Here is a 288358-nt window from a genome sequence, read left to right as displayed (position 1 = left end):
CACATAGGGCACTGCAACTAAATACGAATAGCCTTATTTAATTGGTCCACCATTGTGGGTGGTGCAATAATATTTGTCTCCTTCTATATGTTTTAAAGCTCCCATTTTCTTTCTTGCGCACTTGCTCTTATTGCATCTACAATCACACACAGAGGGTATAAAGGGTTTGCAGGTTGAGAAAAACAAAAAGGAAGTTGAAGTTAAGCAGGAGAGAATAAGAGAGCGGGTGAAAAGGGTGGCAGCTGAGGCTGATCTTCTGTTTAACATACAGTGAAACCTCAAGTTTTCCCACATTTCCCACATTTTTTTTGTGGTTCCACCAATATATAATGCATAATATATTTCCCTGGTTTTACATTTTCTTTTACACCATATCTTTCTGGTATCCTGAAAAACATAAAATAGTGGTTGTGTATGAGCCATTATTGCTGGTGTTTCTTGAAAACTGGTGGTCTGTTCTAATGTTTGATAAAAAAAATCAGTAATGTTTGGTAAAAATCAGTACAAATCAGTAACTCCAGTATCCAGTTTCCATGTATCTTCATAAAAGGGATACTAATGCATCTTGTCAGGTGAGATGCACTTGGCATTCGCAGCTAGGTCCTATGAACATGAACTCCTATGTGCTGAAAGGCTTATATTCATTCCGTGTGCATCACTAACTTACCAAAATAATGCTTTTTCTTATACAGGTGTGGGACCTGTTATCCAGAATGCTTGGGACTGGGTTTTTCTGGATAAGGGGTATTTTCATAACTTGAATCTTCATACTTTAGGTCTACTAAAAAAATCATGTTAACATGAAATAAACCCAATAGGTTTGTTTTTGCCAGCAATATAGATTAATTAATCATAGTTGGGATCAAGTACATAGTTCTGTTTTATTACATTATTATTTGAATTATTTGCATAAAGTGGAGTCTTTGGGAGGTGGCCTTCCTGTAATTCAGAGCTTTCTGGATAACAGGTTTTCGTATAAGGATCTCATACCTGTATTCCCCTCTTTTGTAGATCCATTACTTTTGAAGGAGGAGGCCTGCCTCATCATGTATCTTTCTACATAAAGAATTACAGAGATTTAAATACACAAAATGAAATCTGTTATTCTCAGCCTTGTGTTATTTCCTATTACATTCTTTACATAGCTAAGGATATCACATGTGCCTCGATTTGTAAATAAAATTGGTCTGGACCTTGAAAGTGAGACAGCAGGAACTGTAGTCAAAATTGTGGATATGAAATATTTTCATTGAACATTTCTTTGCAATAACATTTGTGTTGCAAAATGATTTAACCGTGAATGACCAGTCTCATGTCAGAATCTAGAGTCTAGAATCTAGAGGAGAAGTAACTTGATTTTTTAAGCCCCCCCCATCTCATATAATGTGAGTTTCAGCATTGCAGATTTATTGAACACGGTTTCGATACATAAAAAGCTGTTGGGGAGAATTCACAAAAATGGAGATGAAATAAAAGTGGAGATAGATTTGTTAGTTTTTTTCTTTTAAACAGACAGTTTTCACATTGTGTCTTTCATACAACATTTTAAACAACATTTTTGTTCTGAATGTGCCTTTAGTTCAGCTGTACCTGTGCCTTGAAGTAATGATTTTGCCTTTAGCTCCTCCTCCTAACCCTATCAGTCTGCTGTTAGGTGATCACATATCACCTGCCCCCAACCACATCAGTTCCACTTGCCCCAACTGCAGCCTGCAGCATATCCAGAATTGCAGAGCCACACCACCATCTTTAGCAATGTAAACTCCATTCCCATGATGGATCTCAACTAGGTACATGCACAGCAGCCCAAGAACAGTTTTTCTTCTGATGTGCATGTCTTGTTGTTGATCACCAAGATGGATGTTGCACAGCTAAAAGTGGAGTTAAGTTGAGAAGCTCTGTAGTTCTGGACATGTGAAGCCACAGATAAGGTGGGGGCGAGTCAGTGACAAAATTGTAAAAAAATAAATAACATCCAACAGTTAAAGTGATATTGAACATGTTTATAAATCAGATAGATAACAATTTATTGAATTTCAGGCAATGTCATTCAGTGGCTACTAAAACAAATAAATTGCTGTCTTGCATTAAAAAGGGCATTGACTCAAGGGATGAGAACATAATTTTGCCCCTTTATAGGTCCCTGGTAAGGCCTCATCTTGAATATGGAGTGCAGTTTTGGGCTCCAGTTCTTAAGAAGGATATTAATGAGCTGGAGAGAGTGCAGAGACGTGCAACTAAACTGGTAAAGGGGATGAAAAAATGTTGTTTTCTCTAGAAAAAGGGCTCTTGCGAGGGGACATGATTACTCTGTACAAGTACATTAGAGGGGATTATAGAGATATAGGGTTTTTCTCCCATAAAAATGATTACCGCACCAGAGGCTACCCCTTTAGATTACAGGAACAGCGTAAGTGGTTTTCACAGTGAGGACAGTGAAGTTGGGGAATGCCCTTCCTAGTAATGTTGTCATGGAAGATTCTGTTAATGCCTTTAAGAGGGGCCTGGATGAGTTCTTGAACAAGCAGAATATCCAAGGCTATTGTGATACTAATATCTACAGTTAGTATTGATGTTAGTATATATAGTTTATGTATGTGAGTGTATAGATAGGTCAGTATGGGTCTATGCATGTATGCTGGGGTTCACTTGGAGGGGTTGAACTTGATGCACTTTGGTATTTTTTTCAAACCAACTTAACTATATAACTATGTAGATAGGAATGTGTCAGTATAACTATGTAAAATTGTGGTACTTGCACTCTGACATGGCTAAGATGGCATGGTGTGTGGAATCAGTATAAAACATAGTTTATGGTGAACATTTAATATTAAATAAATGTATGGCTGAATGAATCAATAAATCAATGAAATGACCAATGCGTAATGGCACATATTATAAATGCGAAGAAAAGGTGAGTAAATAAAAATGTAATGCAATGTAAAAAATGCTGGAATGTTGTTAAAGGAAAGCTTCAGTTACTGGGGGTGACAAATGTTAGTTTCCTAACTCAAACTGGGATTCCGATTCTCTCATCATCTTTACTTTTTTCCCCAAGTGGGCTTTTGTGGGCCCATGGGCCATTAATACATCCCTGGGTGAGATTACACATGCTATAAATTTCATTTATCACAACAAGATAGACAGTTAATTAAGTCCCACAAGAATCTCTGAGAAAAAGCAGAATGGGCCAAGTGCCTGGGGCACTCCTGGTAGAATAAACAAAGTGTATTTCATAATACTTGTCCAATACTGTACAAATATTGTGTTTCCTGTAATTGTCACAGTACTTTCTAGAGATACAGTAATTAAAATTTGCATTTACAAACAATGAATTGTTTTAGTACATGAACCCTTTGGCAGATCTATTGTCAAACCGTTTAACTTCAACTGGAGGAATAGGCAATACCTTTCAAGAGCCACAGTACTTCCAATTAGTCTGAAGAATTGTACTGGCGATAAATGCCTATGCTAGATTCAATATATGTTATATATCTTTACACTAAATAATTAGTTTAATGAACAAATATAAAATAATGTCACCTTTTTAAAAATATGCTTATATTTAATACTGGTTTGCTGTGTAAGACTTGCACTGAACACAAAAGTGGTTCCCATAGTGTTCAGGCAGGGGGTAGAACTTGGAAGGACAGGGCAATAATTTTTTTTACTCTTGAAAAGCTATGGGAGTGTTGTGCAGGATGACAGAGGGAGTTATCCTGGAGATAGTTGGAAAAAGGTACATGGCATGCTTATAATGATCCACTGTCAAAGCAAACAAACAAGAGAAGCCTGCCATGTTCAATGTAGCGCTTGGCCCTCCTCAGAACTGAGGATAAGCATACAAAAAGCATTTGTTCCTTTCTCTCCAGAGACAGTGCATATTGTGATGTCATGTATGGGAGTCATAGTGTAACAATACCTGGTGGTCTAGTGGGGCGACGGGGACGCCCGCCGCCTCCTCCGGTGCGGGGGCGCCCGCCGATGCCTTCTAGGCGCGCGCGCGCGCCTCGCTCTGCTGTTTATGCGCATGCGCGCTCCTGATGCGCGCGCATGCGCACTGGCGTCCGTCGCCGGCGCGTGCATGACGTCATTTCGGCGCCAAAATTCAAATATTTAAGCGCTCACTGAATGGAAACTATTGCCCAACGTAGGTTTACCTCTGGTTACTTCCTGGGTGCGATTATCCTGCTGTTCTGCTGTGTTGTTGACCTTGCCTGTTCCTGACCTCTCTTGCCTGCTGCCTGTATTGACCTTTTGCCTGTTTTTGACCCTCCTTGTCTGCTGCCTGAACCGACCTCTGCCTGTCTGACTATTCTCTTGGATTCTGATTTTGTACTGCGCTGCTTGATCGTTGCTTCCCCTGACCACTCTGAAGTGTTCCCCATCTACCTGTCATACGATTGGTTCCCGTGCTTGCTCAGAACTCTCTCCTTGGGTCTCTCACAATAAGACCTGGTGGCATCCGAGTAGCGAAGGGCTCCTCCCGACGTGAAAGGCGGCGGTTATAGGCAGAAGCGTGAGCCGAGACCGGACCCTTGGAGCCTGTTCTGAGTTTTGGGATACTGACCGTGACATTACGTTGGGCCCTTAATGACATGGATGCTGAAGGAGCTGCTGCGTCACCTCCCTCCGCTGAGGCTATCCGGGCGAATCTCCTCCAGCGTCTAGGGGAACAAGAAGCCCAGCAAGATCAGATCATCCAATGGCTCCAGAGACTATCGGTAAGATTGGATGCGCTCCAACAGCCTGCCGCTCCTACTCCTGTTGCTCCTCCAGGAGGCAGTCACACTGCTCCGGGAATGTATGTAGTGGAACCTAAGGTTCCGTTCCCTGAAAAGTTTTCGGGAGAACGCAGTAAATTTTTTGCTTTTCAGGAAGCTTGTAAGTTGTATTTTAGTTTCCTCCCTCGTTCTTTTCCTACTGAGGACCTAAAGGTTAATTTTGTTATGACCCTTCTTCTAGGGGATCCTCAGTTGTGGGCATTTTCTTTTCTTCCCTCTGACCCAGCCCGCTCATCCCTTGATTCCTTTTTTAGGGCTATGGCAATAATCTATGATGACCCTGATCGTTCTGCCTCTGCTGACTCTGCGATTCGTAACCTCAGACAGGGTAAACGACGGGTCGAGGATTATTGTACCGAATTCCGCCGTTGGGCGGTAGAAACAGGGTGGAATGATACTGCCCTACGAAGTCAGTTTAGAGTCGGGCTATCTGACGCTGTAAAAGACAGCCTGGTCAATTTTCCCACATCTCCCTCACTTGACTCCCTGATGCACCTAGCCATACAGATTGATAGGAGGCACAGAGAGAGACGCCAGGAGAGACTTCCTGCAGCGGCCCCACAAACCTTTTCTCCTGAGTATGTATTCAAACCCGAGCAGACTTCCGCTAGGGCCTCAGAGGAACCCATGCAGTTGGGTTCTACCCGCTTATCTGCTGAGGAAAAGGGTCGTAGACGGGCTAATGGCTTGTGTTTGTACTGTGGGGAAAGAGGTCATTTTCGTAGCACTTGTCCCAAAAGGCCGGAAAACGACAGAGCCTAAGCAGATCTGGGGAGTTCTGCTTAGGTAATGTTATTCCTACTCCCCAACAAAGTTCTTCTAAAGTTATGATTCCGGTCCTTTTGGGGTGGGATACGAACACTTTGGAGAGTTTGGCTTTCATTGATTCTGGGGCGGAAGGAAACTTCTTAGATGTTAACTTTGCCCATAAGCATGCTATACCCACACTTCCTCTAGTCCCTTGTGTCAAGTTAATCGCTATAGATGGTACTTCCCTAGGTCGCGGGGTTATTTCTTTAAAGTCTGTAAGTTGCACCCTGTCTATATGTTCTCTCCATGTGGAACACATTTCTTTTTTTATCATTGATTGCCCGCATACTCCGGTGATCTTAGGTCTCCCTTGGCTGCGAAAGCACAGTCCCCAAATTGATTGGGTAAATAACAGGATACTTCACTGGGGAACTGACTGTCAGAGCTTATGCAAGAAACCTGTCCAAGTTGTGGCCGCCACCTCTTTACAGGGACTACCATCTCCTTATTCCCCGTTTGCAGACGTCTTTTCTAAAAAGGCAGCTGAAGCACTTCCCCCACACAGACCTTACGACTGTGCCATAGAGTTAATCCCCGGTTCTTCTCCTCCTAGAGGTAGGACTTATCCCTTATCTCTCCCAGAGACCCAGGCTATGGAAGAATATATTAAGGAAAATCTGGAGAGAGGTTTTATTAGGCCTTCTACCTCTCCAGCGGGAGCTGGTTTCTTCTTTGTAGAGAAGAAAGATGGGGGTCTCCGGCCGTGTATTGACTACAGGGGTTTAAACAAAATCACGGTCAAAAACCGTTATCCCCTTCCCCTGATCTCCGAGCTCTTTGATAGAGTTAAGGGAGCTACTATTTTCTCCAAGCTAGACCTAAGGGGCGCGTATAATTTAATACGAATCCGGGAAGGGGATGAGTGGAAAACAGCCTTTAATACCCGCGATGGGCATTATGAGTATCTAGTGATGCCCTTCGGGCTATGTAATGCTCCTGCTGTTTTCCAAGAGTTGGTAAATGATATATTTCGTGATCTTTTAGGTCGCTCTGTAGTAGTTTACCTTGACGATATTTTGATTTATTCTAATAGTCTGTCTGATCACCGTGTTCATGTTCAGGAGGTCTTACTTAGATTAAGGCAAAATCATTTGTATGCTAAACTGGAGAAGTGCATCTCTGAAGTCTCCTCGGTTCACTTCCTTGGGTTTATTATTTCCCATAAGGGTCTAGAAATGGACCCGGCCAAGGTTCAGGCTATACTAAAGTGGGTACAACCCTTGTCTCTGCGGGCCATACAAAGGTTTTTGGGTTTCGCCAATTATTACAGACAATTTATTAATGGCTATTCTACGTTAGTGGCTCCAATTACTGCTCTTACTAAAAAGGGAGTTGACCCAAGTATTTGGTCAGTAGAGGCTCTTACTGCCTTCAAAAAGCTAAAAGAAGCTTTTATTTCTGCCTCTGTACTCTTGCACCCTGATTCGGCTCTCCCTTTTCTAGTGGAAGTAGATGCTTCTGAGGTTGGGGCTGGGGCGATCCTGTCCCAATGTCACCCTGTAACCAATAAGGTTCACCCATGTGGTTTCTTTTCCAAAAAATTTTCTTCCACCGAGATGAATTATGATATTGGTAACAGGGAATTACTGGCCATAAAACTAGCATTCACAGAGTGGAGACACCTTTTGGAAGGAGCAAAACATGTAGTTACAGTAATCACAGACCACAAGAACCTCTTATATATTGAATCCGCTAAGCGGTTAAATCCTAGACAAGCTAGGTGGGCATTATTCTTTTCTCGTTTTAATTTTATTATAACCTATAGACCTGGCGAAAAGAATGTTAAAGCTGATGCCTTGTCTAGAAGTTTTGATTCCAATCCACAGGAGAAGTGTCAACCTGATTCTATTGTTCCTAAAGAGTTAATTGTAGCAGCCCTAAGTCCAAATTTACTGTCTTCCTTGTCTAAGGTCCAGGACAACTCTCCTCCCAACCTACCCCTGGGGAAGTTGTTTGTTCCAGAAAACCTCCGTGAGGCGGTTTTTTTAGAAGCCCACGATTCTAAGTTGGCTGGGCATCCTGGGCGCTATAAAACTTGTTCTCTTTTGTCCCGCACCCTTTGGTGGCCAACTTTAAGAAAAGATGTTAATAATTATGTTGACACCTGTCCAATTTGTCAACGCTCTAAACCCTCCAGGTCTTTGCCCCAGGGTCTGCTACAATCTCTGCCAATTCCCGAAAGGCCGTGGACTCACATTTCCATGGACTTCATTGTAGACTTGCCTTCCAAGGGGAATTCTGTCATATGGGTGGTTGTGGACCGCTTTAGTAAAATGTCTCATTTTATTCCCCTCCCCGCCCTCCCATCTGCAAAATCTCTTGCAGAACGTTTTCTGACTGATATTTTTAGGCTCCATGGTGCCCCTCAGAACATTGTCTCTGATAGAGGAGTTCAATTTGTTTCAAAATTTTGGCGGGCCTTCTGTTCTCTGATGGGTACAGATTTGTCCTTCTCTTCTGCTTATCATCCACAGACCAATGGACAGACGGAAAGGACAAATCAGTCTCTGGAGCAGTACCTCAGGTGTTATATCTCCAGTAACCAATCTCTTTGGGCTGAGTTTCTTCCTTGGGCGGAGTTCGCATTCAATAATTCTACTCACTCATCCACTGGAGAGTCTCCATTTTTCGTGGTCTTTGGGTATCATCCCAGAGTGTTCTCTTTCTCAACCACATCTTCTGATGTGCCTGCGGTGGATTCCTTGGTCAATCAGTTCTCCAGCATTTGGCAAAGAGTCCAAGAGTCATTATCCACCGCAGTAGCCATTCAAAAGAGAGCCTTCGATAAACATCATAAAGCATCGCCAGAATATCAGGTTGGTGATAAAGTTTGGCTTTCTTCCAGAAATGTCCCTCTGAAGGTTTCTTCTTCTAAATTCGCACCCAAATATATTGGTCCCTTTTCTGTGTCTGGAGTTATTAACCCCAATACGGTCCGATTAGAGCTCCCTCCTGAACTCAAAATTTCTAATTCCTTCCATGTCTCTTTATTAAAACCTGCTAGAGTGGTTCGGCAGAGGTCTCCTCCTCCTCCCGTTTCTGTTGAGGGACAGGCTGAGTATGCGATACAAAGGTTAGTGGACTCCCGCCTCTCTAGGGGTAGGCTACAATACCTGGTACATTGGAAAGGTTATGGCCCCGAAGAGAGGTCATGGGTTCCAGCCTCTGATGTTCGGGCAGATCGTCTTGTTCGACAATTCCACGTCAGATTCCCTGATAAGCCTAGGGGTCCGGTGGCCCCCTCTGGAGGGGGGGGTAATGTAACAATACCTGGTGGTCTAGTGGGGCGACGGGGACGCCCGCCGCCTCCTCCGGTGCGGGGGCGCCCGCCGATGCCTTCTAGGCGCGCGCGCGCGCCTCGCTCTGCTGTTTATGCGCATGCGCGCTCCTGATGCGCGCGCATGCGCACTGGCGTCCGTCGCCGGCGCGCGCATGACGTCATTTCGGCGCCAAAATTCAAATATTTAAGCGCTCACTGAATGGAAACTATTGCCCAACGTAGGTTTACCTCTGGTTACTTCCTGGGTGCGATTATCCTGCTGTTCTGCTGTGTTCTTGACCTTGCCTGTTCCTGACCTCTCTTGCCTGCTGCCTGTATTGACCTTTTGCCTGTTTTTGACCCTCCTTGTCTGCTGCCTGAACCGACCTCTGCCTGTCTGACTATTCTCTTGGATTCTGATTTTGTACTGCGCTGCTTGATCGTTGCTGACTCCGGCTTCCCCTGACCACTCTGAAGTGTTCCCCATCTACCTGTCATACGATTGGTTCCCGTGCTTGCTCAGAACTCTCTCCTTGGGTCTCTCACAATAAGACCTGGCGGCATCCGAGTAGCGAAGGGCTCCTCCCGACGTGAAAGGCGGCGGTTATAGGCAGAAGCGTGAGCCGAGACCGGACCCTTGGAGCCTGTTCTGAGTTTTGGGATACTGACCGTGACACATAGTTACCCATTGTGCCATTAACCTGAAAGGTGCTAAATGTGAAAATAAAATGTTAAAATGTATGGAATATTGTTTTTCATATTTATTTTGTGATAACAATTAAGTGATGAAAGAGGTGAAGAAAGAGGGTATATAGCATACTAAGCTATAAAAAAAGTACAAGTATGGAAATCCATTATGCAGAAAGCTCCAAATTATGGAAAGTCAATCTCCTAAAGAGCCAATTTTAAGCAATTAATTTCCTTTAAATACCTTGTACTTGATTCCAACTAAGTTGCATGGACCCATATTTGTGACAAAGCAACGCTATTGGGTTTATTTAATGTCTAAATTATTTTTTAGTATATTTACGATGTGCTGGTCCAACTTATGAAAAGACCCCTTTTCTGGAAACCCACAGGTCCCAAGGATTCTGAAATGTATTCTGTTTAAATGTATTCATTTAAAGCAGTGGTCCCCAATCCAGTGGCTTGTAAGCAACATGTTGCTCACTAATCCTTTGGATGTTGCTCCCAGTGGCCTCAAAGCAGGTGCTTATTTTTGAATTTCTGGCTTAGAAGCAAGTTTTGGTTGCATAAAGACCATGTGTATTGCCAAACAGAGCCTCCACACAGGGGCTACAAATAACCAATCACAGTCCTTATTTGGTACTCCCAGGTACATTTTTCATTCTTGTGCTGCACTACAACTATTTTTTTGTTTGATTGTGGCTGAGAAAAAAAGGCTGGGGACCCCTGATTTGACGAATATGGCTGATCTATGCTTGCAACTGGGAGATCATGTTTTGATACAGTACCTTCCAAAAGTGACAACGAGAAAATGTAAAACTAGCTCTAAACCATGGTATCTGAGTAGGTCAAGGAAAGCCTTTGATAAGCTTTAATCATCTCTCAGTTTTAATACTGAGTTGCAGAGACAGCAGGTGATTGCTTGGGAAGAGCTATGAAAATGAAAATTACTTTTATGGAACTGAGGAGCACTTCACCTGTTTCTAGTCTGTCTCAATTAGCCATGGATGGATGCCGGGCATTTCCACAGACACTGAAATGAACCATCTGCTGTGATAAAATTTTAGATTGAAAATATTTGTAGAAAAGTAAGACATAAAAATGGGAATCCATCCAGCGACTGATAATTAGCAGTTATTCCAAAGGGACACTCATCAGTTCATGACGGCAGTTTTATCACGGAAGATTCTAATTAGAAGAAGAATATCTGAATTGCAAACTTTTTTCTGCTCTCAGTTGGAGCCGTTTCAGCTGCAATATAAATAAAAGTGGAAATTAAACACATAAAGTCTGAATACAGTTATAGCTGTATGTTTAGACACTACTTAAGGCAACTCAATATATTGTTTTTAGAATCCTATTTACCTTTTCAGCAGACTCTTAAATGGAGTGTTTTAATTGCTGTATGGCTATATTTCAAAATACTTTTATAAGTCTTGTGTATATTATACTTCCTTGTTTCCACCATGCTTAATGCATTTTTAACAGTGTGATGGTTTAAATAATAAATATCCCTGTGTAATCCATGTCTACCTCAAAGACGTATGCCATGTGTTATGTTTTGACTGGTTCTGTAGCAATCAATATTCCCCCCCCCCACCTGTGAGACACAATGGATTGTCTACTTAAAGGGGTCATCTCTAAATTAACTTTTAGTATGTTTTATGGAGTGCTAATCTGAGACAATTTGCAGTTGCTCTTCATTTTTTATTATTTGTGGTTTTTGAATTATTTTGCTTTTTGTTTAGAAGCTCTTCAGTTTGGAATGTTAGCAGATGGTCCACATTACCCTAGTAATCAGGCAGTGGTTTGAATGAGAAATTGGAAAATGAGTAGGAGGGTGTCTGAATTGAGTTTTATTCATAAATAATAATAAGTAACTATTACAATAAAATTGAAGCCTCGCAGAGCAAGAGTCTTTGGCTTCTGGGGATCGGGCACCATTGAAGGCACCTAAGCAAAATCCACATTTAGGGCTGAACTGCCAGATGGAGGTAGAATTCTTATTGTTTCTACCTCCATATCTGATGGACTCAGCCCTGAATGTCAGGGGGGGAAAAGAACAATCTTTAGATAATAAAGATCGTTAAAAGATCATAATTGCTACGTGTCTGGCCACCTTAACGGACATTCCTCACATAACTCTGGTCCTGCAAATGGTAATTGCTGAGAAATGCAAACTGGACTTCAATGGGCAATGCTCATTATTCCTAAATCTAAATCTTCAATATTCATACAGTAGCTAGACTACAATTCAACAGAAGTTAAATTTTTTAGTATCCAATTTCCAGTATCCAGTCTCATTTACCCAAAAAACTGCTGCCAAGCAACACTAAACATAACTACAGTTTATGGAATTTGACTTCATATGAATATAAAAATGATCTGCAGGAAAAGTCAGACTGACACACAAGAAAATCTAGCTTTTATGTCTATTATATGATTGTCTTGAAAGAGCAGCACATTAAATAAGAACTTTCACTAACCCAAATTAACTTTGCATCGCCTGCATCAATACAATATATACATTGAATTTGTGGCCAACTATGTCCAGTGCCCATGATTTTTTATGGGACATCAGTTAACATTTGTTCATTTACCTTTTAAAATGTTTTAGCTGTATTAATTGGGAATGTACCAAATTTTGGTTGAAGATTTGGCTCACTTTTTATCTTGAGATCTTAGTTTGGACAAATCCTTGGTCAGGAGAAGGGTGACATTTTTCTTTTAAGATCCTACTAACAGAAGGCTTCCCACTGGAGAACTTTTACTTCTATGCATATAAATATATAGTAGTTGGTCTTCCTATTGGTGAGCCTAAACTTGGGGTTCTATTTATAATTGTTTGAGCCTTTGGGCTTGAGTGATCATAAAAGAAACCCCACATGTAACTAATCTCTATAACATTCATTATTTTTCCCAAACAGGTTTTTCTCTCCGTTTGCATCAATTCTTTGGGCATAAGTCTCCTAAAGTTATTGACACAAACGCTGTAGGATCAGGACGAGGGTGGCAATTGCTCTAGGGTTTCACATGATCAATAAGTCCAGCTGTGCAACATTCATCAGAAATGAATAGGCAACCATGTGGCAGTGCAGGAGCATGTTTGGACACAAGTACCTTAATGATTTGCTCCAATAGGCTCTTTCATTTTCGTCCTTTTGAGATGTCCCCTAATAATCTGCATTATAATCGTGAATAAAACTTAATTACAATAGTTGTGAGATTCTTGATTCTATGAATGGATTTGCTTTAGAGAAAAGAGTCAATAAACAAGGTAGTGGGTAATTCATGCACTCAATTCAATCAGCATGAATGTGAATTTAGGGTATATTCATTCTATCTCTACTCCATCCTTCATAACAGTCACCAGCTGATTTGTGCATCATCTCCTGGCCACCTCCTGCACAGCGAACATTGGCGGTCTGGGAGTTTGACGTCCATTTGATTTGACAATATGTGAGAATATTTTTTTTTCTCTAAAAGAGACTTCTTCTTAATGCCGCTTTAAAATATAATATTAAAATTACTGATATAATTCTTTTCTGACAACATTAAACAAAACCAGAAATAACCACTTTATTTCATGCCGTTAAACTTCAAATCCTGGGTAGATTTCGTCATGCCCTTGGCAGAAATTGTTCCTGGCTCTACTGCAGAAGTGAAGGATCCCTTCATGATTTCTACAGTAATTTGGAGATTAATGTTTTTCATTTTCTAATGCAGCAATTAAAAGACCAAACCCAAGGGATATATTATGTTTATTTATTCCAGCATTAATACTCAAAGTCAAAGAAACAGTTTGTACTCATATTGAATTGCAGTGCTTTTTATCGAGGCACATTATTTGTACCGAGGGGACTATTTATCACACTGTGTAAAAAAATTGATGCCAGAAAAACAGTATAAAAAGCTGTGTAAAATCAACAGGGAACTTATCAAGGTGTGTGTTTTATTTTACTCCGCCCAATAGCTGGAGTTGATGCCATTATTTTATACCACTACAGACCTTGCATAATCTATTACAGTCAATAGAAAAAAGTGTGTGAGTATTGGTGTTGATAAAACATTGAAAAAACACCAAAAAGAAATACAATAAAAAGAACACAGTATTTTCACACAAAATTTTTAAGCGGCTTCTTCCATTTACACCAGATTTTTACACAAAGGTACTGAAATGCAGCTTGATCGGAGGCCGACCTCTGCTTCACACTGTGTGCCCATACTCAGGTGGTTGCTGTAGTTTTTAGTGCAGGGACACAGTGCAGCGTAGGTAAGAGGATCCACTTCTCTGAACAACGCAGGGCTGAGGGAAGTGGATATACGCACCGTACAACTCTACTAGAATAGGTATTGATATGATGATCAGTCTGTTTGCAGTGTGGCATATATATATAGTGTGTTGCGGCTTTTACAAATAAATGGTAATAGGTAAACAGTCACAAAAGCATCTAATAAGTTATCTTATCAAAATTATCAAACTTAATTGTTCAAAAAGGAAAGCCCTGGAGCTATAAGTGCAGGGGCTGCATGACAAGGGATCCAAATGACCAGCAGCCAGATTACACTGGTTTATGTTTAGAGATTGCCAAAATCAGGTGCAACCTTGAAAGAGAGTGATGTGATGTCAGACAAAAATGCATTCACTTTCTTATCTTCTGAGCAGGTAGAAACATGGCCCCCTCCCTCTTTTTGCATATTTTGCAAATTTTGCAAAAATGTCAGAATTTTTCATCTTTATGTTTTCAAATGATCTATTAATAACTGAATGTGGATGTTTTCCTGAATGCAGTGTTATATTGTGTTTTCTGTATCTTTATACAGTATTAACTTGAGAGTCAACATTGTATTAATTCATGTTAACTATGATTGCTTGATGCAGGGAATGATTCTGATCTTCGTGGGGGTCAGCAAGGAATTTTTTCCCTCTTGAGGCATAATTGGCACTGGCTTCAAGTTGGATTTTTTGCCTCCCTCTGGATAAAAACATTGGATTTATGATAATGTATTTTAAGTTTTATTGTAAGTTAAAATTGTCACAGCAGCAGTAGGACCTTTCCAGAGTACTGCACAGGTAATTTTAGAAGAGGGAGAAAAGAGGTTCTCTCTTGTGACTGCACGGTGAATTAATAGATACAGACGCTACTACTGCTTGTGCTAGGTGACAGCCAGCTTGGATTTTTTTTATCATCGAGATACTGCAGATTTAGGACCGGCAGCAGGGCTGCTGAATTTCTTTCATGGTGGGACAAGGTAGCAGAGTTTGGGGTCATCCTCTCTGTAAGTAGAGGCAATCTAATACTTTAAATATTGCCTTGGGGTGAGGCTGGCAGGTCCTATTTATTGATAAAATGTGAATTAATGCTGTGGCCATTTTACCCATCTCTGTCTCCTGGTGTTTTTTTTATTAAGGTCTGTAACAGTGGGTCGGCTCAAGGCAAAGGTTCAATTGAAGAGTCCCCTTGTCATGTGCCTACTTTAAACAGTTGAATGCCTTTCTGATCTGTGGAATAATTGTGACCAGTGCTGCTCATGGTACCTAAGAAAGAATGATTCTAATACCAAAATATTAGAATAAGTAAGCAGAGCTCACCACGCTCATGGCGCATTTCTTCCATATGATAAAGCATCAAGAGGGTATGGCTTGAAACACATGGGCACTTAACTGTTATCTAACTGGATGTGCATAAATAAAAAAACTGATTTTTAAGAAGCTGCGGGTTGAGACCAATCCTGGTGGACACAACAGAAGGGAGTTAAATAAGAATGATTCTAATACATAGAAAATAAATGTAAAATTGTGGCACACTATACAAAAGAAAATAGGGTGATATTAGCAATAGAGGTTCTAAGCTTGATACATAAGAGATGGTTGCGCACCCAGTAATTAACTAATCAATGCTACATGCAGCAAATGGGCACTCTGTCTACTTAACGTCTGAAGGCACGAGGCATAAGGAAGAGAGGCACTTGGTCATGATACATATTGTATGCTATAAAGCACCCAAGAAAACTGTGAAATCAACTAAATTTCTACTTTGTGTGGTGGAGGAAAAGCCAACTCAATAAATATTTAAAGGCATTATGCAGATGGCTATTAGACCACCTAACCAATGATTGCTCTCAGTGTAATATGGCCTTGCTGCTAATTTTCTCTCTAACTAGTATATAAGAAAACAAGAGTTGCCATATCTGGACTGAAATACACAAAATTCTATCTGTAAGATTTTCTGACTCTGGAATACATAATTATTCTTTTTTTTGTTGTCAAATGTTTTATATATTATTAACAAATGTTAAATTAATCTACTCTATCAGTACTAAATCACAAGAAATCAAAACACGATTTTAACGACTGGGACCCATTACCATGCAAAGCACATTTAGGAAAAGCTGTTTTCCACTCACAGTTTAATGAAAAAGGTAACCAAGCACTTCCTAAAATGTAACCTTTTTTTTATAACTGCTTGTCAGTTCTGTACCAAGTTTGCTAAGCAACAAGGATTCAGGGGACACAAACAGACAAGACTTTGACTCTAAAGTGTGAGCCATATTTTGTTCCAAAAGAATGCTAGGAACTGTTTAACTGAAACATATGAATGTTAAAAGTGAAAAGAGGGTTTTTAGATGTATCAAGCTGAGACTTCATGGGAAGGGTATGCTGTACCTGAATAATAAACAAAACACTTGTGGGGTATATTTATTATTATTGTGTAAAAAGTGGAGTAAAACATCACTGGTGATGTTGCTCATAGCAGCCAATCAGATGTGTTGCTTTGATTTTCTAACTATTGAAATCTAATTGCTGATTGGTTGCCCTGGGCAACATCACCGTTATTGCTTCACTTTACTTTTTACACAGCATGATAAATACCCCTTGGTAATAAAAACAACACACAATTACTTTTTTAGTGGAGAATGGCCGCAGCTTATTTTATTTGCAACTAATTTTTGTTACAACATTCATTATCCTCTTGTATACATACATATAAGCCTAGACAGCCAAATTCCTTCATTAGGCCGCCTAACCAATTCTAGTTCCGCCTTTTAATTCCAGGCCAGGAAACTAGCCACAAATGATAAATTATCACTTTTCTGCAACAATTTTTTTTTTCTATTTATTTATTTATTTGTTTCTTTAAATTAACACGCGTGGGTGGAAGGGTAGCGGCATGGAGAGCATACCGGTTTTTATACCCCTCTAGCTGTTACCATGTGTAATGGAACATCCAGTAACCTCTTTCTATCTCTCCTGCAATCAATCTGAAGACTAGACCTGCATCAGCAACACTCCCGCACAGGTGAGTTTACCCTCCCACGATGGCTCTGAGTGCTAGGCGCACTCAGACATACTTCTTAGTAACTGATAATATTCTAACTAAAAGATCGAGGGCCTTATTTAAAAAAATCAACAACAGATTGAGTGCAGCAACAATATTCCATGCCATTCCCTACAATGCATCATTTGTTTTCCAAAATTCCAGTTTTGATGTGTAAGCTATTCATAAATGCTGGAAGTGGAATATTTAAAGTACTATCTATATGTTTTTCATACAGGCAAACATTTGCCCAGTTTTATAAGTTGCAGTTGAGTTGGGAGCTCATTTAATTGTTGTCATAAAAATGCCTGAGGTGGAATAGCAGATGGGCTAAAATATGAGGAGAAAGAAATAATGTGTAGCAGATTGGTGGTGGCTTGTAATTAAATAGATGCTGGTTTAATAACTAAACACTATGCTAAACATTTGGAATCATGAGATGCTATTATGTACAACAAGCTATTTGCTTTTTGAGGGCTTTAGGGCAAGGGCACATTGAGCGTTGGCTCAGCTGCTTTCAGACGACTATTTCTCTGCAGGCTGAAAAAAAAGGATCTGCTCCCTTCTATCTCTCCTATAGCTGTATTGTCAGGAAAATGGCCCAAAAATACCTGATTTCGTGTCTCAGGCCAATCTACACTTCCGCTCCACTACACATAGTTACATGGAGGTAGAAGCTGTGATTACCATACAGCTATAAGGAGAGGTAGAAGGGAGCATATCTGCTTCTCAGCCTGCAGAAAAAATGCGATTTAAAGGCCGCAGAGCTCCATGTTCTCTTGCCCTTAGGGTTATTTTAAGTGTTATACTGTGCAAAATAGAAAATCAATATATATGATACTAGTAAATAATGAAACTGAAAAACCTTTGGCAACAAAACCTAAAACACAATTTTTAGATATTACTGGAACAACAGCAGGGTGACCTAAAGTAAATGGGACCGGAGCACAATGACTCGAAAATAAATTTGGCTCAATTATTCCCTGCAGTTTATGTTGTTGTGTAGTACAAATATTAATGATATGGCAGCTTAAAAGGAGAAAGAAAGGTACAAACTAAGTAATCTTTATCAGAAAGGTCTATGTAAATACAGCCATAAGCACTCACAAAAACGCTGCACTGACTCTGAAAAAAGATTAGTTGTGTCTGTAATTCCTGTGCCAGAGACACGCAGCTTTTTGCAGTCTCCTCTCTCCTGCTCCCCCCCTTCCTCAAGAATGCAGGAAGTCAGCAGGAAGCTGACTCATAGTCTTACTAACTGAGCATATTCACTTGGTCTGGGTGTCTGTGCAGGAGTGAGGCATTATGGGAACTTTCTTCACAAAGCTCAGCATTTTTTCTTCCTGTTTTCTTCCTGTTCTGATCACCTGAACAGGAGAAATATGGGGAGACTTAAGGGCACTATTGAGACAACGGAAGGTATGCCTGCAGCTTGAGATTAACTCTTTATTAGCCTTTCCTTCTCCTTTAAACCATCATTGATAACCAACAAACTTTAAAAATAAATAAGCCATCAAATAAGTCCCTGAAGGTACAATATGACTTATAACCTCCAATTAAGTAAGGGTTGAGAAGTATTCCAACCAAACAAGTCCACCTACAGGACCAACCAGATGAATAGATGAGCCTTGGGGATGGATGTTTCTTTGCTCCCTCCTAAGTGTCAGTTAGAGGAAGGAGCAGCTGGAAACACCAGCTGCATCAAAGGACTCATAGACCACAATTTTATAGCTTAGGTGACTTCAATTATTGGTCTTATATTATATAATACAGTACAATGACTATTTGTTTTGATTAAATATAATTAATTTTTAAATGTAAATGCAAAAGTAAATGTTATCCTTCAGATCAGATAATAATTAGGTATAGCACCAGCTGGTTTGACCACTGAATCTGTGGGCTTTGCTGTTACTTGGTGGTTCTTTTCAATACCAGCTCCTCTTATGATGAATCATACTCAGCTTAACTTGGTACATCCATCTAGAAACAATAAAAATGTTAAAAATAGCTACTGTACATTTACTGCATGTTACATTCACATAACGTCTATGAATGTTAAATATGTGGGGATACTGTAAGGGTGAAGACACACAGAGCTACTAGTAGCAGCTACTTGTCGTGGCTACTAAATAGACAATGCTGATCATTTACTGATAATTGTCTCTATGTGTGTTTTAGCACGGGCAGTTCTCAGTATTGTCTACGGCAGGGTATTTTCTGGTGTTTAGTAGCCATGACAAGTACAGTAGCTGCTACTAGTAGTGTGTCTTCACTCTAAGGGCTCTTGCACACAAGGAGATTAGTCGCCCGCGACAAATCTCCCCGAAATGCCATCCCACCGGCGAAAATGTAAATCGCCGGTGGGATGGCATACGCAGCGGTGCGATTTCAGTGAAATCGCAGAAGTTTCCTCTCAAGGCAACTAATCTCCCCGTGTGCCAGAGCCCTAAGAGTCAAGCACAACACACACAGCAACCCAAAAAGCCACTGCATAGCTGTAACTCCCAGTATGACATACAAGAACCACTTTGGAAAAGGAGAGTGATGGCATTGCAGTAAAGTGGATACAGTGGGTTGCATGCCATTCTCAAGTACCATAAAATGAATGTTTATCAGATGTCTGTATAGTTAACACCCTTTATAATAATCCTTAATTACTATAACAACTATTTAATGATGGTTTATGTCACATTTCCACAGCTATTCATATAAGTATCACTTTTTTTTAAACACTCAGTTTGTTTTTGTTTTCTAATTGCCACACAATATAACCAAAATATCTACAAAAGAAACGAGTAGTACCACTTCAAGGTGACTTCAGATACTTTTTGTATAGTTTTACTAATGCCCCAATTGTAACTGGGTATCAACTACAATAATAATAATAGTCATCTTAAATGATACCTTACAATCATTCCATTCCTGTGCACTAAGTGACCAGAGGGGAGATAGGGGGAAATGAAAAGTATAGTAGATCAGTTATATCCTTACCTTTGTGCAAGTAAGTATTAGATTACACGAACAAATGCAATTTACTCACACTTTTTTATGCTTTAAAGGAGAAGGAAAAGCAAAGTCATCTGGGGTGCCAAAATGTTAGGCACCCCCAAGTGACTTTAATCGCTTACCTTGTACTCCGGGCTGGTGCCCCTGTTAGGAGAAAACAGGACCAGCCCGGGGTAGCTGTCGAGAGCGCTTTCTTCTTCCGTGTTTGCTCTGTCAGCAAAATCCCTGGGCCGGCGCATGCGCAGTAGAGTAAAAAGCTGACTTTTTTGTTAAAGTTCGGCTTTTCACTCTACTGTGCATGTGTAAGCGCGAACACGGAAGAGGAAGCGCTCGCTACAGGTACCCCGGGCTGGTGCAGTTTTCTCTGAACAGGGGCACCAGCCCGGGGTACAAGGTAAGCGGTTAAAGTCACTTTGGGGTGCCTAACATTTTGGTACCCCCAAGTGACTTAGCCTTCACCTTTAAAAGACAAGGCAACTAAAATATAATTTTTGCCTAATAAAAGAAACCAAAATTCTAAGCAGCTTTGCAATATACATTTATTACAAGTTTGTAATGGTTTTTGAGTTATTTGTATTTATAATTGCTATTAGAAGCAATGTTTGCCTGTGCTTTCTATTCCCTGCCCTGGTGGCTCAGACTGTTGAAACATTGTAACACAAGGCAGCAGACTGAGAGACCTGTATTGCTGGAGAAGCAAGACCTTTGCAACATTGTTTAAAATGTAACAACCAGGAGTTCAGCAAATGCTGCTTTCAGTAGCAATTACATTTACAAATAAGTTTAAAGCGCTAGAAATTTTTAATTGTTTCATATTGGAAAGTTGCTTAGAATTATGTTCTCTTTCATGTAAAAAATTATTTTTGGGGTTGACATGCCCTTTAAACTAATGCATGTTTTTCAATGCAGTGCATATTAAATATAATTTTTGTTCTTGGTTCCAAAAATGTATACTTCCATAAGTGGCTAGGTATACTGTAAGGGATTTTGATTGGTGGTAAGTCCTTTATATGAGGACTGGTTATTGTGACCAATCAGAAACAAGACAAGAATGAAAGAGAGATGCAAAAGGTCAAGAACAGGATAGGTAGCATCAGGATTTAGAAGGTGAAGAGTTAGGGACAGAAAGGAGTGGTATTCAGCAAGTGAAGAGACAGGGACTGGAACAGCAACAGGACCAAACAGGAACAAAACTAGGACCAAAGCAGTAACAGAAGTACTAAGACCAAAGGGAAGCAAGAACTAGGGATAATTCACAGTCTTCAAGCTAAAAGAGCAAGTAAATGGGGTCAATGAAGGGTTAAAATAGGGCTCGACTAACTCTGATTGGCTGACCAACAATTCTGCTGCAGGGTTGTGATGAAAGAGCAGAGTGAAAACCTGAGAATTAATGAGGATAAGGGGACTCACCAGCTCTTCTCCTGGCCTAATGGTTAAGACGAGTGGCCAGAAACATATAGGTTCCTGTCTTGGAGCCCATCTGATTCTTATATTTACAGAGGGATTTGACTAAAGAGGCAAGAAGAATTAGTAGCGATAAAGAATTAGTGAGTTTTGATATTATAATGAATGCAGGCTTCTGCTCTGATTATGCCTAAACATCACTCATCCCTAATGTCTCAATCAATTGTGTCTTATATAAATGTAAATACAGACCAATCCCATGGGAAGTAATGATGCATGGGTTCATGCTAAGATTAGTTATAGGGATATCCATGAGCTGCTACAAGTGCAGCTATAGAGAGCTTTCTGTTCAGAACTCCTACTGCCTCCAAGAAATAAAAACAACAGTCATGCTCCAAAGTAGTGTGTGCCTTGGTCTTAAATGAGCCCACTGGCCCATTTAAACCTACATAATCATAAACTACTAGTACATAATTCCACTGCTTAGCAATAACATATTAATTCCAGCTGGTTTATAACCATATTTTTTTTTTTAAGTTTTCTGTGGTGCTGCTGTATATTTTGGCATTGCTGAGAGAACAAATAAAAGATGCCTTGGCAGGCATGAAGCGCAGTGATCACTGAACTGGTCATAGTAGAACTACACTATATATTTGTTATGATATTTTGAAATAGAGCAGCGTGATTGTTAATTAAAAGTAACCAGCAAGCCCAGAGGGAAGGGGAGGGGGCAGCTGATTTCTTGATAAAACTAAGCTGTCTTTTTCTCTTGCTTTATTTGTTGCAAGGCAGGCAGAGCCCATCAGGTGGAAAGCTTTGTGGCCTCAGTGAATCGGCTAAGGAAGGATTAAATCAAGTAGTCATCCTGGGGTCACTGAAAGGCTACACTTCATGAATGAATTAATTACAGTAGTACCTTCATTCAGGATGTGTGCTTATATTAAAGGCTACCTACATTTGGGGGCAGATTTGTAAAAAAAAAACCAAGATCCCCCCAAAAATGCAGACAAAACATGCAGCTTCTTGGGGTTTTTCTTCATAATGCTGCCTTATTTAATAAGAACTCGAACCAAATAGGTTCTCAAAAAAAAAGTTGCAAGCTGGCAAAAATCTAATTTTTTTCATTAATTTTTATGAAGCTGAAAAAATACCAAGCTGTTGCTTATCCATCCTTTGGCCATTACTGTCTGTTTTCCCAGTAAACTGGTAAAATAAATAAAGTTGATAAAGTATATTCCTATAGACTTCTATATGGCCTCACCAGCTTTTACTTCCCAACTTTTTTCTCGAGATTTTTTGTCTTTTTTATTTTCTTTAATAATTTTTCAATTTCATAACATATACGCAGGTTTTTTTTCTCGAGAAAAAAATTACAACCCCATTTTTGATAAACCTGCCCATAAAATGTTATACAATGTTCTGCACATCACTATTGTCAATTTAGGTAAATTCAAGGCAAAAACCCTATTGCTTCAGTTTGCTTGATTATAGAAATTTAGGGGCACATTTACTAATCCACAAATCCAAATTCCGAATGGGAAAAAATCGGATTGGAAATTAAAATTTTGCGACTTTTTCATCGACGTCGCAGGTTTTTCATATTTTGCGAGATTTTTTTGTCGCCGTCATGACTTTATCGTATTTTGCGAGACTTTTTTGTCGCCGTCGCGATTTTTTCGTATTGAGCAATTGTAAACGGCGGAAAAACCAATCAGATTTTTTCGCGACGCCGACGAAAAAATTGCGGAAACTATACGATAAAGTCGTAACGGCGACGAAAAAATTTCGGGACATACGAAAAAGTTGTGACGCCGACGAAAAAGTTGCAAAAATACCGATCATTACGAAAAACACCTTCGGACGCTTTCGGCCCGTTCGTGCATTAGTAAATCTGCCTCTTATAGTCATTAATTCTACCACCTATGTGCCTATATGTGGTCATCAGACTCCTTGGTCCCCATTAATATTCTTATATGTTATATTTGCTATTTTATTTTATTGCTAATATTAGTTGGAATTGAAGGTTAGTATTCCATATTTATAAATAATCTTAACGGCAATATACAAATTATTTGGAGTATCAATAGGAATACGTAATGCAATCATATATACATTGGTGTGCATAGGTGCCATTTATTTGAAATATGGGAAATATGTAGGTATATTGTGGCCTTCTTTACATGCCACATACAGTATTATAATCTGTTATAGTTATGGTGGGAATCACAAGTGCAGTTAAGATTTTTGGTACCAATATGTGTAAATAAGTTTCCAAAACTGCTGCAGAATTCAGATTGTCATGTTATTTTCAAAAGCCAAAATTTCACTTTGGTGATGTGTAGTATGTATTTTGATTTTATTTTTATACTTATACTTATACTAGCCTGGATTTCTGAAAAATTATCTTACTGCTTTTTACTTCTAAATAAACCAAGTCATGCCAGATGTGATATCTTAGAGGGGGCAGTATATAAGAGATAGGCAGAGCATAGGCCAATGGCATTAGACCTGCCACAAGCAAGCAAGTTTAGTTCCAGAAATATCTGAAAACTAAAAGAATATGCATCAACATAGATTAGAATGGTATAGTAGGGATAGAGGTTGGGCAATCCTGGTTTTAATAGTATACATAGTAACCATATACATTGTCTTTAAATGGTTCTATGATGAATGAGAGACAAATCCATCTGTTTGGGAAAAATAAATTCAAGCTTTTTAAATAAACTGAGAATGTATTCTGGCTATATTCCACAGTTTCATTGGTTGCTGGGTGAGATAAAAACACTGCAACCACAAATTCATTTTCCACTGTAAAGTGCCTTAAATTAAATGTTGCTGAATTTAAACAAATAAGTTTCTTTTTTTGTTAAAGGGATAGTGCCAGTATATATGTTAGGAATGGCACCTTTTTATTTAAAAACATTGGAATATTGGTTGTGTACCTGCCTGACATCTGGGCCTTTTGCTTAATAGGCTTATTTAGTTGGGATGCTGCCCACATTCGCCTATACATGATTCTTTTAATTAAGTCTTTGCAAAAAATGCCTATGGGATTTGCAGGAAAATTCCAGCATTCTTATATTATTCCTTATGTTTCAATATTAAATTGTTCTTGCCTGGAAATGTGCTCATATAATGTGTTGTCTAGTGGTAAAGGTTAAAGGTTGACTCCTAGACAGCTAATTGAGTGGCAGTTCAGCCCAGAGTGGAGAATGCGACAATATTGTATAACCTAAAACCTTAATACATTTTCTTGGGTATCTCCCAAGATACATTGTACATAGTGGTGGCCAAGACGGGATTTTTACATAAGGAGCTGAGATCTTTGATAAAAACATGTTATTGACGGCATGAGTCCTCTTTGTGTAGAATGTATGCGCATGCAGGCAGTGCAATGAATAATACATGGCAAGAGGGAATGTGCATTGATCATTTTCTCGTGCATCTGTTTGCGACAATATTTTACAAGATTAGTGCTTTAATTAGCCTGCATGCTCCAACAATTCATAAGTGGTTCTGTAGTTTTAGTGGCATTTGTATCTTATGGCTTTATAGAATCTGTAAAGTCAGCCATACAAGGAGTGATCTTTGTGTTTACCAACCAATCAATCCACAGGTTAAAAAAATGTAATTAGTAAGATATCCGCTCCATGTAGCTCGACACAGGCTGGGCCTGTCAATGGAGCTATAGAGGTGTGTGCATAAAAGCGGATCTGCTTTTCTTCCATGTCAATAACAAAAACCTGCCATATATGGCCCAATAAGTTGCTGACTTGCTGTGGAGTGGTTGAGTTGGCAGTCAGTGTTGCTCTTTTGTATGACCAGCTTTCACCCCTTAATAAATTAGCAGTTAGTAAGAGTTAATAAAATGATTACACTTTGATTACACATAATACAGCTCTGTTTATTTGATTCAGGTTAAACATAGGTATATATTGCCCTCTCTCTATTTTTTCAAATCACAGAACATTTGACTAATTTGCCTATTGTCTGGCTAGAATGGTTTGCTTCTGTATAAAAAAGCTGGCTTGTAATGGCAAAGGTTTCCCTGTATAATCCTGATTAGATTTTGAAGTGATTATTTAGGATATTTTTTGCTTTAGTATATTAGTGGTGACTATTAGAATTTAAACTTGAAGCAGGGCTGTTGCTGCATTCTGTTTGCAAAAATGTATAAACAATATATGTGTATATATATAAAATATATATTTATATAATATGTACCTAGAGATAATAAACAACTTAGGTGTCGACACCCCTTCAAAAAACAACTTCTGAAGTCCTAATCTTTCACTTTACACGTAATTTTACACTGTTATAAAAAGCCCAGCTGCCCTCTGAAATGAAACCATCAAAAGCCCCACATCAAATAGGTAGTAAAGTCAGGATTTAGCTATTGATGGCAATCCTCCCAGATATAGGCATCTGCTTTGATGTAAAGTACAGAGGTAAAGGTCATGATGTAATCACATATGTGCAGGAGAAATAGCCAAGGATTAGCTCGCCTGGCCACTAATTGCCCAGCTTCGGGAACCAGAGGGATGGAGTCAATAGACTGGGTGCAGGAGATAACCTTTTAGCCGATTGATTTCACACGTGCATGACTCACCTTTGTCTCAAATGACTGCACTTTCCCAAGGGGATTGTCAAACATTTATATTTCATGTCTGGCAGAGAATAGATAATGTTTTACCTGAAAGGCTCAGCAATCACTTACCCCAAGGTTTTCCTTTTTTAAAAAAAAAAAAATAGTTTAGCATGATTATAACGTGTGAGGGTACCATGTGCTTTTGTCAATTCTTTGTATTATAAAATGAATGCTTAATTACATTTCTATAATACAGTAATTCTAATTATTCAAAATATGGTTTATTTTATGATCACAAAGATGAGCTTGTATGGCAGAATAATCTTCAGACTTGCTGTGGACCCAAACTCAAAGGGTACTGAATTCAACTGGAAAAAGTGGATTTTTAAAGGCTTGGGTTATAGAATTCCTCCCATGAAGTGAAAGTGACTTGCTGGCAGGGTTTAAAATTGGTTGGAGAAGAGAAAGAAATGGCGTATACTGTATGTTTCAAACAATTTACTATTTGTTTCAGGAGTTGATTCAGGATGCTATCCAATAGGCAATTTCACTTTGTGAGCCTGGATGTGCAAAGGCCACAGAGGCCTGAGCCACCATTCTGTAATTTCTTTAAGGCTGTCTCTCCTCCTATTATTTTCACACATCCTTTTTTTTCCTCCGTCTCTGAAGATGTTTTTTTTTAAACTGTTGTTCCACTGTTATTAATCTCAGTGCAGCTGTTTCTTTCTTCTCTATTTCCCCCACATATCTCTTTTGACCATTCCCTCAGTTCCCTCTTTTTACTCAGTTTGCATTCTTCTCTTTTGCTCTCTACTCTCTTCTGTTATGCTCTTTTTCTTTATATCTTCTTTCATATTGTAATATCTTCCTTTTCTGGCCCTCTCTTTTCATCTTTGCCTTAACTTTTCTGCTTCCCCATCCACCTCTTCTCATACTCCACTTCCTTTGGAGCTCGCCTGTTGCTTTTAATCAAGGTGCATCTTGTTGCGCGTGCATGTCAGTGCTTGAAATGTGCATCTGCTGAGTATGCATGTCCATTATGTTAGCATCTCTGCCACACCTGTTAGCATCTACTGCATGTTATGTTACTCTTTGCGCATGTAGCCTAAGGCAATATAAATTGTAGCTGGTCTTCCAGAGGCATTTTGCTTTGTTCCTTTGGATTAATTTAGTGGTTTTTACAATAATGTAACTTGATATACTTAAAGCAAAGTGTTTTGCTCTAAAGGGACACACATGATAGCTGGTTCAGTACCGTTGAAAAAGAAGCAAATAGACAGTACTGCATGCCTGAGACCCATCAGGACATTCTGAGATACAGTATCATCACTGCAGAATAGTTGAGTTCTTTATCATGCAAATATTAACTTGTCATACTCCTATGGAAATAAATGATGGAGTAGGTAAACCAGAGAGATCGAGAGAAAGCGCTGGTTGATTCACATATTTGGTCATTTGCTGAACAGGGGTTTGGATTGAAATAACTACAAATGCACAGTGTTTGCATGGGGAATGCAGAGTATTTAACTTTCAATTGTAGGAAACCGGGGGACTGGCCTCAAATTTTTGGTGGTGTGGCCTAATTACATAAATTTGTGACATGATCACACACTGTTCCTATACTTTAGAAAGTTTACAGTGCATTCACACAAGGAGGTTTTTTTTTGGAAATTCTGAAAACTCAGGGGATTTGCTTAAAGCCTCGGGAGACTGTGGCAGGGGCACCTAATCTGGGCAATGTTTGGGATTATCGGGGGAGTTGACAACTCTGGGAATGAGATTAGGTATTGAAGTATTGTCTGGAGTCCTTCAGATCCAAGGAAAATATTTGCAATATATAATCTATAAAGGCCCTGCATGGGTCTCATTGGGTAGTTCTGCACCCAACCTGCAGTCGCTTGACCTACATCAGACCTGCAGAATTAATTTTTACCTGCTTAAAACCACTAACCAATCTGACTCACAACTGAATTAACCACAGTCCAACCTGGCTGCAAGTAATGTGGAGAAGCCTACTGTCAGATTGGCAACTTGACCCGGGACCAGTCGACCTGCACCCATAGCTGATTGCCCATCTGCAATTCCCTACAGAAATCTGCTAAATACCTTTTTAAAAAAAGCAGTGTCCTTCTCTGTACCACCTGCTTCCAGGAAGCATTCCTTGTTAGCAATATCATGGTAATATGTGGGTGGCGAGAATTATTAAGCAAACATTTTCTCTGTAACATTTAAGATTATTTGTATTTGTTTCCAGGTAAGTTTAATTCATAAATCAAATGAAATAAACTTGTTTACTTTTTGCTTGATACGGATATATACTTCACAAGTGTAAAAATCTCCTCTAATGAGTCTGTTAGGAAAACATTAAGGAAACATATACTGTATATACAGAATAAATTACCTTTTTTACTATTGACCTCAGATAAACCTCCTGCAGAAAAGAGATTTCCTTTCTAAATAATGGGATAGTAGTGCACTTGTGCCAGTTGATTGCTCGTGCTGCATCCGTTTTAGTCATTAAAATAAAGCATTTTTTTTTACAAGGCTTGTTTTTGCAGAGTAAGCAGTTTAATGGGTACATTAACCCACAAAATGAGACACATTTGAAAATCGTTTTATTTAAATACAATTTAAAATGCATTTTATAAAATGTTTTCCCTACATATACTAATATCATTATCATTCATAAACATGTTTCATTTTTATATCATTGGTTTTATATCATTGGTTTAATGATGCCATGCTGATTTATCTAAGTGCTCCCTCAGTTTATGGAGATATATTTAATACTAAAAAGAAAATTCATTTGAAATAAGGGAGACAGAATCCAGGGAAGGAAACCAATTTTGGCTCCTAAAATTTACATGAAAATGGGAATTCAGTAGCACAACTTGGTTTTCATTGGCCTCACTTAGATGGAGGGGAGTGTTATTGTAGCATCAAAGCACCTCTTCCTGCCTTCAGCAGCTCCCCATCCATTTCCTTTGGAAACAAGCTGCTCATGGCAGATGCCGTCAGCATCACACTTTGATTGCTCAGAATGCAAAAATCAATTACCATTTTAATTAAGATAATCAATGCTAAGAATAGCATTTATTTGGCTGTTAGTACAGGTAAAGGACCCTTTATCCAGAATGCTCAGGACCAAGAGTATTCTGGATAAAGGGTATTTTCTGTATTTTGGATCTCCATACCGTAAGTCTACTTAAAAAACAGTAAAATATTAATAAACCCAATAGGATTGTTTTGCATCCAATAAGGATTAATTATATCTTTGTTGGGATCAAATACAAGGTACTGTTTTATTATTACAGAGAAAAAAGAAATCAATTTAAAAAAATCTGACTTATTTGATTATAATGGAGTCTATGGGAGACAGGCTTTCCGTAATTCGGAGCTTTCTGGATAATGGGTTTCCGGATAACAGATCCCATACCTGTATGACCAAATTTCAGGGTGAATAAATGAAGAAACTGCACATTGTTAGAACCTGGTGGTATTTGTTGATGTATAGCTGCTGAATCTCATTTAAATAGTAACCAAAATGGTTCTAATATCATTTGAATGTACGTTTAGGACTTCCACTAGAATTAATCAGAATGTCACGGAAGCACAAAAGTAAGTTGACATATAAAAATTATCAAAATAACCTAATTAATCAAATATATAATAATGATTACAATTAAATAGCAAAGTTTGTCATTTTGTGTGTATAGCTCCACGAGGGCTCATAACTTTTCTTTGCACTTTTTACCCTGCCTTCCATGCTGTCTGAATTTCCTAACGTCCCTGCACTCCATTTTAGAGCACAGAGAACTATGGCTATAAATACAGCATTGTCTATTTTCAACATTGCTATATTCATAAGGGGTTTGTGGGGGATGGCATGTACTTATATTTATATCTACAGAAAATAAACATTTGTTTAGCTGTACTGCTATTTCAAATATTCTGCAGAAAATATTCAGTTAGCTACTTAAAGCTCTAAATGGTAATTGTAAAACAGAAGACTTTTTCCTAGTCAAAATGCTGGTTATACACGATAGAATAATATTCCTAATACACAGAACTACTGAGATTGCTTGATGATTATTACATCATTTGAAATGTGGGTTTGCTTTCCCTACATTAATAAATGTAATTTCCTTTTTATGTAATTGCATTTTCCACATAATCATTAACTTTTCCTCAGAAAAACCTACCCAAACGCTACCCATCAGCATAAAATCATTGCCATAATTTCACCATTTCTGTTTTTTTTTTTTTTTGTAAAATAAAATGTATAAATCATGTTTGACTTATGTTTTCAGACTATTGGCCTTAGTTGAATAATTTAATCAAAATGTCAGCCTCCCTTAATATTTATAGCATAATAATCATTTCCGCAAAAGGTCAAATATAATCAATCACACATAAGAAAACGATTCGAGCTGAATGCTTGGCATTTTCCGCTTTGTGTGTATATTGATGTCATCTGTGACATTTCTGTATTTTATCAGAACATCCAATTCCGAATTGTATTTTTCCATCTCAAAAAATTGCAGACAGCCAAGGTGGTAGATAACGACTGAGAACTAGGTCACTAGTATGTGAGATACTAAACAAGGTCACTGCCATACATTTAAGACAGAATGTATAATATTCTAGCTTCTTGTTCATTGTCTTGATGCACTTTGACTTGAAGTGCAAACACATACTGTACAAAACCTTCTGTTGATACCAAAATGGAAAGCCACAATATCAAGTTCAGGGCCATTTGAATGTCTGGTTGCTCTAAAGCAAATTCAGTGGCTGTCAGAGATCTTCCCATACAGTGCCATAAGAAAAGAGAGTCCTATCTATATACCCCTAGGGAAAGACACAAGTTGGATACAGACCAAAAAATACATCAAGACACTGGGCAGCCATAAATTCACATGGCCATTGGTATGCATCCTTAGTGCTGTTCTGGGAAGTACTCAGGAAGTGGTGCTGTACAGAGGCTGAACCTTTGTCTATTGTATTAGGGTAAAGAATTCAGCAAGCTTTTAAATAGTGCTCAGTTCAGTGGTTTGTCACCAGCAGAACATTTGTGAAAACACAGAAAAAAAAATGTCACCAGCTCAGCTTTTTCTGCAAAACAGACATTCTGTCACCTTTTCATCATTCATTGTTAACAGGGTTGGACTTGGCCAGGGGGACACTGAGAAAAACACAGTGGGCTCCAACAAGCCAGACCCACTCCCCTCCAGAAACTAAAGGTGCTCACCCCCTGACCGCCCCGCCCCCCCATCCCAGCTGCAAGGGAGAAGTAGAAGGTACATATAGGGGGTCCAGGGGTTCGGCGTCTAGTATGCCTTGAGGAGAAGCTCATGAGGGGGCCCCAGAGGTGGCAGCCCCAGTGGCCCCAGACACTCAAGTCCGAAAATGGTTGTTAAGCACTAATGCATAGATTTCCAATCACTGGGTCTAACCAGCCTGGCATGGTCCAAAGGAGGGCATGTTGACCCAACCTAAAGGCTATTTAGAGCGAGGTTTGGGATTATTTTAGGTCTGGATTTCTGAATCTGAAAAACTCTGTTTTGCCTATTTATTATGCTATGTAACATGTATTATGTCCGCTTAGACCTCCTGTAATCCTTTAAAGTCAATGGGAAAATCCAGGTATCAAGTAAATTTAAGACTGTCTCTTCCTGCAATCCTATTCCTTTTTGCTCCAAAAGTGACATTGTTTGCCTTGACCAAAAGCTTAATGCAGTGCTTGAAAAAGGTTCTTCAGGTCCTTGTTGAAGTAAACCCGACAAAAATATGCAGAAACTAGGTTGGCTGGCAAGAAAGCACAGACTCGGAAAGACTAATACTGCGATAAATATCCATACTCTTTTTTTGCCCTTAAAGACTATGCCCAAGTAGCCAGCCATATAAGAAAACACAGCTTTAACGTTTAAAGATCTGTACACACCTCAACATATAATATATACAAAATGAAATGTTTGTATAGGTACAGATTACCTTAAGTGAAGCTCTTATGTACATTTAAAGCGGCGGTTCCCGTTCAAAACAAAATTGTTCATATGGCTTTCTTTTCACTGAAAAAGTATTTTTTCAATGTATTTGCATTACCAAAAATAAATGGTTTAGGAGATATCCACTCGCAAATATCCAATGCACTGCAAAAAGTCTTCTGAAAGATCTTACCAGACTGCCAGTTCAGTCTAATTAATAAAAAATATAAAGGGGACATGCGCAGGCAGTGCCCATATGACAAAATATGCGCTTAAAGTTCACCTCTAAGTTAACTTTTAATGTGTTGTAGAATGGCCAATTTTGTTGTTCTTCATTTTTTAACTTTTATAGTTTTTTAATTATTTGCCTTCTTCTACTGACTCTGTCCAGCTTTTAATGGGGGTCACTGACCACAGCAGCCAAAAAATCTATTGCTCTGTGAGGCTTCAATTTTATTGTTACTTTTTATTTCTATTCAGTCCCTCTACTATTCATAGATCAGTCACTCTCACAAACCACTCCCTGGTTACTAAGGTAAATTGAACCCTAGCAACCAGATAGCTGCTGAAATTTCAAACTGGAGAGCTGCAGAACAAAAGGTAAAATCATTAAAAAAAATTGCCAATAAAAAAAGTAAGACCAATTGCAAATTGTCTCAGAATAGCACTCTCTACATCATGCTAAAAGTTAACTCAAGGTGAACAACCTATTTAAGAAGGACTGCATCAGTGGTTAAAGGAAGCCCTGCAGAAACTGTGTGTGGAATTCTCTGGAATTCGCTCCCACAAACTGTCAGACTTTCTCCCAATCCCTCTGCCTTCAAGAGACCTCTAAAAACACATTTATTCAGAGAAGCTTACCCCAATCTAGTTTAGCAATACCCTGTGCCACACCTCTCACAACTCTGGTCATACCCATTCCCACACCTTGTGTCTCAACCCTTTCTCCTTGTAGATTGTAAGCTCTTTGGGCAGGGCCCTCTTCAACTCTTGTATCGGTTATTGATTGCTTTATATGTTACTCTGTATGTCCAATGTATGAAACCCACTTATTGTACAGTGCTGCGGAATATGTTGGCGCTTTATAAATAAATGTTAATGTAATGTGTGTGGCATAAGACTAAGAAAGAGAGTCGGAGAACCCCTGCTCCGGGAAGATCTTTCAGAAAGCTTATCCGCGATGCATTGGAAATTTGCGAGTGGATATCTCCTAAACCATTTATTTATGGTAATGCAAATATATTGAAAAAATACTTGTTTAGTGAAAATAAAGGCATATAAACAATTTTGTTTTGAAGTTGAACCTCCCCTTTAATGGTGAGAAGTGCTGCTTGTTTTAGAATAATGTGATAATGCTGACAGCATGCATTGTGTTTATGTGTGTTTCTCTCCAAGCAGTGGGTGTTTTTTGGTTGGATGCTTAGGATGTTCAGTAATTTGGCTGGATGTTTAGGGCACATGGATTTTTCTTCTGTTCATAATCAGATTTACAGAAATGACTCAAGGGGCATGTCAGAATCTCACATACAGAATTGGCTTACATTAAAATTGGGATTCTCTGAAGTATCAAGGAGCAGCTGTTGCTATTTCCTGGCTCATTCTCAAGTTACGAGAGGTCACAAATACAGTAAAAAAAAAAAAAAAAAAATTGTTCGCAAATGTGGAAAAGGAAATCGCATGTTGTCTATAAACATCCATTAATGGACAGTCTCTATTTATTTCCTTTCTTTTATATCCATTTAAAGGTCAACGGAGTAGAGGAAGGAAAACTGGTAGAATCTATAAAACAATTACACACAATTATTTACAATTCAGAGACAGACAACAGATGTCTAGCCATTGCAGAAATATAAAGGATGCCCAATGGAAGCAGGGTATGCAATTTCAGCAATATATTAATGAAAAGGCATTATGGAACTGTCAGGGGAAAGAAACTGCTAAGAGACATGACTAGTGTAATAGCATTGAACCATGGCATGCTATATTAATCCAACTGCAATAAATGTTATGTGTTAGACTAGAAATTAGAAATACAGTGTGCAGAACAAGATGAATAGAACTAAATGAGGATACTTAAATCCCAATAAATTTGTCAGGTTTGAACATAAAACTGGCTGATTTTAATGTTGTAATGCATATAGCTGCTGACAATTGCATTAGTCAAAACAATTTCCATGATTTCTTGGCCTAATTTAATTTGTTTGCACTACTTTTTTTCTGTGGAATTTGAAACTGTCCTCCTAGATTTTCATGTGCAGATCCGGGGGGGGGGGGGGTGTCTAATTCTTCTTATGAAGAAAAGCTATGAGTAGGTTGCACTCTGCACCTTGATTAACGATGCTGTGCAAGGCACAGGGCACAGAGCTGTCAGGTGCAGGAGACTCTGTACTTAGCTTCCAGGGTCTCCTGCACCTTATTGCCCCTGCAGGGTTGCCACCTTGCCAGTATTTCACTAGCCTAGTTGGTAAAATACCAGCCAGGGTCAGAATTAGAAATTTACCGGCAATGTCCTTGTCAGTAATATGTAATCCCTAATGTTCTGCCTCAGGCCCACCCTTATTTGGCCTCCACCTCATCCAACCCCCACACCCCCTCCATCTTCTCTGCTTTTCCAGATAGTTTAGAAGCTGTGCTCCCCTCTGCATCATAGCCTTGCCCCCTTTACATCATAGCTCCACCCAATTTAGGGTCCATAAAAAAGGTGGCAACCCTATTGTCCCAGTGTTCCCTTCCTTGGACTCTCTAGTACCTAATCATGCTGGCATTGGGCTCCAGATGGCTCTAATCTCAGTCTGCAAAGATCTTACAATTTCTTCTTTGGCATGTGATTGCCCTTCTCTACATCTGAGGGTTTCTTGCATCAATTTATTTGTCAGTGTATGCAGCTGTAAAAGCAATGTTTTATCTGTTCATTATCCACAGGAGGGCCCAAAAGTTACACCTGTAAAGGCCCCAGTAGTTCAACTACATTCTACTACTACTACATAGTTCATGTACTAAGTTATGATCAGAATGTTTGTCATTGCAATGGTTGATTGATAGATAGAAGCTCGATAAAGTGTTCTTAATATACTCATGCATTTTTCTTTTCTGTTTTGTTAACATAGTCTATTCTCTAGTCCCAGAACAAAAGTCCCTTTTCTACAGTATTTTGCTAAATAAAGTTTGTTTTATATGTTGTTTCATTTTTTACATTTTTTACAGATTCCAATTCTTGGTATACTGGCGAAACTTTAGTCACTCTTAAGAAATACAAATAATATGTATTACATGGGTTAGTGCAGTAAATGTGCAGCCAGAGTTCTCCCAATGTGATATTTAGGGGCAGATTTATCACAGGCAAACTCACCTACTTTATATTCATTCCTATGGGATTTCTAGAATAGGGTAACCAGATCACTTGAAAATTCAGTGTCATGTCTAGCTAGAAGGGCTGAACTGAGTGCAATTAAATATAAATGCAATCACTGCAGCCCTGCAACATGCATTTGTTAGACATGCCCCTGAATTTTCAAGTGATCTGGTTACCCTATTTTAGAAGTGTATTTATCCAATTGTGAACTCTAACTTTTACCCATTGATAAATACGCTTCTAAAAATCCCCTAAGAATAAATAAAAAAAGGATACATTTTTTAGTGGTGAACTCTAATCTCACATTTTGATAAACATGTTATCCCACATCATTTCTGCAGCTATTTACTCAGTTCAAAGAGTACTCAGCATGACCAAAATTCTATTTGTGATAACAGTGATTGCATCTGTAGGTATTATGTACTTTAAATTTATAATACAGAAACAGCTATCCTTAACTATGAGTGGGGCAAGATGCCAGGGATGGCAAGTTATTAATTCTACCAGATTTAAGAAGGGTTAATAGTGCCAGTAAGTATTAATATTATATTAGTATTAATTTTTAATGTCTTTCTTCATTTTAAAGCCATATCCCTAATTATCTTGTACGTCCCAGCCCAATATATCTTGTTTTATCCCTCACACTGTTGGCTCTGTTGGGAACCTGTTTTTATAATGTATACTGTTCTTTGTTCTGCAGAGATTGACATGAGTTCTTCTTCTAGAAGCAAATTGCCTTGTGAAACAAAATAATGAGTTCTGGTCAGATATTATCCACCTTAGGATTAAGGAAAATCACTAAGCTGCTCCCTAGGCCTTGCTACACGACTTCATTTCACATTTCTCTTTAATGCAATTGCACTCAAAAATTTTGGACTAGTATTGCATCCTTTCTGCTGCAAAATTAAATTTTTAGGCGCAAGTCTGATGCACCTGTTGGCTCCCGGACGTTTGCATGATGTAGGTTTGGATACAGGTACCTTTAATGAATGCCGTTCAATTTTTCCACAATTTCAACTGTGGTTATAAATAAGCTATTCTGTCTGCCATTATTCTATGGCAGGAGAATTCAAATAAAATAGCTGTTAGCTGCCAACATATTCCCCCCTATATTTAGCTTTGTCATAAGAATAAGAAGATTTGTTTTAAATATATAATATTTCCTATTGAAAAATGTCATATTAATGGTTATTTTATGTCTGAAACACAGGTCTATGGTTTGGTTTTTTTTTTTTTATAAATTACAGGAAAATATATCTTATACCGAGCAACAAAAGTACATTTTTCTCTATGTGAAATGACCCCGTGTATAATAATGAGTCAGTAATGCTACACAAATGTAAGCAGACAATGCATGGCCATACTGTGGAGTTCAGGAATGTGTAGCGTCTTAACTTTTGGCCTGATGTTAAAAAGATAGATACAGTAAAAAAGAGAAGCCTGATTATCTTGACAATAGAGGATGTACTGTGTAAGAAGCAGCTGATGTTGGATAGCAATGCAGATTGTGGAGCTGCCACAGAAATGTTTGCTAAATTCCATGGAAACCACAAAATAAATATTAGAAACAGCTGTATTTCTGCTATTCCCTTTAGAATGGATTATCAGAAATACTGACTTGGCTTAATTGCTTGCCTGCCGTAGAACGTAAATTGTCTGCGTCACTGGCTGTAAGGGACCTACTGGCTCCATATACAATTCATGTTTCTAAGTTACACTTCCTAGAAACTTCCTAGAAAAACAAAGCAGTGGAATATCAAATTGCCTTCCCATAGTTTGGAGCTTTATGGATATTGGGTTTCTGTAGATCCAATACCTATAGTATGCTTTAGCTGTACAAAACTTACTCAGATCCCCTATAACCACAATGCTGCCCTATAGGTCGGTCCAAGGGTCAAAGGGTCCATAACCCTTGTTATGAACTGATGCACACATCACACATAATTCAGTACTTACTTGGGCCCACCCACCATGCACACACATACACTGTACAAAATGATTTTTTATGCATGTCACACAAATATAGGGAAACAATAGCTCATATGTTTTTTATAAAGATAAATGGCAATTTTTATGGGAGATAGCTCTTAGTACAAGTTGATCCAGGAACAGGTCCGATTGCCATCTTGGAGTCAGGAAGGATTCTTTTCCCCTCTGCGGCAAATTAGAGAGGCTCCAGAAGGGTTTTTTTTGCCTTCCTCTGGATCAACTAGCGATTAGGCAGGTTATATATAGGCATTATGGTTGAACTCAGTGGCGTAGCGTGGGCTTTCGTCGCCTGGGGCCGACCGGAAATTTGCCGCCCCTCTATTTAGTTATTCTTAAAAAGTTCCCCCAATAGAAAGTGCCCCCATACACAGTGCCCCCATAAACAGTGCCCCCAATTGCCCCATACAAAGTGCCCCTAATAGGAAGTGCCCCCATACACAGTGCCCCAATTGCCCCATACACAGTGTCCCCATAGACAATACCCCCCAAAGACCTTGCCCCCCAATAGAAAGTGCCCTCATACACAGAGCCCCAATTGCCCCATACACAGTGCCCCCAATAGGAAGTGCCCCCATACACAATACCCCACAAAGACCTGCCCCCCCCATGGAAAGTGCCCCAATTTCCCCATAGACAGTAGCCCCCACACAGTGCCCCCAATTTCCCCCATAGTACATACCCCCAACAGACCATCGGCGGCGGCTCCTTCTCTCTTACAGGCAACAGGCGCTTCTATAAGGTTGCGCCTCGTCGCTGACGTGTGACGTCATACGCACGGGCGCAACCTTATAAAAGCGCCTGTTGCCGCGCCATAAGAGAGAAGGAACCGCCGCCGATGGTCTGTTGGGGGTACGTTAAATATCATGGTGATTGCCGCCGCCCCTTCTGATACGCCGCCCGGGGCCATGGCCCCCTCGGCACCCCCCTCGCTATGCCACTGGTTGAACTTGATGGATGTACGTCTTTTTTTCAACCTAACTTACTATGTTACTATGTAATACATTCTAAAAAACAGACATTAGAAGAAAATAAATAAAAGAGAAAAAAGTATAAATCAAAGTCAGCAAAATCTGCTGTCTCTCAGTATGACATTAAATCAACATCAGGTTGACTATATCATTAAATAAGCAAAGGCCAGTATACTACTATATCTCAGGAACCACCCCATACAAATGTATAGAATAGAGATCAATCATAGGCAGGTACAAGCTTAGAAATAGGCAAGCCAAGGAAAAGAAACCATGAAAATGTGTATGTTTTATGGATGAAAGAACGTAGAGCTTAACTTCAAAAGCATTATTATTATAATGGTCAAAATGATTATAAGCTATGGACAAAATGTGTTGTTTGTTGCAGAAAGAACACAGTGCAATGAACTGTGTATGAGTTCAAGTACAATTATTAAGCACTGCACTTGTGTAACTTTTCAACAGAAATCTTGGTGTGAATAGGTGTCCTTGATTGACTTATTTCTTTCACAGCAAAATACTATTTACAAAAACTAAAAGCCCTGATTTGACCCCAAATAGCTGGCTCCAGTCTCTGAAAGCTTAAAGGAAGGAGATAGCCAAATTACTTGTTAAGCTGTTGGAACAAATCTTCATATGTTTTGCCCAATTTAGCTAAGTCACAATTAACTCATCAGACACATAGGAAGCACATACACTATAAGGCATGAAGATAAGAGGTGAATATTGAAGGGAAGTATGCCTTATTGATTTTATTATTTATTTATTTTTTTAAAGGAAAATAAAGCATTTTCATAAAAATATACTTGTTTAGCAGTATGTGCCATTGGGCATCCTAAATAGAAAACTACCATTTTAAGTACTAAGGGCTACCCCTGCGGTCACGCTGCACACAAACAAACCAAGGGCACACCCAGGGCTGCCATCAGGGGGGCACAGGGGGTACAGCCGTCCCGGGCCCGGGCGATTTTAACTTTAAGAGGGGGCCCGGCCGTGCTAAAGTTATCTTAGTAGCTCGGGCCCCCTTAAATCAATTCCGGGCCCTGTCATTGGTGGTCAGTGGGTGATCCTATTGGTCGCGCCCCGTGCGTACATTCACGTCAGTACGCACGGGGCGCAACCTTATAAAAGGGCCTGGCTTCTTTCGGCACTCAGAAGCGCCGAGGTGTCATACAGGAAGGGTCTCGCTGGAGGAGCCGCCGCCAAGGAGGAGCCACCGCACAAGACGCTGGCTACCAATGTACTGGGGGAAGGGGGGTACAGCTGGCTACCAATGTACTGGGGGAAGGGGGGTACAGCTGGCTACCAATGTACTGGGGGAAGGGGGGTACAGCTGGCTACCAATGTACTGGGGGAAGGGGGGTACAGCTGGCTACCAATGTACTGGGGGAAGGAGGGTACAGCTGGCTACCAATGTACTGGGGGAAGGGGGGCACAGCTGGCTACCAATGTACTGGGGGAAGGGGGGTACAGCTGGCTACCAATGTACTGGGGGAAGGGGGGTACAGCTGGATACCAATGTACTGGGGGAAGGGGGGCACAGCTGGCTACCAATGTACTGGGGGAAGGGGGGCACAGCTGGATACCAATGTACTGGGGGAAGGGGGGCACAGCTGGATACCAATGTACTGGGGGAAGGGGGGCACAGCTGGCTACCAATGTACTGGGGGAAGGGGGGCACAGCTGGCTACCAATGTACTGGGGGAAGGGGGGCACAGCTGGCTACCAATGTACTGGGGGAAGGGGGGCACAGCTGGCTACCAATGAAGCTGAAAAATGCCACTGAATATTGAATAGAACTATCCAGCTGGACGTCTGTGTGTCAGATGTGGCCCTTTAAGACATTTTTATGCCCCATAGTCTACCCAGATTATATTTTGTATGATGTCATAATTTCATTATAATCCGAACCTTGAACACAGGACGTATAGTGCATAATTATTGTTTTAGAAGTTATACAGCTTTGCCCATTATTACCTGAGCTTTTTCTTAGAAGACCCAGATTAAGTCAATCAGCTTCACAACACAAAAATTGGTTTAGTAAGAGCCATGAACCTTATTTGAATTACTATTTTCTACTGTAGGAGGAAACTTATATAACTGAAGGGGATCATGGCGTCCCAATCTGGGGTCCTTCTCTAAAAAGCAGAGGTATCAAATCTTGGGTCCTGAGCCATAAATTGAGAATCCATGGTTTAACAATATTAGACTTATGTGCCCATTCAGTGCTTCCTGGACTCTCAGGTACAATTTACTGTATTATGAGGGGTTTATTATACACATTAAAAAAAGATACAATGTGGTTCCATAATTTTATCACAAACAATAAATATTACTGTCATTGAGTTTTTAGGTAACAAAGTATGTATGTCACAACTTTGGGAATAATGCCACAGGGCTTCAGATTTTTGCAGCCATTTATGGCTTTGTAGTAAAGCTCCCTCCTGCACCTGTTGAGGTTGGCAACTGCCCCTAATGCTCCCAGGCAAAATCTGTTTAAAGCCTGCTTTAGCATCTGCCTTATCATCCCAGATATGGCAGCTATAGGGGAAGATGGTCCCCTGTTTGTCCTTTCATAAATTGCCTGCTACCCATACAATTTCAGTGTAAGTCACTTAACTTTTCAGCCTTTAGTTCTTGAGGAGAACACATGCACAACTAAAACCCAAATTATAATTTAATGTAACACTTTCAAACATCAAAAACAAAGAACCTATTAAACGTGTTAAATAAACTTCAAAATTGTATGTGTAACTGAGAAGTTAGTTCCATCCATTATTAAAGGTATATATAGATGAAAAAGGGGGTGAGCTTCCAAATAAACATTCTGGAATCTGCAGTAAATTTAAGGTTTTGGTAAATAGTAATAATACCTGATAAAGTAAATACCAGAAATCACTTTCCAACTCTCCCTTTTTAGGTGGGACTGCCCAGAGTTGCTTATCTGGAAAAGGAGTCAGGGTTGCCAGAAAGTGTGTGGTTTGGGATTTTTCAGGATGTGGCTGGGCATTGCTAGGCGAGTCTTTGGCTAGTGGGAGCATTGTCTAAATTGTCCCAATTTTTACTTTAGCGTACATTACAGAGGATCCTAATACAGAACTGTAGGCACATTCATTATAAACTGAGATAATGAGGTATATTAATGAAAAGTCAAGAATGAGATTACTTATTTACTCACTTTTTATCACCAGTGAACAAAATTTGGGCAGTCAAAAAATTGTACATTATTTATAATCATTTTTTTAGAGTATTCTCTGTTACTATGTAAATGAAATAAAGTATAGTCTTCTTTACTTGTGTGCCCTGCTACTACTTTATTCTTGTACCAATTTTTGGGGGAACTTTTTTGGTTTTTGGTAATGTAGAGGTGTGCACCACCAATGGCATTTAGCTGCTATTTATTTTCTGACAACAAAAACAACAGGGAATGTGGTTAAAAGCTTTAATTACGTTTTTATTAATTAATTATTAATTCATTAATTATATTTTAATTAATTAATAATTAAGTGGCAAGAAGCTCAGGTAAAAAATACAACTTTGGCGTATATGTGAAAATGTTTCATAAATGTGAGAAAAATGCCACCTACTGGATAAATGTGGATTTTTTTTAACAGGAAAACTAATTAGAACTATAATAAATCTTTCACCCAGTCACTCTTCCTTCTCTCTCTGTTATAAAACAGAAACACACTCATCTGCCAAATATTTGCTGTTTTACCAGTGGCATGCCCCTACATTCATTTCTATCATCTATAGATTCTATTCAATTTACAGCTCCTCAAACTGTATATTCTTTATTGTGTTCCTTTGAATGGAAGATGCTGGCTAATACTTAGTAACTTGGTCATGTTTCACTATTTTATATTCACTTTCCTGTGCACACATATTTGTTAGAACTCAATCAAAGCATAAGAAACCAACAAAATAATACATTATAGGAGACCCACTTTTAATCTGTATCCTGTGTTAATAAGGAATCTAGAAAATGCCTTCATAGTCCTTAAAAATGTTACAATACTGACCTCTAGTGAAACAAAGAAATGTTATTTTATAGAAAGTAACTGTGTTTGCATTAATAACATTAATAACTAGTATAGGTCAAAGATTCATTATCCTGAACCCATTTTCCGGAAATCTCAGAATTACGGCAAGACCACCTCCCATAGACTCCATTTTAATCAAATAATTCTAATTATGAAACATTATTTGCCTTTGCACAACCTATTCTTTCATTTATATTATTTACACTTTCTGTGAGTAACTACACTAAATAGATGGTTACAACTAATAACTAATAGTATGAAATACAGTATATCATTCTACAATACAACTGTAATACAATTCTACAGCATTTTATATGAAAACTTACATTTTAATGTAGATAACTAGATTATCCCAAGAGATTGCTAAAATCCCAAATATTTTATTTTGTGATTGTTACCACCAGACATGAAACATTATTGCTCTACAATTTCACACTCTTCGCCAACACAGACCCTGCAGGAGAATGCAGGACCAAAGCAAATTCCTGACTAGCCCCAAAGAGCCATGCTGCTTTGAATTTTATCTCAGTTTTTCACAGCTTTCTGTGTAATGGACTGTGCAGGGAGAGGGAGGTGAGGGGAGCCCATGGACATTGTCTGTTTGCACCAAGACTTTCAGTAAATCAGGCCTATTATTGAGTTTTTTTAAACATTTTGTATTCTTCAAGTTTACACTTTTCTACTTGCAACCCCTATTCCTCCATACTTCCATTTTACTTTTATCTTGTGGGCATTTACCACTATTCTCTTAAAAGATATTTTTGTGACTGGCCTTTCTCCCTTTTTTCCCTGCATTCCTGAAAATATTAGTGTTTTGATTATTGGCTTGTCAGACCCTGCTTTTGCAAATAGGTTGTCCATTTAGGTTGTCTTACTCTATATGACCCAGCCTGTCTGAATTCTTTTTCCTTAAACCTGTATTGGTGTGCAGTTCAGCCATTTCTCCTGCCTGCCTTTTCCTTCACTCAGCTAGCAGGGGACACTTGACTCTTGATCCTGGGAAAACACCGTACACAGCTGACAGACTCCTCAATTTCCCAGGATTTCATTCAGTTAGTACTCACACTGACACTCTAGCTTACCCATACAATTTTAGGGTACAACACTCTCCACACTTCTTCACCCTATTCACTCTCCACACTTCTTCACCCCGCCACACTTACAGCTTTGACGCTACACCCCCCAAACTTGATAACATAATCATGGGGTCACCATGAATGAAACAGCGACATTTGTTGAATAACCCAAAGTGGGAGGGGCCAACAACAGCCAATCAAATGTAACACTTTGACTTTAATGGGGAAATTGAAACTGTTGCCAATCTTACAGCTTTGAGGCTACACTCCCCAAACTTGCCAAACAAGCCTGAATAAAAATATGATGATTGTTGGATGCCTAAAAGTGAACAGCCAATCAGATTTTACCTATTGGCTTGGCGGAAATTCAACCTGCTGCTACCTAGTCCAAGCCCCCCTCCCCAACAAAATGGTACGGTCCGACCACCCCCCTTCAACAAATTGAACCCAAATAATACAAGGGGGTCTTGGTTAGAGATTGGTTGCCCTTAATTTTTCTCAGGATTCCATTTAGCAGCAGCTAGAGTGTCAGTGTCAATATTGACTGAATAGAATCCTGGGAAATTGAGGAGTCTGTCAGTTGTGTAAGATGTTTTTCCCAGGATTCCATTCAGCAGCAGCTAGAGTGTCAGTGTCAATATTGACTGAATGGAATCCTGGGAAATTGAGGAGTCTGTCAGTTGTGTAAGATTCCATTCAGCTGCAGCTAGAGTGTCAGTATTACTGTCATTCGGATGAGCTCTACAACATTACCTTTAAAGGAAAACAATAAAAGGGGTGGTGCCTATGTCTCCTAATTGCTTTTGCACTGGGCCAGCTTGTTATTTTTTGTGGTAGGCCATGTAGAGGTTTGTTGTGAAGGGGGTTTTTGCCTGTTTTCCTTTACAGACAATAAATTGAAAACATCTGTGAGTTGCTCTCTCTCAGTGGTGTTTAAGAATTATTTGGCCAATCAAGTCTGCCATACTGTAGTTTTACAGAAGCCCCACTCCTTTTGTTGAAGTACAGGAATCCCATCTGCCCCCAATGGTGGGCCTTGTACACAAATATAAAAAAGTAACTTAGTATGCCTTTACTTAACCTTACAATATTTTAGCTATAACACATTACAAAGTTGCCAACTGTATAAAAAGCAGCAAACAAATATTTCACAAACTTTGCCATCCAACCTCTGACAAGCAGTGCCTTTATGCTCCAAGAAAAACATCCAATCAATCAGAAATAATTAAAAATAATACCATAAAAGTTAATAAAGTTACTGTGGCCAAAGAAATACCTCCACATCTGACTCACACCAAGAACCATAAAACTATAGAGAACTAATTCATATATGATTTATTGCATTGAAAAGCTTTCCTTAATCTTATCAGAGCTTCAGGCTTTTCTTGATTTTGTTATTTAAACATATTGGACTATTAATAAGCTTGTTAATGTTAAGGGGGTTCTATCATAAACGGGCAGAAAAACAGTGTTATGGAATATGTTGCTGCTTTATAAATAATTCTTAATAATAATAGTAGACTATAGTTATATAAATAATGGTACCCAAAGTTGCAGTGCCATACCATGAGTCAGGGTCTCTCTCTTAGGGTGATCTCAGCATAAGCAGGGTGCAGTATGATAGTTATTTATTATATATATATATATATATATATATATATATATATATAATGAACAGAGTGGAGCAAACCCTTCACAAAACCAAATGCCCTGGGTGTTGGTAAAACATAAAATATAAGGAAAGGGTACTGCACACACAGGGACTTAATGCAAACAAAAAAGTATTTATTGAAAAAAATCCAACATTTCAAGTGCGGTCTGTGCTCTTCCACAGCGAATCTGTCCCATTTTGCTTTAGCGAAAAATTCACGAAACTTTGCAAATATTTGCGAAACAGTGAAAAAAAAATGGTAATTTTTTTGTTGCACACCGAATTTCTTTACCTGTTTCGCAAAACAATCTGCCAATGGCAAAATTCCATAGTCCCCCAACAAACTACCATTAAGTGTATAACTCACATTTATGTTATTTTTACAAAAGTACACATCTTTGCGCTTAATACTTTTGCACATCTCTCTTCTTCCTTTGACTCTCTTCACTCTAACATCCTAACTGTTGCTTGTCCTAATCGGGCTACCTCTATCTACTACAGCACACTCGCCACTGCAAGTCAAAATTTAAAAAACATACTGCTAATAGTCCTCCTATTGTTTAGTAAAAACGCCACACTTTTGGCTCACCTAATCAAATATTTACTCAGTCACACTTACTTCACATTTTCTAGAACAAGCAGCCATCTCTAAAAAGGTATTCTCCTTTCCTTTCCCTCCTTGCTTCATACTGCACATGTGTTTCATTCCCTCCCCACCTCCCCTCTGCCAGATCCGCTTCTGATTGGCTGGTGGGCATGTGTAGCTCAGAACAGCTACAGGATCAAGTTACACACATGGTCAGAGAATAGGAAGGCTGCCGCTGGCACCTACAGGAAGGGGAGAGAGATTTCAGTGATGTCACTGTAGTCTTCACACTGCTGTAGACTTCCAGCACCATATCTCAGAGAAGCAAGCAGGGATCTGGGAATTTAGATATACAGTAAGTACTTAAAAAGAATGCCTTTAGACTTACTTTTAATTTATATTAACCTTTCATTGTCCTTTAAGCTATGAGCTTGCCCCTGCCAAGACAAAACACACAAGGCCCAAACCACTCCAACCCTGGCACACTGCTCATACCAAATCCCTCCAAAGACAGTCACGTATACTAGAGCGGTGCTGGCTCAAATCAAGGTCAAATTCAGATTTCTGCAGCTACAAATCTGTTTTGCTCTCCTACAACACCACCCTCTGCCAAGCTAAACAAACCTACTTCACTGCACTCATTAACTCCCTCTCTAAAAAACCTGCACAACTCTTCTCTACCTTTAACTCTCTGCTGTCCCCTCCTCCGCCCCCTCCATGTGCTTCAGTCACTGCTCAAGCTATTGCAGAGCATTTTAAAAATAAAATTGACACCATCCGAAGTGACATTGCGCAACTTAATCCCCATAACCATTCCCCTCCCTCCCTACATGCTACCCAGTCTCTTCTTGGCTCCTTCTCCCCAGTGACTGAAGAAGAAGTCTCAAAACTGTTGTCTTCCTCTCACCTTACTACCTGCCCGCTTGATCCCATTCCTACCAAACTTCTACGTAATGCCAACCCCTGTCTTATCAAAGCCTTAACTCATCTATTCAATCTCTTGCTCTCTACTGGAATCTTTCCCTCCCAGCTGAAACATGCAATTGAAAAAGTAAAAAGCAAAGGGCCAAGGAAAGACCCCTGCGGTACTCCACAACAACAGCAGCCCAATATGAAATTGACCCATATACAACCACTCTTTGTAATCTATTATTTAGCCAATTCTCTATTCAAGCACAAATGTTATATCTCAGGCCATTATTCCTTTATCTAACCAATAACCTTCTTTGTGTTTTAGCCATCCCACAGTCAAGGTTCCTCTTCACCTCCTCATAGAAGGCAATTAAATTAGTCTGGCAAGATCTGTTACGTATAAAAAACATGCTGGCACAAACTAATTGTGTAGTGTGATTTGCAATATTTTAATGTATTGTATCCCTTATCAGAAGCTTTCCTATCATTAATGTCAGACTAACAGGCCTATAGTATTCAGGCTGAAAACGGGCTCCCTTTTAAATAGTGGCACCATATTAGCCATTTACCACTCTCTCTGCACCATGCTAGACCTCCAGGAATCCTGAAAAATTAAGTGAAGAGGTTTGGCAATCACAGCTCTCAGCTCATTTAGTACCTTGGGATGAATCCCATCCAGTCCTGGGCCTTTGTTTACCTTTACTTGTTCTAGTCTCCTTTTAATTTCAACATCATGAATTTCACTCATGCATCAGTAGTTTTATTATTATTATGCCTATTAAAAAGGAAACTTTTATTAATGGGTTCCTCAGTTGTGTAGACAGACTAAGGGGAGTATTTATTATGCTGTGTAAAACTAATTCCCTGAAAAAACGGAGTAAAAAGCTGTGTAAATAAATGGAAAAGATCGCCGTCTGAACGCCGGATATTACACCGGATATTACACCGTTATTTTCCATAAGTTCCGGTGGAAGAAAAAACGCGTAAAAAATTATGCCAATTTTACGCCGGTTTTTGGCGATTTTACACGGCGAAGCCTGGCGATGTGTGGCGAATTTTATCGCCATTTTTTACACAGCATAATAAATATTCCCCTAAATCTAACAGTTCACATCTTTTGCTTTTTACCTGATCTCATTAAAGAACTGATTTTAAATAGTGGCGCCGCATTAGAAATTCGCAACTATCTCTGCATCATGCCAGGCCTTAAGAAATCCTGAAAAATTAAGTAAAGAGGTTTGGCAATCATAGAGCTAAGCTCATTTAATACCTTGGGATGAATCCCATCATTAGCTGGTCCTGCAGTTGTATAGACAGTCTAAAAATAACAGTTTGGAATCTTTGCTTTTTCCCTACTTTCAACAACTAACTGACCTCTTTCAGATAATAAGGGTCCCAACATATCTTGCTTCATTTTTTTTACTATTTAAGTATTGAAAAAATAATTCTGGATTCATTTTATTCTTTGCTGCAATTCCCTCCTTTTTCCATCTCTATTTTAGCTCTATTTTGCATGCTTTATTGGCCTCCTTGTACCCAACATCAACACTAGTTTCAGCTGGTTTAGCTAAAGTGAATGCCTTAAAAGCACATTTTTATTTACCAAGCTCAACACCAACACTTCTGTCAAGCAATAAAGGTTTTGTTTTGTGATGTCTTTGCTTACTTACAAGGGAAAAATACTGACATGCAAATGTATTAAGCAGCATTTTAAAGATATTTCATTTTCCTTCAGTGTTTATCCTTGTAAAAAGCCTTTCCCACTGAATATATTTCAGAGATACCCTTATGCTATCAAAATTTGCTCATCTAAAATGTAATGTTTTAGTTAATCCCTATAGAGTTGTCTCTGCAACATAATCTCAAAGTAGAGCATGTTATAATCACTATTCCCTCATGCTCACCCACACAAATATTAGAGATGAGTTTAGTATTATTAGTTATTACCAGGTCCAAAAGAGAGTCTTTCCTAGTAGGTTGCTGAAGTACCTGAAATAAAAAGTTGAAATTGAGCATATTTACAAACCTGATAGCTTCTAATGACTTGGTCACCCTATTAATGAAGTCCATGTCTGGATAATTGAAGCCTTCCATAATAACAACTTGCAATTACAACAACATCTTGCAATAGTGTCAATGTGCCTATATAATTGCGTTATGCAAGGCTAACAATGTAGTGATGCATAGGGGCATAGTCATTGCACATGCCTACTGAATGATCTCCACTTGTAAACCTTTATACAGTATGTCCCAACATCCAACTGTCTGCTGTCTGTCTCTGACCTGAATCTTTGCTGCTGGTTCAGCTTCTTTTTGCTGTATTGATTCGCTGTGGTATTTTAAGGTCCTAGACAGCTGCCTCTCTCTTCTTTGGTTTAGGAAGTAACCAGCCATGAGAGTTTATACGAGCCATTTCCAACTAAGACCTTTTCTTCTCTTTGCCATATATCATTCAAGCTGTCTCTTCATTTCAGTCATGCTTTTACTACAAAAACATTAAAAACTGCTAAAGGAAACATTCTAGGTAGAAGCACTCCATGAATTATCTCTAACCCCCTATGCACTTATGATAAACCTATTCAGTCATACTGAATGATCTTTTGTACACGTCTGCTTATAATGTTTATAATGCATGTCATCTTTTGTTTCATGAACTCTGCAAGTACTGCAAAAGAATAAGGTTAATACGCATTTCTTTTGTGAATTTTGTATTGGATTGTGCTGAATTGCGTCTTTAACCTAAAGTTGTTGTTCAGTTGTTGTTGCACTCAGTGCCCCCAAACCAGGTGGTTATGTTTGAATTCCTGACTTGCTGGCAAGTTTTGATTGAGTAAAAACAAGATTTACTACCAAATAAAACCTCATGACAGTGTGCATAGAGGCTACATATTAGCCAATCTTAGCCCTTATTTGGCACCTCCATGAACTTTTATGATGCTTGTGTTGCTCTCCAAGTCTTTTTACATTTGGCTGTGGCTCAAGAAAGGTTGGGGATCCCTGCCTTAAATGAATGACCTCACTGGTGTGTTACAAGCACAGTGTGTGTGTCTTGGCTTCAGAGTATTACAAAACACTGGAAAACCTACATCATCTTTAAAAACAATTTTTCATTCTTGATTAGAGATGAATACCATCAGTGAATTTTTTCACCAGGCATGGATTCACAGTGAAATTCCGCATTTCACCATTGGCAATTTTTTTTTTGTGAAACTGCTGCAAAAATTTGCTGCAACAAAAAAATTTGCTGTGAAAAATGTGCTGTGCACGTGAAAAAAATCAGTGCAGTAGCCTCATATCACAAACTTTTCACCGTTTTGTGAATCTTTCAGTAGTTTCACAGATTTTTCAAGGAAGCAAAATGGGACCGATTTGCTCATCACTATTGTTGATTAAAGTTAAGTTAGCGTAGGCATTAACTTCATTAGCCAAGGTGGATTTCTATGGCTGAGTTCAGGCTAAATCATTTCTTATTCTATATAACTCATTTGTGTGACACCTACAAATATGATATGTATCCCAAAGGATTTGGTATCAAGTACATCCACTACCTTCACTGCTACTGTATGTCTCTGTATAGTGTATTGCCAGCAACAAAGTGCAAAATACAGCTGCAAATGTGATGTTTTTGTTCACAATGCACCTGGCGCCACAATAGTTCATATGATGCTCAGTCTGCTTTGGGTTGCTGTTGAGAAGCTAAGTTTAAGGTTTGTTGAAAATCATGAAAACAGGAAAGGAAAGTGAGGCTGCAGTTGCCCTAGAACAGGGATCCCCAACCTTTTTTACCCGTTCAAATGTAAAAAGACTTGGGGAGCAACGCAAGTATAAAACATGTTCCTGGGGTGCCAAAAAAGGACTGTTATTGGTAGCCCCTATGTGGACTGGCAGCCTACAGAAGGCTCTGTTTGGCAGTATATCTGGGTTTTATGCAACCAAAACTTGCCTCCAAGCCAGGCATTAAAAGTAATCACTTGCTTTGAGGTCACTGGGAGCAACATCCAAGGGGTAGGAGAGCAACATGTTGCTCATGAACCCCTGGTTGGAGATCGCTGCTCTAGAAGCTAATGCTAAAAGGCTAATTATTAATAAGTTGCAGAATGCAATGATCAGAGCCAAGATGAGATATATATGTGCCCAAGGATGCACAAAGCCAAACTACACCCTCCATCACACACAACCCACTTGTTTCCACCTGCCACTCGATGACTGAGCAGACTGACCACCCCTCCCCTTCATTCACCACTGCATTGGTCTAAATCTTTCTTGAGTTTTAATTTTCCTTTAAGGTTTCTTAATGAAAATAAAACCAGAATAGCTCTAAATAAGAATGAATTCAGCTACTTTGCTGAACACAGACCAAGGCTAGGGATCATGGAATATAGCCTTAGTCAAAAAATCATAGCTATGAACAAAAGGCAATATGGGTCAGCATCAAGAATTCATGAGAAGCACAAACACAATACAAAGTTGGGCCTAAAACAAATTAATGATAACAGCTTATGCTGATAATTTAATGTGGTTGTTAGAAGCTCTAGCGTCATGGTGCAGCAAGCCTGTGTATGGGAAGCATGGGGAGATCCAGGGTACCTGAGGTAACCTTACATTTTCAGGTCTGAATGAGGATCTCATTTTAAACCCAGAGAATTAAGATCTCCAATATGAGAATTAGTCTCCTACATCTTTGTCTCGTGTCTGCATAGTTGAGGCAAACCCCTACACCAGGTTTACATTTAAAGGAACTTGCCAAGTCTTCAAAATTGCAAAGAGAGAGTTATATTTATATTTTATTTTCAGTTCCGTGAGCTTCACACAATGATGTCATGTTAGAAAATAAGATCTACAGCTTAGTATTTAACACAGAACATTGTAATTTCAAGATTATAGCAATCATCTGGCTCAACCATCAGACCATGGGGAGGTTTTGTGGTTTATGGTTTTCAAATTATCCAAACAGCAATGTATTTGCATGATATGTATTTTGAAATATTTGTTTGGTTTATTAGAACTGTCCTACAGATCAGAAGCCAATGCTACGTGAGTCCTGGGCACTTCATCTAATGAGCTAAAGTAAAAGAGAATAAAGCTGCACTCTCAGAAGTAGAGGTGGGCATACACAGACAATTACAGTTGGCCACTTTGGCTGATTTGGGTCTTAGTTACATGTATGGGCCCTTTGGGTGGGGGGAAGTTTTAAAAGACAATATCACATTTGTATTTTTCTCTTCATTGATTTTTTTTTTATACTATCGAAAGCTACATTGCATTATTACCGTACTCAAGCCATAAAAAATGGAAGACTTAAATATATAGAAGGCAGATACGTTTTGTAAATTATTATTGTAATTATTAAGGATTTTAGTCATCACCAAATAGGTTCATGACCATATAAAGGCACAAGTGATTTTATCCAAGTCATAGATGGCATAACATGCCATTGGAAATACAAATGAATTCACTAAGCATCCATTATAACCAAAGATACCACTATGCACTGTTTATTAGCATATATTTTACAGGTCATTAATGACTGTAATTTATGTACCTGCATTTTAGAAATTAATTATTGATTCCGCAATCAGACACCAGGTGCAATGAAAGCTATCAGAGAAACTTCTGCTGAATACCTTGAAGCAAAAGCCCCAGACACCATTAGGTTAATTGCACTAGACTAGACCATTAAAAACCTAGTTAAAGGATCAGTAACACCAAAATATGTGTTTTCAATTAAATAAAACATAGGGGTGTATATATTAACAAGCAAACATTACTGGTGATGTTGCACATAGCAACCAATCAGAAATTTGCTTTTATTTTTTAACTTGGTTGCTATGTTTTGCTATACTATGTTGGTTTGTCTCCAATGTTAATAAATACATCCCCTTATGCACTGTTGCCCTGCACTGGTAAAACGGATCTCTTTGCTTAGGAAACACTACTATGTGTTTTATAACACGCTACTGTGTAGCAATGGAGGCAACTGAAATAGAGCAAAATGGCACAGGTTAAAGGAACATATGCCATAAATAACATTTCTTTCACAATTTCTTTTTCTGCATTATTACATATTATGAGGAATTTAGAATGATATATCTAAAGAAAAGCATTATATAAAATCTCCTATAAATAGTATAAAAATAAGCTCTGTAGAACAGCATTATATTATACAGACCTGCAATCTGCTATGTAACCTGAGCCTGTTCTTGGCTGTGGCCATGGCTACACACCAGCTTATTTATATACTACTAGATAACTATAGTAGCGTTTCTGAAGCAAACTCACTCGTTTTACCGATGCAGGGCAACAGTACATTACATTTTGATTACTTTAGAACACTGACATTTTTTTGGTTACTGTTCCATTTAGGGCTAGTGGTAAACAGTTTTTTTAAACCGGTGGAGAAAATGCTATTTGTGTTTTTAGCCTAACTGCTGTGGTTATTTGGACCAGAGAAAATATTCTCTGTTAGTACCTATCATCTAATGTGTTATTGTGCTTTGGTATGTGCTAACTTTGGCACTTCAGTGAGAGTGAACTGCATTAATCAGTGTAGAGCTACAAGTGACCACTGACTGTACCAGTCCTGCATTTCCACTAATAATTCTGTACAGAGATTGTTTTACCATATGGAAGAGCACACATTAGCCCCAGGGGTCTCCTGGGGGTATGCTATTAAAATCTAAAGGCAGAAGGGAAGTAGGTTTGATATCCCTTATGCTTTTCACTTTGACTAGGGTCTCAGTCTTCTTGCCATCCTTAGCCCCATTTCTCTAACACTTAGGGGCTGATTTACTAACCCACGAATCCGACCCGAATTGGAAAAGTTCCGACTTGAAAACGAACATTTTGCGACTTTTTCGTATGTTTTGCGATTTTTTCGGATTCTTTACGAATTTTTCGGATTCTTTACGAATTTTTCGTTACCAATACGATTTTTGCGTAAAAACGCGAGTTTTTCGTATCCATTACGAAAGTTGCGTAAAAAGTTGCGCATTTTTCGTAGCGTTAAAACTTACGCGAAAAGTTGCGCATTTTTCGCGTAAGTTTTAACGCTACGAAAAATGCGCAACTTTTTACGCAACTTTCGTAATGGATACGAAAACTCGCGTTTTTACGCAAAAATCGTATTGGTAACGAAAAATTCGTAAAGAATCCGAAAAAATCGCAAAACATACGAAAAAAACGCAAAATACCGATCATTACGAAAAAAACGCAATCGGACTCCATTCGACCCGTTCGTGGGTAAGTAAATCAGCCCCTTAGACAACATCCCTCTATATAATCATTCTTTACTTCCTATATATATAAATGCACACACTCACACTAATCACAGCACTATGTCTGAGTGCCACAGTGAGAATTTGTAGTACATAGACCCACTTGTGCCTTGGTTTTACACGCACAATATATATATATATTCCTCTGATGTGTTTAATGCCCATTTGCCGATATTAAAGTAAACAGAATTTGTAATAAAAGTGTCATAGTATGTTGCTAGGTCTAGTTGTCATAGATGACCAGTTGCTAATAAAACCATTTTCATATTTGTTACTTCTTACTACAAATAACTAGGAAGAAATCCTTAGCAAGATTGCATTGTGGCACACCTACCACTAGAGGCTGCTCTTGCACTAAATCCATTTTTTCATTAAGAGAACTGAAATAAAATTACTATACAGCCTTCACATTTTATACTTTCTTAGTTAATAAATACTTCCCGATAACCAGGGCACCAGTTGGGTATATATTTATACTTTAAATGATGTCTGCATTTGTTATAAGCAACATAAAGAATCATGGTGCCTAAGCCAAAATTGTTGTTCACCCTGCCTGGCAGTCTGTGGCCTGGTGTACAGCAGCATCACTCTGCATTGTTTCCATACTATAAAAGAAAAATGTTCATAAACAAATCTCTACTTCTATCTGTAGGTCTCCAGCTTATTCTAAACAAAATCTCCAAGCTTTATAATTATAGTCAGTGGCTTTCCTTTGGATACTGAGATTTGGAACACAAAAACCTTCATTTGTATTTTTAAAATAATTGCAATAAATGCACCAAGGGTTCCTACATTTGACTCTGACTTGACCTTTCAAAGCAAGCTAACTTATTTCTTACATTCTGCTTGTAAGGATATAATGGGTATAGAGGGCATGTTCAAGGATTTATGTAGCAACCTAATGTGCTAACTTCATTAATTCATTTAAAAGGAGCAGCTGCAGTGTGACAGTAATACCTCTTTAATAAAATAAATATACCCCATTTTCAGTTCTGGACTGAGATTCAAACTAGGCCCTGGCATTTCAAGTACACAGGGACCCAAACAACCCCCACACAGTGTTGGACTGGCCCACCAGGATACCAGGAAAACTCCCAATGGGCCCAGGTGTCAGTGGGCCCTCCTGCTCCTGCCCATTGGGCCTGTGTCTTGGTCATTCCCTATTTGTGAATGAGAAGAAAGAGGAGAAATAGATGGAAGAATAGATGCTAGCATGTAAAAAGAGACTAGGAGAATAAAGAGGTTGGGTGAGGAGAGGAGGAAAAATAGTTTGGAAAGCGGGCCTAGGGTCTAAGGTTTTCTGCAGGGCCAGTGGGTTCCCAGTCCAACACTACCCCCACAAGCCCACTAAATATTAGCATCTTACAGCAACCGCCCTGGCATTTACCAGAATCTACAAATTACCAGTTAGAACTGCACAAGATGCCTGATATATAGTGGCTGTCTATGGGATGTTACAGCAGCTTCTGTGCATTTGTCAGAATGTATAGCTTGGCAGGCCTGTCCACTGTTGTTTTATTCACCTAGCATGGTGGCCACTACTGGGCAAAGAAGGGTCTGCATGTGCCCCCAGCATCACTACCTTAGGCTAATTGCAAAAACAATCAAGTGTGCATTTTTGAGTTAAAGTGCACCTATCACCCGAAAATTGCTTCCCCCACCAGAGGTGCGGGCTAATAAAGCCCACAATCCGGTTGGAAGAAACATTTTTCAAAAAACACAATCCCCTCCTCCACTAGGCCACCCGCACCAAGAGGGAGCTGGGATCTTTGACTCAAGCCTGGATTTGTGGGCAGGCCACAAAGGCCCAAGCCTAGGGTGACATGCCATCCGCTGGCCACAGGTGCACTGGGAACTGGGCAGAACATTTTGACAAACATTTAAATCTCCTGTCCACCCAGTTCCAGCGAAGAAGACAACAAAGGAGTGGATGGTGACAGCAGTGGCAGGGTGGATTGGTTGCAGGATAGTGCAAGCAGCTGAGGGTAAGTGCGGCTTGGGGCCAGAGGGGGTGCAAGCAGCCAAGGGGATGGAGGGGGCGCAAGCAACCAAGGGGGCCTAGGGGCGCACAATTTTTTAAAATGTTGCTCTGCTGCTTCAATTTCTAACTACTGCAGATTTTTATTTACACTTATAAAGAACTCAACATAAATACTATGTTCCAATACAATATAATGATGCAGAGCAAATCTGTGACAAAGTGTTCAGCTCTTTGCAACCTGGACCTTAATTTATCACAAACCTTATTAATCGTGACTTCAGTTTTCCAGTGTTTCCTCAAATCCTAAACAGAATGGAAAATGATTTTGAACAAAACCCATTCTGTCTTTTAAAACCTCCAATGGTGGAAAAAAAAAAAAAAGCCTTTCCCTGCGGGCTACTTGAGCAGCAGAAGTTTGGACACGGTTGTGTTTGGCACAAACAAAAGTAGAAGGCAGGGAGTAGCGAACATATAGCCGTGTGTGAGGCTGCCCCTTGCTGTTTTACACGTTTGTGCATGAAAGAGGTTTATGTGTACAAGCATGATGTGTTCTGTGTGCCATCAGACTGAGCATAAAGTGCACTGGCTGGAGAATACCTCCCGCACGAAGCTCTCCATGAAGCAATTTCATACAATAACATATTCTTCTTTCCTACCCTGAACAAAAAAAAGGAAAGCTCTTGTGCAGCAGAAAGGCATCTCATTAATAAGAAACTGATGCACAAGGCAGGGATTATGGATGACGTAAGTTTGGGCACCCAAAAATGTAAACCTGTGGCTGTCCGGGAGTTGCTGAAACACAAATCTCTGTGTTCCCAGCTGCCTTCAACCTTGTGTGGCTCCTGGGAGTTATAATTCAATCACAGCTGAAGGGCCACTGGGTTAAAATCTCTGCCAGGGGATTATTGCACAATGTTACTTGGACTCTATGGCAATGGAGGGCAGCTGTGGGGTTGGTGGCTAAAGGCAAATGTTTTTTCCATCCTGCACTAACACTGGCCCTGCCAACAGAAATGCCCAGAGCTCATGCACTGGCCAAACATAATTAAATACAGTATAGGACAGGATAACTGCCTGTTTGATATATGAAGTATGTAATCCGTAGGTGGAGGACAGGTTATTTTATACATAATACTCCAGAAGCAAGCAGGATAAATGTAGCACCACATTCAAAAATAATAACCCAGAACATGACAAGATTAATACAGTGACATTTTAATAAGTCACAGAATATATGGCAGGATAAATACAGTCAATGTCATTTATAATGGTGCTGGAAAATGTAGACGTATACCTGCAGTGTCAATTTCATGTCAAATAACCCCAGAAAACATAGCAATATAAATATAGTATGGATTTCATGTATAATAACTGTGGATCACATGGCAGTATAAATGCAGTGCCACCTTCATGTGTAATATGTTCATCCTGTTTGTTGTAAGGAATACATTGGTGTTGGTTTTAGGGGCTAACTTTAAATAAAATGTACCCATAATGTGAGGAATCGTACCTGCTATCCAGTCTCCCAATACAGACAGATATATAAAGTAGATAACCTATGGTAAATATAAAGACAAGCCTCCTGTTACAGATTAGACTTTTATACCACAGCTCACTTCTCTAGACAGGCAAAGGGCTGCATTATAAGCAGCTGTAAGTGCCTTTGAGGGAATATAGTGTTAAAAAGCACCCTATTTTTATTGTGGCTACCAGCCTGCCACACTGATGAATCCAAGGTAACCTTGCACTTCATATACAAGAACCTATCTGCAGTAGCATCTTATTGCTGTGACCACATCTGGCAAGGATACTAAAAGCCCCACAGGAGGGCTGCGAGCCACAGTGATGCCCCCTGCTGGAGAATTTATAGTTCATCTTGGGGAAGAAGGTTGAGGGATAAGCAAGCCACCCACCGACACAGTGACCAGGGTCATCCAAAACGGCCTGTTCCAACTGTGTGTGGGGCCCCCAAGCTGGATATAGACAGGGAATACAGGTCACAAGGGCAAATGTTTCTGTGAGGAATAAATGACTTGTGACAAACGTCTACTACCTTTGAGTAACAAACAGGCAACAAGATGCAGACTGTATCAGGCTGTATATGTTGTAATATATAGAATATACAGGGAATAAACAACTAAAATACACACTGATTATCAGTGCCGATAACTGGCAGCCTTTCACATCCAGAGCAAACCATTTAAAGGGGGTGCCTCATGACCTTACATGCCTCTTGTTTCATCCAAAACCAATAATGGCCAAAGGAACACTGCCACTAGGCAATAATGAATTGTCCAGGCTTCCACTACAGCACCATGCCTTGGGATTTGTGTGGTAACAGCTGCAATGGGCATCAGAAAGCAGCCTTTGGTGGGTATGTCTGGGCTAAGACTCAAAATAGGCCCTGGCTTTCAAGTACACAAAGGCCTAAACAGCACCAGCCCAGTATAAAGCGCTGATCTATGGCAATTTACAGCAACCCTGCCGGCACTTGCCAGATTTTCCAGATTGTCAGCCCTGACCTGCAGCTGGAAATGCCAGACTTATGAATCTAAGGCCACCTTATTCTTCTATGACCAAAACATATACGTGTCCTTTAATCAGCAGAGCATATGCATTGAATTGCATCTGGTAAGAGTACTAGAATGCATGGAGGAGGGCTGAGAGCCACAGCGATGTCCCCTGCTGGAGAATTTATAGTTTCATTTGGAGAAAAAGTGGAGGGATTGACCAACCACCCACCCATGCTGTGACCAGGTCATTCAAAATGCCCAATTCCAACTGTGTGTGGGGCCCCCATGCTAGGTATAGACAGGGACATTAGGTCACAAGGGCACATTTTATGTGAGGGTAACTGCATTACATGTATTATATTACTACATTGGGTTCACTTGGAAGGGATGAACTTGATGGACTCTGGTCTCTTTTCAACCCTATGGAACTATATGTAACATTGCTGATATTCACACTTCACTGCTGATGTTCACAAATGTCAGGACCCAGCTTATTAATTCAGAATGCTATTGTGTAATTAGTGGCAATGTCTGTCATGCACTGAGATCCCAGCCGTGCAGCTTAAACACATGGAGAGAGTTGGTCTGGCCCCGACTGGCAACTGTATATTCCGGCTAATGCCAGAGGGGCTGTTGTTAAGATGCCGTAGACAGTCACTATTTACTAAGCACATGTGGCGAGTTTTTGGGCCTCTGGGTACGTTGAATTACAGAGATTACTATTAATCTCAGCATGGACCGTTGGTACTCAGAATATTGTAGTTAAAATAGTTATTTTCCCTGGAGAAGATGAAGGGACGTAATTACTCTTTACAAGTACATTATAAGGCATTATAGAAAGATAGTGGGGATCTTTTTCACACAGAAAAGAACAAAGTCAACCCCTTTAGACTTTCTCATAAGCTGAAAGGGAATCACCACACCTTTCCCCTTCCTTTGTTTCAATCCATATGAATAAATTGTTCAGAGCTATACGTGCATTTCACCACTAGAGGACACTGTCTACCCACACGATACACTCTCTGCTATTACCCATTTTTTTTCTATTTTATTCCTCATAGAGTTGAAGAATGAGAACATATGTTCTGTGGAGTTGTCCTGTGATTTTCTTTAATGTTCCTCAGTGCAGCAGTTTATTTATCTGCTCCTCTCCCCAGGGACATATAAGAGAGAGGGGAGATGACAGGCGCGCAAAGCACAGTATTCAGCTGAGATATTTTGCTTTATAATAGAACAAAAACAAATCAGTAAAACACATATTCATCATGAGCCGTTCCTAGCCTAAGAGCTCCCTTACAAAAGCATACAAAAGTTTTAGAGCAAAACTGCAGATGATGTTAAATTTCACGCTGTATCAGTGCAAAGACTGCGCAGTAGTGCAACAACTTTGTTGCGGCTGAATGACGACCGGACAGCCCTGGTTTAATCACATATACACTGTATCTGCAAGGATAACCGGCGGTCGCATTACTGTATAGAGAACAAGCAACCGCAGGGGCTGCCCAGGAATGAAACACATTAGAGGAGGCTGCAAATGCTACTTATACAGCAGATGACTAAGTGTCAGCTAAGGGTTAGGGCAGGGGTGCACTTATGCTGCCAGTGGGCTGATAGTTCGGGCAAGTCGGGGGGCTGCCTTGGCACACAGAGAGTTAAGCAGCATTATTACCAGGCACCCCCCCCCCCCTTCTCTTCCCAGCGAGCTAACGGTTTAGGTCCCAGGGAGCAGGCACACACCATCCCCATCCTTGCTCCGCCCCCGGCCAGAGAACAAGCAGAGCTGCCGGCCAATGGAGGGGAGTAAGGGCAGCCCGGGTAGCCTGACAGGATTTAGCGAGGGGCTGCGGCAGCAGTAGCCAATGGCCAATCAGGGGGCAGCAGGGTGGGCTTGGAAGTGACAGGCGTGTGGCTGGGCGGCGCGTTGGATGGAGTTGGGGGACTGATTCCTGCCTGAAGGGAAGGGGATTCAATGAGCGAAGAAAGTTTTTGTTTCAGCAGCAGCAGCTTCAGGAGCAGCGACTTCCAGCGCTCTCAGTTCCATTGCATCTCTGTGCCGCACACTGTGGGCTGCCACTCGCCCCTGAGCCCCCTGCAGTCGCCAATGTTGGGGTGAGACTTAGCCAGGCAGCCCTACTCCCCGCAATACAGAGGGGGATACACACACAGCTGTGGGTGCCGCTGCTGCTTTGCCTGTTGGATGCGCACAGCCCCCTGGCACTGGGATGAGTAGTGGGACGTCTCTACCAGGCGCTCCCAGCTTTGTGCGCTGAAGGGGTTCGTACGGATAATGCGGGGATCCCTAGTGCGGAGGAGTTTGGCGCACACAAAGGGTCGGTGACCCGAGCGAGCAAGGAACCAGCGCAGAGGGACACCTATAGCCCCAGCGGCTCTGCGGGAACTGGCGCAGCTCCGATCCACAAGTAACTGACCAGCTGCGCAGCGCACTGCGGGATGCTCCATACAGTCTGGAACCCTCACCACAAGGCGCTATAAATGAAGTGCTACTGTAACCTGAGGGAACGCTGCATTTACTGGGGTTGCCTTACTCCTGCTCAGTTGTAGCTAATCCACCCAAGGAATTTCTGCACCACTGCTTGGATTTATAATTTTGGAGGAATTTTGGTTCAAAGATCCTGGAATAGCAGAATGAGCCTTTTAACAGGAGTGACTTCTCCCTTTAACATAGTTACTCAGATGTGTCTGCTGGTATCGCTGCTTCTGCTGCAAGTTCCTGGGGTTTTATGCAGCTCCCAGCCAAGGCAGGTCTTTCAGGTATTGGAGGAACAACCTCCAGGGACATATGTGGGGACTATCAGCACCAAACCTGGCTTTACCTACCGGCTTAGTGAATTCCACGTCCTGTTTAGCATTAACTCCACTACAGGTTCCATCTACACCACCTCAAATATTGACAGAGAGAGTTTGATCAGTGATGTTATCAACCTGGTGGTGCTCTCCAGCCAGCCAACCTACCCAACAGAAGTGCGGATTACTGTATTAGATATCAATGACAACTCACCTGTTTTCCCAGAGCCCTCCATTGTAGTTTCCTTTAAGGAAGACACACAGGGTGGGCGCCAAGTCATACTGGACACTGCTACAGACTCTGATGCTGGCACTAACGGTGTAGATCATCGCTCCTATCGTATTGTATCAGGTAACCAGGATGGGCGCTTCAAGCTGGGCATTACAGTTAACCCAAGTGGGGAGGGGGCTTTTCTTCACCTGATGTCCCAAGGTCCCTTAGACAGAGAGACCAATCCATGCTATTATCTGCTGGTGGAGGTGGAGGATAAAGGGACTCCCAAAAGATTAGGTCACCTTCAAGTTAATGTAACTGTGCAAGATATTAATGACAACCCACCAGTTTTCAGCAGCTCCCAGTACCAGGCCAAGATAGAGGAAGACTCCCCAGTAGGTTCAAGCGTTTTAAAAGTGGAGGCCACTGATAGAGATGAAGGCCCTAATGCTGCAATCAGGTATCAACTTGCAGAAGGTACCCCTTTTCAAATAGATCCAGAAAGTGGCCTTGTAACTATTAGGGAACCCCTGGATTATGAGAGCCGGCGGCAATACACCCTCAGCATCCAGGCCAAAGATCTTGGTACCCCACCACTCACCGGCCGCTCAGAGGCACTGGTCCGCCTAATTGATGTAAATGATAATGACCCAGTAGTAAAATTCCGCTATTTCCCTGCTACCTCCCGCTATGCATCAGTTGATGAGAATGCTCAAGTTGGGACAGTGGTGGCTTTGCTTACTGTCACCGATGCAGACTCTCCTGCTGCAAATGGTAATGTTACAGTTGCTATCCTGGGAGGCAATGAACAGCGCCATTTTGAAGTGCAGACTTCTAAAGTCCCTAACCTCAGCCTCATCAAAGTGGCCAGTTCTCTTGACAGAGAAAGAATTCCTTCCTACAACCTGACAGTTAGTGTGTCAGATCAGGGTCATCCCAGGCCCCGCTCCTCAGTGGCCAGCTTAGTCATATATGTTAATGACATCAATGACCACCCTCCAGTTTTCCAGGAGCCACATAGTAAAGTAGAGATCAGTGAGGATTTGCCCCCTGGATCCTACATTTGTGGGGTTTCTGCTTCTGATGGGGATACAGGATTAAATGCCAATCTGCGATACTCTATTGTGTCTGGAAACAAGCTGGGATGGTTCTCTATTAGTGAAAACAGCGGACTGGTAACTAGTACTTCAGCACTGGATCGTGAAATAGCTCCACAACTGCTCTTAAATATCAGTGCTCGGGACCAGGGGCCACAGCCTAAAACAAGTTATGCCACACTCCTTGTCAACCTTCTGGATGTTAATGATCAAAAACCCACTTTTACTGGTATCAATGTAAATGGGCACTTGGTATCTTTGCCAGAAAATTCTTTGGTTGGCACTGAATTGCTCATGCTCAAGGCTACTGATGGTGACCTAGGGGACAATGGAACCATTCGCTTCTACTTTGATGCTGATAACCCTAGCCAGTGCCAGGGATTATTTCGGCTAGACCCTTTGTCTGGCAAATTGAGTAATCGGGCAGATCTGGACAGAGAGCAGCAGGATCGCTGCACTTTACAGATTTTGGCAACTGATCTTGGCACCCCTCCCCTGTCTTCCACAGCCAAGGTCATTGTTTCTCTGTTGGATGTAAATGACAATAGCCCAGTTTTTTATCCAGTGCAGTACTTTGCCAACATACAGGAGAATGAACCACCTGCTAGTTTTGTGGCCACTGTCACAGCTTCTGACCCAGACCTGGGCATCAATGGCACAATCAGATATTCTATTAGAGCTGGGGACACATCAAAATTTCAGGTTCATCCTGAGACTGGAGCAATCTCTACAAAAGCAGCCCTTGACAGAGAAGAAAAAACAGCCTACCAGCTCCAGGTGGTGGCCACAGATGGTGGGGGGCTGCAGTCCCACAATCATGCCATAGTCACCATCACTGTGTTGGACACTCAGGATAATCCCCCATCCTTCTCCCAGGGCTCATATAGTTTTGTTATGTTTGAAAATGTGGCAGTAGGTTATAATGTGGGAACGGTTGTAGCTACCACTATAGATCTTAATACTAATATCACTTACCTGGTAACTACAGGTGACCAAAAGGGGGTCTTTACTATTGACAGATCCACAGGGCTAATCATGACTGCAAGTGTGGTAGATAGGGAGGAGCAAGACTTTTACCAATTGAAAGTGGTGGCCAGTGGTGGGGCTGTAACTGGGGAAGCTATTGTTAACATCACAGTTAAAGACTTAAATGACAATTCCCCTCACTTTGTAAATGCAGTCGAAAATGTCAATGTGGTTGAGAACTGGAAAACGGGTCACATCATTTTTCAGGCCAAGGCCGTAGACCCCGATGAAGGTGTCAATGGTAGGGTATCCTACAGCTTAAAGCAAAATCCTCAAAGCTTGTTTTATGTTGATGAGGTTACTGGTGCTGTGAGCCTTACTGGGCCACTAGATGTTGATACTGGCTCATACCAAGTAGAAATTATAGCATCAGATATGGGGGTACCACAGTTAGCTTCTAGCTTCATCTTAACCATCTCAGTGCATGATGTCAATGACAACCCCCCTGTCTTTGATCAGCTCTCTTATGAAGTGACCCTGTTAGAGTCAGAACCAGTAAATTCAAGATTCTTTAAAGTTTACGCTACTGATAAAGATTCAGGGCTCAATGGAGAGATTACATATTCTATAATTCACGGAAATGTGGGTGAGGCCTTTGGTATATTCCCAGATGGCCAACTCTATGTAAAGAGTGAACTGGACAGAGAGGTTAAGGATTTGTATATTTTGCAGGTCTCTGCCTCAGACAGAGCTGTTGAGCCTCTCAGCACTACTGTGAATGTTACAATAATACTGGAGGACGTTAACGACAATAGACCATTGTTCAATAGCACCAATTATGTTTTCTATTTTGAGGAGGAAAACAGTGGGGGGTCATTTGTTGGGAGAATCTATGCTGTGGACAAGGACTCTGGTTCCAACGGTGAAATAATGTATGCTTTTGAAACCATGCAGCCTGACTTTGAACTGAACACGGTTACTGGGGAGATTACAAGTACCCATCAGTTTGACAGAGAGGCTCTCATGAGGCAGAGGGGGGCTGCAGCATTCACCCTTAAAGTAACCTCCACAGATTTAGGTTTGCCAAAGCCACTCAAAGATCAAGCCACTGTGCAGATTTACATAAGAGATATCAATGATAACCACCCTAAATTTTCTAAAGACTTATATCAAGCTAGCATATCTGAATTGGCTTCTAACATGACCCAGGTGCTAAGGGTGTCTTCATCTGATGTGGATGAGGGCAATAATGGTTTGATAAGCTATTCTATTATGAAGGGGAATGAGGAGAAGCACTTTACAATGGACAGTAGCACAGGGCAAGTGGCACTGGTGGGCAGATTGGACTATGAAGCCACAGCCTCTTATTCTCTGATCATTCAGGCTGTTGATTCTGGGGCAGTTCCATTGAGTGCAACCTCCACCTTAAGCATTGAGGTCCTGGATGAAAATGACAACAGTCCTTCTTTCCCCAAAGCCGCCTTATTTGTGGATGTTGTGGAGAACATGAGAGTTGGGGAGCTGGTGTCCTCTGTGACAGCTACTGACTCTGATTCTGGGGACAATGCAGATATTCACTATAGCATCACAGGGACTAACAACCATGGCACTTTCAGCATTAGTCCCAACACTGGCAGCATTTTCCTTGCCAAGAAGCTGGATTTTGAAACCCAGGCGCTGTACAAGCTGAACATCACTGCAAAGGACAAGGGCAACCCCCCTCGTTCGAGCACCATGTCCGTGATTATAAAGGTGAGAGACTTCAATGACAACCCACCCTCCTTCCCTGCAGGTGACATCTTCAAATCGGTGGTAGAGAACGTTCTCATTGGCACCTCCATACTGACTGTCACTGCCACCGATCCCGATGCTGATATCAATGGGCAGCTGACATATACTATTATCCAGCAGAAGCCAAGGGGCAACCACTTTGTCATTGACGAGGTGAGAGGCACCATCTATACCAACGCGGAGATAGACAGGGAGTTCGCCAACCTGTTTGAGCTGACTGTGAGAGCCAGTGACCTGGCGGTGCCTCTGGAGTCCAGAAAATATGCCTTAAAGAATGTCACCATCTTAATAAGCGACCTCAACGACAATGTGCCCACATTTGTGTCCCAAAACGCCTTTGCTGCAGACCCTTCACTAGCGATCGGATCGGTTTTGTCCACCATTACAGCGTTTGATCCCGATGAAGGGTCCAATGGAGAGATCGAGTATGAGATCATTAGCGGAGACACCGAGACCTTCATAGTGGATCGCTACAGCGGGGACCTAAGGGTCGCCGCCCCCATGCTGCCCTCTCACCTTATCTACAGCCTGATAGTGGCTGCCACTGACTTGGGCGCTGAGCGGAAAGCCACCACCACGGAGCTCACTATTATACTGGAAGGCCAAGATGGCCCGGTGTTCTCGCAACTCAAGTACATCACGATCCTCAAAGAGGGAGAACCGGTCGGTACCAATGTGATAAATATTGAAGCTGCCAGCCCCCGCGGTACCGACTCGGTGGTGGAGTATTTCATTGTGTCGGTCAGATGCGAGGGCAGGACAGTGGGACGGTTATTTACTATTGGGCGCAACACTGGTGTCATCCAAACAGCAGCAGTGCTGGACCGGGAGCGGGGGGCCCGACTGTACCTGGTGGATGTATATGCCATAGAGAAGGAGGCCAGCTTGCCCAAAACCCAGAGAGCCCAGGTAAGAGATGCTTCATTGGCATTGTGTGAATGACATGATACATAGGCATAATGTGAATGACATGATACATTGGCATAGTGTGAATGACATGATACATTGGCATAGTGTAATTGAGATGATATACATAGCAGTTCTGAGTGCTGCTGCTGGTGCTACCACCGGACCTATCAGTATATAAGAACTGATGATGATCATGATTGCCCTTTTACACATGACTACATTTGCTTAATTATCATCACTGTTACAAAATGTAAATTTTGCTGAAGTTGTGATAGTATAAAGGTGGCATTTTCACTTAAAGGGGTAATTCACCTTTAAATTAACTTGCAGTATGATGTAGACAGTGATATTTTTGCAACTGATCCTCATTTTTACCTTTTTGTGCTATTTGTCTTATTTAGCTTCTTTGTTCTGCAGCTTTTTATATGGTTGCTAGGGTATACATTATCCTAGTAACCAGGCAGCGTTTACTAATTTACTGGAAGATGAATAGAAATGGCCCTGAACAGAAAGATAAGTACATCATAAGTGTATTCTCACAAAGCAATAGTTTCTTGGCTGCCATGGTCAGTGACCCCAGCAACTAGAGAGCATTTCAAATTGCTCGAAAGAGGCAGAAGTAGAAGGCAAATAATTCAAATGGTGCTAAGAATAGAACTTTTATAAAACATACTAAAAGTTATCTTAAAGGTGAACAAGTGCTTACATATTTATTACTGTTTATCATGGCTGTAGAGCTTTTTTGTCTGTGCCTGAAACATCCAGTCTGTGGGCATCAGTCACTCATCTGCAGCTCAGTGTATAACCTGACAGCCTTTGTATGCCAGAGAATGCTGGGAGTTGTACACTGACAACAAAGATTTGCTGGAAGGTGACAAGGGAATGTTTGTGAAGTGGCTGCACACAGGCCAGAAAATCCAAGTTCTGTGTTTGTTTTTCAGTTGTAGTACCAAAACTGTCTCCGCTGCTCTTCTTCTTTCTTATGATGTATGTAACATATTCCATTATAACAGCCTTAAGGGCTCATTTATCACACACCGCACATTGTGAAGAATGTAAAAAAAGCCTTGATCTGCCATTTTTTGCACTGGGTGGTGGCTTACCTCTATTACCACAGGCCTCTAAGTTCCTTCTTGGAGGGCAGAGACCTACATCTTGTTCTTTGGATCAAGCCTGTTGGGGGGGTATGTAGTTATCCCTACGCATTCTAGCACTTGTGCCCCAGGCTAAAGTATGGCCCTTTTAGCTTCCCACTTTACAGTGCATTGCTCCCTTCATATCATGTACAGTAAAGGAAAAGAGCAATGCAGTACTTGGTACTGATCAATCTGCTGCTGAAGTGTATGTTAATAGGAACCAATGCAAAAGCGCTGTGTTGCAAAAATGTCACATGGCAAATCATTAACATCAGTTCAGCTCATTGTTCTTAGTCCTGTACTCAATTAACATGCAGAATGATACAGATGTATTGAAGGAGTTAGGGATGTTTTGCAAAGCATCTAAACCTGAACATATATACCATTCATTCCTCTGGGTATTTGTTGTGCCAGGCAGATGTATCACTTGAATGCTGAATATAGGCCTGGCAGTTAGAACTGGTAAAATCTCCCAGGCAATTAAAAGACATATAGTTCAAATGTTTATTTGGTCTCATTCAGGGATATTCTGTCTGTTAGACCCCAGTAGTAGGGGAACTGCAGCTCTCAGCATCCCTGTTAGCATTTACTGACTAGGCTAGCTGGTTGCTATATTGTTTGCCTCTAGCTGGGGGGATCTGGCCTTTGGAGTTGGTTTGAAAGTCTGCCTTTGTTATATTGTATCCAGAGACTGATAATATGGGAATAAAAATCATATCCGGGCAACTCTCAGGAAGTACTACTTCTATCGACCTCAGAAATCCCTGGATTAGGATCTTGTGCACTTGTACAGTTGAGGCTGTCAGTAGCTTGTATGTTTTAGATCAACGTCTAGTATATTTCAGGTAGCTGTCCTGTGCAATGGTCTTTCTCTTTCCTGGGGATTTCCGGATAAGGGATTTTTCTATAATTTAGATCTCTATGCCTTAAGTTTACAAAGTGTTGCTCTCCAAGTCTTTTTACATTTGACTGTGGCTCACGAGTAAGAAAGGTTGGGGACCCCTGCTCTAAATTATATCCTTATAAACCAGGGGTCCTCAATCTATAGCCCGTGGGCCGGATCTGGTCCCCTAGGGTAATTTACCCGCCCCCCGGAGGATGGACGGACAGATCGCGGGAGCGTGGGTAGGGGGGTGGCGGTGCTGGAAGAGAATGCAGGAGTGGGTCATAGTTTGATGGGGGGGATAGTCCGGCCCCCCAACAGTCTGAGGGGCCATTGAACTGGCCCCCTGGACAAGAAGTTTGAAGACCCCTGTTATAAACAGTAATACATCACTAATCGGTTCTTAGTGATGTAGTTTTTGTAACTCCCTGAAACTTGTGTATTAAAATAAATACAGCACCTGTCGAAAAATGTAAGGATATTAAGGGCCCTGGCACATGGGGAGATTAGTCGCCCGCGACAAATCTCCCGTTTCACGGGCGACTAATCTCCCCGAACTACCATCCCACCGGCGAAAATGTAAGTCGCCGGTGGGATGGCACACGCTGCGCAGGCGATTTCGGCAAATTGCCGAAGTTGCCTCGCGAGGCATTCAAAGTCACCTCAGAGTTCCATGACCTGTATAAAAGCACTAGGTCCTCTAGTCTGGCCATTAAATTTCTCAGTGATTTATAATATCCTTATATTTTACGAAAGGGTATTTTATTCACTATATATATATATGATGACCTATAAAATGAGCAGCTACATTAAGGTGCTACAGACCACTGGCCACTATTGGTTAAAAAAAGGTTGATACACCTGTATACTTGAGGCTTTATAGGTTGTACTACAACTCTCAGAGTTCCATCATTAGCCAAAGGCTTTCAGAGGTTTGTGGGAATAGTTTATGATCACCTGGAGGTCTGAGTGCTTCTTATCCCTGGCATGAGCGGAACCACTAGACAGTACTATACTTGTTATTAAAGGAAAAGAAGCTGAAGCTATATATATATATATATTTATTTATTTTTGTTTGTTTGTTTGGGTTTTTCTTTTTCACTTTGCAGTAATCATGCTTAAGGCATCCAGAGTCTCTATGCTGCAGTCTGATAGCTCATATTTCAGAGCTGTGCTGCAGTAGCCCGCTAGGCATTCTACAGTCCCCTCAGAAGCAATATGGTTCTCCTAGTTAGCAAAGTCCCCACCATAAATGAGAAACAAATGTTTTCCTATCCAAGCATATTAAGATTCGAGACTGAAATTTATGCATGCATGGCTTCTTTTCTTACTTGCGATCAAAATGCCTCATCCTCCATTTCAAACATAATTTACTGCGTCTCTTTCAAAATAAACTATATTTATTGGTAGCAAAAGTAAGCCTGAAGTTTGAGTAGGGGGCTTGCCATCACACTGAATGCCCTGGCTTCCAACTACTCAGTTGTTTATAGCAAACACAAATGCACTATAATCAGTTTTCTATTTCAATATCATTTCATCTAAATTGTAGAAACTTGGCATTGGGTTTTTAAAGCAGTACATTTCCAAATCAAATCCATGTGAAAAAAATTCCAATAAACAGTCTACGTTGGTAAAATAAGAAGGCCAGCAAGCCGTTCTTTACCTTATATATATCTAACAATCACTGGTAGCTGCCATTGTCTTTGCCTTGGCTGAGGCGTTGTACTTACAACTCAGAGTTCAGTTGTGCCGAAAGAATCAGGTGCAAACGTCACTCGCACGTCAAATACCAGACGGCAGGCAGACTCAGAAAATATTTGGCACATCTGACTCCGATTTGCCGCAATGCACAAGTGCAGAAAATTCCATTAAGGTTATAGAAAAATGCACACAAGTATACACACACAAGTATACACACCCATACACATGCATAAACACATACACACAAACCCCTACACACAGAGAGACTTCTGCAGATGTCACAATATAGGTTCTCACATAATAAAATTCTTGTTTAAAATTGATGTATTTTAAATAGCTCTCCAGCTTTCCATAGGAAGAAGGTTTTGTATTTCTTCATTAAAGCTTAGGCACATCTGTGTGATGTATAATATGTGTTTATTCAGTCCCCATGTATGCTTTCTTAACTTTCAGCATTGACACAGAATAAATATAAAATATTAGGGTTAAACTTTGCCATTCAAGCTTACCTTTTCCTTAGTGATAGAAAGTAAAATGGATCTCTTCATTAATTGGGTTAATGTTCCCACTATCCTTCTATAAATCTGCAATAAATCATAATGTAGTGGCACAAGTAGGTACCCATCAGCAACTAAAGTATCATGTAACACTGGTAGAATGGTCGCTTGGCTTTACCAAGCAATAACTTTTAAGAAATGACCCACTAGTAAATAATGTTGCCTAAATCTTCTTGCTGACATGTCTTACTTGAAATATCAAAATAGTCCTAAGCCCAAGTGGCAAAGTAAGAAGTTAAAAAGACAGTTAGCCAACCTACCCATGCTACTTTTGAGATCTGTAATAGCAAAAGAATCTGCTAAAATATCAAAAGTTATATCCAAGGGATATATCTGTTGTTCTCATCTCACCTCAAGCAACATCTGGTAGAGCTCAGTGCCCAGGACCTCTTCAGTGCAAACTGGAGTGCTAAAGTCCTGTAATGTTTACTTTGGCATCATTTTTTGAAAAATGTCAACCCTACATCTACAAGACACTGGACAAACATTGGGACTAAAGCTCCTGACCTTAATGTTCCCCTGCTGTTATCATGCAAAGTAATGAACTGCTCTATTAAAGGCTAGTGAAATTGTATTTATTGCACATGTGCAATCCCACAATGCTGTTAATTAAATACAGTCATAGTTATAGGTCAACTGTAAAGGAGTATTTAGTTCTCGCAGGTTGGAGTGTTGTTATACAGCTTTCTCCAAGATAACCGGTATTGGGTGCGCCTGAATGGTTTCCTAACTGTAAAACAAACAGAAGGAGTTCTTTATATCTCTTCTTCATATTCTGTCTGCCAGAAGTCCATGTAACCCTTTTGCTCATTAGCTAATCAATGTATTTTCGGTGCCATCTGCCAACTAGTCCAAAGCAATTTACCTACTACAAGTGAAGTCTGATATCCACTGTGCAACAGATGGGCCTCCAACTGGGGAGGGGTTAAAGTTTCCTTTTGGAGTAGAATAGAAAGCGAGAGGAAACCATGCTCTTCCTGTTTAATTGTTCTATTCATTTTATTGTAAAATGACAAATATGAGCACGTTCTGTATGCATTCACTGTGTGTGTGTCACATTAGGTTCTGAATAGTTTCAGGATTTCTTGTCCTTTGTGCTTAGACTCCTGTCTACTGGAATTCCAATCGGGCCATACTGTCATATCCGAATATGTTGCTAGGTAACTTGGAGCTTTCCCACTCTAGTGACGGCTCAGAGTTTTGTCGTTTCATTCCAGACATAGTGAAACCCTAACCATTTGTCACCAGTCATTGCTGTAACATAACCTCAATGCTACGGTTCATCTGACTTTTCTTTATGTAAGAGAATTTTTTTTTACAACTTTGGAATTACAAATACACGTATAGTTATAAATTACGTTATAGGTTAAATAATTGTAATATTGGTATGATGTTGTCACACAAAGAGTTCCATGGAGCCTTTGGGAAGTTTGAGTGCCATAACAATCTTTTGGAGGCCTACATGGTGCCTGCTGGCCTCAGGTTGGGCTGACCTAATATACAACTTACACATTTTTTTCATTATTCTAAGACTCTCTCTTAACACTGAGCCTCCATCCTTTGATTTTACACATGGGGTGTTAGGGCTGTAAGAGGGGAAAACCCACAGATTGCCCTAGGGTGAGACCACCAGTATCACAATATAGAAAACATTTCCTTATAGAACAGCTGGAAGACAACAAATGTAAGCATTTACCTATCAGCTTTTTTTCTTTTAAAAGTGTTAAAATAAGAGTTCAGTTTACTGAAGTTATTTTTTATATGAGTTTTTCTTATGCTATAATTAGTTTAAGTTTTTGTTTAAAAAGCCCCAGATTCACAACACCTGAAATTCTACTCCTAACACCCTTTGGGAATGGATTACATTTTCGTGCCTGGTGCACAACAGTATTTTGAGAGTGAATGCTAGGCCACAAACTATTTCTGAACTGGTGCAGAATGCTGAAGTGTGCAAGAGCTGTCATAACTGTCACCAGAAGAAATGAGTGCAAGAGTGGTCCAACCAGAGTGACTTAATGGGATCCAGCTTGAAGCGGTCACACTCGCTGCCAAAAGTGTTAATGTGTGTAAGGAATTTTTGTGCTAAAGCAGCAGAAGTGAGACTCTAGAAGCTACTGACAACTACCTAGTAGCCATATTGTCATTACGTTTTGGAACTCTAGCCTTTCAAACTTATAGACCTTTTCACTAAGGCACATTAAAAGTCAGTTTGCTGCCTTCTTTTCTGCCTAGTTTGCACAGCAGTGCAAATTCCTAAAGTGCTGCGTAGTAAGTCAGTCTAAGTCTAGGGTTGCCGTAACAACACAATTATGGCATTAACAAAAAATTGGCATCCCCATATATCATGCCTAGGGACGGCACAACTGGAATGTTGCTATTTCTTTTTTTACATTAGTGTAAAGAATATGGTTTGTGTATTTCATCTTTTAATAGCACAATTAAAATACATCAGCAGTCCACTGAGAAGCCTCTGTATAAACAACCCCCCTCCCTTCCCTCCAGCTACAGCCGGTTAGGATGTGCGTTTAGGAACAGCTCATTATACAGACACTTCTTACTGGACTTCTTCATTACCTTATTGTTCTTGTATGGTCCGAAAGTAGAATGTGATTCAGTTTCAAATTTTCCCTGTTTATTACAAGAAATAACACTGCTTTCTGCTCCAATGGAGCAGCTTTCCCAAGAGAGCACAGCAAAATCTTCACTTATATGTGACAAAGCATTCTTCTTAACAGCAGCACCCCCTTTTTCATTAAAATGTTTGAATTTAGACAAAATAAGACAAATGCAGAAATTTTTGTTCAACTTTAATAAGCTGCTCTCTGGGAATGGTTTCAGTTATAATTGTGCAACAGTAGCTTTCTGGGGGCAGGTTGGTTATCCGTGTTATAGAATCTGTTCCAACTAAGCCTGAGCCCCATAAATATAGATGAGAACAAAGGCTATACAATTCCAATGTGCAAAGGCCTAACCCTGCTGAACGTTATCCAGAGAACACTCCTATTTAGCTCAGAACACAGTGTTACATCTTGTTCAGTTTGATAATGCACAGTGGGAGTACTTTGAACACATTACTTTGGGTATGAGAATTCAGTTAAACAAAAAGAATTTCTGCTTTCAGCTTTGCAGCTCCCAGGGATTCCCTAATCTCTAACCTCACTACATGGCACGGCTTATAGAGCTTAACCTGGGAAAGGAAGTGCAAAACCCGGGCAGCTATCTAGAAGCCGTTTCTCAGCTTTTGAAGAGTTATTAGTGCAGTGGGAATGCAAGGAGAGGGGGCAACTGCTTAATTTGACAGTGTTGAGCACAGAAACAATAAGAATCACCTTTATCGGATTTAGCCATCTGTGTTCCTTTAAATTGATATACAAGTTTTTGGCAGGCCTTGGGTCTTTTATCTCAGCCCGCACTGTTGTACCTTGCGAGCAGCGTGTTTACACCAGTTTCTATTTTTATTCTACTGCAAATAAAGCACTTTGAATGATCATTGACAGGGCCTACTGAATAGCTGCATGTATCATCATTTCTTGACAAGGTACTAAAACTCTGCACTCCTGCAAAAATAGCTTGCTACACAAAAGCTTGAGAAAATGCTTTATTGGGACATTTAGAACTTACATTGTTTAGTCACACTAAGGGACCTACTGAGAACAATAACTTAGCATCCTTGACTTTTTTCGAGTGCAGTTTTTAGAAAGGACAGGCATAGTTGAGTGCCCAGTTCAGTTTCAAGGACTTATAATTGAATGTACAATAACTTCGTACCCTTAAAGTTAGATAACTAGCTGGAGGAACATATTACATTTCAAACTGCAAGTACAGGAAAGAGAAAGCAGCAAATCAAAAATTCAGATTATGTTACCACAGTATGATACTGGTTTTAGAAACAGGCTGGCCAGATTACTGGTTGCCATGGGTTACTAGACCTGGGCAAATTTTTTATCCTATTAAATTCCCCCCCCCCCCTTTAAGTTGAACCGTAGTGTTAAACTCTTGGGGTTTTCCTTGAGCAATGAGCCAAGCCCTCACAGACAATAGTAATGCTTATAGTATGCTGTTTCATAATGTTATCTTATACTGTGTAATTTGTTTAAACCAATGGATCTATCATTCTGTCATCATGCAACAAAGGAAAATATAATAAAAATGTTGCAGTTGCTGTCTGAACTTATGGAAACCATTAAGGATTATTTTACTATATCAATAATATAGTAAATATACCAACTATAATATATCAGTGGGGGGGGGGGGGTGGTAAGGAGACAGGGGCTACAGACCACATAAACCTGAGTATTTAAAATTAAATAACGAGAACATGAAATTCTTGTCAGAAACACTGAGCCACATGATGAAACCCCATTTTGAAATTACAAAGGTTCAGGAATCAGATCCCTAGCTTGGTAGATATCTTTTGTGTCGAATACAAAATAAAGTGTGGGGTTTATATGTAAAATGTAGCATGGTGATATTCTGTAATTTAGTTCTGTAATTTAGTTGCTGCAGACTGCTTTAAAAATCTGCTGTTTGCCATAAGTCTGATGAAATTATTTAAAGATATTTAACAGTGTTGGGTCAGTGCACTAAGCAAAACATGGGCTTGCTGTCATTTAAAAGGTTTGCATTCATCAGCTTTGCCATAAATGCCATGTCATTCTGAATATTTGCCTCCGCAAGGCAACTGATCATTAATAGAAAGTGCTCAATTAATATTATGTCAACAGTGACATAGTTCAAATTTGCAACCCCCACAGCAAAATTATTTTAGGGTTCCCTAAGCTTTTGGGAATTAGACATTTTGCAACTTTTTAATTGCTTTGTATTCTTTCCTTTCCTATAGTTTAGGCGAAATGAAGTTATTTTTATTTAAACACTTTCAATGCAGTGTTTGAGTCTGTGTTCTTTTCTGAATGGCTCCCTTTCAGCTACTGATGGGGGGGAAGAAAGAATACAGGAGTGCACATAGGGCAATAAATTCTTATGTGGGTCTAAACAGCTATAAATTATTTCCTGTAATTTAGCACTTCTTGATGCCAATTTCTAACCACCCGCTGTGGTTAAAAATTCTGTTTTTTCTTCTGTTTTGCTACTGAGCCAGTGATTTAGTAAATGAGGTAAACAAAAACTGCTTGATACACAGAAAAGGACTGAATTATGTCTGGCGTTGCTTTTTTTGTCTGGGATTATTATGATCTTGCTAGGGTTTAGCTTGTTATCTGATAGTAAGGGAAAATAAATTAGGCAAGTTTCAAATAAATAACCTTTTCCTTTTAAAAATGTTCAGGGACAACATAGAGACAACATTTTCTGTGTGGGATGTGGCCTCATTAAGGGCTGGTTAAAATTTTGGTCAATTAGCATACACGTTTCTCAAAAATATTCCAGTGCTTATTGGGTACCCTTTATGCAACATAGTGAGTTTTGCATTGCTCAGTTAGAGTAATGGATTGATGTGTTCATCGAACAGGTACATATCAAAAATATTTTAAGAGATGGGTCAATTTTCTCCATTTATGTCATTCATTTAGGCAAAAGGGCCTTTGTTCATGTTGCAGTCATTCATTGTAAGGCAACCTGCCATGTTGGTCCTGCTGTGATGTATTCCAATGCTTTGACTTGCTGATGCAGATGACAGCATATAAGGAGAAAATAAAAGCCAGTGGCTTTCTATGTGGTGGGGTTGGTCACGCGTGTATGACATTTGCCATTAACGTCATGAAATGTTTATAAAAAAAAACCTTCTTCACTTGCTGTGCTGAATTACTAGGAGGTCTCAAGGAAGGTAGTCAGTACCAAACCATCTGAGCTGCATAGAGAAAATATTGTGCAAGGAAAGCTGTCTTTTATTTAATTTATGAATTACATTAATGCACATGCAATGTTGTGTGTCCATTTAAGCACCCCACGCTTGCAGTTGTGTTAATAAATGAGCCCAATTATGTTGATGAAAAATACTGGTGATATTTCTTTATGTAATGTAAGATCACATAGGCTTCTTTAAACAAGGGAGTCCGTATTTGCAGATCAAAAAAAGGAAAGGGCTTTCCATAGATTTAATGGTGTTTGGTGGAAATTGCTACCTGGCATAAGGATTGATTGAGGCTGTGGTTTATTTAGATGATAATTTTTTCAGTTAACCCCTGCTCTACTTAGTTATCAGGTCCTATTCATAAGGGCTATTAGCCCAGGCTCTCTGGTTTCTGATGGGGGCACATATTTTCTCATAGCGGCACAGGTTCCCTTAGGTGTTGTTGGTTTTATTCAGAGAGAAGAATAGCTGCACCATAAATAAATCTATTAAAATCAAAGTCTTAATTAGGTTTATTTTAGTTTATGTACTGTGTGTTTGTACAGTGGGTTTGATTTGTAATACAATTTACTAGCCAATTATGAATCACAAGAAGCTGCAGTATCAATTCTTCTCTCTGTTTAAAGTTACAATTTTCACCTTGGGGTGACTAAATATTTTCCAGGAAGCCAAATACTTTTGTGCAGAATTTGTTATTTTTGTCTGTTATATGACACTGTCTCTTTAATCAAATTTCCTTTAATTGCCACCAGTTGTAATTTATTATTTCTGTGGCCAGCCCAGTTAAAAGATGTCTGGTAAACCTATCAGGGAAAGCGCATGCCAAAAAATGATCATCTGAAATATTAACTTTCAACAGATTTGTTGCAGTTGTAGATATATTTTGTTACCAAACCAAGAGCCGTGGAACATAATCTTGCAAAGTAGTCCCTTGCTGTATATATTTTACATAGATTGAATTGACTTTGTATACTGAAATTTGTGGGTGTATTCATTAAAATCACATTCCCCCACTTGCAGTTAATCACTTGTCTTCTTTCTGTGCAGTTAAATTAATAATGAACAACCAGGACTATCTTTAAAAGGATCTTCTACTTATAAAGTAAGAGTCTAAAACCTTAGCTGTTGGTGGTGTGGGTATGGGGGGTTTTACATCAGCAAAAACTGAAGGGACATAGGTCAGGCAACACCAATACAGGTACATAGTTGAGTTTGGAAAAAGGCTCATATTTATATATAAGTTTTACCTTTTGCCCAGTTAAATTCTAGCTGATACAGAGTGCCCCAGAAGGGGAATGCATGCAACAAATGCCAAAAGCACAATTGGAGCAGTTTACAGAACAACATCATACACAGTATCACTAATATAGCTAAAAAGGCATCTAAGCCTTATTGGAATACCCCGCGTATTACCAGTAAGACTTATAAGCATATTAGGGCTCTGACTTAGTCGCCCGTGACAAATCTCCCTGTTCGCGTGCGACTAATCTCCCCGGATTGCCATCCCACTGGCAAAAATGTAAATCGTCGGCGGGATGGCATACACGGCGGCACGATTTCAGTGAAATATCAGAAGTTGCCTTGAGAGGAAACTTCCGCGATTTTACTGAAATCATGCCGCTGCGTATGCCATCCCACCGGCGATTTACATTTTCACCGGTGGGAAGTTGCCACGAACAGGGAGATTTGTCGCGGGCGACTAATCTCCCCGTGTGCCAGAGCCCTTAGGTGTCTCTTCTGATGACTGGTGCACCCTAGCAGAGGAGATCATTTGTCATTTAGCGGAGTGAGTATCCTGTTGTGCATCATTAAACTGGAAAGTTTTATTTTCCTCTTATCAAAAGTGACCATTAGTGCAAAGTATTAAATGTTTCTATGCCTAAACTTTACTTCTTCCTCTTAAGAAGTGGCAAAAATGACCTTTAGGTTATATCAAGCAACAGAAATGTATCCACTTATTTAGTATGAATCTCATGTTTGCCACCCCAGATAACTGATACTCAATAGAGAGATGATACATACAAGTCATCATAAAGTGAACAATGGATGCAATTGTGGGTAAAAGGGTGAAATTGCAGCCAGATTTGCTACCCAGATATACTCTGCGATAATGACCGCCCACTAAGTATCAGCCCTTTGTCCCTTTATTAGCTGCTGGATTACTGTTCATATTAATGCTTTTATCAAAATATTTTGCAAAGCCATGATTCCATCTACTCCCCATGTGTACTTTGGTGGGACCCTGGTATTACAGAGGAGGAAGTGTTTTAATGAAAACCCACCCTTAAAAGATTTAGCATGGATTATAATGAATAATAACTCTGCTTTGAACCAGATGATTGTGATTGACTATAACTGGCAGGCAAAGCAACTGGTAGGAGATATAGCACAGATGCGAGTAGGCTCTCTATCATTTTTTTCTAAAGAATTTAGGAATAATATGGAAGTCATTTACAATATTTCAACGTCAGCATCAGAATTTTTCAGCAAATAGCTGCCTAGTGGAGACCGCATACTCTTACATGTTAAAAAAGAGTATTAACAAAAGAATTTTCTTTATACCTGAACAGGATCTAGGGGATTTAGTGGAGGAGCCCTTCCCCATACATTATTGTGGGAGGCAAATAAGAATTAACATGTAACTCTCAGTTCCACATTGAAAGGAAACCAGATATGTAGAGTGTACAGTGCCGGCACACTGGCATTGCTATAGAATCTACATTTACCTTTAACTTGCAATCATTTTAAACATATCTACTCAAACTCTTCTACTTTCCATTTGGTTTAGTGCAGTGCTTCTCAACAAACTGTGACTGCTTATGACATAGTAGTTCTGTGTCCCTAAAACATTGGTTGCAGCTGCTGCCTCTTCTTTATAGGGCTGCTTTAAATGCCAAAACATTGAATTCCAGTTATTCCTCTTACAGCTAATTTTCTGTGTAGGCAGTGTAAAGTGTGCAGTAACTTCTGCAGGCACTTGAAACTCTTAGGGGGTTATTGAATAAAAGGCACTAAGTTTTCCCAGGTGCTGTATCCCATAGCAACCAATCAACAGGTAGCATTTGCTGGTCAAACAAATATTTTATTGGTTTCTATAGGTTACTGCTCCTGGTCAAACTTAGTGCCTTAGTGCTTGGGTAAAAAAGTAAAATGTTTTAAATGGGTGACACCCAGGCACAGACTAGAACCATATGAGGTCTCTTTGGATAAAGACTGAGAACCAGTGGGTTAAAGCATATGATTGTTCCAATAGGAAGGCTCATAAGGAATGTTACCTATTACATTTTGATTGAGGAAGAGGCTCTTAAATGTAATCCTATTTGCTGGTAATGTTTATTGAATAGTAACCACTTCAGGGTCAAGTGCCTCAACCTTTGTCAAAATCCACTTGGGTAGCCTAAAGCTAGGACTAGAACCATAAAGCCTTTAGCCTGCAATTAGCAAAAGGAATAGGAACCCAGTTAGATGTAGGATACATATCTCTCCGCTACCCTTCTGTTTATAGCACAGTTACGAATAATAGGCATAAAAGGGTTCAGGCCAGATTGTAGCTGGTGGTTGGCTGGCAATAACAGAGCATGATTTGGGCAGGTTGAGTATCATAAAAACTATTCTCATTTATCAATTTGTAAATTATAGGACATATGACAATATTTTGTTTTTCCTGACAGTTTCTTTAAGTTAAAGGCTGCTGCTTCAAGCTTGCAAAGACTTATTAAGGTTACTTTGGATTTATCTTGCTTTCCTTTTCCTTCAAATTAGTCTCAGATCAGCTCAGCTATGAGAACTCCTACAGAATACCTAATAAAGCAATAAAATGCACATATGGAGGTTTGAGGACTTATACATATAGCATTCTTTCTTTTGCTTGTTACTGGTATTGAATTTTTCCATTCTTGCAATATCTGTGGTGTTTCTAATTACACATATTGAGGTTTTAAGGAAGTTTCATCATCTAATCCACTTTAATATACATATTTCTGTGATTTAATATAGGATAGGAATATTACATCTGCTAAACATTACCAGAAGTCGCCCCATTGTTAGTTTTTACTCTGACATGTTCTTGAAAAAAAAAAAAGATTAGAGCTAAGAAAAAGAGAAAATTTATTTAATGACATGTTTGTTTAAAGGCCTCAGTGTAAGAGTATATACTCTGGAGTAAAATTAAGTCATTTGCTCATGCTGCAGGCCTCCCAAGTGAAATGATAACTGATAATGACAGTATGTTTTAGTGACTGATGTCCAGCTTGTGACCTAGCTTGCAAGATCTTCGGTCTACTATGGGTTCTTATTCCCCAAATGCTGGAGAGGCTCCGACTGGAGTCCCTCAAGCTAAGCTTTGGCTAAGCCATTCGTTCATTTATATCCAGACTACCAGCAAAATGTTAGAAACCATAGTGCTGCGGTATTGGGGCTATGGCACAGTATGGTTGCCATCTGGCTAATAATATACAGGCTCAGATGGTAGTAATGATTCTTAATGCCAGAGTTAGCAGTACTAAAAAAAGTAACCCTGAAAGGACAGGCAGTATTTTTTCCCATAAATTTGGTAGTCCAATGTTTTCTTTATTGCACATTTCTAGAGCCAGATTTCTATTAGGGGCACCCCACCCCTATCCTCCCACAGGATTGCGCACAGCCTTTGTTCCTACACCCAAGTAAGCAAGCATGCTGCCCCTAAATTTGTGTCTCCCTAGGCTTGGGCCTTCGTGGCCTTGCCATAAATCCAGGCTTGCACATTTTTTAGATTTCAGTCATGAGAAGCTACTTGGGCTTTTAGTACCTGCCATACACATGATAGAAGTATTGTAATCCTTATGATTAAATATTGAATAAAGTGTTTTGTTCTTAAGGTGGCCATACACGAGCAGATCCGCTCGCTTGGCGATGTCGCCAAGCGAGCGGATCTTCCCCCGATATCCCCACCTATGGGTGGGCGATATCGGGGACCATTTAGGTAAAAAAAATAATAATCCGATCGTTTGGCCCTGGGGCCAGACGATCGGATTATGTGGGCGGCAATGGGGCAGTCGGATCGGGGACCGCATCAACGAGCCGATGCGGTCCCCGATCCGACCAGATTTTCTAACCTGGCAGATCGAGATCTGGCCAATTTCAGGCCAGATATCGGTCGGCCAGGCCGATCTGCTCTCCCCATACACGGGCCGATTAGCTGCCGAATCGGTCCAAGGGACCGATATCGGCAGCTATAGTCGGCCCGTGTATGGCCACCTTTACATGTATTTGTCTATATCTGTACATAGATCTGTATATAAGGCATGTGTAAGGATACGAAAGCCTAACCTAAACTATTGCCAGCATTATTCAAGGTTGTTCATGCCATCCACTGAATTAGAAGGCTTACTTGAGATAAACTGGCACAGACTCCATATGTGGAATAGATTCCTTTTATATCCTACCAGCTCCAATATCGCTTCTGTATTGTATTTAAGAATTTTCGAAACTGTGGCTTTACCCCTGCAGAACATTTATGGGGTTATTCAGACAACCACCGTGGCTAAATGTCTGGTCTAAAGATATATGCAGTGGTGAGGAGCTGCAGCTCTTTACACACTTTCATTTTTTTTTTATATTTGGGCAACATGATTGCAGGATAGTCTTTTGAAAATATACCCAGAGGCCACATAACTTTTGGGCGCCACTGCATTTCTGTGAAAATCCCATAGTACTATTTCTAGGCCAGTGGTCCCTAAATACGCTGTTCGAAAGGTAACAGACCCTTTTCTTTAAGGCCCACTGAATTCTAGTAATTACCTAAAGAGTTTACACAGAATATAATTACTGTTGCTTAGATTTTTATGACTGTTACTGCCACCAGCAGTTAAATTGTTCTAGTGTACTGTTCTAGACAAGTATTTTGCTTCAGAACCATATAAAGTCTCTAAAACAACAAGCATTTTGTTGTAATTTTAAGGCAAAATATGACATATTTTTACAAACTATTTTTATAGCCTTGTAGCACTGTAGGAACAGTTTTCTTCCTACAGATTGAGAATAGAGGCTTTCTATGTTGAAAAGCTTAGACTTTTTTTTAGGGAGAAGAATGTGGGGTTTTGGAATAAGAGACACTCTTGGGATCTATATGCTGCTGATCAGCAATATTAAAACTTGTTACCAGCTTAGGTTTGGTAGAGTGTAAAGTTATTGATGTTGCATTCCATATGATGGGTAAATTAAATGTACTGCATGGGGCGCTACAGAATGTTCTTTGTGTTTTCTGCTGAAAGCGAAGCTTTTCTGATGGACTGTCAATGTTTGTTTTAATATCCAGTATCCAAGTTCTTCCTCAGTCCTTTTCTGCCTGGCCTCTTCGGTTTATTTATCCTGTCTTATCTTTTATTGAACTTGATTATTTGCAAAGGAAATGAAAATAGTAATCAAAAAAGGTTAATGTTTTCTTCCTAATTACTTGTTGTTGTGTACAGTAAGAAAGAAATAAACAAAATTATATTGTTATAAAATAACAGGGAATAAAAACCTGAAGATGCTGAATGGATCAGTGCACACAGAATTCAAGCTAAGCCCAATGTATCAAAAGTTATTACATGGTGATGTGGAATGTGTTCTGCCTATAAGGTTTAACAACACCAAGAAATCAAAATGGCATAAAAGTAATTCCATCCAAAGGGTCTGCAAATAACCGGGGCAATTAGCCATGTTTGTTTCTTTACCAATAATACATTGTTTGCCAGCATTCCAGCATAATGGCACTCACTGCCATACAATGCAAATGTTTGCAACAGGTAGTAAATAGCATGCATGTCGACACAAAGACATCCACTAGGATGCCTAGATTGTGAGTACAAGAAACTAATAACAGCAGCCCTGTGCTTAATAACTACTTAAGGCAGATGGCATCCTTTCCCAAAGTGTGATGTGTCTTGTGGTCTTTTCAATCCATACAACCTCCTTTACTGTGGATAGGTTTAAAGAGGATTTTCTCAATCTCGGTTACCCAAACAGGAGCACAGCCTTAAGACCATTCATTGCTGTCCTGGCTACTGTCCTGCAACTTCTGGGTCACTTTTACAGCTTTCATGCATCTGTAACACTGGATTGCAAAGAGGTTTGAACCAAAATACTCTGAAGACATCTGTCCAACCCTTAATTCACCAGGAAGTGATCATAGAATGTACTCCTTATACCCACATTTTGACTAAAAGGGTTTTAAACAATACTTTAAAAGGAAAAAGCAGGGCTTAGAAGAAGTCACAAAACTCTAATTGGAGGCACACTCTAGTGCACAATCCTATGAGGAAGAACAATAGCTATGTGTTATAATAAAGCACACTTATCATTCCATTCACAGCTATTCATTCTGTGTCTTCTCTTCACTGAGCTGGATACAACAGTTTTGAGATTAGCCAGCACTTGCCTTTATTTATTTCCTAAAAATGCCTGATGGTTAAATAAAGGCAAGTTTTAACCAGAACTACTATATAATCTTAAGGGATGCAGGGATAAATAACAAAAGCACCAACAGATTTTTGATATTAAGTATAGATGACAAGGCGAATCTCTGAAGCAACAGGGTTAGATAGACAAGCCCCATGTCCCATAGTTGTTTAAACTAAGGCATGTTTATAGACTAAACTTACTTATGAGTTCTGATCTTCTTGGGAGCCTTTGTGATAGCAGACAAAGACAGCAAATGAGTGTTCTTGACAGATACATATGTTAGCAAAGACACAAAGTCTTCTCTGACCATTTAATTCCTAAACATAACATCTACAAAGAAGGGAAAGCAGTGTTGAGAAACGATCTGTTTCTTTTAAAAACAACTTTATATTTGCTTGAAATTGAAGCACTAGTAATGATATCACTTGTCTTAAAGAGAGAGCTACATTTTTGTGTAAATATATTCTCATTCTCTTTATTGACAAATCTAATGCCTTCTTTAGTTAAGCAGAATTATATTGTATTACCAAATTTAGGATAGAATATGGGTTAAAGCTCTGTTTTAACTTAACATGGAATTCTTGGCTATTTTTACTGAAAGGAGATATGTAGGTAAGTTAAATATTAAAGAGAATTATTATTACGGTCATAGATATAAAGTATGAGGCTACCTAAACCCAGGTGCAGATAAAACTATGGGTGCTATAGTATCAAATATAATTAGCAAGTGGGTAACCAGATATGGGTCATCCAGGCTTTTACCCCACACAGCAAAGATCACATCATGTGGGATGCCAAGGCTAGGAGCAGGAATTACGTACACTTGTAAGGCCAGCTTTCAAAATTAAAAGGGATAATATTATTATTATGAGGTCCCATTAAGTACAAGATATGTTTTTTTTATACATATAACAGGAGAGTTGTATTTATGACAAAATGAGGGGTCCAGTGCTTATTTGTTCAATGGTAAGGTCTCCAGTTGTTCTCAAAGTTTTCACTGCCTTTACCACACAAAGCTTTTTCAGGTTTGTAACCATCTTTGAAAGCAACTAAGGTCTCTCATTTGATATCTGCAGTTTAATAAATTAATAACAACCTGTTTGGTGGTCCTGATTGTAGCCTGTTTTATCTGAATATTTTTACAAGAAGCTCTGGAGCCCTGTAGTGGCTGCTTAGCAGTACAGCTGATGACAGAACTGAAAGGAGCCAAGTTGCATACAGTGTGAATCTTTCTCAATAGGCTCACATTGTTTCATGGTGGAAACAATCTGCACTGCTTGTCAGTGGAAGCTAAAGGTGAATAGTCTCAGAACAGTAGCTGTACATCACTTTTTGTAATCACTAAAGACTTCAATTAAGTGGGAACTTCACCGTGTCGTTCCTTAACAGGGAGAGGTTAATAATGAACTAAATATTCTTTTTGGACACTTGTGCCATGGCATTCCCTAAATATGCTTGTTTGTATGACAGTTAGTTTATAGCTTTTAAACCCTTTAAAAAGACTTTTCACATAAAAAACATGTACCCTATTATGCCTGAGTAGGGTGCAGCTCACTTTGTTTCTTGAATTTTCATGCTGCAATTTCCAGTTGTCCTTTTTGGCATGGGAGTGCCATATTTTTTATTCTTAACAAATTGATTAAGGTGTGCTACACAATGGACAAACCGGCTAGTTGTAGCCCCAGGTGCAAGCTGAACCCTTAAAGCCCGAAACGTTGCTGTGTGCACTTGAGTAAAGTCACTTTTTTCTACAACATTTCCGGAGTGCTGCTGTTTTTTCATTTTATCCTGGATATTTTTTATTCTTAATACTTTTTATTTACACATGGGAGTTCATTTACAACAGAAAGGCTGAAAAATATGGATGAAAAGATAACCACAGGGATCATTTATGAACGCACCCGCAACTGCACCCTATTGCATGTGACCAAAATGACGTTGTTTTGGAAGAAATGCTGCATTGTATTGTGGGTTCACGCTTGTGATCTTTAGAATAGGAAATCATCTTTGCTATGTAAGGTACATAGTAAATTAATCATAGCAGTTATGGCTGTAGTTTCTAAATCTGCACCCACAGCTTTATTAAATCTTGAGTGGTAGCAGAGGAAATACTATAGTGTGCCACCTTTGCATGCTCAGTGCCATTAATAAATGACCAGACTGTTATATACTATTAAGTATTATATGTTAACAGGGATGGATTATAGATGCTGCTTTTTCTATTGGGAATACCTTGGCTTGGGACAGGAGACGGATACCTATATGTATCATCATTATAAGATGCCTTGGCATTACTTGAGTGTGAGCTCTGCTTCCTAGCTTTCTGGAACCACTACAATCATTATCAGGACCTATAAAGTTTGTGAAGACAGGACAAAACAAAACTTGCTCTAACTACATTGGTGTCAATGTGAAAATTATATGAATGAATCCCCACCGATCCTCAGTAGCGATGTATCAACTACCAGCTTAAGGCTGCCATAAAGTACATATAGGGACATCCTTTTGTTTTCTCTGCCACCACAGCTGTCCTATACCATAAAAAATGTTTTCTCTGCTGCACCGACTTCATATAGTATTTATGTACCTTGTTGGCCCTGGCAATAGTAAATGAGCTCAAGGATCTATAAATAAAGAAATGCAGTTGATGGAGTACTTTTTTTGTTGATTGCAGCATCCCGAAATACTTTTTACATGATGCAAACTTTTTTCATTTTAATTTTGTAGACAAAGCCTCTCTGCAAGACAAGTCAATTTAGCAAATTATTTATCGCATATTTTGGCGGCCAGACTAGAAGGAACAGATGTTAAATGCATTCATTTTTCAAGGACAAACAGTTTTATTTAGAGTCTTTATGTCTCAGATTTGCGTTTTATATCCTTTGATAAACAGAATAGGGAATTCTTTGAATCTAATAAAAACCCCTAACATATTTGATGAAATCTTAGAAGAGAAAAAGAAAATCATTGATAAATGAACGCTTGGCTTTGTTAGCCACACCCGCTGAGTGAAATAAACCCCAGCAGAGAATTTGACTGGCACTGCACAGTCTCTGCATGTTACCATTATGGTCTTGACAAGGCACATGCGGAAAGTTCATGGATGATTTCATGCAATTTATTCTACTTTAGCCAAGCAGGAAAATGTTCTGATGTACAAACAATGACACCAAAATTAGCACAAGCAAATAGCCTATGGTATTGCTTAATGAAAGGGTTTCATTTTTCAGTAAACATCTAACCCTTCTAGTGTTCAATGTTGTTTAGGTTTGTTTTTTTACTTTTCTAAACCCATAATCTTAAACTGCTATCCAAGCAAAATACAACACAAAGGCAAAGCAACATTAGGGAATGGGATTCATTTCCAGTTGCTCTGTTATTCTAAGGGACTGTTAAGCCAATTAAGACAATTTTCCAAAGCTTTAAGGATCTAAAGAACTTTCAAGACTTTTTAGTGAATGTTTAGCGTACGTCCTCCAAAAATGTATACATTTGTTCAACCGTTTAGGATGTGGTTACCAGAACAGAAGTTTAATAATTAGGCTTATGGCTAGGGCATAACGGATGGTTGCACGAGATGTATTCTTGCTTATAATAGTAATGGCATTTGTGTCAATTCAGTTTCAGTTGCGTCAGGGTTCAGAAATCATTGGGGTTGACCTGGAAGGTGCTTACAAATGAACAGCAAATGCCCAGGTAGTGATCTGGCCATAAGTTAAATAACCAGAAAGCCAGATAGCTGGGTAGATTTTAGAGTGGGGTGCTACCGAGGAGGGCCAGCGAACATTTCTATGTGCCCTATGATGTGTTTTGCTCCACAGAGGAAATCTGATCATATTTTTGTCACCTTGTGTGCCCCAAAAGCACCTTTCCTTTTTCTGATCCTATCCATTTCGATGATCCTAACAAACTCATTTTCAAAATGAATAATCCAGATAATGTTCACCTTGAAATGACATTTTCATGCGATTGTAAATAATTGTATTTTAAACTGGCCTTTGTAATTCTGTGTAGTTAGTTATTAGTCTATTTACCAAATTAAAGTTTAAAATTATACATTTAAAGAGTTTAGATTTTTTTATCACTTATTATTTTTATCTGGCTTCTTTTAATCTTTGAGTCTACCATTCAGTTAATTTCTAGTGCTTAAAGGATAAAAGGGATCCTAGCAACTAGATAATATTTCATTTCCAAGCTGGGGAGCTGCAGAACAAACTATGAAATCATTCAGATACCAAAAGTATAAAAAATGAAGAGCAACGGATATGAATATGTAAACCCAGCTGTTTGCTGTCAAACAGGTGACCAGTAAATGCTGCCTGTTTGGTTGGTTACCTAACTCTGTTAAAATCATTCAAAACCAGGTTTATTAGTGTTTCCATATGCAGATAAGGGCTGGTATGTGGAAATATTTTTATATAAGGCAGAAGCATCGAACATTGTAGGTTCAACAGCTTTTGAGATTCTGTTTCTTTGTCAGATTAATAAAAATGCTAATAGGATCAGGATGAACAGCCAAAATATAGGGGCAGTAAAAACTGATGTGTAATTTTTACTAGTTTCGAGAATGAGATATCTCCTTTTCTTACACCTACAGCTTTAAAATCATGTCTTCAGACACTGAATTGCAAAATGTATACAAATGATATGTCTAGAAAGTTGCTACATCTTGATTAATCATAATCTTAGCAAAACAATGCTACATCATTTTCTGTATTCCTTTATCAACAAAGGTGAAATGGTGCCATTTGTGCTCACTAGGAATATTATTTAAAAGTGTTGAATCCCCTAATTTATGAAAGATACAAGATGTATATTTCAAAAGTTATTATATGTTTGTGTCTTCTCCAAAGAACAAACCAGTTTTGCAGCCCTATCATAACTGGCCTAACCTAACGTTTCAGGGACATTTAACTATAAACATATTTAATTGACAAAATCCTTGTTTTTTGCTGTCTTTGAGGTTATATATCAGATTCTTCTCTCCTCTGTTCATGGCACAAAATAAGTTAATTTGAAAGATGGATGCTTTTGCTAAAATACAAAAAGGGGGTTGTGGAAGCACTCAAAGGCTAAGTAAAGTACAATGGTAGCGCGACTGATTTGGCCAAATTTGTTACAATCATACAATAGTGAAAGGAATGATCAATGCAGATTCCAGGGAATGTGCATTGATAAATTCCCTCTCTTTTGTTTGCTTAAAGGCCATGTTTGTCATTGGAATGCTTCTAAGGCCATATTTATCCACATGAGCCCAATATGTCCACATTATTTCAGCTTTTGTGTGATAAACAATAACCTTTGGGAATTGTTTCATTTGGAACTCTCCCTTGGAATCAACAGTTGATATGGAATAGTATTTATCTAACTCTCCCTAGGGCCATAGTACACAGGATATTGTCATTGCTGTGGTCCAGTTAGGGTGAACAGTAACAAAGTCAAACTCTTACCTTCTGGCAGATAGCTTTCATTTGTTTTAATGAGAAATGTACTATTTATGGCAGGTGATGTTGCTATCAGGCAGGGATTGCTCTAAAATGGCAAAGCGGCAGGTGTTTCCATCAACCCCACTTGGCAGCATGAGTGCCCACAAAATTTATACGTTTTCATATCCAAACAAATGGGACTAGGAGGTAGATTAGGATATCTATCTATCTATCTATCTATCTATCTATCTATCTATCTATCTATCTATCTATATCTATCTATCTATCTATCTATCTATCTATCTATCTATCTATGAAATATCTATCATCTATCTATCTATCTATCTATCTATATCTATCTATCTATCTATATCTATCTATCATCTATCTATCTATCTATCAAATATCTATCTATCTATCATCTATCTATCTATCATCTATCTATCAATCTATCTATCTATCTATCTCTCTGTCTCTCTCTGTCTCTCTCTCTCTCTCTCTCTCACTTTCTATTAATCTATATATCTATTTAGCATTTTTCATTCTTACAATATGTTTAGTTAGCACAATCTTCTTTTTTAAATATTTAGTTCATTTATGCGTGTGACGGAATTGTCAGTTCTGAATAAGTATTAGGCAATGATCTACTTAACAGGAAAAGGTATTTGTAAATTTCAGTGGTTAGATGCAGAGTTACATTTGTCTCCCTTGGTTTGTTTGTGTTACAGACCGTAATTTCTTATCTGGCTCCATCTAATGGAAAAAAATTCTCCTGATTTGAATGTTGTCCAAGATGTCTTACTGTAATTTCCTACTGAAATCCATGCATTACAAGTGCCATTAATCGTTTTACCAGATCTTGTATTTCGCTAAAACTATGTGCTGCTCATTCCTGCCACAATAAACAGTTCTACCAATTATTATGTCTTCCTTAAAGGAATACTGTCCTGGGAAAACATGTTTTTTTTCAAAACACATCAGTTAATAGAGCTTCTCCAGCAGAATCCTGCATTGAAATCCATTTTTAGAAAACACAAAAATATTTTTATATTAAATTTTGAAATTTAGCCATATTCTTCATTTCCCAGGGTGCCACAGCCATGTCACCTGTGATCTGATAAACTTCAGTCACACTTTACTGCTGAGCTGCAAGTTGGAGTGATATCACCCCCCCAGGAGCCGATCAGCAGAACAATGGGAAGGTAGCAAGATAGCAGCTCCCAGTAGATATCAGAATAGCACTCAATAGTAAGAAATCCGAATCCAGCTTGGCACTCCTCCAGTTACATGGGAGTAGGAAAAAACAGTAGGTTACCTGAAAGCAGTTCTAATGTGTAGTGCTGGCTCCTTCTGAAAGCTCAGGATCAGGCACAATGCACTGAGTTGGCTGCCTACACACCAATATTACAACTAAAAAGAAATACATTTGTTGGTTCTACAATAACATTTTAATTAGTAGAGTGGATTATTTGCTATATTAACAGTGTAATTTTAGAAATAAAAAGTATACAATAAAACCATGACAGTATCCATTTAATTGCACTTGGATTGCCTTAGTGTTGACCTTATGGAAAGCAGAAACGTGTTCATTGTTCATAAAAGCTATGCTCAACTTAGTTTTTTTTGTTTATTTTAAAGGCCTACTTATAAAGGTGTGTCAGAAGCCAACTGACCTGCCTGTTCTGTTTGTATTTCAAGTTTACAAGTGATTTTACTCATATTTGGATATTTACTGGCCTGAATTTGCCAGTATGTGCAGGCGGTTGTCCACTTTGAATGGGAGGGGATCGGGGGCATGAGGGGCATGGCTTTCCATCCAGGCATGACTGCTTTCCATCCAGGTTGGCATCTTTGCTTCTGTGACATCTAATATCCATACACGGTATTTTACAACAGAGGGTACATTATTCCCAATATGTACATACAGAGATCCTGCATGTGACTTGTATAGAAGAAAAGAGCAGGCCATTTCATAAATATATATCATTTTACATTTAAAGTTGTATTTACACTGGAAAATTTTGAAATACTTCTAGGTTTAATTCTGTACTAAGAAAGCTCCCAACATACTGGCACTTGCCCTGCTGGCATGTATAATATTTCTGAGCCAAATTTTGTGCATAATTTAAGCTTAAGCATATTCTTGTTATTGTTTATTTAAAAATCGGGTAATTTTCCAGATGTCCAAATATGTTTGGCAGCAATTTTAATATTGCCATAGAAACCCCCTGGTCAACACAAAACTAAATGTAATGAAGTAATTACATTTTGTTAAGATAGGCTTATATTTCTGGCTGAAAGGTTGAACTGAATAGCTTACGGCACTGGCATTTGTTTCTAGCTGGGCCTGCTTTTTCTTTATTTATTTATTTTCTATAACTTCAGGCCAGTGTCAAATGGGAGAGGTTCCCAACACAAATAATTGCATCAGGATACTGGCCGCTCAAAATAGAAGTTCAGCTGAGATATTTATTGGGTAATCTCCTTCCCTGACACCTTACTGAGAATGTAAAGGGAGCAAGTTCCCCGTTTGTGGGTTATATGGTATGGCAAGGCAGATTTACACACCTGTCAGTGTTACTGGGGACTTTGTAGTACAGGTATAGGACCCATTATCCAGAATGCTCGGGACCAAGGGTATTCCGGATAAGGGGTCTTTCCGTAATTTGGATCTCAATACCTTAAGTCTACTAAAAAATCAATAAAACATTAATTAAACCCAATAGGATTGTTTTGCATCCAATAAGGATTAATTATATCTTAGTTGGGATCAATTACAAGGTTCTGTTTTATTTCTATTTAGAAAAAGGAAATCAGTTTTAAAATTCTGAATTATTTGATTAAAATGGAGTCTATGGGAGACGGGCTTTCCGTAATTCTGAGCTTTCTGGATAACGGGTTTCCGGATAAGGGGTCCGATACCTGTATATTGATAAATAACATTGTGTAGGCCAGTAACATTATACGGCGATGCATACATAGTCCTAGCACAGTGACTATGATGTGTGCCATCTGTATTTTGTATATGAAGATGTTAAATTAAGGCTTCTTTAAAAATGTGTGAAAAATTAGTGAAAGGGTGAGGATTTGCAGCACTGAAATGCTCATTGGCCTTTTTGGTAGCAGTACTTGGCATTCTTAGCCTGTAAGTTGCCATGTGAGCGAGTACAAGGGAAGATTGCAGGCAGTGCTCCAACCTTTCTCAAATGCAAGTGGCTGGGGAGAAAGCAGGAAAATGCCATTAACAGAAGAGAGAGGGCCGCGTGTTTCAGACCTCTGACCATTATACAAATTTGTTTAAACAATGCAGGTAGAGGCTGAGCTCATTTATACACCAACTCTTCAACTAATGAGAGTTACTGTAACTAGTGAAAGTACGGAGTATTTTACGGTTTCAATTCCACTTTAAATACCTTTTTGTTATGTCTAAGAGGACAAACAGTACTGAGGTAGAGGATGGTACTAATTATTCAGAGCTCATTGGCCTCCTGGCACTGATAAGAAAAATATCTATTTTCTGTTTGTGTACATTTGGATGCTCAGTTGTTGCACTTAGAAGAGCTGATGTGTTATTCTTTCCCATTGAAATGTTTTCTTTACTGTGTCCATGAAACTCAATCCCCCATATGTAATAACATGCATTACGTTTGCCCAGGAGTAGTAACCCATAGCAACCAATAGGATATTTACTTTTATACAGGTGGCCAGTAAAGGCTTCCTGCTGATTGGTTAACATGGGTTATTGCTCCTGAGCAAACTTAGTTGTGTATTTAGTAACACTGGGGACACATCACTGGTGATTTTGCCCATAGCAACCAACCAGATGTTTGCTTTTGTTTTCTAACTTGTAGGAGACCATTCAAATCTAATTGATGGTTGCTATGGGAAACTTTACCAATTATTTTTGTCTTCAATCAAGTCAAAAGTGATGCCCTAACAATAACAAGGGTATCAGTTTTTTAACAGGTGTTTTTAACTAAATTTGCCAGTTATTAAAATACTATACCCAAATTGATTTATATTTAAGGCAGATATTCCAGGGGATACTCACTTGTAATAAACTAAATGTTGATGAAGATTATTGAAGTAATACTTAACAATTTATACATTAGTGATTTGCAAACTTTGGTTCAGTGGGCCTTTAACTGGCAGTTGTGTGCATAATCACAGAATGGTGACCATAACCTAGTGATAATAGAAATGAATACACACTCAGTATTACTTCTACTCTCCTATTCCAACCAAAGCAGTGACATTTCTGCAGTGTATGCTATGTGCTAAAAGGTGCAAAGTTTGTAGCCATATTTATTTAAGACAGTAGTAGCTCATTTACTACGGGGTGCTCACTTAGGAAGCATTTATGCTGTGCTCCTGGAGCTGGATTTTCTGCATAGTTGCACTTAGCGCCAATAAGTCCATCCTTCTTTCTGTTGCAAATTGTCCTCAAGCGCACCTGTTAATGCTGAGAAACGGCCAGCTTCACTAGGCATCTATATGCACCTACAAAATCACTTGCAGGTGTTATTATGATGCTGAGCACCAGAAATGACACAATGCAGGTTTTCACACAGATGCATCCTATTTGGGGTTGAAGCCTAATTTTATGCACCAGATGCTCAATACACTTTCATACTAAGTTAAAACAAACAAAAAGATGAAAGGACTTATTTCTGTCCACCAGTGTAGTTGGCAGTCGCCGCAGGTTCCCCACAATTGCACATAACACTACATTATTGGGGCTTGCGTCAAAGTGTGCTCCTTGCACTTCCATATAGTTGCACCCATCGCCATCGCCAGGGTTGGACTGGGGGGTGCAGGGTCCACCGGGGCTCCCGCCCCAGGGGCCCTTCAGGTGCCCCAGCCGCGTCCCCTAACCCCCCCGGGGCCCCCCTAACCCCCCCCCACAGGGCCCCTGCCTGACGTCCTCCCCGAGCGCGTATAAATTGAACGTGTCGGGGAGGAACAGTCAGTAGGGGGAGCGCCAGCAAAGGTCAGACTGGGCCGCTGGGGCCCATTAGGGCCGGGGCCCACCGGGATTTTTCCCGGTGTCCCGGCGGCCCAGTCCGACCCTGGCCATCGCCCATCTTTCTTCCCTTCTGAATTAGGTGCTGCTGTGCCTATTGACAAAGAGGAACCTGGAGTTCTGATCAGCCGGTAGCTCCAGGGTTCCCTTCATACCCAGCATCAATAAGGCTCATCACACTTCTGCTAAAGAATTCACTGCAGACGTCACTTGCACAACGAACAGTAGAAATAATGCCAGACTTCCAAGCAATTGCATTCAATTTGCAACAAAATGCGCACACGGTTGTGGTCATCTTGCCAAACTGGATGCAATTGCGGTAGGCGCAGTGCAACTGCATTAAGAAAGTGACCCCTTTGTAACTGCTTTCATGCCATAGGGAAAAAAACATGGAGATTGCACTCTAAATTGCAGTTTGCTCACTGCACTTGCGGATGTTCCAAACTCTACTGTGAAATGACCTATACATCCCCTTTTATTGTTGAAAACACTACATTTATGTTACTGATACTTTCATTTCTAAACTATGTGGTACAAATTTATCTTAATTAAACTTTTTTTTTTGCACTGTAAAACGTTCCATATGCCTAATAATGCATTTAACAGAATACTAATATTGCCATTTGCTTCTGTTTAGGTTACATGGGAGCTCATTTTCAGGCGTGCATTTTGACAGCTCACATTATTATTCCTAATTAAAGAAACGGCATGGTTTATGTCAGTCTGGGCAGCTAATAGTTCTCATGCGCTTGCATTACATAGTATCAGAGGTAACAGTAAAGCTGAGTGCTTGTGATCTGCTCGAGATTAATCTCTTAGAAAGAACAGTTGAAAGATTTCCTATTTAACTTGCTGTCTACAAGGTTTCCTTAAAGCAATGCTCTTAGAAGGTCATTAGGCTTTTGAGGCTTATTCAGTTAGTTAGCCTAAACACTAAAACTTTGTGTCTTTGGGTCCTGATTAGTGACACTTTAATAAAGTCATTTCAAGTTCAGTGGACTGAATTTTCAGCCATTTCTAATGTTTCTATGGTCACAGGGAAGGGACCTTTAATTCAGGCTTACATATATCTTTTTGATGCAAATCTTGTGAGTGTGAAATGTCCTTATCAGATTCCTTCACTTCTCGCAAAAGGAATTTTTTTCTTCAGCCTCAAAAATAAAGAGATAAACCTTTGTTCGTATACTCAATTAGTTTTGTTTATATATATTTTTTATGTGACAACTATTCAGTAGACTTGATAACAAAAGATTGAGAAGATCTTGAAAACGTTTTATTGCCCGGCTCTGGATGGGCCAATAGAAACAAAGGCCCTTTGTCTTCCACTTGATTAGATAATAAAGCTGAAGCAGACTTTAAGGGAAACATTTCTCAACATAGTCAGAGTTGTTTTTTTTCCCTGAAACCAAGGAAAAAAAACTATGTCTAATCGTTCACAATTAGATCATTCATGGTGTGCTCACATTGGAGGAATTAATGCATTTTGTATTAGGTAACAAGTGAACTTTTACAACATGTGAGAACTAAAGGGGGGAAAAATTATAGTCCCCTTTTGGTTCGCAAGCAGTTTGGTAGTCAGGTCAATGACTTGATTTTCATGGGAAGCCTGACTCTGCAGAGCATATTCATAGGGTAAACAGCCCCATTATTGACAGCTTCAGTTTAGGAGCGGAGCGCAGCGAAGTATCACGCTATGGTTTGTTGAGAAAAAACAAGGCAATATTTAAAACTAAGTGCTGAATGGGAACAGTAGTCCTTGTGTCCTGAAGCTGACTGGCTAATACTTGTTAGCATCCAGATAAAAGCACTTCTCTCTCCCCTCCCTTTCTTTGTCATCTTTATGGAAATTGACATGAGACATGGGTAAGTTGCAGTTGAACACTTCTTGTGAAGATGAGATGATGAAAAGAGGAATGGTAGCCCTCTTTCATAGTTGATGTAAACGTCTGGAATAATCTGAAGGGAATGCTGCCGTCCCTGGAAGGCAAATAAAACAACCTGCTTTGCTTCGGACAGCTTATGATTAGCATTAGGCTGCAGCCGCATGGTGCCTTTAAACCAGCTACTTTGTTGCTTTCATTGCAGGTGTTCTGTCGCTGCAAGATGTAATTCAGTGACCTCACTCCCTGCCTCTGTGCCTGCCCCTCCATGCACTAAATTAGGATATAAGTCATTCACAACCCACATTCCGTCAGGATACAGAAAATGTTATGGTCACTGTGAATTCATTATGAGGCATGTCCAACTGGAGGCCGGCTGTGGCACTGTGAAGGGGTTTTATAGCCCCCAGTCTGCTCTGAAGGAAAGATCATTCCCACCCTCCATTGATGTTCAGGGCTGAATCGTCAGATATAGAGGTAGAAACAATAGGAATTCTACCTCCACCTGTCAAATCAGTCCTAAATATAGATTTTGCTCGGGCGCCTTCAACAGTGCCTGATCAAAATCTTTTAACCTGCAAGAACAACGTCTTGTTGAGCTACCATACATGCATGGAAAATCGTACAAAACAAGGTTTCTTATGATAATATCGGTGCATGTATGGCCAGCTTGAGGCTCCACATACTTCTTTGTATGACATCTTCACTTCAGTCTTATCTGGCCCTCGAACATGCTATATGAGAAATATTTGGCCCACTACATGTAATACGTTAGACAGTACTGCCACTGGATGTCCTAACACTTGATAGTGTTGCAATCTATAGTTAGTATGGTAAGACTCTATAGTTTAATACTATGATATACTTTTATATACGAACATGAAAAATACATTTTCTCTATAACTGTAGTTCAAGTGGGAGTGGTAATAGTTTTTTCTTCTTATGAAGTCTTAGAAAGGTCTTTGCTAAAAAAAGACATCTAAAAATAGGATGCTCAAAAAACAACAGCAAAGAGTCATTCTTATTTGCATATTTTATGTTGCCCTACTTCATGCAGCCAAAGGAACAAGATTTTATATTCCTATAATGGAGGGCAAAAATGTTGTGCCTGCACTGAACATGGATAGGGCAAGGGGTGTGAGGGGCTTATGGATATATTCTGGAATGCGCTTAGCTGGTGCATCATTCAGAACTTGCAAGCTTGGGAGTTCCAAGCTACATGCACAAGTGCTTCCTGTATGGGCCTCTCTTGTGCTCCTTAGAACTTGAACCAATAGTAAATAAACTCTATATCATTTTCACTTACTCTGCACTTTTTAAAGCTCAGCGCCATTTCTAAAAAGAATTATGGTTTTTTTTTTGATAGAATGTTTGTGGAAAGTCCATGAATATGCTTTAAAATATCTGGACTTGTCATGTATAATAGATTGGTTGAGTTAGCAACGGCAAATCTATTGACACTGGAAAGAATGGTCTCATGGGGATTTAATGTTGGATTGTGGTAGCTTTAATATTGTAGAAGTCCCTAGCATGAGACTGGGACTGACAATAGCAGGAGCTATATCAGATCTAGTACAATTTAGACCACAGTGTTGGAAGTAAATAAATCAACGAAACAAGCACTGAGGCTTTCAACGGGAAGGAATTCTCATTAACGGCTGCTTTCTTTATACAAACAGGACTTTGTACGCACTCTTACTCATAAATGTTTTCTTTTGCAATTGATGAAATCCCAAGCTGTGAGTAGAGCCTTAACACTGCCAGGGGGTTTTGTGGTATTATTATATTATAATATTAAGATATAATAACCAAATAATTGTAGTGAATGACAACTCCCATCACCCCCAGAGAAAAAAAATGAAAGCGGGTAATATGTGATGTGTCTTTACAAATGTTAATTTGTGTATGCATGTACACGTATATTGGAAAGGGCTAACTCATGCTCAGTTCCAATTTAGTCAAATTAATGGTTTTAATAAAAGGAGATTTCATTGCAGTGAAAAAAATTGCCAATTTTTATTGTTTATTTTAATGAATGTACTGGTTTTTCTTTTTCAGAAGTGCCTTACAGTTCTATTTATATCTTGTCCTAGGCTACATGTCTTTTTTAATGATTGTATTCTATTGTTCCTCATTTACTACATTTATTGCAATCTCCCAAATAGCAGTCACACATCCTACATTAAACCTGTGTTAATAAGGAATTTCTGGCCTTCTACTACTATTTTTCCCGACTTACTCTGCTATTTGCTCCTCATGGAAAACTACCTGTCTCCATTTCTTGATGCTAGTAAATAGCTTACTGTCTGTCACTTGTAAGTCAATGTAAAGGTGGCCATACACGAGGCGATTTCGCTCGTTGTGCGATGAACGATTATATCGACAAACGATCGTATGGCGATCGAGTTCCCATACGATATGCCATCCACGGGCAACGATAATTCGGGAAAGATTTCGTCGCATCATTATCGTAAAATACATACGATCGTACATCTACGTACGATCGAATGTCTTTGACTTCCGCTGCTGGCAATCGTGACATGCGCAGAGAACAATCGTTGAAAGACAAATGTCTGACACTCACACCAACTGGCAGATTTTATCGTTAAACGACCAAAATTTTTAAACCTGGCCGATCGATTTTGGGGACGATAATGTCGGCTCGTTTAGTGGGCCGACGATCGTTCGTACACCACCAACTATACGATAACTTAACGATTCCATCGGATCGTTCGGGAATCGGTCGTTTGTAAGTAAAAAATCGGTCCGTGTATGGCCACCTTAAGACTTGAATTGTGTTCATCCTACTTTAGCTTGTAGGCAAGCAGAAGATAGTAAGGGTCTTTCATGTGGCTAAGTTGCGAAATTAGATTGGACAGTTCTACAGTTCATCAACTGGGGAACATGCAGAATATTTGACAGTGACACAGTGACCAGTACTGTGCATTGTATAGTTATGTATATATATATATATATATATATATATATATATGTATGGAGAGAGAGATTTTCCAATTTATACTCCAAGAGAGCACAGAAAGTGCTCTGGAGTTCCATGTCAAGCAATATGGTACTGGCCTTTCTGGCACTGTAGGATTTCACTTTAAAGAGGAGTGAGACTTTTTTCCACTGTTGAAATGTAGTTGACAATTTGAAGTGCCTCCAGGAAATTCACTTCCCCTCCAAAGAACACATTTCAGGCTGTAGAACTGGCTTCTGGCTGGTGTCATGTTGCTCCTTTATGACTTTCTTGTTCACTGCCTTTATTATAGTATTTGGGGTACTCCCTTGTTTTTGGGTTAACTCTTTTGCAGAGCGGCAAACTGCCATCATTGAAGTGACCTGGCAAAACCAATGCTTCCAAAAAAAAAAAAAAAGTTGAATTTTCATATCCCAAATGCAAACAAAATGCACAACTGGGATTTTTAAAGATTATTTTTGTAGGCCAAGGAAAACATTGCTGGCTAGTGAGAACAATAATGGGAAAGTGGTTACAGGCCGTAATGCTTGTGGTCTGTTATATATTCCCTTCTCAGAGGGAATTATAGTACAAATATATAAATGGCCTAATTTAATGATGTCAGGGTTTGAAACAGAAGCTGTACAACGTTTATAATTAAAGGTCATCCAAAAACCTTACTGTCAACTAACTTTTTTTAATTAAATCAGCCACAAATTTTTTTCCAAATTCCAAATTGATTTTAAGTACTGTTGCAACATATTAAAACTGACCACACTCGTAGGTTTTTCCTACTGTTTACTCACTTTCCATGCAAACTGTATGGCAGACTGTGTTTGTGTAGGTTCCTATTAATACAATTCAATAAAAAAAAATAATGTTTTTTTAACTCAGACTTTCTTTTTTATTGTGGGTGAGCATTTCATTCAAGTCCAGAGCTAATAAATGCTCTTTGGATTCTTACTGCACACTTACTGCACACTTACTTCTGCTCACTTGAGAACATGGACAGAAAAAATACTTTTTTGTTGATGTCTCTCTTGATTTCATTCAGGAAGCTTTGGACCTCTGGGCATTGTGCACTTCAAGATGAAAACCTCTGTGCTCTCTCTTAAAGGGATTGCTTGGCCATCTGGTTTTTACACAAATCCCCACCACTCAGGTTGTCTTCCTGTCCTGCTCTGAGTGGAGCACCAGGGCTGCTCACTTGACTTAGACTACCCTAACTATTTACTCCCTGGAAGGGATTACTACCTCTTCTTTCATCAATTTAATCATAAAATCTTCATCATTTGTACTGGAGTCACAAAATTAAAAAAAAAAATCTACTTTGAAAGTTATATATGAATTGTATTAAAAATCACAGATCCATGTTTTCTTTAGAAAATCTGGTTATCATCACTTTTTTATAGCTTTTAAGTCCACTTCATAAACTTGTATAATCTTCCTATGAAAACCATGGTAATATGAAAGCATATTTAGATTTTTTTTATAGATGCCTTTGGATAGAAACTGTATGCTATGTTGGCACAAATAAGAAAACCCACTGAAAAGTCCATTGTATTGCAGTACAAATGAATACGTTACAGTTGTTGGTGTTTATGGTTCATGGGGAACTAGAAAAAGGTAAACTACAGTTTAAGTAAATGTTTAAGTCATTTGTTATCAGTAACAATAATAATTGAATACTAGGCCCTATGATATATTACGGTGTATATACTGTTGCAATACTTTACCCATACACGTAGGTCCTGCTGTCTGTGTTTTCCAAAGAAAGGGTTTACATTATGTAAAAATGTCACATTTGGATATTTATCCTTTAACACCATGGGGTGAGTTTAATGTGAATGTAGAGCTTAATACATAAAAACTCACCCATGTGAGCCATTGATAAATACGCTTCTTAAAATCCCATAGGAATGAATAGAACATAGTGAGTTTTTATGTATTGAGCTCTAAACTCACATTTTGATAAATCTGCCCCCATGTGTTGGTGGACTGTCTTTTCTGATTCTTTTACACTGTTGAACACTTGATATGATCCATTGCATGCATATATGTATAAATATTAATGGACAAAAGAAAATGCACGCCAAAGAAACGGATAGAAATGTATATTGTATATATATATATATGTATGTATATAAATATATATTAGTTTAGGTATTGCATTTGTATTTCAAGATAATCCATAGCTTATTGTATAAATGTTTGGTTGTGTCTCTAATAAATGCATCTCAATGCATGCACAGATAAATAACACAATTTAAAAATTCTATATTCCTTGTACTGGCTTTGTATATTTATGTAATTTTACCTAATCTCTCTTCTGATAATACTTTAATGACAGTAATGTTTACTGAAAGTATTTTTTTTCTTTTTGCTGCTGCTCTGTTTGACTAATGTTGGCAGAATAATTTGTTTTCAGAGATTAAGAGAAAAGGCCAATAATTACCAGATAAGATTTGATATAAACAGATTAGGAATAATGTGAAACTGACAAGACGCACTTTGTTTGCTTTAGCAGAATAGTACCCATGTTTGGCAATGTGATGTTAAATAGTCTTTTTCACTTACTAATTTATATATCACATTTAATACACATTAAATTGTCTTCTGCTAAATCACTAACTTAATGAGCTTGATAATTGAATGTTCAGCCATTTTTTATCTGTATAAGCATAACTTCTAAGGCAAAGGGAAAGAGACAAATATAGACTGGTTGGTGGAAATTTTGAGCTAATTCTTATATATACTCAGGGGCACACTGAATGGATCATCTGCTTTCCTTGTGTTTTGTACGTGTAGCCCCATCAATTAGCACCATTGTTGGCCCACTAGTAGAGCTTTCAGGGTGGAAATCTCAAAGTTTGCATTTTCACACCGAAACTGTTCAGTGTAGCTCCACACAAGCCAATGCTTTGCCTGTACATGAGGATGCACAAAGAAGAGACAAAAGTGAATCCGCTTTCCTCCTCCCTTATACAAAATGCTGGCTGAGGAAAGCAGATGATCCCCTCAGTGTGGCCCTGCCCTTAGGAGAGTGAGTATAGGACACATTCCATTCTAGGATTCTTGACCATGGGTCTTTGTTTCAGTGTCTACCCTTATATACCCCAGATACTGGGGTATTAAAGTAGGAGTTAATTATGAGGCCTGTACTGTATAGCTAACAGACAGCCGATATAAAACAGTTACCATTGTCATGAAGGTGTTAAACTTCCCAAGTAGCTGTTTTATATCAATTTCCTAAGAACGCACAATGACTTCATCACTTCTGTTTTCAGCTTCATCAAAGTAACCATCTTGCCTTCACTTTAATGGTATCTTGGGGGATTTCATAGTTCATGAGCCCCACTGAATTCTCTTCCAGGATTTTTGTGCTGTTATGTTTCATTAGCCAAGCTCTGTTGTAGCTCTGTTATAGAAGTACAGTGATGTTGCCTTATATGCATTAGATCTTTTTTAAAAACATTTTTAAAGTTAACTTTCAGTTTGTTATAGAATGTCCTATTCCTAGTAACTTTGCAATTGGTCTTCTTTATTTATTTTTGTATAATTTTTAAATATTTATCTTGCTCTTCTACATGGTTTAAACTTTCAAATAGGGGTTGCTGACCCTTGCAGCCAAACAATCTATTGCTCTATGAGGCTACAATTTGTTATTATTACTTTTTATTATATATTATTCCAGCTTCTCATTCAAACTTCTGCCTGGTTGCTAAGCTAAACAATACCCAAGCAACCAGATCGCTTCTGAAATTCCAAACTTGAGAGCTGCTAAACCAAAAGCTAAATAACTGCAAAACCTCAAAAAAAAAAAAAAAAATGAAGACCAATAGCAAATTGTTTCTGAATATCAATATCTATGTTTTACTAAAAGTTAATTAAGTGACAAGCTCTTAAACATATAGGCAGATATAGGCAAAATACTACATTGTGAACTGTGATTTTTTTCTATAGTTGCAAAGTCACGCCATGTGAAATTGAAGAACCACTGCAAACTCATTTTATGATTTATGCACATTTTGTTACCGTTTCTGCCAATGTAAAAGTTTCCACGCTGTAAGGAAAGTTCTTAACAGATTTACACATTACACAGCTTTAAGCAGTTAAACGCCATTCTACTCAAAAGATCGGCAGTGTTCATTGTGGCTCAGCACTATTACCCATCTCAATACTTGCTCCCCATGGAAATAACACACAGGGAGATTTAGGCAGAAAATAATTCTTAAATTAATTATGTATTTATTACTATTTTAAAATAATAAGGGTGTCCTTACATCCAGTAATTTGGTTAAGCCAATATTATCATAGGTACAGCAGTCACAATGGAGATAATTCCCTACACATGAGTATATAAATAAAATATAGGCTGGGGCTTTCTGCATGTATCTGCTGGTGCATATGTGCCTTCCTTCCAGTCATAGAATTCCAACTCCCTCTCGCTCAAGATAGAGTCAATGAATCAGGCAAGATCCTTGACATATCCTATTGTTTTGCTGCAGCCTGAGAATTTTTTACACAGGAAGCATCAATGAGATTATAATGGGTAATAGAAACAGAGAAACTGAATTGACAGTACCGTTAGGGTCATGGCACAATCTCAAGCAATACATTTGGGTCATTTGTATCTGTGTCACATCAAGTCCACTGACATTAGGACTTGGTTATCAGTGTGGTACACTTGGCACACGGCATTACTACGTATACATAGAGAGTTCTGTATATGTGTGTATATATGTGTGTATATATGTATATATATATATATATATATATATATATATATAGACAACAACAAACAAGGTCCTCTGCACTCACCCATTATCAATATGCTGTTCCCCTTTAAAAAACAAGGATTGTTTGTCCATATATTGCAATATATTCAAGCTGGCCAACTACGTCACCATCATCATCTCTGGCCAGTCCTTAGTTTTATCTGATGCATTAAGAATTCTACTGCTTCAATATACATGTAACAAAGGGACTGAGTTTTACCTGCAACTTGTTTGCTTTCAAGGTTAAAACCCCCGAATGGTTGCCTTTTTATTGGCTCCACTGGAATCACCTGACCTCCCAGCTACAGTCAGGTAATTCCAGTGGTGCCAATAAAAGAGAACCACTGTGACTTTTATAAAAAAAAAAAGTGATCTTATTTTATTTACTTGCCTTTATTAAGACATTAGGGCAGATTTATCAAAGGGTGAAATTAAAGCTCACTGGTCACAAATTAATTATCATGGCAGGGGCGGGCCAAGCTGACCGGGCGCCCTAGGCAACCCGGTCGCCCACCTCTCCCCTGCACCTGTGCTGCGCAGTCCACGCGGGGGGGGGTTGCGAAGCGATAGTTCATTGCCCCCACCGAGTATTCACAAGTGGGATTTTTACTGGCGTATTTATCAATGGGTAAAAGTTAGAACCCACCATTTAATAAATACCTAAAAAATCCCATAAAAATGAATAGAGAATGTTAGAATTTCACACTTTAATGTATCGGCCTTGTAGTATACCAGAACACACTCAAAACCTAAATATTTAGATTCAATAGAAGAGGCATGACAGATGCAGTGGTGTTTACTATACAGAGTGAGATTTGAAGCAAGTACTTAAGGGGTAGATTTATCAAAATGTGAGATCTCACCACAGAAAAATTCACCCACTTTCTATTTATTTCTGTGGTATTTTTAGAAGCGTATTTATTAATGGGTAAGAGTTCACACATTGATAATTATGCTTCTAAAAACCCCATAGTAACGAATAGAAAGTGGGTGAATTCTGTGTAGAGCTCATATCTCACATTTTGATAAATCTACCCTTTAATGTGTGTAACGTGTAACATTAATGTCTATTTTTGTGAGACTGCACTTGCAGCTGTGTTTGCAAATGACCCTATTTGATTGAACCTTATAAGTACACTGCTATCTAGTATTATGAAAAATGGACTCCCACCATAATGTATAGACAACTATTTGTAGAAAATATTTGCTTTACACAATTATCTCTAACTGGTTATAGAAACAAAAGTAAATTCTCATTTAGTAAATAAATATAGATAAGCCTACTTATAAATAAGATATATTTTCATTTAGTTTACACAAGCTTTATTTCATGTATCTCTGACATATATCATAAAGAAAGCTGGTTGTTTTAGTCTGCTGTCGCTGTGTGACATAAAGCAGTCAAGGTTACATGAACACAAGGACATAGAAACCTGCGATAAGCATCTGTTCCAGTTGAGAACGGCTGGTTCAATGAGTGAGAAAATTGAAATCTAAGTACCACTTTTGCAGCTTGTTGTTTTGAGATATTAGCAATTATTTTATTTCAAACTCTATTTGTTTTACATTCATCATTTGCCTTGTAAAAACCTCAGATGTAGATAAGCCAAATGAAAGCAATATGTAATAAATATAATTCATGTCTCCTGATACTGATTACTATGTTTAATTGTCTCCATTTTTCAAAATAGAGGGTTTTTTGAAATACCAATTCTAAATTAAGAAAAATAAAAAAATAAAAAATCTTAAATTGTTACATCACAAATTGCTTTGTTAACATTTGCTGCAATAGACAAAATGCAAGGAGAGGGCGAAATTATGGAAACCCCCAGTCCTGAGCATTTTTGACCATTTTGCATAACAGGTCCCATATCTGTACTTTATAATCCTAGTTATAAAGATAAGGTTTGGCTTTTATTATTTCTGGAGAATGCCTCAGCTACTTGCTTGTGGCAGTTTCTTTTCAGCAAAATACAAAAAAAAAAAACAAAACAAAAACAAAACAAACAAACAAAAAAAAAAAAATATATATATAAAACTGAACTGAAAACGCATTCCACCACTAGCAGTAACAGAAAGCTAACTGTTCTACTATAGAAACATGTCTTGTGCTCTTCCTGACTGCCTGCAGTGGGAAATTACCATGGTACTTTAGAGGCCAGAATGAGATATAGCACATCAAACTACTGCAATGGAGTCCTTTTTTACTGTCTGTCACTTTATTGATATACAGCCATGTTTGTTGTCTCAAATTACTTGTAAATACCTCGTTTTGTCCAGTGGAGTTACAGTTATGACTCAAATACCTTTGTGTACACTACTAAATTTACAGTTCAGGATGTCTCCAAAAACATCTACAAATATGTCCAGCTGTTGAACTCCATAGAGACCTATTTCCTTCATTATTTCCATAAGATCCAGAGGAGAGTTCTGGCATTTGCCTCTGTACAGACATACTTCAGCATAGGTGGCCCCTTTGCTGGTATTAAATTAGAGCAGAAGCAAATGCAACCTGATGAGAAAAATTACAATTCAATATTTTTGGGATATTCATGATCGAGGTGTTGAATTCAAATGTTGTACAGTTCAATAAAATGACACTATTTAAAATTTCCAAATTATTTCAGTGGAATTACAGCCATAGTGGCATTTTTATGGAGTTTTATTTAACTTGGGTTAGAATTTTACTAAGTGCAATAAAGTATTATCCAGCAGACCTACAGAGAGCTGGTTTACTCACAGCATGTTTTGTCTCTCAATGTGGGGCACCATTAAGGGATAAGCAAACATAGTGTACACAGTCTACTCAGATTTATGATGGTGATGTGTATAAATTTTCAGCTTGTTAAAAGCCATAAAACTTTTACCAGAGCAGTTATGTAGCCAAACTGTAATTAGCTTCTGGTTAGTGAAAAAACATATACCCACCAAGTGTTCTTAGATAAATGGAAAAAACTGATCATGAAATATTTGCCATTGATGTATCTCCAGCAAGATTTATGTTAACTATTTTTTTTTTTTTTTTTTGCAAGCCTTCAACTTTTTAATGTCTGTTTGTACAAGGAGAGACTTCCATTACAATATTTTTCCATGTCCGCCCTCTTTAAAGATATGTAAACAGCATATATAAACAGACAGGAAATGGTCTGGTTCGACAAGCTGATAATGATTAGGGTTTAGTAATAATACAGGTATAGGATCCGTTATCTGGAAACCCATTATCCAGAAAGCTTTGAATTATGTATGTATGTATATCTTTATTTATAAAGCGCTACTTATGTACGCAGCGCTGTACAGTAGTGTTATGGGAAGATCATCTCCTATAGAGTCTATTATAATCGATCAATTTAAATTTTTTAAAGTATAATTAATCCTTATAAGAGGTAAAACAATTGGGTTTATTTAATGTTACTTTAAATATCCAAATTACATAAAGATCCCTTATCCGAAAAAACCTTAGGTCCCAAACATTCTGGATAACAAGTCCCATACCTGTATTATCAACATATAGGGGCATTTTTATTATTGTGTGTAAGCCAACATCACCAGTGATGTTGCCCATAGCAACCAATCAGATCTTTTCTTCTTTTTATTTAACTTGTAGTTGACCAATTTAAATTCAATTGCTGATTGCTATGGGCAACATCACTGGTGATATTGGCTTACAATCTATAATAAATATGCCCCATAATGAGGGTTATTTAATAAAAGGTACTAAGGGGTATATTTATCATGCTGTGTAAAAAATGGAGTGAAGCATTACCAGTGATGTTGCCCAGGGCAACCAATCAGTAATTAGATTTTAACAGTTAGAAAACCAAAGCAAAGCATCTGATTGGCTGCTTTGAGCAACATTGCTGGAAATGTTTTACTCCACTTTTTACACAGCATGATAAATATACCCCTAAGTGTGTCCAGGTGCTGTAACTTATGACTGCCAATCAGCAGGCAGAATTTACTCATCACCTGTTTAAAAGCAAACATCTTGGTTGCTATGGGTTACTGCTACTGGCCAATCTTAGTGGCTTTTATTACATATGGGGGTGTGTATAAATGAAGGCTTCTTAACATGCATGCGCCTCTGGTGTGCAAATGATTTTCCTTTGTAAATATTTCACATAGGTGTTTTTTTTTTACCATTTTTTACTTATTTATTATATTTCCCCAAAATGTTTAATAAAAGGACAAACCCTGTACATTATTATTATCTGTTATACAGATTTGAAACACCACATTACATATATTGTTCCTCATTTACATCAGTTCCTGCCCCCATGGAGCTTACAATATACAGCCCCTATCACATTCTTACACTGTAGGATAAATGTAATCAGGAGCCAGTTATATACAAAGACATATTTGTAATTACATTAATGTTACATGAGCATAGAGCGCTAAGGTTGTGGAGAAGGGTGAGGAAGCAAAAGCACTGCCATATAAAAGTCATATGCTTCCAATAGATAACAATAGCAACAGAGGTGCAGTAAAATGAAGAATCAAACGGCTTCTCTTTATCTCCACAGACAACGTATCTACTGGATATTGGGTGTTTTTTTAGGAGGAGGGGTCAGTCAAAGCCTACTCATTGGAAAATCTGGAAAGTGCCTATGTCTGCGCTTGTAAAAACTCTTTCCTTTCCTTTTACAAGCATTTTAGTGATGCTATGAAAAACTGTCAGTAAATGGTGACTGTAAATTGCCATTTTGTCCCCAAAGACCTAGGTAATAGTAAAAGTTAATGCATATTAAGTTATTGTAGAGATGGAGTTTCATTGATAGTTTTATAGGAATTGGAAAGCAAGCAACAAATATAGAGCCTGAGTTAAATTATTTCTATTTTCTCTATACTTTATAAGCTGCCATATAGTAGCATTACTGCATAGAACTAAGGTTCTGGACCAGATTCAGTTTAGTGGGAAAACCATATCCTGGGTTCAGTTCCAGCCAGGTAATCCTCTCCTAGGAAATTGTCAGCCATTTCAATCTGTACCATTATTAATAGCTTCAGATAGAACTCAGTACCTGTAATTTTCCTCACATTTTCTTAAAATGTAATATCAGCACTGTCATACTCAGAGGCAGGCTGCGCACAAAGCACAGGTTTCATCAGCTCACTTGCTATGAATTATAATGACGGAAATGTGCTGCAGTGCTGATATGTGCAAATACATAAAGTGGCAGAACACAAGAAACAATCATATATTTCCCTTCATTATTCCATTAAACATTTACAAAGGCAAGAAAGTAAGATACTGTATGCTGGACCTTAAATAAGTAAGTAATAAGTAAATAAGCTTCATTGAGAAATGCCAGGTGCATAGGTTAAAAAATTGCTCCCAAACTTTCATCAATCTATTGAAATTTACAAAGGTTAAGACCCATTACACTAATAGGTGGCTGCACCCACTTTTTCTGCATAAGACATAAAGTACAGGGTGCACTGACACAATGGAGCACCCGGAGTGCAGGGGCTGAAAGAACACCAGTGTTGTCGCTAGTTTCTGACATAACTGTTCACTGCATTCTACAGATAATAAAACAAACAGTTCTTTTTAGCTCTTTAAATATGTTTAAGTTATAAATGAAAGCAATATATCTATATCTGTCTGCCTGATGAGGCTATGCGTGAGCTCCTTTAGGACAAATGTAGCAATGTCAGTGTATTTGCAATATTTGAATCTTTTCTTTTCTGAGCCCTACTCAGCCTCCGCTTTCTTTCTTTCATTGAATGACTTGTTCTGCATCTTAATACACATTAGGCTGATCTCATCCAAGACCAGCATAAATAAGCACAAGGAAGCTGATTAAACTTATTTTGGCACAGCAGAACATTGTCTCTATCACAGCTGCCTTCAGTGATTGACACTGCGATATCCCAAAAGAAGCTACCCTGCTGATTCAATGATGTTTTGTCTGCTGTCAGAAATGCACCACACGTATTCTCCTCAGTTCATAAACCCAAACAGGGAGCTGATAAAAGCTGCTCCGTGCCACCACATAGTTGAACAACTGTGGCAGTCCAACAAAAGATCCTTGCTGGGGGTCAGCATAAAAAATAATAGAGCAATGTAGAGGTCATATTGCTCACACTCATTTTACAGCATTACCAGCCTGTTACAAATAAGCAATTGTTTGGCGAAAAACTAATTTATGAATGCAATATTTTGTCATCATACTATTCTGAATTCTGTAGATGTTTTATTCACTTATTATTATAAAATTTCCATCATAACTACATTTTATCTGAAACTGAATGGCAATGCTGAATTCTTGAGTGAAAGCAACCAGTTGCCTTGAGCCTGCCAGGATGTCAGCATTAGTTGTGGTACCCAGCTCCTGGAATGACTTGTATGGGCTAGAATAGCTAGTTTTATTGGTTTTAGAATAGCTGCTTTTATTGGTTTTTATGGGACAGACTTGAACTTTTGGTCCAGTAAACCCTCTGTGGGGACTCTACCTAACTAACTAACTAACTAACTCAGTTTAACTAATGTGATGGCAAAAGTGCACAGAAGCAGTAACCCTCATTGGAAATACGTCAAAAGATGCTTTGATTGGTCCAAAGTAAGTTACAGCAGACTAAAGACTCTGATTGGTTGTTATAGTATATTACATTTGTGAACTAATAATTGTAAATCCAAGTTCTACCTAGTTTTATGTTCATGGTCTTTATGGCATCATGAGCCAATTGCTCTGTATGGGAGCAAAATGTAAAAATATCATTGTGGCGGGGCAGCATGTCGCCCCTAAATTTCTGCCTCCCTAGGCCTGGGCTTTTGTGGCCTTGCCATAAATCTGGGCCTGCAAAGGAACTCCTGTGGAATATGCCAGACTGTGCAGTTTTTACATGTGCTATTGTGTCTGAAGTGATGGAAGTAATTTTCTGACTATTTCATTGTGGTTATGTGTCGAAAGCTATAATAGTAATAATAAACTGAAAGAAAGATGAATAGATAAATGCTCCCAATTACACTTGCAGGGCATCTGGTGAAATGTTACAGGGATACAGAGTGAAAGCAAGGAAACAGCCCAAAGAGCAGAGAGTTTCTTTTTCTCAAGCTAAGACTCATATTACACACAATAGGGTAAATTCAGAAAGCTCCTTTCCAGGTTATTGCACATATATAAAGCCTTATACTGGAGATAAAGTGAATGCCATCATTTGAATAACAATTCCAAGGGCTATTAAAGGAAGACTGTCCCAGAAGCTTTTTCACTGTCTTTGAAGTCAATTCTCATGATTCAAATAGTTGTATTAACTTCTGTTGTTGTAGACTGGGCAAACCCTTCCTTTTGTCTTCTGCATTGTGCTTTTCAGTGTAAGCAGCTGGCGTACAAAAACGTTTAAACTACAACTCTCAGCATTACCCTCCACCTTTGGCTTTGGGAGAGGCAGGGAGCAGCTAGAGGGTCAGAGTGTGGACATCTTCCTTTATGTGCATCAAAACTGTACTATAACTGGGCGAGGACAGTGTGAGATGCTAGTATTGTTTTTGACTTATATGTAGGCCTCCTATGGTGCATTTTCCTATTATACTTCCCACTAATCTTTGCTCACAATTTATGTATTCCCCCTCTTAAACATGTACACACTATGATTATGGATCATTAGGATTTAGAGATCCTACCTGTATGGTTTTGGACAATGCGAGGAAACCCAGTCCCCACACAGGCTAAGGGAGAGCACACTCACTCCATGGAGCTGATCACAATCATATCTCTCACCACCAGGTGCTCCCTTCACCCCTCAGGTCAGCAACCGGATATACCCACAAGTATCCAGCGGCGGGCTACAGGGAGTCTTTTTGTGTGCAATCCTCTATTTACCATATAAGCAGCCAAGAGCCTCTCACATAAAGTAACACAGTTATTCAACTCTGAACTCTATGGTGAATATATTTATATATATATATATTTCAAAAGGCTTGGATGATTCTTTAGCCACAGTTCTCTCAGTTACCTCACCATATAGCAGTCATTTAATCCTTAAAAACACTCAAAATGCATAAAAAATATTTGATGTAAAGGGAATATACCATGCATATTGTATTTAATACAGTGTCTGTTTAATAGAATATAACATAGAACAGTATTTTATCTTAATGATTGTGAGGGTAGGTTCTTTGGAGAAAGCCATGTTGCAGAGCGATTTGACAAAATTAGATAACTGGGCAGCAAACTGGAAAATGAGGTTCAATGTTGATAAGTGCAAAGTTATGCACTTTGGTAGAAATAATATAAACGCAAACTATCTACTGAATGGTAGTGTGTTGGGGGTTTCCTTAATGGAGAAGGATCTAGGGGTTTTTGTTGATAACAAGTTGTCTAATTCCAGGCAGTGTCATTCTGTGGCTACTAAAGCAAATAAAGTGCTGTCTTGTATAAAAAAGGGCATTGACTCAAGGGATGAGAACATAATTTTGCCCCTTTATAGGTCCCTGGTAAGGCCTCACCTTGAGTATGCAGTGCAGTTTTGGGCTCCAGTCCTTAAGAAGGATATTAATGAGCTGGAGAGAGTGCAGAGACGTGCAACTAAACTGGTTAAGGGGATGGAAGATTTAAACTATGAGGTTAGACTGTCGAGGTTGGGGTTGTTTTCTCTGGAAAAGAGGCGCTTGCGAGGGGACATGATTACTCTGTACAAGTACATTAGAGGGGATTATAGGCAGTTGGGGGATGTTCTTTTTTCCCATAAAAACAATCAACGCACCAGAGGTCACCCCTTTAGATTAGAGGAACGGAGCTTCCATTTGAAGCAGCGTAGGTGGTTTTTCACGGTGAGGGCAGTGAGGTTATGGAATGCCCTTCCTAGTGATGTGGTAATGGCAGATTCTGTTAATGCCTTTAAGAGGGGCCTGGATGAGTTCTTGATCAATCAGAATATCCAAGGCTATTGTGATACTAATATCTACAGTTAGTACTAGTGGTTGTATTTATAGTTTATGTATGTGAGTATAGATTGGTAGGTGTGGGTTAGGTGTGCTGGGTTTACTTGGATGGGTTGAACTTGATGGACACAGGTCTTTTTTCAACCCTATGTAACTATGTAACTATGTAACTATGTAACTATGAATAATAGTAGTGAGGGCAGCTATTTCCCTTTCATTACCTACAGGAAGCTGCTCTTGGCCTCCTATTGTAAGGCAATTGTAACACACAGCAGGACAGTACTCTCAGAGATAAATGATTATGTTATTAGGGCCAGAGCACTGTCATCAATCAGCCAGCTAAAATAAAGTGTGAATATTATGTTACAAGACGTGAATCTTTAAAATAAAAAAGTTTCACCATTGTGAATTTTTTTTTTTTGTTTTTACCTTTTTGAGGCTTTTTTCTAAAAATCCCTGCCACATATACAGGTTTTTGGAAGCAATATTTAACTACAGCTCCTTTTCCCCTGACAACATTACTGGAGTGCTGGGTCAACATTTTTATTTAGAGATGCTAATGAGAAGCAAGATATTTGCCAGAGTGTGGAAGTTGGAAGGTGGTTGGAAAGTATAACACACGGCGCACAGAGGGTGTGTGTCCTGTGGAAGTGTTTGCCTGCAGCAAGAACAAAGGCTGTGGACCTCCTTTATAGGGGGCTGTCATTTTCAGAGCAGTCTGCTGTTAGTGGGGTGTGAATGGCCTCTGAGAGCCCTCAGACATTGTTTTGTAAACTGTGCAAATTAATGAAGTGAAAAGGCTTGTAACCCTCACCCACTTCAAGCTGCTGCTGCACGGTCCCTCTGCACTGTATTCAATTGAAATACAATGTACAGTTCTCTAAGTGGACCTTTTCATCATATGTTTTATAGTTATTACTGCAGTTTTGGAGAGGTATCAAACTGGAACACTTTTATAAAGAGAAGCCCAGGGATAAACTTCTAACAATGAAAGAATCTTTTAGACTTTTAGCTCTTTTGAACAGGGCCCTCTTTACCCCATGTATCGGTTATTGGTCATATTGTTGTATGTAGGCTATATGTTCAGTGTACACACCAATTTATTGTACGATGCTGCAGAATATGTTAGTGCTGCAAATAAAACTGCTAGAATACCTCAAGGACCAAAGCTGGAGAGTTGCTGACAAAAATATAGTTTACATATTGGAAAATAAATCATGCTCAGTGTGAATTTTAATGTATAAAATGAAATTTATTCGCCCTGCCACATTAATAATGTGCAACATTGATCGTAATGCTGTGTAAAAGCCAAGCGTATATAAAGAGAATCTGCATCGTGCTCTGATATTCCTTCATGATTTCTGCTTGCTAATGCAATTTCTGAATATTCAGCCTGACCCAGGTCAGGTCATGGCATCCGAAGCTGAACAATCGGAATCTTTTCCTCTTGAATAGTTAGTAGAAAATAATAGGAGACAAGTATTGGGGTCGGTTTTCATGCAATTGTTTACAGAAGATGGGATTTCTGTGTGCATATAACAAAGCATGCAGTATATATTGGAGAAGAACTTGGGCTTATCTAGACTGAAGAAATTTCCCAGTGTAGTTGCCCATAGCAACCAATCACCACTTATTAGCGCTGAGTTCTACTAGTAACAACTTTGGGACCAATTTACCCAGCTTTACTAAATGAGCCCCACTGAACGCTAAAGGAAATGACAAATGAGTGACTCTTCTCCGGGGATTCTATTAAGAGAAAAACTAGCCTAAATATAGCAAACTGCCCTCTATAGCACAGGCCTTACAAGGGAGGGTCTACTATGACACACAACACAAACTAGCTATCTAAAAGCGTGGGTGGGTCATAAAAACTCTGCAGTACTATGTTGCAATAAAGAATGTACATTTTTTAAGCCTATGGCATGTATTCACTTAATTATAACAAAAGACATCATTGAAGATTATATATTGCACACACAAAAATAGATGTTTGTTAGGTTAGGTTTCTAACGTTACCTTATGTGGCCAGCATATATTCAACTTTTTTAGTATTGTTTATGTCCACATCTCCCTGTAAGTACTGCAGGGTTTTATCTTCCTGTCATACTATCCAGTTAATCAGTTTGGTCTAAAGCACCCACTGGCACCAATCATGTCTGGGTTTCAGCTTTCCATAACTGTGACACACACTACTGCAAAGCTACATAGGTGGCTCATTTTCATGAAGACGCCTGCAGGATGTTTATAAAATACAGCAATGGCAATGTGATTTAAAATCAGTTAATATGATTAGGCAGTTCCATTTTCCTGCCATTCCAGGGAATTAATATGTGCCAAATGGTAAATGCCATTGATGGTTTCCTTGAAAACATACATAGACAGTTGCATAAGGATTAGCATCCCTAAGACAATAATACTTTTTGTGCTGTTTTGACTTCCTTCTTTCTATAATATTTGCTAAAATATTTAAAACAGAGCCTTTTTTTTTTTTCTTTACAAAAGAAAAGCCATGGTTTTAATTCTTAACCATGATTGAATCACATGGATTTTTGCCAAATCAAAGGGTGAATGGAAGATTAAAAAAACTCTCAAATGAATTATGCATTGCTAATGAATTATAAACTGTACTAAACAAAGTTAGGGTGATGGACTCATTTCAGCTTATATACTAAAATTCAAAGTTAGATAAATTGCTGAAAAACTTCCCTGTGCGGCACCAATGTTTATGTCCCTGTACGTAAGCCTAAAGAAAATTGGAAATGTACAGTATAGTTTATCCCTCTGGCGTGTGAGAGGGAATGTGGATCATATTGTTGGCCACAGTGTTGCTGATGAAGCAAAGAGACAATTTCCTAACGGCAAGAGAAGCCACAAACAAAACAAATATCTTTTGATCTTTTTTTTAATATTTAATGTATCTTTCAAAAACTGCATGGAAAGCACAACAGTCCATATCCTTTTCATCAGAATGTTTGGATATAAACACTTCTTTTAGTCTCTGAATCTAGTTTTTACTTTAAGATTTAATTGACAGCAAGTAGGGAAGCACATACATTTATATTTGACCCTTTGTTACATTCACTGTGTACAATTTGCAACCACAATAGAGAGTACAATTCAGATGATAAAATCCATCTATAGCAGGGGTGGGCAAACTACGGCCCGCGGGCCACATCCGGCCCGTTGGCCTTTTTAATCCGGCCCGCCGACTCCGGGTCCCTTTAAATAATTTCTGGGCCCTGATTGGTTGCGCTTCGTGCGTGCTGTATACGCAGGGGGCGCAACCATAAAAAAGGATGCAGCGGGGAGCCGGGAAACAGACGCAGCCGAACGATGGAGGGAGCTGCAGGTCGGGGAGATAGAGGATGCTGGGGGGGGGGAGCTGGTGGGAGGACGTTGGCCCGGCCTGGCCCGCCTGTGAGTCAATGTGGCCCCCGAGCCAAAAACTTTGCCCACCCCTGATCTATGGGCTTGAAGCCATGCATGCTATTTCAAACAAAACTCACAAACCGTTTGGTTCTGGAGTTTTCTAGATTTATGGATCTATTTATAGTGCCATTACATAGAGAAACTATAAAGCATTTAGAAATTAAAAAAAACAATGACATTGGCACTATATGAATTACTGCAGCCTAATTATCATCAAATCTCTCTGGATAACAGATTGCATACCTGTACCCAAATATTTCTTAGGTCTTGTCAGAAAGGATACTTATTTATCATCTCTCTAATGGGACAAAGCTATTTTAGTGTTATTAACAGCTAATTGAGATTAAAGATACCTTTGTGAAACAATAATATTTTTTCTGGTTTTCAGTAATTTAGCCAGTCTCAAGGAACAATGCTTTCTGTGTAGGTTATATAACAAATAGATCAGTGGGATTTGTGAGAGTGGCGGTGCTAGTGATTAGTCAATGGTTGTGGCAGGCATATTAATACAAGAAATAGTACACACCAAAAGCATTAGGCTAGACAGAGAAAGCAGTAAATTTATAGAAAGCACTGATTCTTTCAAGGAAACAGCAGCAAGCTACACTTATAAGTATATGTAAATGTCTCAGGTGACACTTATGTACCTTGATGTTGGTATATTTGGCTGGAGATATTTGGTAGTGGGAGTATAATTGCCTTAGTAAAGTTCTCCTTATTGTAATTTCCAAATAGAAATTTTTAGGAGCCACATTGTAATGGGAATAGGTATCCCGAATGCATGCAAATTGGTAGACAAGCTACCTAGCTAGGTATACCGTAGTCATTCAACTTCCTGCCATAAAATTGCCTAAAACTGTCTACCTGGTCATCCACTGATGCAAACAGATACAACTGATACCTATATTCTAAAATGTATAGGTTTTATAGGTCCACGGCCTGCTTGAAGATAACTCTGTCTTGTACTCTCGAGACTATGAACCTAACCCCTCTGCTTATAGCAATCACCCTTCCCCTGAACCCCCCAATACAGATGCCCTGTTGTGGGATACTTCTAAATGATTGAAATGGCTATATAATTATCTATTTATATATCTGTGTCATTTTTTAATGCTGCACAGGAAGGAGTAGAAAGTATGCAAAATTATAGACTGATACAGATGGCGGAAAGGCCCTTGTGTAACCCATCCTGACTGTGTTATTTAAGAGATACTTGGGGCGCTATAAAGCCACTCCACTAGCTTAAACTGCAAATTGTTTTTTATGATTTACTGCATCTGGGACATTAAGCAACAGCATCTGTGCTACATATGATCACTTAGCTTATGAACATTCAAGTAGCGTTTCTTCATCTCCTCAATTTCAGCATAATTTGACCAACTAATTAATGCGAACAATGTCATTTGAATATATTTTAAGTGACAACTGTTTTCTTTCAGATCTTCACAACTAAATATACGGAGTTGTAAGAGAATGACAATTTTAATATGATTACAAATTATGGCTGACTAGGCGTGTTGCCAAGCATAGTCAAGGCACATTAGAAAAATGACAGAATATGTTTCCATGAGCACAGAGGCGCCTTAAGCAGTAGAAAAATATGTTTGTGTGTGTGCATTTCTGTGTGGATCAGAAAGGAGGAGGACACAGGATGGCACAGTAAATTTAGTTTGAGGGAGTGCAGTTATCTCCCTCAGTGGGTGACCTAAGAACTTGTCAGATTTTTTTTACTAGTGGTTTTATCCATTAATCAAAAGATTTAAATACCAGTTGACTCAGCACCAGATTTTTCTTTCTTAACTCTTTCATTGTGAACTGGGGCGTGACATGGAGCAAGAGTAAATCACCGAAAAAGTCCTGTAATCACATGAACTAATCATTTTCTAATTCATGTTCTCAACTGGAATGCACAAGTCATTCCATAAATGCTGACATTGTGCCATGATCCCCTATGCATATTCTTCCCTTCCCCCTCCTCTGCTTTCTGTTTTTCAATAAACACATAACATTTTCCCCAATTTTCTATTCTTGGCTTCATTACACGTTTCCAACTTTAGAGACAACAAACACATTTTAGAATGGGAGAAGGAATAGTTCAATTTTTAATATTTGAGGGAGTCTGATTTTTGGTGGGAATATCTATGTCAACCCTTGGTGGCCTTGGATTTTATTTAATCTTCTTGTCAGACATTCTAGTTCTATTGTGGGGGTTTAAGACTTGAGAATTAAGTCTTCCTTCTTTTTTGGCCAAGAATTTTCTTGGCACCACCATACATAGCTGCAGATGTAGGTATGAGGTCTATTATCTTAAATCCAGTTATCCAGAAAGGTGCAAAAACCAACAATGCAATTGTCTATAATATATTGTTTAAATAAATTATTTTCAATTTGTACTCCCTATTATTATCATTTTATTATCATTGTTCTTAGTAGATCACATCTTGTATATGAAATCATGGTCTTGTTACAATGTTATAGTTCTTCCACACATTGGCATTCACACTTTTATCTGACTTTGCCCGCACTTTGAAATTTGGACTTTACAATCTGCTTTGAAATTTTGAATATACTGATAGTAGTGCAACTTTTAAACCATTTTTTTGTTATATTAATGCATTTTTCAGTGTTTTGTATTGCCAGTAATTTTTCTGTATACATCTCAGGCTTGCTGAAAACCAGTGGAGAAGCAAATAATGCCAAAAAAACAAAAAGGTTGACACTGCCTAAAGAAACAGTTATAGATATTTAACTCTTAAAAATAAAAGAATTGACCTCCCAGAGAAACACCATTAGTCATTATTGTGCAGGAAAAAAATGATGTATATTATGTGTATATATAATTAGTATGGTGGAACCTTAAGGCTGCAGGTGTCATGTGCATAGTGCACTTAATATCTACAGAAATCTTGGATGAATAAGATGGGCTTGAACAATACTACACATTAGAACTAAAGAGGATTTGCCATGCAAATTCTCCCTAGCTTTTTTGACTTTGATGAATAGATCCTGTAAACTCCTTATCCTAATGCAATAACGTAAACAATAGAACGATTCAGTCTTTTCCATAGAGACTGAAGTTCCCAAGACCAAGATGCTTTAAGTCTACAAATGCAAAAAAACCCCCAGGACTTTATTGCTCTTTATCAGGAGAATGCATGTATAAGGCCCGCAACTACTGAGTAGGAGAACACTTTTTCATGTTAATTATAAACTGTTTTTGGCAGTGTTTCTTTCCTTCAGTAGAAAAAAATTACTTACTGAAATCCTGGCATTCTATGTATTGTCTTATTCTTAGTTCTAAAATCTTGATCAAGCTTTAGCGTTAGCCTGAATGTATTTATGCCCAGACTTCCAGATAATCATCTGTGAAATTGTGAAATCGCATAGTCAAAGTGGTAAATTCAAAGAAAGGGGCATTGATTTATTGAAAATACAGATATAAACTGCAGCACAGTCTTACAGGAACTAAAACTTATCCATAATTTTGTGGTAGAACAAATTACAAGCTAGCTAGGCATAAAATAACACTGTAATTATAATGTTGAGGATAAATTTGAATTCTGAACAAACAGAAGCTGCTGGTGAGGGGGTGTAAAATGTTCAACAAATATATATCTTTGGTAAGAAAGTTATTGGCTTCTGAAATTTGGTTAGATATCCCTGTCATAGTGGTTCTAGTAAGGGAGCATTCCAATGTAATGTAGCTTAAACAAGCAACAATTTGTGTGAGAACGAGAGCAAATGAGCATCATATCAGTTATGGGTGTACTTAGAGTGATGATGAATTCTCATAGTCATGCCAACTAATCTGTAAAATCAGCACGCCTGGAGATATTATTGAATGGGAACTGTATTATGAAATAAAAGAGCACATTTGGTTGGCTTAGGATCCCCATGATGTTCAGAAGTTGAAACTTAATACAGGTATATGACCCATTATCCAGAATGCTTGGGACCAAGGGTATTCCGGATAAGGGATCTTTCCGTAATTTGGATCTCCATACCTTAAGTCTACTAAAAAATCAATAAAACATTAATTAAACCCCATAGGATTGTTTTGAATCCAATAAGGATTAATTATATCTTAGTTGGGATCAATTACAAGGTACTGTTTTATTATTACAGAGAAAAAGGAAATCAATTTTAAAATTCTATATTATTTGATTAAAATGGAGTCTATGGGAGACAGGCTTTCCATAATTCGGAGCTTTCTGGATAATGGGTTTCCGGATAAGGGATCCCATACCTGTAGCAATTAGATTTAAATGGTCACCTACAAGTTAGAAAACAAAAGCAAGCATCTGACTAGTTGCTATAGGCAATCAGTGGTGATGTCTCCAATATTAATAAATACACCCCTAGGGGCACATTTACAAAAGCACGAACGCTCGAGCATTCATGCGAACGCTCCAAGCGTATTTTCGTAGATTTTTTCGGGCGTCCACACAACTTTTTCGTACGGCGCATGACTTTTTTGGACGTTTGACAAAATCGGAAAGGTTTTACCGCTGTTTACAATTGTTCGGTACGAAAATTTTGGGACTTTCGGATCACCAATACGATATTATCGTGACTAATACAATTTTTTCGTAAGCATTTTTGTGATATATGCGATCTTCTGAAATTTTCGTTTCCAATACGATTTTTTCCCATTCGTGATTCGGATTCGTGGATTAGTAAATGTGCCCCCTAGTGTATTCTTTGGATGAGCGATTTTAACGATGGCAGGTGCTTGCGGGCTACTGGGTCCTTCAGATGATAGCAGCTGGAAGGCATGCTACATTTTGCTTTCAAATTTGTGCTAGTTTTTATATCTTTAAAGGTATTAATATATTTGGTTATTTATATGAAGGCCACTATCCTTGTGATCTCCCGGCTGGTCATACAACTCTAGTAAAACATAGCAGGTAAAAAGGTCAAATGGAATTGTTTCTTTTAGCTTGCTATATACAAATCAAATGGTTAAAGGTTTCAAAATTAACATTTAGTGTTTATGAAAAAGGTAAGTCAGCCTGAACAAGCATATAGAGCTTCGCTCTAACTTGCTGCTCTGTCCGTTAGCTGCTAAGGGTTTATATATCCCAATGCAAACATGATTCCTGCTCATCACTAACAGTTAAGGGTCAGTATGGGTCATTTGTAGGGTGAAGCAGCAATAGAATAAGTTATTTGGCTTTTCTTCCATCAACCCAAGTGTTGTCATGTTTTCAGTTATCAGTTGCCCAAGATATTTACTAAGATGCAGTCACAAGAGGATAAAAATGAGTGAGAGCAGTTGTTTGTTGGTCTAGCTGCGCGTGTGACAGATATTGTGAAGCCTGGTACACAGTTAAATAGTTTATGGCAGGGTAGACCACCCTCCACTCCTCCTCCGTATAGGTTGTTTCACACAGTAATCTGGCAATGAAATGTGAGCAAGTGTCAAGCTGGGCCACCCATCCAGCTTACAGAGCAGCGAAGATTAGTTTGCAGTTCCAAATTATTGTACTTAACATTGGCACAAGTTAGTAAATTAGGCGGAATTACTGTACACCTGACATTAACTGGGTGTCCCACTGGCTTAACAAAGGCATATATTTATACATTGTACACTTTTTCAGAACAATAAAATTAGCGCAGTATATACAAAGGGATCTCTGTACTTGACCCTGGTCAATGCCAGGTTTAAATGATTCTCTTGTGGCTTTGGGCACCTTGCTTAGATGGTAGATAGATAGATAGATAGATAGATAGATAGATAGATAGATGATAGATAGATAGATAGATAGATAGATAGCATAAATTTGCAGTGGAAATTAGATTTAAAAAAAAATGGAAAAGAGTCTGTTGGCATAAGCACAACAGAAATTTCCTTTAATACTGAGGCAGTGAAATTGCTTCCAGGACAGAAACGTCTGTGATATTGGAAAATGACTCTGTGGTCTCCACTCTAAATAATGTAAACCATGCAATAGATAGATATCTGCAATTAATTCCCTGGTGGCAAGTTACATACGCTGAACTCACAGTTACCTTCTGCTTTGCCAATGAGCGATCAGAATGCTTAATGCTGAAATTAAAACCCACGTGTCTGCTTCTGTCGGGTGACTTTTCAGAAACTACTTGGTTGTCTCTTTCCCCAACAGGCTGTTGTAAAAGACGATCACTTTCGCTTAAGGGTCTTATTAAAAATGCACACCTTGGCACCACTTCATTTTGAACTGGTATCACTGTGTCCTTATTGTAGTTCAGTTTTAGACAACAAGTGGCTTTCAGGTCACTTTAACTCCTTGTAATTAGCATGTTAATATTGTGGCTACATTGTTAATCTTAAAGAGACACAATACAGACTATAGCTCCTGTTAAAAAAATTTCAGTGATCTTGAATTCTCAGCAAATATCTTAGGGGCTACTAATGTGGCTATTTGTGTTTTTTAGTGGTTTGTGCAATACAAAATAACGCTACCCTTTATTTAAGATCACAAGGAGATATTTTCATAGACAATTAATTGCCACAGAAAATCTCCAGATATGTGAGTGAAAGCCTCTGTAGGCACATGAGCAAGTGGGCCAGATGAAGCACTGTCTTTTGACCCTAGCTTGCTGTAACTTCCCATCAACACTCATCAGTCATCAGGGAGATAGAGTCAACTCTTTCTGTAAGACAGATAAACACAGCAATAAGCTGACACTGACAGCCCTTGCAGCACTCAGTGGTTATGTGCCTGCCATAGAACCAATATGTAGTCATCTTCCCATTAATAGCTTCTACAACTTTTTGCTGAAATAGCAGAAGTTGCTAGTGGAATACAATTCTAAAACTAATCTGACCATTGATCAATTCATTGTTTGCATGCTTTCACAAACTAACATGTAATGGCTCTGCATGTGTATGTCTATATGATCAACCAATGGGCCTCACTGGAAAGGTATCCCAGAAGTATGTCCATGTGTGGCCTGTGCGAATCATTTCACAGCTGTGCCCTGTCGGAATTGTTTCACTGAGCTTGTTGAGTCCCAAAGGGCTGGTGGTTTATGTGCTGAAGGACAAGCTGCCCTGGTATGTTAGTTCATCAGTGGAGGTGCACATATAATCTTACAGACAGCATGTAGTTTAACAGCTCTTATTTACAATATGGAATATAGTAATTTTAGGCAGCCACTATTGAAAGGAAGGAAAGGGAATTATTTATATGGTGCTTTCCTACTTAACATGACAGTTTAAGAATGTTTTTTTACAGCAATAATGGCATCCATCATAGGTGTACTAAGTATGGCAGAATACCAGGACATTGACTTTACCATGGTAGTTGCCACAAGTAGTTGCAGGGATTTGAACCAAGATTTTTTTTTTTTTTTAATCTGTTTTTATTAATTTCCAATATAATTACAGAAAAGCAAAGATACAGAAAGAAAAAGAAAAATTGGGATAAAGGGGAAAGGGACAACGCACTGTTCAACGATAGACACACACAAAAAAAAACAACTTAATTAGTCAAGAGCTTACACCAAGTTAATTCTAAATGCTTATTAATCCTTTACAAAAAAGACACCTTACTTCAATTAAACCCTTCGCTGATAAACTAGTTAACAGTCTAATTTATTTCATGAGATCCAGAATTAATATCTTCTCAACCCCCCCTCCTAATATTGAGGTTTTCTGGTACTGAAGACCAATATTTAAAGAGTAGCAAATGGTTGTGTTGTGTTTAGTGTGGCTCATAATGGCGCACATTGTATCCTTTACAAAGATATGGGAAGTTATCCTGTAGAATGTTATTCTCTGAAAATAAAGAACCACTCATTTAAATTCTTCATGCACAGTAATGTGCTTCGTTGGCCATAATAAACACATTTATACATGATATGATTGCCGTATGTTATACCACATGGCCTGGAAGAGCAATTATGCACTGCTAGGGAGAGGGTAATTAAGCAATAATTATTGATAAATGAAGTAACTTGCTAAAAAAGTAACATGGGAACTGTTGAGAACCTACTGTGTAATGTATTTGTTTTGAAACACACTTCTCTGCCCTTATTTTCATTGGCATGCCATAATCATTTCGGCTTTGTGATGTACTGTACGTGACAACCACAACGGAGAACAGAAAAGACCGAGCTAGAATTTGATCTGCAAGTACTCTTAGTGACCATTACAGTAATCATTTTGTTATGGGGGGAGCATTGTTACATATATACACATAATAAGGCATCATGTGTCCAGAACAACATTGCTGCTGGCTTTTATTTTTATACTGGGGGCGTGAAATAATATATTTCTGTGTCTACAGAGCCTCTGCTCAACATGAAAATTAAAATGGCAATGATTTGGAAAGGACACACTTTTGAATGAAAAAGCAAACTACCTTAGAATATCACTTTCTATATAATGTTTTATACAGAAGGTTGGCTGTAAAAGAGTGACATACACTGCACTGATCACACTTATTAGCAGTTTTTTTTTTAATTAGTTTTTTTTTAAACTCCCAGGAGCATGCTGGGAGTTGTAGTTTATACCAACTAGAGGGCTAAACACTCCATTCATATAGTGCCCTGGTGGGAACAGAACCAATGGCCCCAATGTTTAAAATGAACCAGAGACCTTCCTCGCACACCCTTAGCTCTCCAATTTAGATTATATGCCCGGTGCACACTGCTGGGGGGATCGGCACCCTCCAAAAATCCAAAGTAATCAAAAATGCAATGGCACTCAGAGCTGCAATCGGGACAAGCCCTTAATTTCAAACTTTATTGCGGCAGTGCAACGTTTCGGGGTAAAGTGACCGATGCTTGAGAAAGGGGTCACTTTACCCCGAAACGTTGCACTGCCGCAATAAAGTTTGAAATTAAGGGCTTGTCCCGATTGCAGCTCTGAGTGCCATTGCATTTTTGATCCCAATGTTTAAAATCACAGTGCTTAAAAAAATGTCTTTTTGAGTTAAACAGTCAGTCTGAGTTGATTGCAAAAACGTTCCTGGACCTTTGCACTTTTAACTGGATGTTTTAAAATGTCATACTAATAATGTTTTAAAATAGTGCATTAAGAGAACCCAGCTAACAGATCAAACCCAGTTAATAAAGTAGCCATCATTTCATGTGTTTATGATATTTTATCCACTAGCCCAAATGGGGGGGTTATAGATATCCCACGGTACCAATAGGGTTCCATTTACAGTAAAACGTGTGAATCATTTAGCTAAATATTACCTCTGACTAAAATGACTCATAAATACTACCACAAATTTCTCAAATACATGGGGAAAAACCCCAATATCTGAAATATGCTACATATATAGCACATCATCTACAGATTAAATAAGGATGATGAGGATTTGTAACCCAATACAATGCCATACGTATTTCTGGCGCTCCGCATTATCTTCGTTGTTAAATTATATCCTTGTAGATGGCCATCTGGTAAGATATTTAATTGTAAGAGAACCTTGTGTCATTATCATGGAATGATTAATGAATGAGACATAATGTGTGATTAGTAATTGCTTTTACAGCAAAGAATGCAATGCCTTTTGTGTATATTTTATAGGAAATGTGTTGTCTAGAAACAAAAAAGTACATCAATGAAAACAGTTCTTGTTTAGTTAGAGCTAGATTTCCTTCCGTCTTATGCATATCAATTTTTTCTTATGCACACAACTTTTTTCCCACTCTAAATACATTAGAGTTAATTTCATCGATGGTGAAATGCAGAGTTTTTCATCAAATCCATACCTGGTGAAAAAATTCACTCATCACTAGTGGGGAGACCTAGAATCCCACTTGGGCACCTCTAGAATTCTTATCGAGGATCTGCTAAAAATAATTATGGCCTTTAGTCTAAAGCACTAAATGTCCTTTCCTCTACTGATATGTCAAATATACTACAATTCATTTTCACTTCATTGGGTTTATGGTAACTGTACAGTTATAATTGTAATAATTGGACTATACCTTATATCTAATGATAATTATGCTTACATATTATTGCTATGCAATCAGGCCCGGATTTGTGGAGAGGCCACAAAGGCCCAGGCCTAGGGCGGCACAAACCTGGGGACGGCATGCCGCCCCGCCGCACCAAAATCTTAAAATTTTTGTTCCCATGCGGAGCAATGGGGACTTCTCCCCACTGCTCCGTATGCAAGTGCGACCTTCCGCGCATGCGCACGTGAGCACCAGCTGTTCGCACATGCGCACTCCCGAAGTTCACGCATGTGCACTCCTGGGGGTGGGGGTCCATCCGGGGGCGGCCAGTTTGGAAATCATGCAATCATGCATGTTTTGTTTCGATTTAGGACAAGAAAAGTGAAAACTTCTAGGTGGGGTTGATTTTTTGGGCAGCCCCATCAGTGAATATTCTGGGTTGGGTGCTCATCTTTTTTTTTTAAAAAAGTCATTGGCCCTCCATACCTTGCCTCTGAAAATGGTGTCACCATCTTTACTGCCTTTCTCAAAAATCCCTTGTGCTGAGCATGCACATTGCAATGTTCCCATAAATCCCTTGCCCAGGATCCCATGGGGTCAATACAGAGGTCAACTGTACTCTAAGGCAGTGCCTTTTTTTACAGAAGAGGAGCTCTGGCGTGGAGTAAAAAGTCACCATAAATGTATTTTCCTTGGTATTAAAATATTTTTATTATCTTTAAGGCATGGCATTCTAAATCACAGAAAGACCCCATATCTATAAAGCCCCAGGTATCAAGCATTTGGATAATAGATCCCATGCATGTACAATAAAAGAAGTCTGTACCACATTGTGGTAGGACATTGGCAGCAATCATAATTTAATCAGTGTGAAGCTATGATTTGCAGTTTTTCATATAAGTTTGGTTTTTCAATTTGCTACACATGCTGTGTTCTCAGAGGCCGAGAAAAGGAATGCAGTAATGTGTTTCTGATTCCTCTCCATTGGCTCTGTGACTGGCTGATATACTGTAAATACACCCTTCAAGAGTTTGTAACAATGGAACCAATATACCCTATTTCTTTGTTTAGGCACATATTAATCTGTACACATTATAAGCTTTCTAAAAATAAAATATTATATCTCTTTCTGCACCCAAAAATTTAATGTAACGGCTAATGTTTGGACTCTCTGGAGCTCTCTTTAGCTATAAAAAAGCTTGGGCTATTTAGCCCATTATTTAAGATGAGTATATATTATATAAGTACACGTATTTGCTTAACATAAAGTCTATGGGAGATGGCCTTCACATAATTTGGAGGAGCTTTCTGGACATGTTTCTGTATAAGGTATCCCGTACCTGTAGTAGACTTCATAGACCTTCATTATAAATCATTTATTTACATAAAAAGCTGGGGGACGTCTTAAAAGTAGGCTACTAAAGGGGTTCTGCAGGTTTAGCCAAAAAAGAAGCCAGAGAGATTTAGGTTGTTTCCAAGCTGCTTTTGAGCCAGATGAACAGTTGCCAGAAATACTCATTTTTACTTTTTCTTGAAATTCAGGACGTTTGGTTAGCGTTGAGTGAAACCAACATCTCAATGGAAAAAGGAAAACTATGCATTAACCAAAAAAAAGTGTAATTATTTACAATAACGGAGCAAATCAGAAATAAAAACACATATTACCAAGAGATTTTCTCTAGAAAAACAGAATTATTCAAGTTTTTTGGACGTAATATATATGAAATTGTACTAACCAAAAGCAGATGTGTGACCACCATAGCAAAATACTCCATAGCAGGGCTGTCCAATTGGAGGATCATGGTCCTGCTTTCCTATGGACTCCATAGCCTCCTTTGTTTAATCATCATTAATAATAAAAGCTGGCCTCACAACCCACAATATTAGAAAAGCCTGACACAATCACGAGACTTGTACACAGTTCCAAAAAGTTTTTTAATTTCAATGTTTTTTCCAACATTTAGCCACCAATGTTCCATACATCTCATATGAGATAGTCGTGTAAAGGTGGCCATACACAGTAAGATTTAAGCTGCCAATTGGAGCTCTTTAAATCCGATTTGGCAGCTTATCTATCCCTGTATGAGGATTCCCAACAGCCTTGCCGATCGATATGTGACCAAAGAGTGTCCAGGTGTCAATAGGGCAGGTTTGATTTACCCATTGGATCAGAGATTGCATCATCTCATTGATGCTTTCTTTGGTCCAACGGCTTTTATACATGTTGTTGTTAATTAATCAATTGCCCTTAGTGCCAAACAATCGAATTAGCCAATATCGCCCACTTAAGGTTGGCATATTGGGAGAAGATCCACTTGTATGTTGACCTTGCCAGACGAGTGGATCTTAACATGTATGGCCACCTTAAGGGATATAGCAAACCAGATATTTTGAGCATATTATGTGTTGTGGAACAATGGCAACTAGCAACAATGGGAAGTAGGTTTCCCTGAACTCATTATTACCGGGAAAAAAAAATTTGAATGATTTTATTGGAAAGCCTTCCCAATGAATGCTTAGTGGTATTTTAGTTGCTGCTACAAGAAGCAACAATCAAAATAACCTTTAGCCTTAATATGTTTACACTTACTATTCTTAGGCAGCTCTGCATAACCAAAAGTGTGATGTTTAACTACCATCAAATAAAAAGCTCCAGCACTCAATAATCAGCATAAGTAATTATGTAGAATAACATTATAATTACACAATAAAATAAAAATAATACATAATAATAAAATAATAAATAAGGAATTATAGTACTGGCATGTAATATATATACACACACACATAGTTAGTTTGTTCCCTCTATATGAAGTATTACAGGCTCAGGTTTTATGACTGACAGGCTCAAGTTATTGTGCTCCAGATGAGGAAGTGATTTCTTTCAGACATGTAAGCCAATAGCTCATTCCTGCCATTCCATGGAATGCAAGGCCTTAGCAGTTTATGGGCATGAGTTTAATTACCTATGGCTAACACTATTATACATGCTTTGCCCATCATCTTACTGTTCTGAAACTTTTTGCAAATTTACAACCACTGTAAATTTTTATGAACAGGGGAATTTCGTCCTGAGGTCCATCTTACAAGACCACACCTGAGTTCTGTGGCAGCTGTTAAATGTTTCACATGGTGTAAATTGATCCGGGATGTAATCTCTGTCTCTTTAGAGTAAGGATGTTTTTCTGTTTCTTTCCTTTTCTTAAAACCCTTTTGTTTTTGTTTTTCATCTACTTGCCTCCACCAATGTAAACAATGGTACTGAAGACTAGACATGGACAGGCTGAGACATAATAAACATAAATGTGCCCCAGTAATGCTGAATGTGATATCCATCAGTCTATTTGCAGTGGAAAGAAAAGGCTGGTGTTCTAATTATCTGAAGGCTACTCTATGCACATCCTATTGTAGCTTGTTAAAAGGGATCCATGGCAGTCCCTTGTGATTTCTTTAGATTTCTGCTAAGTAGTGGCAAACAAAACAATCTTGACAAGAATATTATTATTATTATTAACAAGCATTAGCACCAATTTATACCGCAACATAGAAGGGTGTGTACAATAACCATACAGATAACGTATAAATGCTAAAAATACAATGATGTAATGTTGTAATATTAATGTTGTGTCATGAGCAGGTGGGGAAAGCTATAGTTAGGTGCGATTTTAGGCTAATGTCAGACGAGGCGTCGGGCGGATATTTGAATGGAATACGCTCGGGTGCAGGCACATGTAGCCGATATACTGTATGCATAAAAACGCGAGACTTTGCATTCTCTCGCATTTTTATGTGTATCTTGGCTACATGTGCCTGCACCCGAGTGTATTCCATTCATTTGGGTGCAGGCACATGTAGGAGGTGTAGGGCGGAATTTTCGGCAAGCGTTTTTCTACTTGCCGAAAATGTCCACCCTACGCCTCGTGTGGCATTAGCCTAAAGCAATGCTTGGTTCGTTCTATCGATTGTCGAATGTTCTAAGAAATACATTTCACCATTGTGATTGGATTAGTGGAAGAGTATATATGCCCGGGACTTCCCATATCAGTCAGTTGAACTGAAGAAGCTGCTCGGATATATAGAGAGATGTCTTCAATGATAACTGAGCAAGTCCAGTTGTTCTAGATTCACTTTTAGTAGAAATGTTCTAGGAAATAGTTCTAGCTTTGTAGATTATCCTGATATAAATGTACTCAGAAATGCTAATTAGATGTACTTCTTAAAGGCCTAGATTGCTCTTTAATTACTATTTTTGCCACAAACCTTTTGCATTATTTGGAACCAGGTTGTTTAAAAGTAAAATAGACCATATGCATGTGCATTTGTTTTACCTGTAGTACCTAGGTTATTTTTTATTTTTGCACAGACCATCCCTCCTATGTGTGTATTTGTCTTTATATTTGGAGGGAGGGGGGGGGTTGGTTCAGGTCTAGTAACCCATAACAGCTTATCATGTCTAAATGCAAATATGCAGAGGATGATGTTCTGGGTGCTCTTTTACTTTCCTACATTAATATTTAATATAATACGAAAAGTTACTTTTTTCTTTTTCATTCCACATTTGTTCTTCATACATTCCCATTGACTTGCTTCTTACGCTCAACGTAACTTATTTAAAAAAGCAGTTTTAATGTTAAACTGCCTGAAAAAAATAATATCTGGTGCCCACTGAAATATTCATGTCACACGGCCATTGCCCTCGTCAGGGTGTATCACCTTAACGAGTCAATGTTATGATAAATAAATTAATAATGACAGAAGCTTAGTGAATGTTTACCACTCAGTGGGGATTTAATTAACCGTGAATGCTATTACTACTGCTTATCTGTATGCCCAGTCACAGCCTAGTTCAATGGCCAAAAGAAGGATAGTGTTATGTTTGTTTATTGATCTATCTTTTTAGTTACTAATATTTAAGATATGTTTCAGAGTGTGACGGATTTGTTAGTATTAACATATTAACATTTGTGTACATACTAGTGTATATGGCAATGAAATTGAATGCAACAAATGTCAAAAGTGTCTTTGTAATCCAGTAGGCAGAGGTCGTGCGCTTTCCGCGCGTCTCTTATGACCGCTAAAGGGCATGTTGTCTGAGACTGTTAGCAGGATCTTGTGATGAAGTATGAATTTTTTAAAACTGCTAGCTGGGGTCATCATATGTGTACATAGCCATTTCATTTGCATGATCGTGTCTGTCAGAATATAATCTCAGTACAATATTAACATATGTCTTTTTTAAAGCACAAAGTAATGCATTCTTGTCCTGCTAGCACTACAATAAAACTTCTTACATTACATGCTCAGTTAACATCGTAATTAATAAAAGATAGCATTCTGTCATAAAGAGGCCTATCTGGGCAATTCTAAGGGGCTGATTTACTTACCCACGAACGGGTCGAATGGAGTCCGATTGCGTTTTTTTCGTAATGATCGGTACTTTGCGATTTTTTCGTATGTTTTGCGATTTTTTCGGATTCTCTACGAATTTTTCGGATCCAATACGATTTTTGCGTAAAAACGCGAGTTTTCCTATCCATTACGAAAGTTGCGTAAAAAGTTGCGCATTTTGCGTAGCGTTAAAACTTACGCGAAAAGTTGCGCATTTTTCGTAGCGTTAAGTTTTAACGCTACGAAAAATGCGCAACTTTTCGCGTAAGTTTTAACGCTACGCAAAATGCGCAACTTTTTACGCAACTTTCGTAATGGATACGAAAAACTCGCGTTTTTACGCAAAAATCGTATTGGATCCGAAAAATTCGTACAGAATCCGAAAAAATCGCAAAACATACGAAAAAGTCGCAAAATATTCGTTTTCAAGTCGGAACTTTTCCAATTCGGGTCGGATTCGTGGGTTAGTAAATCAGCCCCTTAGGCTAAGTATAATCCTGGCAACTTTTTTTTTCAAATAAGGTTGATTAAACAAGCAGTTTATGTAATACTTTTTATATAGGCCACTTACACAATTCTGTAAGCTTGTACCATCCCTAAAGGCGTGAAACTCAGAACCCACTTTAAAGAGATAATGACACCAGAAATGAAACCTTTTTTATATCTATCATAACATTGTCTTTGCATGCTATTTATAATTTTGCCATAAAAGTATTTGTCCAATGCTTTTACATCTTACCTCCATGTTCCTCTGTGAGGGGCCATATTTGCGCAGCAGGAGTCCCTTAGCATTAGAAGCTATAACTGACAGGTTAGGAAGGAACAGTCAGGCTGGCGAAATAGTCAGGTTTAGAAACCTCAAGTAACAATTTCTTACAAAAGCAGCCCTATCAGCAAAAAAATTATTAACATGACCTATAATTAACTTTTATGTAGATTTATATTTTAAAAAATGTTTTTTTTTCATGTCAGTATCCCTTTAAAACTACTTAAGCCATTGTTTAGACTTCTTGGTACAGAACGAATGGATGTATATCAGTGTATTAGGCATGAGTTTGCCCTCCTTACAGTGTATGTTTTTTTTTGAAAAAATGAAGTTTAAGATTGAATTCTTTGCAGCCATGGGACTGCCTAAGGTATCAGTCTCTTTTTAATGGCAAATGAGCTTTCCCAGGAAGTGCAGTGCAGATGAGCCTATAAATGTACAGTAGGTGCATTTCAAATCTTGTGATTGTTTGCTTGCATTGCTGCATAAAGCAGAAAATAAACTAGGCAAGTTCAACATTTAACAGTTCTAAAAAATGCATTTATTAAAATAGGGTTCAAAGTACTAAACTCTGGCTTGGGTATTTTTTAATTTAATCTTCTTTTCCTCATGTGCTTTGGGGACAGTCCTAGTGGAGTAAGATAGCATAGGGGTTTTATTTATTTCTCTTGGAATTCTTTAATCCCCCATACTGCATAACGGAAGGTGAGACCTCGTAATATTATGTACTTTTCAGCTCCATAGGGAAGTTAAAGAAGCAGACTTGACAGGCCGTAAAAGAAACATGATTGTCACGGCCCATTACCATATTAGGTCACACTAGTGATCCCGACTGCCATGGGAGGTTAAAAAAAAATAAGTAAATGAATGTGAGAAAAAGAGAAATAAGTAAATTAATGTGATGTTACTATTTTCAGCCAATAACAGATTTGCACCTGGGCGGTAACTTATAGCAACCAATCAGTGATTATATTTTTCTAGTCAACTGCAGGTATAACATTGAAAGTGAACTTCTGATTGGTTGCTATGGGTAACCGCCCAGGTGTAAATTTGTCCAATGTTTTGGGCTATGTTAGCATCTAAACTGGATGCAGCTCTCCATGGACTGTTTTTTGCCCATTTGCTCCATAGGCGTTATTATTTTGAAAACATTTGAGCCCCTCTATTGAATGTGTGAAGTGCTGCTAAATACGATCGATAGCAATGCCTGCAGGAATAACTAGAACTTTTTAAATTGTATAAAATACACGGAGGCAGCATTTGTAAAAATAGTATAGAACTGTCCATTACATTTCCATGCTAAGAGTCTACAATATATTCTTGTATGTGTATAGTTACCCACATGCAACAGTGCTTCTGTGCTCTGTGCCTACCATATTTGTGAATAGGGCTCTATACTGAATTGTTTGAGGGGTTGCATGAACAGAATACTAACTCCCAGTGTTGCAAAGGTATAAAAACACTGTTGTAACATTTACTATTCTGTTGTTCCAATGCTATCATAAATGAGTGATCTCACCTTAACTGGCCATGTAGCCCTATACCCATTAAACATAAGGCACACATGGAGCACTCAGCAATCACATCCACGAAAATTACTATTTGCTTCAGCAGTGGATAATTATAAGGTTCTCTGTTACTCTGTGTAGGTAGGTTATATAGGTATCCCTAAACAGGAGAAAATTAAGCTATAGAACAACCAGATTTTCTGCCCATAGTTCCATGTGGAATACTTGTATGGTACAGATTACAAGGTTAGGGGAGCATGTATTCTTAAGTCACCAACAGCTGTTTAGTTGGATAAATACCAGAACTGGATGTCATTCTGGAGCAATACATTTGTGTATAACCAGCCTAAAAATAATGATAATTTGTTTTATATAACAGACATTTGGTCTTTAGAGGGGTGCTGGGAACTGAAGCTCAACAATAAATTGAGGGTATTGGGTTGAACATATCTCTTTTATGAAGTAAGGACATTTATGTATTTGTGTTAGTATATTTCCTTGTATTTTGGGAGTTCACTTTTAGTGAGTGCAACACACAAGAATAATAATACAATAATATAAATTATAATTTCATATTTGTAAATGTACATATATATGTATATATTTATTATTTTTGCAAATATCTTGAATAAGTATATGTATATTACATTTCAGTAGGCTTCATAACTACTCCATATTACTGTATTTTCTCTAAGAACAACAGTCATTGGTGATTATTGTTGCTGGAAAGACATTCCATTAGACAAGCTAGACTGGATCTGCTGATTGGCTGTAAATTACAGATCTCCTGAGAGCCATGGTAAGGAGAAGTGAGAACACACAGTGTTCGCTCTGTGAAATATGTTGGACAATTATTTGCAGTCCTCTGGGGGGTCTCCGCAAACACACCATTGGTGGCTGACCTCTGCTTCTCAATCTTTACACGCTGGCTCATAACCACAGGAGCCCATTAATCAAAAGCACAGGGCTTTGTAATTGTAAATGTAGAAGCTATGCGTATTGCCTTCACACTTATTTCTGCTGTTGGTCATTCCCTGTTATAGTGCAGCTTTGGTTATGTGGGATGGTACTTTGTGAAATAATTCCTCTTTCCTAGTATATCATAGACGCAATATTTCTTCTTGGCTCATAATGCATTACCTTTGTAGGGGGCTGTTCCTTTTTTTGTACCTTTTTCTTCTAGAGAAGTGCTTAATCCTTCTATAATTTATACTTATCTACTTAGTGTAGATATTGGTGTCACATTTTCAAAAACTTAGTAACTGAGCTAACCTTGACTTCATCAATATTTATAGTAGGATATACTATTGACTGTGCCATTTCACCTTTCCAGCCATCCCATTTCTCTGTCATTATGCTTTCAGTTGCATATCATAATAAAAATATGAGTTTGAAGTCTGGAGGTCCATGAATATATCATCATAATATAATGCTTATGTATAATTTCAGTAAATATTAGCCCTCGCTAATAAATGCTAGCAACTGAAAATCAGTGGAGGGTTGCAGACAAAGTGCATCTGGACTTTAAGAACTTTGCCCCCATATGTAATAAAAGGTGCTAAGTTTATTATATAAACCTTTGGACTCACTAGATTTTTGGTTAGAATGCTGGGACTCAAGGTCAAAACTTGAATGGTCCTTCAAAACCCAAAATGTAAACCACTGTTAAAATACATCTGAAGATGAGATTATATTCCAGACTTTCTCTTTAAAAGTTTAAAACAAGTATCATATTGAAACTATGGAACTATAAAGTTAAAACTACCAAATAGTCTTCTTGTGACATCACTTTTAACGTGAGCTAGACCTAATTTTAGCAAAAAAAACACAATTAACTGGATGCTATGGAACCTTAAAAGTAAATAAATGGTAATAATAACAATAATAACAGAAGTTAGGGGATTATTTCCAGAGCTTTGTCTTGCTTCTGGACCATTAACAGCATACATCAGCATGTTGCTGATATAAATAAATGTGTCAAGGTCCAAAATGTGTTGACATTCTGTATGTGCCCTCTGTGGATCAAATCATCTGAAATGTATAACCTTATCTATCACCATCTTTCCTACTCTGGTCTGTCTAGAAAAAAATACACATATGGTTCAGACTTTATATATATTTGATATTTATATATTTGAAATGAGCCTCCAACTTGGCTGGAAAATAACATGTTTATATTAGTAAATGTTTATGTTGCAAAAATAGAACTTTTCTGATCTGGGCTACAGCTGTTTTTGTCTTCTGAATTGGAGATCTTTAAAAATTTCTGAGAAAATCTTATGTAACTATCTGCCATATGCATGACCACATGAACCTGAACTATATATATAATGTTTAACACTTTCAAAAATGAACTCAGCTGTGTATACAAGTGAACTGTTTCTGTTATAAAACAATGCTACCTGAGGACATATAGTATGTATGTGTGTGGATCTGATATAGATCTCCTGTCATGCTGAGTATTTGTATAATACATTAAGGGCAAAGAAATAAGTGATAGCAGAGCAAGTGAATTAAATGCATTCTCCATGGGTAATGGAATATTGGGTGCAATCAACATAAACAAAAATCTTCAGCACACCACTTACATACATGTTCTCAGACGGTGCTTAACTTCCACAGCCGCTCCCAAGCCTTTTTTCCATGTATCTTTGCAAAGGGGAAGAAGCACTCCAGTCTGTCGGCAATGCATTTAAATCATTTATTTGCAGAAATGGACATGTCCATTGCCGACAGACTGGAGTGCTTCTTCCTCTTTGCAAAGATATTAGGTGCAAACAGTAAAAAACTATTACAACCAGTGATTAGGTAGCATTTATTGGTATACTGATTAAAAACAAATATATGATTGATTGCTGTGGGTTAGTAGACATAGGGCACATTTTTGCTGCCTTTATTACATTATCAGAATATAATAAACAATTGAATACGATAAAGAATTTTCCCCTGCAAAAATGTTTTCCTTTGTGACTTTTGTTTCATTCCACCCAAAGTCGTGATATCTCTATTGATATCCATGGGCTACCCATGTCATTCCTTGTGTAGATGCTACTCACCCATGCTTACGTCTCCTGTGCTTTGACTGGGAGAGTGGTTGGTGCAAATGAACCCTCTGTACTAAAAGGTCAGAATATCTGGTTCTACATTTATAAAAAACAGTCACATTGTTTGTTTTGCTTTGCTCTTTCCATAAGGCAATCCTATAGGATATTCTAGTCAAATAGTTCTCTCAAAGCTTCCAATGGAAGGGTATTAGGATTTGGACCAAGGGTTCCTTGGTAGAAAGATCAAACGGCAAAAACATTGAAATGGTTAGTGCATCTCAGACTTGATAGGAGGCGACATGGGTATAGATTTATTTGATACTGACATACGGTAAGCAGAACAGTTTTCTTTTGTGAGTGTAAGGCTAGTTGGAGCACAGACACATTCACAGACAAGGTATGTCATCTAACAGGGGGTGTTATCCATAGGGGCATACGTTTAATGAAAGCTTAAAATAAAAGAAACATAACAGAAGTATTATGTGGAAATGTATAAACGCCAAAGCTTCTCTGACATTCTGGTGCCAGCGCAGTAAAGAGGTTAGATAACACGAAAAACTGTAAGTCTGAAGCAGTAGCAATAAAGGCTGTGTGAGTTGATCTTGTTTCTCATGTACAGAAAAGAGAAATGTGATCCTTTTTACAGGGTATGGGGATTCACCTTAAAGAACTGGGGTCAGGTTCTGTACACACGTAAAGCTTTTGTAGCAAAAAAATGCAGCTGAAATGGAAAGTTTTTAAGTTACTGTTTCTGCGCAACCTTAAAATATGGCCCAGAAAGAAAGCATGAAGTGTTACTTGCAGCACAACATGCAGATATCGATGGATGGCACCTCTTGTTGGCATTAATGGGGCGACCTATTGGGTGATATTTCTGCAATTGAAAAAATATAAGTGCCCTCACTTGACATTTTCCACTTTCTAAGGCAATTTTTGTTTTCTTCTAACTACTATCAGTAAAGTACTATCACCATTAGCGGACACAATTTAATGTACCTGGGCCCTCTTTTATACATAGATGCTAAACTGCATCAGTGCAATTGCCTCTAGCAACCAAGCAACATGTAGCTTTTATTTCATTTCAACAGTCCACTGATGTTACCAACATTTTGATAAATATTTGGCAGCACTTTACACAGGTTATAGATCATTCTCTGACCCAGTGTGGCTTACTGTCTAAGGTCTATCTCATATTTAAAAAAGCCTGGGCATATCAGGCACAGAGGTACACAGAGGCCCAAACAGTTGCCCACAGGCTCTATAAACAGTGTCTGTCTATAGAATCTTAAAGTGGCCCCTCTGGCATTTGCCAGAATCTACAGATTGACAGTCTGGGCCTGTCTCACATATATGAAGTTTATCAAGAGCTAGTTACATTGCCTGTATGTTTTTGGAGTGTGGGAAGAAGCTGGAGTAACTGGAGGAAACCTAAATAGGAAAAATGGGAGGAACACACAAACTCCTTGCAGGTAGAACTTGTATGAAATGTAGGACCCTAGAGTTGCTAACCACTTTGCCACCATGAATTTTATTGTTTCAAACACAGCTTTAATAAAGTATTGCGGATATGTTATGGACTTATCTAATGTTCTGTATGCCCTAGTAGGTCACATACACTGAGCACTTACTTTGTTCTGAAATTTGAAGAAATGTGATAAACCCAATTTATAATTAGGGGTTAAATTGTATTTTTTTATAATTCACATATGCTTTAATTTTCTAAATGAATTCATGGAGATGGAATTTACGTTGAGCAATAGGCCTGCAGCGCTATAATTGCAGGGGAAAATGCGTAGATGCAATTAAAAAGATACTGTTTGTTTACAATTAAGGGAGATGACTCATGAGCAGAGCTACAAGGGTTTTACTACAGTTATTTATTTGTCTGTTACTTAGTTTACTGTTGTTAATGTTTCAGCCTTGAAACTTGTCTACAAACAATGTAAATGTAAAGCTTCACAAAAATAGAATGCTGTACATGGACCAAATATGCGATTAGTATATCTTGTCTCTCACACTAATCTGTGCAGAGGAAAAAAACGCTTTTTCCATGACAGCAATAAGCATTTAAAAGCAAACGGAGAAACACAAGGAGTTTGTTTCACAAAGAAAGGTGAAAGGTCTGGCTGTGATAACGTTTTCTTTGCAATTAATTCCATATGGACTTGGATTTTAGATTGAAGCTCAGATGCTGTCTTCAACTTATAGTACTAGGTACACAAATAAATGAAGTCTCTTCCATATTTCACTAATGTCAGGGTCCGCATGCTTCATTTATCAGCCTCACACTGGCAATAATTCTCTAAAAGTGACAAGTTCGTACAAGCTACAAAGTTACCCAAAAGCTTGTAAGTTGCTGACTGATCACAAGCACGATTAGTATCAGCCTGTGATATATATGACTGTCAGCTCCAATTATCCACGTGAGTGTGCCCTGAGAATTTTGACCAGATAATGAAAATTTATTGTTGGCAAAATTTTGCTTTATTAACTACACTGTAAAGAAGTACAAATGATAGATTGGGATTCTTGTGGACAATACAGCTTCAGTTTTTTGGTGTAAATTGTTGTTGGAATGTTGTTGTTGGAAGTATTGTAGTAAGGACAGGACTATCTAAGGTATTCTGTCTAGGGTCTGTTCTATCAGTGGGTGTTGTGCCCTGTCATTCATACAATAACGTATATACATCACTAAAGGGTATGGCCATTGCACAGTGCCTTTACCAGTATCCCCTAACCCAGTGATCCCCAGCCAGTGGCTCATGAGTAACATGTTGCTCACCACCCCTTTTATATTGCTCCCAGAAGTAGGTGTCCATTTTTTAAATTTCTGACTTGGAGGCACAGAGACACAGTTTTACTCCAAGCAGAGCCTCCTGCAGGCTAACATTCCACTTGGGGCTACCAAATGGGAAATGCTATTGCAATAGACATTTTACTTCTTCGACTAAATATCCTTAAATTAATTTACAACTCCTTTGGTATCACTCCGACATCAGCCGAAACTTTGATAAGCAGTATAACAGGCAATTGCAACCACTAAAATACAAAATGCTGCTACTTCAGCACTTTATTAACAGGGCCCTTAATGTAAATAAACATATATAAAACTACATGTATGTCCCCTTAACAGTTATTGTATTTAGCGCTGCAGGGACAGTAATGAAGTAACTGCTCTTGTAAAGCAGATGGGGACCGTGCTAGAGACATAATATGCATGATATTGTTTTATATGGGTAAAGGTGTGTAGTTATGTGGAATAAAGACTAAAAACTCTCAGCTGCTTCTGACCTGCTTTCACCCTGTCTACTTTGCACCATTATTCATACTAACAGATGTAATGCATTAAATTTAGAAAGGCTATAATGTCTGAATGATTATGACATTGCTTGTAACTTGACCTTTAGGTAAATACATATGTATATACATATACGTCCTCTTTGTTCCTCTTTTTTTAATCTTGATATACAAAAAAACATTAAAGCTCACAATTCTGTTGTTGATCATCTGTAGGTCTTTTACTTGGATTCATTGCAAACAAGATGTATCTGTCTTTACAATGGTTTTCAGATTATGACAATCCTTTGTTTACAGTATATAACACAACATATTCTGCAGCTCATTACAGAGATTCTACATCATTCTGTCCTAACCCCAGCAGAGATCTAAGATCCCTATCACATGCACACACACTATGGTTTTTTCTGGAGCCAGAGGACGGTGTGAAGAAACTAGTGTAGAAGAAACCAGTAGAAGAACTCTATACAAGCACACGGAGAACATTATTACTATTTCTTAAAACCGGGTTACCCACCATTACCCCCTGATTACCCTAGTTGCATCAGAGCAGGTTGAATTGAATACTCCAAAAGCATTTTTCAGCTCCAGAGAATATACGTCACGTGCCAACCATGGGCCTTAAGCTTAGTTATAGCTTTTACAGAGACACTATGCAAGGCATAATGACATTTTCCATTTTATTAAGGACTACTCACCTGCAAAAGTTTAGAGCATAGGGACCTTTTAATGTGGCAGCCTTTTTATTATAAAACATAACATCTGAAATATGCAAATTGCTTAATGAAAGCTAAAGTCTAGGAAACTACTTTGTATACATGAATGTATGTAGTGTAACAAGTGAAGGGTTAACATATGTATGCACAATTCTAAGAAGGTCTGTGTATGTGCTACTTACCCAACAACAAGAACATGCCTGCCACACACAGTAGCCCCTTCCTGGCCCTCCCTCTACCCGCCCAGCCACTTGCATCCCCTGCCTTTGTAGGTAGGAGGAGAGGGATTTTTACCAACTGTAGAATAATTGGTCCCCTGCGGCCCAGGCCCCCCTAAGTGCACTAGAACAAATGCGCCAATCCAAATTTTCTCTCCTACTACATCCCCCAGCTCCACCAACCAAACATTTTTTTACAGTAGTGAATAACTGGGTGATATTTTGACAGTACCTATAAGATGAAGAAAAACCACTGTAGACTTTAATGTGTGGCAATACAGGAGGAAAACCTTCAGATCAACTGCAATATTCACTGAAACATTTCACAGAACATTCTAGAAACTGCCATAATTGAACTGGTAGACATCCATATTTCAGGAATTTACTAATTAACCACATTCATGTCTTTGCCTTAAAACGTTAGCATAACTTATGCATTATAATAAAATTGTAAAATGTGCGGTAAAGTAGAGTCATTTATTTCATTGCGAGGTTATAAACGATTGCATGTGCACACTAACGTATAGTCCTCCAACATTTACCAAATTTAGTCTTTCTGTGCATGGTTTCTTAGGTTCTCTTTCAAGGAAACTTAAGATTTAATTTTGCAAAACATAATTCTTTAATGCAAAACCTTGGACGGCCATAAAACAAAACATGCTGGATGTGTTAGCCGGTCTGTTATTGCGCTGACAGTGTCTGCTAGCACAGATTTAAAGATTTGTCTCATTCTGGCTGGAAAAAAACACATCCAATCTGTTGCCTATTTTACATTGGTATATTTTTTATATTAAGCGCATTATACACTAAACTGAATAAGATGCTGTTCCATTTTTTGTTTGCTCTTTCTTTTTAAATTTTTAATTTATTTTGCAGATTTTCATCATAAAATTCCGTATTAACTGATTATGTTCCTTCTTTTAATTTCCGTTGAAGAGGCTGCAGTTGTTCTATACTGCGTATACAATGCAAACACACAGAAAAAAATACAATAAAAGTGATATACTGTACATACATGAAAGTTCCAAGGTTGAGCTGGCAGACTGTCCTATCCATTTACCCCCTGCAGCCTTGTCTGCTGGACTTCAGTTGACCGTGAAAATCAGCTACAGAACTTATCGACCCTTATGGGATATTGTGTGAAGCCTTTTAACAGTCACACTTTGTACACATATTAACACCATTGGAGCTAAAGACATATGTCATATTTAAGCAATTTGTATTTAGTCTGAAATAGCTTTAAAGGTTTGCTAAGTGGCCTCCTACAGTCAAGAGGTTAATTAGCATTTAATGACAGGTTTTTCAGCTTTATCACACATTCTCAAGATGTGTCTGGTTCTTGTCTCTGAGAAACATTCCCAGAACAGTAAAGCCTGTGTCCTGCCGGCCACCAGGAACCACTGTAGTCAACTTTCTCACACCCAGGCTGCTCTTTTATATCTTCTGAAGGTTATCATTTGCCTGCAATCTACTAGACACATTGCATTTGTATCTTTCTCTAAAAATAACCATTTCATTATAGCTACTTAAGGAACAAGCCAGGGATTGATGGATTATAAATCTCTAACATAGTGGCCATGCAACAGCCTGGCTGCTGGATTTTTTGCCCCTGCCAAAACATGGCAGTAAAATATTGCAACCCACCTGCCAACTTCCTTTCACTAAAGTCAATGGTAATTAGGTAAAAATGTCAGAAATGGCCATATTTTAAATTATTTATACCTAAAAAAAGGACAGTTGTGGTGTTAATGCAGGACTGAATCTAAGGGTGGTGCCCTCGAATGCATGAATAGAAAAAAGTAAAAAAAAATTACCCCCAGCCAACTACGACATTTAAAAGCAAGTCTGAATATAGATGGGGCACAGCTCTTTTCTACAAACAGTGCCTGTGCACAGGGGCATAACTAGATGTTATGGGGCCCCACAGCAAATTCAATTTCAGGTCCCAAAACATTGGTTGAAGTTGACCTATTCTATATTAAAATTGCTCACAAACTAGGGCCTCTCTGGGCCGTCTACACTCCTGCAGGGTCTGCTTCCTCTATAGTTACCCTGCCTATGCCGATTGGTGAGGGCACTGGAGGTTGATACCTGCATTGGTGGAAATTAGTAGCTACTTTAGTAAATCAGCCCATGCGTTTGCATCGGAATTAGTCACATTGACTTCAGTGGGTAACGCCAAGCCTAGAGTGGTGTAAAATAATGGCTGAAAAAAAAAAGACGCACACATTTATAATCCTTATAATGGATGATGTCCATGATGCATTGTGTTTGATTCACATGTAAACTTCACAAATACTCTGTTTATTTTAACCTAGTTGTTGCAATTCATTTTACACAGCTTTATAAATATTGCTGTCAATATCTAAAGAATTTTTTTCCCCAAAAATGCTTTATTTGCAAAACTCCATTTATAAGTACAGATTGTGTCCTTTTAAGTAGACTGTGTCTGCTAGCAGAGTAGTTGTTCATTTGACCAGTTATAGTGTTTGGGTTTACGTGGGTCCTATTTCATATCACAATTCTTTTAGATTGTAAGCTTTTGCGAGTAGGGCCCATCAATCCTATTATTAATTATGTAACCCTTGTTTGTTAAATTATTGTAAGACCCATGTTTATTATAAATTGATAATGATGACGATGATGACGCAGTCACAGAGCTATGATAGCAAACATCTACACTTTGTTTTCCATTATGCTTTTTTCCCCTGCCATAGCAATGCTTTTGGGGCACTATGTATGCTGATATTGTTTGCATACACATGAAGTGTTCCCTTTTCCACTGTTTATTTGGAAGCCAGTTTCTTAGCAGTAGCTTGGTGCCTGCTGTGCAAAAGTGCACACATATTAGCTGCTGAAAGCATTTTCTGTGAGCTGGAATAGTAGTGGCAATAGTGCAATAACACATGCCAGTGCACCTCATTTATAAATAACCTCCTGGGTCATATCTGGTGATGCAGAGATGTTAATCCCACCAATAAGCAGTGCTATTAACAAATGAGTGATATGATGATTTCCCAGTTGAAAAGATCTGCCTGGTGAAATATTAAGATTTGCTCAATTGCATTCTGATTAATGTTTGCTCCTAATGAAAAGCTAACCAACATAGACAGGACAAGTATTAAAGCACTAAGATGAGTGAATGCTGGCTGATGGCCAAAGGGAAAGTGCTACAAATTCCATTTATCTTCTCTCTGAAGCATTTCCTTAGGTCCCTCCCTGCTCCTTCTCATTGTGGCTTTATAAATCACCATCCTGACACCTTCTGCAGAACATCTCCGGGTAATGTGTGGTTATCAAAAGGCATGAATATTCCTTCTTAGGTATATTGGAAATCATTTTTAGCTAAATGTGGGCTTTGTTTCCCCTTCAGAAATGTTAACTACCTTGGCAACAGAAATATTTGGTATGTTACTTATCTCTGTTGGTATAAATTCTCTCTGTTAAATAAATTAGGCCTGGGATGTTAACCCTGCAGCCCTTCAGCTGATCCAAGTGACAATGAATTCCTAGCTTTTGGAAACTACCAGTGTCTGCATGTGTGTACTACCTAATTAGATAATATGTATTACTAGGCCAGTAGAAAACCTTGCTTTTTGTATTGCATTACCATTTCAGATGTTTAATGAGTGGTGGACTCTCATTATCTTACAGTTTGACTTAAGGTTTAGGTTTCCTCAACCATGGCATTGGCAGCCATTGAAAAGACTTAGGCCTAAGTAAAACCTTATAACCACAAAAATTGGGTTGTGGTGTTGATTCATATGTATAAATTTAAGCTGCATATCATTTGGGCTTCCTTTTGCTTACCATTCATATGAGGCCACCAAGTCTGCTGTGTGTTGTTAAACCCTGTTTATAGCTTAAGCAGTGGTCTATCATTATAGAGTATACAGTGCTATATTCTATATTAAAGGGAAACTTTATTAGTATGTAGCAGCATTATATTTTTTCCCTCCATGATATTGCCTTGCTTCAGTTATCTCAGACTGGTTTACCACAGCCTTCATTTTTTTTCTCCTATATATGGCCTATTGGTCACATGTTATGGTTTGACGTCATGCGGTCATGGACAGTTGTAAAGGACCTTGTACAATTTCTAATAACCTTAAAAATGTATGCAATCGGCTTTGTCTTGTATTGACATATCTAAAGCATTTTTGAACGTAACTCTCATTTTCTACAAATAAAACACAGGCAACCTAATTTTGATTGGACCGTCGTTTTTTTCCATGCAATGATCCGCTTTTTTAAAGGGAAAGCATTTCCAGTTTAGAAACAAACCCAGCTGATTGCATGGATTTCTATGGAGATAAATGTCAATATTGTTCCTGGATTACACCACAGTTGTTACATATAGTTACAAATACATTTCATACAGTTTAACAAACAATTAAGATTTATAACTCCATTCTAGATGATTTTTGATATAAATGATGTATTTTAATAAGAAATCATTATAATAACTGTAAAAGGATGCACCAGATCCTTCATTTTTGCATTTGGATGATTACTAATTTCTACTCAAAGGCAGGGCCGGATTTCTACTTGGGGCGCCCCAAGGCCGCCCCCATTCGGCGCCCCCCTACCCCCGCCGCGTAAACGCGAATGCGCATGCGCCTAACTTGCGCATGCGCGAACAACCCCTATCGCTAATGCGCATGCGCAAGCGCCTAACTTAGAACTCCCATACGGAGCAGTGGGGAGATGTCCCCATTGCTCCGTATGGGAGCAAAATGTTAACATTTGCTTGCGGCGGGGCGGCATGCCGCCCCTGTGTATTTGCCGCCCTAGGCCCGGGCCTTTGTGGCCTCGCCACAAATCCGGGCCTGCTCAAAGGGTTTGACTAGAAACAACAAACTGAATCTGAAATGTAACATTTTGTGCACAGTTTTGCCGTTGATATTCTTTTAATACACTGAGATGTGTGCTTGCTTTATATTGTTAGGAAAACACAAGTGAATCTAAGCGATTTCATGGTGGATACTGGACCTTGTGTTCATGCTTTTTGGCAGAATGTTAACTTGCACCATGAGCGAATCAAACACTGCTTTCTTTTTTTCCCTAAAGCGTTATTTGAAGACATATACTTACATACACACACATACACATGTTAATGAAAACAAACTGCCTGGCTGCCTGTTATGTCATTGGACACTTAATATATATCCAAAGGCTTGTGACCCTAGAAGATGTATCTAAGCATATACTGCCTTTTTTCTCTGACCTTTGTTGCAACCTGTGGCTGGGTGCCAGGCCTGCCTGTTGTGCATTCTTATTTTTTTCATGGCTGCAAACACATTTAAGTCCAAAGAACATATGCTGCTGACTGCCAGGAGACGTTTTGTGGTTTTGGTTTGTTGGAAGAAGTGTCTTTTCACTGTTAACCCTGGAAAAGCCAAGCAAGACACAGGCCTCTTCATTTTATTAGCTTTGTTTTATATATATGCATGCTCATTTTGGTTAACAAAAAACAGTTATTAGAACAAACAAAAAACTATAAAATACAGTATTTTTAATTTTATTAAGATTAACATTTTCAATTATTAAACATACGAGAGTCATTAAAATGAAGACTAAAATTATTCTACACACATTTAACCAATCATGCATCACTAGGCCAGAAACGAGCCCACTAAATTGTGGGGTTCTTTCTTATGCAGCTTTGCTTGATATTTGAATCGGTGCCATGACCAGTCTTCTTATGACCCTTCACCTCTAATCACATTACAGGTATGGGACCTATTATCCAGTATGCTCGGGACCTGGGTTTTTTCTGGATAAGGGGTCTTTCTGTAATTTGAATATTCATACCTTAAAGCTGGCCATACACGCACCGATAATATCGTACAAAACCTCGTTTCGTACGATATTCGGTGCGTGTATGGCAAGTCGGCGAGTCGACCAGTATCGCAGAAGGCTGCTGATATCGGTCGACTCGCCAATCGGTCAGGTCAAAAGATTTTGATCGGGCGACCAATGGTCGCACGAAAGATCGCAGATCGCCACGTGTGTGGCCACCCTAAGTCTGCTAAAAAAAATCATTTAATATACACAATAGGATTGTTTTGCCACCAATGAGGATTAATTATATCTTAGTTGGGATCAAATATAATGTACTGTTTTATTATTACAAAGAAAAAGGAAATCATTCATAAAAATGTGAATTATTGGATTAAAATGAAGTCTATGGGAGATGGTCTTTGCTTTCTGGATAACGGGTTTCTGCATAATGGATCCCATACCTGTATTATTCAATTTTTAGAAGAGAGGAGGATGTTAGTAAGGAAGGATGGGGGAAAGAGGCCCAATTCAGTTCCTGAAAAAAAAAACTTTTTGTAACAAATGCGGCATAGCCATAAGCATTCCTGCAGCATTGTTATAGGGTAGCTGTGACATTACCCAAAGAAACCCCTGACAAAATGTTTCTACCTATATTGTCTATATCCTAGCTTTGGGCACAGTCTCAAGCACTCATAAAGCATCTATTGGCACAGCAACTTGTAGAGACACACGGACGCAGACAGAAATATGAAAAGGCTTAACTCTTCAGATATCCCAGGAACCATTGAGGGACCATGTAGCCTTTTAAAATAGAATAAATGTTTGGGGGGGGGGGGGGTGCTAGAAATTGAGCAGTTAAAGGACCGGAAGTTATGTTGGAATGCAGAGGTGACTGGGGATACTGAGAGAGAGGTGGCAGGAGTAATATGTTCTAAGGAAAGAGGGGATAGGGCATGGGGGCACAGGTAGTAGCACCATAAGGAATCCAGAAGTTTTGTGAAGTGTTACATTCAAGACCAATATTTTCTCATGATCTAAAATTTGTATAATATACAGGATAATGCCCTCTTCTACATGCATTTATTCAGACTGTATTTTTGGGGGGTTGTATTTTGATAGCAGCCATAAAGTGAAATCAGTACTGGGCACCACCCTAAGAAATAGTTATAACCAAAGAATCCTTTGCTAACGCTCATTTACCAATAATGTCTTTGGCACAATTCTTCAACATACAAATCCTAGACTTTCAGTGAATTTTAATTGGTTTGCGGCATATTATATAGCATTTCAGTTTAACTTAATTGTAACTCCCTTGTATTTTATTAAGTGAGATTAAACTTATATTGTATGAGTTAATAGCAGTCAATTTTCTATAATTTTTGTATTGCCATTCTTTTTTTCCCTTGCTTTTTCTTCAGTTGAAATGAGGCCCATAATTTGGTTATTGCTAGCTGCCAAGTATTTATTACGGAAAGGCATAAGCTAAACCTTTTCAAGACATGGTAACGTGATGCATGGATTTGTCTCTGTGACCCTTCTTGCCCTGTAGCACTTAACACAACATCACTATCAATCTCCAAATGGAATGAATTGACAGAGTATATAAACATATAAACTACTCAGTCGTTTCATTTAGAATGGCTAGTACCAAGAGAACAGAGAGGCTTTGTCAGCTTGTTCTGGAAGCTGGCAGGGAAAGTATAGCATTAAATAAAAAAGAAAATAGGCTTTTCTTATTTTCTTGAAGTTTTTTGCTTTATTTGTAATTTTTAACTGGATTATTGTATAATAATCTAAAGAACAGAGATTATTGTGTTGGGACATTGACTTGGTACAATTTCATAAGGTTGATTTTCTCATGCTGGCTTTCTGACAGAGATTAAAAGCCAATCGGAAGTTCTACTAAAGGGAACAAATTGCTCGCTGCAGCGAGGGCACTCAGGAAGTGAATTCAGAATTGATATTCCCTGTGGTACTTACTCGCCGGTCTGGAAACACTTTGGAAATATCAAACCTGTCGACTATGGGTGCTCTCATGTTAGCCAGACATGGGGAGAGATGGTCACTTGCGAGACAGAATCTGTAGCAGTTGGAGGATAACTATTAGTTATGAATGAAGCTGTCCTAATTTGCTTTGCTGAAAATTGCAAAACTGCTGGAAATGACACAAAACTGCAAATATTTGAAAATCGCATTGAAGTCTATGGGTGTTTGTTTACACTAACTTTTTTTTCCACACCAACTATTCAGTGCAAAATACATTGGAGTTATTCCACTGTGACTTTTTCAGTGCAAATAACATTGAAGTCTATGGGTGTTTTTTTGCAGTGACTTTTTTTTTATGCAAAATGCAGTGGGGTCTATGGGTGTTTTTGCAAAACTATTCGTCAATAGTGAAACTCAGAATTTTGCCACAAATCTATACCTACCAAAAAATTTTGCTCATCACTAATAACAATAGACCTATGAACACTGATTAACTTGACCGTTGGGCACATAAGAAAAAAACATTAAACCTGGATGTGGCAGTGAACTAGTATTGAAACCATATGTACCATAGCAGCTAACAATATCAGACCATGTGTGGTCAGCTTAACTAGATCATGACTAGCCTACCTTTCATAGTACTGAGAACAACCTTTACGGAAAGTTGAATTGTTATTATGATTAGTTATTAAGGGAATGCGTTTTATTATTTTTTAGAAGGTTGTAGTCTAGAGACAAGAGAAAGGTAGGATTAGGATTAAGTTCATTTGCCCCCTACTTGTTTATTAATGGGCAGTTAGCACCCTGAGCCTAATACATTATTGGTCTGTGCTACCTTGTACAACTGCTGTCTAATTGTGAATGGTGCATGGACTGTCTGCCTTTCTGATCAATTAGATCACTGTTGTAGAAGGCACTGGGTGGCATTAATACAGCCCTGGATCCAGTAAGGGCAGGAAAATATATTTTATGCTGTTTGCCATTAACTGTTGTAAAGATTAGCTCCACTTCCCAAAGTGATCCCTTTTGATTATGTTGCTTGATTTGTGGTTATTGACTTATTGACTGCAGAACTTCCCATATGTGACTGAAGCTTCTGACATGGCTATAAAAATTTTCAAGTTAAAACTTATTGGGTTTTTTAAAAACCAGTTTTGCCAGGGGTTACCTGGTTTAAGGCCCCTCCGCTGGCCTCCGGTTGCTATATGCCATTCGCCCTGCTTACATCAAACTGCGCATGAGCAGAGAGCTGGCTGGCATGCATGCACAGTAAGGGAAATATTAATTATAGTGTGTAAGCCAACATCACTGGTGATTTTAATCAGTTAATGAAAACACTTTCCCCACTGTCAGGAATATGTTAATATCAAGAAGGATCCTCATAACACTTTTAAATCCCCCAGATCAGTGCTTAATGAACCTACCCCTATAATATTTAAGCATGTAAGACTTTTGCTGAAAATGCTATAATAAATATTTTAATAATAAAGTGTATTTCTTATCATAGTGTCTTAAAATAAACTCATGTATTGGATTTTGTAGCTTCTGTCTCAGTAGACATTACAAGCCTTAGATATAGTTATGAACATTGCAATTAGATATGGCAAGTAATATTTAGAATAACCGTTTCCAGACAACACCTCTGTGTCTGCAGAGGCTAACCCATGTAAGGTTCTGAAACAGTGCGTACCTTCTTGGTTTCAGGATTAAATTACCAAGCATTTGGCATTTTATGTAAAATGTTCTTTATTATGGCTTTCTCATACCTACAGCATGAGTCACCAGCAAACCAGAACAGATTTTGGCTAAGCTGCATGATGAAGTGTTCTGGATGCACAGAAAATTTAATCCAGACTCCAGGCAGAGAGAATTCTCATGGGCTACCTTAAAAATAGCCCTGAGAAATCAAAACAAATAATTTATTGCACCTTGAAAAATGTTTGTTAAATATGCAGAGTATGGAAGGAGACATACATTCCTCTCACTTCTATCAGCCGCTCCAATTGCCAATCACTCATTTACTCACAGATGTATGCGGTGATGAGAAATATGCAAGCATTTGTTTGTGGTGCCTCTTAGGCAAATAAAATTAGAAATCTTACTGAACGCAAACTAAAAACTAGAATATCTCGTTTCATTAGGAGCAGACTTATGATGATTTCTGTATTTGGTAAAAGTTTGAAGCAATTATGTATAGCTTTTTGAATTAAAAAAACATTTTTTTAATTTTGATTTTGTTTGCAGTTGTTCACAACATTGCCAAGTTGTTCAATTCAAAGGTCTTATGTAACAGAAATAATTGACACAATACAATATGTATTTCATACGTTTAAAGATCTCTAGCTTTCTCTGGCGAGCAGGACCAGATTCTTTATATAAAAAATAGGATTCTACATGAATGGCTTCACACTCTGGTTTAGGGTTGCCACCTAGCTGGTATTTCACCGGCCTATCTGGGTAAAATACCGGCCAGGGCTGGGGCCGATATTACAAATTTACTGCCAATGTAGTTGCCTATAAGTTTGTAATACCTTGTCCTCTGTTGCCAGCCAACTCCAATCTGCCAATTTGGTGCAGTCATGTGGTGAGAGCAAACCTGTCAACCCTCCTGGATTTTAAGGGGCATGATCAGGTAGTGGTCAATGTGTAAGTGGGCTTGGTCAAAAACCATTTGTATACAGTTTCTTGGATGTTTACTTCTTTGAGCACCAAATAATATGATGGGTGAACTGTAAAGGGCTAATAGTGGAAATACATTTTTTTGCAAAATATTAACTAAAAAAATTAATAATACACTTCACAAAAGTAGTGGGATACAACAATCCTTTTGGGATCTGACATTTAGAATACACGACTGGTAGCATATACCAAGTTTAATCATTCTTCATTCCCTCATGCAGAAAGCAATAAAACTGTCATTGTAGTTCAAGTGAGAAAAGGTCTCACAGTTCTGTTATGCTATGTAGTGGAGTCCCACAGCATTATAAAAATGTCATGTCCTAATATATTTAGGCTGTGCAGTAAAATTGCGGCAGGACCCACTTACAAGGAATTTGCAATATTTGATTACTGTTGACCTTAGTTGACTTACTGGGCATAGGAACAGACAACACGATTTCATTTTTTGAGGTTAAGGTTCCTGCTACCATGTCTGGACTTTAGAGCTCATTTTAGTAAGCGATAAGTTATTTCTTATCAAAGTTTTTTTAATGAGCTCTAAGTTTTTTTTTTATCCAGATCAAACTAACAATTTTCATTTTTTGAGGTTAAGGTTCCTGTAATGCTACCTTGTCTGGACTTTAGAGCTCATTTTAGTGAGCTCCAATCGCTCATGTAACAGAATAACCTAATAATAGTCAGGTCAGGATGCAAGACATTGCTAAGGTATGGAGATTGGCATACGTGCAAAACAGATGACACACAAACCATTTCTCACAGCAAGACAGATGGTACACAGGAGATAGGATAGATGTACATTATGTACATACTGGTTAATATATAGCTCTCAGAGAGAGATGAACACCTGGAATATGTTGCGGTATTTGTAATGTAAGAACGCCAGTTTTTGGCTCTCAAAGAAAGCTTACTTGGTTTTGTAGAGCTAAATACAACTGGCAGGAGATTAAATAATGATAGTGAATGGGGGAAATGAGGAGGCAGTAAGAAGCAGAGATCTGGAATGCAATATGAGACAAAACAGTATCCCGTACTGTTGGTCATTTTTATAAATCCTTTGTGTGTTATTTGTATAATGCAGGGATAGTATTAAGGCAGAGGAGCCCCTTTAGAAATGCAAGGAAATTGCTTTTAAGTAACACACCCAAGCAACTTTTGTTACACTACAAATTGCAATTATTTTTCACAGCAGAATGGTGGGTAATATTACTCTGCAAAAAATGGGTCACAGGCAGATCTTTCCTATTACTGTTTGCAGGATGGTATATTTATTCAGTTTTGAAGTCATTTGTCTTGTGAACATTCGGTGGATGATGAAATCTCTACATGGAGAGCTACACATTTACCTCTTTAGCTCTCTCTGTGCCGCCTGAATAAGAGGTGGCAGGCTTAAGGGCATCTGTTTATTTTTTAAATTCATTATGGCTTGGAAATTGTTTTCTTGGGCACAGCTTGGTTGTCAAGAGTAGTTTATAGAAGCAAGACTGCGGAGACTTATTCCCTTCCTTCCAACCTTACTCCCCGATGAACCCAGCTGACCTAAGAAACACACACTGACACCGTTTTGTGGGTGAAGTTCGGCCACAGCTTTATTAAACAATCCACCATCTGAATAGTCCTTGCCATGTATTTCAAACTTTACCAAACATCTTAACGACTGTTTTATAACGAATGCCGGCCACATGCAGTGGGCATGTGGAAACCATCAAACAACACCAGAGATTAAATGGGCAAGGACTATGACAACATATCAACATATGCTGTGACAAACCAAATAAATAAATATATATATATATATATATAGAAGTCCAAGAATTGGGTGCACACCAGGATATTTTTTGAAGATTAAAACGTTACTTTTATTTAAACATACTGTTAAAACAGGCCAACGTTTCGGTCTCCTCCTAAGACCATTATCAAGACCACATGCACAGTTACCAACTGTGCATGTGGTCTTGATAATGGTCTTAGGAGGAGACCGAAACGTTGGCCTGTTTTAACAGTATGTTTAAATAAAAGTAACGTTTTAATCTTCAAAAAATATCCTGGTGTGCACCCAATTCTTGGATTTTCTGGATAATTAGAAACATGGGGGTAGCTCCCAGGTGACTTATATTACGTGTTTGGTGTGCTGAAAATTTTGTGGACTGTATATATATATATATATATAACTTTTACATTTTTTGGGGGGGAATAAACAGAACCTGAAAAGAAAACATACTGTATAAATGTAAGTTGAGCGAAATTACGGACCTACCGGTCGCTAACTAAATGCACTTAAACAAGGAGGGGGGGAGGGAGATGCCGCTCCGTGTGTAGCAGGAGAAGAGGATGAAAACGATGCGCTGGGAGCTGACAGGCAAGGGGGGGGGGGGGTGAGTGTGGATTCTGTTCTTTTCCCGCACAATTGTTGAGCAATTTAACACTTCATGTGCCGGAGGGAATTGAGCCCCAGCTGGCTCCACAGTCCCTCCGCGCTTTCATGCAGTATTTCAGCACTCTATAGGATCAGATAGTCACTGCTTTTACACTTACAGAATGATTATAGAAAATTAATGTTCACAAATATATTTGCATGTGTAAAGTGAAACCTCAAAATGTAATCATCAACCTTGCAAACAAATAAGTTGCAGGTAAAACTTAAGGGGGCATTTACTAAACCATGACTTTTTCGATTTAGCATTTAACATTTTTAAGCATTAAATAAACCCAATAGGATTGTTTTGCCTCCAATAAGAAGTAATTATATCTTAGTTGGGATCAAGTATAAGGTTCTGTTTTATTATTACAGAGAAAATGGAAACCATTTTTAAAAATTAGAATTGTTTGATTATAATGGGTCTATGGGAGATGGCCAACCCTTAATTCAGAGCTTTCTGGAAAACAGGTTTTCGGATAACAGATCACATACCTGTATATGTGCAGTTAAGATTCTTGATGAAATAACTCTATTAAACAATATTATCTAGATTAAATTTTCAGACCTACTGGAATGTGGCATATCTTTTTTGGCATAAATATAATGACTTCTTCGGTTAGAAGCCATATCATTCTAAACATTCTCCACTGGTGAATGGGTTGTTGGAAGCTTTTGCAGATTCACAAAACCTATATTAAGGGTGCAGAGGAAGAATTTTTGTATTTTACTTATTTTTTTATTAATGACTTTTATTACATTGCCCAATTGTGCGCAACAAGTTTGGAAAAAGGAAATGGCAATAGATCAATAACTGTGACACTAAAGCAAACGCTGACACTTCCTGCCACCCACCCCTACCAGAGGGATACATGAAATTGTGATGGATGCAAGTCTTTAGGCAAATTTTCATTCTTTAGCTCATCCAAACAATTACAAAACCAATTTCAAAGGGTCACTATTTTTATTTTCAAGTAACTAATCAAACTTACATTACTTACATAAGTTACTGTGTTGTGTTCATTTGTTTGCAGTAGTCAGAGAATTACACCAGCAACCCTTGCTTTACCATCATAATTGTCCTCCAGTTCTGCAACCCAGCCTTCAGGACTTCACAACTGGAAAACAAATTGAAGCAAGTTACAGAGTAAAAACACATGAAAACCATTTCTTAACCATAAGAGAATCCAGATGTCAAAGCACTCACTGCCAGAGTCTAAATTTCTTTATTTCTTTCTACTGTACCTTACTTAATAAGGGTTTTTTTTCAACAGTCAGTTGGCAAAGTGTCTTTTAACCCTTGGGTTTCAGATGTACATTAAACACATTGCAGATTAGTATTTAGTGGGTGTCTTGTTTCCATTGCCAGGGCAAGGTTTATATTTTTAACACATGGAGCACAAAAAGAAATTTGAATTGTTGCTTCCCAAATTGGCCAATGCAATTGAGTTCATTGGGCGGAATCTGAGTTTAATCATGTATTCTATAGTTAGCGTTTGAGTCCCTCTCTGTGATTTTTAATTCTTGTTTATTTTTTTTGCTTGATTAGAACAGCTTAGATGTATAATAGTAATAAAACTGATTATAAAATATCTCGAACAATCTGCAGAAATGTACTGGAAAAACAATGACATAGGCATGATAAGTGATAGAAAGCATCTGAGAAGGCTTCTGTCTGCTTTCTCTTATCAAACTGTTTTATAGCAGAGAGTTCCCTTAAAGCTCTAATTACACTTTTACAGTCATTAAGCAGCTATCTAGAACATCTAGGCATTCTATTATTTACAGTGCTCTTGCAATACTTTTGGAAATTTAGGAGACGTTTTATTCTCTTTTAAAGCCTCAATTATATTTATTTATTTATTCTTTATTTATTGCAGTGTTTCTTTAACCTGGCTGCACTATTAACCCGTTTTTGTGCCTTTTAACTCATGGCATAGATGAAAGAGATTACTGGAAAAATAAAGCTATGGCACCGGCACTGATTTTAATGTGGGTACTTTAGTATCTACATTCAATAGCACTTAAAGGGTTATTGTTTTTTTTTTTTTTTTAGAACTTTGTGCATATAGTGCTACTGATATACATAAATACACATACATATACATTTCATACTTGGCTCTAAAAAAATCCAAATTTCTTTTTTTCCTGATCATTGGCTAGCACTAAAGCCACTGGCAGTGCAGCTGGAACAGGCCAGTTCTTAGTGGTGGCAGCGCTCAGGGGGGAAATACTGTGTGTGGGCCACATTAGGTATGATCTAACCTGCAGCTCTCCAGCTGTGACTATTTACACATTCATTAGAAAACAAGAGATTTTTTGGTGGACCCTAAATTAAAAAAAGACCAAGAAAACCTTATTGGAAAACCTGTATACCGTATACTAACTTAGTAGATGCCGACACCCTTAGAAGGGATGAGACTAAGAACTTCATTTTCAAACACATGATATTTAATATAAGTCATCTGTATGTGCAATAATATTATTACATCAATAATAAAAATAATGAATCCCTTATGAGATCTAAGAGAAAAAGTAGAAACAAATAGTGACATGTGCTCAGGAACACTGAGTGAGCATAATGGAAATGTGACCCTACATAATAATTAGCATAATGGTTTTAGATGCATTATAACACGGTGTATAAAATGTTAAAGAAAGTGCAAGTTAAGGAATTTATTTCAGCTGAGTGGAATTTTTTTTCCATTGAGATTTTCACACAAGTACAAAAATGTAACGCATTCTCCTGCAGAGAGAGATAATGTGAGGAGTACTTAGTGTCCTACGTAATTCAAGTTTCCTTCAGTTTGAAATATGACTGTCTCTAATGTTAGGTTCCCTGCTTTTCCAGATAGCATTCCTAGACATCCATAAATCGGAGGCTTTCCTAGTAGTCAGCATGAAAAGTAAAGAGTATTTTTTGACTCTTTAATTGGATATGAGTGCTTTGATCTTTTATACATTTTTTCATTTCTATAGTAAGCCATGGTCAGGAATGTAGAAAAAAAAGGGGAAAGAAGAGACTGTCTGGGGCCCCATGAGTGGAAAAGCCAAGAAGGGCTCTGAGAAATGAACAGTTTCAGATATGTTAGCAGAACATGTCATACTTCCATCATTTGTACCTTTGTATGCTGCCCTTTGTTTGCAAAGTGCCAACCATTTAGGTATAAAGACGTACAGTTTACAATAACAAACAGCATCAAGTGCAAATGGCAAACTCTGAAGCCTGCAAATGAAATGTTATAACAGCCAAGGTCTAGGGTGGCATGACGTGTAAGGCCTCTTTGCGCCTTACCATCTAACAATGACCATTAACAACAGTTGAGGGCTTGTATGCAGCATTCAATCACAGATTGGTTATCAGTTTTAGATTTTAATTTTGTCTCCTCATTAGTAATTAAATCCCACACTCAATAAGTTTAAAAGAACAGATAATGTTTGCCTATGGTATAGAGGTGGAGTATGACCTGTCCAAATTAATAAGATGATGGAAAGGAGATTCCAAAACTTACCACTGATACAGATTGTAAGGTATTCAGTTATAATCAATGGACATACACTGTATCTTGCTTTCTGCTTACTTAGAATATGATATTTTAGATTTTGTCTGGTATTCATTTTGGTATGTACCCTGTTGCTTGCCCAAACAAGTACAACATTGGACCTGTCATGTTTTAGGTTAGTTCCATTATTTTAAACTAACCTCATGGTACTGTTTAACAGCAAGGGATGATGATAATGATATTAACTCTAACAGCGTGCATCTGTGTCTTGTCTAGGCTCATAGAAAACCACAGACTTTAACTAGTAGTATCATGCAGTCCCTGGGAGATTTAGTGGAAAACAAATTTATGTGTCTTGGTGTCTGGGTTTCATCCACATATATAATTAATTGATAGAAACAGATAGAAGCATACAGGGCAAATAGTTCTGCATTAACTGTGTGGTAGTGGTGCTGTGCATACAATAAAACAGTGATTTTGGAATGTCATTATAGTATAAGCTTAAACATATTAAGGGCTACTCTTTAGAAATGCTCGGGTAATGAGCATGGGCCAAAGTGAATACACAGAAATACATTGCAGTGGGCAGTGAAGTAGATGAATTTAACAGAATGAGTGTACTGGTGCTGTTCGGTGTAATGAGGTAGTTTAGAAACATGTCAACCTGAGATAGAGGGAATGATTAATGGTGGGATAACCTACTGAAGTACGGAAGTCATGGCAGGGTAATTAGTGAGTCTGCTCAGCTTCCCTAGAGGTGTGTTTTCAGGGAGCTTTAGAAATTTGGAGTCTAGGAGAGAGTCTGGAAATTTATGAATGTGGTCTCATCACAACAAAAATTATGAATAACATATGAAAGTCACAAATAGTAGTAAGTGACATATATTGATGCAGAAAGGTAAATCTTGGAAGAAGCCTCACAAGCAAAAGCCTTGTGTGCCAGAATTTCATTCATTTTTAAAGAAATAGACAACCTTTATAAGGAGAGGCAGAAGACCACAGCTTTGTAGTTAAATAGACGTAAGCCTTAAAGACTTTTTCAATGCTTTCTTGAAATCGACAAACCAGAATTCCAAGCATGGCATCATTGCTAATTACTGCAGCAGTGATGCCCTCAGTAATGGGTAGTAAAGGCAAAAGATACACATGGATTTAACTGGTCAAACATGGCCTGTGCGGTGATCAGTTAATATACGCCAAGTTTGGCCACGTTGTCCACGCATGTAGATTGAAGTTCAGTCACTGTAGTTCCAGACTTTCTGATGATGCTACATATTCACACAACTGGGTTATCAGGGCTAAACCATTCAAATACAGATCTGGATATTTGTGTCCAGCTTTACCATTGTAACACATGTTTATAGAGTGAAGAAGAAGGATTTGGACATTAACTGCTTAAAGTTCTTTGTCACTTGAATTTTTAGGGGTATGATGTATATATACAGGTATCGGACCCCTTATCCGGAAACCCATTATCCAGAAAGCTCCGAATTACGGAAAGCCCGTCTCCCATAGACTCCATTTTAATCAAATAATTCAGAATTTTAAAACTGATTTCCTTTTTCTATGTAGAAAAAAATCAGTACCTTGTAATTGATCCCAACTAAGATATAAATAATCCTTATTGGATGCAAAACAATCCTATTGGGTTTAATTAATGTTTTACTGATTTTTTAGTAGACTTAAGGTATGGAGATCCAAATTACGGAAAGACCCCTTATCCGGAATACCCTTGGTCCCGAGCATTCTGGACAATGGGTCCTATACCTGTACTTCAAAGTGAGGAGCATAAAACTATGCCTACCCAAAGTATATATATGAAAATCAATAGTTATAATAATTACTTCTATGTAAATGTAATTATTTCACATCAATATTTGGTTTTACCAATACCTTGTGCAGCTATAAATCAATAGTAATTAAAGGGGAAAATAAAAATGAAAGTCATAAATATATTTAAAAAAAAAACCTGATTCATAGTATTCTGGGTGTCACAGGTCAAATGTTGCTAAATGCAGAGAAACTACAGCCCAATGTCATCTTCCTGGTGGTCCCTGTGCTGTAGTGAGTATTTAGGTCTCCTGGTGGTATAGAACTAAATGATTCTGTGTGTAGACACAAAGCAGCTGTTTAGTTTTTGCTTATCAGGAGTCGCCCATCTACAGCCCATCTCACAGTAAAGAAAACAAGCAGCTTAGCCTTTCCTGCTTTCTGAGAGGCTGTAAAACAAACAAGCATGTTAAAAACAAGTCACAAATAGCCCCTGCCTGTATCTTTCAGAAACTTTTGTTAATATTTGAAAAGTACATAAACATAACATGTGAAAAGGGATATTTGTTTAGATCGGCATAAATGAGTGGGCTGGGATGGTCCTCAAGTAAAACTATTGTCTGCTTTCAAGTAACAAGGGTGAAGAAAAAACCTTCAATGATTTGATATAAAATAGGAAATTTGTATTCCATCACTGAGAGATGCCAACGTGTAAACATATCAAAGAATGTTTTATTCTACCTCATCTGTATGTCAGTTACATTCAGCGACTGAATAGAGGTTTTCAGCTGGCTCCTGGAAAATAGCATCCTGCCAAGAGTGTGAATCTGAATTATGCTCACACTTGATTAAGTCCAACTAAACCAAAGCAAAGAGCATTTTAAACCAGAGGCGGATTCCAGGTTTTAATGTATTAAAGTTTTGCTCCTACTGAAATCCATGTGTATGATATAAAATAAGCTGTTTCAGTTACCGAGGGCTGTTGTACACTTTAAGCTGGTTCTCTAAAGACTTGGAATTCATTTTCCTTATTTAATGTGTTCTAATGAGCTATGGGTAATCTTTTTTTTTTCTATTTTGCTATATTATTTAAAATAGTGATGCAATTTGAGTTTTTATTAAAACACAAATCAGGGGAGCAGATGACAAAATTATTACTATTATCCTTTATTTATATAGTGCCAACATATACAAACCATGATCAACTGAAGCCAAGAACCCTATGGAGACTGAAATAAAACTGGCATTTCGTGGCATTAACAAGGGGGAACATAATTTAACTCCATCTTCTGAAGGCCAAGTTTTAAATCCATCCACTGAGACTCCCGGCTAGTTAGACATGTCATGTCAGTAGAAAGATGTCAGGGGACCACCCAAGTCTCCTTCCGCTTCTGGGGACATATAGAATGTCCCTGTGGTGCAAATTAATCAATTGTTTATAGACTCCCACAAGTCTAAAGGATACTTCATGGTCTCTGTTAATTGAGGTGGGAACACTGTGCCATCAGAAAGAAATGTTAGACTTCCATGTAATATTAATATAATAGAAATGATCTTCATATATTTGCCAAAATAAAAGTTTTGTTTTTGGTTTAAGTTACTAGGCATATGCAATGATATATATTATTTATTTATTTATGTGATTTTTCTATCCCTTTCCCAGGTGGAAATTACACTGCAAGATATTAATGATAACCCACCAGTGTTTCCCACGGATATACTTGATCTCACTGTGGAAGAAAACGTAGGAGATGGCTCGAAAATAATGCAGCTGACAGCCACAGATGCTGACGAGGTACATATATTTAACTTTTGTATAACTTAGGGATGGCCTCATTTTACACAGGTGAAAATCATTGTTGGACTTAATGTTGAAGTACATAGAAACTATGTTCTGTCAGTTTATCAACGGCCATATTTTAATGTTATAATGAAAAGAAGCACATTAATTAATCCATTTCGTCAAAATATTATTGCTTTTATAATGAGCCCCCCTGACCTTTTCCTTTGATATAGTAACTAGACCTTCACTTATACAGAAATACTCATACATGTCACTTGACAGATAATTGTCACTGACTGTGAACTTGGTGGGGGGGCAGTAAAATTGCGCTACCAATTGCTGTGAGAACAAATGTTTGAATTTACTCTGTGTGCCACTGACCTAAAGCAGTGGTTCCCAAATCCTGAGCATAGCCCCCTGGGGTGGTCTGGGGTGGGGCAAGAGCTGAAGGAATAGTTAGGGTTAGATGGAGGAGCTAAGGGGATAGGTAAGGAAATTATCTGGAACCCCCCCCCCCCCCCCCCCCCATCTAAGAAATTCTTGAAACTATTGTAAAATGTTTGTTACATCAGTGTTTTTTTTTCTATAGGCTAGGGTGGACCCTTACCAAAAGTTAGACCTGCAAGAAAGGCTTGAATCAAATAAAATCACAAAACCAATGCTCGGAAATATAAGAATAATTGGTTAGTCAGCTGCTTACTTGGCTTTCTTGAAAGTGTTGGCAATTAGTTGACCTATATAATGGCCTAAAATAATGCCATCCATGCAGTCTTTTCAGTAACTTCCTTGTGATTTTTCTTTCTTTACCTTAGCTAAGGTTGGCAAATCAGGGACCCTGGCTTTCTTTGACTTGTCTTTCCACACACAGGACGTGTCATAACAGGATTCTGGGAAAAAGTTCCTTAAGGCTCCTAGAAAAGTCCATTTACATGGGCTTTGTCCCATTTACATGGGTTTATCCTATAGGCTAAAGCTCACCCACTGGGTTTAAAGCAGAAGCCAGGATAATAGCTGATCAGATTCCCAACTACAGACCGGTTTCGCCCTTTTTGGGGCTCATCAGTGTAGCGCAGGGTTTTCTGATCAGCTTAGGTAGAGCCAGGAGTGGGGATACACAAACAAGCTAAAGGGATTGAGGAGACCGCCTCATACGTATGCAAATGTCATAACAGGATTCTGGGAAAAAATTCCTTAAGGCTCCTAGAAAAGTCCATTTACATGGGCTTTGTCCCATTTACATGGGTTTATCCTATAGGCTAAAGCTCACCCACTGGATTTAAAGCAGAGGCCAGGATAATAGCTGATCAGATTCCCAACTACAGACCGGTTTCGGCCTTTTTGGGGCTCATCAGTGTAGCGGAGGGTTTTCTGATCAGCTTAGGTAGAGCCAGGAGTGGGGATACACGAAAAAGCTAAAGGGATTGAGGAGACCGCCTCATACGTATGCAAATGTCATAACAGGATTCTGGGAAAAAATTCCTTAAGGCTCCTAGAACATAACTAAGGTTGGCACATCAGGGGCCATGGATTCTTTGTGACTTGTCTTTCCTTCACATAATAGAGGGAGTTAAGGCTTCCATATAAGAGACTCTGGCTTTATTTAAGGAAAAATATTTCCATAGAAATTAGATAAGGCAATGCATTTGTTTCACAAGGAAATAGGTATTTGCTATGTATGGTCTATGTACCAGCTGTCAGCCCTCTCTGATACTGGATAAGTCACATTATCTCCTGGTGTCACAGCTTGGGAACAGTACTGGGAAGTATTACTTTACTGAAAAGGTAGCGGATAGTTCACGTATACTGCAGTTATTTTGCATTTGGCCAACTTGCCACATATTTATGCACAGCAATTTTATGGCATTTTTGTGGCCCATTAACAAATACATACACTGTACAACTCAGGGAGCCAAATTCATGAAACATTGTTATGGGTTGATCTTTTCTGATCAATTCATAAATATTATTATATTTTTGTATAGTTCACTTGTGCTAAAAGCAAATGTACCACTAGTAATATATTTGAAATATTTACTGTCAAATGGCTAATGGTAATTTAGGACATGTAGAAATATTAGGTCCTATTCTGCCAAGCATTGTTACATAAACCCAACCCACTTCATTCCCAGTCTGTAACTAGATCCCAAGCCACCTGTACATCCCAAAGCAAGTATTTATACATTCAGCTAATCTTTCAGTAAGAATCACTTGTAGCAATAATTAAGTAGACAATCTATCAATTTTTATACAAAGATAAATAAAGTAATCTAGTAGAAAATGCAAAAAAAGCACAGTGATAGATGGGGATGTGAGATCACATCTAAACACAACAAGGCCATGAAATAGCAATTTAAGTGCTAAAACGGATAGAGAAGCTAATTGAATAATAGGGAATAGTGATGAACTTTACTTAAACTCCATTTAGTTTGTGGCTATGAAAATCTATCTAATATTTATTTTAACTGTGGATTGCAAGGCCTTTAGTGTTTTGATTATTCCCAGTTTTACCTGCTTCATGAGACATTTTGTTGGTTCGAAACTTTTGCTTTCGAAGCAGGATTGTTTTATAAAAAAATGAAAAGATGTAAGGAAAAAAAATCTACAAAGAATGTGGTTACTTGAGAAAGGTTACATTTTCTTAAAATGTTTATACAGAATATATAACAATTCAATATACGGCCAAGACCTGGGAGTTGAACACAGATGTTAAACGAATGTGCTCATGCTGAAAGCCTTTTGATGTGACCTTAGGCTCAAAGGTTCTCAAATCCAGACTCAAGGCCTACCCAGCGGTGAATATTTTTAACATATTCTCATAGTAGTACACATAAATTCTCCATTCATACAATAAAACAATTATATTTCAGTTTAAGACAGAGCCCAAAGCCTTCGGCATCTTGCTTTTATATGGTTAGAGAAGTCAGAAGAAACTTTTAGGGGGTTATGTAATAAAAGGCACTAAGTTTGCCCAGGAGGTACATTAGGGGGTACATTATTTGTTAATGACTCAGTGACAGAAGTAATTGCAAACTAATACACTTTAATGATTTAATTGTTGAGTAAATGTGTGTGGAAACAACACAGTTGGTAATTTTGTATATGATTGCACATATCTTTTATAAATTCAGTCCCTCGCCATTGTAGCCTTGCCACAAATCCAAGCCTTTGTAAATTTACTACCCATAAAAAAGCGCTCCACTGCATATGAAATATACTGTTTTATACGGACCTGAGCAATGTAAAAAGCAATGCAGAAAATGATATAGCTGCTTCAGTTTTTATACAGCTATATATTTTTTTAGGCATCCCACAACATTTGAACTGTCAAGTGTAGATAAACAACAACTTCTGTGAGACAGATTAATGCTGTCAAAGTCAACCATGCCCTAAATGCAAATATACTGGAAAAAAAATACATTTGGTTCACAAAATAATGTAACCCTCATGGGTTTCCAGTTTATGAAACTTTTAATAGGATTCTGCATTTTTACCTTATTTTTCCTTGTATTTTAGTTTTCTCTGTTGCACCGTCAGTTTTTTAGCATTATTCAGCATAAGAAGCGATTCAAGGTTTACGTGAAAATTTTATTACCCTTGTGAGATGACTGAATTTAGCCACTTCGATAGAATGGTGTGAATAAATGAGGGAATAATTAGTTGAAAAAATGTACAATGTTTATTTATAATTAACACCAGGTTAACAACTAATTTGTAAAATGCAAACATAAATGTCGGCTTTGCCATTGGCAAAAATATGCAGCCAAAAATATGCCCATTGAATTCAATGCATTTGGCGTGAAAAAAAAACACATTAAAATACCTACTGAACAATGTATTTTGTGCTGCAAAAATGCAAATTAATGCAATAAAAAGCCAATGCATTTTGCGTAAAAAAAACACAGTGAAAAACAGCCATTGACTAAACTGTGTTTCGCTGTTTTTTTGAGTTTTGCAAATTTTGTGGTGAAATAGGACAAATTCATTCATTGCTCATATTCTGCGCACAGTATAGAAACATCAAAACCTTTGGGCATCACAGGCTCTTGCAGGTTAAGAGGGGTAGTTCTGTCTTGAATTAGTTCTCCTTTCTTCAGTGTATTAAATAGTTGTATTCTTATAATTATCAAGGGGGACTGTCAGGTGGTGTGACCATTCCTTGTTCTAGAAGGTACATGCCATCGTGGATAGAAAACTCCTTTAGTAATGAGTCCTTTTGTCTTATTACAGAATTAAACCAAAGTGTCAAAAAGGAATTGTTTGTTGCAGTGTGACACTATGGAAAATTGCTTTGATGATTTCTGGACAATGAGTTTCAGGATAATATGCAGAAACCTGTCTGAAAATATTATGGTCACAGGACTCCATATCCTTATACTGTACAATAGGAGATATAGTGTTCTAGCTATAAGAAGAAAGTAAAGCCCTTGCTTAATGGTTTGCCACGTAATTATATACAAATTAGGTAAACTGGATGGTAAAAATATTGTTTATTTAAAAAATACTAGCTTAAGGGGCCGATTCATTAAAACACGAGTTCGAATCCCGAATGGGAAAAATTCGGATTGGATACAATAATTTCTGAAGATCGCAAATATCACGAAAATGCTTACGAAAAAATCGTATTAGTCACGATAATTTCATTTTGGCGATCCGCAAGTCATGACATTTTCATACCGAACGATTGTAAACAGCAGCAAAACCTTTCTGAATTTTTTGCGCCAGCATATGAAAAAGTCACGCAAGTGTACGAAAAAGTCGTGCAGACGTACGAAAAAAGTTGCGCAAGCGTACGAATAAGTTGTGCAGGTGTACAAAAAAAGTCACGCAAGCGCGAAAAAAACGGCGGAAATATGCTCGGAGTGTTCGAATGAACGCTCCAAGCATTTGTGTCTTAATAAATCTCCCCCTAAGTGTAAATATTGCTTGTTCTTCTGATTTAATTGGGGGAATTACACACTTGTAATACTACTGCTGTTCTCTCTTTAAATGGGTTTGTGGGGACATATAGGGACAGTACAGTGTCTTAGAGTTTGATTCCAGCTTGGGCACTATCTGCAAGGCGTTTGTATGTTTTCTCTGAGTGTCCATGGGTTTCCTCCAGATACACTAGTTTCCTCCCACCCTTCAAAAACATAGAGGCAGTTTATCTGGCTCCTGATTAAACTGACCATAGTGAGTGTGACAGGGACCAAAGATTGTGAGCTCCACTGGGGCAAATACTGATGTAAATAATGTATAATCTCTATATATAAGTACCAGCAAATAAACAAATATCCCTTAATAAATATATCCCATAAAGCACCAATCTCAGTATAAAAGTTGACCAGATTTCAATGGCTTTTGTCTTGGTATTGCAAATTTAAACAAAATTATGATGGAGGGGTAATAAATGGTGTGGGTTAATATAGATGGAGCTGATTAAAAGGTTAAAGGAGATGGAATAAATGTATATAACTCCACAACTGATTTTCTTTTAGGGCCCTAATGCTCTGGTGACCTACACCATCATAAGTGGTGCTGATGATAGCTTCCGCATCGACCCTGAATCAGGAGACCTGATTGCCACAAAACGCCTAGACAGAGAACGCCGTTCTAAATATTCCCTACTTGTTCGAGCTGATGATGGGCTTCAGTCCTCCGACATGAGAATCAATATCACTATTAGTGATGTGAATGACCATATACCCAAGTTTTCAAGGGCAGTGTACTCATTTGATGTGGCAGAAGATACAATACCAGGTAAAGCAGTTTTCTGATTTTACATTCAATGCCTATTTGGGAATATCTTTATCTTGCCAAATATCTGTAAATGTTATCAAGCAGTGACATTTTTTGAGTTGTCTTTAAATTACTGAATCTATTTTATGAACACCATGTTAAAGCTTGCCCTGGAAAATGGTACACAGTATAACAGTATAACAGTACACAGTATAACATTTTGTACATACTGTACATAGGATTCTTCTGGGTCACTGACATCCAACAGGAGTTGGAACTGTTCAAATTTGTGTTCTAAATATATTCATTGGTTGGTACAGCTCTGTCACCCCATACTGAAATTCTAAACAGAAAATATGGTCGATTTATATGTCAGTGTTGGGTTTTCCTCTGAAAGTATTTGTTTCTCAAACCAGTACTTTTTTATTAAATACATCTGTCATTTTTTAATTTTAACCTGGACACATGTATGGAATCTTTTTTGGGTGAGGGAGAAAGACTTGCTGAAACTGTGTTATAATCAAATTGAATGTTAATCATAAGAAGAAAACATTTGTTGTTCATTTATTTTATATTAAAGATTTTCTGTGATGAATGTATATAATATAAAGGAAACTGGTGTATTCAGGTATTAAAACCGCATGATTTCTCTCATGTGCACAGTATGGTGCCTTTTAACTATCTTCTACTGAGTTTTCAACTGGGTTTTATACATGCTAGTATTTACTATATGGCCCAAAATTTTGAAAGGATGTTGCTGTGGAGATTCCATGCTTATTTCTTTCAAGTCCATACATAATAGACTCCTGTGCATCCTGGTCTACTGGGCCCCACATATGCCAAGTGATATCTTGGAGCCAGAAAATGGATTTTATACATTTATTTACTATTGCATGTCTAGGTAAAGCAGATTGCAGATTTTTTGTAAGAGGGAAACAATTGCCATTTATTTCTAACCTAGATACTAGTAGGGCTTAGTAAGCACATGTAAGAGTTTGTAGTCACCAGGTAGTGGAAAAGGAACACACATGTAGTGTGTGATGTGTTTTATCAAGATATGAATTTTGTTTTTATTTTTTAAGCTTGTGGTATGGTAGTATTTCTGGTTTTCTATGATTAATGGCATTTGAATGCTTGGGAACATTTCAAGCCATATCTGTAGCTATATCTTCCCCCTAGTAGCCAGGAAAGAATGTAATTTCAGTATGGCTTTTCGGATACAAAGCAAAAGTAACAAGTTCTTGGGGGAACCCTTGATCCTTTTATATCAGGAACACACAGGTGAGCAAAATGGAAGTTTTCACATTCACTAACTGTTGCTGCTGTATCATACGTGGACCATAGAGGTGCATAAGCCCTGATGTCATATTCTTATGTAAATTTCACCTAGAGAGAGATAAATACACAAATACAAAGGCCTTGGGAAGGCTGACAAATAGTAAAGGACACACATCCACAGTGTCTTCAATTACGTCCTGAAAGGTTTTAATAAGAAAAATAGTTTAGGGAGAAAGGGAAGGGACTCCATTTCATAATTTCTGTGTGGGGTTCAATAAAAACCCAAAATATAACCTTCAATATTTGGTATCATGTTTATTTATCATGCCTAGATGTATCACTTCATGTTGGTATATGTATCAATGAGTAGAGTAGAGACTAAGGGGCTGATTTACTAATCCACGAACGGTCCGAAGGCGTCTGAATGCATTTTTTTCGTAATGATCGGTATTTTGCGATTTTTTCGTAAATTGTCGCGACTTTTTCGTAGCCATTATGACTGTTTCGCAAAATGTCGCGACTTTTTCATAGCGTTACGACTTGCGCGAATTGTCGCGACTCTTTCGTAGCGTTCACTCCGATTCATTCAAGCTTCAGTTTTCTTGGACCAGGTTGGAGCTGCAGAGTGCCATTGAGTCCTATGGGAGGCTTCCAAAATCATGCTAAGTCTGAAAGTTTTGCCCGCAGTTTGCGAGCGCTCAATACTAAAAAGTCGCAACAAGATACGAGCAAATCGTAATGGCTACGAAAAAGTGGAGAAAATTCGCGCAAGTCATAATGGTTACGAAAAAGTTGCGAAATTTACGAAAAGTCGTAACGGCGACGAAAAAATCGCAAAAAAACGAAAAAGTCGCAAAATGTTCGTTTTCCAAACGGAATTTTTCCAATTCGAATTTGGATTCGTGGGTTAGTAAATCAGCCCCTATGTATTTTATAGCTGCAATAATTTATATTTTGTTCATGGCTTTTTTTTCTGGTGCTGCAGGTTCCATAGTTGCTGCAATATTAGCAACTGATGATGATTCTGGTGTCAATGGAGAAATCACGTACGCTGTTAGCGATGATGATGACGATGGAATATTCTTTCTGAACCCAGTTACTGGTGTGTTCAATGTAACGCGTGCTTTAGATTACGAATTGCAGCAGTATTACGTTCTCACAGTTTGTGCACAAGATGGAGGTGGCCAAGACTCATGTGTAAGGGTTTATTTCAACATCCTGGATGTAAACGACAATCCCCCAGTTTTCAGCCGAAATTCCTACAGTGCTTCGGTAATGGAAAATCTGCCTCCAGGCTCAACAATTCTCACATTTAATGTCACAGATGCCGATGATGGTATGTATCGTTTAATTTCTTCCATAAAACAAATAAATCAAAGATTTCTATATAAAGGGATGCTGTCATCGTCTTGAAACATGATGAAAGACCAAGGGAGAGGGGTGTTAGACAAAGGGATTTACTTTAATAAAAAGTTTGAGTGACTTCTTGCATGGTTCTTGGAAACTGTAGTATGTCATCATTTCTTTATGGCATGTGATGCTTTATGGTTTTGACATAACTAGAAGGCTAGGGGTACATTCTAAACTTTCCCATGGTTATTTAAACTACCCAAACTATGAACAGTTACCCCACCTTGGGCCATACATGTGAATTAGGTCATTGTCAGCTCTGAGACATTTACCTGTTGGTATGTATGTATGTCTGTATGTATATATGTATAACTTTATGTATAAAGCTGTACAGGGATATGCAGTGCTGTACAGTAATACAAAATACAAGATTACACATAGGGAGGACAAGTATTATATAATAAATACAATAAATAAGTATAAATACACAGAGGTTAAGTGCCATATGGTATGAGACACAGTAGGAAGGAGGTTCCTGTCCTGTAGTTGGTAAGAAGATGGTGGGGACTAGGTATGCCTTCCAAGACGGAACACAGAATTTGGGATGTCAAAGAAAAAATATCAAGAAAAAAATGAAGCCCATAGCAGTTTTCCCATGTGTTTATTTACCAATTAAAAACGTATATTTGAGGTTTACACTCAGAACATTCGTTCTTCATGTATTGGTCATGGATTTTTTAATAGCACTACTTCATTGTTTGCTACAGAGAATGCATCATCCAAGATGATTAATATGACAGAAGGAACATTCTGTTTTTAGTTAGTGCATGCAAGCAAGGCCCTCAAGCTACTCTGTCTATTTAACATATAAAGGGAAGGAAAAAAAAAATGTAATAAAATATATTATCCCTTTAGAACTGTTTTTCTAGATGAGACCTTTTAAAGAGAGGCAGAGTGATACATATATATTTGCATCTTTTGCTTATGTCACAACTTGTAGTTGTCAGATGATGGCTTAAGTAAATTGTTTACGCACTAGATAAGCATCATCCATATTCTATACAATGACTGCCATTATTTAGCATCTCTGTAAATTGTTTCAGGGGATAACGTTAAATATTTGCTTTAACAGATACAGTGAGCAACTCATATAACATCTGTCTGAAATATTCACCTTTGATTATGTAGTTTCCCAAAATACATTTATGTCCAATATTTATCTTTTGGTAAATATTTTGTTTTTTAATTTAAGAGAAGATAAAATACAGAATCCGACTCGTGGCACTTTATTATCCTTTATTTACATCGGGCTATCTTAATATGCAGCACTTTGCAGATATTGTTCAAACATATATAATATACACACGCACATGCATGTACAGACACAAATGTATGTGCTCTCTAGGGTCACTCCGGGTGTTCTTGTTGAGTTACATTTCCCAACTGAAGGCTTATAGTTTTAAATCAGCAGCAAAGATACACAATGCCCATCCCTGCTACTGAAGAGCTTAAGGGATATGTCAAATTGTCAAAAAAACAGCATAATTCAGTACATATATAGGTTCGGGTCCATTATCCGGGAAACCTGTTATCCAGAAAGCTCTGAATTACGTGAAGGCCATCTTCCATAGACTCCATTTTAATCAAATAATTCTAGTTTTTAAAAATCATTTCTATTTCTGTAATAATAAAACAGTATCTTGTACTTTATCCCAATTAAGCTACAATTTATCCTTATTGGAGGCAAAACAATCCTAATGCGTTTCTTTACTGTTTACATGATTTTTAGTAGGCTTCAGGTATGGTGATCCAAATCACAGGAATGCCCCTTATCCTGAAAACCCCAGCTCCCCAGCATTCTGGATTATAGATCCCATGCCTGTATACCTTATCAAAGGGCATTTGCACACATACTAAAGTTTAAAGCTTGGTGCTGATGTTAAACCCAACCCCTACCCAAAAGAGCTTACAATCTAAAAATTCCTTATTGTCGATTTCCACCAGAAGCAGCACGCATCAGTTGTAATTAAATCAAATATTTCTTGCAATGTATAGTTCCTTTGATCAGAAAGTATAGATTATCATTGTGTCTATACTATTACTTAGAATATGTATATATTTCTCAAATTCTGGTTTGAATAATAAAATATTCCAGGTTTCAAAGCCAATTACAAAGTTGCAGTGTCCAGATAATTCTGTATATAGATTCATTTAAGACAATGATAGAAAGACAGACAGATAGTTGCTGTGAAGAAAGCATTGTGCACACACTAAAATACACTAGCATCACCTGGTGGCAGGTAACGTTCCTGTATTCTCACAGTCAATTCTTTTTTTTATCACATACTGTCAGCACGGTCAGCACATTCAAATGTATTGTAAGACTGCGAATGTATTACAAGACAACTATTTCACTTTAGACTTTTTCCCAACTTTAATTGCATATTTAAAAAGCACTGTGACATTCTAAGGTTCAGTGATGGATACACACTGCTAACTGTGATCAGGCTGTAACAATACAGCTACATTATGGTTTGGGGATGCTTAAATCAATCCATTATGCTTCTTTCAACTTCTGTCCTATTAAGCTGGAGTCTGGATTCATCTTGCGTCAATCATAAATGTATGCTATCTCTCTGACTAGGGTTGAAAATCTTATTTGAAGATATCTGACTCATTTTTAGAGGTTTAAGCTTGGAAGATGGTGGATCGTAAAGTTAAAAAATGTGATCAACTTTCAGTATAAAAATGTTAAATATGACAATAAAATGCATTGAAACAGACCACAGAACGATTGGTCTAATTTACAGGCAGAGTAAACAGAAGTTATTTAACAAACTCCCAAGAAGAACAGAGGACAGGACAGCAGAGAGATAGAATAAGAACCTACATATTCCCATACAGTCAAAATCTTGACTGTAATTTAATAAGTTAGTTAATTACCATTATCCTTTGGCTTCCTGAATCCTGTTATATGAAGAAAGGAGATTAAAGGTCTAGGAAACGTGCTTTGGCAGCTATAGGCATATCAACCAATCAATAAGAGGCTATAGTGCTTCTGTGTACAATATACATGGGTGAAAATATTTCTAGTTTATGCGAAATAGCCCTCTGTATACAAAGCAAATTATCAACCATTAGCAGCTATCTGTATAAAGTGAGTAACATGGAAAATCTATGCAGGCTTGATGCTGCACAAAATGGCTTGTGTGTTCATTCATTTAGTGTTATATTATTGTGTATTTGTGTTATATTATTTATACAAAACCGATATAGTACCTTGGCATTTAATACAGACACTCAATTTCTAACTGTACTGTATATAGAATATATATGAGTTTGCAATTAATGCCATTAGTAGCAATCTTCTTGATGTTTCATAAACCATATGCAAGAAATAGCAGGGTATGATCTAATCCAAGAATACTATTCATTGATTTTATTATAATATACATTAAGACAACAAGCATGCCAACAATTAACCTAATTCATTCACACTCTAGAAATAACTAGCTTTACTAAATCCCAAAGCTTCTTTAAGTAATCCTGTGTTTGTCACTTAAATGATTATGTGGCGTAACTGACCATTCATTGCCTGTCACCGCTCTACTCATTATATTCACGCATTACATGTTGCCACTTTATTTGTGTTTTTGACCCTTTGCACTGTAAATGAAAATGATATGATCTGAAGGAGAACTTCACCAACAGATCATTTTTATCCTAATAAGTAACCTATCTAAAAATATTACTGACATATCAGTAAATACAGACTTTTTACACCTTTTATGTTGAGCCAGCATTTTTGACTACAGTCTAATCCTCTGGTACTTTGTTTATTGCAGGCTCTGACCCTTACCCTTTGCGCATTGGAACCCATTTTTGGTACTTTATCTGGCCCTCTGGGTGATTTAGATTTTTTGTATGTGCTGCTGTAGAAAGCCTGCTGGCCAAAAAGTGCATAGGTGGAGACCAGTATCTGCAGAGGCCTCCAATCTCATTGTAAGGGGTAGAGAACAGTCTAACCCCCTCTCCCCCAAAATCATTTTAAATAATTAATGGCATGAACAACATGCATTATATTGTATACTAAACTAAACTATATAACATTGTATTTAAACAAAAGAATCACCCAAAATACACCAGGTATAATTAATGTATAATCTTTTGAACTTTTTTGCACTATGTAAAATCAATATTTAGTGACCTTTGGAAGACATTCGTTTAGATTTCTGAAATGCTTTATGCCTCATAGCAGGGGTGATATTTTAATTGAGCTATAAATCAGATATACTTGCTGGTAAAGTGCCAGATAATTAAAGAGAGATCTCATATCTTTCTCTTTAAAGGAAGAATTGTCAGAAGAACTAATGTTTAGTATGTTATGGTGAATTCATCTATTCCCTAATTGGACTTTATTACCTGTTTTGCTCTATTCTTAAGTTGTATCTGCTTGAAGTTTTCATGCTGACTTTCTGGCATGCTAACAGATTATGCTTTCTCAATAGTATATGACCATTATAGTAATAAAAATGATGTACAGCCAAGCCTGAGGCTGTAAACAGCAAAGATATTGATAATAACCTGCCAGTCATGTCTTTTCACAATCTCAGTTGCCGAAACACAAGTAGAGGTAATTCAATCCAGTTGTAGAAACTGAGCAAATTCTAAGATTGAACATATCTTTATGGCTAAAGATATTTTATGGCTAAGGTTTGAGGTATGGTTATAGCAGTAAAAGCTAGAATTGGCAAATCAGGTACTTTGCATTTAATACACCGGCATGAGTAAGAATTACCATGATGTCCAAATATATGATCACTCTTGGAGACAAAATTCATTATGCTCCAGTCTTACATGTGCTTATGCTTGTGTAATGAATATTCTAGGGGAAGTAAACCTTTCCTCAACTTCCCCCTTTCTCTCCCTATTACCAAAATAATTTCAGTAATAGGGACCATGTAAAAAAAATGCTAGTGTTTCTTCTATTTATTTATGACAGTCAGATGAGTAGGCCTGCTGCATGACTCTGGAGGATAGTCTCACTTTAAATGTACATATAAACACCACAACATTTTATTAGGGATGCACTGAATCCACTGTATTGGGATTTGGCTGAACCCCGAAATCCTTCAAGAAACATTCTACTAAATACCAAACCGAATCTGGATCCTAATTTTCATATGCAAATTAGATAATGGAAGAGTTAAAAAGAACCATGTGCTGTTCATAGTTAAAAATAACATCTTCCATGTATATGTGACCAAAAGTCACATGATTTTAAGGATTCGGATTTGGTTCACACAGACACATAGATTCAACCAAATCCTGCTGAAAAAGGCAGAATCTTGGTCGAATTCCAAACCCGATCTTGGATTTGGTTCATCTCTACATATTATCCTAATGTTCCATGGTTCTTTCTGGAATTCTTTGCATTTTCAGGGTGTGTCATGGATGCACACAACTTGGCTCCTTTGCATTTGCTATGAATTTAGCACCAGCCCTTGTGGAAATTATGCAGCATGGGTAGGGAAGACAAGTTTCCTGGACAGTTTTCCAGAACACTCTTTCCCGCTTAGAACATGACATCTCTTGTATGACTTGGAACTCTACTTCTAAATGAGATCTAAATTGCACACAAAAATACTTAGCAGTGAAGTTTGAAATAAATAGGAACAGCATTCAGCAAGTTCTTTCCTGTCACTGATTTTGATTTTCAAGACTGTTCCAGGCTAAACTCTCTGGGACATCATTGCCAAAATAAATAAATAAATCCACTGACATGAAAAGAACACCACAAATCTCTGTAAGTGAGAGTATTTCTTTATTGTATTTGGCAGCATTTTTTGCAATTTCTGAAAAAGCGGAAGAAAAACGTACTAAGAAAATACCTGAAATAATTGTCTTTAGCACTGAAACAAAGTGTGCCGCAATATAAAGAAAATAAATCATATTATGAATGTAAACTCCATAATAGACCCTAATGTATGTGGTTGATCATTTTTTATGACAACTTCAATGTGTATACATATTGCCTTGATTTATAAAATGCAGCTGCAAAATTGTATTATGGACTGTAGAGATAGGGTCAAAAACATGAAAAAATATGAAAGAGAGAGAGTAGTTAAAGCTATGCCAACAGTTTAGATGGTGTTTAATGACTTTTGTCAGATTTATTTTTCTTACAAGATGTTGAATGTTCTATGAGTGTGGTGTCTCAAGTTCTTTTTTCATTCTTACTCATTACACTGATACAACCATTTGTTCCTGCTGTCCAGGGAGTTTTTGAGCACTAGTATGAAGCAGTCCAAAAACTGGGTAACTTTGTTTGTTTTAAAATGAATTAGTCCAGTATAGTGTCCTCTGACATCTATTATTTCTGTTTATTGAGATTTTTTTTTTGTATTTTACATTTATCCAACTCACCAAATATTGGTTCTCAACCTTTTCATGGGTGCTGTTCTGTTGTTTCCCTACTGTACATGTAGCATGACTAAAAATAAAGCAGACATTGTAAAGTAAGTTGAAATTATACATCATCTTGGTGGGGCTGTTTGGCAGTTCCATCACTCATTCCTACTTTAACTCCTCTTCAGAATTATTGTACAACAATTATATATTACATAATGGGGACTTGCAAACCTGTGGCCATACTGAGATAGACCATTATTTGAAGACACAGATATTGATTTAGTTGAATGTAAAGGTATCAAAAGCATTACACATAAGTAACATTTTTCTTTTGTTTATTGTAGGATTCAACTCCAAATTATCATACACCATATCTTCTGGAGACAGTATGGGACAATTTCAAGTCAGTAAAGATGGCACCCTAAGTGTGCTTCAACTCCTGGATCGTGAAACCCAATCCTTCTACAGTTTAGTTGTTCAAGTGCATGATATGGCTCCCCCACCTGCACCTAGATATACCAGCTCAGTTGAAGTATCTATAATTCTGTTGGATGTTAATGATAACCCACCAAGCTTTATTTCCCCAAAGCTGACATATGTCCAAGAGAACACACCCACAGACACAGTTGTATTTAGGGCACAAGCTACTGACCCAGACAGTGGTCCAAACTCTTATATCCAGTATTCATTACTTGGTTCCCTGGGTAACAAATTCAGTATTGGCATCATTGATGGGGAAGTGCGTCTCACTGGAGAACTGGATCGAGAAGACATTTCTAATTACACTCTAACAATTATAGCAAAAGACAAAGGGGAACCTTCACTTTCTTCCAGTATGGATATGAATATTATAGTGCTTGATATCAATGATAACAGCCCACACTTTTCACAGAGACACTTTAAAGTAGAGATCAGTGAAAGCACCTTAACTGGTACAGACCTTATTCAGCTCATTGCTTCAGATGCAGATGAAGGCATAAATGGAATGGTTCGCTATGCTATTATTGATGGTAATCCAAGCAATGAATTTAGGATCGATTCAGTAACAGGTGTCCTCTCAATTGCCAGACCATTGGATCGAGAGAGAAAGTCTTCTTATACTCTTAAAATTCAAGCATCGGACCGGGGAAGCAGCCCTCGTAGCGACACAGCAACTGTCAGCATACTTTTAAGTGATATCAATGATGTTGTCCCTAAATTTGAGCTATCACCCTATACTGTTAGTGTTCCTGAAAACCTGGAGACTCTTCCAAAGATTATCCTTCAGGTAAGTTTCAGATATAGTATGATCAAATATATTTTTTTTTTAAATAGTAACCATTTAAACAAATAGATAAAGCCTGGCTGCAAGAAGGCTGCTGCCCCAGTTTCCCAAAAAAACATTTTAAATCCAAGATTTTCAGGCTATGGTCCTCCAGATGTTATTGAACCAAAAAACAGCTGGTCATAGTTTGGACATACTTGGCATATATTACACTGATAATAAAATGTCATAATGTCTTCACCAGAGATTACAGCTTAAGGAAGTCTGTCATAAGAGGCTGGAAGCCAGGGCAAATGGTACTTCTAGACCACCCTAATATCAGCCCTACTGCAGGTAGAACAATTCTAAACACGTTTAGTAAACATGTTTGGCAGTCAAAACATATAGGGGCCTATTTATTAAGCTGTGTAAAATGAAATTTGCAGAAAAAAGGGTGTAAATAGTTGTGTAAAATAAATGAAGAAGTTCATCGTCCGAACGCCAGATTTTATTTAATCTTAACGTAAGTTCTAATGGAAGAAAAACTTGTTGGAAAAAAAATGTTGACGTTTTTTCGCTGTTTTTTTACACGTGTGGTGAATTTTGTCGCTGTTTTTTACACAGCATAATAAATCTGCCCCTTAGAGTAAAACAGTTTATATCAAAAAACAAAAGTGGGGGCACCTTCATTGACTAACTAAGCAAGCTTTTAGACCATTTCATTTCCTTTATCAAGGCTAATAGTACAAAGCAGGTGGAACAATGAAAGCAAAAAAGTGACTAGTTGTTATTAGTTACCTGTTTATTATTATTATTATTATTATTATTACATTCTTTCCTGTGTTTCATATTTTTCCTGCTTTAGGTTGTAGCAAGAGATGATGATCAAGGACTTAACAGCAGATTAACATACTCCTTGGCTTCTGGCAATGAAGATGGAGCATTCACATTGTCATCTAGTGGACAGCTAAGCCTTATAAAAAGTTTGGATCGGGAAGTAAAGGAGTGGTACAGCTTACTAATCACAGCTACAGATGCAGGTAATTTTACATACATATTACTTCTGTTGAGTTAGCCTTAAGGTCTGTATCTGGCTTGAATTTGACTACATACGGAATAGATCAATCTGAGATATGTTTTAGTCATATTAAAACTTATATGTGGAAATGAACCCAGTAAGGTCAAGTACTGTCAGTGTGAGGGATTAGTACATAAGATAAAAATGAAGCCCTAATTAAACTAATTTAATTATCTTTAATTATCTGGACAGTATCCTAGTACCGTATCCTAGAAGAATTTTAATTAGTGGGACTTATTATATGTGCTATATATCATAAAATGGCATTACTTGGCCTAACTGGGTTTCACTCCCACACATTTTTAGTGGGATAGGAACATAGCTGAGACTGGTCTATTGCAGTTAGTTAAGCAGCTTTACTGTCTGTGTTGGTTGTTTTTTTTCTTATATAAAGAACATGTCAGGCATCATCACTTTTTAGTGAAACTACAGTGAAACTACTGCTGTTACTTTTTGCAGGATTTAGATTGGGCATTTCAGTTTCCAGTTACTTTAAAGCATTTGACAAATGATATTGACTTTTTAATAGTTTGGTATTTGATCAAATGATGGAGGATTCAGTATTTGGGCAAATCCAAAAATAATTGATTCTGCCATCCCTACTAGTTACTATTTCCACTTTTAAGTTGTTGGATATATTTGCATGCACTGTAGTGATGTGTTCTTTTAACTTAGTAGAGATTTTACCTCTTCTTGGACTGCCAGTTGGATATATTACATATATCAGTAAGCTTGTCCAAGCAATCACCTTATGTGTTAATGAAGTCTATAACTGGGATGCCAAGAGGCTACTTGATTAAACCTACTATTGACATAATCCATAACATTTTGATTCAATTCTGCAACAATATATAATTCTGAATACCAGTATGCATAATATATATATTATATAAAGTGATTTTGGTTATGAGTCCTGGGATAAGGGGTGCACTGCACAATAACACACATTTTCTATTTTCTTTACCCTTTTTCTTCTCTTGTTTTAAAGGTTACAAAGAACACTAAACATTTTAGCAATATTCAGGTAGCAGTATCTGAAGAGAAAAAGGTTAGCTACATGTTTTTAGATGTATCTGTAGCACTACTTTGCTTCATTCCAACTAAGCTATGAAAGTTAATGATGGAAAATCTTCATATTTTTATAACATTTATTTATTGCCAATATTTTTGCAAAGAAATGTGGTAATCATTTAAACTCCCTCTGAGAGCGTGTTTCTTTAAACAACTGCCTTTTATTAGGTTGTGTTTGTGATTTCAGTTACTCTGACATTGTTAACCATGAATGGGAAGTTTGGGCTATGCAGCAGAATTAGAAATGCTTAATATTCATTGACATGGATGCACACCCTTATGTAGTAAGGTTCTAGCAATTGGAGTTTAGCAAATAGATGGAAAGTTAGATGATGTTTATTTTTGTACTGAAATCTCTATATGTTCATTACTTATCAAAAGCAGTTGCTTAAAATTGACTTTATTGGAAATGGTCTTTCAGTAGTTCAGAGCTTTTTTAATAAAAGATAAAACATCCAGGATTGCTTTGCATCAGTGAGGCTTAAATCTGGGTCAGGGGTAAGTTTAAAGAATGAATAGTGGTCCAATATTTGGTCATGGTCACCATTATTATCACAGTGTTACCAACAACCTTATAGCAGCGGTTTTTCTTCTATGATTCCAGGAATATCTTGGACAGTAAATATGTTTGTCCCCTGATTTCACCCAAACTGGCTGGACTGGAATATAGATTGTAAATATGCATATAGACTATAAAAATGTTCCTAAATCACACTGTATAAGCTTCAGCATAGACTCATCCACTGTTTGTAAATTTTGTGGCATAAGCCTGGGCCTCAGGCTAAACATTTGTTAACTATATCTAACTAGTTATTGCTCAACTGTTCAACTGTGTTTTGCAGCACCCCAGCCATGTTCTTTTTCACAAATAACTGCGGAACATAAAAAAGTTTCAGTCTTCTCCTTTGAGCTTACTTCCCCGTCTTCAAAGTTTTGAGAAAAGCAACAGGAGTGTTTAGGTCCAAGCTAGGCAACCTCTTGGATCTGGATGAATGCTGTTTATACCTGTTTTTAGGAGCTTTATACAGTTAAAAGCTTAATAATGTGTGCACAATCCTATGTGGAATTTATTTTACCCTTCTCCATCTGGTAGACACTAGGAAAGACAGGTAAGCATTAGACTCTGGCCACCTGACAGCAATGCATACTGTAAAGCTTTGTGCATAAGTGTCTTAAACAATGTTTTTTTTGTGGAAATGCTCAAATTTCAGTCTTCAACATCATTTATTTATTGGTTATATGGATATCGAACCACACATCTGGAAACCTGCTAAAAGTCACGGTCTACTGTGTAAGATGTGGATTTAAGTCCAAAGACATAATTTAAAGAACACAGCTGCATTCAGACCATAAATACCATTCGTTAGTAGCAACAAGCTTAATGTTCTTTTGTTAATGCAATAATAACTATATATAAGGTGCCAATTAAGCTAGTATGCAGTTAAATGATAAAATACCTGGCTTATTAATAAAATGTATGAACAATCATATACGAGGCTTGATGCTTTGGTCACTTGTCCTGCAGTCATGGTTTAAAGTTGATCTACAAGCCCATGTGATCTGCTCACTTACACAGTTCTTCCTTGTTTATGTCCATGTACCATACTTATTCCTGGCCTATTTATATTCCATTACAGTTTTTTTCTCTCTTCTCTTCTCACTCTGTTAGACTTCTATTAACGTTTACTTTAAGACATTACTTCCCATCTGAGGGGGCTTCACTTAATCTGCTTTTAATTACTTTTTTGCTTTCTTTAAAGTTTCAATCCTGTTTCTGCTCCACTATCCATATTAGTCGGTTCTTGAGCATGTGTAGCCATCAGCTTAGTCCATTTTCTGGAGGTTTCTTTCTGCATTACCCCCACCCAAAAATTCTCTGGCCAGTCAGAGTCTAACAATTACTTTTAAATGGTAGTTGGCTGTGTTTTATAATTCTTTTATCAATTATTATTAAGATGTTACTGTAAACTAATCAACTCTGCAGGCTTTTGTGGCTATTTGTAACTTTGAGTTTATTGTCATTTGAGAATATAACTAGAGAGAGGCCAGGTATAAGTGGTGTTTTAGTAATCAATTGCTTTCATCTCAGTCATACAAATGAGCATTCAAAAGCGTCAGACTGACCCCGGCAGCCCAGATCCAATCCCTGCAGATGCTCTACTGATACACTGGGGGTCAGACTGGCATTGTGGGCCCCTGGGGGGGTTGTGTGTGAAGGCAGCGGTGGCCATCATTGGGGGAGGCAGAAGCCCCAGTGGGCCCTGCACCCCCCAGTCCGATCCTGGTGTTCAATGACATGAGCACAAACATTTTGAATAGGAAAATTATAGTAATAGTTGAGAGGAACCCTGGTGCTACCGCCACCTCAGGACCAGGTGGTAGCTTCAGGGTTCCCTCAGCATCAGTAGGTGCAGTGCACTTGTGTGCATACAAAATGCATGCAAAATTGCGTTCATTTTTTAAGCATTGGCTGTAACTGTGCCAGACACAGCTTCCCTTTGTGATCTTAACAATGCTGGAATTCTGGGGAAAATGCTGCATAATGGGAAAAAGCATTGAATGTGTGCTTAATTGACGCAGCTGTCTCCCACAAGTAGTGTATACATAGCTATGAAACAGGAAAAATCTCTACTAGAAAAGGTTTTTTTTTTTTTAACCTTGCCTTTCTTTATCTAGTTGCTGCAACGTATTAAAAGTACCAAATATCGCTCTAAATTCTGAAAAAAAAAATGTAAAAATGCTTTTGTTGTCCTTTTAACTTATCGTACTGAATGTGTTTTGTCTGCCCTGTTTGACACCTAAGGGAATGGCATGCTCTTAGGGAGCGATTCCAGGTCTTTTGTTGCCTGCCCTAAAAGCTATTAAACATATTTCTGTTGCTTTTAATTATCATTTGCAGTTGTGTGAGACACTGAAATCGCCAAGTATCCCCCTTTGTTATAAAAGAAAAGGAAACTGTGTGATTTTTGGGTTTTGATAGTGACATTAACAAGTTAAAAAAGGAGAAGGAAACTGGAGAAGGAAAAATAATTGAGTGAAATAGAAAAGTGATCTAATGAAGTCTGAAAGAAAGGCAAGAAGGCAAGCACAATATGACAAGTAAATTACAATGGTGATGGTTGACATGTTTCACCTTTAATTCTCAAACAGTTACCTTGGTTATTTGTGTTTGCAAAGGTTAAGCCAAGTGATCAGTGACCTTAAAGGGGTTGTTCACCTTTGTGTTAACTTTTAGTATGATCTAGAGATTAATATTTTGAGACAATTTGCAACTGGTCTTCATTTTTTGTTGTTTCTATTTTTTTTTCGTTATTTCACTTTATGTTCAGCAGCTCTTCAGTTTGGAGCTTCAGCAGCTATCTGGTTGCTAGGTTCCAAATTACCTTAGCAACCCAGGAATGGTTTAAATGAGAGGCTGATATATGAATAGGGGAGGGCCTGAATAGAAAAAGAAGTTATAAAAAGTAACAATAACATTAAAACCGTAGCTTCACAAAGCAATAGGTTTTAGGCTGTGGAGATCAGTGGCAAAGAGTTAGAAGAAAAAGGCAAATAGTTCCAAAACTATAAAAAATAAATAAGGAAAATTTGAAACGTTGCTTAGAATTAGCCATTCTATAACATACTAAAAGGCGACCCACCCCTTTTGTCATAACAAAGGTCAGTCAAGTCAAGTATTTATATTCTACTTATTCCGTATTTTGATATAATATTGTGCTTCTTGCATTGGCATTACATCAAACGCAATATGATGTAGGTAGTCAAATGCATTATGTTTAAATCATAATGGTTTTTAGGAGTTGTATACTATCAGTAGCAGTAGGGCTGCACGTTGGGCACCCCTGACTAGGTATTCCTACATAGGTACTTCATCCCCAGGCTGTCATTCTAATAATTTGAAAAGTGTAGTATTCATCTTTCAGAAGGAGCACATTGTAAATGCATTTACAGAAGGAAAAACATCTTTAGAGCAATTTTTTTTCCCTGTGGCTGAAATACTATATTGTTTATATTGCTACTTTGGGTTAAATTATAGGACATTTAAGCTGAGCACTTTAAAACAAACATGCTCAATGTAAAGCATCAAATATTTTCCTCAGTGAAACTTGCCAGTTTTAAATGAAATTTAGTATCCTCCCGTGTTAAGTCTGAAACATCTGGGGATAATTTAATTGATGTCGGATGATCTCAAGAAAGTGGTAACCTCAATTCCAGTCTCAAACCAAATGAATTGGAAATGTTAAGTAAGGACACCAATAAAAACATTTGTAGAAATGAGCTTGTATTCTTTATCAAGTCTCTGCAAATGCTGTGAACTACAGCCAATCGATGGCTAGAGAATAATATGGCCATCCCCTGTGAATACCCCGTGTCAGGATTCAGGGAAACTTTGAAAAATACCATGCATTTTTCATTTGTATCCTGTATTAAAGTGCTCATTGGCCACTCTACTAGAGAGGTGTGAGTTTAATAGCATTGGTCCCTTTAGAAGCTTCCATTACCTTATTGTTTTTTTATTTAGTTTTAAGAATTCTGTCTACAAATGTGCATAAAACATAATAATTTTCAGCAATAACTGGCTGGAGATCAGTGAAATAAAGGTGTTCTGGTTAAGGTGTGAAAAGAAGAAGGGAAAGCAAAACATGCTTCATACTCTGATTCCCATAAGAAGGAGAACTTTACCTCAGGCCCAAGGTCCAGATCCAACATTATTTGCCTCCCTTGAACTAATTTCATCAGTTTGACTTTGGGCTTAACGTGGGCCTTTTAGCGTTGTTTTATATGAAAAAATAAACCCCCATTTTTAATAAAAGGAACTAAATTTGAATTTTTCAAGTTTGCGAGTTCTAAAAACTTGAGTTTGAGAATATGGCTTGACTTTGCTTATGACAACTCCCACTGACTTCTATAGAAACTCACAAGCTTTCACATGGCAAATTTTTACATTTGAGTTTTGGGGATTTTTGCATTTAATAAATACCAGGCATTCAGGTTTTTGAACCATAACTTGAATTAGAGTTTTCTAAGCTCAAAAAAACTAAAATTGAGAAAAAAAACTAACTAATAAATCACCCCCCTTAGTGTCTTTTATTGCATAACCCCAAAAGTCTGTAATAATTAGGGATGCATCAAATCCACTATTTTAGGATTCGACTGAACCATGTTTATGTGACAAAAAGTTACATGATTTTAAGGAGTTAGCATTGGTTCTGCCATGGATTCATGAATTCACCCGAATCATTCTGAAAAAAGACGAATTTTTTACATAACATTTAAATTTTATCACTCAAAAACTGGGTGTAACAAAGGTCAGCAAAGTTTTGGTCAGCAAATCTCTGGAAATCCTTTGTGAATAGAATGGAAGGATCCAAAATAATAAATAAAAGTAAATGAATTGAAAATAAAACATATGTGGGGAATGTAAAAGGATTACCAAAAATAGACAAAATGTAATTTGTATTTATTCTTCTACTCCTTACTGAAAAGAGGAGGAGGCAATAATGCGTAAGTCCATTTCTGGGGATATGGTCCAGGCACTTAGCTATAACAAGTGAAGGTTAACAAATGAATAGGAATGTGGGCTGCTTAGAGGCCCAGACGTGCAAATGATTTTCTCAGGAAGCTGAATACAAAGGTGCTATGAGAGCTGCACAGCTGCCATAAAAAGGAACATCTGGGAAAAATTCTAGAGGTGTCACAGGTTTAGTGAGAAAGGCTATGAGGTTTCTAGGGGTACCACATGTTTAGCGACAGGCTATCGGGGGATGTCACAGGTTTAGAGAGAAAAGGATATGAGGTTTCTAGGGGTGCCACAGGTTTAGTGAGAGAAGGCTATGAGGTTAATGTAACATTAATAGGAATTAACAACCAATAAATCTTATTTTCACTTAATGTATCCTTGGAGCTGAGTGTCATATTTCTTTTCTTTTGGATGAAGGCTCAGTCCTGTAGTCATCTTGTCTTATTTGTATTTAACAAATATTTGGAAACAAAATATAGAGTTGCTGTTCTCTTTTTCTCTGTTAAACGTAATTGCTGCCTAGAAAGTGCTTATGTTATGGAACGTCATGGTTTGAATGAGTTTCTTCCCTTTAAAAGCTGCATGAGTTCTGGCTGTAGCATATGTTGAAAAGCCACCGTCTGCTGTCTGCAGATTTAATCAGAGATTATTATTTTTTGTGTGTGTAAACTATTCCTGTCCAGTGGGACAAGGAGTTATATGAAGAAGAGACTTCAAGATTACAAAGATCATTTAATATATATATATATATTTATTTTATAATTAATCAATAAATTTGGGATTGAGAAAAAGTGCTATGCATAAGGCAGGGCCAGAACTAGGGGAAAGCAGAAGAAGAACAGCTGCCTGTGGCACAACAGTGGTAGTGGGGCAGCAAAATTAAGGGGAAAAAATAGTGCTATATATGTGAGCAATCAGAGGGGAGTCTGGGATTTGCAAGAGGATAGAGAGGTGTTGTGGTGAGCAGGCAGCAGGCAACTGAGCGGGGAGGGAGAGGGAAGGGGAGGGAGAGGGAAGGGGTGCAACTTGCCTTGACCACCAGAATCTCTGATATCAGATTTTCCAAAACTTAAACATTCACAGATTTTAGGTGGTGAGATTTATATTTTCGGAAAAAATAGATTGTGTAATTTAAAAAATGATCTTAAAAAAAAAAAAAAAAAGCAAGCAATCGATACCAGAATATAATATTAGGCTGCATGGCTGCAATATCAATGTGTCATTCCATTCAGTATCTTTATATTGCTTTGTCTCCTCCACTGTGAGTACATTTGATGGAAACAATATAATAAAGCTTCCTGGGCTTGAGAATTCAATTTAGTAGCAGCAGCCATGATCAGCAAGCACTAGGGCCCACGTGTAACAAGAAATATTGATGTAGAAACTGGTAGAATGGAGTGGATTCTTTTCTGTGCTTAAATACAGTATTGCCTCTGAATTATAGGCTTAGTAAGGCATCATAGGCATTTGCAGTATTATGTTTTAGTCGTATTAGTTTCCATAAAACAAGATGTGCTTGTGAAAAGAAAAATACCATGTAACTACTGACTGATTTCCAGATTGATGTCACCTGATTAATCCCGTAAAGTGCTTAGATCTGCTTATGTTGTTAAGTAACTAAAGAGACATGCTGCTAATTATAAGAGAAGAGGCATCAGTATGTTAATGAGCTTAATGTTTCCTTTATATGTCCACGTGCAAAGCAGACTGCATTATACCCTGTGGCAGGGTGGTGTCTTAGTGCTTAGTGTTGCTGTTTTGCAGTGCTGGGTTCCTTTTCCTAAAAAATTGATATAAAGTGATATAAAGCATCTGAATAGGTATATATGTACATTTATTTTTGCGGTGCAGAGGTTTCAGGCTCCTATATCGTCTAAGTTTATTGTTTTTTCGTGTTGGGCACAGATATAACATTATTCTCTGTCTATGACCTACATAGCTATGTCTGTGAACTGTGTCTTAAGGATAACTGGCTTCCATCCACAAAGCACCGGATTGCCTCATTGGTACTCAGACTTGCCATCTGCGGAGCAAACCATTCTCTTTTCAACCTGTGTTAGGATTTAAATATGTTCTTTTTCTTTTCAGAAATGTGTTTTTACACCTGTAAAAACAACCCATTTACATCAGTTAAACTGCAAACCTTCATCATTCACTTGATTTAATGATAGCTAATGGGACATTTATTTTTGTTCTGCTTAAAAGTATGCATATTTATGTTTAATGGTAAGACAGTAACGTCTGATAGCAATTGTACACGGACCATGTAATTTCAAGAACAAAAGCTTTCTTCGTCATCCTAGCGAGAGGATTGTCAGGGGATGCTATAGGAAAGACTTTCTGGTGGTCCACTGGTAAATGATTAAAAACCCAGGCCTCAGGAGTAACTGCTATTGCAGTGAAATTCAGAATTCTGGGAACAGAGCCTGACCAAGAAAAATAGAATCTCTTACCACAAGTATGATCTTGGTATTAAGCACAGACTCCCTAGTAAAGTAGTTACCAAAGCTGTGCTTTTCTATGGGCCATGACTTCACTAACAAATTATTCTTCTGCCTCAGCCTCCCACCACACATATAAGAATAGGATATGTTTTTGTTCCAAATTTGAATTTGCAATAAAGAGTACAAATCAGCGATCTGACATTCTGCACAAAATCAGAGGTATAGATTGCACTTTGTATTTCTTAGCTGAAACGTGAAACACCTAGGTTCTTGGACTCCTGACTGGACTATATGATGTCATGAATGTATGATTGGGGGGGACATCAAGAAGAGCTTGCTATACTGCCTATAAATCCCATTGCCTTGCATCTCCTGTTTAAAATTCACATACAGTATATGGTATTTCAATGATCTTTCAGCAATTCCCTTTGTTAGTAATGTATAGTTTGCACCCATCTTATGCAGCTGAATTAAGAACCCACAATAAAAAGTTAGTCACTCACTATGATATTGGAGGGGATTAGACAGGCACACTTCAGTGGCTGGATTATGGTACAGATTGGCCTCACACAACAGACCAGATTTGACTGATCAGACTAAAGCTGGCCATACACGCACCAATAATATCGTACGAAACCTCGTTTCGTACGATATTCGGTGCGTGTATGGCATGTCGGCGAGTTGACCGATATCGCAGGAAGCTCTCGCAGGATCGACTTGCCGATCGGCCAGGTTAGAAAATTTTGATCAGGCGCCATAGAAGGCGCCTGACCAAAATCTGCTGTCAGGGCTGAATCGGCAGAAGGAGGTAGAAATCCTATTGTTTCTACCTCCATATCTGCTGTTTCAGCCCTGAACGGTGTGTGGCGTTTCGTGCGACCATCCACCTTTACTGCTTCACAGAATTGTGGTCTTTGTATTTCCTGGTGAAAAACATACAGTTAGGTCATTGGTAGACTCAGATTTACTTCTTGGCCAATAAGCTGCAATACAAGAGCACTAGTGTTTCATGAATAAAATCAGTAAGCGGGGGACCTCCACACCAACTGAGCATCATTCATAGTTACATAATTCATTTGAGTTTATAAAAAGACAGCTGTCCTTTAAGTTTAATCTATCCACATGATATTTAATATGTATAAAAATAAACAAATATAAATGTACATATTTATATCAGTTTTAAAATTTTAATATCAGCCCAGGGTATACCATCTACTGCTATGCTTACCTGAAGACTAGGGGGCCTATGGCAGCTCTTTTACAGCAATGTTCATTGAGCATTTGTATGACACAGATTCAGTCTAATTCTGCACATCTGTTCAGCATTACATTGGGTACAGCCTGTTTACATAGTCATATATGAAGTCATACATGATAGTAGCCCAATAGGCCTTAGGAATGTAGGTGTCCGCCTGCTTGCCTGTCCTTTTTTTATTTTGCATTTTTAAACCCAAAGCAAGCATACAACAGAAAAGTTGGAAATAATACATGCATTGTTTGTAGCAATTAAAGTTGTTTCATTAATATTGTTTCCTGAGCAGGCAGCAGAGGAACAAATGTCCATATGGGCTCATTCATACCTTAGTTTACAGACCATGTACACTCTATACCAGGAACATTACACAGAATTCACAATGTGCAGTTTAATCTACCATGTCTGGTTTTCCAGCCTCCTTTAACTGTTGACATACCTTACCAATAAGATTAACATCAAGGTTGAACAGGTAGTTAAAGGAACAGTAACACCAAAAAATGAAAGTGTATAAAAGTAACTAAAATATAATGTGCTGCTGCCCTGCACTGGTAAAAGTTGTGTGTTTACTTCAGAAAATCTACTATAATTTATATAAATAAGCTGCTATGTAGCCATGGAGGCAGCCATTCAAAGGAGAAAAGGCACAGGCACATAGCAGATAACAGATAAAACACTATTGTATTCTACAGAACTTATCTGTTATCTGCTATGTGCCTGTGCCTTTTCTCCAGCTTGAATGACTGCCCCTGTGGCTACACAGCAGCTTATTATATAAATTATAGTAGTGTTACTGTAGCAAACACACCAGTTTTACCAGTGCAGGGCAACAGTGCATTATATTTTTATTACTTTAAAGCTCTTTAATTTTTTGGTGTTCCTTTAAGTCTATACAGACAGAAGGTACGAGTACGCACAGACTGGGCCAGGCAGGCAGGTAGGTTCAGCAACAGCTTGGTCAAAAATATGCCCGATCAGAGTCACTGAGCTCTAATACCCCACAGCACAGTGCAAAAGCAGTTGAACACATTGAGCCAATCATTAAATTATTTGATAAATATTTCAAATTGTTCCTGAATGTCAGGAAAGTTTTAAGGACTGGGGAAAAATGCCAAATTGTTAAAAATTCTTTTGGATTCTCCAAATCAATATTTAGCAAAACTGCCCCTTTATGTTCTCAGGACTGTATAGTTACTTAGTTAATTTGGGTTGAAAAAAGACCAAAAGTCCATCAAGTTCAACCCCTCCAAATGAACCCCAGTGCACATATATATACACACTTACTGACATATATATACAAACATATATAAACTTTATATACCATTACCTATTAATGAATAGGTGAGATCGACTTGTATGTATGCTATCAGAGCATTAGAATATTTAAATCTAAAATATTATTAGATGTGCAGAAAAAAATGTGCAAATTGAAATATTCCAATTGTTTTATTTTGCAGTGCTTATTTAGTTAACACATCATACACATTATATAAACCAGCAGTACACGTTGCTGCCGTAGGAATGCATAAATAGTCTAGATTGTAAGCTCTCACGGGCATTGCCGCTAAACATTTGTTTTTGTTTGATGCTCTGTTTGTTCTTTTGGTTGCTTTATATTTTGTATGCTAGGAAAACTCTGGACATTTTAAAATAAACTAAAATAATAATATGCAGATGTTTTTATATGGGAAGTTGCCATATGTGGGCAGCCCACCCTCCTCCTTTTTTCTGCTGGTTGTTGCACACAGCATTTCAAGGGTGTAAGTAGCACCAATATGTCATGTGCCATTTTGCCATTGAAATGACCAAGAAATTGACTTATTGTAAGGCAGAACCCCTATAGTGGGTGCCCTAGGGCTCACAGGCTCAAAGCTGTGTTGTTGGAGGGCTGTTGCAGAAAATATTTATTGTATTAGATCCACAGTGTGGGCACATACAGAGAAATTGTGCAAGCTGCCTCCTTCTCTATCTGATACTGGTATTCCACTGATGTTTCTCCAACATTCCTAACGCATTGAATACTCCTTGTGACAACAGCAGACTAAGTGGCCAAATAGCGTGTTGAGCTGTAAGCACACTGCAAACATTCCCATGGATCTGTAACCTTTAAAAGTACCAAATCATTTAACGTGGTCATGCAGATGACCCTAGGGTTGGCTCTCCTGGGTGGGATGTCATGCACTGGTCAGGCAAAGGTGAGAGGAGTTCCCTGGAGGAAAATGAGATTTGTATGCTGTTAGAAATGATGCATTGCGTGCCTTCTACAAGCCAAAACATTGTATAGTTGTCACAATGACAAACATTCTGTAGCTACTGTGAGTTCATCAGTATGAATGAATACCTGAATAAATAGAACACTCAAAATAGTTTACACAAATGTAGTTGCTGATACTTACATATATTCTTTATATATTAGACTTATTCTTAGGGTGCAATCCAAAAACGAAATCTGGGTGCCAGAGTACGGTTCATAATCAGGCTCATTGTAGTTTAATGATCTCAAAAGTGTGCAGTTTGTCTTCTGTCCAAGGGCTCAGTGGGGGCCTGAAAATTGGTGTTGCCCCTGTTGTAAGATATAAGTACGATAACAGGTCCCATACATGTATATTAGAAGTCAACTGTGAAGTTCCATGACCTGTGTTGTTATACTGTATGTGCATCCTGATGAAGGAACACACAATGTAGTTTTTTTACTAAATAAACACAGGGGGGATCCCTGCATTACATGGTCCTGTTGTGCCTATTAATTCTGGTGATGTATTGGAATTTGTGCAGTGCCGACCCCCCCCCCCCCAGACTGACCATCATACTACACTGAAGTAGGAGCCTGGGTGTACATATCTGCATAATCACTGTACATATACATGCATAAGACCTATGCGCACCTAACCTTGGGGCATATTTATTATGCTGTGTAAAAAACGGCGAGAAAATTCGCCACACATCGCCAGGCTTCGCCGTGTAAAAATGGTGTAAAAATGGCGTAATTGTTTTATGCGTTTTTTCTACCACCGGAACTTATGGAAAATAACGGCGTAATATCCGGCGTTCAGATGGCGATCTTTTCCATTTATTTTACACAGCTTTTTACTCCGTTTTTTCGGCGAATTAGTTTTACACAGCATAATAAATATGCCCCCTTATGTACAGATGTGGGGATCTATAGTTTGGCACTCCCTGTCCTTTTTATATAACCCTATTGTTGGATAAGGGTAACCTGAACAGATGTTTATATTAAAGTGGGCTATCATAAAGGACAGGGAGGTTTGCAAGGACATAATATTGCACTGTTAACAGGTGTCAGTAAACCCCAACACAGTGTATTAAATATAGATTTGGGGCTGCAATTAGCTTTACACAGATACTGCATCTCCTGGTATAGAAAATACAAGTGAATAGCTGCAATTTCATGCATAGGCAGCAGAATATGAATAATCACAGTGTTGAAAAGATATGGCAGCATATAAAGTAATTAAATGTTGTTTACAAAATTCACATCATTAACCAATTTAAAGTTGGTCTTGTCAGTAAAACAAAGTTCAGAGGAAACATGGTATAGACTTGAATGAAATTGGTAGTGAAAAAAGAAAGTGTTATCACTTCCACAAACCATCAGCTTCCCCAATTCTGTTCTCTTTAATTATACATGCAATTACAGGTTTTGTACCCCCTTGAAGTTTATTGCTGCTGACAAATGGGAAATTGGAAATTAATATTTTATATTTAATGTAATCAGCACATTACGTATGAAATCAAGAAGACTGTCTCATTTCTGCAGTAAAGGGATCTTGACTATACTCCAAAGAAAATAGGAATGAAATTAACCAGATTGATAGAATTATCAATCAAAAATGCTTTTTAGTAGCTAATTTTCTGTACATAATGCCACTGCTGGAATTATGAATGTATGTATTACTATATTGGGTATTTGTACATCTGATTAACTTATAAACATTTTCCAGTTACTTTTTTCTCTGAAGCACATTTACAACTATATTCAGGGGCTTATTTATATATCACAAACATTTATATTTATATATCAGCACTTGTGCTTAGGACGGCAGCTTTAGTGGGAGGCCCTTGGGTGCCTATATAAAATATTTTTTAAAAAACAAAACACCTCCCCAGATGAAACATATGGAAATCTGGTGGCAGAGCTTGGGTGGGGAAGCACATGTGGAAATGACATCACTTCTGGCGGAAGTGTGGGGCACATTTAGGTCTGGTTTCTAGTGTAGCACCATATCTCCTGTATATAGGGTACATCCGTGACTACATTTGCAGTTGCGGCCTCACAAAAATACATTTAAATTACAAAAAAGCTCCTTGCACTTCAGTATAGTTACACTTACACCAGTGTGTCAGTCCCACCTCCTGTTTTAGGGGAAACCTGGCACTACCACCAACTTCAAGCTGAACAATTTTGACTCATGATATCAGAAATTACTCAATTCCGTTATCCAAAACAGACACACATATGCACCATTACACAGCGGATCAAAAAATTCTGTATTCTGGGTAAAAAAACATTGCAAATTGTATCTGAAACTGCACTTGTATTTGTTAATGACTTCTATTTTGTGCTTGTGTAGTGATATGTTATTAGAGCCAGAACAGGCAAAGAACATTTAAATAAAATATACATAAATCAAATACATTACTGTATTATTATGTCATTATTATATTATCATATTGTTAGAGACAACAAAAGGGCTGTTTCAGTTGGAATTTTTCTGAAACTTTTTTTTTTTTTTTTTAAATTTATTGCATGTTTCTGTTCCTATGTTTTAGGATTTCCAGCTCTAACTGGGACAGGCACCATCTCAATACAAGTGGAAGACATCAATGACAACAAACCTACATTTGCATTAAACCACCACTTTATAACTATTCCAGAAGATGCCCCGACAGGAACAGATATTCTCATGGTAAACTGCTCGGATTCCGATGCTGGCCAGAATGGTGTTATACGGTAAGCTCTATAAAATGGCTAATTTTCTCACCATTAGTCACATCATGTTGGAAAATCTGTTCATCTGTTATCTGCCCATCACTTTGCTCTGACAGCTCTACTATTCTTCATGTGACAAACCATCATTTTAAATATTTGCCATTACAGGTTTAACTTAAGCAGTATAATGAGGATGTTAAGCAACTCTGACAGGCAGAGTGCTACCTACTGAGTGCTAAAGGAGTTCAACCATTTTTTCTCATGATGGCTCTCATTTTCACAGCAAGCTCCTTAATTCAGCATACAGGGGCTTTTTCTGTTAACTATTTCACTATTTGATAATAACAGACTACTATGTTCCGTTTATGCACCCTAAATTGGCTTAATAGGGTAGCATAGTATTTTGAGCACATATCATTCTCCCTGTGAATGAACAGATGGTACTGTTGCTTCAGATAATTAGCAACATTGAAGCTTTAGTTTATAAATATGTGAATAACCTAAAAAGAACTGCTCTGTGTGCATAGCATTTTATTCAGCTATACTGTACTTGAATAAATACTAAAACATTATTGGACTATTATGTGCATTGTATATTTTACTACAGGTAAGGGACCCCTTATCTGGAAACCCCTTATCCAGAAAGTTCCGAATTACGGAAAGGCCATCTCCCATAGACTCCATTATAAGCAAATAACTCACATTTTTAAAAACAATTTCCTTTTTCTCTGTAATAATAAAACAGTACCTTGTAATTGATCCCAACTAAGATATAATTAATCCTTATTGGGGGCAAAACAATCCCATTGGGGTTTATTCAATATTTAAATGATTGTTAGCAGACTGAAGTTATGGAGATCCAAATTACGGAAAGATCCCTTATCCAGAAAACCCTGGGTTCCGAGCATTCTGGATAACAGGTCCCATACTTTTATATGGCATTCCTGGACTGCAACTGTTCTGCGTTGTATGTTTATGGAGTGAATGAACACTCATAATCCAGCGCTTCTTGATGAAAGGATCCGTGTATATAGACCTTCAATGTGGTAGGAATCAATATAGATGAGATGCTGCTTCCTCCCGATGTTAGCTCCCTTTAGGATGAGCCTCAAAGAATATATGCAGTCGTATTGGTGGAAGCGCATAAGAAAAGATAAAAATATATATAGTGCAAATCAAAATGATAAAAAGTTGAAGAATTTTGAAAATCCTTTTTTTTTTTTTTTTTTTTTTTTATACTATATAACGTGAGTGCTTAATCAAAACACCAATGCTAGATAAAGTGACCCCAAACCTGTATATATTATGACACTAATTTGATATCTGCTCACCAGAACAACTTATATAGGAGCATGTAGAGTCATCCCAACCGGGCATTGGTTGAAGAGGGTTCAAATAACACAATTCATGTAGGGTAGAAGATGAAACAAAATATAGCGTAAAATCGTTTAATATAATAAAATCCTGCGCAAATGCAGGCTACTTACAATGTAGTAGTAGGTATAAAAACACAGTGGTAGCGTTGGGCTACCACTGACTCCTCTACTCTGTGTTTTTATACCTACTACTACATTGTAAGTAGCCTGCATTTGCGCAGGATTTTATTATATTAAACGATTTTACGCTATATTTTGTTTCATCTTCTACCCTACATGAATTGTGTTATTTGAACCCTCTTCAACCAATGCCCGGTTGGGATGACTCTACATGCTCCTATATAAGTTGTTCTGGTGAGCAGATATCAAATTAGTGTCATAATATATACAGGTTTGGGGTCATTTTATCTAGCATTGGTGTTTTGATTAAGCACTCACGTTATATAGTATAAAAAAAAAAAAAAAAAAAAAAAAGGATTTTCAAAATTCTTCAACTTTTTATCATTTTGATTTGCACTATATATATTTTTATCTTTTCTTATGCGCTTCCACCAATACGACTGCATATGTTCTGCGTTGTACCCTACAGTACAGGTATGGGTATCTGTTATCCAGAATGCTCAGGGCCTGGGGTTTTCTGTAATTTGGATCCCCTTACCTTAAGTCTACTAAAAGCTAATTGAAACAGCAATGATCAGCACTGATACATGCACAGTACAGTATTATTACAACCCAGTAGGTACAAAGCATGCACAAACCTTCTATCAAACTTGATTTTTTTGTTTTGAAGGGCAAGCAATTGGCATTTTCCAAGCATCCTTGTGCTGCATTTTTGTCTTTCAGTGTTTGATTCCAACCCCCCAAAAAGTTAATTAAAAGTAGAGGTCTTTAGATCATAAGGTGTTGAATAGAAATCCTTTACTGGGTAACACGTCTTTCATAAAATAAATTGTTTATTTTGCAAGCAATGCATTAAGGATGAGATTCTAGTCCTAATAGTTGCAATATTAAAGTCATTTGAAATGATCACTGGGACTTATCTGGAGCAGAAGTGCTATTAATATTACATTAAATCTATTTCAGCAGAATATGCTTTAATGAAATATTCCTATCTTAATGAATTCTCACAGGCCATTTCCTTTTTATGCTTTGCTTAGCAAGGCTTTCTTTTCCGTAACAGCAATGGTGACATATAAATAAAAAAGCATTAAGACACATTTCTTTATAATAACTTGGAATAATAATGTTATATTTTGCTTTAATGTAGCTACAGCCTCAATGGCGGCAATTCTCAGTTTACGATTAACCCATCGACTGGTCAGATCATCAGCAGCTCGCTGTTAGACAGAGAGGCGAAGGACCACTACACCTTGCTAGTCATTGCCACTGATGGAGGAAGTCCTCCCCTGACAAGCACAACAAACGTGACAGTCAATATTCGAGATGTAAATGATAATCCACCAAGATTTTTGCATCACCCCTATGTGACCCACATCCCTTCCCCCACAACAGCAGGTAAGCAACATTTTTGTATCTTGATGTATGACCCAAATATTATTCAGCACTGTCACCTCAAAAATTACTAGGGCAAAAAAACTGTGACCTTGCCATGCAAGGGCCATCATTCCTGCTCCATGGCCTCATGCATACAAGTTGTGTGGGAGACTTAAGTAGGCCATACACGTAGCAACTTTGATCTTTCGTACGACCATTGGTCTCTCTAAAGATTGTTCCCACCCTCCACTGACGTTTAGGGCTGATTCGTCAGATATGGAGGTAGAAACAATAGAAATTCGACCTCCTTCTTTGGATTCAGACCTGAACGTAGATTTTGCTCGGGCGCCTTCAATGGCGCCCAATCAAAATCTTTTAACCTGGCCGATCGATGAGTAGGCCGATCGTTGAGTAGACTGATATCCACAGCCTTCTGCAATATCGGTCGCCTCGTCAAGCCGCCATACACGCAACAAATATCGCACAATATTATCGGTGCGTGTAGGACGGGCTTATGCCCGGCAGTGGGAAACAGGAGTTTTCCTAGGTAGCTAGAACCTGAAGGTACTAGGCCCTTCCCACAAGATTTTGTTTAATTATTGCCGCTCAACACATTAAAAAAGCTGAGAGAATTAGCTGATTACCTTGGTTTGATCGCTAATGGGAGTCTCTTACAAAATCCATCGAGGTGAGATTGTAGATATATGACACAACAACCAAAAACAGCTTTAAGGTTTGTGGATGTGTCATGACAATGCAGTTAAAATCTTTAAACACTTAAAATGCATATCAACTCACAAAATGCAGAAAAGGCTGTGTTCAGTTAGATAAAAAGCTTTTAAGTGTATTACGAACATCTTCTGTCACTGTCAGAATCAAGTACTGAGCAGGAAAGTGTTTTGAGATAGCGTCCCAGTCTAAAACACTGCCCCACTGCTACAGACTCAAGATATGTGATGGAATCAGCTGCAGAATTGTTGGCTTGTTTCTCTCTTGATTTAATTGAACATCAGCGCCTATAAGGGCAGACTGGATGACATAGTTGGTTATTAAGTGATACAGTTCTTCTATGATATTCTGTTGAACATCTCTCCTGAAAATGTGTTTAACTGTTAAGTATATGAGCCTTTTTTGACCATTAGATATTTGTATTTAAATGAAGTACTTTAATAATGTAAAGCAAACAGCAAGGCAACTCCTTCTGGCACGAATAAAGGGTAAGATGAAGGAACTGCGCACAAGCTATGGTTGTATATTTTTCTCATTATTGAAATATATAGAAATGTCACTTATTTAACCTTAAAAAGAAAGATCAATCAAAACCATCAACAACAGAGACACTGTGTGTGCAACATTACACTTAAAGGAAAACTAGACATTGACGATTGCAGCCTTCTATAAAAACTTATCACATAAACCAGCCCATATGTAAAATACTGTTTAATCTAAATAAACTATTTTTACTTTTCTAGTAGTATGTGCTACTGGATAGCCCTTAATAGAAAAACTGCCATTTTAATTACTAAGTACCACCTCCCTGGCTTGTAGGTTCTCTGTGCTCACACACAACTCATGGGCACACATACATGCTTAGTTATATCAGCCAATGAATGGACAGAGCTCTGTCTTTTCTTCCCACACTACTTCCTGTTACAGTTAGAGCTGCATTATTTCCTGTCAGGTGATCTCTGAGGGAACACAGCCCATCACTAAACGGTGGCTCAAGGTAAAAGATGTAAAATGACAATATTTACTAATATGAATATTGCATTTTGGTAGGATTCTTTAATAGGTCACATAATATGATATACATTATCAGTTGGTTAAGTATTCATTCTTTAGTCATAAGTATTTACATTAAATTGCAATATTTAAATAATACAAATGCAAATATATTACTATTGCTACTAGTGTGTGTATTGTGATGAAAAGCAGGGTGTTTACCCTGTTTCATTTTTTGCAAACTTTCATTAATTTGTTGTGTGTTTATAGTTTTTTGTTGTTGTAAAGTGCTACTTAACTTAATAGTGCTATGTAAATACTGACTGAGGGTTACTCATATGTCAAAAATGCTTCTGTCTTTTTTTTATCTGTTTAAATAAATGGAATATAGACTTTAAGACAGCAACAAGTTAAGATAGCTCTTAAACATTTTGTATAAAATATATCTGGCAGATATTTTATGGTGTAGTTATGTTTATCCTCTAGAACTAAAGTAGTGCTGTTTTTCCCTTGCCCGGTTTCTATTAATAATTCCATTCTGCTTCTCTTTGTGCTTCTAGGCTCTTTCGTGTTTGCAGTGACAGTAACAGATGAAGATATTGGTTCCAATGCCGAGTTGCATTTTTCTCTGAAGGGTCGAAATTCAGAAAAATTTCACATTGATCCACTACGTGGTGCCATCAGAACTGCAGGTGCAATAGAGGGGGCTTCTGAAATCACCTTTTCAGTCCATGTTAGAGATGGAGGTCTCAACTCTAAGACAGACTTAACCACAGTGACAGTGAGATTTGCTAACAAAGCTGACTTCCCACTGATTCGAGCTGATCGCAAGACTTTCACTTTTCCAGAGAATCAAGAAGTGGGCACGCTTGTTTCAACCATCTTTGGCTCTTCATCAAGAGGTGGCTCCTTGTCTTTTTATATTGCTAGTGGCAATTTTGGCAACACCTTTCATATTGATGAACTAAATGGACAACTGTATATCAAAAATCCACTGGACTTTGAAACCATGCCAAAATATGAACTCTGGGTTGAAGCAAGAGACATGGGCTTTCCTCCATTTTCTTCTTATGAGAAATTAGAAATAACTGTTTTGGATGTCAATGACAATCAACCACAGTTTAAACAAGACCCTTTTATAGCAGAAATAATTGAAAATCTGTCCCCACGCAAAATACTGACAATTTCAGCTGAGGATAAAGACAGTGGCTCCAATGGGCAGGTTGAATATACAATATTTGATGGTAATAAAGAGGCTTTTTTTAGTATTAATCGAGTTAATGGTGAGATTAGAAACACCCGACAACTAGATAGAGAGAAAGCATCTCAATATACTTTATCTGTTAAAGCTTCTGATAAAGGTTCCCCTGCAAGGAGCTCTATAGTAAAAGTCATTATTTATGTTTTAGATGACAATGACAATGCTCCAAGATTTTCTCAGATATTTAGTGCTTTTGTTGCTGAGAATGCTGTTTTGGGTTGTTTTGTTACACAAGTTACTACTTCCGATGAAGACGCTGGTGCAAATGCAATTAGTCGATACACCATTGCAGATACAAGCCTTCCTTTTCATATCAATCTCAATACAGGAGTTATTACAGTAAGCAGGCCTCTGAATAGGGAGGATAATGATCGGTATATTGTGCGAGTGTCTGCACATGATTCTGGATGGACAGTAAGCACAGACGTGACAATATTTGTAACTGATGTTAATGATAATGCCCCCAGATTCAGTAAACCATCCTATTATTTAGACTATCCAGAAACACTGGACATTGGTTCCAAAGTAACCCAAGTATTTGCAACAGATTCAGATGAGGGTCTCAATGGGCACGTATATTACTTTATTAAATCCCAGTCTGAATTATTCAGAATCAACTCGACTACAGGAGAAATTTTTAATAAGCAGCATTTAAAGTATCAAAACCCGAGTGTTTCAGGCAATATAAATATCAACAGGCACAGTTTTATTGTAAGTGCTTCTGACAGAGGCAGTCCTCCTATTATGAGTGAAACTACAGTGTCAATCAATATTGTGGACAGCAATGACAATGCCCCCAAATTCTCGTCAACAAAATACTTTACTCCTGTTTCAAAGAATGCTAAAATTGGAACAAAATTAATCAAGGTCACAGCAGTTGATGACAAGGATTTTGGACTTAATTCTGAAGTGGGATATTCTCTATCAACTGAAAACATCCATGGAAAGTTCCAAATAGACAAAGAGACTGGCTGGATTACAGTGGCTTCATCTTTAATGATGGATATTAATAAGAACTATATGATTAAAGTTTTCGCTAAGGACAAAGGCAACCCCCCCTTGTCATCACAAGCACTGGTTAATATAACTGTCACTGAGGAAAATTATCATACCCCAGAATTTTCTCAAAGCCATGTGAGTGTAACTGTTCTGGAAAGCCTTAGTGTAGGAACTGTTATAAGAACCATCTCAGCAAGGGACAGAGATGCTTCCATGAATGGAATAATAGCATATAATATATCTTCAGGAAATGAAGCTGGCCTTTTTGCTATTAATGCATCCACAGGTGCCCTGTCTCTTTTAAAGAATCTGGATTATGAACTGTGCCAAAAACATGACTTAACCATTAGTGCTGTTGATGGGGGATGGGTGGCAAAGACAGGCTATTGTGTTGTTACAATTTACGTTAAAGATGTAAATGATAATCCTCCTATTTTCAAGGCTGATGAATATTTCCCTAGTGTTATGGAAAATGCTCCAAGTGGGACAACTGTGATACGCTTAAATGCAACAGATGTAGATTCTGCTCCAAATGCAGTTATTGCATATTCTGTGCAGTCTTCAGATAGTGATCTTTTCGTGATCGACCCAAACACAGGGATAATCACAACCCAAGGCTTTCTGGACTATGAAACAAAGCAGCATTATCATCTAACTGTAAAAGCATTTAATGTGCCTGATGAGGAGCGATGTAGTTTTGTCACAGTGACTGTTCAGTTAGAGGGAGCCAATGAGTATGTGCCCAGATTTGTATCAAAGTTGTATTATTTTGAAGTTTCTGAAGCTGCTCCCAAAGGTACTGTTGTTGGAGAAGTGTTTGCAAGTGATCGTGATGGAGGTATTGATGGAGATGTTCACTATTTAATCTTTGGCAGCAGCAGGAAAAAAGGTTTCCAGATCAACAAGAAGACAGGGAAGATCTCAGTGTCAGGCATTCTAGACAGGGAAAAAGAAGAAAGAATCTCCTTGAAAATTATAGCTAAAAATGTTGGAAGTATCCGAGGGGCTGACATTGATGAAGTAAATGTTAACATTACTATACTTGATGCCAATGATCCTCCTGTCTTTAGTTTAAAAGTATATAATGTTCAGATCAGTGAAGGGGTAACCCCAGGTACTCATGTTACTTTTGTAAGTGCCTTTGATTCTGATTCCGTTCCCAGCTGGAGCAGATTTTCATACTTTATTGGCTCTGGAAATGATAAAGGTGCCTTTGCCATTAATCCACAAACAGGGCAGGTCACTGTTACCACAGAACTGGATAGAGAGATGACCCCCCTGTATAACCTTACAGTGTTAGCCATTGACTCAGGATCACCATCTGCTACAGGAAGTGCTGCTCTTTTGGTTACTTTAGATGATATCAATGACAATGGACCAACTCTGTCTACGACCAAAGGAGAAGTCAAAGAAAACTACAGAGCAGGAACACATGTGATGACTTTACAGTCAACAGATTTAGACCTTCCTCCAAATCAAGGTCCATTTAGTTATTATCTCCTCAGTACTGGGCCTGCTACCAGTTATTTTAGCCTCAGCCCTGGAGGAATTCTCACCACAACTAGAGAGATTGATAGAGAACAAATCAATGAGTTTTTCTTATCAGTTGTCACAAGAGATTCAGGGTTTCCACAGATGTCTTCCACGGGAACTGTTCACATAACGGTGACAGATCAGAATGACAACCCTTCCGAACCCAGGGCTGTGGATATTTTTGTACATTATTATGGAAACCTCTTTCCTGGTGGAACTCTAGGCAGTGTAAAGCCTCAAGACCCAGATGTGTTGGATAGTTTCCATTGTTCTCTAACCTCAGGAGTGACAAGCCTATTCAATATTCCAGCTGACAGTTGTGACCTAAATTCTCAATCAAGATCAACCGATGGGACATTTGACTTAACAGTTCACAGCAGTGATGGTTTACATAGTCCTGTAACTAACAATGTCCGAGTCTTCTTTGCAGGGTTCAGTAATGCTACAATTGATAATAGTGTCCTTCTTCGCCTTAATGTAGCAACAGTAAAGGACTTCTTAACAAATCACTATCTGCATTTCTTGCGCATTGCTAGTTCACAGCTTACTGGGCTAGGAACTGCAGTACAAATCTATGGAGTATATGAAGAAAATAACCGAACATTTTTAATGACAGCTGTTAAAAGAGGAGGTAACCAATATGTCAATCCCAGTGGAGTTGGTACATTTTTTGAGAGCATCAAAGAAATCCTGCTCAGGCAAAGTGGAGTATGGATAGAATCTGTAGATCATGATTCTTGTTCTTATAACCCTTGTCATAATGGAGGAAGCTGTCTGAGGAGACTTGCTGTAAGCCCATTAACAAAAGTCCTGGAAAGCGTTCCTGTAATTATTGTGGCAAATGAGCCACTTAAAACATTCATGTGCAGATGTATGCCAGGATATGAAGGAGAATTCTGTGAAACTGATATTGATGAATGTCTGCCACTTCCATGTCATAATGGTGGGACATGCCACAATTTGGTAGGAGGATTTTCTTGCAGCTGTCCAGATGGCTTTACTGGAATCGCCTGTGAGAGAGATATCAATGAGTGCCTCTCTACCCCCTGCAAAAATGGTGCTGTTTGCCAGAATTTCCCAGGAGGCTTTAACTGTGTCTGCAAAGCTGGCTCAACAGGTAGGATATCTAAAGCAAAATTTTAGTGTCAGCATGGGTTTCTTATGGGCAATATTGTAATAATGAAATGTATAAAAAAGAGGGTTCTTTGGGAAACAACAGAAATGTTGGGGAAATAACACTGAGGATCAGGAAAAAAACAGATGGTACATGAGAAAGATTACTTTGTCAGTACTAATTCAAAGTGTGCAGGTCATGGGTAGCTCAAGGGCATCCCAGTAATCATCCTGTTATTTGAGCATCATTGAGATATGCAGGCTAGAGAGCAATGTGGTAAGCAGGAGAGCCCTGTACTTACTGCCTGCTTGTATGTAGGGTTCCCCTGTGCCTGACGCCTTTGTGCTCTGAAATAATCCAGTGTAAGATGCAGAGCGCAGCCTGAAAAGGCCATTGGTCCTGTTTTGCTTTCCATAGTGCTCATTAGGAAATGGTAAATGAGCCCTTTTAAAGAAACAATAACACTAAAAAATATTTAAACAAGTTTAGATATAAAACAAATTCAAATATTATGTAGAGTTGCCCTGCACTGGTAAAAGCCATTTGTTTGCTTAAGAAACACTATTATAGTTTATATAAACAAGCTGATGTGTAGCAGTTTCATGATGGACAGAAGTCTAAATTGGAATCTTAATATAATTAAAATGCCTTTATTTGCTTATTGGCACAGACCAGTACAGCAACATTTCACGTTCACATTGAGCCTTTGTAAAGTTAATGGAGGCAGTTTAAACAGGGCTAAATGGCATAGGTTAAATAGCAGATAATAGATATATACTGTAGAACCCCATTGTATTCTAAACAGCTTATCTGCTATTGGCTATGTAACTTGTGCCATTTAGCCCTATTTCAGTTTCCCCCATGGCTACACAGCAGCCTTGCTTATATAAACTATAGTAGTGTTTCTGAATTCCCTTATGCCAACTGGCACATTTGTTTTTTTTATCAAAAGTACCAAAATATTTCAATACTTTTTTATGCAATCTTTTGTAGAGTGCAGGAAAGGAATTTTTTTTTGTGCAATGAAAATTACCTACTTCTATACAGAGAAAATAAGTGGATTCATTATTTAAACCTCATTTAGGGATTTATTTGGCAGCTTTTGACTGTTCATATGGTCACCCCCTACTTTTATCTGTGACATTATTTTGCTATGCATATGGTTTAGGTTTTCCCCTAGCATTATACTTTAAGCCCATAAGTACTAAGAAAAATACTGCTGCTGGGACAGAAGTTAAAGTTACAGGCTGCAGACAAGGTTGATGTGTGCTAATGGCAAGTAAAGAACAATACAAAGCTTTGAAGGACTGGAACATGTTAACAATTACTGTAAGCAAACTCTCCCTGCATTTCCTTTTGTTATACATTTAGCAATATAATGGCTTTCAACCTTCCAACCACTGAAACCATTTTTGAACGTGGATCTAGTCATTATATGTATTTATACATCATTGGACATAATTATAATGGTAGGAATTTTCATTATAGCATCCAGTTTATATGATAATGGCAGTAGTTCCATATGTTGGGGAATGTGAAGGCAGGCAAAGTATATTCATAAAAAGGGCAGACAGTGGTTGGAAATATGGTTCTGATATCTCAAATACTTTTGTAGTCATGTGTTTAAAAAGCATCCAAAAACCAATATTGGTTGTTATTTATTTTGGCCGTATTTTTCTGTTGAGTCAAGGTGTCACAGTCTGACAGGTGAAGTGGAATGGAATTTTAACCCTCTTGCATGCAGTTTGTGTTGGGATTTGGAGATCCTCTCAAAACAAGAGATAAAAGAAAAAAGAAAGAACATTAAATAATGGAAAACGAGGGCTATGCCACAATGTTCTGGCATATGTGGGTTTTACTTTAACAAGTCAGTGCCACAGAAGGCACCTTCATCATGACACAGTACCCATAAAATTTAGCACACATTTGTTTGTATACTACGCAAGACAGAGAGGCGTTTAACACATTCCATTCCATCTGCCCACATGCATGCAATAGGAAGTGTCATTCATTGCCCTCATCTTATAAAAGTTCACGCCACTTGACCAGTAAGGCCACAGGTTATGTGATCAGTAGATTTTAAATTAACCTATTGCAGTATACTAGTATTGCTTTTCTTGAATTTAAGCACATAGTACAAAAAACTCTAGAATTCAAATATTGTGTCCCAGGCAAGAAAGCAGAACAAAATGAATTTGCAGGGATGCCAACACACACAAAACTCACTATGGAATGTTTTCTCTCTTTCACTTACCCTAACATGACTGGTTCTCTCTTCTTAAATAACTTTTCTTTCAGCCACTGTCACAAGTCTCTTTTATCTCTTCCAAACGTTCTTTGTTTCGCCTGCCATTTATTTTCACTGTTTTGCTTAATCTTTAAACTTAGCCCCTGCTCCCAACTTTTCTGTTTTTATTATTCTTTTGCCCTCATTTTCTACCCGTTTTCCCTTCTGGGAACAATGTACAAAATGCAACTTGCTCTTTTCCTTTTGCATAATAAATGAGCCTTAAATCGTGTTTTTCAAAGTGCAAAGTAAACTACAACAATTCATATATTGTATCAATTATTTATGTTTTTCATTTTTGTAAATTGCAGGTAAACTATGTGAATCTGCTGTTAATTACTGTGAATGCAACCCCTGTTTTAATGGGGCATCCTGCCAAAGTGGTGTAGATGGATACTACTGCCACTGCCCATTTGGTGAGTACAATAAAACTGTATTTTATTTAATAAAGCTCATAAAAATGTAAACAGACAGGTGAGCCCCCTTGGAAAATTAATCCTTACATTGGGGAACCTCCACTAGTTATTTTGTAACATTTTAGTTAATAAAAAAAAAGTAAGAGCAGCAACTACATCTGTAAGTATAACCAATATAATGAATATCTAAACAAGGTGTTCTAAACCTTTTTCCACTTAGGTCTCACATATTTTATTATAGTCCAAGCATTAACTGTGTAAAGCATCACTTTGGAAATTACAATTGGGTAAATAGTATCTGTAATATTACCATTATGGCATATATATTTGTATATTACCTCCATAAAAAATTCATAATAACCACAATTATAATGCAGTTTTTATATTAAAAAGAGAAAATTGTGTATTTTCGATTACAGCTAAGCATATAAGTTACAAGCTATTACAGCACACTAGAAAATGGGACTGACAGGGATGAGCAAAATTTGTGTTTTTCATGAAACAGGTGACAAAATTTGCCACGTAAAAATTTGCTGCAAGGCAAAAAATGTCAGCCCGATCCAAAAAAATTGTCCTGCGGGAAAAAAATTATGCGTACAGATAAACATTTTTATAAATTTCACGCGCGTGCCAATTTTTTTTGACTCTCAATATTTTTGTTGTTTCACAGATTTTTCGCCATTTCACGAATCTCTTCAAAGATTCGCAAACATTTTGGCAAAGCCAAACAGGACAGATTTGCTCATCACTGGCAGTTTATAATGATTTCTCTAAAAGAATAAGACAAATGGTCTAGATCAAGGAAACCCCAACATCAAAGATGAGTGATGTTGCTCACAAGTCACTGGTTGGGGATTACTGCTCTAGATTATTTAACAGAAAGGAAAAAAAAAAAAAAACTAAATGTCTTTGAGGTATTACTTCAAGTAACTGTCCAGACTTACATTTATGCCTCACAATTTACTCTCTGTATGAGGTCACTTATTTTCAGCCTCACCTTTATCATATCTCATATTTAATTGTAAATAATATGAGTTCAATTTGGAAGTTAGTTTTTGAAAAGTGCCAGTAAGATTGACTGCTGGAGAGAAAACAGTTGAGACGTTTAATAAGAGATATCTTTAAATAATTAGAATGATGTCTTCATACATTTTGGAACAGTAACTTGGTCAAATCGCTTTCCATTCTCTTTGAAAGCCAAAGATATATTGTCTCTGTAATACAGTTACCTCATGACAGAGTTTTCCAGGTTTTTCCACAAGATTATAACTTTATTTATCAACAGTGTGATTGGTATTTCTTGGAATACTGAAGAATACAACAGTCAATTAGTTATAGTGCAGATGTTGTTGAGAGCACAGATAGTAGATGCATCCCACTGAGGAAATGATTATTAAACCATAGTCCTGTAAAATCTCTCTAAAAGGAAAACTGGCAAAGGAAATATAAGTGCAAGGTCACCCTGAGGGCTAATGTGCACATATTTTTATTGTAATTTTGGACTCACAAGGGAGGAAAATATAGCCAATGTTCTTCAGTGGTGCAGTCCACATTGGCTTCTTTTTTGCTACACATTTTATCCTGTTTTTGTTCTCATTTTTTTAAAACAAAAACAAGCCATATTTCTATGAACAAAGTATTTTATATCAGCATCTGGGGAAAGGAAAATTGCAAATCTTAAAAATAGTAAAAAAAATCTGAAAGATAAAAATATATAATTCTCACCTGAGTTATAGTTTTATTTTATATGTCTGAAAGATACAAATACAGGCAATGCAGCCCAAATGGGTAAAGAGTTACTAGTACAGGTCGGGTCCTGATAACAGGTCTTGCCAGAATTTTGATCTCCATACTTTGTCTACTAAAAACTATTTAAACATTAAATAAACCCAATAGAATTGTTTCCAATTGCCTCCAATAGAGATTAATTATACCTTAGTTGGGATCAAGTTTAACTTACTGTTTAATTATTACAGAAAAAAGAAATCAATTTTTAAAATAAAATGTAATTATTTGATTATTAAATGGAGTCTATAGGGATGGCCATCCCATAATTTGGAGCTTTCTGGATAACAGGTTTCAAGAATAACTGGTCCCATACGTGTATAGTAATGCTGAAAATACTTGTGCTGAAGCTTTGCATTAGGCCTTAATTAACGTGTACCAAGTTTAAACTGGTCATATACATAATAAGCCAATGGCTGAGTTGCCAGTTCAGTAGATGTTTTCAGAAATGGCCACCCAAGTTGTGAGCCATATCCAGTTGAACCACTTGGTGCTCAAAGCCATCAGTCAGGCACTGCATCCATGACCTGATTCAGAATTTTCTGTCTAGCCCAGGAGGCAGTTAATTTAGTCACTTACAGAGATCAAGTGAAGACTGATTCAGTCAAAAGAAGCCATAGAATGCCCTTGCTGTGAAAAGACCTGGTCCTTGATGACTTGAAGTGATTTGCTGTACTTAGGAGGTAATAAAAGGTGCAAAGTTTGCTTCTGTTCTAGTTACCAAGCAGATAGCATTTACTGATGCTAGAGAACAATTATCTCATTGGTTGCTGTAGTTTACTAGACTTGAGCAAACTTTGCACCTTTTCTTACATTACCCCATATGTCTGTTATCCAAAGCACAAAAGGCCAAGTAAGTCTCCTGCTGCTTTCTTTCTTGAAGCCCATTTGAAACCCTGCTTTGCTGAGCATGGGATAGGCAACTCGTTTTTGTCTTCATTAAATGGATTCTCTTACCCTTTTGAAGAGCTTTACTGGGCAATTAAAATGATAGATTAATTTCTGTGAAATGCTTTGTTCAAAAGATAATTGATTTCAAACGGCAGTGTCTTATAGGCAGCACAAATCAGACTTTGGGGGCCTTTATATTGTATTGCTGTGAGAAAACTGCCTTTATCCTAAACTGGCAAGAAGAAGTAGTACATATACTAACATCTAAACCTAACTTTCAGCATGTACGAGCAATGGTTACTTGACTTATTTCTCCTACTTATATTAGCTAGTTGTTAAAGAATCATGGGATGTTTTTTCATATGCAGGTGCCTTAGTATTTCCATAGATAATGGTTTTAAAATCTTTATATGCTATAGTGCTTTTGTGCTCTGTTATTTTTCACAGACATGTTCCACTCACTTGTCCCACGGAACAGGCTTCTGCTTGGACTATATTTTTAGATACATTTTTGCAATGATAACAGAGTTATGAAGCATTGTTAAGTACACAAACATCAATAATTGATTGGTTGATATAGATTACTGCCCAGATTCAGATTTTCCTAGTGTAAATAAACCCAATTAGTATTAGTAGTTTCAGCTTTTGTAGAACTACATTTCCAAGCATGCTAGCAGAAACATCAGGATTGATGGGAGTTGTAACAGTTGGAGTACCAATGGTTACCATTTTACTGCCATAGGCAGCTTTTGCCTTATTCATTTATTGTATGTTGATATCATTGGGATTTACGAGGAAATATGGCAGTGCATATCCTTATTTAAGATAAGCCAGACCTGTACATTTCCAGATGACCTTGCTTTTGAATTTTAACTAGATTATTTGATATACTTCGCTAAAATTTATAGGAACAGGATTTAGGGTTTAATAGGACTGCATAAAAAGGTAAGCCAACTTCCTCAGCTTTTGTGCATCATTAAAACTCGTTTTTTGGAAAATATGCTGAAAAAGAGCTCATGCAAAACGCGTTCGGATGAAAAATGTAGCTTCAGTTTTTTGGCCTGAGATCCATTCCAGTGGTTAACATGTGAAAGTTAGCTTAAGAAACCAGAAGGAATGAAAGACACAGTATGATTAATGAAGTGCAGGAAGCTGTGTTTTCGACTCTCATGCAATGGAAGAAAAACAGTAACAAATACCTGGCTTGTGAGGCCATCGCTTGTTCTCTGTTCTTTACCTGTGTATTGCTTTTAAATTGGTCTCCTGGTTATTCAGCTTATTATACCTACAAAAGGAGATTAGAATCCAGTGAAGAGAAAAGGAACAAAGAAAGTTAAAGTAAGGGCTGTGTAGACCTCATACAAAATCCTTATATCATAGTATGGTATAGCAATCCATTATATACTTCATCTCAATAATGCCGCTAACTCTCTCTGGTAGTCATTGCATTAATCTTTTTCAGGGCTGGCTAAAACACCTCTGAATGATTCTCTAATATACATAGTAACATAGTTAGGTTTAAAAAAGACACATATCAAGTTCAACATTTTATGCCTATACATAACCTGCCTAACTACTAGTTGATCCAGAGGAAGGCAAAAAAACCCGTCTGACGCCTCGCTAATTTGCCACAGAGGGGGAAAAACCTTCCGGACTCCAAGATGGCAATCGGACCAGTCCCTGGATCAACTTTTACTAAGCTTATTTCAATAACCCTGTATATCCTTTAATGCATGCAGCCCTCCAGCTTTTGATAACAACAGTTCTGTCATGGAGTTTCAACTTACAACAGATGTAAGATACTACATTTCCCATGAGAAGCAAAGTTTGTACTTTTTTCAAGCTTACGTTTTTATGGTTACCTCTATGGTTTTGATGTCTGGCCAGCAGAATGATGTTGATTGTGCTGCATTTTTTGCTGTTTTGCCTCTATTTCAACAAGGGAAATTTATATTTTTAAAAAATAAAAAGTAGGTTCAGCTACTGAATGTTTTTGGTGATAATATCAATATTTCCTTGCCTTAGGTGTCTTTGGAAAACACTGTGAATTAAATAGCTATGGCTTTGAAGAACTGTCCTACATGGAGTTTCCCAGTTTGGATCCCAACAACAACTACATTTATATAAAGTTTTCTACTATCAAAACTAATGGACTGCTTCTGTACAACTATGACAACCAGACTGGAGAGGGAGCAGAGTTCCTTGCACTGGAAATAGTAGAGGAGAGAATGAGGCTGTCGTACAACCTTGGCAGCGGAACATACAGGCTGACAACAATGAAGAAAGTATCAGATGGACAGTTTCACACAGTGATTGCCCGGAGGGCTGGAATGGTAATTTGCTTTCCCTGAACATTTTCTCTCTGGTTAATGTATTTTGCTCACGTCTTATCACTTTGTTGTTAGTTCAATTAATCATTCTTAGAAAATAGATTAATAACAGTCATGTTTCTATTTTGTTTTTTAAGGGGAGTTTTTTTGTTTTTCTGTTTCTATACCAAATACTACAAACACAATTCGTCAAGTCTCTGGGAAATCTAGATTCTAGTGAATTAGTTTCATAGGCAGTTTGATAATAAGGTACCAAAGACACAAGCTGCAGGCAGCTAGGCAGTTTTTTATGATTGGCAACTTTTCTGATCAGTTGATAAATCCAGGTCTATTTGCCCATGAAATATACTTACTCTTAGAGCAAGGGCACACTCCATTGCCTGGGTTTTGTTCACAGGCACAGAAAAGGGGATCTGCTTTCATGCACTCACCCATGTAGCTTTATTGACAGCAGGATTGGACTGGCCCACCAGTGTACTGGGAGAAAACCTGGTAGGCCCTGGTCCTATTGGTCCCCCACAGGCCGACACAAGCAGGCTACATGGTGGAGCGCTAGGGGGCTGGAATGTATTGAGCTATACATAACTGTGCAGGTGCTGTTATTTATGGTGAGTGGTGGGCCCTTAGCTGGGCGTAAGAGGGGCGGGCTGAGGCCAGAGTGGTGGGCCCATTTTGAGTTTTTTTGTGGCCCCACCTCCCCCAGATTGATGCTGATTGACAGGCTATGGGAGTGTTCCATAGTACAAAATGGAAAGCAACCCATGGTGATTTCCCACAGTTAACTGCCACTCGAAAAGCGGTGTAAAGAAAAACACCCAGTGTGTCACAGCCCTTGATAACATTCAATATCCTAGTATCAACAGTATAACAGACTGAAATATAACCTTATTGAGAGACATGAACAATGTCAAGAGACTGAATAAATCATTATGGTAAATGTTGCTGGTTCTTTGCTTATTATATAATTTCTCACAAGCGTCACTTACCTTTCTGATGATAAAGCTGTTTGTTTAACTTTATCTTTGCACTGTTAGAAAAACACATAATACCCAAAGGGGCTTGTTAATTTAAACAAGGGACATTTGCAAAGATAATATAAATTGCACATTAATTTAAAGTTCCTGGTATACAATTTAGCTACATCGCTTGGTCCCAAATGAAAATATCCAGACCCAGTTCTATGCATTTTAGCATTTCCTAAAACCATGCTGGTCATATTAACTTATGTTGGTAAGGCAGGGAAAAAATGTATCTATAACAGACTGGACAGGCAAATCATAGATGAGGTTTAGTATGTTTTCCTTAACAACCTGGCAACAGATAACCTTATAAGCATTCCTTAAAAACACTTTATATTCAGGGAATCCATTGTTCTGTAAAAATTTTTATTATACCTCCCCTGAATATGGGAAAGAAAAACCAAGACATGGAGTAGGTAAGGTAGTAAACTTTGTTAAGGGCAGTGATTCTTCAACCATCATAAAGATTCTTGGTAAAATTACTTTTCTGTTGGAAGCTCTAACCAATACATACTACATGATCATAAACATACATTCACAGCCACATTTAATATTTATTAATATTTATTTCTTTTTTTCAGTCTGCATCCTTGACTGTTGATACTTGTTCAGAAGAGCAGGAACCTGGGTACTGCACTGTCAGTACTGCTGCCCTTTCAACAGACTGGTAAGTTGTACTGCCAACATAAGTACCAATCTAATACACAAATATATCTGCCCTTATGACATCTTTTACAGATAGCTAAATGTTAACAGTCTTTCTGTATTGGACTAAATACTTCATTTATTTCTATAAAATCACAACACATTGTTGAAAATATCTTAATTTCTGAAAGATGTCTTATCCTGAAAACCCCAGGTCCAAAGTATTCTGGATAAAAGGTCCCATACCTATATTTATACTTGTGTATTAATTATTGTTCGTATATTAGATGAAAATGCAAAAGTCTTTCAGGTACATTTGGATCTTTGATCTTAATTTTTTCTCCTACTAATATTTTTGAGGCAATCTAAAGGGTTGTTCTGTGACACATTCTTACTATTTTGTATGCACTGTAATATATTAGCAAATGAACAAAGGCTTCACAGACTGATACATAATTATATCTATTCATGTGTTAACAATATAAACTTCTTTTGTCTAGACAAAAGGAGGACGATTTATGCTATGATCATTATTTCTTTAAAAATGTGATTCTTTTTCCCCCCCTCTTCTTGGAACAGGACACTGGATGTTCAGCCAAACAGAATAACAGTAGGAGGTATCAGATCCCTGGAACCAATTCTACAAAGGAGAGGACAAGTACAAAGCCACGACTTTGTAGGTTGTATAATGGAATTTGCAGTTAATGGGCGTCCACTTGAACCAAGCCAAGCATTGTCAGCTCAAGGAATCCTTGACCGGTAAATTTTACAAGCCAAGAGATGCAATCTTATAATTAAATCAGTCCTCATTTTTGCGTGCATCATTGTAAACCTATTCTACAAAGTACAGGCAGATAACTGCAGACTGTAATATTCTCATTTCTGTGCATCCCACATTACAATTTATTATCACATTATGCTTGTTTCTTTGAATACTGTTCAAAAAATCTTTTTAATGCCGCCCATTCTATCTGGCAGTTGCACAGGGGCACAACACACAATAAAATGAATTTTCTTTTCTTGCAGGTGTCCCAGGGTAGAGGGTGCGTGTACAATAAGTATGTGCCAGAATGGAGGAACCTGTGTGGATAATTGGTCTTGGCAACAGTGTAACTGTAAAGATGGATTTACTGGCAAACACTGTGAAAAATGTATGTTAAGCTTTAAGCCTCTGCATTAGACATTTGTATAGTGAATCTTATTTCATAGATCTAAATGATATTGTCACATAATATTGTACTCTGCTGATTGAAGTGATGAATTGCGTACTGTGTTGATGAAATTCAAGTTGTAAATTTAAAACAATTGCCAAGTTCAGGACTTAAATTATTTTTTTTATGGTAATATTCATTAGAACTGTGCATATTAGGGTTGATTCACTAAAGTGCAATAAGCGTTATCGCATGCTTTTTTGCGTTAAAATTGACGCGAAAAAAACCGCAGGATTCACTAAAGTAGTATCGCATGCGTTAAGTCGCATATCGTGTGCGTTAAATAGCGTGCAACCGAATGCGTTAATTTTAGTGCATTGCGTTAATTCTCACGCAGAAATAATACTAACGCATGATTCACAATATAATATGGCTAATATGGCGTGTGTGTGACAAGTAGTGCACATGCGTTAATTAGCGCATGTGACAAGTAGTGCGCTGCGTTAATTAGCGAGTGTTGCGTCGAATACCACACGAAAATAGTCATCGCGACTTAACGCAAACAGCATCACGTCTAAATTAACGTAAATATACTCTTAGTGAATCGTGCGTTAAGCCGCGAAAAATAAAACGCGATAAAATTTTTACCGCATGCTATAAATAGCGCTTGTTTTATCAACCCTATTGTGTTTTAAATACCTTCTTAACGGCAAACTGTGGTGCACAATAATCATTTTTAGTACAGATGTTTATAGCATGCACTACACACTGGTACAAAGGTGCAATACTTTTTTTCTTACTGGGAAAAAATCTGTTCACACAAAGGAATATTGCTATAGGGGACATAAACCTTCTACAGCCCAGAAACACCAGCACTGTGTATTTAGGGCAACATTGCTCCGCAAAACTTTTACCCAGGTCTTCAGAGACAACAACCCAACTGACGCAAGTGGATCGTCCAGTGTGAATTCTGACTGCTCGATTCACATTCTGCTCCCTGTTCTGTTCATGCAGTTATTACTGCAGGCATTATCCATATTTTTGCTTAGCCCTAACAACTCTGTGTCTGTTTGATTTGATTAAATAACAACAAGCAAAAACTGGCTGATAGTCTCACTTCTAGCTTTGCCTGACTGGAGAATCCTCACACTTCTGGAATTTAGTTTGAGATTTCTGATTTGGAGGGCTAGGGGCAAAGTGAAGGTTTACATCTCCTTTAATTACTTTTATTATTATATTAGCTAATGTGTTTCTTTTTTCTAAAACTCTCTGTAAAATAGCTTTTTACTACTTGCTTTTTATTCAGGTGCTTTGTTCATATTAACTCACAGCTGATACTTACAACTTACATACTGTATACAGTGTAGTTCAGCAGTAACTAGAGGGTGTACATGACAGGGTCAGTGTCGATTTGACCGGCCCCTCCTGGCAACACCAAGCTTCTGCCCCCTAATAATATACTGTACTACATGAAATACTTTACATCAGTAAAGTGTAAGGCCACTGTAAATGCAATAAGTCCAATATTTAACAAAATTAAATAAAACTTTTCTGTAACCTCTGAAGGCTGCAAGCAATTAAAACCATGAGTGAGGGGCCCGCCTGTTGTTCCTCCTAAGTGCAGATTTCCTCCAGGGATGCACTGAATTCAGGATTCAGTCTGGGATTCTGCAAGGATTCAGCCTTTTAAGCAGGATTCGGAACCAAATACTTAAAATCACGTGACTTTTTGTCACATAAACCCAGAAGTTGACATTTTTATGACGCTTCTTCCACTGGGCCCCTTCCAACACTTTGGCCCCAGGCCTGACCCCCCCCCCCCCTGCTACATTCTACACTTCAGACCCTTATCCCCGGTCTCCGCCCCAAAGCCCCTCCCACTTCGACACTTCACCAATACCAACCACTAGTTTGCTACCCCCTTGCTCTGGGGACAGTGGACAGGAGCTGTTTAAGGTTAAAAAGAACACCCCCTTCACTTCCTTTCTCCTTTAACCCCTTGTGTCTCCACCCCTCTTAACAGGCTACAACAAAACTACAACACCCATAATTCCCAACTTAAATCAATCTAGTTCCCTTCTTTTAACCCTGGGAGTGAGCCAGGAACCCTCCAGTTCCTGGCTCACTCCCAATGGGCATTCTTTCATTTTATAGCTTACAACTTACATTCAGTTACTTTATTTTTATTACACTGTAGAGACTGTACAAGTACTATAAAGTATTTGTTATATGTATATACCATTTTTTGCACTATTATTTTCAAAACATTGAATTGTTAAATGGTTTGTTTCCCTTCCCATTTTTCAGACATGACTGCTGATACAGCCTTGTCACTTGAAAGCAAAGGTTACCTGGAATACACTCTGAGTCAGAGCAGAAAGCGAGAGTTTTTGATTAAACCACGGAGTGCGGATTCAGATCTGATATTCGTGAATCAGCTGGAAATAAAATTCAGGACTAGAAGTGAGAATGGACTATTGCTTCATATCCATGAAAGCAGTAACTATACTATTATAAAGGTAACTATTATTTAACTTAATTATGCAATGTCTAAGTAAGCAATTTGTAATGTATTCCACTGTTGCCATATAGCTTTAGAGATATCCATGGAATACCATTATTTAATTTAACACTTTTTTCACTGCGTGATGTTATTGTGATGTTATTTTCATTAACAAGACACAGGAAAGAAATATACAAGATAAAAGGAGTAAAGCCAGTGTTTTATCAGTCCCCACTCTGGTGCAGGTGCCTGGATACCTGACTGACTGTGGGCACATTTAATCTGAAAGCTGTAGAGGTGAAAAAGTTCAGCCATACTCTGGAAAACCACCCCATGTATTATTGGATTGATGTCATCTGGAATTGCTCTGTTTACATTAGTTTTGACCAACAATCCTTTGACTTCCTGAGCTACAAACGTATTCATTAAAGGTCTGGGTGAATTTGCAGCTAGTCTGGTTTCCTGTGTAAAATACCGCAGCAAAGGCTGTACCATCTAATTATCTTCATTAACCATGTCATTCATTGCAGTTGGTTCTGTGGTACTTTGTTCTGCAGGCAGATTTCCAGATCCGCTTTGCAGTCTCTTCTGAAATGTTTTGTATTTGACTCTTAGCAAAATCTGCAGTGTTTCTGAATTATTTAGTTTCACAACAAACAGGTTTCTCTACTTTATCATTCATTCTAGAAAACATTAGTTTCAGGCTATTGGCTGCTGCAAACCTCTTTTTATAGTATGTATGTGATGCCATTTTGACTATTGCTGTTTCTGTTGCTGTTTCCATTGTTATGAATAAAGTAGGCCTAAACTTGTACAAAATAATATAAATAGGCATCGAGTCAATCACTAGTCTATCTAGCATCATTTACACCACATGTGCAACATTTATATATACCTAACATATATTCACCCTTAGCTAAATATATAGAACATAAAATGCAAATGACTATAGACAACATGAGACCAAAGTTTTTTGGGTTTTTTTAAACAAAAGATTTTCCAGTGTTTCCATTATTCATGATGGATTCATAAGTCCCTGCCTTAGTGGAGCTTACAATCTAATGTTCCTGTTATAGTCCAACTATAGTCAGTTTTATTAACCTTCATGCATGGATTTTGGAGTGTGGGAGGGAACTCTCATAGAGAGAACGAGGGGCTTGCCCAAAATTAAACCACCTTTACACACTGCACTTGTGGTTGTAAGTGACCCGAGTGACTGACAAAGTTCGATTACGGTTGCAGGACAGACTGCTGGAAACCCTGTAACTTATGCCACCTTTGAGGTGGAGGTATATCCAGGGTTCCCCTGCATTAATAGGTAACACTGAGCAGGAGGAGGCAGAATAGATCCAGTGGTGCAAAGTGCAGCAATGCTGAACTGCTAAATTGGATTAGTTCATGCAACGTGCTTAAAGCTGCGCAACTGCATCAGCATTTGCAGGTCGTAAATGACCCCCACTGTTGCGTTTCCAGTTTTATTTGCCTTTCCTTTTCCTCTCTTTTATTCTTTCCACATGCCTTTATCTTGCACTAATATAAGAAAAATAAGTGTTAACTATAGCTATTAAGATTTTGAAACAAGCAGGCTTACATATGTTCAGTGTCAGCCATTGATTGAGCTATGATTCTATTTTGCTCTCTATTTATCTGTTTCATTCAACAATACATGAGCTAAATTCTTAAATCATTCCTCTTATCAAATGACATAATGGAAACTAAGGAGACATTTCGGTTTTCACAAACACTTGGATCTTTGGAATAAAGATCCTTTCTACATAGTAAAAGCGAATAATAAAAAAATATAGATATATATATTGGGAAACATCCCAGAAATCAAGGAAACTTGGAACTTTTCTCCAGTGACCTGTCCAATAAAGTGATTTGCCAGTATTACTGCTGTACTCATTTAGAATTATGACAAGGCTGACTGAGCCATAGCCAGGGAATAAACTTATCAGGTTCTTCTGGGAAAGGTAACTTGTGCAGAGCTCTGTATTTTTATACTGTAGGGAATATGATAGGGGGGAAATTCTGGCTTCATCCTATAAGAGTCTTCGTGAAGTCTTCCATCTTTAAACAAATATAAAAACACATGCAAACTTCATTCCCTCACGTAAGAGGGATTTTTTCAAGTCTCTGATGTTTTTTAATTATTCTTGAATCAAAGATGTCTAAAATGGGTTGCACAGACTTTCCAAGATTACCGGCCTACATTATGATGGGGTAGATACATTCAGTATCATTCATTGGGGATCTATGGGAAAACACTAATGATTTTTTTTTTGTATTGAGCTTCTGTTTGGCACAAGAAGACTCTGTTATTTTGGTTTTTTGTGGATTTTGCTTTTTTAGTTTTGACACACAGGACATCCTCTCAAGGTGACTTCGGCAAATCGCAGTGCCGCGTATGCCATCCCACCGCTGATTTACATTCTAGCCGGTGGGATGGCATTGCGGGGAGATTAGTCACCCACAACAATGGAGATTTGTTGCAGCGCGACTAAACTCCCCGTGTACCCCTGCCCTTTAATGATACCAAACTGGCTCTGCAGCTACACAATGGTCATTGCTTTCTCCGAAAGTATACCCCTGTATTCAATGGCTAGTACATATCATTAAACAAATTAGGCACATATACAGTAAACTGGATTTACATCTCTATGGCGTTTTTGGAACATAGATGTTTGTGTGGACTTGCAAAAGATTGTTGTCTGCCTATACCTGGGGTCCCATGTTTGAGTGCATTTATCTTGAGCTGCTCTGAGCTACCAAATGGTCCACCATGTTTTAAATTTCTTGCCTACAATCTGCTGTTCAACTGTTAGCTCCACAGCCCTTTTGGAATTTGATTGACATACATCATGACTTCTAATATATATAAATAATAATACAGGTTTTGAAGTAAACACACTTCCTATTTGGGTTTTGGGGGGATGGAGATTAAGCTAGATAGAGATTAAATGCTTTGCCCATTATCTCCAGGAGGCAACACAGAAATCAGTCCCAGACATCTTAAGTCCAGAGACTTTCGGATTAAGCCACTCCTTACTATAACCAAAGTTTTAAAATGCCAGTTAAAACATATATTTTAGAATTAAGTACTGGTGGGGCTCAGCCTTCAAACATTTTATATATTCATGCCAAACACTAGAATTTATTGTATTTCTCTTTTGAATTATTATGCCAAGCACAATTCCAAACTTAGTCTTGCTTAATTTGGAACTAACAGTATCTAATGTGAAATATTGCACTCCTGGGATTTTATTTGCCAGACAAAAGTTTGCTAATCCTCTATTTAACACCTATTATAATAAAATCACTGAAAATTGTCCATGGAGAATATCATGACTCATTATTTTTATATTTCAAGATCAAACATGTTTTTCTTATTTAAGCTTAGAATAAGACTTTTAATTTGGTGTAAAAGAGCATGGATTTATTTGAAGTTTAATTTCACATTTTTGATTAGTAAAACCATTAGTAGTATGCACAAATATTATGTTTTTCAGCCCTTTGCAAAACTCTGCACTTACACTCTTTGCTCCAAAACCAGTTTTTGAAGAACTGATTGTGTCTTGCTTCTGCTGTATGTAAAAAGGCAACAAGTATTAAAGCCTAGCTTTGTTTTTATACAAGGGAACCCATTTGTGGTTACTTTGCTTTGCTACTGAAACAATGGGTCTTGTACTATCAGTTACAATCACAACGATGTATTTTATGTGCAATATATTAAAGTTTTCTGAATCTCTTATAGGTTAAAAATGGAAAAGTGCACTACACATCTGATGCTGGCGTGGCAGGGAAAGTAGAGAGGAATGTTCCAGAGATCTACATAGCTGATGGTCGTTGGCATACCTTATTTATGGAGAAGAATGGTTCTACTACTTCGTTGTCAATAGACAAAGCTTACAGCAAAGATGTACACCATATAACACAAGATTTTGGAGGCTTAAATGTTCTTAAAATGCAGCTTGGAGGTATTCAGCCTGGATCATTGTCCCAAAGTTCCCATAATGGTACATTTGTTTTTTGTTTCATTATTTAATATGTGGTATTTGTTGACTACCTTGGATCTTCTATAAACTCCCTTAAATTACAAACACATTTATTAAAACATGGTTGTTTTTTCTTCAGCTGGGATAATGGGAGATAAAATGGGTTAATAAATATAGTACACCGTGAATGTGCCAATATTATTTTTATGGATTTAAACTGCCTAGTTTAGAACACATTGTCAGTACTATTCAATTTTGAGCAGCTAGTAGAAGTAGATATTTTACATTAAAAACAACAGTTAAGTTATTGTAGTTAAGTAGTTGTACTCAGCCTTCCTTCTATCCATATAATATAGTGTTATTTTCAACAGTCAGAACTACTTTATTCCACGTGTAGTTCCAAAAGTCCTTAGTGTTATCAGTATACATCCAAATACCATTTGAGGTCAGAAGTCCACATCAGAATTCATTAATGGGCCAATTTATCAAAATTCGAATTTGTGAGGATTTTAGAGTTTTTTTTCTCACTTTGAATAAACTTTAAAAATGTAATTCAAATTTGTTAGTTTTTGTGCAAAAAATGTCAAATCCTAGTCAGACTATGAATAGTTAAGTGTAAAGAGAAGAGGGGAATGCTGAGTAAAATCATAGTATGATATATTAAATATATATACACAGTATATACTGTATAGTGCATTTACAATTGTTTGTACTATATTCCAATTATTAATAATTGGAATACCAATGCATTTCACTTTGTATCTGATTTCTTTAGGGGAATAAAATCATACTCTTTCATTTTATGGGAGTGCACCACTTGTGGTGTTTTTATTAGATGAAAGCCATAGTATATTCTGACCTTCGCTTCAATAAATAGTTATTTTCCTATCTGAACAATGTTTTTATAACATTTTGGAAATGATACATTTGAAAATTAAAATAAGGTATCTGCTTGACATTTAGTTATTCATAAAAAGGAGTATTTTGGTAGATAATTTCCCAACATATGCTTTAGGTATTAAAATGTATTTATTTTATTTTGCAGGTTTTGAAGGATGCATTGCCTATGTGAAATATAATAAGGAAATTCTTCCATTCAGTGGGAAACACAACACCGTAAGCATTTCCAAGTCAGATTCAGCTGCTAAAATTGGATGCAGAGGTCCTAATATTTGTGCCAGTAACCCATGCTGGGGAGACTTGATGTGCATAAATCAGTGGCATGCATACTCTTGTGTTCCTCCTGGAGACTGTTCCTCAAGTCCATGCCTAAATGGAGGCAGCTGTGAACCAAATTCACAATCTGGATTTACCTGTATTTGTCCCGAGTCTTACACAGGGAACCTGTGTGAAACTGTTGTTGCTTGTGTTGGTATTGTTTGCCCCCAAGGTAATATATGCAAGAGTGGAATACATGGAGGACACGTATGTGTCTTGAATACACATGCAGAAGAAATTTCTCTCCCACTTTGGGCTGTTCCAGCTATTGTAGGCAGCTGTGCTACCATTCTCGCCTTGTTGGTCCTTAGCTTGATACTGTGCAATCAGTGCAGAGGAAGAAAGGCAAAAGTGCCAAATGATGAAAAGAAACCCAAAGAAAAGAAGAAAAAGGGAAGTGAAAATGTTGCTTTTGATGATCCTGACAATATTCCACCTTATGGTGATGACATGACTATTCGAAAACAGCCAGAAGGAAATCCTAAACCTGATATAATTGAAAGAGAAAATCCATATTTAATCTATGATGAAACAGACATATCCCACAACACTGAAATAATACCAAGTGCTCCCCTGGCTGTTCCTGACACTGAGATAGAACACTATGATATAGAGAATGCCAGTAGTATTGCTCCATCAGATGCTGACATAATTCAGCACTACAAGCAGTTCCGTAGTCACACTCCTAAATTTTCTATTCAGAGGCACAGCCCTCTTGGTTTTGCAAGACAATCACCACTCCCTCTTGGGGCAAGCAGTCTAACTTATCAAAGTTCATATAGCCAGGGACTTAGAACAGCTACATTGGGCCATGCAGGTTGCCCTCCTCCTAATCCACTATCACGTCACAGTCCAGCACCTTTTTCCAAGTCTTCGACATTTTACAGAAGCAGTCCTGCACGAGACTTACACCTTTCAAGAAGGGAAGGCAGCCCTTTAGACATGCATAATGATGTTTGCCAGCCTGGCATTTTTAATTATGCCACACGATTAGGAAGGAGAAGCAAAAGTCCACAGACAATGGCAGGTCATAGCTCAAGGCCAGGCAGTCGTCTGAAACAACCTATAGGACAAATTCCTTTGGAAACTGGACCACCTGTAGGGCTTTCTATAGAGGAGGTGGAAAGGCTAAATACACCTAGACCAAGAAATCCAAGCATATGTAGTGCAGACCATGGGAGATCTTCCTCTGAGGAAGACTGTCAAAGGCCTCTTTCAAGAGTGAGGAATCCAGCAGATGGAATTCCAGCTCCAGACTCATCATCTGACAGTGATTCCCATGAATCATTTACTTGCTCAGAGATGGAGTATGATAGAGACAAGCCCATGGTATACACATCAAGAATGCCAAAATTAACTCAAGTAAATGAATCAGATGCAGATGATGAAGACAATTATGGTTCTAGATTAAAGCCTAGGAGATATCCAGGCCGCAGAGCTGAAGGTGGGCCTGCAACAGCCACTTTACCAGCTGATAGCACATTACCTATGAAGCTTAGCCAGCAAGCTGGTAATTTTAATTGGGACAATCTTTTGAACTGGGGTCCAGGATTTGGGCATTATGTGGATGTTTTTAAAGATTTGGCATCTCTACCAGAAAAAGCAACTGCGAGTGATAACGATGGAGGCAGTGCGGCAAATACAGTTCCCAAAGATGGAGATACAGAACAATATGTATAGACAAACTACAGCTGCATTGTTAAAATGAAAAACCTTGTGACAGTCACAAAACCTATGGTTGTTTACAAATGAAAGTCTCCATATTAACAACTGGCCAGTGAAAGTCCATCGTGTAGGGAGACACATTTAAAATAATAACCATATTGCTGCTGGAGAGACAGAACTGTATGTAAAAGCAATTTTGGTCAATATTCAGTCCTCCTGCATGTTTTACAAATAAGGACTCAGCATGCAACATTTTTAAAAAAGATTTTTCTAACTTTTTTTGTGATGTTACGCAATGCAATAATCGAGACACCTCAATTTAATGTCTCATTCAGAATGGGTACAATATTGTTCTTTTAAAAGAGGCATGGAGATGCTACAATAGGTACGGTCTCTGAAGAACAGAAAATGGCCCCGTTTTTACAACACTGCTTAGGGAGACCAAACCTTGAGGGCTGCTGTTTGTTGTCCTTCAAGAAACGGAGCACAGTAGGTTCAAGATGAACAGCACTTTAGGAACTTCTTAACAATATGTTCTTAATAAAATGCATTCCCCTTTGTGAAATTGATGCTGTTTTTCAAAATAACCTATGCTACTTTGACAGAGAACATTTATTTTTCTAAGAGCAGCAGTTCCTTTTTTTGCCAGATATTCACTAATAAAGTGACTTGGAATCTAGTTATAAAAATTGCAGACAACGAACGGAAAGAATATAATTGAACTCTGATATTACATAAATCCCTTTGCGGACCTTTGTACATTTAAACTAAGAAATATCACATTAGTGATAATGTCATTTGTATTGTGGGGTAAAGAAAAATGTTGTTTTTGTAATTGCTTTTATCTGAGCTATGTTTTTTGATATTGATATTTTCCTATGCTGAATAGTTTTCTTACTTTCAGGGAAAGCAAGAAAATGCTTTTCTGTAAAAATCTGTTACTTGTGTAACATTCATATTTTTTAAATTTTGATACAACTGTACCATACAAGTATGCTTTTCTCTTTGTAAATGTCAAAAATAAACTTAAAATATTTATTTACATTTGTGCCTTCTGAAATCTGATCTGTACGGTGCCTATTGGATTATATTGTAATGTTATAGCTGTGAAAATACAGGTCAGAAATTATAACAATTTATAAGCAGTCATAAAATATATGATAGTAGAATTCACCTTGGTAGTGTTCTGCTGGTAATCAAACTGCAGACTCCAATCACTGCAAGGCAAAAATGTTAATCACGCAACTTTTATTATGTTTTTTTTCCCTTTGGATGAGGAGATCCTACTTATGTAAAACATTACTAATTCAATAGAAATTTGTTCTTGCTTTTACAATGTTGTAAAAGGGGACAGGACAGGTCCTTCCAAAATTAACCTACCATGAGAGTCATTGCATACTTTGATGTGCCCTTAAAAGACTAAACTGAGACCCCTAGTAGCAGGGTTGTAGCTAGTCCATGGACTTTGGTGGACCATTTAATGGAGCCCCCTCCTCCAATCACCAGTATACCAGCAACATTTCTGTAGTAAAACATCTAATTGTGTATACCCATGAGACCCTTCTAGGTCTAGTGTTTCTGGGTCCTTAGTTAATTACTAACCATTGAGTTAATTTACTATCAAAGAACGTATGACAAATTTATTAACAATGCTGCATGTCATGTTTGGTCTACAGAATATTTTTATTTCATGTTAGGAGCTAAAATTTCAATGGGTTTTAGTAAACTGCACCAGTGCAGTTGCCTTTAGCAACAAATAAGCATATAGTTGTGTTCAATTACAGAATAAAGGTAAAATCATATTGGTTGCTATGGATTTAGTACCCACCTATAATTTTTTTAAGTTTCTTTTGCCATGTTTTTTTAACTGAAAAGAATATTTTTTTTTCTTTAGTATTGTTTATTGTTGTTGGGAAGATATATGTAATTTTATGAATAGGTATGCTTTATAGAAACATTTCTAAAGGTATTCAAATGCATATCCATGTTGCAGTGCTGTACCTAAGCTACCTATTTTCCAGAATGCTTTGGACCTGGTGTTATCCAGATAAGGGGTCTTTCTGTATTTTGTATCTCCTTAGCTTAAAGGTGCCCATACATGTTAAGATCCGCTTACTTGGCCCGTGTATAGCCACCTTAAGTCTACTAAAAAAGATTAAATAAACCCAATAGGACTGTTTTTCCCACAACAAATCTCCCTTCTTGCGCCATGATCGCCGAAATTTATTCTCGAGGTACATTCTCGCCGGTGGGATGTCATATCGGGAGATTAGTCGCCCGCAACAAGGGAGATTTGTTGTGGGCGACTAATCTCAGCATGTGCCACAGCCCAAAAGGGTCGCAGAACATTTATTATCAGCTGAAGTTCTAATTTAAAATATATCATAAAGAACAAATGGCATATGATAAACACATCATAAACATATCGCCCAACATAACTTGAATATATAACTAACAATTAACTCTTGAAGAACCATGTACTGTAATAATCCAATAATTGTGCAACTCCATTAGCACCACCAGCTGCCATCCTAGCCTGGAACCACCTACTCCTCAACAAAATTCACTTCCTGATATGTTTCCTTACCCCTGAGGTACCAGGTGTCCTAGCCACCAATTAACCGTGCAACTCCCTTCCTAACATAGCCATTGCTTCCCGGACTCAACCACCCTGCCAACAAAACTACAATACCAACATACCTGTATAGGGAGGGAGGGTGGGCTGGGGGTGTGTAATTCTTCAGAGATCACATGACAGGAAATAATGCAGCTCTAACTGTAACAGGAAGAAGTGTGGGAATAAAGAGAGAACTTTGCCCGTCAATTGGCTGATATGGCCAAACATGTATGTGTGCCCTGTGAATCTTATGATTCCAGGGGGCAGCCCTTAATTATTAAAATGGCAATTTTCTATTTAGTATTACCCAATAGCACATACTACTAAAAAAGTATATATTTTTTATAATGGTTCATTTGGATGAAGTAGGGTTTACTCATGAGCTGTTTTATGTAATATATTTTTATAAAGACCTACATAGTTTGGGGTATAGTTTTCCTTTAAGATTAGATGAGAAAGGAAGAAAAACCTGCCCAGTTAGTCTGACACCATTCATATAAAATATGAAACGTTTTTGTTTATGTTTCATTAAAAAACAGTGGAAGAATTGTACCTCTGAAGTTTAACTTATGAATGATGTAAATAATTGCTGGGTAGGATGTGTCCTTTTTATCTGGTGAAAACACGATTGAACAAACTTACCCTGTTCCTCTGAAGACATGGGAAACGAAAGATTCTGACTGTTTAGTCTATGTTTCGACAACCGTGACTGATATTTCAAAATGCCTGAGCATATGGCCTTTAAAAAGAACACTATTAACATATCATTCAGTTGAAATGTATCATGATATAACTAAACTATGGGGTGGGGGAGTGATGGGTAGGCCCTATAACTGACAGTTGCTGTTTGCTGAAGTCTTAACATCTTCAAACCTAGCAATAACATAGCAACCAGTCTTGAATTTGATCTCACCATTCTAACTGCACGTGGCTGATTTAAACAAATTGCTGGTTGCTATGGGCTACTGCAGCTGAACACATGTTAGTAAATGGGGGTTTCAGTTGGAAACTACTGCCATAAAAACATGGATGTCTGCAAAGGGCAATTAAGTGTCATTAGGTGTTTTAAATACAGCTAGATGGCCACAAGTTAGAGATCCCATCCATTTTCTCAGTACAAAACTATGCCATAAATGGGAAACAGTGTCAACTAACAAGCATATATTTGGATAATACGCCAACACAAGTGATGGGCCATTAGGATTATTTGATTGTTTGGGACCTGGGTCAAAAATTGGATCACATAGGGGATAGAATTTTCAGTTTTCCATATTTGATAAGCCTCAGTTATTTTCCCCCATACAGAGGCCAGAAGGCTTCCATCTTCATCTATAGCTGACTATGGGGCCAATTCACTAAAGGTCGATAAAACGAGTACTGTTGTTAGCATGCGTTAAAAATGTTATCACTTCTTATATTTTGCGACTTAATGCTCGATTCACTAAAAGGACAGTCGTCATAATTAAAAGGCGATGTTCTTTGCGTTATTTAACTCGCGATGAGTGTTTTTCTTGCCTTATTTCCCGATGTTTGCGATATATTTCACCGATTGCTATATTAGCGCATGATATTACGCACGTAACCATTACTTTCAGAAAACTACTGTTCTGAAAATGACCATTCCCTGAAAACAGGAGGATGCATCACACAAAATCCCAATGCAAACTCCATGTTGTGTTGCCAAAAGCTCACGAACCACAATTTTCTTTAAGTACCGCCTGCCCCAAGTAGGTGTTAATATTCGCACAGACTAATGCAATATTTAGTGAGTTTAACGCTTCATATGTGTTTGTGAATCATGTGTTAGTATTATTTCTTTTCGCTAATTAACGCAATGCAAGGTAAATAACCCATTGTGATCTTAACGCAATGTGAAATTACTTTGATCAATCAGGACTTAATTATCGCATGCTTTTTAAAGGAAAAGTAACACTAAAAAATTTTAACTAAAAAACCTATTCTACCCTCCCCCAATAATTGCCCTATCCTGAAAACTATTTGATATTTTGAATGCTTTAGAAGAAAATACCTGTAAAAAACTTGGCTTCCGGTCATTTGAACAAAGGCGATATGGCGATGCCGGGAAAGTTTCAGGGGAAGCGTTCACTATGCGGCGATTGACTGATCGAGTCTAGCCTTCCTTCTGTATAGGAAGGAGTCAGGCTAGGCTCGATCAATCGATCACCGCATAGTTGATGCTTCACCCGATACTTTCTCCTGCATCGCCATATCGGCTTTGTTCAAATGACCGGAAGCCAAGTTTTTTTACAGGTATTTTCTTCTAAAGCACTCAAAATAACAAATAGTTTTCAGGATAGGGCAATTATTAGGGGAGGGTAGAATAGATTTTTTTGTTAAAAGTTTTTAGCGTTACTTTTCCTTTAATGCAAAAAAGCATGCAATAAACGTTATCGACCTTTAGTGAATTGGCCCCAATGTCTGGAACCTTGGGGATAGTCTATGCATTTACAACATTGTTCCTTGTCCCCATACACAGACCAATAGGTTGTCAACTTTATTTATAGGAGATCTATGATTTGTATATGTTAGAATGATTCCCCATTCCTTTGGGAACTCTGAGGTTAGTCTCTTAATCTACTACAGCACAGGCTTTATAATATAACTACACGTGCTCTTTACAAATATATATATATATATATCTGGTTGCTTGGGTCCAACTTACCATAGCAACCTAGCAGTGTTGTTGAATGAGAAACTGGAATATGAATAGGGCAGGCCTGAATAAAAAAATAAAGTATAAAAACAATAAAATTGTAGCTTCACTGAGCAATAGTTTTTAGCTGCCAGGGTCAGTGACATCCATTTGACCGCTAAAAAGAGTCAGAAAAGGAAAGCAAATAATTTAAAAACTATAAAAACTGAAGACTAATGGAAAAGTTTGCTAAGAATTTGCCATTCTATAACTGAAAGGTGAACCACCCCTTTAAGACACGGAAATAAGTAACTACAAAAATACCACACACAATGATAATGTGTTTTTACCCATGTAACATTTCATAAATATAATTAGGATCCAACTGTATATTTAAGATTATAATAGTGTTTGATAGCAGTATAAAGACACACCACAATTACATGCATTTCAGCACAAAATTATATGTATTCCAATATTGTTCCTTTGGCATTGAATGATATCATGATAAACTACAAAACTCTGTGAAAAACTATTCAAGAGGAAGAAAGGATGGATGCAGCACATTTCAAAAGGAAGCCATTAAACCACGACAAAAGAACTAGTTCTTTTCAGAATAGGGGGACTTTGTGAAACAAACACTGGAAACTGAGAAAATACAGAAATTCACAACACTATCAGCCCTGAACAAACCTGCCTTCTAGCAATACATTGTACTGTAGGCACTGGGTTAGGTTGGTCTCTTATTTAGAGTTAAAACAAGGCCTTTCGATATTTCAGGCCTAGTTATCTGTGATGGGAATGCTGTCGTATCTTTTGTCTAATTGGTGTGCTTTGGATTCCAAAAGCTCACCATCAATAGACTTTTTAATATAGATTTTCACACATGAGTGCATGAGCAACAGAATGAAGCGCATGATCAATGGCCTTGTTTGACATACCAACTTAGAACTGTTAAAATCTTCTGACCCAAAAAAACGAATGCTGCCATGTCTAATGGTTATAAAAAATGAACAAATGTGCAAAAGAATAAAGGAGTTCTCATTATCAAAGCTTCCTTTGAATGTTCAGCAAGAATGTACCTCAGTCTGTAAAGTTGTGGAACCCTTGCGCTTATGCGTGTGAATACACATTTACAGGATAGCATCCCGGAAAAATCCTCCCAAAATGTTCCATACATCCCCTGTTTAGAGCAGCTCAAAGACAGCTAATTGCACCATTTATAAATATTTATCACTAATACAAATAATTTAAATAGTTTAGCCATGTGTAAGGTAAAAGTATATATGGCAAAAGCAGCACCTACTGTGAAATAAACAGAAATTGTTACACAAGGGGATATTTACTAATGAATAACATCCGCAGGGATATATGACTCTCTGCATGCTGAACACCACCTGATGTCATTGTTATTCAACTGTGGAAATCAAAACACCTTGCGTATCATAGCCCAAAAGCACATGAACATTTAGTCGCTAACCAAGTTTATTTGCTGTTGATAGATTAATAAAACTTAAGTTCAATAAAATTAACAACTCGCCATTCCACTATGATTTGTAGAAACCAGGGCTTCTTACCTCTTAACTTCATTTTTGCATGTACAGTGGCCAGGGCTGTTTTAAAAAAAATAGGCAAAAGGGGCATTTGCCCAGGGCCCACCAGATAGGGGCCCACTGGCACACCTTTCATCTGGGATAAGTTTTGGCAGAAGTATCCTGCAGAGATGGTAGACCCCTTATTTTAATCAACTGGGATAGCTTTACAGTATGGTTATGGTTACGTTCTTTTTATTTGTGGCATCTCCATTTTGTCATTTTCATGCTCCAAGGGCTGTTGGTCCAGAGCAGGATACCTGAGGTTCATGTCTACTTCAGTAACCACTTACCATTTCTTTGTTGCCTGCCATACTATATTGAACTTTACATGCTTTAGGCTTATTCTGTCACAAGTTTCTTGGGGCAGTGAAAAAAAAAAGAAATTTTGCCCAGGACCCACTGGTACCTTAAAGCTGACCTGACAGTAGCCCAGCAACTGTCGGTTTACCAATGCAGAAAGGTTCAATGCCACAGCAACCAATCAGCAGGTAGAATTTACTGGTCACCTGTTTGAAAACAAACATCTTATTGGTTGCTATGGGTGAACCATGAAATCCTAGCATGTAATTCAAAATCAAAATCCAAGATGGTGCCCCCTTTGCACAAATTTGAAGGCCTATATAACTATAACTTCTAAAAATTTAGGCTGATGCAGTAAGTTAAGTATATAAATTACAGCATTTCTACCCTTATTTGTTTTTAGGGTTTTGTTCCCGTTAAACACTATACACTTTATTATCATTTGTGTTCCTGTGCATATATGTATAAATGTCTTTCACATCTCTCCTATATTTTTCCACTTTTTGATTAGCTAGATCTTTGCCTATATTCCTTTATGAATCTTACAGACTATCATTGCTTCAGTATAATCTGCATGAAAAAAACTAATGCACCTATTTTATGTTTAGACAGCAAATAAGCATTAACATCAGTTTTATTGTTATTATTATTATTATTATGGCAACAGAGTTCACTCTTTAACATGCCAACTAGCTACAGGGCATTGGCATTTTCCTTGGATTTTTACACTACAAACAAAATGTGTTCGCACACAGTGTTCCTAATTTTGCACGTTACCAGCAAAAAGCAATAGATGTTATTAAGCTCTTACATTCCAAATACAAAGCATCAGCACGCACTAATATTTAACTCTCCCATTACTATAATAATGGATGCACTTTATATAAGAATGTACACTTCTGCTCATACCATACTTCCATACTGGCCTCATACAAACATTCTAGTGGATCCAGAGAGAGACAAAACGAACCGGAAATCTAATTTTACATCCAGTTTCTGATGTTTGCTATAATCTGTTTATTCTGATCATTTTCTGGGCAATGCAAATACATTGGACACACAAAAGTTTTAAACAATATCAAACTGCATTCAGCTTGTCTCTAGCAGAGTCTAAAAGAAAAAAAAAAACAACCGAAATAAATATTGTTTTATTGTGTTCTGGTTACCCAAGCAGGTATCAGGCTTTTTTTTTATATCATTTCTACCAAACAAATGAACCGAAAAAGAAACTAGAAGTTTGGATTTCCATTTATCCGCAGCAAATGAACAGAATCAATATGTATGTTGTGTTACATTATAATGCTGTGTGTATGCAACACTTCATCCAACTCGATTTCCCATTAGCTTGGGTGTTTTTAGCCACTGAATGAAGAGTCTGGACAAAAAGAAGAATTGATAGACCCAGCATGAACATTGTGCAGAATCTTTTAGACTGAATAGTTCTGTGAATCATTCGCTTTTCTTGTAGAACCTTTTGATGGTAACTAAGGAAGCTGGCTGCCCTCCCTTACACCACACATTTGCATTTAGCTCACATACAACAAGAATCCTTTGGACAACCCAATACAATAAAAGAGGGCACCTTCCAGTTGAATGGCACCAACAAGCATATACTCATACATAATAATCATATGACTGACGTTAGGTTAGAATACTAGACACAGGAATATATGTTATCTTCAGAATACTTTAGAAATGTGCTGTGCTATGATTTTCCTTATCTTTTTTTAAACATGTAACATTCTAAAACCCCCAACCAATGAAAATGTCATCAGTGTCATAGGCTTTCTAGATCAGTGTTTTTCAACCTTTTTTGGGCAAAGGCACACTTGTTTCATGAAAAAAATCACGAGGCACACCACCATTAGAAAATGTTAAAAAATGTAACTCTGTGCCCAGCAGCAGTGCCCCCCTAGTACATTGGTGCCCAGCAGCAGTGCCCCCTAGTACATTGGTGCCAAGAGCAGTGCCCCCCTAGTACATTGGTGCCCAGCAGCAGTGCCCCCCTAGTACATTGGTGCCAAGAGCAGTGCCCCCCTAGTACATTGGTGCCCTGCCTACGGCACACCAGGCAACATCTCGCGGAACAGTGGTTGAAAAACGCTGTTCTAGATGATGTAAGGTACACAGCAGCAGTTGAAAGACACAAACTGTATTAAAATACTGTACTTTGCTGTCCTTTATAAGAAAATACAATATTATATGGAAATTAGTTGAAAAAATGGTTTTCCATTAGTGTTATGCATCCTTTGTTTTATGCTGTGCTAAAGAATTTATAACCGCACAAAAGAACATAACATTTTAAAGAATAAGAACATTTTCTGTGCTTCCAATAATGGCCATGTGAACAGATCTAATGCATAAATTCCGCCTTTATGATTTGCAGATGTTCCTGTAACTTGGATGCGTTCATATGTGTTACATTGTTATAGTTTTCCTCCCTTCTATGGAGAAGCATCTGCAATAATATTAATAGCCTTACCTATTCAGGCTTTCCGCAAATAACAAGACTTATTTATGCTTTGGGCTTTCCTTTTATTTGGGTTTTACAGTTTGATCCTTCTCCTTTGATTACTTCCATTTTTAAAATTTTCTCTGAGACCTTCATGTTGGTGCTATAAAGGTTATATATATATACATATATATATATATATATATATATAGTATAAAAAAGACCAGCAACTCCGGGATTTCTTGTGAAAAATCAAAACATATATTCAAAGTAGCATAAACAGCCGACGTAACGTTTCGGTCCCCATCGGGCGGTGTGCCATCTGTTCCACTGACGGCACTCACCAATCGCAGGCCACGCGCCGGGTGCTCACCAAAAATATTCACATAGCTGCAGCAGAAAGCACTCACGGCTCCAATTGTTCAAAAGTATCAAAAAAGTTTTATTGCTCCACACTCACATCGACGCGTTTCGATCCACAAGGGACCGTCGTCAGGATAATACCCAGAAGTGACCACGGTGTTGGAGCATCTTATTGCAAAATTTGTGTTTGGTCAAGATAGATATGTATATAAATCAGCACTGTTATTTCCCCTTTAGATGGGAGGGCATGAATTTAGATATATTATCATGCTTAATTGGGTATGTATAATGAGTGGTTGAATGCACTATTTAAACACCGTGGTCACTTCTGGGTATTATCCTGACGACGGTCCCTTGTGGATCGAAACGCGTCGATGTGAGTGCGGAGCAATAAAACTTTTTTGATACTTTTGAACAATTAGAGCCGTGAGTGCTTTCTACTGCAGCTATATATATAGGTGCGTGAAAGAGGGTCAGCACTCACAGGACTTATACAAGCAAAGTATTTTATTGAAGAGGAGACTAACGTTTTGGCTAGCACTCTAGCCAAAACCCCTAGTGTGTGTATATACACACACTGGGGGTCATTTATAAACACTGGGCAAATTTACACTTGGGCAGTAACCCTTGGCAACCAATCAGATTTTTACTTTAATTGTTCTACCTACAGCTGGCTGGAAAAATCTAATCACAGATTGGTTGCTATGGAATACTGTTCAGGTGCAAATTTGCCTAGTTTTTGTAAAGGAACCCCACTGTGTCTCGTTTGGTCAGAGGACCTCCTTTGGCGCAAAACGGGTTAGGAGGGCAGAGTATTGGGTCATGTGACATTGGGATTCACCTTGGTAATTTGGTGTGGTATGCACTTTTGTGGATTTAACTTTTTTCGTAATTATTTGTAACCAATAAATGTTTTGTGTGTACCACTGCAAATTTGCTTTTTTCTTAATTGATTATTGCATATTCAGTGCCAAAGTCGAGAAATATCTTTAAATCAATTGAATGGCAAAGTAACAACACTAATAGTAGCTTCACAGCGCTATCGTTTTTTGGCTGCTGGGGTCAGTGACCCCCTTTTGAGAATTGGAAAGAGGCAGAATAATTCAAATAATTAAGAAACTATAAAAATAAAAAATGAAGACAAATTGAAAAGTTGCTAAGTTTGCCATACTAAAACATGACAAGGTGTTCAATCAAAGGTGAACAACCCACTTTTCCCACACATTATATTCTGTTTTTTAAAAGTTACAAAAGTACATTGTAGTTTTCATCATTAAATTGTTATTTTTTTAATTGTTAAAATGTAAAAAGCAGTTTGTTTTGGTAGATTCCCTTGCCTTTTTCCTACAGAAGAGGATGTTTTATGGTTTCTATACATTATTTCCAAAACAGTATGTACATAGGACACATGCCAGTGGGTGGAATGCTATATAAATACAATTCAGACATAAATTATGATAACAATATTTATTTAAGTAGTTTGACTTACAGTTTTACGTTTTGCATTGTAAATCGTGCATATTAAATCACATCCTATTCAGAAAACTTCTAACACATTTTTTGACAAAAGTGCAAGATTTGGGTTAAGGGGTTTTGTTATTGATGCACTGATGCACACACAGACTCTTTCTCTCTTTTTCTCTGTCTCTCTTTGCTACTCTGCCTTTCTGTGTGGGGGCAGAGTTCCCTGTACAGATAAAACACAAATGTTCTTCTGGAACAATTTACAGCCAGTTGCAAATTACTTCTTAGATGCTTAACCATATATTAAAAATATATAACACAGTAGCCTGTTCCATTGTACAGCATACAGGTCATGACAATTCTTGACAATTCACTGGTGGTCACCTATAAACATTGAGCAAATCTGCACCTGAGCCGTAACCTGTAGTAACCAATTAGATGTTTGCTTTCACTGTTCTACCAGCAGCTGGCTGTAACAATCTAATCACTCATTGGTTGCTATGATTTACTGCCCAGGTGCAAATTTCCCTAGTGTTTATTAATGAGCCCAAGTGGAACTATGCCTATTGACCAGTGATGAGTGACTTTTTCCACCAAGTATGGATTTGCGGTGAAATTCCGTATTTTGCAGAATATTTTTGCTAAACTGTTGCAAACATTTTCACTGTGAAAAAAGTTGTTGCAAAGAAAACGCCCATAGACCCCCAATGTATTCTGTAAAGAAATGGTCACTGTGTTTCCACAAAAAAAAAAGTGGTAGCAAAAGAAGTCACCACCAGAACATGCCCATAGGCTTCAATGTTATTTGCATAGAAAAACGGGACAGATTTGCCCATCACTACTATTCGCTACTCATGGGGGCCGAATCCACGAACGGATCGAAAGCGTCCGAATACTTTTTTTTCGTAATGATCGGTATTTTGCGATTTTTTCGTCGCCGTTGCAAATTTTTCGTAAACCGTCGCGACTTTTTCGTAGCCGTTACGACTTGCGCAAATTGTCATGACTTTTTCGTAGCTGTCGTGAAAAAATTGGAAAGGTTTGCCCGCCGTTTACTAGCACTCAATACGAAGTCGTAACGGTTACGAAAAAGTCGTGACGGCGACGAAAAAATCGCAAAAAATGTGCCCCATGGTGTACGAATTATTTATGCAAGCCCTTTTAATTTACCTTAAACATTACATTTTAAATGCCAGGTATCTAGTAAGGTTTTCTTATATTTCTACAGTATATAGAATTCTCCAGAGTACTACTGTCCATCTTTTTCCATGAACTGTTGTATTGCTTTCATCTGATGTAACATGTTTGCAAAATGGATTAAATTACATCTATAATGTGACATAAATAAGTCTTGGAAGCTCTGGGGTAGGTTCTGAATGATATAAAATCTCCTGGAGGGCTACTTCCTGATCTCCTTGATTTTGCTGTGCAATTTGGTTACTTGTTATTTCTTCTTCTAAATGATATGACAGCTTTATAATGAGAATAGTTCAGAAATAGGAATAGCTTTACATCAGTGATCTATTTTTTGCAAATGTGAAACTAAAAAAAGGCATTTGTTTGCACATTTCATTCACCATCCAGTATTTATGTAAAAATGCAGCTGTTGTGAAAGAGCACAAGTCACGTACTCCATACGTGTCTCAACTTAACTGGTTGCACAAGACACATATGTAGAGCTGAAGGCTCTAAGCATACGCACCACATCTTTGGGGTGAGATGACCCCAAAAGTAATGAACATAATTAAAGTTATAGCCCAGGATACAACAAGAAGCACATGATGAGCCCTCATGTACATGCAGTAAATAAAATACAGCTGATGTTTCCAAAGCTGAAAGCCAGGATATTAAACTTGAAGAAACATATTTCATTAAGCTTTGGCATCAATTAGAATGACTAGAAATGGAAGTTTGTATTACTGCAAATCACAAACGTAATTTTGTCCTTAGAAAAAGGCATAACTGTGCATAAAAATGTTGCATTTTATGTCATCTCATGTCCATCAGCGGTTAACTTCTGAACATGAGACAAGTCTAGTTCAGACAATGTGATGGAACCAAACACCTTATGTTTTGCAGTGATCTTTGCATTATTTGGCCCAGTGCCCCCCCCCCCAAAAAAATAACTATGGGACCGGCACACAGCTATTCCTACCCAAAACTCCCCAACCCCTGGCAGCATTGCCCGCCTGCTTTTCCCGCTGCTGGGGGGGGGATTTGTCTTACACAGTTATAGACCAAACAGTCCCCCATGTCCCCTGGGCCCACTGCGACCATGGTGTCAGCTTCCTCTATAGTTATGCCAGTGATTTGGCCAGCCATGCACTGGGCTGATTGATCACCTGGCCCCTGAGCCAATTATCAAAACATCAAAGGGGCCTATGCAGTCCTATGTGATTTTTAAACCAACTCTAAAAATATCTGATTTGACTGAGCAGGCACTCAATGAGCAATTAATGAGCAATCCTCCAAACAGGCATATAAAATGCTAAAGTAGAAGTTTATTTTTTTGCCTTAGGCATTTCCTTTTACATTACATTACAATCCTACTCTCAAAGGAAAACTATACCCCCAAACAATGTAGGTCTCTCTATAAAAATATATTGCATAAACCAGTTCACATGTTAAACCCTGCTTCATCTAAATGAACAATTTTCATAAAAATATACTATTTTAGTAGTATGTGCTATTGGGTAATCCTAAATAGAAAATTTGCCATTTTAAGAATTAAGGCCCGCCTCCTGGGATCATAGGATTCACAGTGCACACAAACAAGCCAAGGCACACATACATGCTAGGCCCCATCAGCCAGTGAATGGACAGAGCTATGTCTTTAACTTCCACACTACTTCCTGTTACAGCTGTGTTATTTCCTGTCAGGTGATCTCTGAGGAAGTATACAGCCCATCACCAAATGGTGGCTCAAGGGAAAGGATGTAAAAGGGCAATATTTACTGATATATATATATATTCCAGCTAGGAGAGATTTTTTAATAGGTCACTTTACATAATATAAACTATCTGTTGGTTAAGTATTCATTCTGGGGGTATAGTTTTCCTTTAAAGGATTTCTCACTGAGTGCCTGCTCTTACACAGTAGCTAAAGGCTCAGAGCTGTGAACCTGAACCTCTGAGATTCCCAGACTGATATTGGTCAGAAAGACTGCTTTTCTATCCCCATAAATGGACCAGTAAGCAGTTGATAGAAGAAGTCTGGAGAGGCTGAGATGGCAGCTACTATTGGCCTGTGTGCAACCACCTTAAAAATGCAGCATTTGATTTTCATTTGGGTGAAAGCAATATACATTAATTCTAAACTACAAAGTCAAAGCATATATGGTTTGTATGTATATAAGTATTAAGTATTTTAAATTGTCAACCAATATTTTTTCTAAAAATTTCAATTAATAGTAATCATTAGTAAAAAAAAATTCATGTCAAATGTCCCTCCTTCAGCAAGTAACAATTTTATGCTTATAATTACCATGATTAGGACCAGAAGGACCAAGATGTCAGCAAGCTAATATGGAAACCTAATATTTTACATTAGAAGATTCTCAGAACCAATCATACTCTTCTTAGAACAGTGACCCACATATTTCAGGGCTTAGCATATTAGCAGATGTAAAAAAAAAACCCCAGTGTTTCCTTTACATGCAGAATAGGTCAATTTCAAAATTGCTTTCCCTTATGTTTTTGTGCTTGAAATAATTTCAAAGCTCCCTGTTCTAAAACACATCTATACCATTCATGCTTATTTGATCTATTGGGTCCTGGATAGATACATGCATACATATGAAACAATAAAGCTAAGAATGCCTAAAACATCCATTGAAAACACAGAGATTCTTTTATTCTAAAATGGGTGACGAAATTAGATTTTTCCAGTTTCAAGGCAAATGTACAAATAGCAGATGGACTAAACAAAGTTTATTGTATGTTCACATTGTAGCATGAGTGAAATTAAAGTGTGCTAGAACTCTGGAAAGAGAGAACAAGACCTTTAATAGACTAGGAGGCACATTCATTAAAGTACGACAGGTCCGATTTAAATTTTTTTTTATTTTTTCTTAAGTTAACAACTTTTGCTTATTTTTTACAATATTTTCATTAAATTGCAAGACTTTTTCATACTTTGTGACACTTTGCGCAACAATTTGTGATACAAAATTGCATTTGTCGCAACGAGTACGAAAGTTTCGGATTCATTCAAGCTTCGGTATTATGACTTTCCTTGGGTCAGGTTGGAGCTGCAGAGTGCCATTGAGCCCTATGGGAGACTTTCCTTGGGCCAGGTTGGAGCTGCAGAGTGCCATTGAGCCCTATGGGAGACTTTCCTTGGGCCAGGTTGGAGCTGCAGAGTGCCATTGAGCCCTATGGGAAACTTTCCTTGGGCCGGGTTGGAGCTGCAGAGTGCCATTGAGCCCTATGGGAGACTTTCCTTGGGCCAGGTTGGAGCTGCAGAGTGCCATTGAGCCCTATGGGAGACTTTCCTTGGGCCAGGTTGGAGCTGCAGAGTGCCATTGAGCCCTATGGGAGGCTTCCAAAATCATGCATTGATGTGTCAAAGTCAGAAAGGTTTTCCTGTGGAATACGAAAATTTCGTGACTATCGGATCACCATTTGCAAATGATTGTTTCAATATGAAAATTTCGTAACTTTCAGATCGTAAGTACGAAATCTTCGCATTCCAACGAACTGAATTTTCGTGACTTTTGCAATCATCAGAAATTATCGGATTTCATGATTCGGATTTGTACTTTAATCAATGTGCCCCTAGGTATATGCATTGGCTGAAACTATGCCTGTTCCCATAGCTTCTAAGTAGATTAGAAGCTATTTTGTTCCCATTCCTATTAAGGAACTCTGTTTGAGGCAATGATGCAACTATGTAGTCTAAACAAGTTGAGTTCTGGTCATCATAAATGTGGTGAATAATGCCAACATGGTTCTTATGTGTAGTAAATAAGCCCCACTCCTACTCTGCTGCTGCTGTTTTGGATTAAGCTGCCTTAAGTATATATACAGATATTAAATGTTATGACTACAGACAAACTGAAAAAATCGCTGTTTTCTAAATTCATCTTCTCATCTGATGCATTTAACGTGTCCAAAATCAAAGTGCTTCTCTCCTTAGAGAGCTTAGGCCCATAGAACAAGTAATATTTCTCTTACTGCCTAATTCAGCCATTAGAGAAAAACTATTTGCACCATAGACCTTTATATCAAACCTATATCACCAGGGGTTGGCATTTTGTCAGGTTCCAAACTCATAAGAATACTACCAAATTAATGGCCCTTTGTGTTGATCCAGTAAGAGATCTTAATCCCTAGATCACTGATGATCATGAAGTTCAGTTCACTTAGGCAGCTTGTTGAAATGCTGACTTTACCAGTAACTAAAAGAAAACATTTTACATTGATTATTATCTGTCATCAGAGTGCCTCTAAGCCTTAGAGTATTTAATTTATGGTATTTATTATGATCACAAGTGCATATCAGTTATTACTACACTGTTCATAGATTTCTATCTTTATTTTCAGGTACAGCATATACAGCTGCTGCTTTCCAGTATTTAGCCCAGTAGCTAAAGTTCATTTTACTGGAAAGATACGAGATTAAAGAAGGGAGGAACGGCATATGTGTTTATCTTATAGCTAATTAAGATGTAGGCTTACATCATGAACTTGACATGAACTATTAGTACTCATAAACAAAACCTAAAAATATACACATCTGATTTGTTATTTATGCTGCAGTTTTATAAACTTTGACTTAAACTATTTAACCTAAAGCCACATTTATCTATTTTTAAATATTTGTTTTTGTTAACCATTATGTACACCTTCTTACTTTGTTTTGCAATTCCCATGTAAATGAATTTACTCGGACCCTTAACAAAGAACAAAAACAGAGAAAAAAAACGGTAAATATTCACATTAAAATAATGCAGTACAGGTATGGGACCCATTATCCAGAATGCTCGGGACCTGGGGTTTTCTATATAAGGGGTCTTTCCGTAAATATGGATCTCCTACCTTAAGTCTATTAAAAAAGTTATTTAAACAGTAATTAAACCCAAAAGCATTGTTTTGGCTCCAATAAGGATTTGTTGGGATCAAGTACAAGGTACTGTTTAATTATTACAGAGAAAAAGGAAACTACTTTTAAAAATGTGAATTATATGGGAGATGGCCTTTCAGTAATTCAGAACATTCTGGATAATGGGTTTCCGAATAAGGGGTCCAATACCTGTACTGGATGAGAAAGAATCGTACGGTATATATTACATATGTCAAAACCAAGGTGGGTTTACTGTTAGGTGCTACAGGCCAGAAACAAACATGACACAACTCACGAATGACAACTTTGTCTAGTTCACTATTTCACCGGCAGATTAAGGCCCAGTAAACATTCTTTTTCTCCCTTTGCATAGGTTCAGTGACCTTCACAGAGTCTGGACCTCAGCCCATCTGAACACCAGTGGGATGAACAGGAATGTTGACTGTGAACCAGGCCTGATCCCCAACATCAGCACCCAACTGTACTATTGTCCTTGGGGCTGAATGGAAGCAAACCCCACCATCAATATTCAACTGAGCCTTCAAGGACACTTCTAAGAAATGCACATAGTTGGGTTGCACAGATTGCAAAGTTATTACATTTAAGTGAAATACTGTCAGTACACTGGCCTGCTAGCTGTTTTCTCTAGAAGTGTGATTTATTAATCTTACACTGCAGATTTAGGGGCATATTTATTATGCTGTGTAAAAAACGGCGAGAAAATTCGTCACACATCGCCAGGCTTCGCCGTGTAAAAACGGCGTAAAACTGGCGTAAAATTGGTGTAATTTTTTTACGCGTTTTTTCTTCCACCGGAACTTATGGAAAATAACGGTGTAATATCCGGTGTTCAGACGGCGATCTTTTTCATTTATTTTACACAGCTTTTTACTCCGTTTTTTCGGCAAATTAGTTTTACACAGCATAATAAATACGCCCCTATGTCTACTGTTATTTTAGTTACTTTTCTTAAAGGGGCGGTTCACCTTTAAGTTAACTTTTAGTATGTTATAGAATGGCCAATTCTAAGCAACTTTTCAATTGGTCTTCATTATTTATTTTTTATAGTTTTGAATTATATGCCATTTTCGTCTGACTCAGCTGTCAAATGGGGGTGACTGACCCCAGCAGCCAGAAAACTACTGCTCTGTTACGCTAAAGTTTTATTGTTATTGTTACTTTTATAACTTATTTTTTAGGTCCTCCACTATTCATATCCCAGTCTCTCATTCAAACCACCCCCTGGTTGCTAAGGTAATTTGGACCCCAGCAACCAGATAGCTCTTGAAGCTCCAAACTGGAATGCTGCTAAACAAAAACTGAAATAAGTAAAAAATTACAAACAATAAAAATGTAAGCAATATTGCGTTTTTTGCGCATGCGATATGCGTCATAACACATACGAAATGACTTTGATGAATTGGTACTTATTTATTGCATGCTTTTTAACGCAAAAAACATGCGATAAGCGTTATCGACCTTTTGTGAATCGGCCCCATAGAATCTTTTTTTCTCTTACTTACTGATCTGTGGTTAGTTGTATCTGGTATCTTTTTGTTAGTAACCATCTAGGATAGAAGCACCCCCTGTATACCATGCAGCTCTGCCAAGCAATGCACTTAATGGCTACAGGTTTAAAAACACTTTTCATCCCCCTACACTCATTTAATAACATTTTACCTTGGGCAAAAACAACTAAATTCATCTCAGTATGACTAAGTTCAGTTTATTTACTGAAGAAAAGCAATGAACAGCAGGAGAAAGCATGGTGATTATGTATGAGGGACCACATAGATTTGCCTCCACACGAGACTCAGCTTATACACAGACCCCATTTATTTCTACCTTGTGGGTTTTGGTTTTTACAACCAAAACAGTATAAGCCTCCTCTGCTTATGAACTAAGTTTTGCTGATGTTTGTTCTCAATGGATTTATTGTGTAAAATCCTTGGTTAAAAAATGATTAATATACAGTTCAACTAAAACAAGATCAGTGACTAGTAAAATAGACTGTTAAGCCATGCATTATAGTTATTTATATAGTTCTGGCTCTGCTCGGGACTTTTTCAATGAACAGAACAATCCCCTTATATACAGCCTAGCATCAATGTGCTCTGGATTTATAATGTTGGACAGGACAGCAAGCAGTACCAACTGTTGTAACATTAAAATAACATGGTAACTGTACTAATGTGCCTTGCACACCCATTTTACACCTATTGTATTTATAAACCTGGTTTTATGCAGAATGTGACCTAGTTAAAAAAAATGTGAACTTTCAGTTCCCTTACACAGTAAACCATCTAAAATTGATGGTCTACTGATCTCTGAACAATTTTATTTGAAGTGAAACATGCTTTTGGCATTGGAGTTGGGGCTTGTCATCTTGATTTAAGAATGCCAAATTATTTAGACCACAGTGTCAATAAAGATTTGTTTTGCTTTATGAAGAATGGCTAAAAGGTGTAAGTTCTTCATATGAAAATACACACTTGGGCTTTCACTGCAGGTTAGCAGTAGTCAGTTTAATCAGTTAAATCGGTGAAATTATAAATCACTTGTGAAAGAATAAATACAGTTTCTCAGGCATGCCATATTATGTGTCAGGGCATACTTAAGAATACAGACAGTAGCTTCTGAAAATAAAGCTGATCTTTTCAAATTATATTCAACTTTTGTGACACGCTGCTAAAGCTGCTGACAATAATTCCTGAAGCATCCTTCTTGCTCAAAAGCATTACAGACTCTTATAGTAAATTATTCAGCAAAAATATAAATGCAATGATGATTTAGATCCTTATATTTAATATATACAGTCTCAGTGCAACCAACACAGGGAGGCCCATTCATCAACATTCTCATTTTTGTTTTTTAGAGGTTTTTGAAACCATCACTAAGTTCATTTTCTCTAATATGACACTGACAGCTTTTAGATTGCGTGTTTTTTCTTTCGGATTTACCTCAGTTTTGTTGCATAATGGCAATCAAATCTTGCTTTTTTCCATGTCAAAATTGTTTTTTTCGAGTGAAAAAATAGTAAATGCCCCCCATAAATTGATGATTCAAAGTGAATCTATCATTATAGCACAACGATATGTGTTTACATAGGGGCCTATTTACCAAAGGTTGTGTTTTTTTTCACAATTTTTATTTTTTTTTTAGCAAAAATATGTTTTTTTTCAGGGGAAACACAGTTTTTTGCCATTTATTATGCATCAAAGTAAAAAATCCAAAGTAAAAATACTCTAATCATAATACTCTAATACTATAATCTAAAAGCTGTCAAGGTCATGTTAATGGCAGATATCTTTTTCGACTGGCTAATTTTTCTTTGTTTTGTGGTTTTAGAGAAAACAAGTTTTTCGTGGTTTCGTAAAGTTCTAAAACCACTAAAATGAGAATGTTGATAAATGGGCCTCATAGTATACATTGCCACTGCTTGCGTTAATATGAACGCAGCTTTCCACTTGGCATCAGCTTCTACAATATCACTCATTCTATACCTACATAATATAGTTTATATTAGTATATACTATGCATATATGTATAGCGAGATGATTATAAGCAGTGGGAGTGGTGGGAGTATTAAAGAATAAACAAGAAAAGAGAAGGTGTAAACAGAAAAGAACATTTGCAATATATGCATGTATCTATGTGTGAGCCATTTGCACCTGGTCTTATGTTACCACCTTGTCTTCAGCATGCTTTAATACATTGCATGAGTGTATGCTAGTTTAGTTATGGTTGGTCATTCAACTTAAAATACATGTTTAGAAAAGATATTAGGAATAAATAGAAAGCAACGTAAATGTTAGAAAATTACTTAATTTTAATCAGAAACATAATAATATAATACCTAATAAACATGTGCATGGAAAAATAGTTTGCAAGAATTTCAGAAGGATAGACTTAATGGAGACCTGGTGACAGCTAACATGATTCATTAACAAAAACTGAATAGTTTGCAAGTGGAAATTTAAATTTTACTCTATCTGACCTTTCATCATGCAATCCTTCCATTCAATGTGAAGTCTATCAGTTAGATTAAAGTTATATTGGAATGCCGTGTGGGCTTTTCCACTGTCCTGTTGATCACATAGTAAGTATACTTCCTGTTAAGACCCTAAAGTTATTTTGTCTCAAGTAATATATTTTCTTATCTTCTCTTCTTTGGAAGCTAGTTCAAATGAAGTGTATTCACTTACAGTCAGCATGAGTCCAATAAATAGTGTTATATATGTGCTCTCCTTTGAATTTTGAGATCAAAAGAATGTTTATGCCCTCTGTTGAAATATATCCCCCATATCCCCCATTCTTTTTCACTGTTGGGTATATCCTACAGCAGTGATCCCCAAGTGGCAGTCAGTGGGCTGAATGTGGCCCTCCAAGGTATTAGTATGGCCCTCTGGCTGCCTCATAGACTAGACCAGGAGTCCCCAACCTTTTTAACCTGTGAGCCACACTCAAATTTAAAAAGAGTTGGGGAACAACACAAACATGAAAAATGTTCATGAGGGTGCCAAATAAGGTAAATTACTAGACTTGAAGCTTTTCTAATTAACAACTTAATTCTGGAAGCTGGTGACATTGTCTGTTTTAGCATGTAACAAAATGAGTACTGAATGTTGGGAAAATCTTTCCCATTTTACTTTGATTAACAAAATTCATGAAAAGTAGTTAATGGGTGTTTTTCACAGCGACCTTTACCAACCTGCGCAACTTTTTTTTTTACAGTACATTGGAGTCTATGGGTGTTTTTTTATGGCAAAACCTGCCAAAAAATTTCACCCCGCCCTACTAAAGTCCACACATACTATTCACATAAAAAGGAAATGAAAACAGAAAATTATAGTAAAAGTTTTAAAAAAGTTTTATATAGTAATGTTTTATAAGGAGTGATCAGAAGAAGATCAGAAGATAAGAGAAAGGCCTTTAGCTATGTAAGACAATTCCTTTTCTGTCTCAGGTTCTAGGAGCAAAAATTAGAAGCCTTCTCTGTAAAGTCCTGAGCTGACCTCAGAACCTGTATCCCTCTGGTGATCACAGGTTAGACAAGTAGTTCCCACACTGAGTGGGAGGGGCCTTTCTGGGGAGCAGTGGAGCTCAATGTGAAGCTCAGTTAGGGTGAGAATTTGCCTCAAAGATACATCTAAAAGCCTATTGTGAAGGTCAGATAGGTTGTATTTGGGGTAAACAAGTTTTACTGTCATAGATATTCTTGAAACTATGGCTGAATCACTGAATAACTAGGGTAAATTTATGCTTACACAAGGGCCTAAACAGGTGTTGACAGTTATAGGGGTAAGTATAATTTAGATTTATTACATCCCTAGATCTTATTGGTCTGAGGCACAGAAAATAATCATTAGATGGTCCTCACAGACAAGTGACTATGGGTTTCTCTTGCTAAAGTGTACGTGTTTGGAGACACTCTGCCCAACCTTATTTATCCCCTTTCACTTCACTACGCATAGCATAAGAGAATGGCAGATAAGATCTCAGACATTGTTCTGATTCCTTAATCTTCAACAACATGCTGAAGATAGGAGGTAGAGGCAGGGCCGGATTTAACTTCTGGGCGCCCCGAGGCCGCCCCCGCCCCCCACAAGTGCGCATGCACAAACGCGCGGCGCCCTCTCCCCCCGAGTGCGCATGTGCAATCGCACATTTAAACTCCCATACGGAGCAGTGGGGAGAGGTCCCGACTGCTCCGTATGGGAGCAAAATTTAAAAATTCTGTTGCGGCGGCGCGGCATGCCACCCCTAAACTTGTGCCGCCCTAGGCCCGGGCCTTTGTGGCCTTTCCACAAATCCGGGCCTGGGTACAGGTCCCTATGGAAGTGTGAGTAGCATTGCCCCTCACTGGTTTGACAGGAATCCACACAACCCTTGTTCAAATTTGTCTAAATTATCGGTCAAAAGTGTCAAATATAAACAGGGAACCTAATAAATAAGGACCAGAATTATAAAATTAGGGAATTGTTTTCCCAGTAGTGTCCATGTTGTTTAGAAGTTCTCACAAGACTGCTTCTCTTCCATAAATTATTTGCAGCCTATGCCAACTGAGAGTAACGTTTTTCGATCAGAAAGGAAAGACAGTGTGACTTCCAGGTAACATCACCGGTACATCGCCACATGTAAACTTATTTTGGCTACATTTCTCGGGATGTGCAGATTATTTTAAGACTTTAGACTAAAATTTCCTAACAGTTTCTATTTTTGCAGTTATTATGTCTGGCACCAAAATAGCCATAATGATTTATAAAAAGCACAGACTGATTAAGAAACCAGCTGGAAAACAAAACAATTCCATCTTTCAGTAAATATGCCATAACTGTACATTGGTGTTAGCTCTGTTGTTGGGTTGCTGTAGAATAAACATATGCATATAATGTTTCTTCTGCTGGAATTAGCCTTTCAGCTCATTTATAACTTTAACAAATATCATGTTAAGAAATTGTGGCTGCTGTTGCACTTCCCACAGACCTAATGCGTGATGGTATTTGGGGAAAGTCTTTGTTGCATATGGAATTTGTTTGTAGCTTTGATTTATGGCAGCATTAGAATAAGAAATTTATATTGTTGTTTAGGTTTGGTTTTTTTAAAATTCAGATTCACGCATGCACAGGCAGCCTTTGGCACTCCAGCTTTTGCATGACATCCTTTTAAAATCTGCAGCAGAATATACATGCTGTATGGCTGATAAGTACTTAGTTCAGTGACATCTCAACATACTTTTTGCCTATTGTTTTTTTCCTATAGAAATATATATGATTTCTGTTATTCTGACCCTAAACAAAGATATGAAGCCAGTTTTACATTAGTACTTCCTGTCACTTCCTGATCCCAGCAATTTGTTTTATCAGGAACTAATAATAATGAGCTTGATAAGTCTAATATCCCATAGAGCAATTTAGTTGGCCATACTAAATCTCTGTTACTGTGGGTGAATCGATGATCTACCGGCAACCAAGGGCTTTACGGTTTTCCGAAAGTTGCCTGCAGGTAGAAAGGCATTTCGGGGCAATTAGTCATCTGCAGTAGCAAAGATCTATCGTGGTTGACTAAATTGCCTTGTGGGACTAAATTGCCTCAAAGGCACACGGAGCTACTTAGTAGCAGTTACTTGTCACAGCTACTAAACGCAAGAAAATGCCCTGCCATAGACAATACTGAGAATTGTCTCTGCTAAAACACATGTACAGACAATTATCAGTAAATGATAAGCATTGTCTATATTAGTAGCTGTAGCAAGAAGCTGCAACTAGTGGCTCTGTGTGTCTTCACCCTAAGGGTAAGAACCGACAGACGAGTATATTGCCCGCGCTCGATCTCCATGGGCGACTAACCGTTTCAAAAGGCTTTCTGTCGGCAACAATAGAAGTCGATGGTGGAAAGCCCTTCGCTTCGGTAATCCAAAGTCATGCAAAGTTTCCTCCTGCAGGAAACTTTGCGTGACTTCGGAAACTAAAGTGATGTGAAAGACTTTCCACCAGCGACTTTTGTTGTTGAACTCACTCCGTGAGTTCTTACCCTTAGGGCTCTGGCACATGGGGAGATTAGTCGCCCGCGACAAAACTCCCTGTTCGCGGGCGACTAATCTCCCCGAGTTGCCGCCAGTTGCCATCCCACCGGCGACAATGTAAGTCACCGGTGGGATGGCACACGCGGCGGCGCGATTTTGGGAAATCGCCAAAGTTGCCTCGCGAGGCTTTTTTGGCGATTTTCGCCGCACGTGCCATTCCACCGGCGACTTACATTGTCGCCGGTGGGATGGCAACTGGCAGCAACTCGGGGAGATTAGTCGCCCGCGAACAGGGAGTTTTGTCGCGGGCAACTAATCTCCCCGTGTGCCAGAGCCCTTAAGGCTGCTTAGAGAAGGGAATGGTTTGTTTGTTCAAAGGTAGATATGGAGTGCTGAACAAAGTGCCCCGTTTATAAAGGAAGAGAGGGGGCAAGGACAGTGAAAAAACTTCCACTTTCCAATTAGTGCTTTATAATGGCAAAAAATAGAATAATTTTAATAAGGCAATAGGCAGACTGTAAATTCAATACAGGCCCTATTTATTGTCTCATTAGTTAGGTGTTTTTAGGTGTATCTAAGCCAGCTCATTAGTATATGAAGACTTAAAATATACAATGAAAAGCTTTTTCATTCTACTTTTCCCACTCAGACTCTACTTTTTACTGACTGAATTCTAATTGGTTAATACAGTATGAATTCACAAAAACCATCGGCTGCTTTTATGCCTTGCAGAATGCAACCTGTCATAATTCCTACTATGCTTCAATAAACATTGATCTGCCCTCGATGGAATAGAATCAGCAGATTGCTTTTGGCACTGGAATTAAAAATTGCACCTTATATGCCACAGTGCGCTTAAGGGCCTGTACATTTTCTTGCATCAGGCAAATTCATAAACAATATGAGAACACTTTGCTCATGAATATTTAATGTTCTATTAGGCGGTGTTTTTTCCCAACTTTATCATCTGCTGTGCCAACATTTTATACACATAGCACTTTTCAAAGATTATTGTACACTCTCAGTCCCTGCCCCAGTGGAGCTTACAGTTAAGTTCCCTCTCAAACCTGCCTATAGTTTTGGAGATAAAACACATACAGACATGGGAAGAACATTCAAACCCCATGCATACTGCAGCCAGATTGGAGCACTCCAGCAAGTCCCAACACTTCTGCACTTAGCCAACTGTACACCCTTAATTTTCTTCTAAATTTTCACTTTATATAGGTTCACTTATGGGAAATATACTGGCCGAGGATGTATTCAAATCTATTTAGCCAAGCTGGAAAAACACAAATAGTGCTTCCAGTAAGTTGCTAGTTTATTTTATACAGAGCTGTCAGCCCCCACTATTTCTTCAGAAATAGGCTCTCCCCCATTCTTCCCCAGCAGCATTCTCCCAATTTCTCACAAAGTCCTGCAGTGAATTTTGGGCGCACATGCGCAGTAAGCACGTGGTGACGTAATTTGATGCATTTGTGCATGTACAGGGAGAATTTTTCCCATCACTTCTGATTATTGGGGAAAATTTTCAGCACAGTTCCCCTGGCTAGCGTAGCTGTCAGATTGACAGCTCTGTCTTATATTGACCTATATTAACAGCCCAGATATCAAAAACACTGGAAGCCTAATATGTATATGTGTAAGTGCAATCAAAGCCAGTCATTCCTCCACACTTACCTTTGCTTAAAGAGATACTGACATCAGAAATTAAAACTTTTTTTTAAAAAACTATCGTAACATTGTCTTTGCATGCTATTTATTATTGTGCCTTAAAAGTATTTGGCCAATGCTTCTGTTATTTATCACAGAAAAAACTCAGCCAGTTAAAGCTGGTGAAGTTCAATAGAAACCATTGGGAATTTTTTTGAACAATTTTATTTATTTATTGAAAATGAATGAACAATGTGATTTTCACCCAAGTGTGACTAACTGGAGCCAAAACTTACATTTGAATATTCTGTCGCATTTTTAAGCTAGCATTCGAGAAGAAAAGTTTTTTGCAGTTATTTTTTTAGTGTCCAAATTTTGATAAACCTGTTCATGAGTGGTTACAGGAGGACCTTTATAGTATAGTTTATAATATCAAGCCTGTCAGCTATTTACCTATACCGTATGCTAAATCTAGCATCTGTGTGTGCGGCAGTGTAGGGGGGGGGGGGAGGAAGCAGTGCTCCCATACTGCTAATATGTTATTAAACGAGTAGTTCACCTTTAGGTAAACTTTTAGTACAGTAAGTTATAGACTGGCCAAATCTAATCAACTTTTCAATTTGCCTTCATTATTTATATTTTATAGTTTTTGTTAATTATCTGCCTTCTTTTTTTTAAATTGAAGTCACTGACCCCAGCAGCTCAAAAAACTGTTGCTTTGTAAGCTACAATTTTATTGGTACTTTTTATTACTTATCTTTCTATTCAGGTCCTCTCCCTATAACTATATCAGTCTCTCACTCAAGCCACTCCCTAGTTGATAAGGTAATTTAAACCCTAGCAACCAGGGTGGACATTCCAAAGTGGAGATTGTTGAACAATAAGTAAAATAATTACATAAAACACAAATAATAAAAAATAAAGACCAGTTGCAAATTGTCTCAGAATATCACTTTTAAAGGAGAAGGAAAGGCTAAGTCACTTGGGGGTGCTTACCTCGTACCCCGGGCTGGTGCCCCTGTTAGGAGAAAACAGCACCAGCCTGGGGTACCTGCAGCGCTTCCTCCTTCCGACTTCGTTTCGCTAATACTAACACAATAGGCGCATGTGCAGTAGAGTGAAAAGCTGACTTCTCTGTTAAAGTTCGGCTTTTCACTCTACTGCGCATGCGCACGCGAGCGATACAGGAAGGAGGAAGCGCTACAGGTACCCCGGGCTGGTGCTGTTCTCTCCCAACAGGGGCACCAGCCCGGGGTACAAGGTAGGCGATTCAAGTTACTTGGGGGTGTCTAACATTTTGGCACCCCCAAGTGACTTTGCCTTTCCTTCTCCTTTAAATGTCACATATTAAAATTTAAAGTTAAGCATACCATAGTTGCCCATTTGATATTAATTTAACAACCGCCACTAGTGACTCTGACAGCCTACACTTGTATTAAAGCTAGAAATATACTTTGCCATATTCTTTAAGAGTCTGTAATATTTTTACTTTTAAAACTGGCACAGATTAGTTTTGGAAAGGGCCAAGGGAAAGTCTGAACATGCCTAGTAAAATATTTAGGATTTTCTTTTGTTAAAATATACATACCTGCTTTTATATGTGTGATATCACAAGAAATACATTAATATGTACATATGAAACACAAGCTCGCCCAGGCAAGTGTTTTTCCATGACCGTTATATTGTGACTGCTAGTTGATACTTGGATCAGCAAAGAATGAATAAATAAATAAAAAGCTGGCTAGTTTTTCAACTTTCCACAAATTCTCTTATTCCACCATAATAGAGAGTGCCACTGATTCCATTTTACGTTCAGATTCGGATTCAAGCTTATTATTTACTCCCTGAGGAGAGATCTGGACCACTAGCTGTCTTGAATATATCTGACATCAAATATCTATATACCTATAAAAATCTGTTAGTATAACCCTGCCGTTATGTTCAAGAACCTATTTACTTCATTACCACAGTACAGAAGTGTGGTTGCACTATAACCTTTCACTTCCCCTCCTCATAGCAAGGGCCCAGCTAAAAAAAAAAAGCTAAAATGAGTCCAATGTAACCAATATTCCACCATCCTATCATATTAAGTTACATTTTGGGCCAAGATAGAGTTGCACACAGTTGTAGGGTGTATAAGAAAACAACCATGAATATCTCATCTCACACAAGACCCAAAATAACATGCCATTTACTAACAGGTGCACAGGTTGTGCCTAATAGTGCATGCAACATTTGCAGAAACTTTAGGCAGGCACAGTTATGAAGGCATTCTGGGAAATAAAACTTAAAATTCTGAGTAAAAACACTGCAGATTTTTGCACTCGGCTCCAGTTAGTAAATAAAGGCCAAGTCTGAAAAAACAGTAAGAAAAAGGATAAACCGTTTCCAATTTTAGGTATCTTTGTCCACAGGTAATACTACCCAGAGGCTTTATACTAACATGTGTGCTAAATTGCAGACACCAGTAGCAACCGATAAGCAATTAGCTTTAAACACGCTTCTACAAGATAGGAAATGAAAGCAATGTTCTGAATGGTTGCTTACATCTTTCTATATAAGCAAATAAAAAAAAAAAACTACCCAATATCTTCAAATATAAAACAGTCTTGTATAGATTTTAAGAATAATTCCACTAACACTGCTCCCAAGTGTATGAGATTTGAGTCTCAAATTGACTTCACAGTGACAAAGACAAATAACTGTGCCAGATGGAGACCAAATGCATTTATAGAAGCAGGCATTTTCTATAAGTGTGCATATCTAAAGAATAAAAGTATCTGACAAGTCTTTAGCCATAAAAATTCCATTGCTGAAAATAATATTTCTTCATTTATTTCTAGAAATTCCTTAGATACCACTAACTCTACTTGAAACTTCGAATGGAAAGTTAAACACCTAAACTTGAAGTTGCAAACCATTTACAGATAATGGAACCTAGTGAAATTTATATAGAAATATACTGTATTTTCCCCATAAATGTATTTTTTTGCCTCAGACACTGGTAAGTAGGTCGTATTTATCAAAACCATAAAGATTGTATCGTAAAAGACATGTTTTTCCAATATAATTTCTATTCCTGCATTAGAGTTCAGCCAGAGGGTTGCTTGAGAAAATTTTCATAATTTTTAATGAGCTACACAATAGATGAAATTTGCATTATGTAAACATGCAATAGTTACATTAACTAGTCTAACGTAAGTGAATTTCACATGGTTATTAATCAATAAGCAAGGTTGCACAGTTTGAGACCAATAGACCCCTGAGGTAACAAACATATGAATGAAAGTTAAGTGAATAATTTGTAAAGGTAAGCAGCTATAGCTACCCAGTGACATTCTCCCATGGTTTTGAATATATGAAGCAGAAAAAACAGTCAATAGATGATTTATTAAATATCACACTGGGAAATCTTGAAGGATCTCCAGAAGTGCAAGGATAGTCTTTTACTAATTGACACATTTTTCAAACCTGATGCCTTTGTATTCTGCTATTACCTGCCTTAAACCTTTCTCACCAATACCTATAGAATGGCAGGGGAGGCGAAAAGATTCAGCTAATTATTGTCGACACTGGAACAAATTTACAATCATTACTTCTCTGTGAAAAAGAACAAAGGACAATATATTATCCCCCCTGTTTGGGTATTTTGGACCAAAAATGTACCCACTGTATAAAAACAGGCTTTCACAAGCTGCACACATAGCATTGCCATATAATGAAATAGAGATTTATAACATCACTTAAATAACTATGGTTGCCAGTGTTCAGATCACTCCTTTATGGAAAATTTGTCTATAACTCATTACCTATTAATGGTGTGAATATTCTAAGGCAAAACTCATGTTGCTCCCATGTTTACTAAAGTTTGATACAATTTTTTGCTGATGAAGCATTCAATGATCAAAAAAATCTAGTAAAAGATGTTAAGAGGGTGGAGCTCAGGGACCATGGATCACTGAGGTACCTTTGGTTGATTTTTTTGAAAGTTGATTTATTGATTGTTTTGTGAACCAAATAAATGTTTCATGTGTAATAAGCTGCTCCTGATAACTTTATTAAACCTGAATTTTGGGTCTTCTAATGCAGAGAGCATGACCAATATATAACTATAACATATCACAACATACTAAATGTTAAATTAAAGGTGAACCACCCATTTAAGTTGTGTGGATGAAGATAAAAGATTATATCTATGTGTGCCAGGATATCTGTAATGACAGAAGTTTTCTGACTTTAGTAAATCCATTCATGGTTCCGCAAACACTTGTTTTATTGAACTTCAGAAGGATTAAACTGGAGTAACTGGAATAGATACACACATACACAGTACATGGGGTGTAACCGCGCCATACCTCTTACACTCACAAATCACACTCTCTAATGGCAGAAAATTATTGTTCATAAATGCAATATTAAACAGTAAATTTAAGAGGTAAAGAAAATGTGAAATGATATATTGGACAAAAATGTCACATTTTTATTATGTCAGAAAAAAAGTAAAAATGAAACAGTCTCATTTTTAAATACACAATCCATTGTTTGAGGTATGCTGCCTTCATATTAGCAGCCAAAATAAACTGAATTAGGCAAGCAAGAATTATTCAAGCACTGGTGCATATCTCACAATATTTACTTTTAAGAGCGAATATGATGAGTTTGAATTAACTGCAGTGGTTAGACATTAAGAAAATACTACGGACTGAGCCAGCAATTGTGTCTACAGAACCTTGACAGTTAATGAAGCATATTAAGTATGGATGAAGGACTGCAGCCTTTACAGAACATATCTATTACTCTAACAGTAGTTAACTTCATTTAGAAAATAAAAGAATGTTCTTAACATTATTTCACACTCTCTTGAAGCAACTCCTTGTGCTCTAAAACTGGGGATAGATATTTTTAAATAGGTATAAATGTAGTGCCTGGTCATTCTGACTGCTTAACTGACTTGGAGATCTAATTAATACTGCTCCAAATGAAGCTAATGAGTGCATGCTGCATTACTAAAAAGTGCACAGCAAAACATACAGGGTCGGACTGGGCTGATAGGACACCAGGAAAAAACCTGGTGGCTTCCGTCCCTCTTCCAGATCTGCTTTCTTGCTCTCCACCAAGACCTTTTGCGTTCTTCCCCCACCCCTGATTATGGGCACAAGTTTAAGAGGAACATGACTTATAGTTTACAGAGTAAGTGGCTACAGTGGGGGGCTCCTGAGGAGGCAGCCCCCTGGTGGGCCCTGGACACCCCAATCCAACACTGAAAATGATTCTTTAAAGTAAAACACCAACCCTTACAATTACTGCTTTATTATACAGCAAAGGCAGAAACTAGATGAACCCTTATGTGTGACACATATTCTAAAGAGTTTCAATAAGCATCTTGAAAGTTTCAAGTGGTTGAATTCTCTGTTGGGGTGATGAAATAAAAATAAGGGTAAACCATTTTTTTACATTACCCCATATGTGGCAAAAGTAAAATACAGCAAAGGAGTTGCACAAGAACAGGGATCCCCAACCTTTTTTACCCGTGAGCCACATTTAAGAGTAAAAAAACTTGGGGAGCAACATGACCATGAAACATGTTCCTGGGGGTGCCAAATAAGTACTGTTATTGGCTATTTGGTAGCCCCTTTGTGGACTGCCAGCCTATAGGAGGCTATGTTTGGCAGTACACCTGGTTTTTATGCCTCCAAAACTTGCCCCCAAGCCAAGAATTCCAAAATAAGCACCTGCTTTGAGGCCACTGGGAGCAACATCCAAAGGGTTGGAGAGCAACATGTTGCCCCCGAGCCACTGGTTGGGGATAACTGCACTAGAACATAGCAGCCATAACGTATGTTCTTTAAAATGTAATAAATAAAGAGCAGTCATCATAAATAAAAGCTATTTCTTCAGAAAAGATGGCTGAGCACAATGACACGGTGACTTCCATTGTGACAGTTTTTTGTTTTCTTACAAGAGTAGTATGTGTGGCAAGCACATATTGTGTCCTTACCCCCTCATGTGCATTTTTCCCTTTCTACCTTCAGTGTGCGATTCTCTCTTCCACTCACCATGTGCCGTTTTCTCTTTATTTCCCTCATTGTGTGTCTTGCTCTCCTTGGTCCTGCCCAATGTGTGACTCTTTCCTCACCTTCCTTCTCTTATCCTATTCTTATGGAATTTTCACTGTTTGCCATTCTCTTCACCCTCTGTCTCGGCTTGTGCATTTCTCTTCTCTTCCCACAGTGCCTTCCTTTCCTTTGTTCCCCTGGTACAGTAGCTTAATGCTGTATTCCTAAAAATGTGCAAGAACAGGACAGTTCCTTACGATTTAAGAGGTTAGACTTTCACGCCTTACATACAATTCACCTTTCACACAATGTACAATTAATACACGAAGTAAGGAAATCTTTAAAGCCATGTCGGCATGATTTCATTAGTTATCAGGGATGAATGAACAGGGAGAAACTCAATGTTTTTAGTAATGAGGTCATTACTTATTAAACTCTATCTGCAGTGTAGGAATGTATCCTTGCAATACTATTTTGTATGCATCCAGTTAAAGGGGAAATGTCATCCTAAGAAATAATTTCAAATCCTTTCTATTGTGTTATTTAAGCAAAATAAGATTTACTTACACTACATAATTTATTTCCTTTTTTTTCCTTCAGTCTTGGAATTTACAATCGCAGATCTATTTTGTAGATGCTGTTATTAATTGGGTGCTTGGAGCACATGGGCATGGTGAGTAGGCCGATTCTGACAGGGCTAGGAAGAGCAGCACTGATGTGATCACATGGAAAGAAAGGGGTTCACGCCGGTGACAGAAGGGGAATAGAGCTGAGGGTAGGGTAATGGCTCTCTCCAAGCATCATCACACCCCCCTCCCCATGTGTGTATAATGATAGACTAGTATGTGTTTTATTTAACTTTCACAGCTAGTGGAGGAATGCTTGCAGTTTTAATTTGTCTAAAAGCACCCTTGAGGTTGAATGGCTGGCATTATAGGTAACCCAAATGACCAATCTTAAAACCTGTTTCTCTCACATTTTATTTAGCAGTTTAAAGGAAGGTAATGGGAAGTTCTGGTAATTACATATGTGATTTGGTTATGCATACTTAATGCTTCGCTAGTGATGCATCATCATCCCAGAACCTTGTTTATGCATCAGAATAGGGGACGTGATGTCTATGCCCATGCACTAGCTGCATAATTATAGACTGTAAGAAAGAGGGGGAATGGGAGCAACGCAGTGACATCTAGGAAGTGCAGAATAGAAAGTAAAAGTAACTGCCTGCCCAAACCTATATGCCTGAAATTTTTAATATATAAAGTATATATACTTTTATAACAGGTGTGGACCTGTTAATAACAAAGAATTTGGGTTTCATATTTAATTTGCAAAGGACTTTAATTATACAGCTCTTTATGTGTGTGTGATAGGTCTACTTTAAGGGTAATTTCCTTAACTACTGTATGCTACAGGCAGATAGGTTAAAAATTTGCTCTGTCTAGTGCTAAGGTAAACTACCCTGATGCTGTCTAATGACTGAATCTATATAATATTGCTAGGCTAATTTATCTGTATAAAGCCATGCAGTCGTACAAAGTGTGGATTCTATTTGGATCCTTTTAAACAAGACACACACAATCCACACTCTACACGGCGACCTTGCAAATAGTCCAGGTAGACTAGCAGGTTGCACACATTTCTTTACAGCCATGTAGTGTGCGTCAGTATTATGGTCTTCTAGTCTTGGCTAAGGATATCTGACTGGAATATGTTACATAAAATCCTAGGCTACAATGCATTGAGCACAGTACCTTTATTTATGAAGTTTGCATAAAAATGTCTCTGTAGAAAAATACACTTAAAGCATCAGTCGTCACTTTCTCAAATGTATCCCCATTTACTCTGAAATAAATATTACTTCAGAGAATTTAACTAGAGTTGAGTCATCTTCAAGATGTGAGAAGGCAGCTCGCGCATTTGTGCCATAATGTCTCCCTAAATATTGTGACTATGGTTCCCTCTATATATGTACTTTTCCTTGTGATACTTTACACCTGTAATTCCATTTCCTGAGAAATGTTCTCAAGGTAGACCAAGCATCATACAATATGTGTTTGTATTGGAAACTCACCATCCTAAAGTTCCAGCTGCAGATGTGATTAAGTTACGCAGAGCTGTGCCTTTTTTTAATGGGTTATCCTGGAATTGCCACCCATAACATTGCCCTGAAGTGCTTTTGGAGTTGGTGTACATTTATTTTGAAAAAAACATTAAGTGATTTTTTTAGCAGCTGCTTTTTGGAGCAATACATCATCTTACATTTGGCTGTAATCTCCCGCTTTCCATTAAATGGCTGACCCTTGGGGATATTTACTGCTGGCTTGGAAGACATACTTGTCTGGTCCTCGATTCAAAAATATGATCTTGACATAGAAAACTGAGAAGGGAAATTCAAAAGAGTTACCATAATATTTACATTACTGATTAATTTATCAAATACTTTAAACACATATGGAGTTGACAGGTTCAGACAAGGTTATTAATGATAACAAGGCTTAGAGACCACACAAGCTGATTTTCCTTCCATGCGCTATTACCTATTTTACAATTTTAGCAATCGCAGCCATTAGATGTACTAAAGATCTTATAGATAAGCAAATACATATGACCTAATTTGGAACCTAAAACCGCTGATATTACTAGATGCCCTTAATTAGCTGTCATAACTCCTAAACATGGGGATATTCCTGCAGACAAATAATGGGCACTGAAAGCATGCAACTGCATGAACAAATTAACAAAAAACATCCACAGGATCAGCTTTCCAGCAGCAAATGCTACATTTAGCTCTCAGTCTGAAAGTGGTAGAAGCGAGGATATGATCTTTCACGTCAACAGGTTGTACCAGATTTTCTATTTTACTTGTAATGGAGAGGCATTAGAATGAGTGCACGTTAAACAAATTTATCCAACCTCCCATTATATGCCAGGGGGTGAAATCCTAGTAAACAATCATCAATTAGCTCTGATTAGTCAAGACTACTGAAAACAAATTCAGGTTGGTTGCTATAGGTTACTACCTAGAGTAATCATTATAGCTGTTTTGTGAATTACCCTCACAATACATACACATATACACAAGATTACTTTGTAATTCCTTTATAAATACATTTAATAAAAACTTGTAAAAAGTGTGCATCATGTTCTTATCTTCTCCAGCCCAGTTGTTATGATATATGAATGATTGTCAAGTTGTTTGCAAATGCAAATACTAATGAAAGCACTTTCTGAGTGTCTGCAACAGCTGTAAGATTTATGAATACAGTGTATAGTGCAAAGTGCAAGCTTAAGATCATTCTTGTTTTTCAGCCGTAACGCAGGGTTTTTCACAAAATCCCAGTTCTAAAACAAGTGCTCACTCAGTTGAAACGTGTGTGATGTGGCAGTAAGTGCACTAATTGGCATTCATGGTTTGTGAGTAGCGTCCAAGTTTTGGCAAACATTTTCAGAGTGGAGATGGTAAACCAGAGACTGCTGAAAACCAAGTAGTTGGCAGAGAGCAAGTCAATATGAAGGTATCATTTAACATAACGCTACCTAGGCACGCCTACAATAGGTGGTGTAGTACACTACAGTAAAGCCCAGAAGAAGGTTTAACCTGCTAGCGTATACCTTATTCAGACCCAGTCACCATAGAGGGAGAAACCATCCTAAATTCTGAGATAGACTCAATCAAAAATGAGGAAGAAACTTCCATATGCACCTGCTGCATGCTAGCTAAAATACATATAGTTCATTGTCTCCTCTGCCATCCTCTTCTTTAATGGGACACATGAGAAAAAAATATTTTGTGGGTAACAAGTGATTTACCTCAAATAACCTTTAACTAAGCTGTAATACAACTGACTTACTGGTGTTGTCTCACTTTCGATAGGTGGGGATATCACTGGTGCTTTAGCTGTATGCTGCTGTCCCTGCCTCTGTGTGTACCTTTGCATATTTCTGCTAAATGAACCTTTTTTTCTGGTAAGAAAATAATATATTAAAAGGGAAACTCAAGCTTCCAAAATTTATTAAAGAGCCCCATACCTATCATTGCAATCTGTTGCTTCAAAATGTATGAATAGATCCCATCATTTAATTTGCTGCTACAGTTCTGCTCTTTCTGTGTTATTTGAAATCCTGGCATAGAAGGAGAGACTAAAACATCAATGTTGCAAATTGTTACAACTTCTCCACAGCTTACAAACAGCATGCAGGAACTACATAACCCACATTGCACTGTGATGTTCCTGTCCTTTGTCCTTATTGGCATCATGTGTGCAGGGAATTGTGGGATTTGGAGGATGCAGGCTGAAGGCAGGCTAAGGACAATTGGCTACTATTACAAGTAGTCAGTCAGATTAGCAGGAAAACAGGGGGTTTGGCTAACATAACTGTTCCAGACCATATTATAACATTAAAAATCATGAAAAGGCTGCATATTGTGTAACTGATGTTTGGGTGGCGTTCCCCTTTAAACTAAGTTTCTGCTGTATAAAGATTATGAAATATTTAATATTTTTACAAATGCAAGATATTTGATTAAATGCATTACAGTGTTAGACAGGGTGCTTCTCTTTCTGTCTCTAAAGAAACTGCATATATGAGCCACAAGCATTTATTTGCATTTAAATCCCTTTTGCAATTATTGTATGAATTGGTCATTCTTAATTAAACAAAAAAAAAATATTTTAGTAAATATGTTATGTGTGTCGCATTATGTAAATTCCAAAGCACAGATAATGTATATGCCCCTCAGATTAGATGCTGCAGTGACAGTTCTATTCAGTATTGCATTTCTTCCATTTAACTCATGCTAGCAGACCTGAGCTTCTGGTGCTGGCTTTCAGTGGAAGCATATGCTGGAAGCAAGACTATTTGCATTTTATAGCTCTGCAGTGAATGCCATTGCAGCAGTACATCTTTCGGAAAGTTTTTATCTGCAGAGCAGTATATTATCTTTATTACCTTTACTTTCAAGTTCAAATACAAGAGAGCCAGCAACACAAAAATGTTGGTAACTTTTGAAAAAGAGAAAACCTGGTTGCAAAAATCTGATATTAAATGCTATAATGAAGCAATATGCTGCATGCCGTATTTGTAAAGAGAAAAATGTAATAAACAGTTGTAAATAGAAAGGATTAACATAAATTAGAACAAAACAATCAACATAAAGGATGTATCTGAACATTTCTATGTATGTCTGTATTACAATATGAAATACAATTGTGCAACAAGGGGCTGTCTAGACTCTTTTTTATATCATTGAGATAAATGCTATTTTACCACAAAACATGTTTTTAAAGTTAAAAAACACACAGCAGGAGGCTTGGGGGATTTTAGGCTGATTAGAAACCTGCACAACAAGGTAATATCTTACAAAAGGGTATTTGCAGTTGGTGCTTACAGAGAGCCAGTTGTGGTGTTGAATGAGGTTTGAATATTTCTGTATTCATGAAACAGCTGATTCTCCCTTCCCTATCTATCCTGTTCCCATATTCTTTTCATGCCAGTATGACCCACAAGCTCAACTACCACCTAAAAATATTTTTGGCTTTCATTCAGCCCACAACACATGGTGGTACAAGCATCCAAAACAGCTTAAAATGAGTTTGTAGCAGTGCTTGCTGAACATTTATGATATATGTTTTATTTATGTTTAACTAGCCGCCCTCTGAAAGAAAGGATAAGGGAACATGTACTCATGTACTCATAAAAAACATTAGGTCTGAAACAACTGTTGCTAGACATTTTGCAGATTGTACTAATAGGTCTTTGGATTTTTTTTTTATAGTGACAGGTATAGAAGGAGTTAGAGTAGGTAACAGAGGTGGGAATACACTTGATAAATGGTTTAAAAATGAGGCCCTTTGGATTTTTCGCCTTGGCACAAGATTACCGCTGGGCATGAACTTTGAATATAACATGTCATGCTTTGTTTAACACATGTATTACATTCATTAGTCCTCTCTTAACTTACTTTTCTACATATTGTTCATATAACCTGTTCTTGTACCTACAGAGGTTATACTTAACATGTAAAAATAAGGAAGGAGCCCTAGCTATGTTTTGTTTTATCACTTTATGTTATTCATCTAAGGAATTGTATTACTTCTTAAATTAACATTTATATATATATATATATATATATCTGTAACATGTACCCACCCACTTTTTATGAGAAATGTTATCTGATTGGTAGATAAATTGGGTCTTGTGATTGGATGTCTAATTTTGTATTTTGATTAGTTGTTTTAGCTTTAAATACTTTTGTTTCAGAAAATTCATATGCCTATGATTCCGTGCCCCTCTTTTGGCACAAAACGCATCATGCTGTCTATGTTTACGATGTTTTTTCTTTAAATAAAAAAAAACTGTTTTAACTGCACCACTTTTTGCTGTTTGGTCCAGTTTTTTCTAGTGTCAGGCACTGTTTTGTTATTACAGAGTAAAAGGAAATCCTTTTTTTTGAAAATTTGTATTATTTGATTAAAATGAAGTCAATGGAATATGCCCTTCAGGTAATTCAGAGCTTTCTGGAAATAGGTTTCTAGATAAAGGATCCCATACCTATGTATATGTATGTATGTATGTACATATATATATATATACTGTATATATGTATATGAAGGAATGTTAAAGTGTGTTAATGTAGAGTTGTACTATAAACACACACAAATAGTAATAATTATTTTTTAGCTGACATGCAATTATTTCCAAAGAAAATAATAGAATAACATTTTTAGGATTAACTGAGAAATTTCTTTTACACTTAATAACATTTTTTCCTTTCTCTTTCAGCTTTACTACCACGTTGATCCTATTTAGAGAAAGTCATATCAGATTTACATTTTTCTGGGAACCAGACAATAATCCTTGATTATTCTCTCGCTAAGAGACTGTATATTCCTCTCCCCTTTTAAAATGTCAAGTTTCATCTCACAAGAAAGGCCAACAATAGTAGAAAATAACTCCAAACTGAGAAAGGAATTATGTGCAAGTAAAGCTGATATCGATAGTGATGATATTAATGGAGGTACAGCTGAAGTTAATCATTTCCTCCTTATTGTAGCATAAATCCTTTAAAAGACTGAAGGCATCATGCACTGGTTAAGGAGATATAGAAAATATATATATATATACATTGTAAGGTTAAGTAACTGAAATGCTGAATTGCAAGAAGCAGTCTTTATAGATTACCTAGATTTAAATAATGCATATTTGAATATACAATGCACAATATTTCAGACAGGCTTTAGCTTTGGATTATTTTATATAGTAAATGCTACATGAATGGGGAGAGAGAAAGCCTACTATCTTGTGAAAAGCTGCACTGTTTGCAATCTCTGCAGTCCAAGAAATTGCATTTATTAGAAGTGGCCTAGTTTTTTTGAGTGACTGTAAAATATTACAAATGTAATTTTCTTTAGTTATTCATCAGCTCTGAAGCTAGTGCCCCTCCTCTCCTCATCTCAGAAGTCTGCACTGAAAGTCGCTGCGTTGGCCTGTGTGCAGATAAGAATAAATACCACGTACAGCTGATCCAGCCGTAACCTCAAAATGTTTCGAAGGCATTCCCTGATGAGGGGAATAAAAAGTTAGGGGCTTATTTTTTTCATTTTATATGCTTATAAAGTGGTTAGAATCAGTTGTATTTGTAGCTGACTGATCTGCTCTCAGGGTACCTGCAATTTTCTCCTCAGTGTATGAAAGAACAGCTTTCATACATTTGTATCAAACAATAGGACAACATGGAGCACATTAATATCATCTATCATTTGAACTGCAATTTGTATTCTTATTAAATCCTAACAAGACTTGTTGTAGCAAGTTGCTCAGTACTCCTGCTCAATGTGACAGGAGCAATAGAACTGAGCAGGAAATAGTCAGGAAATGCCTCCTGCTTCAGTAAATTAAGTGTTTGCTTTTCTGCTCAGCCCTTGCACTCAGGTAACAATCATAATATTAGCATTGTACAAACTGCTAATATCAAAAAATGTAAACAAAATCCGCAATGTAAATTGTAAAAGTGCTCAGAAGAGCATCTTCTTATATAAGACATATACGAGACTGGTAATAGTAGGGTCTGATTGGTCTGATTGAATTTATGTTTTTTTTCCAAGGGCCTCTGAATCTGTGGTTCTGATATCTAATTCAGTTCAGTGAAGATAACATTTGAGACACCAGCCCTTGGGCTCCTGACTTTGTGGTAATCCTAGGCACTAGCCAGAATTCTTCATATACCTCCACCCTGCTATCAATTTCTTTTTATTTGTATCAAGCACTAGTCACGTTTTGAGAAACAATAATGAATCTTCAACACTCACCTTAATGATTAATTATATATTTAAGCACTAGCATTTTACCCCCTCCAGGATGGTGGGTACACAGGGTTATGTTATGCTTGCTAGCTAAACCAACTGACCACCTCCCAGAGACCACTACTCATACTGAGGAAAGGTAAAAACTATATGAAAGGAAGATTAACTAAAACAGTATATAAAATACTGGTATAGGATTTGTTATCTGAAAATCTGTTATCCAGAAAGCTCAAAATAAAAGGAAGGCAATCTCCCATAGCTTCCATTTTAAGTAAATAAGTAAATTTTATTTCCTTCTTTTCTGTAATAATAAAACAGTACCTTGTACTTCATTCTGACTAGGACATAATTAATTATTGAAGTCAACATTACTATAAAATCTTCACCCTAAACTGCTGGGCTCTTTCTCATACCGGCTCCAAGAAACTACATAGACACTTTGACAGACAAGGCTTTGGCTCTGTAAATAGTGTTGGGGTGGCGGGAGTTCAGTATGAAAGTTTCTATGGTAACACGTAAGAGCAGTGCGCTCCTGCAGTCACATGTAGGAAGTGCACTGCTCTTTAAAATAAAATGTCAGCTTCTAACTCCATCACCCAACACCATGAATTGGCAGAGGGGTCTACTGTGGTTCCTTTGGTACACTGGTGGGCCAGTCCAACCCTGATCTTGCTACTATTTTATAAAAAAAGTCTGAGCTGGCACAAGTAAGGCAAGGAACATGTATAGTTGTTGGTATCTCCATGCAACCTTGTGCTTGAGTTTGTAAATGAACCTTTGCACATATTTCTTTTTTAAATATCAGGTTACATTTTATATACTGTATAAGACAATACAGTTATATGTTTACTGAAATAAATAGAAATTGTGATAGGTGAAAGGCTGATAAACATTTTACTTCTAACCCCTACATTGTCAAGTGTCAAGAAATATGTTTTAAATGAAGGTATAAAAGAACTTGAAAACAGAAATGTCTATGAAGATTTTCATTCATCCAGGTCATGGTATATCTAGTATAAATAAATTTGAAGCAACTGGACTTGTTTAGTAATCATTGAAGACGCTGAGGACTTCCCATACCAGTCAGTTGAACTGAAGAAGCTGCTCGGATGAGTAGTGAAACGTCTTCAATGATTACTAAACAAGTCCAGTTGCTTCAAATTTATTTATACTAGATATTGAAAACAGAAATGGATATTTTGCAACTAAATCTGACATTTATAATGGAAATATTAATACTGGTACTGCTATTGCAATGAAAATCCTTCAGAAGATGAAAGCCAGCATGAATTTTATAGCAATGTAATGCTAAATAAATATATATAGTGTGTAATAATTGTAACAAATAACTGAAATGTTAGAGAAGCAGCAATATCCAGATTGTAATACATCATTTGCATTACATACATACTGTATTCTTAGCATGTAATAAAATACACACAGATACTGCATGTATATTGTAATTTGCCTGTGGGGGCTGAAGAAGTAAGATATACCATGCAATATTATAGCTCTCCAGTTAAACCCTAAATTTGTGATTTTAATCTTAGTTGCTGTATTTGATACCTTGACCACTGTGATAAGATGACAGCTAGTACAGATTACTAAACATCGCTTCAAATAAAATAAAAATAAGGGAAACAATAAGGGAATGGAGTAGGACAACAACAAGGGAGCGAGAGATAAGAGAAAGACCATTCAACTAAAGGATTAACAAAATGTCCAGATGGGGTGAAATTGGGGAAGGAATATAGAATATAATTGGGGCTACTGAAATAATGAACTGAAAAAGGCACATGAACTAAACAAAAGAGTTGGGAATGCGTTGGGAAGTAAAATAACTATAAGACTGAATTATAAAATTAAGCCTAACAAAGGCTTGTATAAATAGATGCAAGGCCTTGCTTTACTTTCTCAGTAACATAGTAAAATAATAGTAATGGCCCATTTAAGTAATTTACATTTTTATCTCTTTTTTGTAAGAAAATAACATGAACACTCTAAACAATTAATTAATAATTAATTTAAAAGTGGTTAAAATCGTTCTGGACTACATGAATAATGCTTTCTTTCCATTCTTATAATGTGGCATTCTAGATGTTTTTATAGTTCATTGCTATTTAGGAACTCTTCAGCCAAATATAAATGAGTGTTTGGGAGGCCTATTTAAAGACTTATAGCTTGGAATGCAGCCACCTATTTACTATATAAAACTATTACTATTATAATACTATTATTACTACTTATATTCATTCTCTTGGGGTTTGTAACTTTTCCCAATATATAATAATATCCACTTCTCCCAATAATATAAAATATCCCCTCTGTGATGCAATTTATTAAAATGTGCTCTGCACCTCAGACCTAGCTACATTCCAAATATTGTTAATAGGAGGAGGAAGGAAAAAAAACATAAATATTTTACAATCTGGCAAAAATCTTGGCATGCTATTGAAATGCTGGGATTTCAGATATACTACACCTATGAAAGTTCCAGTACTCCCATGACAATTACTTTTTTCCAGTTGTGACTTAAGCTAACTCCTCTCTCTCCCAGCTACAGTCTGCTGCTAGAATTCTCTACCTTCACTGCTGAAATCCTTATCATGGCTATCCATAATGCAAAGAATAACATATAATTCTTATCATGACTTTTGAAGACTTTCGATCCTCTGCACCTTACTACATCACACTACGGGGCTGATTTACTTACCCACGAACGGGTCGAATGGAGTCCGATTGCGTTTTTTTCGTAATGATCGGTACTTTGCGATTTTTTCGTATGTTTTGCGATTTTTTCGGATTCTTTACGAATTTTTCGGATCCAATACGATTTTTGCGTAAAAACGCGAGTTTTCCTATCCATTACGAAAGTTGCGAAAAGTTGCGCATTTTTCGTAGCGTTAAAACTTAACGCTACGAAAAATGCGCAACTTACGCGAAAAGTTGCGCATTTTTCGTAGCGTTAAGTTTTAACGCTACGAAAAATGCGCAACTTTTCGCGTAAGTTTTAACGCTACGCAAAATGCGCAACTTTTTACGCAACTTTCGTAATGGATATGAAAAACTCGCGTTTTTACGCAAAAATCGTATTGGATCCGAAAAATTCGTACAGAATCCGAAAAAATCGCAAAACATACGAAAAAGTCGCAAAATATTCGTTTTCAAGTCGGAACTTTTCCAATTCGGGTCGGATTCGTGGGTTAGTAAATCAGCCCCTACATCTACAGTCACCAACTGGTTGAACTACCCACTGTTTCCCATCTTTAAACCTTTTCCTCCTGCTGCTCCTGACATGTGGAATGCCATCCCTGAAGTCTTGGAGCACTCGTGTGACATCTGAATCAGTCATGCCACTTATGAACTTACAATTCAGAGACAATCACTCTAACCTACAGAATTTATTATTTTCCTGTGTCTGTAAAGTTATTCCCCCACATAGATATTAAGCTCTTTGGAGCAAGGACTTCTTCCCTCTTGTCTTAATTCATAGCATGTAATCTTGAAATGTATTTTGTGTTTATTTGTATTTTATTACTGTATTGTAATACAGTAGTGCAAGAGAAATAGAAATATACATACAGCATTTTGAAAATACAACATTCAACAATAAAAAGAGTGCAACATATCTGTCCTCTAATATAATTAGTATGGTAAGTGCATTAATAAATTCCACACTGCATTAATTCAGCCAATCCAATGTATACACTGCTCATGAGAAGATTATCTGAATATGCAAGAAGCACACTGTTATGCTGACAGTACATTTCAAACACTGTAATGCGTGCTAGGCCTTCTATTTCTACTGTTGTCTTCTTGTTACCCTCTAGACCTGGGAAATCCTGAGATATTGAGGTGGGTGCACCAGGCCCACCAGTGATCAGACATAATATTAGAAGGAAGATTTGCCACAACCCAGCATTAATAAGTGCTCAAAGTTTTTAGGTAGCCAGGCATGGGCAGATTGCCTTTATATTAGTGACTCCTACAGTGGGAAGGTGCACTCATTGTAGTCATAGTTATAGATGTACAGGTCCTTTTCAAAAAATTAGCATATTGTGATAAAGTTCATTATTTTCTGTAATGTACTAATAAACATTAGACTTTGATCTATTTTAGATTCATTACACACAACTGAAGTAGTTCAAGACTTTTCTTGTTTTAATATTGATGATTGTGGCATACAGCTCATGGAAACCCAAAATTCCTGTCTAAAAAAATTAGCATATTTCATCCGCCCAATAAAAGAAAAGTGTTTTTAATACAAAAAAAGTCAACCTTCAAATAATTATGTTCAGTTATGCACTCAATACTTGGTCGGGAATCCTTTTGCAGAAATGACTGCTTCAATGTGGCGTGGCATGGAGGCAATCAGCCTGTGGCACTGCTCAGGTGTTATGGAGGCCCAGGATGCTTCAATAGCGGCCTTAAGCTCATCCAGAGTGTTGGGTCTTGTGTCTCTCAACTTTCTCTTCACAATATCCCACAGATTCTCTATGGGGTTCAGGTCAGGAGAGTTGGCAGGCCAATTGAGCACAGTAATACCATGGTCAGTAAACCATTTACCAGTGGTTTTGGCACTGTGAGCAGGTGCCAGGTCGTGCTGAAAAATGAAATCTTCATCTCCATAAAGCTTTTCAGCAGATGGAAGCATGAAGTGCTCCAAAATCTCCTGATAGCTAGCTGCATTGACCCTGCCCTTGATAAAACACAGTGGACCAACACCAGCAGCTGACATGGCACCCCAGACCATCACTGACTGTGGGTACTTGACACTGGACTTCAAGCATTTTGGCATTTCCCTCTCCCCAGTCTTCCTCCAGACTCTGGCACCTTGATTTCCGAATGACATACTTTGGACCACTGAGCAACAGTCCAGTGCTGCTTCTCTGTAGCCCAGGTCAGGCGCTTCTGCCGCTGTTTCTGGTTCAAAAGTGGCTTGACCTGGGGAATGCAGCACCTGTAGCCCATTTCCTGCACACGCCTGTACACGTTGGCTCTGGATGTTTCTATTCCAGACTCAGTCCACTGCTTCCGCAGGTCCCCCAAGGTCAGGAATCGGTCCTTCTCCACAATCTTCCTCAGGGCCCAGTCACCTCTTCTCGTTGTGCAGTGTTTTCTGCCACACTTTTTCCTTCCCACAGACTTCCCACTGAGGTGCCTTGATACAGCACTCTGGGAACAGTCTATTCGTTCAGAAATTTCTTTCTGTGTCTTACCCTCTTGCTTGAGGGTGTCAATGATGGCCTTCTGGACAGCAGTCAGGTCGGCAGTCTTACCCATGATTGCGGTTTTGAGTAATGAACCAGGCTGGGAGTTTTTAAAAGCCTCAGGAATCTTTTGCAGGTTTTTAGAGTTAATTAGTTGATTCAGATGATTAGGTTAATAGCTCGTTTAGAGAACCTTTTCATGATATGCTAATTTTTTGAGATAGGAATTTTGGGTTTTCATGAGCTGTATGCCACAATCATCAATATTAAAACAAGAAAAGGCTTGAACTACTTCAGTTGTGTGTAATGAATCTAAAATATATGAAAGTCTAATGTTTATCAGTACATTACAGAAAATAATGAACTTTATCACAATATGCTAATTTTTTGAAAAGGACCTGTATATCTATGCAATTTGATTAAATCAGATATTTTATTTTTTTTACATACACATATATACATACACATTTTTAAAGAATATATAGAAAGCTAGGCTAAAAATGTCTAAAATAATTTGTATGTTTTTGTGGTGATTTATTAATACCTCCATAATAATCCTGCTTGTGTGAAAATGATTTATTGTACCCATTTTCCTGTAATAGTTATAGCAGTCCCTGAATTCTAAATTAGGCCCTGTATATTTATTGGAATGCTGGCCACAAAATATTAGCCACTCTTCAAGCCAATGTGTCTTTTTCCTGCAGAATCCAAAGGCATAAGCATTGCATTGTTCACTATGCCTACATTCTTAATATTTATATAATTGCACCATGAAGAGTAATTTCACAAACTGGGTAAAATAGTATTTTTACAAGTGATTGATTCATGCAATTAGCCCTACCCTAAGTATTTAATCATTAATGTAAGTTTTTTAGTCTGCTCCTGTGGAAAATTCAAAAGCTATCTGTGCATGTTCTGTGTAATTTTCATAATTGCTTTCTCCCCGTATCACTTGGGCTCATGATGACTGCATCATTAAATCTAAGCGGCCAAGAAAGAAGGGGTCAGCCATTGCAGTTGCCCTTTCTAGATATGATAATTGGCTCACATGAATCAAAAGGTCCTCAGAGTTTTAAGAATCATTGTTCTTTCCCATGAGATCCACTCACTTCAATTACATAAACTATGTTCAAACATAAAAACACACTAAAAGGTAGTTTGTAATGCATGTATTTTATAGTAAGTGTTAATTTATAAAACTGCTGAAACAAATCATGCATCAGGAGTGAGAGCGGCAGGAAAAGGAAATGAAGGGAATAGACTGGGAATTTTAGAGGAATTTTTGTCATTTGCAGAAATTCAATACAACACCTTCATTTGTTTGTATATATGTGTATTGCTAGTATATACAGGTACGGGATCCATTATCTGTAAACCTGTTATCCAGAAAGTTTTAAATTATGGAAAGGCCAGAAGCTCCAATAAGATTTCATTATAGCTTAGTTACCTTTAAAGGGTTTGTTCACCTTCAAATTAACTTTTAATATGATGTAGAGAGTGCTATTCTGAGATAACTTGCAATAGGTTTTAATGTTTTATTATTTGTGGTTTTTAAGTTATTTAGCTTTTTATTCTGCAGCTCTCCAATTTGCAGTTTCAGTAATCTGGTTGCTAGGGTCCATGTTATCCTAGCAACCATGCATTGATTTGAATAAGATACTTGAATATGAATAGGAGATTACCTGAATAGAAAGATGAGTAATAAAAACTTGCAATAACAATACATTTGTAGCCCTACAGAGCATTTGACTTTTAGATGGGGTCAGTGACCCCCATTTGAAAGCTTTTATAGAATCAGAACAGTAAAGCAAAAATGAAGACCAATTGAAAAGTTGCTTAGAATCGGCCATTCCGTAACATATTAAAGTTAACTTAAAGGTGAAATACCCTTTTAAGTACAAAGTACTGTTTTTTATTACAGAGAAACAGGAGAATATTTTTAAAAATTCAAATTACAGGTATTTGATTATCATGGAGTATAATGGAATTTATAAAGTTTTGGAGACAGGAAGGAAAAAAAATCTTTAACTCATTCACTCAGACACTGGACAAGACAAGGGGGATTTTTTCCCACAATTTTGTTTTTTTTCTAGAAAAACAAGCTAATTACCTTAAACCTAGCAATTTTTTTAGAAAAAAAAAACTCACTTCCACCTTTTTCCTTATTATGTCCCAAAATGCAATGCCCGCTTAAATATATATATATATATATATATATGCCCCAAAGCATAAAAGTAAATTGCTCAATAAATGTTTGTGGGATTCTGGTGTATTTCATCTAATGGCAGAGTGCAGTGTAAAAGAATTATTTGCCAAAAAATAAAAAAAATAGTCCTGCTGCCTTCTAGAAATACTGGTTTAAAAACTGTTTGTAAGAAACCTACATACTGTGTAGCTTCTAGCAGACATACAGAGGCTTGACCAAAACTGTGTTCAGGAAATATTTAATAAAGAAAATTTGTATTGATGGGTGAGTTGCAGGTCGCATCAAGTTGCGATTGCGTCAAAAAAAGTCGCAGTCGCATAAAATAAGCAGTCATGTTGAAAAAAATTGCACATGCCAAAAAAAGTTTAGCAAATTTTTTGGTAAAGTGGGACATGTTTGCTCATCACTAGAAATTTGTATACAGAGCAAACAAAGTCCAGGTTCAGGCACAAGGTCTAAGCAAGCTGCAAGCAAAAAAAAAAAGAATAAAAGAGTCCTTAATAATTTAGAAACCATGGAGTCAGAACCAGAGGAACAAGGCAGGAACATACTTACAGGATTCAGGACTTCAGGGTACAGGAACTCAAATGACTTGGTCTCAGCAGAAAAGGGCTGTTCCCTGCAGCTGGATCATAGGTGGTTAGCATGGAACTCAGACAGGGGGAAAAAATCATTGATATTATCCACCAATCGCAAACCACTGTGGCTCAACCTGGAGGAGCAGCATTCAGTACATCTTAGGTCCCTGGTTCTGGACCAGGGAGACCCTGATACTACCAATTAGTGATGAGTGAATCTGTCCCATTTTGCTTCGCCGAAAGTTTATCAAAATGGGGCTTTGACTCTTTTTGATTCCCACAACTTTTTTTGACATGCACAGCTTTTTTCAATGAGCACAACTTTTTTTTACACAACAGCGGCTTTTTCCTCACTCTTTTTGTAGAGCCACATTTTTATGGCAGTTTTGCAAAATAATTTGCCAGTGATGAAATGCGGAATTTCACAACGAATCCATACCTGGGGGAAATTTCACTTATCACTAATACCAATTAAAAGTGCTGCATGTTAGGATGAAACGCGTCAGGCTAAAATGCATAAAAGCTTTAAATGCTGTCCTATACACTTTCTTATGGGAAGGAACAGAATCAAATATATCTTTTTGAGCACAGCTTTTGCTAAAGAACTGACATTTAGCTCACCATACTGTTCTCAAAGCAAAAAAAGGCAAAGAGTTATGTGCCAAATTATAAACTTTTGTGTCTGAGGCAATAAAAACCATCATAGTGAAAAAAACCTTGCATCAAAACTCACACATTTTTTTTAAACTCAACCGTGTTTTTTTTTATTCTACAGCACTAGCATATTTAAGAAAGAACTCAATGTAGACATGATTGAGCATATATTTTAATAAACTGGGAAAATAAAAGAGTTGCTTGAAATCAGAGACATTTCCCATTGACTTCTATAGATATTAGCTTTTACTTTCCAAGTTTTTTCATGCAAATTTGGGGCATTTTTTCTCATTAAAAATTTGTAATTATTTGATTTTTCAAAAAAAAATATCCTTAGTAAAGTATATGTACAATAGCATTTTTCTGTCTTTTTTCTTGAATCATGAAAAAGCCTAATCTCAGATTTTGACAAATCAAAAAGTGAATCAAAATCAAAAAGTGAAGCTACTGAATGATTTACTTTAAGAAAATAATATTGTGCTGACAATGTGGGCACGACTATACATTTGTGATCCATGGAACACTAGAATAGATTTATGACCCCAGGGGTGCAAGAGGCCTTATTAAGGAAGCAATCGAGGCTCCCTGAAGGCAGCTTGGAATCGTGTGTCCTGTGAATAGGCTGGATGGGTGAGCAGTACTTGATTCAAGGTGCATACTGCTGGCCTCTAGACATCTAGACAAGTGACATTCTTCCCTTGCAGTATTTGGAAAGAACATATAATTTTTTTCCCTTGGACAAACAGTCTGTTTGAAGTCATGATTTTGGCAGGCAATGTCAATTTTCTTGATGCTAAGCAGTAATTGCAGTAATGAAAACATTACCTATTAACCATTGCAGTACTTAAGCCCATGAAAAAAGAACCCTTCTACATCTTCTACATCTAACATTTTGTCTAAATCACACATACTTTTCAGCAACTTCAAGTATTTATGATGCAAAGACATGGCTGAATTGAAAGGACTGTTTAGGTAATACTGACACATTGCAACAGTGCTATTATTAAACAGACATTTCTCCTAGGCCAGGGATGTTCATTTTTTTTACTATCTATGCTGAAATAGAGCAGAACCAGGTAGCATTTACTGGTCACCTGTTTAAAAGTAAAAGATTGGTATTGGTTACTGTACCTGCCTTTAATTAAATATAGGGGTAAGCACATAGGAAAGACGCAGCTTTAACTTCAATGCCGTTTTAGTATGTTTCAGTATTGCCAGTAGCACTAATAGAGCCAGTAGACTAATTCGGCCTCCCTGTTGTTTGCTATAGATAACTAAACTTGCTACTTGTTAGACTATTTCATTCGTGAGAAGCATTTGACAGAAGAAATGTCTAAGAACGAGGATATTTGTCACGTCTAAAGTACTTTGAAAATGAAAGCACAAGGTGATCTGTTTTAATGACAAAATACAACAGTTCATGTTTGGTATTAATGGCTAATGAAGTAACAAGTAAGACTTCAAAAGGGAATAATGATATCTGGTGGTTACTCATGATGAGTTTTGGAAGTGAAGAAATGTTCAGCACTTTAGGCTTCAGACACATTAGTGCAGAGAAAGTAAACATTTTGATTAGGATTTCCGACTGTAACTGTAAACGGAAAGTATTCCAACACCAATTCTTTTCATGTGCTGAGCTGCCGTCTGTAGATGTTTATAAGCAAAATCAGCGAATCAAGCTACACTTAATAAGATTATTATCAATACACTTAGAAGTAGTACTTAGCATGCAAGTACACTGGTAAAATAAAAAATGAGGAGAAATAGAAATTCAAGATTATAGAATTATGTCTGGTCATGGGAAATTAACTGGAAAGTGGTTTAATAAACAAATAAGGTAAAGTCTCACAGGAAAACATGTGCACATAACATGGGCTAGAGGCACAGAGCCCGTTTAATTGCCTCATAATTGCAATAACAGCGAGTCTCAGGCTAATTACAATATTAATGGGATATTAGTAGAGCTAGGATGCACTAAAATTAATTAATTCTCAGGACTCTGATTATACCTAAATATGTGCTGCTGCAGAAGCATCATAGCAATTTTATTTTGCCCATATATGCTTTCCATTCCACTGATCTTGGAAGGCAACTAAAAAGACAATGAATCAATATTTTTTTTACCATTTTTACCATTTGTTCATTAAAATCACAACGAGAACTACAATCACATAGACTTGCAGTTAGTCAGAAGAGCCCTGGAGCTATAAGCACAGGGGGTAGAATTAACTTCAGTCAGACAACATTGATTATTTTTAGAGAATGTAAATCACAGGTGGAAAGCAAGAGGTTAAAGCAGAGAAAGAAGCTGGGCATAAAGAGACAACGCCTGGACTACTGTAACTCCCTATTAATTGGCCTTCCCCTCCAAAGACCCCTCTCCAGTCCATAATGAATACTGCTGCCAGGCTCATACACCTCTCCAACCGCTCCTCCTCTACCATGCCACTCTGCCAATCCCTGCACTGGCTTCCCCTACCATCCAGGATAAAATTCAAACTAATGACTCTCACATTTAAAGCAGTTCATAACTCTGCCCCACCCTACATCTCTGAACTTATCTCTAGGTACCATCCAACCCACTTGTTACGCTCCTCTACTGACCTGCTCCTCAACTCTCATTCCCTCCTCACACACTCGCATTCAAGACTTTTCAAGGGCTGCCCCCCTTCTCTGGAATCCGCTCCCACAAACTGTCAGACTTTCTCCCAATCTCTCTGCCTTCAAGAGATCTCTAAAAACACATTTATTTAGAGAAGCTTACCTTAATCTAGTTTAACATTACCTCAGTGTGCTGCTAAAAGCAATACCCTGTGCTACACCTCTCACAACTCTGGTCATGCCCATTCCCACACCTTGTGTCTCAACCCTTTCTCCTTGTAGATTGTAAGCTCTTTTGGGCAGGGCTCTCTTCACCTCTTGTATCGGTTATTGATTGCCTTATATGTTACTCTGTATGTCCAATGTATGAAACCCACTTATTGTACAGCGCTGCGGAATATGTTGGCGCTTTATAAATAAATGTCAATAGTAATAATAAGATTAGTTCCTGAGCTTCTGAGCAGGTAGAAACACCCTACTAACTCTTCATTATTTACATGTTAGGTGTTTTTTTAGCAATTTGGATTACATGGTTGTTACTGCTAGCAAGACTGCCAGCAATGTAATTGCCAATGAATTTGTAATACCCTAGGGGTCCTTCCCTTCCCTGACTCTCTCCATTGATGAATCACCCCCTTATAAGCCAGACTTGCCTATACTGTGTCCATTTTCCCACCCATTTACCTGCTCAGTCTGCCCATTTCCCTGCCCTATGATGTCATTGCCCTGCCTCATGTGACTCCCCTGACCTGGATACTAAATAAAGGTTCCAACCCTACATGGTGGGCTCTGACCATAGTCACAATTCTTTTCTACCTTTTCCTGGCTTGTGTTTTTATAACCAAGATAGGAAAGAATTAAAAAAGAACTGCTGTTACGGGGTCAGGGAAAAGTCAGATAATGCAGGGAGGTTATTAATTTTATAGGGCTATCGGGGTGAGTTTCTCAGGAAGAACTTTAACAGTGTAAATAGAAGACCTGCACCTGTTTTATCAATTCTATTTATTCCTTCATTAATGGTAATCAACAACCTACCCCTGTTTTTTTATATATTTACCCCTCCTGCCCTAAATAAACAGAATTATTCTACCAATATCCATTTTCGATGTTTTCTCTCACCTTTCAGTGAAAAAAAAACAGGCAGTATATTATGCTGTCCCCTGCGAGTGGCAAAGTTCAGCCAATCAGCAGGCAGTGCATTACTGATGTCAGCACCACCTACAGGCACAAGAACACTGTACATTTTCCATAGGGGACATTGTTGCACTGAAGCTTCAGATAATTTGCTCTGTTCATACTATACTTCCCTCTTCATTTCAGAGAGAAGGCATGTACAGGTATAGGAACCATTATCCAGAACGCTCAGGACCAAGGGTATTCTGGATAAGGGGTCTTTCTGTAATTTGGATCTCCATACCTTAAGTCTACTAAAAAATCAATTAAACATTAATTAAACCCAATCGGATTGTTTTGCATCCAAAAAGGATTATTTATATCTTAGTTGGGATTAATTACAAGGTACTGCTTTATTGCTAAAGAGAAAAAGGAAATCAGTTTAAAAATTCTTCATTATTTGATTAAAATGGAGTCGGGCTTTCAGTAATTCTGAGCTTTCTGGATAATGGGTTTCCGTATAAGGGATCCCTTACCCGTACTTTCTATAACATATGAAGAAAACATAACTTTACCCTGTAATATACAGTTGCATATCATTTTAACAGTATAAAAATATAGCAATCTCCATCATAAATGTATTTCCTGTACAATAATAGGTTGCATACATCAATCATACTGATTACATACAAGTAGAAGAGGTAAAATGGCCCCCACTTATTAGAGCTTACAGTCTAAAAAAAAAGTAACACAAGTAAGTCAATGCATGTGCATAAAAGAAAAATTCTAAGAGCTGAAAGAGATGTAGGGAAAAGTATGCTGGAGAACATAAAGGAATGTGAGGAAAAATATGCAGAGGGGTGAGCATGAGACTTGCATAGGAACATACACTTAGGTGTAGGGGATCAGAGAACCCTTCTCCCTGTTCTGGCTCTGACATCATCCAGCCCCATTACAGGCAAGGGAGCAATCTGATTGGCTGGGAGCTGGAAAAAGAGCAGGGCCCAGAGAGAGCCTGGCTTTGGAGTCAAATCTACAGGGCGAGTATATAGGTTCCCCTGCTGCAGTTTCATGGGATAGTGAGAGATTCTGCCTCAGTCAGTTTGAGCTTTACCAGGAGCTCCAGCTGTGCAGAGAGAGCCCATCCTATTCCATGCCAAGCTTCTAGGGATCCAGGAGGGGACTGCTGCCACTGGGGAGAGTGCCTGCACTGCCTATAATGTCCAGTGTATCTGCCTCTAAGAGCACCCATAGTGAGTAAATGCAAAAAGGGAGGATATTGGCAAATATACAAGTGTGTGTCCCCCATATGAGGACATGTACCTACTATGTGAGAGTGGATACCAAGTCTAAGGAGAGGTCCTTTGGGGTAGCACTATCTAGAGTAAAAAGAGCTATTGGAAAGGGACATATTGCGTTGAAGTGAACTATGCATTAATTAATCCCTTTTGTTGATTGTGGGACTGTTCAAAATGACTTTCCTTCTCCTTTAAAGGGACTGTGCTAGTTAGTCAGTCAGTGAGTTATCTGCTACTGAATCAGATCCTGTTCCCAAATGCAGGAGTGTTATCTTTATAAGTTGCCTATTGCATCTATTTAATTCTATGGAAAGTTCTTTATTTCTGCAACTATCTGTATCTTTTTTTTTTTTTTTTTTAGATTCCCCTGAGGTGTATACTTCAGCGTCCACTAGGTGGACACAGCGCTGATAATCCCAGCTTTCCAGTATCTTCCACAAGTGAAGAGGCCAGAGCTGCTGGATTGCATAGAGGTATTATGCCAGGTATAAATAAGTGTGATTTTTTTTTACAGGAGTGTTCTAAATTACAGATGTAAAGTAGATGTGGATGTGGAGCTACTGTTGGATTCAATAATGTATTGGGCTGACGATACCTGTAGGTCTTCATTTGAAAGCAAAATGAGCCCACAAATCAGTCTGACACAGATGCCATTTCCTGCTTGCCATCCCCATCTAATTGCAGTGAGACTGCCCAGTACTTTAAAAGTTACTACTCTGAGGCTTGTCTGTGGCCCTCCCACCTGCAACGTATTTCCAACAATTGAGGAAAGAGCTTTTTCTTTAGTTATGACAACAGATAACAAATATTGCCCAAGTTACTCAAACAAATTTTCATGCAACATTGAGACATCAGCCATGCCACTGGGCTCTAATACCTCACTGCAAAGAATGACTGTCTAATCAAAGCTGTCAAACTGGGATACTGGGAAAAATCCTGCTGGCCCTGCTTACTACTATGTATGGCCCTGCCGACCTCCTGTTGCCCTGCTACCTCCTGCTGACCACTCGATGCATACTGCCTGACCAAAATGATTTGATTTCTTTGGAAGGTGACAAAAAAAAAATTATAATGGCCATGCACTCCACTGTAGAATGCATGACCATCTTTATTTTTTTGGCAAAAGTTATTCAGGAGGCAGAGCAAGGCAAGCAGCATGGGAGAATTGCGAGAGAAGTGTGGTTTTTTTTTGTTTTTTTTTTCAAATGTGGGTAAGGTAAGGCTTTCATGATTCCTTCTTTGTTGTGATCTTATTAGCATGTCTATGGTTAATGTGCTCATTTGACACTTTCTGGGGTGATTTTACTAGCATATATGGGGTTAATATGCTCATTATCCATTTTCTGCAGTGATTCTTTGAAAATTTTATCACAGCCCAATATTTTGTTAAAACTCCCTTGCTCATCTATGTACATAGTTAGGGATGGGGGAAGCCAAAGCTGTGAGGAGTTGTGGGGGCAGGTGTGCTTATTCGTTTGGTGGGTCCCTATGGTGAGGTTCTCTGGTGGGCCCCAAGTACCCCAGTTCATCACTGCAGGTTCAGACTTTTCTTTGCCAGACTCAGGCATTGGTTTTTAGCTACAATATTTGTGACATCAGAAATGTATAAATGATATAAAATTAAAAATTATCCAGAACAAATCTAAAAAAACATTACTTTATATTTATGGATTCTTGATACAATACAAATGCTACATCTTGTCTGCATTTATAGCCATGTTTATTCGGAAGTTTCATACAAGGATTCCTAGTGAACCTAGTTTACTGAGAAAATACTGAGCCCACTAAAACAGTAGGTGCTAAGATGCTGATGGTTTATGTTAGAGCTATAATGCTTTTACCAGTCAGTGAAGATTACTTGCAAATGAAACACTGCAGATACTTCAACTTAAGAAAAAAAAGAGAGAAAGAGAGAGAATTTTAAATGATAATTGTGGGTAGATCTGTGGTTCCCAAATTGTGCTGCTGTCCCCCTGTGGGAGTAATCAGAAGCTTAGCTTTGGGAAGAGTTTGGAAAACTGTTTAGTCTCCTAGAAACACCTGAAAATCCAGTTTGATAGATTTGTATCAAACAGACTCTTTTTCAGGCATGCTAGGTGATGAGAGGAGTGCTACTCAAAACATTGCATGAGCTGTAATTCTGCCCTGAAATCTGACAAATAAAGTTTTTTCAAAGAGATCAGTTGGAGTGAGTGATGTCTTTACAAGAAATATTTCTTATATTTACAAGAAAGTTAAGAAAGAATGTCCAAGCTGGGTTGTTTACACTGGAGAAGAGGTGCTGTATGTATGTTTTACTATTCATATGTTGGGAATGTGAAGGAGTTAACCATCCCAACTGTAAGGAAGTATATCTATGCCCTGGGGAGGAATGTATTCCCATAAGTCCTGTTCCCTATTCTTCATAAGAAGAGGGACCACATTATTCTCTCTGTTTGGACTCCACCTGGTGCCAGGAGTGCTAGGAGTGTTAGATAGATAAAGCTAGCTAGTAAGAGCAGGTTTGTGCTCCACCGAGGAGGCTTAACGTGGGGTGACACCCACCCAGTTGTAGGGACCCAAGTGTGTAAAATTTTGGGAAGTTTTATTGTGTCTATTGGAGCACCCTTGGGAGCAGTCACCAGTGGTGTATAGCAGGTGTTATTACTCCTTATTACTCTTTATAAATGCAAACCTTGATCATTTAAAAAGACCAAATTTTGATGATTTCATGTTTTTAATATTACATGCTCTTTTTATTTTAAAGTATTTTAAATTCAATATGTGATTACAGACATAGGAAACTCTAAGTCTGGCTAGGTATTCAGAATTGATGTGAGATTTTATTATGTGTTACTTGATTATAGTTACAAACAGTTTCTAACACCGAAGTCATGTGTAATAACTGTCCTACTTCAAAAAGCAAACAATCCATCTGACTTTTTCTTATTGGCATGCCTAGAAAAATGTACCCACTGCAGGACCTCAAGCAGTAAAAGCATGTGAAATGAGATACAGTTAAACAAAGGATTCCAAAGCTTTCAGCAAAAATGTTCCGGAGAAAAATAATCTCATAGAAGCCAAGAAATACAGACTGCCTGCTGCTGAAAATCATGCAGCTATGAATAGTCCTGCATTTTATTTCTGTGAAAAGTCCCTGAATATTATCAGTAAAACAGTGATTGACTTGTTCCAGTGTTTCAATTGCTTGGTACTTCACAGGGCTTTCAAGGGTTAAGGTACATAAGTGATGAAAAAAAATATATTTACAATGGTGTCTTGTGTTTACGTAGTCATGGATTATTCATAGATACTACTCTGATATGCATAGCTGCAAGAGATGCATATTTATTATATAATTATTGCTGGAATTCTTTGTATTTATATTATAAGACAAATTTGTACCCACAGTAGTCATATTAATTGGTAGTTCTTACTAATGTGGGCATGGAGAGGATTATATGATGTGAATCCTTTGTTTATTACCTGAGCTGTGAGCAGGGAAGCAAGGAAACGATTTGGCATTTTCCCTGGGTATATTGTGTTTCCCATAGAGGGCAGTGCAGGAGGTGAGTTTCAAGTGATCATCTACAGTACATCTAACAGAAGACATAGTTACATAGTTACATAGTTACATAGTTACATAGGGTTGAAAAAAGACCATTGTCCATCAAGTTCAACCCATCCGAGTAAACCCAGCACACAACCTATACTAACCAATCTATACACTCACATACATAAACTATATATATAAAACCAGTAATACTAACTGTAGATATTAGTATCACAATAGCCTTGGATATTCTGCTTGTTCAAAAACTCATCCAGGCCCCTCTTAAAGGCATTAACAGAGTCTGCCATTACCACATCACTAGGAAGGGCATTCCACAACCTCACTGCCCTCACCGTGAAAACCCACCTACGCTGCTTCAAATGGAAGCTCCGTTCCTCTAATCTAAAGGGGTGACCTCTGGTGCGCTGATTGTTTTTATGGGAAAAAAGAACATCCCCCAACTGCCTATAATCCCCTCTAAAGTACTTGTACAGAGTAATCATGTCCCCTCGCAAGCGCCTCTTTTCCAGAGAAAATAACCCCAACCTCGACAGTCTAACCTCATAGTTTAACTCTTCCTTCCCCTTAACCAGTTTAGTTGCACGTCTCTGCACTCTCTCCAGCTCATTAATATCCTTCTTAAGGACTGGAGCCCAAAACTGCACTGCATACTCAAGGTGAGGCCTTACCAGGGACCTATAAAGCGGCAAAAATATGTCCTCATCCCTTGAGTCAATGCCCTTTTTTATACAAGACAGCACTTTATTTGCTGTAGTAGCCACAGAATGACACTGCCTGGAATTAGACAACTTGTGATCTACAAAAACAAATTTGATGGATTTTTTCTATAATAACAAAAGGACAGAACAGACTCAGCTGATACTTGCTGAGCTCTCTTTTGGCAGGTTTTCAGCAGATGGTATACTCTTTGTGCATCTGTAAAATAATTCCCTAAGTTGCAGAGATTCTGACCTGTTTTATGTTGAAAGACTAAAGTAGACCTAAAGTGTTGTGACCTGTACCAATAAAGACATTTCTTAAAGTGCACTATTTGTTTTTAAAAAGGAAAAAAAAGTGCTCCTGCTGGTAGCATACTTTGCGGTCATCCTCTCTGTAGGTAGAGGCAGTCTAATAGTGGTGGATACAATGACATACTGCTGAGGAACAGCAGAGCATAGTAGCAATTTATTTTCTCTGTAATCATAAAACAGTAGCTTGTACCCGATTCCAACTAAGATATAATTACTCTGTATTGAAGGCAAAACAATCCTACTCAGTTTATTTAATGTTTAAGTGATTTTTTTACTAAACAAAGTATGAAGATCCAAATAACGGGAATACCCCTTATGATTAAAACCCCAGGTTCCAAGCATTCTGGATTATTATTATTATTAACATTTATTTATAAAGCGCCAACATATTCTGCAGCGCTGTACAATAAGTGGGTTTTATACATTGGACATACAGAGTAACATATAAAGCAATCAATAACCGATACAAGAGGTGAAGAGAGCCCTGCCCAAAGAGTTTACAATCTACAAGGAGAAAGGGTTGAGACACAAGGTGTGGGAATGGTCATGACAGAGTTGTGAGAGGTGCGGCACAGGGTATTGCTTTTAGCGGCTATTGCTTTTAGCAGCACACTGAGGTTATTTCAAACAAGATAAGGGTAAGCTTCTCTTAATAAATGCATTTTTAGAGATCTCTTGAAGGCAGAGAGATTGGGAGAAAGTCTGACAGTTTGTGGGAGCGAATTCCAGAGAAGGGGGGCAGCGTGTGAGGAGGGAATGAGAGAGGAGTTGAGGATCAGTAGAGGAGCGTAACAAGCAGGTTGGATGGTACCTAGAGATAGGTTCAGAGATGTAGGGTGGGGCAGAGTTATGAACTGCTTTGAATGGGAGAGTCATTAGTTTGAATTTTATCTTGGATGGTAGGGGAAGCCAGTGCAGAGGTTGGCAGAGTGGCACGGCAGAGGAGGAGCGGTTGGAGAGGTGTATGAGCCTGGCAGCAGTATTCATTATGGACTGGAGTGGGGACAGTCTTTGGAGGGAAAGGCCAATTAATAGGGAGTTACAGTAGTCCAGGCGAGATATCATAAGAGAGTGAATAAGAATTTTGGCAGCATCTTGGGTGATAAATGATCGTATTTTGGAAATATTTCTTAGGTGAAAGTGACATGATTTGATAAGTGATTGGATATGAGGAGTGAAGGACAGGGCAGAATCAAGGATAACCCCAAGGCACCGGGCCTGGGAAGATGGGGTGATGGTAGAATTGCTAATCGTTATATATAGATACATCGGGAACAATATGGCCATTGGATGGGGGAAAGAGAACCAATTCAGTCTTAGAGAGGTTTAATTTAAGGTAACGTTGGGACATCCAAGTGGAGATAGCGGACAGGCAGGAAGAGACGCGAGTTAGAAGCCCTGGGTTAAGATCGGGAGAGGAAAGATAGATTTGAGTATCATCAGCATAGTGGTGGTACTGAAAGCCAAAAGAATTTATTAGTTTGCCAAGTGAGGAGGTATAGAGAGAAAACAGTAAGGGGCCCAGGACAGAGCCTTGAGGAACCCCAACAGAAAGAGGCAAGGGAGAAGATGATTACCCATTGTAAGAGACACTGAAGGATCGATCTGAGAGATAAGATGAAAACCAGGATAAGGCAGTGTCACGAAGGCCAAGAGAGCGGAGAGTCTGGAGGAGAAGAGGGTGATCCACAGTGTCAAAAGCAGCAGAGAGATCGAGAAGTATTAGTAGCGAGTAGTGTTTTTTGACTTTAGCCGATAGGAGATCATTTGTTAGTTGGGTTAGAGCAGTTTCGGTGGAGTGTTGTTGTTGGATAATACCTGTACCTGTATTTGTAAACAGTTCAACCTCTGACACCTACCCAACTAATGTATTTAATATCAGACATCGAAGGCCTCTGTTTAACATCAAAAGACATGATATTAGCCGATAAAAGGATTGTTCACCTTTGAGTTAACTTTTAGTATGATGCAGAGTGTAATATTTTGAGACAATTTGCAATCGGTCTTCATTTTGTTTTTATTTGTAGTTTTTTTATTATTTTTGTTTTTGTTCAGTAGCTTGGAGTTGCAGCAGCTATTTGGTTGCTAAGGTCCAGATTACCTTAGAAACCAGGGTGTGGTTTGAATGAAAGACTGATATATGAATGCTGACCTGTACCCTACTCTACCCTATACCTCACTGCAGTTAACTTTACTTACTACTGAGTGAAGGGATGTAAAGTTGCTAAAACTGCACCAGGATGTGTTATTCTTGAATTGTTACAACATAGCAGGCCTTGGTCAGCAAGATGGGGGCTTCCAATTCAGCAATACTCTAATGAGTGGAATCCTGCTTAAATCTATATTTAAAAAATAATGACACAAACAAAGCAAAATCAACTAATTGAAAGCTGCATACTTGTTATTTGTTTTGAGGTTTTTATGTATAGGTATACCAATAGTATTTTGAGTTTAGGTTATTCAGTCTAAGGACAGGTTTTTGCTTTTGCAAGGAGCCATTATTTAGGTGTCTAATTTCACAAATGTATGGTTTTGTGGCATTATTCTGATGTTTTCAGTAGTTTTAACTTGTAATTATCGATTAATGCATTCTAAGTTATGCAACATCAAGACTCCTGATCCCCAACTGATTTGGGAATCTGTCTGGCCTGGTGTATGTAAATCTATACAATATGGCAGGACTCATGGGATACACATAAAAACATGCAGATAACATTCATCTGCCTGACTCAATCCAGTAAACATGACATTCTGTGAAATATTCATTGTTTCTTTTCCTTCGTTACATTTTACAGTGGACAGCAGTACTTTAGGGATACTTTATAAAGGGCAGACAGGTTGCAAAGTACACTTTTGCAGCCCTTCGCACTTGCATCTGGGTTTTTAGAACATTACTCCATTTTACGTTTAGGTGGACAGTGCATTATATATAGAACTGGTACCCTTTAATCTTAAAGGAATACTGTCATGGGAAAACATGTTTTTTTTCAAAACACACCAGTTAATAGAGCTTCTCTAGGAAAATCATGCATTGAAATCCATTTTTCAAAAACACAGTATTTTTATTATTTAATTTTTAAATTTCACATGGGGCTAGCCATATTCTTCATTTCCCAGGTTGCAACAGCCATGTGAGCTGATAAACTTCAGTCACACTTTACTGCTGTGCTGCAAGTTGGAGTGATATCACTCTCTTTCCTTTCCCCATTCAACCAATTAGCAGAACAATGAGAAGGTAGCAAAATAGCAGCTATCTGACACCTGTATTGCTAAAAGTGGATATATCAGTAGATATCAGAATAGCATGACTATTCCAGTTACATGGGAGTAGGAGAAACAATAGGTATCTGAAAGCAGTTCTAATGTGTAGCGCTGGCTCCTTCTGAAAGCTCAGACTCAGGCACAATGCACTGAGATGGCTGCCTACACACCAATATTACAGCTAAGAATAAATACATTTGTTGGTTTAAGAATAAAATTTTAAATGGTAGAGTGAGTTATTTGCTATGTAAATAGCGTAATTTAGAAATAAAAGGTACACAATACAAATCATGACAATCCCTTTAAATTGTCCTTTAATAAGTTTAAGAATGCTCAATTAAGTAAGCTCAACCAATACAACCACTAGGCTTGTTACTAATGTTAGTAATAAATAATAATGACATTTAGGGGCAAATTTCGGATAATTAAAAGTACGATTGGCAAAAATTCGGATTAAATACGATCATTTCGGATATGCCTTAATTGCACAAAAATTACGAAATTTTCATATCTGAACGATCGTAGACGGTGCAAAAACCTTTCTGCCTCCCATAGGACTCAATGGCACTCTGCAGCTCCAACCTGGCCCAAGGAAAGTCTCCCATAGGGCTCAATGGCACTCTGCAGCTCCAACCTGGCCCAAGGAAAGTCTCCCATAGGGCTCAATGGCACTCTGCAGCTCCAACCTGGCCCAAGGAAAGCCTCCCATAGGGCTCAATGGCACTCTGCAGCTCCAACCTGGCCCAAGGAAAGTCTCCCATAGGGCTCAATGGCACTCTGCAGCTCCAACCTGGCCCAAGGAAAGTCTCCCATAGGACTCAATGGCACTCTGCAGCTCCAACCCGGCCCAAGGAAAGTCTCCCATAGGGCTAAATGGCACTCTGCAGCTCCAACCCGGCCCAAGGAAAGTCTCCCATAGGGCTCAATGGCACTCTGCAGCTCCAACCCGGCCCAAGGAAAGTCTCCCATAGGGCTCAATGGCACTCTGCAGCTCCAACCTGGCCCAAGGAAAGTCTCCCATAGGGCTCAATGGCACTCTGCAGCTCCAACCTGGCCCAAGGAAAGTCTCCCATAGGGCTCAATGGCACTCTGCAGCTCCAACCTGGCCCAAGGAAAGTCTCCCATAGGGCTCAATGGCACTCTGCAGCTCCAACCTGGCCCAAGGAAAGTCTCCCATAGGGCTCAATGGCACTCTGCAGCTCCAACCTGGCCCAAGGAAAGTCTCCCATAGGGCTCAATGGCACTCTGCAGCTCCAACCTGGCCCAAGGAAAGTCTCCCATAGGACTCAATGGCACTCTGCAGCTCCAACCCAGCCCAAGGAAAGTCTCCCATAGGACTCAATGGCACTTTGCGTGGTGAATTTTTTTATGCGTTTTGCCATTGGCAGATTGTTTTGCGAAATGCATGAAAAAATTCGCAGCGGAAAAATTCGCTGCATGTCCAAAACTTCACTGCGAATCCATGCCTGGCGAAACATTTCATCACTTGTAGCCGCATATAAATAGTCGTGCGAATGAATGCACACCATGTTAGCCATACACGCCAATACTTGCGGAAAATTACTGTATTAAAAATGACCATTTCCCTGCAAACTGGAGGCTGCGTCACTCTAGGTGAAACACATACTTGAATAAATAGCACTGCAAAGTCCATATTTTATTGCCAAAAGCTCATTTACTGTACTTTTGTATAATTATTATACCTAGTAATGTATTTTGTGCGACTAAATATTTACCGCTACAGTACTGTATATTTTGGCAACTAAATATTTACCGCTATAGTACTGTATATTTTGGCGACTAAATATTTACTGCTATAGTACTGTATATTAGTAGCGAAATTCCATACATGCCAAGACTTTAGTAAAATTGAGTAAAAAGACACATACTTGAATAAATAACACTGTAAGTCCATATTTTATTGCCAAAACTCATTTACTGTACTTTTCTTTAATTTATCGCCTGCCTGTAGTAGGTGTTAATTTTCGCATAGCCTAATGCGATATTTAGTGCACCTAAGTGATTGTGAATCATGCGATCGTATTCTTTTCAGCGCGGAAATTAACGTATGCGTTAAAACTAGCGCATGTGGTCGTGCGAAAAATAACGCATGCGATATGGCGACTTACCGCACACGATAATACTATGGTGAATCGCGCGCTAATTATCGTGACTAATTTAACGCAAAAAAGCGTGTGATAAATTTTATCGCACTTTAGTGAATCAGCCCCTATATATCATGTATGTAAATTTATTTGTAAGCATATTAGCGACTGACAACAGCATGAGTTTTTCTGCACTACTTGTCCAGACTACATGTACCATTTTAACAGATAGCAGTAGTCAGGTTTTCTCTGGCAATTCCTAAAGAGCCTTGCATGTTATGTACATTAATTAAAGAACTTGTGAAGAGAAAGAATATCAAAAGTGTGCAGAGCATGTTAGAAACTGGAGTGAGGTTGCTGGAGGAGAGCTGACTACTGTAAAGGCTACTTACCAGCAACTTGCAATCACTGTGTCACTCTATTTGAGCTCACAATAAACTGTATATACTAAATCATAATATTTTGGAGATTACAAAAAGCGACATAATGACAACAATTGCAATATCAAACCGTGTTATATTCACCTGGAAGCAATAACATCAGAGGTGCCCTGTGGCTGATGCCAGAAACATACAGGATTATGTAAACTGTCATTTGATAGTTATTGCTCAGGCTTACTGACCTGGCCTTTCTAGCAGAGCAGAGTTCTGACCAGCAACCTGTTCTAACAGGGGACTAACAAACATGTCACACAGGCATTTCCACCGCAAGGGAACACAGGAATTAATGGAGCACTTTTGCTCCTGAGGGTGATTTCTTGGTATCATCTCAGTCTACCCCATATCCTACCTACAATCTTTGGTTTCCAGTTAAGGCACCTTCTTAATACCACATTCTACGAGGCACATTTACTAAATGTCATTTATTCGCATTATGCATCAAAACTGTGACAAATATGAAAACAAAAATATGCTATCTAAAATCTGGAAAGTCATGCGAAAGTCAATGGCAACTATCCCATTCCCGTTTCCTAATCCATCTTTCTTTTAGAGGTTTTTGCACTTTTTTTATTGTTTTCATTTCTGTGACAAAACTCAAAATTTGCGTTTTTCGGGTTTTTTTTAAAAGGCAGTTTTAATAAATTACTTTACATTTGTAGTTTTAGAGAAAATTAGTTTGTTCATGGTTTCAAAATCCTCTAAAACCATGAAAGTGAGAATGTTGATAAATGGACCTCCCCCTGTATATACTGTATATATACTGTATATAGAACTATTTCGCTAGGCATGGATTCACTGCAAAATTCTGAATTTCACTGTTGCCAATTTTTTTTTTGTGGTACATGGGGAAAAAGTCACGGTTGTATCAAATAAGTTGCTGTCACATCAAATAAGTCATGGTTGCATCAAAGCTGCGTGTGTAAAAAAGTCCTGTGGTAAGCACA

General features: G+C 38.0%; 1 protein-coding gene and 1 long non-coding RNA gene across 2 annotated transcripts; one reads left to right on the top strand and one right to left on the bottom strand.

Moving 5' to 3' along the window:
* Nucleotides 1–60105: 60105 nt before the first annotated feature.
* Nucleotides 60106–223381, top strand: fat4 (FAT atypical cadherin 4). The gene is made up of 17 exons (XM_004911117.4): nucleotides 60106–65968; nucleotides 160497–160628; nucleotides 166094–166355; nucleotides 168598–168948; nucleotides 175718–176640; nucleotides 177482–177656; nucleotides 192774–192954; nucleotides 195577–195824; nucleotides 198086–202435; nucleotides 205031–205135; nucleotides 209837–210144; nucleotides 211742–211827; nucleotides 212385–212564; nucleotides 212832–212956; nucleotides 215264–215475; nucleotides 219214–219475; nucleotides 220500–223381. The coding sequence occupies exons 1-17, from the start codon at nucleotides 60833–60835 to the stop codon at nucleotides 222350–222352; spliced, it is 14889 nt and encodes a 4962-aa protein (XP_004911174.2). The 5' UTR covers nucleotides 60106–60832; the 3' UTR covers nucleotides 222353–223381.
* On the bottom strand, nucleotides 189414–190539 carry LOC116410922. Its single transcript, XR_004222756.1, has 2 exons — nucleotides 190379–190539; nucleotides 189414–190191 (listed from the first exon to the last, which is right to left on the bottom strand). It is a non-coding gene; the product is annotated as an uncharacterized LOC116410922 (long non-coding RNA).
* Nucleotides 223382–288358: the final 64977 nt, after the last annotated feature.

This window comes from Xenopus tropicalis, chromosome 1 (genome assembly GCF_000004195.4).
Source record: "Xenopus tropicalis strain Nigerian chromosome 1, UCB_Xtro_10.0, whole genome shotgun sequence".
Taxonomy (NCBI): domain Eukaryota; kingdom Metazoa; phylum Chordata; class Amphibia; order Anura; family Pipidae; genus Xenopus; species Xenopus tropicalis.
Note: the sequence above shows the minus strand (reverse complement) of the source record. Positions and strands in the feature narration are given on the sequence as shown.

Excerpts from the sequence above, each read along its gene's own strand:
- fat4 (XM_004911117.4), top strand. The coding sequence starts at position 60,833 with ATGAGCCTTTTAACAGGAGTGACTTCTCCCTTTAACATAGTTACTCAG. Across the intron at positions 205,136-209,836 it reads CTACTGCCACTGCCCATTTG|GTGTCTTTGGAAAACACTGT; the intron begins GTGAGTACAATA and ends TCCTTGCCTTAG. Across the intron at positions 215,476-219,213 it reads GTAACTATACTATTATAAAG|GTTAAAAATGGAAAAGTGCA; the intron begins GTAACTATTATT and ends AATCTCTTATAG.